At 56.6% G+C, this 229814-nt stretch overlaps 11 protein-coding genes and 1 long non-coding RNA gene across 44 annotated transcripts in view; 7 read left to right on the top strand and 5 right to left on the bottom strand.

Moving 5' to 3' along the window:
- Positions 1-3500: 3500 nt before the first annotated feature.
- LOC308658074 lies at positions 3501-4769 on the bottom strand. The gene is made up of 2 exons (XR_014024135.1): positions 4564-4769; positions 3501-3607 (listed from the first exon to the last, which is right to left on the bottom strand). It is a non-coding gene; the product is annotated as an uncharacterized lncRNA (long non-coding RNA).
- A 96-nt stretch (positions 4770-4865) lies between these two features.
- Positions 4866-18215, top strand: DENND6B (DENN domain containing 6B). Of its 6 annotated transcripts, XM_081309577.1 has the most exons (21): positions 5096-5231; positions 7851-8076; positions 10691-10729; positions 10806-10848; positions 11424-11536; positions 12033-12113; positions 12658-12763; positions 12883-12962; positions 13043-13105; positions 13337-13392; positions 14019-14141; positions 14222-14317; positions 14408-14502; positions 14649-14714; positions 14945-15009; positions 15113-15202; positions 15273-15326; positions 15634-15743; positions 15830-15932; positions 16021-16095; positions 16179-18215. In XM_081309577.1, exons 5-21 carry the CDS (start codon positions 11456-11458, stop codon positions 16299-16301), a joined length of 1467 nt encoding a protein of 488 aa, XP_081165703.1. In that variant the 5' UTR covers positions 5096-5231; positions 7851-8076; positions 10691-10729; positions 10806-10848; positions 11424-11455; the 3' UTR covers positions 16302-18215. The 6 variants fall into 6 exon arrangements, 5 of the variants coding, with proteins under 5 accessions (XP_081165700.1, XP_081165701.1, XP_081165702.1 ...); XR_014024032.1 differs by lacking the exon at positions 7851-8076 and having other exon boundaries at positions 4866-5231; positions 15830-15924; positions 16179-16229; XM_081309574.1 differs by lacking the exon at positions 7851-8076 and having other exon boundaries at positions 4866-5231.
- A 1607-nt stretch (positions 18216-19822) lies between these two features.
- On the top strand, positions 19823-46893 carry PLXNB2 (plexin B2). Of its 6 annotated transcripts, none has more exons than XM_081310538.1 (38): positions 19829-19964; positions 30051-30099; positions 30393-30445; positions 33270-34358; positions 34613-34795; positions 34880-35008; positions 35571-35671; positions 35792-35918; positions 36135-36288; positions 37037-37151; positions 37275-37383; positions 37462-37563; positions 37822-37914; positions 38291-38372; positions 38445-38605; positions 38694-38842; positions 38944-39085; positions 39263-39399; positions 39561-39731; positions 40075-40204; positions 40314-40541; positions 40629-40805; positions 40904-41043; positions 41144-41244; positions 41332-41561; positions 41653-41834; positions 42111-42177; positions 42290-42436; positions 42918-43074; positions 43194-43294; positions 43388-43472; positions 43586-43740; positions 43821-43981; positions 44054-44201; positions 45225-45289; positions 45403-45478; positions 45901-45975; positions 46056-46893. In XM_081310538.1, exons 4-38 carry the CDS (start codon positions 33282-33284, stop codon positions 46158-46160), a joined length of 5562 nt encoding a protein of 1853 aa, XP_081166664.1. In that variant the 5' UTR covers positions 19829-19964; positions 30051-30099; positions 30393-30445; positions 33270-33281; the 3' UTR covers positions 46161-46893. The 6 variants fall into 6 exon arrangements, with proteins under 6 accessions (XP_081166663.1, XP_081166662.1, XP_081166664.1 ...); XM_081310541.1 differs by having other exon boundaries at positions 30051-30111; XM_081310539.1 differs by lacking the exon at positions 19829-19964 and adding an exon at positions 26813-26829.
- Positions 46894-51444: 4551 nt separating this feature from the next.
- MAPK11 (mitogen-activated protein kinase 11) lies at positions 51445-58104 on the top strand. Its single transcript, XM_081310032.1, has 12 exons — positions 51445-51833; positions 54075-54204; positions 54426-54484; positions 54573-54684; positions 54776-54805; positions 54877-54924; positions 55000-55114; positions 55452-55523; positions 55718-55797; positions 56158-56236; positions 56323-56496; positions 56827-58104. The coding sequence occupies exons 1-12, from the start codon at positions 51718-51720 to the stop codon at positions 56904-56906; spliced, it is 1095 nt and encodes a 364-aa protein (XP_081166158.1). The 5' UTR covers positions 51445-51717; the 3' UTR covers positions 56907-58104.
- A 1972-nt stretch (positions 58105-60076) lies between these two features.
- On the top strand, positions 60077-68446 carry MAPK12 (mitogen-activated protein kinase 12). 2 transcript variants are annotated; one of them, XM_081310030.1, is made up of 12 exons: positions 60077-60326; positions 60403-60532; positions 62836-62894; positions 64373-64484; positions 64574-64603; positions 64920-64967; positions 65364-65478; positions 65739-65810; positions 65905-65984; positions 66056-66134; positions 66211-66384; positions 67740-68446. In XM_081310030.1, the coding sequence occupies exons 1-12, from the start codon at positions 60202-60204 to the stop codon at positions 67817-67819; spliced, it is 1104 nt and encodes a 367-aa protein (XP_081166156.1). In that variant the 5' UTR covers positions 60077-60201; the 3' UTR covers positions 67820-68446. The 2 variants fall into 2 exon arrangements, with proteins under 2 accessions (XP_081166156.1, XP_081166157.1); XM_081310031.1 differs by lacking the exon at positions 64920-64967.
- Positions 68447-69085: 639 nt separating this feature from the next.
- Positions 69086-76535, top strand: HDAC10 (histone deacetylase 10). 4 transcript variants are annotated; one of them, XM_081310022.1, is made up of 19 exons: positions 69086-70646; positions 70716-70850; positions 71050-71146; positions 71343-71440; positions 71522-71626; positions 71761-71829; positions 72099-72225; positions 72407-72472; positions 72698-72757; positions 73292-73345; positions 73521-73627; positions 73696-73763; positions 73836-74088; positions 74188-74272; positions 74783-74874; positions 74986-75042; positions 75574-75652; positions 75824-76006; positions 76093-76535. In XM_081310022.1, the coding sequence occupies exons 1-19, from the start codon at positions 70588-70590 to the stop codon at positions 76354-76356; spliced, it is 2058 nt and encodes a 685-aa protein (XP_081166148.1). In that variant the 5' UTR covers positions 69086-70587; the 3' UTR covers positions 76357-76535. The 4 variants fall into 4 exon arrangements, with proteins under 4 accessions (XP_081166148.1, XP_081166147.1, XP_081166149.1 ...); XM_081310021.1 differs by having other exon boundaries at positions 73292-73381; positions 76093-76527; XM_081310023.1 differs by lacking the exon at positions 72407-72472 and having other exon boundaries at positions 73292-73381; positions 76093-76529.
- Positions 76536-76693: 158 nt separating this feature from the next.
- On the top strand, positions 76694-99636 carry TUBGCP6 (tubulin gamma complex component 6). 5 transcript variants are annotated; one of them, XM_081310018.1, is made up of 25 exons: positions 76694-77573; positions 79054-79217; positions 88151-88361; positions 89114-89287; positions 90388-90509; positions 91414-91492; positions 91631-91740; positions 91941-92032; positions 92127-92266; positions 92690-92839; positions 93653-93734; positions 93819-93907; positions 94017-94132; positions 95376-95514; positions 95821-95895; positions 95988-97164; positions 97382-97440; positions 97567-97705; positions 97793-97961; positions 98040-98181; positions 98425-98619; positions 98698-98830; positions 98902-99115; positions 99187-99386; positions 99469-99636. In XM_081310018.1, the coding sequence occupies exons 1-25, from the start codon at positions 76833-76835 to the stop codon at positions 99558-99560; spliced, it is 5004 nt and encodes a 1667-aa protein (XP_081166144.1). In that variant the 5' UTR covers positions 76694-76832; the 3' UTR covers positions 99561-99636. The 5 variants fall into 5 exon arrangements, with proteins under 5 accessions (XP_081166144.1, XP_081166143.1, XP_081166142.1 ...); XM_081310017.1 differs by having other exon boundaries at positions 96006-97164; positions 97382-97705; XM_081310016.1 differs by having other exon boundaries at positions 97382-97705.
- On the bottom strand, positions 99614-112866 carry SELENOO (selenoprotein O). The gene is made up of 9 exons (XM_081310025.1): positions 112292-112866; positions 108383-108586; positions 106844-107030; positions 104345-104475; positions 103586-103866; positions 101196-101346; positions 100434-100619; positions 100144-100300; positions 99614-100066 (listed from the first exon to the last, which is right to left on the bottom strand). The coding sequence occupies exons 1-9, from the start codon at positions 112819-112821 to the stop codon at positions 99920-99922; spliced, it is 1974 nt and encodes a 657-aa protein (XP_081166151.1). The 5' UTR covers positions 112822-112866; the 3' UTR covers positions 99614-99919.
- A 5837-nt stretch (positions 112867-118703) lies between these two features.
- Positions 118704-127429, bottom strand: TRABD (TraB domain containing). Of its 4 annotated transcripts, none has more exons than XM_081310026.1 (10): positions 127338-127429; positions 123332-123393; positions 122937-123015; positions 122331-122497; positions 121677-121817; positions 119956-120066; positions 119739-119878; positions 119360-119532; positions 119171-119282; positions 118704-119032 (listed from the first exon to the last, which is right to left on the bottom strand). In XM_081310026.1, exons 2-10 carry the CDS (start codon positions 123359-123361, stop codon positions 118855-118857), a joined length of 1131 nt encoding a protein of 376 aa, XP_081166152.1. In that variant the 5' UTR covers positions 123362-123393; positions 127338-127429; the 3' UTR covers positions 118704-118854. The 4 variants fall into 4 exon arrangements, with proteins under 4 accessions (XP_081166152.1, XP_081166154.1, XP_081166153.1 ...); XM_081310028.1 differs by lacking the exon at positions 127338-127429 and adding an exon at positions 126908-126925; XM_081310027.1 differs by lacking the exon at positions 127338-127429 and adding an exon at positions 123867-123883.
- Positions 127430-132030: 4601 nt separating this feature from the next.
- PANX2 (pannexin 2) lies at positions 132031-142085 on the bottom strand. 7 transcript variants are annotated; one of them, XM_081311242.1, is made up of 5 exons: positions 140277-142080; positions 133714-135171; positions 133035-133236; positions 132914-132952; positions 132031-132667 (listed from the first exon to the last, which is right to left on the bottom strand). In XM_081311242.1, the coding sequence occupies exons 1-5, from the start codon at positions 140500-140502 to the stop codon at positions 132472-132474; spliced, it is 2121 nt and encodes a 706-aa protein (XP_081167368.1). In that variant the 5' UTR covers positions 140503-142080; the 3' UTR covers positions 132031-132471. The 7 variants fall into 7 exon arrangements, with proteins under 7 accessions (XP_081167368.1, XP_081167369.1, XP_081167370.1 ...); XM_081311243.1 differs by having other exon boundaries at positions 132914-132949; XM_081311244.1 differs by lacking the exon at positions 133035-133236 and having other exon boundaries at positions 140277-142081.
- A 1888-nt stretch (positions 142086-143973) lies between these two features.
- Positions 143974-215798, bottom strand: MOV10L1 (Mov10 like RNA helicase 1; the record flags this gene model as incomplete). The annotated part of the gene is made up of 25 exons (XM_081310872.1): positions 143974-146838; positions 147112-147203; positions 147329-147466; positions 148034-148141; positions 152392-152541; positions 158959-159132; positions 161080-161244; positions 162116-162215; positions 164251-164372; positions 165280-165426; positions 166053-166297; positions 175687-175745; positions 181083-181174; positions 185142-185212; positions 185453-185630; positions 200143-200257; positions 202995-203189; positions 204510-204642; positions 205053-205273; positions 205544-205687; positions 208335-208522; positions 209008-209120; positions 209958-210120; positions 213853-214037; positions 215435-215798. 25 exons carry the CDS (start codon positions 215796-215798, stop codon positions 146829-146831), a joined length of 3672 nt encoding a protein of 1223 aa, XP_081166998.1. The 3' UTR covers positions 143974-146828.
- A 4208-nt stretch (positions 215799-220006) lies between these two features.
- The window catches only part of MLC1 (modulator of VRAC current 1), a gene marked incomplete at its 5' end in the record, with an annotated part of 22284 nt that continues 12476 nt past the window's right edge, over positions 220007-229814 (top strand). For 2 of the 6 annotated variants that reach the window (XM_081311632.1, XM_081311631.1), the window contains 4 exons: positions 220025-220219; positions 221253-221342; positions 222754-222807; positions 222994-223095. In XM_081311632.1, the coding sequence (XP_081167758.1) occupies positions 220025-220219; positions 221253-221342; positions 222754-222807; positions 222994-223095 (441 nt within the window). Of the gene's footprint in view, positions 220220-221252; positions 221343-222753; positions 222808-222993; positions 223096-229814 lie in introns of all 6 variants that reach the window. The other 4 variants (XM_081311630.1, XM_081311633.1, XM_081311634.1 and 1 more) reach the window with 4 other exon arrangements.

Genomic DNA, 229814 nt, shown 5'->3' with positions numbered 1-229814 from the left:
CTAGTTATTGGTATGCTTGCTGACTTGCATCCATTGCCCCTCACTTCCCTGGCCATCCTTTTCAAACCTCAAGCCTGCACCACACACACTCTTCAAATCCCCTATTCCTGCTTGTTCTTTCCTCCTCTGCAATGGTATCAGCATCAGAATCCCTAAGGAGACAGAAACCACACAATGATTTCAACAGAGAAAGCTTGACATTATTATCAATAATGAGATTATAAGTGAATAAAAACAACTATATTCATGAAAGAGAAAACTTGGAAGAGGATCTCTTCCCCAAAATGGGAGGTCACTCCTTGTTAGAGAAGTGTGAATGCAGCCCATCTGACGCTCCCTTGGTTGCCCTGGGGTAGAGTTATATGCAGCTGCAGAGCAGAGCTTGGTGGGCAGGAGTACACCTTCCAAGGCACAGGGGGCCAAGGCTGGAAACCTATCACTGAGATGCCTGCGACTCCCTGGGAATCCACTTGGGATGCCACTGAAGCTCCGTGGCCAGCTATCCACAGTGCGGCACCAAAACTTGACGCAGGTAAGTGCAAGTGGATGGGCCCATATGCCACTGGTGGTCACACAATAGGATCAAGAAGAGAAAAAATGCACATGGGAACCAAGAAGTCTGTTCCTCCTGCAGGGATTCTCCAAACCTCTACTGGCAAAAATTCACATCATGGAGGTGAGGAGAGCAGATGGAAAACTGGTTTAGTCAGCTCCAAATGCATCTTTTCATACGTTTGTACTTCCATGCAGCAAGTAAACAACTCTGTATTTTCATCTGACCAGATACTTTTATTTTATTGCAAGTGAAGAAAATCCTCATTCTTCCCCTAATAGGAAGATATGCACATTCACAATAGGCAGTATATCTATCACTGGCTGTTTTGAATACTCCTAAAATGCTGTTGCTGTCCCACTGAGAAGTCTCTTATGTTAACACTTAAATAGTGAAGTTAACCTCTAGAAACACATATATTTTTTAAAATGAAAAGGAGAAAAGTGATTAGTATGTGAAAATATATAATATAACAAGGATTGAAAAAATATGCAAAACTAATACATTCCTTGTTTCTATAACTGGTCGCCAGACATAGTTTGTATGTATGGTTCTTTAACCACCTTGCAGCATACACAGAATGGCTAGAACAAAGCCAGCTATTTCTGACACAGAAGGATCAAAGAAAAGGAACTCTATCACTAAGAATATCAAATACCAAGTTATTCACCAATAAACTGAAAAGGCAAAGCTGTGATATAAGATTTATGCTGCCTCTGGAGCACCACCAGAGTAGGACTAGCTGTGATCTGTCCTGTCCTTCCTCAAGAGCCACACAATACAACTAGACACAGGCCCAGGCACCAAAACCCCAGAGAATGAACACAGGAGAGTCACACCTACATACACCACAATCAGATTGCCACATGTCAAAGAATATCATGAAAGTGGCAGGAAAGAAATGACTCATCACATAAAGGGGACTACAGTACAATTAACCACTGAGTTCTCATAAGAGGCAATGGAGGCCATAAGGGTAGTAAAATAATGTTCAGAATGCTGAAGGAAAAATAAAATCTCTCAATGATGTGTGGCCCTGGGTTCAGTCCCTAGGACAAAAAGAGTAAAGAAAACAAAAAGGACTTTTGTAGTGAGTGGCACATGTAGGGCAACTTGATTACTCTTCATGTGAATTGACATCAACAGATTTTAGAAGGTTGAGTTTTGGCAGTTGGGCAGTATCTTACATTAAAAATAGATAATTAATTAATTAAAAAGCCCTGGCAGGCTGTGGTTGTGTCTCGGTGGGAGAGCTCTTGCCTTGCATGTGTGAGGCATTAGGTTCGATCCTCAGCACCACATAAAATAAATAAATAAAGATATTGTGTCCATCTACAACTAAAAAAAATATTTTAAAATAAATTTGTCCCAAAAAGGGACAAATCTGAAAAGACTCCGAGTAAAAGAAGCCGGACACCAAAAAGCCCTGGATAGGTCTGGGGATGTGGTTCAGTTGGTAGAATGCTTGCCTCGCATGTACAAGGCCCTGGGTTCAATTCCCAGCACCACACAACCAACAAATTAATTAATTAATGAAATTTACTCTTAAAAAAAAAAAAAAACCCTGGCAAGTTGACATGGTGGCACACACTTGTAATCCCAGCAACTTGGGAGGCTGACACAGGATGATCGCAAGTTGAGGCCAGCCTCAGCAACTCAGTGAGCCCCTGTCTCAAAATAAAGTATAAAAAAGGACTGGGGATGTAGCTCAGTGGTAAAGTGGCCCTAGATTAGATCCCCAAAACCAATAAATAAATAGCCCTGGAAATGAACAAATTCTCATCCTACTAGAAATTCTGAAGAAAGTTCTTCAAGCTAAAAGGAATTGACACCAGAATTCACTCAAATCCACAAGAATGAACAAAGAGCTCTAGAACAAAATTCAGGAACATATCATAAAGATTATCTACTAAAGACTCGTGGGTTTATTTCAGGAATTCAAAATTGGTTTAGAGCCAGGCACAGTGTCATCTGACTTTAATCCCAGTGGCTCAGGAGACTGAGGCAGGAGGATCACGAGGAGTTCAAAGCCAGCCTTAGCAACTTATTGAGGCCCTACAGCAACTTAGAGAGATCCTGTCTCTAAATAAAATACAAATCAGGGCTGGGGATGTGGCTCAGTGGTTAAGTGCCCCTGAGTTTAATAAATAGTGCCCCGGCCGCCCCCCCCCCCCCCACAAAATGAAATGCACCAAAAAGGCACAAATCTGAAAAGACTCCGAGTAAAAGAAGCTGGACACCAAAGATTACCCGCTATATGGCTCCATTAAAATCATAACTTTTTAGTTATACATATAGTAGTTGGGTTCATTCAGACAAACTCACACATGCATGGGATTTGATTTCAGTTTGTATGATTCCATCTTCTAAGTTCTAGTAGATGGTAAAATAATCTAAAGTGCAAAAATCAGAATGATGGGGTCTGGGTGTAGAGACTAGAAAGAGGTACTAGAAAGAGTGATGATAATGTTCTGTATCTTTTTGTTTTTATTTTAAGAGTGTGTCTCACTGACTTGCTGGGGACCTCGATAAATTGCTGAGGACAGCCTTGAACTTTTGGTCTTCCTGCCTCTGCCTCCCTAGTCACTGGGATTACAGCCATGTGCCACCATACCCAGCATGGTGTTCTGTATCTTGCTAGAGTTTTGGGTTACACATGTGTTCATTTGTCAAAACTCAATGAATGGTCTATTTAAGATTCATGCATTGTGTCAGGTATGCTGGCCCATGCATATAATTCCAGTGACTCAGGAGGCTGAAGCAGGGGGATTGAAATGTTGAGCAACTTAGTCAGATTTTGTTTCAAAATAAAATAAAAAGGACTAGAGATGAAGCTCAGTGGTAAGGCACCCTTGGATTCAATCCCTAGTACCCACCCCCATCATGCATTTTACCTAGAAGAAAAAAAAATACTAGTTAATGATAAACACAATAGATTTGACAAATATCTAATTATCCCTTTATCAAAGATTAAGCTTCTACTATGTGGAAGAAACTCCACTAAACATTAGGGGTGCATGTATGAATGTTGCAATTGTCTTGATTGAAAGTCGTCTGAAAACAAGATGGATAGAGGCATGGATAAATGTACAGAATAGTAAGGATATAACATTAATTACAGATGTAGATTTTGTGCAGTAAATTGACAGTCATTGAACATTCACGGTCATCTTTTCTGTAAGAACATGTGAAAACATTTGATAGCTCATCATAATGCCAAGGGGAAACCTGATAACTCTCTAGACTTAACCCACTTGATTTTCTTCTTTTTTTCTCTTTTTCCCGTGCTGGGGATGAACACAGGGTGTACACAAATGCTAGGGGAGCCATCTTCCACTGAGCTACACCCTAAGCCTCTTCACCTTCTTAGTTCCTTTACCTTCTCAAGTTACTTGCTTTTAAGCAACTACAAAAATCACCAACTTAAAGGTGGTTATCTGGTGGCTCGTGTTTGTAATCCCAGCTACTCAGAAGGCTGAGGCAGGATCATCCCAAATTCCAGGCCAACCTAGGCAACTTACTGAGCACTTGTCTCAAAATAAAAAGGGCTGGGGATGCCACTTAGTGGTTCAATGCCTAGCACGTGCAAGGCCCCTGGGTTTAATCTCCGATACTGCCAACAAGGGAAACAAAACACCAATTTTAGAGGTACAAATAACACCTCTGACATGTGGTCGATGGTAAGACCAAGTTTGATCACATAGAAATTACTGATTATTTCCTAATCTCCAACCTCTTCTCCACCGTTTCAGTCCGTGAGCCACCCCCACCCCAAACTCTATCCTGGACGAGGCAGGATCCGAGGCTTGATCTCCTACCTCCACTTTTGGCGATATTCTGAAAAAACTTGCAAAACCTGTCCTTTGAGCGATTGGCATACGGCAGGTGGGCAAATGAGTGTGGTTCGTTAACCATAACCATGTAGTTGCTAGCAGTTTTCTTATTTACAAAATAATGGCATCCTGAGTTAAATGAATAGGGTAATAATAAGGGACAATTTTCCGACTCACCAATGGCCATATGCCCACATTTCCCTAGTTGAGGCCATGTGGTTACGAACTGTATGTGCGTCACTTGTAGGTCAAAGCAAGTAAAAGCCAGAGGACGGAAAAAGGCAAAAATAAGAGTGGGCCATTAATTTCTTTTCCATTGGCATGTGTTCCGGAGACTGAACGCCATCTGACGTTCCCACGGTGCCCGCTGCGTGAAAGAGCCGTTGCAGTCCGGCCTGCGCTGCCGAGTCCCGCGTCCCCGCGAACCAGCTAGCGGAGGCTGAGCGTGGCGGCCGCAGAGGCGTGCAGGGTCAGGACGCCGGGGCGCAGGCTCCAGACGCTCCGGCCTGCGCGGGCCCTCCTTGCTGGGGCGAGCCTCAAGCGCCAGGGGGCGCACACGGCCGCCACCGGCCGCTCTGGTCTGCGAAGGCCGCTCGACTGCTCCGAAGCGGGCTGGGCCAGCGCCCGCGTTCCTCCGCAACGCGCGGCTGGCTGGGAGACCCGCCACCATGGAGGCGCGGGCGGGTGCCGGGCCTCGGCGGGCTGGTGGCGTGCTCGGTACGGCCGGGCCCTCGTCCGCGAACCGCGCAACGAGGACCCCGGCGGCGCCCTGGGCGCGTTTCTCCGCCTGGCTGGAGTGCGTGTGCGTGGTCACCTTCGACTTGGAGCTGGGCCAGGCGCTGGAGGTGAGCGGACGCGGGCGGGCACCACTCCTCCCTCCCCGTCCTCGCCCCGTTCGGTCCCTCGTCCCGGCCCCGTCCCAGCCCCTCCCTTCCCCTCCCCCCATCCCGCCGCGTCCCCTCCCTCCCGCTCCGCCCCTTCCTCCCCCGAACTCCGCCTCGCCCTCTCGCCGCGCCTCTCCCCAGCCCCGCTCCTTCCTCCCTCCCTGTCCTTCCCCCACTCCCCGCACCTCTCTCCCATTTCGCCCCGCCCTCTCCCTCGGGCCACGCCCCTTAGCCCCACGCCACGCCCCTCCATCCTCTGGGTCCGAGCCCCGCCCCCGCAGGCAGGTCTCACCTGGCTAGGCCCGGTGCCCTCTTAGGAACCCCTTTGCGCACATTTTTAGGCTGACTTCTTCTCCTACTCCTTCCAAAGAATATAGCATCCTCCTCCCCCCACCCAGCCTGTTAACCTCCTCCCTTCCTCGGGGCTCTAGAAGGCTCCCCAAGAAAAGGAAGGTAAGTGGGAGGTAGAACTTGACTTTGCAAACCGAGAGTGGATACAGTCTCACATCTCCCCTTCCTCCCTCCCCTAATGGCACCGCTTGAGGAAAGAGCCAGAGTACAGAGAGGTGAGATGATTTACTCTGGGCTGCAGAGCCCACCTTCTGTTGCCCATTCCCAAGTGAGGACTTTTCTTAAAGCATTCTCACATCTAGTTTCCCAAGATGCAGCCACTCAGAAAGCTAATTCTGAGCAAGTCCCGAGGCCACGTGTCCTTGGGCTCCCAAGCATTTACTGTGGCACATTTGAGGGATTGGTGTGGAAGACTTAAGCCCACCTCTGAAATGTTCCATGGCCATCACCTGGGTCCTGGCGGTAGTTGAACCTGCAGAACTCTGGCAGTGAGTACATGGGCCACATGACTCCCTGATGAGGTTTGCCTCTTGCCTGTCATCCCTCCCCTGGAAATCTGGAAGAATGAATCTCACTGACTGCCAGGGAGCACAGATCTTGTACTCCCAACTCAGCCTGGCTGAGTGTTGTGAAACTCCAGCACTGTGCTTGATGCAGGAGGACACTGGTCACCTCCAGGAAACGGAAATAGGCTCAGCGTAGTCTGGGAGGATCTGAGAAAGGCAGTCAGAGGAGGGAACCTGTTTCAGGTAACCCCTTTCTCAGAAAGCTAACATAAGCAGCAAAGGCAAGGGCTATCCATTGATTCAGTCATTAAGTAAATCAAGTACGGAACAGCTGCATGAAATGGTCTCCTCAGGTGCTTCAAGATCCTATGACCATCAGACCTGATGAAGACCCGTGCCTCAGCCACTGAGCAGGCCCTGCAGTGCCAGAGCTCAGCGATGTGGAAATAAACAAGAAGACAGGCTCTTGCCCTAAAGGAGTTCACCCTCTGCTAGAGACAGAGAGCAAGTAGTTCTGAACCTGTAGTGCTCATAGGACTCCTCCCTCAGCGCCTGTAGGTGGGATTCCCATGCAGATGGGTACACTGGAACCTGTACGCAAGGGTTAGAGTTAGCTTGAGAGAAGAGTGAATAGAGTCATGGGGGTGACCAGAAAGTTCAGGTCAGATGAAGAAAGGTCCGGGTTCTGCCACCGCAGCCCTTGAAAACACACCTCAGTATCCCAGATCACTGGAGAGACTTCTGGGGTGCCTTGTAACCAGAGTGCCCAAAGAGCCCTTCCACTGTGTTGGCCACACCTGCTTGGGCAGCAGTCCCTGTTGCATAGTCTCAGGACCCCTTTTTAGTCTTAAAAATTATTGAGGACCCCAGAGAGTCTTTTGTTAGCATCTATCAATGCTTATTATGCTAGAAACTAAAGCTGAGAAATTTTTAAAATAGTTTTAACTTAAGAAAAACAAACATTACCAGGCACAGTGTCACATGCCTCTAAGCTACTCTGGAGGCTGAGACAGGAGGATTACAAGTTTGAGGCCAGCCCAGGCAATTTAGCAAGATTTTCTTAAAAATAAGAACTGGGTGTAAAGCTGTGCAAGGCCCTGAGTTCAGTCCCTAGTACAATACAACAACAACAAAACACACAAATCCCAAAACATCCTGTGTGTGTGTGTTGTTTTTTTTTGGGGGGGAGGTGCTTGGGGATTTGAACCCACTGCTTCATGCATGCCAGGCTACCACTGAGCCACATCCCCAGCCCACATCCTACGTATTGATGTAATAATATATGATTATGGCAACAACCATGTTTTCCAAAACAAAAATAATTGAGTGAAAAAGAAAGGTATCATTTGACTTCTTTTTGGTACTGGGGATTGGACCCAGGGGCCCTTAACCACTAAGCCATATCCCCAGCCCTTTTTATATTTTATTTAGAGACAGTGTCTCACTGAGTTGCTGAGGCTACTCTTGAACTTGAGATCCTCCTGCCTCAGCCTCCCAAGCCACTGGGATTACAGGCATATGCCACCGTGCCCAGCTTCCTTTGACATTTTCACAAACCTTTTTAGTGTCTGACCAAATAGAGGATAGCTAGATTCTCATGTCAGGTCCTGCAGTGAGTCTCCCAGGGGACAGCATACCTCATGGCCTCTGGGAACTGTGTGAGAAGATGAGAGTAAAGATGGTACTGACTTACGGCAATGGCTTTGGCCTTGTGGACCTCTAGGTGTTGCATATCATGCTTGAAAACCACTGCCTAGAGTTACCTCTCCAAGCAAAGTTCTCAGTGACCAGGAGTGGTGACCTGTGCAGACTAGCTCAGATGAAAAGAACAAGACGCTGAAGTAGTCCCTGGGCAGGCGGAACTTGGCCTGCAGCTACTCCTTTCTCTAAGGATTTGTTCCATTTGCCTCCTCACTTTGGCATGATCCTACCTGAGCACTTAGCTCCAGGTAAGCCATGAACAGGAGTTTCCTGGTCAGTTGTTCTAGAAGGGCCCTGGATATGAACACAGAGTTCAGAGGCCAAGGTGGCCTCCTCAGATTCTGCAAGACTCCTGTGACCGTCAGACCAGGTACAGACCCTGACCTTAAGGAAAGGGCCCTTTGGGGCCTCCAGGTACCCACCTGTCCTCAGTCCCCCTCAGTGCAGATACAGATTCAGCCTGTGTAGTCTTGTGGATCCTGACTCTCATGGAGGTATCATGGAGCATCCTGTAGGTCTAGCCCCCTTGCCTCCTCTTCCCACTGCTGGCTCCCTTCCTCTTGGAGCAAGCCTGACTGGCACCTCCTTGACCATGCTGCCCTCCAAGACTAAGGTTTGTAAGTATTGTTAGAGTGCTTCAGAGAGACAGAACCAATGTGGTGGATAGATGGATGAGGGGGATTAATTAGGGGAATTTACTCCTGTGATTATGGAGGCTGAGCAGTCCCACAGTAGACTGTCTACAATCTGGAGACCCTAGGAAACTGGTAGCATGGCTCGGTACAAGTCTGAAGGCCTCAGAAACAGGAAAGCTGGTGGTGTACCTCTGAGGCCCAGGCCAAAGGCTGGAGTGGGGCTAACTGGAGTCTAGAGGCTGCAGAACTTAGAGTCCTGGTCCAAAGCCAGGAGAAAAAGAGCTCTAGCTCCAGGAGAGTCAGGAAATTGCCTTTCTTCTACTTTTTTGGTCTGAGCCTCCACCTGACTGATGTGCCTTCCTACATTGAAAGCAGACCTTCCCCAATTAGTCTACTCCTCTGGAGACACCACACAAAAGTATGCTTTACCACTTTTCTGTTTTCCTTAATGCAATCTAATTGACACTTGACACTAACCATCATACCTACCTATCTTGGCTTCACTGATTTGTTTTCACACATTCCACAAACATCATAGTTGGGGAGGGTCTGTTCCCTGACAGATAAGGAAGGCAGAAGCATCAGGGACAGAGTGCCTGCCTTCAAGAGAATTAGCATGCAGCTAAAGACACAAAATGGATCTAGCAGCAAACCCACACCAAACCCTCAGTGCGGGCACAGCAACTCACCTTTCTGAGTTCAGCATACCCCTGCACACCCCAGCAGAGAGCAACCCTGTCCAGCCTGAATGACTCACGGGGATAGACATGGGGTCATCAGTGAAAAGGGAGCCCATGGACAAAGACCCAGCAGGCTCTAGGAACAGCTGCTTTCTGGGAGAGCCAGCCCAGGAGATACCACAAGGTCTCCTTTTTTTTTTTTTTTACCCACTCCCCTTGGTACTAAGGATGAAACCCAGGGCCACTCTACCACTGAACTACATTTCCAACCTTTAAAAAAAAAAAAAAAAAAATATATATATATATATATATATATATATATATATATATATATATATGGTTTAGGTGTTGGTGGACGTTTATTTTATTTATTTATATGGGTGCTGAGAATCAGACCCACTACTTCACACATGCTAGGCAAGAGCTCTACCACTGAGCTACAACCCCAGCCCCCTTTTTATTTTATTTTTTTTAAATACTTTTATTTATTTATTTATTTTTATTGTGGTGCTGAGAATTGAACCCAGGGCCCCGCACTTATTAGGCGAGTGCTCTACCTCTGAGCCACAACCCAGCCCTCCCTTTTTATTTTTTTAAGACAAAGTCTCACTAAGATGCCCAGCCTGGCCTCTGATCCTCCTGTCTCAGCCTCCTGAGGAGCTGGCATTACAGGGATGTACTACTGAACCCAGTTAGGGCCCCTACCTTTTAAGAATCCTACGGGATGCTTAAACTTACCACAGGGGAAGACAGAGCCCTGTGTGGCACCACTGACAGCAGCTGACCCTGACCCTCACCCTGACCCTTGCCATTGCCTCCGCTGCTGGACCTGACTCCTGACTATACCTGCACCGCCTGCTGCCTCCAGGGCACACCTGTCTCTAGAACATTCAGAGCTTATTGAGCCCATCCATTCTCTGAGGATAAGGCTTGTCCAGATGATCACATATAGGTGGGGCACAGGCCCAGGTTGGGGAGAGCCAGTGAAGACAGTTGGATGGGTAGAGAATGCCTAGCAGGAAGCTGCCATCACGGAGTGGGTTCCTGCTGCATCAGGTGACTTCTGAGCAACCCAAGAGGAGGTGGCAGGCGGTGAGCCTGCGACACTGGCTTGGGGCAGTGGTGAGGGAGTGGAAGCCTAGCAAGGTAGCTCGAGGGAAGTGAGCTCCAAAGCTGCCCTCTTGATGCTATGGAAGCTGTCCAGGCTGGAAGAGGCAGAGCGGCCCACCACAGTCTGCACAGGAGGTGGTGAGGCGGGGCCAGGTGGCCATGGGCAAAGGAGTAAGAAAGTCAATCCGTTGTTCTGGCCTTGTGCTAAGAGGCCCAGGAAGTAGACAGTGAGAAGCCTGAGCGGAAAGGGGAGTGTGCTGAACCTGGAGGTCAGGGAAGGGATGAGGAACAGCAAGGAACTGGGAGGGTCTAGGTCAGAGAAGACAGTGCACTGAGAGGGAGAGGGACGCTGGAAGGCAGAAGAGGTCCAGAAGAGCTGGCCACACCACTTCAGCTGCTGTCAGCGGTGCCACACAGTGCTCTGTCTTCCCCTGCAGCTGGTGTACCCCAGTGACTTCCAGCTCACAGACAAGGAGGTAGGTCCTGGCCGTCTTGGGAGTGGACATCCCCCAGGAATGAGCCAGCTCTCACTCACCAGACTCTGTGTTTCAGAAAAGCAGCATCTGCTACCTGTCATTTCCTGACTCCCACTCAGGTAGGTGGCCCCACCCTTCCTGGGTTGGACCCTAGCTCTGGAAAGGGGAAGAGATGGGCAAGAAGGGGGCGGATGGGGCCCAGGCCAGAGGCATCAAGGCTGCCAGTAGAACATGGGGTGCTGCAGTGATGGGTCACACCCCCTGATCCCCACCCAGTGGAGACATCCAGAGCCCATGCTGAGCCAGGAGCCAGCTTCTTCACATTCTCATAGAAAGATGTGTCTGGGCAGAGGCACCAGCACTCTGGTCTCCACCTGAGGCCCTTGTCTGGTGCCTGGTGTGTTGCAGGCTGGCTGAACCAGCCTCCCACCAGGAAACTGAAGGTTCTTCTCTGTACTAAGTTTGTCACAAGACCTTTAGGTGAGGGTGTGCAGGTGTCAGGACAGGGGTCCACTGGGAAACAGGTCCCTCGAGCTGAGCTTCCCCTCCAGGGCATTGGGGCCAACAGAGGACAGCTGGCCTAGGTGGGGCCTGGCTCACACCAGGCCGGGCTCTGGTCCCTGGTCCCCACCCCTATGAGATAGTAGGAGAGGCTCCAACCCTGACCTGCGTGGGTGGGGCCGCCCCTTCGCAGGCTGCCTTGGGGACACTCAGTTCAGCTTCCGGATGCGCCAGTGTGGAGGGCAGAGGAGCCCCTGGCATGCAGACGACAGACCCTACAATGGTGGAGCCCCCGTGGCACTGCAGGTGAGCAGGGGGCTGCCTCTAGTCTGCTCCTTCCTTCCTTTCCAGGGGACCCTAGCTGACCCAAGCAGGCCCTTCTGTCGGGTCATTAACTGCTACAAGCTCTGCTTATTCTGCAAGCCCAGGTCCCAGCCTCCACTCGGGATGGGCCAGCTCTTCTGGGGACTCACGGGAGTCCCTGGAGCACCTTCTTTGCATACTGGGGGGCAGGGCTGGGGTTGAACAGTGCCTGACTCAGTGAGCAGAGGTGTGCAGGCCCCTGAGCTTTCATGTCAGCTGATGTGTTCCCTGGAGTGGTGTTGTCTACTTTGGACCCAAGGAACCTCAGCCCTGGCCCTGGAAGGCTTCCACTTTGGTAGCCGGCCCCAGAGTGCAGGGACAGCCCCTGCAGGAGCCCCTGAATCCTCACCTCCCTGCCTCCCTGCCCTGTTTCTTGCCATCCTTGTCCCTGGCCTAGACTGGCCTGGGTGGGGCCTGGCTCACACCGTGCTCCTTCCAGAGGGAGCCAGCACACTACCTTGGCTACGTGTACTTCAGGCAGGTGAAGGACAGCTCTGTGAGGAGGGGCTACTTCCAGAAGGTGAGCTGCCGGCCTCTCTGGGGTGGTGCCATGGAGAGGGGAGACTGGCAAGCAGCAGGAAAGGCTATGTATGGCGTGGAATAGGAGTCCCAGTCCTCCAGGAGGCTCCATTCCTCTGTAGCCCCTTCCTTGCCATCTGTCTCCAGGCCCAGGACATCCCTGTTCCTCATGGTCCACTGGCCCATTGCACTCTCAGGGTTAAGACAGCTTCAGTTCTGAATTCAGGCACTGAGGCAAAAGCTGCTTGGCCCCTGGGGAGGTCATTCCTCAACTCTTGGTCACTTCTCATTTCCCTCTGAAGGGCTGGACTCCTGCCCCACCCAGCTGTCGTCTGGGGGTTTCTCCAACCTATTTGGGAGGCATTGGGTTTTCCCTAATAATCCTGGGGTCTGAATCTGGCCATTCCAGGGCAGCTGTCCTATGAATTGGGATGTGCTACCCTGGGCCAACTCGGGGTAAGCCTGGCTTTAGGGTCCCATAGGGCCTTAAGTAGCTGGGGTGGTGTCTGGAGAGGGGTATCATCTGATACCCTATGTCACTACAGTCTTTGGTACTGGTGTCCCGCCTGCCTTTTGTCCGGCTGTTCCAGTCGCTGCTGAGCCTAATTGCCCCTGAATATTTTGACAAATTGGCACCCTGCCTGGAAGCAGGTGAGTGACCATCAGGCACATCAACACAGTCTCCTCATCCCAACTGCAGCCCCTGGTGGGCCTTAGCACACAGCTTCTCCTTGGGGAGAGCTCCTGACATTGGTCACCTATGTCCACAGTTTGTAATGAGATTGACCAATGGCCAGCCCCCGTGCCTGGGCAGACCCTGAACCTACCTGTCATGGGAGTCGTCATCCAGGTGAGGATCAGTTGAAGAGTGAGCGCCAGAGGCACATGGATTCGCTTGCTCACTCAGGCAGCCTCTCCCTTCCTCCCTAGGTGCACATCCCATCCCGGGTGGACAAGCTGGAGTCCAAGCCTCCAAAGCCGTGTGACCAAGAGGTGGGGGCTGGGGCTGGGGGACCTGGGCTTTGTTGAACCCTGCTCCCAGGCCAGGTGATATTGTAACCTCCCAGCCCACCTTGTGGGTGGCCAACCCCAGGCAAAGGGTGGAGCAGATGCTTTTCCTGCTCTTATCCCCACAGAGGCCACAGTCACAGGGCGGGGGCTGAGGGCTCTCCTCCAGTGTAAGCTTCGATCTCAGCCTTGACCACCCTCCCCTCCACTTCTTAGAACCTGCTGCCAGCCCCAGTGGTCCTTTCCAGTGTCCATGAATTAGACCTGTTCAGGTGAGCCCTGTGGGATGCTACGTGCTGCTGCCTAAGGTGAGGACTGCCCATCTTGAGTGACCCTTTGGACAGTTCTGCAAGAGAAGACTTGTGCAGAAGAGGAAACCTGTGCCCATAGGAAGTGGGCATGGAGACAGGAAGGTTCTAGAAGGCAGGTGCCCAGAGAGGCTTTTGGGAGACATTTGCTGCCTGAGGAAACCCCCCTCTGCCTCTCTAAGCAAGTCTAGATCTGGGTCTTGAGACTGTCCTGCCCCATAGTTGGCCCAGCAGGAATCAGGGCTGCAGAATCTGGGTAGGTAGCCCCTACTTGGGTTTCAGGGCTGCTACAGGATTGCTGGCCCCTCAGACAGAGACTAGGTTGAGTTCCCCATTCCCAGAGCCAGACTTAGTTTGGTATGTTAGAACAGGGGGTGGCCATGCTAGCCCAAGACACACTCTTATCTCTTCACATGTCCCTACCCACCATCTTGCCACTGGGGTAGGGCCCTATGTTCACCAGAGCTTGAGCTCAGCCCATGGTGTGCAACAGAGAGCTACCCAGCCCGCAGGGGAAATGGCAGGGGAGCAGGGGTCAGGGAACCTCGGCCCTCTGCCTGACCTCCCCACCTGTTGCTGCCTGGCACCAGGTGCTTTCAGCCCGTGCTGACCCATGTGCAGATGCTGTGGGAGCTCATGCTTCTCGGGGAGCCCCTGGTGGTCCTGGCGCCTTCACCTGATGTGTCCTCAGAGATGGTGCTGGCCCTGACCAGGTATGAACCTCATGCACTGGACCATCCCGGCTGGGCCAGGCTGTCCCCCTCACTTGATTCCTGCTGTCCCTGTCCTGTAGCTGCCTGCAGCCCCTCAAGTTCTGCTGTGACTTCCGCCCCTACTTCACCATCCATGACAGTGAGTTCAAGGAGCTCACCACACGCACCCAGGCCCCGTAAGTGCGCGTCCTCCCCACCTGCCCTGGCCACCGTCCCTGGACCTTTCTCTGCCTCTTCTCTCTCCCTCTCTCCCTCTCTCTCTCTAGACCAAACGTGGTCCTGGGAGTCACAAACCCTTTCTTTATCAAAACACTCCAGCACTGGCCCCATGTACTTCGAATCGGGGAGCCCAAGATGTCAGGTGAGGGGTCCTGGGGAGGTCCAGGTAGGGAACTCAGAAGCCTCACCCAGGTTGGGACTTGCAGGGGTCTGAACCCGATGACCTCTAGGCCTGTGAATAGCCAGAGCTCTGGGCACTGAGGCCTGGCCACTGCACATGTCTCGCAGGGGACCTTCCTAAGCAGGTCAAGCTGAAGAAGCCCTCCAGACTGAAGACTGTTGACACTAAGCCAGGTCTGTGCCCGGCTGGGGTCCCTCTGCTGCTGAGGGTCCTGTTTTGCCCTTGGCGGGTCTCCCTCCTCCCCTTTCACTCAGAGGCTTCACGGGGTGAGGTGGGAGAATATTCTCCTCTGTGACCGGGTAGTGTCTGGGATGGGCTGGGGTGGGGTGTGCAGGGGCTGCAGGAGTGTGGGGGGGAGGTCCCTGAAGGACAGAAGGACAGCCCAGCTCTCTCCTCCTACCAGGCCTCTACACCTCCTACACAGCCCACCTGCACCGGGACAAGGCGCTGCTCAAACGGCTGCTCAAGGTGCGGGTTGCTGGGAGGCACTGGATGCAGGCTCCTGGTGTGCTGTGGAGGGCCACGTGGGCTCAGGCTGCTTTGGGGCTCAGCCCCGGACTCCTTCCTGCAGGGTGTGCAGAAGAAGCGGCCCTGGGACATGCAGAGTGCCCTGCTGAGGCGGCACCTCCTGGAGCTCACACAGAGCTTCATCATCCCCCTGGTGAGGCCTGGGCAGGAGGGGAGGGCGGCAGAGGGCTATGACCCCAGGCTCACTCCCCTCCCACCCACAGGAGCATTACATGGCCAGCCTCATGCCACTGCAGAAGAGCATCACACCCTGGAAGGTGGGGTCCAGAGGGTTCTGGGAATGGTGGATTTTGTCCCCATCTCAGAGAAGTGAAGGGTGGGGTAGACGTCTACATGGAGCAGAGGTGGGGAGGGAGGTAGTGCACAAGTCACCAGGGGTCCCTCACAGGGCAGAGAAATGGGGAGGCCACAAGAAAGGGGTCTGACAAGCCCTGGAGGGGCTTCTGCCTGGGAAGGGCCATCCAGGGATCTGACAAGTCCTGTGAGGAGGTTCCCAGCCCCCAACAGGCAGGACCTGTGGGGCTGTGCTCCCCAAGCACGGAGCTCACCTGGCCCCCGTCTCAGACCCCTCCCCAGATCCGCCCCTTCCATCAGGAGGACTTCCTGCAGAGCTTGGAGCATGCAGGACCCCAGCTCACCTGCATTCTCAAGGGCGACTGGCTGGGCCTCTACAGGTTGGTAGATGGTGGACACAGGCTGCCCATGGCCACCCTTGGCACCCTGGAACAACCCCACAGCTGCTGCTACTTGCCACCCACAGGCGATTTTTTAAGTCACCCCATTTTGACGGCTGGTACCGGCAGCGGCACAAAGAGATGGCCCAGAGATTGGAAGCACTGCACTTGGAGGCGATTTGTGAGGCGGTGAGGGAGGACCAGGGGTGAGAGGGTGGGCCCAATCCCGGAAAGGGAGGGGGCCTCTGTGACAGAGAACCCAAAATGCCCCTGTCAGAACATCGAGACCTGGATGCAGGACAAGTCGGAGGTAGAAGTGGTAGACCTGGTCCTGAAACTTCGGGAGAAGCTGGTGAGACATCACCCTGTCCTGCCCAGCCACCACCTGTCCAGCAGGAGGGTTACATCTGCACCTGACAACCATTGCCCTTGCAGGTGCGGGCACAAAGCCACCAGCTGCCAGTGAAGGAGGTGACATTGCAGCGGGCACAACTGTACATTGAGACGGTCATCGGCTCCCTGCCCAAGGATCTGCAGGCTGTCCTGTGCCCTCCCTAGGGTGGGGCAAGGTGTGCAGTCCCTGGAACCAGTCTGCCAAGCCCCTCCACCCTGGGGTGACCTTCAGCCAAGCCTGAGCTCCCAGCCTTTGCCCCCTTCCCAGGCTGTGGCCCCTCTACTTTCACCACCTTTGTCCCAGCAGTAAACAGTGACATTTGGAACCACAGCCTGGTCCCTGACTGTTGGGGGATTATGTGCTGGCAAAACCTTGCCCCCTTCCTGGGCCCCACCTGCCCTCCATGGGCTGCAGCCAGAGGGAAGTGGGAGGGGACTGAGCTTTGGGCGCACCCACTGCCCACCCCTCCTGGCGTCCATCTGCCCACACTCCGTGTTTGAGGTGTCCTTTGGCCTCAGCAGGCTGCCCTGCCTAGGAAGGGGGTAGGCCTCTCCCCTCACCATCTGCTCACCCCTGCCTTGTCTGGGGACAAGAAGGGCACCTGGTCCACAGTCAGGCCCTTGAGGGCAGAGGTTACTTTGCCATGTGAGGACCTGTCCCCTGCCTGCCTGGGGCTGTGGTTTATTGGGGTGGGGGAATCGAGGGAAGTGTGAGGGCCCCGCAGGGCTGCTGGGAAAGGCTCTCTTGGCATGGCCCTGGCTCCCTCTCTTGAAGCACCCCCCGGGGGGCTGGGCAGTGGTTCAGTAAGAGCACCTGCCTGGCACGAGTGAGGCCCTGGGTTCTATCCCCAACACCTAAAGGCAAGAAACAAAACCTGTCCCAGTGAGTACCAGTTCCATGCTCTCCATACAGGCACCTGCCAGTGGCCTGCCTGGCTGTCCCCTTGTGTCCACCCCTGCCATGGAGCATCCTGACCAGCTCCCACAGCCTTGGGGTACAGCTGATCTCTGTGGCAGGAGAGAGGGTACCATTTCTGAGGTGCCACCTTTGGGTGTTGGTGTTCCCTTCATTCACCACCACCAGACCTGGGTCCAGTGAGGAACAGTGTCTCACCACTCAGCACAGGGTAGCAGCACCATCAGGGACCATGGGAGGACATGCACTGAGGTGTGGACCCAGAACTGCCGCCAAGTCTCAGTTGAGAATCACCTACTGGGAGCCTATGGGTAGGTCTCCTGGCCACTCAGAACTTCAGTCCTTATCTGAAGACACTGAAACTAGACTCTGTAGATGCCTCAAAGGGCAGCTGCTGGGAGGCCCTGTCCACAGAGACTGGGCTCTGGCCCTGGGAGGCCTGAAAGGGGCACTGGTGGAACAGGCAGGTAGGTGTAGGGCTGGGGGAGGGGATTTTGCTTCTCTTCTGAAGCCCCGGGCAACTCAACTGTAAGGAATCCCGGCTCACATCCCCCTATGAAGCCAGGGTAGGTTGAGTGCTGCCTAGCTTTCCATGCTGGGCTTAGCCAAGTCCCCACAGGCCAAGGTGCTGGTCCAGTGTTCGTGAATGCCCGCAGTATTTGCACAGACATCCACCCCCGACCACAGCTGCTGTGCCCATTTTACAGATGAGAAAACTGAAACACAGGAGGGGTGATGATGGGTGATGAGTGATGGCCAGATGAGCTAGGTCACTCCAGTGCAGGGTCAGAGGAGATGAATGTTGGCAACAAGAGTTTGGGTGTGTGGAGGTGAAGACCCCAGAGTGAAGAAGGGCGACACCAACTCCTAGTGCAGCCCCAGGCAGTACCCCCAACTATCTGGCTTGGGTATGCCAGCTCCCTACTGAGAGCCTGGTCTCTAGGGTTTTTCCGAGGTGCTGGTGCCTTCCTATGTGGCCAGCTGCAATGCTGACCTCCACAAGACCGGGCTGAGCAGACGATAGAGGCTCTGTTGTAGGGCCCACTGCAAAGCCAGGTGCAGTGGCACATGCCTTTCATTCCAGCTACTCAGGAGGCTGAGGCAGGAGGATCACAAGTTGAAGGCCAGCCCCAGCAACTTAGACCCTGTCTCAAAATAAAATTTTTTAAAAAATGAGCTCAGAATGTAATTCAGTGGTAGAGCACTTTCCTAGCAGCATGATGGCCTGGTTTCATCCCCAGTATCCCACACATACAACCTAAAACCGTGGCTTCAGCTGGGTCCTTCTGCCAGCTCCATCCTGTTGCTGCCTCCTGCTCTCCCAGGATGGCTGAGCTCTAAATGGCTTGGCCTCTGTCCCAAGCAGTGTCCTGGACCTGCCCTGCCTCCAAGCCAGGCCAAAGGTATAGCCTGGAGGTAGAGGAAGGTCTATAGAGAGGTAGGGGTTCCAGCCCCCCAAATTGGAGAGGGCTCTGAGCAGGCCTGTGGGGGTCAGGGAGGGCTGAGGGAAGTCATGCTGCAGAGCTGCTCCAGGGGCAGACAGGAAGGGTGGCTTTTTACCCTCCAGCTTCCTGTATTCTATTTCAAGACTCCTTTAATCTGGGATAGTGGCCTTCCTACATCTTTGGGATTAAAATGTGATAGTGCTTATCTTTTATCTTTTTTTTTTAATAAAAAGTTTGCAGCCCTATTAGACCCTCGTAATTTTGGAGTACTCTGGTGGGGGGTGTTTGGCTGTTGTGACAGCTGCTGTTGTTCAGGACCCAGTTAGAGAAGGAGTGTGCTGGACAGGGTCAGGGCCTGGCTGCTTGGGACTGAGGGAAGACAGACAGACTGAAAGAACTAATGATTGACAGGTTCCCAATCAGATCTGCAATGGTTTTATCTAGCTGGGGGAGGCCGAGTATTGGGGCAGGTGCCAGGGTGGGGGAGCACTGGAGGAGGGGATGCCTGAGGAAGAGAGAAGAGGAAGTAAATCATCTGCAAGGTTGAGAAGTCCTCAGAGAAAGGTTGTCACAGAGTGGAGCCAGAGTAGGTTTAGGCCCCAAATCCTATCTGCAACTGGAGGGTCCGAATTAGATCTCCACCTTTTAAATCTAGAGAATCCCAGGAGCATCGGGACCAGGGCATGGGGCGCTCAAGAGGCTGGAATTGGGGCCAGCTCCATCCCCAAAATGGGACCCTCAGGAAGAGTTTCTGTCCCTCTTACTGTCCTAGAAAAGAGGCAGATGAAGGGCCCTGAGTGAGTTTTGAGACTTTCCCAAGTGCCCTCTCTCCCTAGGAGGTTGGGCTGCTGTGGGTCCCGGTACAGGGTCAGGGTCAGGCAGCCCTCACCCAAAACGGCAGGATGGAACCGGCCTGTTCCCTTTTGGGGATGGGGCTGCTGCTGCCTGCTCATCTCAGAACGCTTGGGGACCTCTGGCATGCACGGGGTACCCCCTTAGTCCTAAGCCAGAGGCTTACCACCAGTGGACCTGGGCGTTCGGGAGAAGGTGCCCTGGCCCAGGAGACTCTACGGGAGCCAGTAGTCCTGGGACAGCGGCAGGGCAGGCAGGGTGCTGCCCGGCGCAAACCCCACGCAAACTCGTCCTGCGCGAGTAGCCGCTGGGCCCGGAGGCGGGGGGCGCACCGGGGGCGCACGGGGGAGAGCCGGCCAGCCCCGCCCCGCCCTCCCCTCCCCTCCCACCCCACCCCACCCCACCCCACCCCACCAACCGCCCCGTCCCTCCCCCACCCCTCCCCCTCTCCCGGTCCTCCCTCTCTTCTCCCCGGCGGGGGCGGGGCCCGCGGCTCCCGCGCGCTCCGGCCCCTCCTCGGCCACACAAAGGCCCGTCTCCATGGCAGCCGCGCGGTCCGGAGCGCTGCGCAGAGCGCGGCCCGGGCGCCATCGAGCCTCGTCGGCGGACGTGCAGGTACCGCGCTTGGGGACAGGGCCTGTGTGGGGAGTAGCACTGGGGCCGGGGCTTCGCGTCAGCGCTGCCCTGCTGTGGCCTGCCGCGCCCGGGCTCGGGGATCCGAGGCACTGCCGCTCAGAGGAGGGCGCCGCGGGCCTGCGCCGCGGCCGGTCGGGCCGGGGCCGGCTGCCCCGCCCCACGCGCCTCCGGGCGGCGGACGAGGCCTGCGGCGACGGGCGTGGGGAGACTGGCCTGGCCGGGCGGGGGCTCCGCAATCTCTGGAGCCGCGTCTGACCCGATCTAGTTTCCGACCCCCCCTCTCTGCCCCGGCCCCCACTCAGTCGCCGAGATCCTGGCACCGGAGGCCGGCAGATCGTGTCTGTAGTGCGAAACCGCCGCCGCCCCAGCCCCCGCTAAACCTGCGCAGACACCTGGCTCTGCGGGCTTTCCTCGCGAGCTGGACCCACGGTCAGGCCTCTGCAAGGCCTCCAGCCCCCAGGGACAAGGTTCCAGGGTGGAGGGGACCCGTGGCGGAGGAACCAACATCAAGCACTTCGCGAGGCCCCACGCCTCCTAGTAGGGTCTCCTCCGCCCCTCCTGGCGTGGTGTTTGGGTGGACACCAGGGACCCAAGAAGTCTTAGAACTCGGGGAGGGTGTTCAGCACTCAGGCCTTGCCCCACTGTTGGCCCTTCTCCTGAAGGGGACCTTATGGATGGGCCGTCCCCCCCTCCTTCGTGGTCAGGCTGTTTGGCAAATTTGGGGGGTCCTGTGTCCTTTCTCTGGGGTCTCTGAGCTCAAGAGCCCTGGAGCTTCCTGCCACGTCACTTGGCTCCTCTTCCAGCTCCTGGGAGAAGGAAGGAAGGGTTCTGTCTGTCTGGCCACCATGGTAGTGGCAGGACTGGGGACTGAGGATGAGGCTAGGCCCCAAAGCTGATGGAACTTATGGGGCCAGGGGGATTCTCTGGGCTCCCAACTTGCCCTGGGGAAGTCTCTTTTGATTTCCAACTTCAGCCCAGCCGGTGTGCTGAGGGCTTTAAAGCTGAGCCTCTTCAGAAATTCCCCCCACACACAAACACACACAACCTACTGTGGGAGTGGAAGATTGGGACTGCCCAGAGATGGGGGCTCTCAGCTGACCGCACCCCCAGATAGTACCCTGGCACCTAGGAAGAACCAACTGGAAAGGCAGACTGTGGTGAGAGAGTCCTCCTTCCCTGGTCCAGAGGAGAAGATTCCCAGGAAGGTGGGGGTCAGCTCTAGCAAGTTGCACAGAAATTACTAGACCAGACTGAGGAACAAGCAGGTGGGCTGGCAGTTCTGAGCCACCCCCGACCTCTCCAACCCCACCACAAGGTCAGGGAGGCCTGATGTCTGGCCAGGGGCTCCCAGCCCCAAGAGCAGAGGGAAGTTACTGAGAAAAACAGGGTTTGGAATGTGAGTCCCCCTCCCCCGCCGGCCGCCTGCCAAGAAGGAATTATTTTGGATTATCCAGCCGTGTCCAGCCACTCAAAGTGGGAGGCAGCCGTGAGAGAGGGATCAACTTCCGGGCCGTGGGGTGGGTTGAGAGCCCCAAGAGGGAGGGACTGGCAAGTCCAGGCAGCTCCACCACCTCCTGAGGAGGCTGCTCAGACCGGTCAGGGAGGGGATGTGTCACCTTTGAGTTTGAGAAGGCCCCAAGGTCAACCCTAGCCTGCTCTGCAGTGGGCTCAGGCCCCCCTGAGGGAGGCCCTGGGGGAGGAGGCATTCTGGGCACAGCTGGGGGACCTCCTTCATCCCATAACCCACACACCCCTCCGACAGGTCAAAGGGCCCCAGCAGGAGTGTCCATCAGGCTGGTAGGCAAATCCCTGGGGTCTCCTGCCAGCTGAACCTCACATCCTCTCGCCATCATTGAGGGGCAGCCCAGCCCTCACCTAGCACCCCCCCACCCCCACCAGGAGAATGTGGTGCTCCTCAGGACATCTCACAGGTGGGAGACTGAGGCCAGAGATGGTCCCTGAGGAGCCATCTGGGATGCTGCTGGGGTGGCTTCCTGGGACTGGAGGCTGCTGTGCTCCCTAGGAGGCTGTGTGCCCAGCAGCCACGCTGGGGAGACAGAGTGGGCACCGAGGCCCAAGGCAGGAAGCCCAGAGGCTTGGCCTTGGCCCAGGCAAGTGGAGCAGAAGAGACTGAATTGGAAGGCACTGGGTGGGCTGGCAGCCTGGGGAGGGGTCCATATGGCACACACCCCGTCACCACCAGGACATCAGCCATTCTGGGAACATTACCATGCCTCATCCTCTACCTGCTACCCACAAACTGAGGGTTAGTGCTGATGGCCCTCTGAATGCTGGGCATGGACAGGGGACACAGGAGGAAAGAGCTTCCAGCACCCTCCCTTGACATCACCCCTCCTCTAAGATAGGCAAGACCACGTGGCCTGGAAGGCTGTCTTCCTGAGAGCAGGCCGGGCTTTCTTGTGCCACTCCCCAGTCCCTCCTGCTGCAGCCTGCCTCCTGCCTTGCCATGCAGGTGTGGGGAGTAGTCTTCCCTGTTGAAGGTTTCCTGTGCCCAGTCTGCCTGGAGGAATGAACTGGTCAGCGAGGGCTCAGTCCACCTGTGGAAGGGCCAAGGTGGCCCCCCAGCCTGACCTCCTTTCCTTGAGGTAGATTCAGGTTCTTGGAGTAGGTGATTGGATGGGGTGGAGGCTCTCAGAGAGTAATGGCTGTTTACGTTAAGGGTGGGGCTGCCTCTGGGATAGGGCTGGGCTCTGACTAATTATGGGCTGGGAAGGGCAGGGCAGTGCCTGTGATTGAGTTGGGGGCCACAGGTGGGTGGGCAGCTTGGAGGCAGCGACTCCTAGCTTACTTAGCCTTTCCAAGTCACATATAGTTCCTCTGCCTTCTTCCCCTTTGGGATTTTACACCCTGTGACTCAGGCTCATACTTCCTATGCCTTGGGGTGGGGTGGGTTCCACAAAGAACCCTACACTGAGGTGGGTTCCCCAATGGACAGTCGGGCCCCAGGCCAATCCCTGGCACAGAAGCCTGCCTGACCCTTCTGCTTTGTCTGGGTGAGAGCATTTGAAGGGCCAGCCTAGGCCTTGCCTGTCCAACCCCCAACACTATCACCCACTCTGGGAAGTCTTTGTGACTCTGCTCTGCGGTGGGATTCAGGTCCCAGGTGGAGTCTGTGTGGCCAGGAATGGTGTAGCAGGCTGCTTACAGGATACTACAGACCTGCAGTACCCTTGATGAAGACGCGTCACTCGGGAGGTCCCACACTGGTCCAGACCTGGAGCTGGGGGTTTGTTTCCTGTCCTTTGCGGTTCTCTGGTCCTGCCTCTGCTGCCTAGCCCCCTTCACACACACACACACACCCAGGCCCTCCTATGGCTGGTAGCCTCCCTGGGGGGCATCCCATGGGCTAGACATAGGAGGGGCTCACCCTGGCCTGGGTTCAGGGCTCCTGGGGCAGGGCTGGGCTGAGTGCCCACATCCTCTCCTCCTCAGCCTCTGAGATCCCTGGGGTTCTGAAACCCTGGCAGTTCCCCATTTTAGTGCCAGCTGAGACCTGGCTCAGGGCCTTGAGCAGAGAAAGGCAGGCTCTGTGGTGTAGCTGTGGTTCTAACCCAAGTTCTCCCATCGCATCTGGGTCCCAAGTGCCTGGCCCCTCTGGTACAGCTGACCAGCAGTCCTCATGTAGGACCAGCTCAGATCTCTGTGCCTGAGGCTGCCCCAGCTGGGCATTCTCCTCAGCAAGAGGAAGGAGGAGGAAAAAGCCTTGTCTGCCTTTCAGGGGCATCTGCTCCCTGGCGGGAATGGCTCCAGCCAGCTGGCCCTGTGCAGGGTGGGGTCTCTCTTACCAGGTAGTTTTCTGTTCTGCCTCTGGCCCCTGAGCCATCATGCCACCTGTGTGGGGCTGTATGGGCCTACCTGTCTCATTGGTGCCAGTTGTGGGGATATATCTGGGGGATAGGCAACTGTAAAGGCTTCTCAGCCCCAGCAGGGTGCTGAAACTAAGGCAGCAGGTAAGAGGGTGTGCTGTTCTGCACATGTTCTCCTGGGCCCTTCCCAGGACCTAAGCTGGGGTCTGAGGACAATGCCAGCCCCAGTGTGAATCTGCCTTGGAGGAATGGAGAGCTTGCAGTGTGTGTTACAGAGGGCACAGCTTGACAGGAAGTTGGGGCTTGGAAATAACCTGAGCCTTGCAGGGACCTAGCCTGGAAGGGAGGTTCAAAAACCAATAGGAGGTGGGGACGCTGTCATCCTGGCTCCCCTCCCTAGTGTTTTCAGAGCTAGGGCCTGCTATGGAGGAGAATGAGGGTCCAGGACACATTGAGCCCAGCTGTGTGTTCTTTGCCTGGAAGATAGCAACTGCCCTGGGGCAAGGAGAGAAGAGGAACCCTAGTTGGGCCTGCCTCCTGCCCAGTGACCTCACCCACTTGACACTGGGACCATTTCTTCTGTCAATCAAGCAAGTGGGAGAAGCTATTTTAAGTTGAGCTGGGCAAGCTGGCAGAGATAAAGTGTCGGTGGTAGGAGGGGCTCCAGCATGACCCACCCCTCCCTTGTAGCCTCAGAGATAATCCTCCAGATGGGCTTCCCTACCTCCACCTTGGCAACAGGCCTGATTTTGAGGACCACCCTGAGTATCCTTAGGACCCAGAAGAGGATGTCAGGATGGGAGAAAATGTGGGGAGACCCAGGTGGCCCCTGGTCCAGTAGTGTCTCCTGTGGAACCACTCCTTGCCTCCCTGGGTTCAACATCTAGACCTGAGGTCCATGGCCCCTAGCCAGACCCTCCTGTGTCCAAGCCCCTTGCTGAACTGAGCAGGTGGGCCTGCCCTCCAAGAGAGAAATGGGGGCTCCTCCCTGGGTGTGTTGCAGGGAGGCCAGGCTCCCACTCTGAGCTGGGCATATCTCCCCTGGGAAATCCCAGTTCTGTTCTCACTGGTTCGGCCCCAGGCTGGATTCCAGTACTGCCCAGCACTCCTAGTAGCACCGTGTGCCTGTCAGCCCCCTAGCCCAGGCTGGACAGGGGACTCATCAGGTAGCCCATTCCCTTGGCTGACATGGCCTGCCTACCTTTCCCACACAGCCCCTCCCTGGAGGCCAGCTCCTACCTCTCCACCTCTGAGCCTCACAGCCCTGGACTGACTGACTGTGCTGGGACCTGGGGAGATCCCAAGTACTGGGTGTGGGTGTCTCCCTCCAGCTTCTTTTCCTGGGGACAAATCTGGGTACTGATGCAAGACCCCTTTTGGCAAGGTGCTTCCATCAGCCACAGACATGTGTGCCTGCACATGTGTGGTCACATGTGAGTGGTAGCTGGCACCCAGGTTTGGCGAGATGCCCCAAGCTAATTGTAGGGTTCTGCTGTGATGGGGAGGCGGGGCTGGGGTGACCGAGTCGCTGTGCTGACAGGCTGACAGGGAGATTACAGGCCTTGCTGGTTCCTCCCGCTCACTGGGGCCCTCACCCGTCCGCCCCCATATTTCCCCACCTCCTGCTCACCAGGTCCCTAGAGGGGGGCTCTAGGCAGATCTGGTTCTGGGCCAGCTGCATCCTGCATGAGCTTATCCAGCCAGGACCTAATCTCTCACCACCCACCACTGGGGGTGAGCCTGGGAAAGGGGAGATGAGGTGGGGGCACACAAGAGGGGTAGGAAGGCAAACAGCCAGCAGCTCAGGGTCCTCTGGGTCCCAAAAGAGCCCTTCTGTGGCCAGACTGCTATCTGCACTCTTGATTTGCTGAACCAGCTAGCCAGCTTTTCGCTGGCTTGAGTGACAGGACCCATTGTATCCTCTGAGCTGGCTGAGTTTGGGGTCCTCTGGGAGCACCACAAGTTGATGAAGGGTGATATGCTGTGGGGAGCTAAGTTTGAAGGTCTGCGGTATGGTAGGGACAGAAGTGGGGAGAAAGGTGTGGTAGCTGGAGCACAAAAAGTGGCTGTTAGCGGGAAGGAAGTGGTTCTGCAGGCCTGGTATATAGGGGCAAGGGGCCACCTTTTGCTCCCAGGGCCTGAGAGGACCTGCGCTTCTGGTGTAGCAGGTGGGTTGTGGCCCAGGGGGAGGAAGGGAGGCTGAGGAGGCCACACACCATTGTTTCAGAAGTGGTGGGGGAGGGGAGCTCAATGGCTGGTAGCTTGAAGACCATGTCTAAGGACCCCCACAGTGTTCAGAGGCTGCAGTTTGGCATGGAAGGAGGGACTAGGGCAGGCATCTTGGGGTTTTTCCAGGTGAACCTTGGGCACTAAGGACCAGGGGCTTGATGCAAGACCGTGGGCACTAGATGACCTTAGGCCTCAGACAGAGATTGAGGTGGCCTGGATGCATCCCAGGGTAGGGAGCATGGAAAGTGGACAACCTGGAACTCAGGCTGACTCACCCCGAAGGAAAGCCTTTTGAGGAAGCCAGGTGTGCCTTTTCTAGCTGGACATATAGCCCAGACTTGTGGAGGTAGGTGGAAGCGAGAACCAATAGCCTGGTCTCGTGGGAAAGAGGTAGGCACCCTCCACCTGGGAGGGGACCTTGCCCTGAGTCCTGTGGGAGGCTCTGGTCGCTGACGCAAGACTCAGGCTAGGACGTCAGTCTGTCCCTGGAGCCCCACCCCGCTCCTAGGTCAGGTTGCCGGGAAGAGTTCGGTCTTCACCTGGGGAGACTGTCACACGACGCCAACCCCAGGTTCGGGGTCCTACAGGAGGCTGCTGGGAGTGGTGTCCTGCGTGGTTGGCTGACAGCTGAGTTGGGGAAGGAGCCCAGGGATCAACCCTGGGCAGGGGCGGAGCCACCAGCAGTGGGCGGAACCGTCCACTGCGGGGGGGCGGGGGGGGCCTTCTCAGGCCGGGGCGGACTTGGGTAGGTACTAGCCGGTTCTGCGCTCAGCTGTGCCTGACGCCAGGTAAGCGCCCCGATGGGACGTCTAGCAGGGCCACGTAACCGTTTCCATCGCTGTCGTGTCTATGGCTCCGTGGGGTCCACGTGTGTTCCCAGGTGGGCCCTGAGGTGCGGGGAAACACGCGGAGGGCGCGGGCGGGGGATCCCCGCGCTCTGGCGCGCGGGATTCGGCGGGCGGCGCCCAGGAGCGCCCGGAGGAGCCGTCGCCGCCCGGCGGGGCCACCTCTGCGTGGTTCCCAGGTAACCTGCCGCGTTCCTCGGAGAGTCTGGCGGCGCCGGCGGCGCCGGGGGAGCGGTCCTGCCACCTGGGGCCGTCTGGGACGGGCCGCCTCGGGCTGGGTGTGGGTCCCGGGCCGCACTCTGACCGGGTCGCCGGCGGGTGGGGCTGGGCGCGCGGTCACAGGCCGGCCTCGCGGGTGTCCTGTGCCTTCCCAGGGGCCGGTCCGAGGGCCGCGGCGCTGCGTCCGGCTGATCCTCCGGGACCAGCTGCCGGGCTCCTCGCAGACCCCGCCGCCGGCCCCTCCCTCGGGCTTGTTTTGAAAACAGCGGAGGCTCGGATTTGGCGGCTCCGCGGCCTGTTTTGTTTCTTCTGATTTGTTTAACGCTCCCGGCTAATTGTAGATTTGCGTTGTCGTCGCAGAAGCGGAGTCACGCCTCCCGGCAGCCAGCTGCCGGCGGGGGAGGGGAGGGAGGCGGCGCGGCCGGACCTGCCTCCCCGTTAGAGCCCCCCATCCGGTCCCCTAGCGGTCCCCCAGCGCCCGGCCTGAGGTCACTGGTCCACCAACCTCTGGTCCACCACAGGGCTTAAGGCCCTCCCCCACAGGGCTTAAGGCCGCTGGAGGGTGGTACCTGTCTCCACCTGGGTCTGAGCCTGGACTGCGGGAGGAGTCTGCCCTTTGTGCACTTAGGCCTGTGTCTGAGCCTCGTGTCGGTGTCCGACCTTGCCTGGCTTCCCTTCCTGAACCCACAGCCTGCTGGTTTGGCCAAGAGGGGCCCTCCTCCTGCTGGGCTTGACAGCTTCGCACTGATTTTATTTTAGTGTTAAGAAATTGCTCAATCTGACAGGGGTACTTGTTGTGCGTGCCTGTAACCCCAGCTAATGGGGAAGCGCAGGCAGAAGGATCACAAGTTCCAGAACAGCCCGGGCAGCTCTGCAAGATCCCGTTTCACAATAAAAAAATAAGGGTGTGTGTGGGGGGGTACAGGCTCAGAGGTAGAGTACCCCTGGGTATAAATCCCAGTACTGGGGTGGGGGTGCTCAATTTAAGTTTGTTTGAAGATGCTAACATCAGGGATAGGGCTGTGTAGCTCAGTGGCAGAGCACTGGCTCAGCATATGTGAGGCACTGGTTTGATCCTAAGCACCACATAAAAATAAACAAAATAAAGGTATTGTGCCCATCTACAACTAAAAAGAAAAAAAAAGATGCTGACATGGAAAGATCCCCCCACACACTCTACCCCACTCTAGAGCCCTGTGGGTAGGCTGAGTCCTGGAACCTGGGGTACTCAAACTAGCACTGCCCAGCAGGACTGGGGAGGGGGACAGGACAGATCACCCCAGCCCTGGGGCCTATCTGAAGGAGACTGCTCTTCTTCAGGTCCCTTTTGCTCTCCTTCCCCTGGGGTTAGGGGTGGATAGAGCTAGCCTGTGTGCAGGGCCTGGGGGACAGAGAGGGACCTGCGGAAGAAAGCCATGGCATCCCAAGTGCGTAGTCAGGGGCTCTAGCTGGTCCCACACAGCAAGGGCTTCAGAGAGGCCAAGGTGCTTTGGGGGCTGGAGTAGGGGATCCGAGTGCTCTCATTCCCCTTTGCTTTACACCCACCCATAGGGCCCCTCAGTGAAGACCATAGAGGATGAGTGACAGTCCTGCAGGGCCCATCTGGGAGGGCATCTCAGGGTTCTGAAGGATGGGTAGGAGTTTTGCAGCCCTTGGAGGTGGAAGCTGTTATTAGCCCCAGCAAACACATGGGGACACTAAGGCCCAGAGCAGCTTTGTAAGTAGTCCACATAATCCAGCTGGAAAATGGTAGAGCTGTGTGGGACCCCATGTCCTGGCTGCAGAGCTGGCCCTTGGGGTGGGACCGCAGCCTCCTGGGCGAGGCCCTGGAGCTGGGGCTCTGGCCTGGGAGCACCTAGGAAAGTGGTCATCTGGGCTATGGGAAGGACATCCTGAGAGAAGGTGCAGTCTGGTGCTTGGGGCAGGGTGGCAGGGGGGGGTTGCAAGCCTGAGTCTGGCTATCCAGGGCCCCAGAGGGCTCAGTGCCCTAGAGGGCTGAAGGGATCCTGAATTCATTGCCTAGGGAGACTGCTGTGTGGTGGGCCTGCCTGGTCAGTGTATTCCTTGGGTCAGACCCTTCTGAGAGTATTCCCTCAGGAGAGGCCAGCCTCCCTTGACCTTATCTGTAACAGACCCCTGTAGAGAGCTTGAGGTCTGCCATGAGGGGAAGCTTGGGGGCAGGGGGAGGCTGAGGAATCACCTTGGGTGATTATCAGGTGTATCTCTTTTTATTTAGACAAGTCATGTTTATTTTTATTTTATTTTTTTTAAGAGAGAGTGAGAGAGGGGGGAGAGAGAGAGAGAGAGAGAATTTTTAATATTTATTTTTTAGTTCTCGGCGGACACAACATCTTTGTTGGTATGTGGTGCTGAGGATCGAACCCGGGCCGCACGCATGCCAGTCGAGCGCGCTACCGCTTGAGCCACATCCCCAGCCCCTGACAAGTCATGTTTAAATATGGTCTTATTTTTTTTTCCAAAAAATGACAAAGTTACTTGCTGTCCTAGCCCCCTCCTCCCTTACCCCAAGATTTCCTACGTTTTCAAGTTGGATAAGGGCTTCTAAATCTTTCCAGCACTTAACACTGGTGAAGACAGGTGGGTGGAACCCTGTTCCACAGCCTTTCCTCCAGGACAGGTCTGGGCTCTGCTGGGTCAGCACAGACCACCACCTTCATTTGCCATGCAGTTTTCCAGGGTGCCTCTGGTCTCTGGTGGGATACTGTGGTTACTGGTTTTTCCCTACAGCAAGCCAGCCATACTGCGAGGTATTGTGCTATGCCTCCTGACAGACATTAAGTAGCTATACATCCAGACTGAGAGGAAACAATAGCCGGTGTTTCCGAGGGGCTACAGTGTGACATCTCAGGGACTTTTCATGAATGAATTCATTTAGACCTTATAAACTCCTGGGGTAGCTCACTGTTACTGTCTCCATTTCACAGATGGGGAAATGAGGCACAGAGAAGTAACTTGCCCAAGATTACACAGCTAGTAAGTAGAAATGTGAGTTCATGGATATGCATGTTTTTCAGAAAATAGATGTTGTAATCAAAGTAATAATACATACCTAGTTTAAAAAGGCTAAAACACTGCCCCTGCCTGTGAGCAGAGAAAAGGGCACAGCCAAGCCATGTTCTGGAAAGACCAAATGAATGTAGAGGTGTCTGAGGGAGGGGTGGTGCCAGGATGAGGTCCTGTCTCTTCCTCTCCCCCCCCCCCCATATGGAGCAGAGATGGGTTGGGGTGAGCCAGCTTCCCAGTGTGACTCTCTCCTTTCCTCCTAGAGAGTCTCAATGCCTGCCTGGAGTGGAGACTGATCTGGAGCCCCTGAGCCTCGGTGAGTGGGTGGCTGGGGCTGTGCAGACTGGCTAGAGTGCTGGGACCCAACCCTCCAGGTGTCCTGATGCTGTCTGGGCAGGATATGTCCATGCACATCTCTCTAGCCCTTCCCACAGCCTGTCCTGGTTGATAGATCAATGGTCGGACCTAGAGACAGGAGCTCAGAGGGCAGGGGTGCAGTGTTTAGGCTCAGTTGACCCTGGGAGGGAGTACTTCCCTGAGTCCCCCAGGTCTTGCTCATGTCTTGCCCAGGGGGACTGGGCACTGGGTTCTGGGAACATAGGCCTGAAAGTTTGGGCTGGGGGTGGGGTGCCTGCCCAGACACTTCCCAGCCTGCCGTAGCCTGGAATTTAAGTGGCTTCTGGGAAGTGCACCTCTGAACTTCAGTTGGGAAGAAGGCTGGTGCTGCTGGGGAAATCCCCACCAGCCCTGTAAGTGGGGGTCCCAGACTGAGTTCAAAACAGGAAGCGCCCGCTACCGCCCCTTCATTCCAGGAACCAGCAGCAGGAAGCCAGCCAGCTGTGCCTGGCGCCGCCTGCCTGTGGCCTCAGCTCTGTCGTGGTCAGGTGGGCGCCCTTTGCTCCTGGGCCGGCGGGACAGGTCGCCTGAGGTCTTGTTTGTCCAGGAAGTAGAAGAGCTGGGGAGTGTGATCCCAGCCCCTCCTACCACGGTATAAGGCCTGAGGTTTGAGCTGTGCTCCGCCCACTGTCTCCAGGGGTGCTGGGGCAGATCCTGGCCTCCAGGCAGGATGCCAGGCAGCCACAGGGTATCCGGGCTGGGGCTACAGCATCAGGGTCTACTGGGCTTCATTGGGCCCCCCAGGTATGCCAGCCCAGGTTGGCGTTAACCAGAGGGCAAGAGCCACCTCTATTGCCCTGGGCTCTTGTGAGTCAGCAGGTCAGGGAGGGACCTCTCCACCAGTGCCCAGAGTGCTGGCAGAGTGGGGCCAGGGCAGGAACTTTCCTGACCCTTGGCGGCCCCCACTGAGTCAGCTCCAGGTTGAAGCCCTCACTTTGCACTGACAGGGTCCAGGCTGCATCCCTGTGGGGTGGCTCACTGTGCCTCCCCCCAACATTCCATTCATTCCAGGCTGGGCTGCCTCTGGCCTGGCCCCAGCCCGGGAGCAGGAGCAGCCAGCACTTGAGCCTCTGGCCTCTGGGGTTGAGGAGTACTGCCCAGTGCTGTGCGCCTTTCCTGGCACAGCGAGGTGCTGCAGGTTGTGGCAGTCCTCTCCTGCTTTTCCCTCCTCTCTCTGGACCAGCAGCCAGGCCAGAGAGGCCCATAGACCCGGGCCCTGCCTGGATTGGAACCCTTTTCCTGCCCTGGGGTCCTGACCAAGCCGCACCTTTTCCACCCTGACCACTCCCATCTTGGTGACGCCTGGGTCCCTCTGCTCCCTCCACAGCTGCTGTGGAGCACCCTCACCTGTCCTCTAACACTTTTCAGCCTCCCTGCCATCTTCAAGCAGCCTGGCAGGCCCACCTCTGGATATCCTCCAGGGAACCTTTTTTATTTCCCTCCAGGGAATCTTTTTTTTTTTTTTTTTTTTTTTTTTTTTAAAGAGAGAGTGATGGAGAGAGAGAGAGAGAGAAGAGAGAATTTTTTTTTTTTAAAGAGAGAGTGAGAGAGGAGAGAGAGTGAGAGAGAGAATTTTTAATATTTATTTTTTAGTTCTCGGCGGACACAACATCTTTGTTGGTATGTGGTGCTGAGGATCGAACCCAGGCCGCACGCATGCCAGGCGAGCGCGCTACCGCTTGAGCCACATCCCCAGCCCCCTCCAGGGAATCTTAAGTGGCCTGCTGGTGATCCCCATTTCTCGAGGCCTCTGGGCTTATATAGATATTTGGGGACCCTGGGTGCAGGGTCAGGGTTCTGTGAGAGACAGGAGCTGCCTGGCCAGGAGACCTCTTCTGGGATGGGAGGCTGGCCAAGGTCAGCTCTCTCCCCACCACCCCTGTGATCCTGGGGTGGGGGGGCTCTGTCAGTAGGGGGTGGCTTCTTCTTCATTTGGTTACTTTCTCGGGAGGTTTGAGAAGGCTTATGGCCAATTGGAACAGAGAGATGCAGAATGGAAACAGAAGGGTTATGGCCTGGGCTGCCTGTGGCCTGGCCCTCACCCTGGAGACCTGAGCAAAGGCTTGATAGAAGAGAGGAAGGGTCCATGAGAACAAACCACCATATTCCAGTCAGCCCAGTTGCACCCGGGGCCTCCAGGCCATGACCAGATCAGACACCTTCCTGCTCTCCTGAGGACGGACACCGGCTGTGGTGCCTAAGGGCGGGTGTGCAATGGTCAGAGGCAGATCAGTAACTTTCCTGGGTGGCCCCAGGGAGGTGGGCCAGGCTGGGTCAGAAGGCCTGGTGGGCGCATGGAGCAGCTGAACAGGCACGGCAGCCCAGTTCACTTTCGGCTGCCTCATGTGGAGAGCGGGGTGTGGTCCACCTGCTCACATGTCAGGGTCTGTCAGTCAGCCTGGGGCCCATGCCCTGTGACCATCTGTAGTTTCTTGGGGTAGAGGCATGTGTGTGAATGTTCCGGGGGACATTGCTTTGGGGACCAGCCTGCAGGACGCTGAGAGCTGGGAGGTGGAGGCCAGGACCCGACTCCTGTGTGCAGTGGCCAGGCCTTAGCCCCACTTGTAGGTTAGACTATGGCAGAGTTTCCTGAGAAGGCTGGGAAATGATTTCCTTCAGCTTCTGCGGGGGCTATTCCCCCACTCATTCGAGTCCCAGACCCTTCTGGCCTCTGTTCTGGTCATTGGGGGCAGGAAGGAGGGGGAAGGATCCGAGGCTTCTCTGACCCTTCTCTCTCCCCATAGGGACCCTGGGAGATGGCACTGCCACTGTGGGCCCTGACCTTCCTGGGGCTGGTGGGCCCGAGTGTGGGCCTGCGGCCCCGCAAGCTGAACGTCTTCTGCAGCGAGATGGAGCTGAACCACCTGGTGGTGGACGAGGCCTCAGGTGTGGTGTATGTGGGGGCAGTGAACATGCTCTTCCAGCTGAGTGCGGACCTGCACCTCCAGCAGCAGGCCGTCACAGGCCCCGCCCTGGACAACAAGAAGTGCACACCGCCCATCGAGGCTAGCCAGTGCCACGAGGCAGTGCCCACTGACAATGCCAACCAGCTGCTGCTGCTGGACCTGCCCGGAAAGCGCCTGGTGGAGTGCGGCAGCCTCTTCAAGGGCATCTGTGCCCTGCGTGCCCTAAGCAACATCTCCGTGCTTCTCTTCTACGAGGACGGCAGCGGCGAGAAGTCCTTTGTGGCCAGCAACGACGAGAGTGTGGCCACCGTGGGACTGGTCAGCTCTACAGGCCCTGATGGGGAACGGGTGCTGTTTGTGGGCAAAGGCAACGGGCCGCACGACAATGGCATCATCGTGAGCACCCGCCTACTGGACCGGGCCGAGGGCAGGGAAGCCTTCGAAGCTTACTCAGACCACACCACCTTCAAGGCTGGCTACCTGTCCACCAACACACAGCAGTTCGTGGCGGCCTTTGAGGATGGCCTGTATGTCTTCTTTGTCTTCAACCAGCAGGACAAGCACCCAGCCCAAAACCGCACACTCCTGGCACGCATGTGCAAAGATGACCCCTCCTACTACTCCTATGTGGAGATGGACCTGCAGTGCAGGGACCCCAGCGACCCCCAGGGCCCTGCCTTCGGGGCCTGCCTGGCAGCCTCTGTAGCCACAGCAGGCGCCACCGGCAGGGTCCTCTACGCTGTCTTCAGTAGGGATGGCCGGAGCAATGGGGGGCTTGGGGCGGGCCTCTGCCTATTCCCGCTGGAGAAAGTCCATGACAAGATGGAGACCAACCGCAACGCCTGCTATACGGGCAACCGGGAGGCGAGCCGGGACACCTTCTACAAGCCCTTCCATGGTGACATCCAGTGTGGGGGCCACTTGTCGGTGCGTTTCTTTGGTATCTTCAGAGATTTCCACATCCCCTCCTGCTTGGAAGGGGTGTGAGTGCATTGTAGCTGGGGTTCAGGTCGGCATGATGCGGTGCCTATGGGTACTGCATCTCAGTGTGTCCGTGTAGCACCCCGGTGCCACATGTGGAGTGAGCATAGGACACAGGCGGAAGGTTAGCTTGGATCTCCAGTGGAGAAGGTCCTTAGGGGCAGGAGGGCCGACGCCTGCTGATGACACTATGTCTGCAGGGCGCCAGCAAGAGCTTCCCGTGTGGTTCAGAGCACCTGCCGTATCCCCTGGGCAGCCGTGATGGACTCACAGCCACAGCTGTGCTGCAGCGAGGAGGCCTCAATCTGACAGCTGTGACGGTGACCGCTGAGAATGGCCACACTGTTGCTTTCCTGGGCACTTCTGACGGCCGGATCCTCAAGGTGAGGCCCTGGGCCCAGCAAGGAAGGTTCTGTCAGGCTGTCTGTGGGCAAGGGCCTGACCCTCACGGCTGCCCTTGTGCCCAGGTGTACCTGGCCCCTGATGGCACCTCAGAGGAGTACAGCTCCATCCTCGTGGAGATCAACAAGAGGATCAAGCAGGACCTGGTGCTGTCTGGAGATCTGTCCAGTCTATATGCCATGACCCAGGACAAGGTCAGCCTAGGTGCAGCCCCAGGAGGCTGTGGGGCCCAGGCCACTGTGACAGGCCTAGGGTGCCTCTGCTTGGGTTCTTGGACACAGGGCAGCCAGGTTGTGTCCCAGACAGTGCAAGACACCATTAATCCAATCCCTGTCACTATGGCTGTCTGTCCTGTGCCTCAACTGCAGCTCCTCTCTGGTGCTTCCCCACCCCGTCTTAGCAGAGGGGACCTGGTTCAGTGTCTGAGGTATGGAGGGAGACAAGGAGCCCCTTAAGCCAGCCCTGGGAGTTCCCCAGATGCTCAGGTGCCCCCCAGAGGGAGGAGGTTCAGAGGACCTGAGCTTAGGGAAGCAGTATAGCCAAGACCTGTCCCATCTGGATCCTGGACCACATGGCCGCCAGCCAGGGTCATCTGGAGCCTAGTCTGCAACTGCTCCTAACACCTACAACCTGAGTTCGAGCTGGGCTTTCAAGGCCCAGAGGTGAAGGTGGGGACAGGTTGGTAGTCCTAGGAGCCCAGGGGCTGAGAAAAGCCCTGTGTCTGCAGCCGTGTCCCCATGGCCCTGCCACCCCTAGGTTTTCCGGCTCCCAGTACAGGAGTGTCTGAGCTACCCAACCTGCACACAGTGCCGTGACTCCCAGGACCCCTACTGTGGCTGGTGTGTCGTCGAGGGACGGTGAGCACCTTGGCCTCGCCCTGGAGGGCTGTGAGCTGGGGACAGCCCTGTCCTGGCCAGGACAAGACCTACATGGGGGCCCGAGGGTACTAGGGCTGAAGCCACCCCTTGTCCTCACAGATGCACCAGAAGGGCTGAATGCCCACGGGCTGAGGAGACCAACCACTGGCTGTGGAGCCGGAACAAGTCCTGTGTAACCGTCACTGATGCCCAGCCCCAGAACATGAGCCGCCGGGCGCAGGGGGAGGTGCGTAGCAGAGGACGGGCCTCACTGGTGGTCAGGTGTAGGGCAGAGGCAGGGCCTAGAACTGTTGAACAGTCAGGGGACCCTTTGGGGCTGGGTAGGGCGAGATCCTGTGTACCCAGAGCAGACCCAGGCCCCACCTGGGAGCTGCCAGAGAATGGGCAGGCAGAACCCAGTGCTGGGGGGTGAGGGCCCTGGTGTGAGCTACTGTCCCTTCAGGTACAGCTGACCGTCAGCCCTCTCCCAGCCCTGACCGAGAAGGATGAGGTGCTGTGTCTCTTTGGTGAATCACCACCACACCCTGCCCGTGTGGAGGGCAACGCCGTCATCTGCAACTCCCCAAGCAGCATCCCCAGCACACCAACTGGTCAGGGTGAGGCCCCGCCACAGCTCCTGGGAGCAGATCTCCTCCCCTGTGCATGCTGTGCTCTGATCCACTCACATCCATCACTGAGCTCACAGGAGCCCGTGCTGGGCAGGCTTCCTGGGTGCAAGTCCAGAGCCTGGGGTAGGATGGTGCTGGGAGGTGGGGTGCAGACGGCCCTGCCTGGGGGCTGGCAGGACAGCCTCTGAGCAGGTGGCCCCATGTACCTGTGCTGTCTGCGGTGGGCCCCACCCTAAGCAGGAGCACGCCAACCTTGTTTCTCCCCAGAGCAAGAGGAGCCAGGGAAGGCTCCCCTTACCAGTAGCACCTGGGCCAGGTTCCAGGCACCCAGGTCTATGCAGATGATCCTGTCCACTCCCAGCCCAGTACAGCCTGAGATAGGCAGTTCTGTCCCAAAAGGCAAGGGAACTCATCAGTAGGCCAGGCAGGGCACTGTGCCCCTGTCCTTTGAGTTTTGGGGACAGTGACGTGGGTAGGGACCTGGCAGACCCCTCCCGCCCAGACTCCAAGGAGCCACTGCCCTCCGCGAGAGGGGGCAGCCAGGCCCAGGGGAGAAATGCGAGCTCCATCTGGGAGCTGACCTGACCGAGGTCTGATGGCAGGTGGAAGGCCTAGCTATGCCCTGTGTTCCTGGCTCTGACAGGGGAGACCCGACTCCAGGTCCTTCCCATCTCCTGCCCCTAGCCCCTCTAGTCTGTGGCCTCCCCTGACACGGTCCCCCCCCTGCTGTCTATAGACCATGTGGCTGTGAGCATCCAGCTCCTCTTCAGACGAGATGATGTCTTCCTCACCTCCCACCAGTACCCCTTCTACGACTGCCGAGAGGCCATGATGCTCGTGGAAAACCTGCCGTGAGTCTGCTGCCTCCAGAGCGCCTCCCCCAGACCTGGACGCCTCTCATGGCCTTCTGTTGCCCGTAGAGCGCCTCCCCCAGACCTGGACTCCTCTCACGGCCTTCCTGCCCCTCTCCGCAGGTGCATTTCCTGCGCCAGCAACCGCTGGACCTGCCAGTGGGACCTACGGTACCATGAGTGTCGGGAGGCCTCGCCCAACCCCGAGGAGGGCATCATTCGCGCCCACATGGTGAGGGCCCTGGGGCTGTGGGGGCCTGGCTGCTTGGCTGTGGCTGGGCAGCACCTGACCAGCATTATTCTCTTGTAGGAGGACAACTGCCCACAGTTCCTGAACCCCAGCCCTCTGGTCATCCCTATGAACCACGAGACGGATGTGACTTTCCAGGGCCAGAATCTGGACACAGTCAAGGTGGGGAGACCTGGGCCAGGCAGCTGGGGGTCAGGGGGGTTTGTGTCCCCCCTGGAGCTAGGGCTCCTGGTAATCGCAGGGATGTTCAGAGGCTTCTGCCCACATGGGTGGGACTTGCGTAGTCTCAGGGCCCAGTGGGTCCTGTTGGGAGAGGATTGGTCACCAACCCCAGGAGCACTGAGGCTTGGGGGTCCCCAGGAGGAAGGCCAGGGCAGATGGGCTGGCTGGTCCAGAGCATCCTGACTAGACTCTCTGCAGGGGTCCTCCCTGTATGTGGGCAGCGACCTGCTCAAGTTCGAGGAGCCAGTGACTGTGCAGGAGCCGGGGACCTTCTTCTTTCGGACCCCAAAGGTATGGTTCTAGAACAGGTAGGCCAGGCTCCCTGACCTGAGGGTCCCTGGGAGGCCTTCCTTCCAGGATGGTAAGGGGAGGGGCCTGGACCTGGCCAGGGGCTCGCCACCCCACCCTGTAGCATGTGTCCATCTCCTTGTCACCAGAGGACACATCCCTTTCCCCTCCCGGGTACACCCAGTACACCGTGTGTGTGTGTGTGTGTGTGTGTGTGTGTGTGTGTGTGTGTGTGTGTGCGCGCGCGCGCGTGTGCACTTTGTGTCTGACGTCCTCCTACTTCTGGCCTCAGCAGTGAGGGGACCATGTGGCTATGGTGTGATCACCCTGGTGACCCATGGGGCTAGAAAGTGCAGTGTATTCCCATGTGTCCCCTCAGCTATCGCACGATGCCAATGAGACTCTGTCCCTACACCTGTACGTCAAGTCCTATGGCAAGAACATTGACAGCAAGCTCCAAGGTGAGTGGGGCCAGGCGAGGTTGGGAGTGGGCAGTCAGGTGGTCCAGCTGACCACTGCACTTTCCTCCACAGTGACCCTCTACAACTGCTCCTTTGGCCGCAGTGACTGTAGCCTGTGCCTGGCTGCTGACCCTGCCTATAGGTGCGTGTGGTGCCGTGGGCAGAGCCGGTGTGTGTACGGGGCTCTGTGCAGCAATGCCACATCTGAGTGCCCGCCACCAGTAATCACTAGGGTGAGTTTTGTTCCAGCCTGGCCTGGGCCCTGTCCTCACATCCCCAGCCTGCCAGAGCCACCAGGTCACTGTGCTCTGCCCATTTCAGATCCAGCCTGAGACTGGTCCCCTGGGTGGGGGCATCCGCGTCACCATCCTTGGGTCCAATTTGGGCATCAGAGCAGATGATGTCAAGAGGATCACTGTGGCTGGACAGAACTGTGCCTTTGAGCCAGAACGTTACTCTGTGTCCACCCGGTAAGTGGGTGGCCCTCAGACTGGGGCCCCGGGACCCGTGGCTGGGCAGGGGGAGACCTGAGGACCGTGAGGGACCCAGAGCAGGTGGGATGCACTCACAGGTGTGCAGGAGCCCGCGGGTTCTGTTCCGCCAGGATCGTGTGTGTGACCGAGGCTGCAGAGATGTCCTCCACTGGGGGCGTCGAGGTGGATGTCAACGGGAAGCTTGGCCACTCACCACCCAGTGTCCAATTTACCTACCAAGTAAGCACCTGGGCCTCTGAGTGCTGGACTCCATTTACTAGCTGGGAAGGTTGGGGGCTGCTGAACCCGGCCTCTGTCCTGCAGTCTAGCAACAGTTACTGGGTGGTGGAGGTCCAAGCCTGGGCGCTGCATCCCCCAGGCCCCGGCACTAACCCCACCCGCCTGTCACTCTTTCAGGAGCCCCAGCCCCTGAGTGTGGAACCAAGGCAGGGGCCACAAGCAGGCGGGACCACGCTGACCATCAGTGGCACCCATCTGGACACAGGCTCTAAGGAGGACGTGCGGGTGACCCTCAGTGGCGTCCCTTGTGAAGTGTGGGTGTCGCCACAGCTGCCCAGTCTGGTTGGCCCTGGCCCTGGGGACAGGATAGGGGTATTCCCACCATGACCATGAGTCTGCCCTGGAGTGCGCAGTGGAACCAGCCCAGTGTGCTGACCCAGGGCTGGCTGATGCTGACTGGCACCTCCCACACCAGGACCAAGTTTGGGGTACAGCTGCAGTGCATCACAGGACCCCAGTCCACTCTGGGAGAGGTGGCCCTGGAGATCTCCTACGGGGGCTCCCGTGTGTCCAGCCCTGGAGTCTCCTTCACCTTCCGGGAGAACCCAGTGCTGCGGGCCTTTGAGCCGCTTCGAAGCTTTGTCAGGTGCAGCCCTTTCCCACACTGGCCAGTGCCCCTCCTTTCCCCCACCAGTATAGTGTCCAGCTACCTCCTTGGTGCCCTCTACTGACCTAGCTCACAGGAATGTGGCAGGGTGGGGCAGGGCTGGGCAGCAGGAGTCCTGATGGGCTTCCTCCTCGGCACGCTCGGGCACGGTGCTCTCAGGCCCGAGTACCCCTGCCCTGCCTGTGACATGGCTGCATGCCCCCCCTGATCTGTGCCCGTGCCGACCTGTGGTGGGGACACATGGGAGGTGGTGGGGTAGCCTGCAGGGCACCCACCCCGGCTGCCAGGCGCCTCCTGCTGAGGGCACCACTCCCGTCCCCAGTGGTGGCCGGAGTATCACTGTCACTGGTCAGGGCTTCAGCCTCATCCAGAAGTTTGCCATGGTGGTCATTGCGGAGCCCCTACAGTCCTGGCGGCGTCGGCGGGAGGCTGGACCCCTACAGCCCACAATGGTCAGTCCTGGTGTGGTCAGGGGCTCATTGCCCGTGTTGACTAATGGGGATGTGCCTGTGAGGGGCAGGTCTGCATCTAGTGGCCTGATGGCCTGGCCCTTTTCTACAGGTCACAGGCACTGAGTATGTGTTCTACAACGACACCAGAGTCGTCTTCTTGTCCCCGGCTGTCCCCGAGGAGCCAGAGGCCTACAACCTCACCGCACTGATACAGATGGATGGGCACCGTGCCCTGCTCAGGACCGAGGCCAGTGCCTTCGAGTATGTGGCAGACCCCACCTTTGAGAACTTCACGGGTGGTGTCAAGAAGCAGGTCAACAAGCTCATCCATGCCCAGGTGATGATGGCACAGCTCTGGGGCCCTGGGGTAGGGTCTGGGTTGAGTGCTCCCTCTCGGCCATGCTGACCTCTGCTGTCCTCTCAGGGCACCAATCTGAACAAGGCGATGACGCTGCAGGAGGCCGAGGCTTTTGTGGGTGCTGAGCGCTGCATCATGAAGACCCTCACTGAGACGGACCTGTACTGCGAGCCCCCAGAGGTGCAGCCCCCGCCCAAGCGGCGGCAGAAGCGGGACACCACACACAACCTGCCCGAGTTCATTGTGCGTGAGGCTGGGAGGTCGAGAGGGTGCCTCCCTGGGCTGGTCCAGGGCGACCACGGAGGCCTCACCTTCCCGCACTGAGCCTTCCTCCCTCACAGGTGAAGTTCGGCTCCCGCGAGTGGGTGCTGGGCCGTGTGGAGTACGACACGCGTGTGAGTGATGTGCCACTCAGCCTCATCCTGCCGCTGGTCATTGTGCCCATGGTGGTGGTCATTGCCGTGTCTGTCTACTGCTACTGGTAAGCCCCTGGGCAGACTGTAGCATCCCCATGTTCCACACACAGCCTCCGGAGGGGGTCACAGGCACCTAAGTGGCCGAGGACCCTCTGTGCCCTGCAGGAGGAAGAGCCAGCAGGCTGAGCGGGAGTACGAGAAGATCAAATCCCAGCTGGAGGGTCTGGAGGAGAGTGTGCGGGACCGCTGCAAGAAGGAGTTCACAGGTGCGCTGCCTCTCAGGGTGGGCAGCCGGCGCGCAGGGCCAGGGCTGTGTGGCCAGGCCTGCCTCACGCCACCCTCCTGTCCCCCAGACCTGATGATTGAAATGGAGGACCAGACGAATGACGTGCATGAGGCGGGCATCCCCACGCTGGACTACAAGACCTACACAGACCGCGTCTTCTTCCTGCCCTCCAAGGACGGCGACAAGGATGTCATGATCACGGGCAAGCTGGACATCCCCGAGTCGCGGCGGCCTGTCGTGGAGCAGGCCCTGTACCAGTTCTCCAACCTGCTCAACAGCAAGTCCTTCCTCATCAACGTGAGCAGGATTGGGCCGGGGTGGACGGAGGGCTGGGTGGGACCGGGTGCCACACAGAGGTGCCAAGTGGGCTCTGACGGCTGCCCCACAGTTCATCCACACCCTGGAGAGCCAGCGTGAGTTCTCCGCCCGTGCCAAGGTCTACTTTGCATCCCTGCTGACGGTGGCACTGCATGGGAAGCTGGAGTACTACACAGACATCATGCGCACGCTCTTCCTGGAGCTCATGGAGCAGTACGTGGTGGCCAAGAACCCCAAGCTGATGTTGCGCAGGTGTGTGGGTGTGAGCAGGGGGCTGGGCCCTGGAGGGTGGCCCAGGTGACAGACACAGCTAGCCTCAACCCCTTGCTGCCCTGTGCTCATGCTGCTGCTCCTATCTCAGCCTCAGGTCGGGGCAGTGAGGATGGCGACTGGGTTGCCTGTGTTGCCCACAGGCCTGTGTTGTTGGGGACTCGGGGCCTGAATGGGGAGGCCAGGCTGGTGTGAGAGTTGGCGGGGCTGGAAAAGCCATCTGGGCCTTGGGGGTGCCAGCATACTCTGCATTCTCAGGTCTGAGACAGTGGTGGAGAGGATGCTGTCCAACTGGATGTCCATCTGCCTGTACCAGTACCTCAAGGTTGGGTCCCCCAGGAGTGGAAGTGGAGTGAAGTGGTGCCACCCCTCTAGGTGCCCAGCAGCTGTGGTCAGTCCCACCCCTCCTGCTCATACAGCCACCTGTCTTACTCCAGGACAGTGCTGGTGAGCCCCTGTATAAGCTCTTCAAGGCCATCAAACATCAGGTGGAAAAGGGGCCTGTGGACGCTGTGCAGAAGAAGGCCAAGTACACCCTCAATGACACCGGGCTGCTTGGGGACGACGTGGAGTATGCACCCCTGGTGAGCCGCCCCGGGCCAGCGGGCTGCGGGGACCCTTGGAGGCTGGGCAGAGGAGTATGGACCCCACCCTGCTGCAAACAGGAGCCTCGAGGGCCAGGGGGGTCAGGGGTTCCCAGGCCAGCACCAAGACCACAGCCTTCCCTGGGTCTGCATCCATGTGGCACATTGTCTGTGCTGGGCATGTGCCAGGTGGCCGATGCATGTCATGCTCAGGAGGACTGTGTTTGGTGGCGTGGGCATGTCCTGACCCCAGGCCAGGTGCTTCAGCACCCCAGCCCACAGCAGGGCACATGGGATGGTAAGTGGGTGCATGAACTCCTGTGAGGTCGAGTGGCAAGGTGAGAGTGGGCCGCCCCTGAGTTAACCCCAGACTGCCTGCTAAGCCAGGGGAAGGGCAAAGCGGAGTCCTCCTAGGTGCCCCAGGCAGAGGTGGTGAGAGGGTCTCATCCCCACCCTCTCTTTATCCTGCGTCCCTCTGCAGACGGTGAGCGTGATTGTGCAGGATGAAGGGGTGGATGCTGTCCCGGTCAAGGTCCTCAACTGCGACACCATCTCTCAGGTCAAGGAGAAGATCATCGACCAGGTGTACCGCACACAGCCCTGCTCCTGCTGGCCCAAGCCGGACAGTGTAGTCCTGGGTGAGCACCATGGGGCCAAGGGCACAAAGCCCTGGGCTTGCTCTGTGTCCCCAGAAGGGATCTTGCTGGGGGCTTCTGAGTTGGGGGTAGGCAGTCAGCTGGACCATGTCCCCCCACAGAGTGGCGCCCTGGGTCTACAGCCCAGATCTTGTCTGACCTGGACCTGACCTCCCAGCGGGATGGCCGGTGGAAACGCATCAACACCCTGATGCACTACAACGTGAGTTTGGGCAGCGAGCCCAGGCAGTGGGGTGGGCTGGGGTCCCCAGTGCCAGGGACTCGCGGCCCACCCTCAGGACTCTGTTGTCCTCAGGTTCGCGATGGAGCCACCCTCATCCTGTCTAAGGTGGGGGTCTCCCAGCAGCCAGAGGACAGCCAGCAAGACCTACCTGGGGAACGTGAGTGTGTGCCTCCTGCCCACCCCATGTCCCATGTCCTCCCTGTGTGGCCACCTGGGGAGCTGCTAGGTGCACAGGGGACGGGTCAGTCCTCAGCTCCCCACCCCTTACAGGCCACGCCCTCCTGGAGGAGGAGAACCGGGTGTGGCACCTTGTGCGGCCGACAGACGAGGTGGATGAGGGCAAGTCCAAGCGAGGCAGCATGAAGGAGAAAGAGCGAACCAAGGCCATCACCGAGATCTACCTGACGCGGCTGCTCTCTGTCAAGGTGGGAGGTGGGCAAGTTGCGCATGCGCACATGCACCGTAGCGCTGCCACTCGAGGGTCACGCCGAGCCCCTCCCTCCAGGGAACACTGCAGCAGTTCGTGGACAACTTCTTCCAGAGCGTGCTGGCACCTGGTCACGCGGTGCCACCGGCCGTCAAGTACTTCTTCGACTTCCTGGACGAGCAGGCAGAGAAGCACGACATCAAGGATGAGGACACCATTCACATCTGGAAGACCAACAGGTGAGGCCGCCGCGGCCCCGCCCTGCGCCCTCCGCGCTCCGCAGCCTCTCACTCCCTGTCTTGGTGCCGCAGTTTACCGCTCCGGTTCTGGGTGAACATCCTCAAGAACCCGCACTTCATCTTTGACGTGCATGTCCACGAGGTGGTGGACGCCTCCCTGTCGGTCATCGCGCAGACCTTCATGGACGCCTGCACGCGCACGGAGCACAAGCTGAGCCGCGTGAGTGCTGCGGGGAGGGGGTCGCGTTGGGGAGGAGCTGCCTCAGCTCCCCGGGAGGACCTGCTGGACAGGGTCCGTGCATTGTGACCTGGGGAACCGTGGTGAGTGACTGAGATGGCAGTGAGTTTGGGAGGTACCAAAAGCAGTCCGGTGTGAATTTGCACATTTTGGGGTCAAAGCTTAGGACAAAGCCAGGAAGAAGGTGGCCAGAACCATGGGGCTGCCTCTGAAAAGATCCCTGGGATGTTCTGCTCCCTTCTTACAGGGACCCTCGCTGTCCTCTTCCTGGGGTCCCCACTCTCCTCTTCCTTGGGATCTCCCCCCCTTCTCTCCCTAGAGGGCCTCCACTCTCTATCCCCCCTCCTTTTTTTGTGGGCCTAGGGATTGAACCCAGGGCCTCGTGCATGGGAGGCAAGCTCTCTACCACCTGAGCCATACTCCCCAGCCCGGAGCTCCCGCTCCTTGCATAAGCAGAAATAGTTTTGCTACAAAGTACAAAAATATAGTTTTAGTTATTTATTTTTACCCCTTTTTTTGTAGCATTGGGGATGGAACCTTCTGCATGCTCGGCAAGCAGCCTACCACCCAGACCTCTGTGGTTTCGTTTTGTTTTGTTTTTGTACTGGGGACTAAACTCAGGGGTGCTTAACCACTGAGCCACACCCCAACCCTTTTTATTTTTTATTTTGAGACAGGGTCTTGCTAAATTGCCGAGACTAGTTTAAAACTTGTGATCCTCCTGCTTCAGCCTCCCACATTGCTGGGATTACAGATGTACGCCATCACACCCGGCCCTTTTTGATTTATTTTAAGACAGGGTGTCACTAAGTTGCCTCAGATGGCCTTGAACTTGCAATTTTCTGGCTTCAGCCTCCCAAGTAGCTGGGATTACAGGCATGTGCCACAAAAATGTTTTTTTTTTTTTTTTTTTTTTTTGGTGAAAGCTTCAGGAGTCTGGGGAGGGCGGACACTGTTCCTCTTGGTGGGGATCCTGAGCTGGTATGACAGGGCTTCATCCCATAGGACTCGCCCAGCAACAAGCTGCTGTATGCCAAGGAGATCTCCACCTACAAGAAGATGGTGGAGGAGTGAGTGCTGCCTTGCCCTGGGTCCCCTGTGGTCGGGAGGAGGGCGTGGGCTTGCTGTGGGTCCCTGGGAGGCCCCGAGGCCCAGCCTCAGACTCCTACAACCCTCCCTGCAGTTACTACAAGGGGATCCGGCAGATGGTACAGGTCAGCGACCAGGACATGAACACACACTTGGCAGAGATTTCCCGGGTGAGCGGTAACAGGCCTGGCAGAGTGGAGCCTACCCTCCCGCTGCCCCAGGCTGAGCCAGGGGTGAGGTTATGGCAAGAGGGCGGGACTGGGAGAGCTTGCTGGTCAGGCTGCTTGGACCTGGTGTGACTGCCCTGGAGCGGGTAAGCACCGCACCCTGGGCATTGCTGCTGGTATGTGCGGAGTGAGCCTGCGAAGCCTGCCCCACCCGCTGTGCCTGCCTCGATGACTGGCTGAGCTCCTCATTGGAGCAGGAGAGGCTGCTCACGTGTGTGTGTGTGTGTGTGTGTGTGTGTGCGCACACTACCACACAGCCACCACAGCGCAGTCTGACGTTTCATGGGCTGGCCTCCCTGTCTCCCTCTGGGGTGCCACACAGTCTGCCTGCCCTGGGGCTCACTAGGTGACACTCTCATCCCCAGGCACACACAGACTCCCTGAACACCCTTGTGGCACTGCACCAGCTCTACCAGTACACACAGAAGTACTATGACGAGGTAGGGTCTGGTCCCTGGGGTGGGACACTCCTCCCTAGACTGTGATCTTCATGCCAGCACCCTTCTCCCCACCTGCCCAGATCATCAATGCCCTGGAAGAGGACCCTGCTGCCCAGAAAATGCAGCTGGCCTTCCGCCTGCAGCAAATCGCCGCTGCTCTTGAGAACAAAGTCACCGACCTCTGACCTCAGACCATCAGTGCAGCCGGGGCACAGTGCAAGGTGCCCATGCCTGGTGCTGGGTGGCCCTGTGGCATGAGGCCCAGCTAGCAGTGGCTGACTATCTCTCTCCCCAGCAGAGGATGTACCCCGGCACCTGTGGGGGGAGGGTGGCGGGCCCACTCCTGCTAGACTGTGTCGACCTCTTGAGCAATACTGCTGGGCGCTCTGGCCAGCACCAACTCCTGCACGCACCAGCATCGGGTGCTCTCCATGGGGAGCAGTTCGCAAACGTGCCTTACCAAGCTGCCTGGCCACTGGGGCAGCGGGGCCCCAGCCTCCCTCCCAGTGCACCAGCAGCCTTCTCAGATGCCCTGGGTTTGGCCTCCGGTGGGATCCGAGTGCCTGCAGTCCCCAGGGCCAGTTCTTGGACTGCGTGTCTGTCTGTCAGCCAGATGGAAGGAGGAGAAAAAGCGGTACGATGCCCCCTGACCTCACCTGGCCTTCCCAATGGGGCCCAGGCACTCCGGGTGGACTCAAGGGCCCCTGGGCCCCACCTCAAAGGTCAACTGGACGTCAGACGTCGGGGCTCGGGTGGCCAGAGGGGACTCAGCAGACTGGGGGTCCTGGTCTTGGCCTGTCAGACAGGCTCCCTGCAGGCCCACCCCCATCTGGAGGGTCAGGGAACAGCTCCACCAGGACCACCCACCCCTTTTTGTACATCTTGTTAATTGTAAATCCAATACAGTTGTCTTTCTCACTCTTCTGGTCTGCTGGGCTCCTCCTGGGACTGCCCTTCTCCTCCTCACTGCTCTCGTCCCTGGGCCTGCACTGCTCACGGATTCTCCCTGTGCACAGGGGCCACCTGGGGCCCGAGGGCTGCCCTGCTGGACACAGGGATGGGAGCAGCCCCGGCACTGTCTGGTCGCCTTGCTGTCTGCCTCTGCCTCTTCATCTGGGGCTGGGCTGCCATGAGCTGCACAGAGGGTGGCCAGTGGAATGTGAGCCTTGTTCTCACCTGTGCTCAAGTGCAGGTGTGATGGAGGCTGGTTAAGTTGTGTGCACACGGCACCTGTGAGGCCTGGGCTTGTTCCTTCCACACACTCTGTGCCTGGCACAGTCCTAGACCCTGGGACCCAGCAGCAGGCAGGACAGGTCTGCCCTTGGGGAGCTTCCTCCTGCTCCCAGAACACCCCCACAGGGAGCAAAGTGGCCCAGCTTCCTTCTGGCTGGATCTTTTGAGTTCCATCTGTCTGAACTGCCCCTCAGCATGGGCTGGTTGGTCCCTGGGCAGCACTGGCCCTGTGTCCTCCCAATTGGAGCACGTCCTCATGGCTGGGCAATCTTGATGGAGAGCCACCGTTGATCATAAACCCCTCTGCATCTGGGTGACTCCATTTGAGCCACATGGAGCAAGGGCAGCTGTCAACCCCCAAGGAAAAGTACAAGGCCAAGAACTGACATCCCAACACTGGGTGGGCCCCCTGAAATGACACTTCTAGGGTCCAAAATAGGGCTCCCTGCTTCCCAGAGACCTGGCTGATTAGGGAAATCGGAACAAGATGCTGCTGAGAACAGGGGTGAACAAGGTGTGGTCTGGGAGTGCTGACCTGGGGGTGTTCAGGGAGAGGCCCAGGAACCTGGAGGCCTAGCCTCCAGTCTGGGCCCTGCCCAGCTGCCTTTGCTCCTTGCACTGGATGGTGAGACTCTCTAGGTGGGGTGCAGCTCTAGGTGGGGTTCCACCGTTGCCAATGTCTTGGCTGGGCACAAGAATCACGAGCCACCACACACCTTGTAGATTCAAACAGCAATCCTTTATTCCCAAACTCACACCAGCCTCTACAAACACGTTCTCCGGAAATCCCAGTTCTACTGCCGCCCAATTCACCTACTCCACAAGGCTTTCTTTTCCAATACTTTCTGAATCTCGCGAGAACTCAACGGGAACTCAAGGATCGGGCGTGCCTGAGGCAGCAGGATACAACTTAAACCTGGAACTTCCCTAAACCCAAGGATGGGATACTCCCTAAAACCTGATCAGCTCTAAACCCGGATCTGCCCTGGTCCTTGAGCAAGGTCACCTTACTAAAGCATACATGCAATGTCCCAGCAAATGTCCTCTAAGCAACATGGGGTACGCTGGCAAGGAAATTTCGATGCGTCATTCCTACTTGGCAATGGCCCTCAGCACACCCTCACCCCCACCCCTTGGAGGATAGGTAGGTTGTACGAAGAGATTCAGGGCCTGTCCTTAGGTGGGGCCAGAGAGGCATTGGTTTGGAGGCTCGTGGGGGTGGGTAGGCCAGACTTGAGTGGGCAGAATGCCGACAGATCCAGGGGTGACCTGTCGTGGTGTCCCTTTCCCATTTTCCTCCCAGTGTAGTGGGAAGGGGGAGAGGTGGGTATGGGGAAGAGGTCATGGGTAACCTTAATGACCTTAACTGAGTTGTCCCTGAAATCAGCCTCTCATGCCAGGTTTGTCTTTAGGAAATTCATCCTGACCACAGGCAGAAGCCCACCCAGGAGAGCTGAGGGGCAAACTGACCATCAAGCTGTCACAGCTGACAGTGAAGGGGTCCTGGACCAGCAGGGGAAGTAGACAAAGGAGGGGTGCCGGGTTTCTGCTCTCGTGACTAAAAGGCTCAGGGGTCACTCCAGTTTAACTGGGCTGCGCAAAATAACCACACAAGAGGCACAAATACCTTTTTCTTTGGGGTCGCTGTGACAGCTCCTCTGACCTTAAGGGTCCGAAGAAAGTGAGACATCGAAAGCAGACTCTGACCCCTTTTATTGAGGAGAAGTTATTTATTTTTTTAGAGAGAGAGAGAGAGAAATAATTTTTTTTTAAAGAGAGAGTGAGAGAGAGAATTTTTAATATTTATTTTTTAGTTTTCGGCGGACACAACATCTTTGTTGGTATGTGGTGCTGAGGATCGCACCCGGGCCGCACGCATGCCAGGCAAGCGCGCTACCGCTTGAGCCACATCCCCAGCCCCAAGAAGTTACTTAAATGAGGCCAGGGGTCAGGTTTCAGGGGGCTGAGTCTATCTTCATGATGTGCACTGTCAGCAGGTTGACTGACACCTGGGTAGGCCACCCCCAAGGGCACAGTAAGAGCTGTTCACCTTCTGGACTCTGCCTTCTTTCCTGGATATACCAAGTGTGACCTCTGTCCTGTTCTCACCTCAGGGCTGACTGGAGGCTTGGCCCAGCCTGCTACTGTTGTCACCCCTCCAGGGGCCTTCCCTGACCTCTGCCAGGATCTGAGGGTCTCTCTCCTTGGGGGGGCCTCCAGCACCCACCACCTGAAATTCCAGCGGTCCTTTCCCCCAGTCGTAGATCTCATGCCAGCCCCAGAAGACACTGGGCGACTAGCTGGCAGGCACAGTGGGGGATCCCAGCAAGTTTGCCAAGGGATGAGAATCCCCCCCACCCGGCAGCACACCATGGAGAAGGTGGGGGCACCTGGCCCGCAGGGAGGTGGCTCCACGCTCAGTTCTGCCTCTAGGACTTAGGGAGGGGTTCCCTGGAGTGCAGTCATCTCCCCATCCCCTCAGTCCTCGCCGTCCTGGGAATGCATCCCCACCCCTCCGGCGGGGAGACTCAGACCAAGGCGGCTCCCTTCCCCACTGCCGGGGTTCGGCTCCGCCTCCGCCTCCACGGTCTTCAGCTGAAGCTCTTTTACTCCGCACAAAACCTCGGCCCGCCCCCGAGAGAGGCGCTGCTAGGACCCCCAGCTGGGGCAGGGCGGGCCAGGAGGCTCCAGAACTGACACCGGCTCTTCTTCAGGTGCGGGGGGGGGGGGGGGGGGGGATCAGTTTGGCCCAGGGCACACTGAGGCTTCCTTCTACTTGCGCGCACCCCACAGTGCGGATTTGGGGCAGATATGCCTGTTTGGCTTGTTACTGCGTGCACTTGTTTTCATTGGTTCCATTTATTTATTTTTGGTACCGGGATTTGAATCCAGAGGCACTTACACACTGAGCTACATCCCCACCGCTTTTTATTTTTGAGACAGGGTCTCACTAAGTTGCATAGGGCCTTGCTAAATTGCTGAGGCTGGCGTCGAACTTGCCATCTTCCTGTCTCAGCCTCCCAAACTGCTGGGATTGCAGGGGTGAGCCACCGCCACCAGCGCCAAGTGTTTATTTAGTAAATTATTTTTTTATTTTTTGCGGCAATGGGTATCGAATTCAGGGCCTTATGCATGCTGGGCAAATGTTTTACTACTGAGCTACACTCCAGTCCTAATTTTTATTTAAAAATCGGATTTCACATTAAAACATTTTATTTTTATTTTCATTATTTTTCCAATTTTTTTGTAGTTGTAGATGAAAAGAATGCCTTTATTTTATTTACTTTTTATGTGGTGCTGAGGATCAAAGCCAGTGCCTCAAGCATGCTAGAGAAGCGCTCTGCTACTGAGCTACAGCCCCAGCCCTATTGAAATTTGTTTTTAAACTATAAATTCGGGCAACTCAGAGTATGATTTCCTGGTTTCTTGGGAGGGGCGACCCAGCCACACAGCTCCCCTCCTCTCCTGGACGCCCGCTGCTCCCCCACGGCCTAGGGTCAGGAGCCCTTTCTTCAAGGGGCAATGCTCCCCCCATTCCCGGTCATTTTTAGGTCGTAATAAAAGTAGTCCTGAGCTAACACTCCCACGAGGCCTTGCTGGAACGTGGGGAGCATCCCCACTGGTCATAAAAGCCACCCTCTGGCCGTGCTTTAGAGCCCGGCCTGCCTCTGCTGTGCGCTCGCTTGGTCACTCTGCCCGAGGGGCGGCCCCCCACTCTGTGCGGGCTTCCCGGGAGAGCTGAGGCCGTTTCAGGAGCGGGCAAGGTTCCCGGCACCAAACAAGACCCACTTGAGGACCGTTCCTGGTGGCCACCACACCCCAGAGGACCCCTGGTGCCGCCGCTGTCCCTGGTGCTGACTGGCCTGGCCCGTGGACTCACCCCTCCCAGGAGGCGGTGGGGCCAAGGTCAGGGGCGAGCCCGGCGGAGAGGCTTCCGGAGGAGACCGAGGTCAGACTCAGGCAGGTGTTCCAAGAGGCCAACCGCCGTCGCCAGGGCCAGGCGTCCTCCACTGCCCAGGACCCAGCAGAGGGGCCTGGCCAAGGAAGGCTGGTGCGGGAGTTTCTGACGCGCCTTGCGGTGGCCGTTCCGTTTTTACGGGCCGTGTTTTCTTCTTGGTGAAAACATTTCCCAGGACCCGCCCAGGCCTCGCCGTGAGGCTCCCTCATTTCTGAGGAAGAGGCTGAGATGGAGGCTGCACGGGCTGCGGGAGGGGCGGCGGCCAGGCTGCGGTGAGAACCAGGGCAGTACGCGGCCTGGGCGGTGGACGCGGGGGCGACAGGCGGGCTCCTCGCCGCCCCGGGGAGGGCAGGCTTCCGCTCTGTGACTGTCCCCGAGGGGCAGGAAGCGGCGCGTGGCCTCCGGGAACCCCCAGCCCGGGAAATCCGCCGGGCTCCGCCCCGGCCCTGGCCCCGCCCCGCCGCCGCCCCCCGCTCTGCGCGGCGCGGCGCGGCGCGGGCTGGGCGCGGGCTGGGCGCTGGGTTGCGCCCGCGCCAGCCTCGGCTCCGGACATGTCGGGCCCGCGCGCCGGTTTCTACCGGCAGGAGCTGAACAAGACCGTGTGGGAGGTGCCGCAGCGGCTGCAGGGTCTGCGCCCGGTGGGCTCCGGCGCCTACGGCTCCGTCTGGTAGGGGCGGGGCGGGGCAGGTGGGGGCCGGGGCGGGACCGAGCGCGCGCCCCCTCCCCGCACCGCGCCGCGCCGGTGCCGGGCGTGGGGAGGGGCCTCGCACTGTCTCCGCCCCCGGCCGGCGCGCCCCGAGGAGTGAATGGGGGAGGGCGCGGAGGAAACTTTCCTCCCAGACGCGCCTCGGCAGGGCGGGGGTCGCCCTACGGCCCTGCAGATCTCGAGTGTCCCCCGCTGGGGCGGAATCCTGTGGCGTCACAGCTGACGGGAGGGCCGGTCTTCCGTGGCCCTAAATGTCCAAGCAGCCCTCCGGGACTCTCTTGGGCCAAGGCCAGCCGCCCCCAGAGTCTAGCAGATTTCCCGCGTCCCAGACAGGCGCTATTATTTGAAAAGGGAGAGGCCAGTGGAGGAGGTCAAGACCTCTCCCTGAGAATGGCTTCAGCCCTGTGTGTCATGCCCCTCCCCCGCTTTTGTGGGTGTTTCAGCTTCTTACCGGGTTTAGGCTTGAGCAGAGACGCCTACCATTCCTCCTGTAATCCTTAGGTGGTGTCTATACCCCACCCAATCTGGTCCCCACCGAGGAAACGGACTACAGTTCCAGCAGCTAGAGTCTGAGGCCCAGAGGATAGACTTGATGGGTGCTGTGGCCAGGTGCCCCTTTCCTGTAGGCACCTGCTGAAAGGTGCTTAGAGAAACCGTAATTGCTGCTGCAAGGCCCACAGTGAGGTTGATCAAGGCAACGGACATTGAGAAGTGCTCGGGATCCTTGTGAGGCCAGTGTCAAGTAGCTGCTGTCCACGGTAGATCGTGTTGGGGAAGAAGGCAGGGGCTGTCAGGCTCTGCAGGGTAGAAGTGGGTGTCTCACATCCCTTCCGGCCAGTTCCCAGGAGCTTGCAGCAGGCTCACATCTTCAGCTCTTGCTTGCCTGCCATCAGAAGCCTCCAGCAAGTCCTGTCTATCCCAGGGCAGGGCTCTATCTTCATCTCTAAGACTCAAGGGCAGAAAGAGTAGGGAAGATGTGGAAGTAGTTCTAGAGGGACTCCCTCACTGGACTCACCTTAGGAGTCGCATCTAGGAGCCCCTGGGAGGTGTTGAATTCTCCAAGTGAGGCTGCCTCTCTGGCCCTGTGTCTGCCCAGTTCCACTGCTGAGGCTGATGACCAGATACCAGTTCTCTCCCACTTGATTGCACAGATGCAATCAGACAAAAGGATCTGAAGCCCCACATGAGGGACAACTGCCTCATCCAGACACCAGGAGTGACTTGGACCTTCCCCTGCCTCTGATAGGGGCTTTCTACTACCCTGCAAATGAGCATCCCAGACCCAGCAGGCCCTGCCTACAGTGTGCTGGGGGGCGGGGGGGCAGGGGGCTATCTTCACTTTCTGGAGGGGGATAGTCCTGAAAGGAATAGAGGTGCGAGAGAGATAAGGGAGATAAGGGACAAGTATCAGCCAGGGGAACAGGCTGTGCAAAGGCATTGCTGACAGACTCATGCAGATGGTTCATAGCTGAGCTCTTATCATGAGGGACCAGCAGAGGATGGGGGACTCTGTCTATTTGTGATTGTGGATGATGATGATGACTGCATCCTCTCCAGTGAATGGGGTAGATGGCTGAGAAGGCGGTGCGGAGGTGGAGGATCAGAACTCTAGGGAGTGGGTCTGAACAAGGGGATGTTCGTTCTGTGGGCCCCTAGTCCCCTTCAGCTGGACATTTCCTACAGTCTAGTTGCTCATTTAAAAATTAGGATGCACCTAACTTTTAAATGAGCAACTAGACTGTCACTCCCCTTGTATTTTAAATAAGCAGAGGTATGGGGATTCTAGGGGCTTAGAGTTGGCTCTAAATTCTGTAGTGAACCTCCCTGCTCACGGGATTCAAGGGTGGGGGGCCAGGGGCCGTGGGGTACCGCGGGAGCGGCAGTGGCTGCTTTCCTGGTGGATTTTTCCATGCCCAGGCCTCGCTGTGAGAGGGGTCTGGGTTAGGGGCGAGAGTCGCCGGCCAAGAGAAGACCCAGGCCCCACAGGAGACCGCTGTTTGGTGGTGACCTGAAGACTCCTTCCTGGAGCATGCGTGAGGGGTGTGGGTGAGAATCAAGGGTGAGGCAGCCGGGGAGCAGGCGCGGAGCGTGCCTCTAAGGCCAGACCCACCTGCGGAGCACTGCCTGCGGCCCTCTGCCCAGGGCTCAGCGCGGAAAGGTCCAGCGGCCCGGGCTGCACCCTCTCACCTGCCCGCCTTGCAGTTCAGCCTACGACTCACGGCTGCGCCAGAAGGTGGCAGTGAAAAAGCTGTCGCGCCCCTTCCAGTCGCTGATCCACGCGCGGAGGACCTACCGCGAGCTGCGGCTGCTCAAACACCTGAACCACGAGAATGTGAGCCGGCCGTCCCGGGCGGTGGGAGGGAGGGCGCCTGGGATGGCCCAGTGGCTCTCTGGGGGTCCGCCAGGGCTGGGCCGGACCAGCAGGGAGGGGGCGGAGCCTCTGGGAGGCACTCCCCTGCAGGGTCCACCCGAGGACCCGGCTGGTCCTCACCTGGTCCTCACCTCGGGCGCTGCCCGGCCTCTGGACCGTGAGCTGCCTCCGCTCCCACCTAGGTCATTGGGCTTCTGGACGTCTTCACACCAGCCACCTCCATCGAGGACTTCAGCGAAGTGTGAGCAGCTGGACTGGCGCCGTGGTGGCTGGGAGAGCTCGTCCAGGAACAGAGGCAAGCTCTGTCCTGACCCCTGATCTCATGGCAGGTACTTGGTGACCACCCTCATGGGCGCCGACCTGAACAATATCGTTAAGTGCCAGGCGCTGAGCGATGAGCATGTCCAGTTCCTGGTTTACCAGCTGCTGCGTGGGCTGAAGGTGAGGCGCTGGGCCCTTCTTACCCTGACTGAGGTCTGGGTGCGAGACACCGAGGGGCCCTGGGCTCACCACGGCCTTTCCTCTCCCGTAGTACATACATTCGGCCGGGATCATCCACCGGGTAGGTGCGGTGCGGTGGAGGGTACGGTCTGCGGGGTTCCGGCCTCCGCTGACGCCCCGCCCACCCCGCAGGACCTGAAGCCCAGCAACGTGGCGGTGAACGAGGACTGCGAGCTCAGGGTGAGGGGCGTGGGGTGGGTGGGCCCTCTGGGGGTTCACATGGAGGGACCTAGAGAACGTCTGTGGTCGCTTCAGATCCTGGACTTTGGGCTGGCCCGCCAGGCCGATGAGGAGATGACGGGATACGTGGCCACACGCTGGTACCGGGCACCCGAGATCATGCTCAATTGGATGCATTACAATCAGACAGGTGCTGTCAACCCTGGTCCGTGAGGGTACTTGACTAGAAAGGGCCGGCAGAGGCACACCAATGCTGGGGAGGGTGGCAGAGTGGTGGGAATGAGGCCAAAGAGGGGCAGACAAGATCTGGGGGCTGCTTTCAGAGGAGCCTGGACCATGGTGGAGGGTATCCTCTGGCTGGTGGGACCCACCTCTCCCCTTTTCAGGGCAGGGTATAGAGAAGGAAGGACCCTGCTAGTCTTTGGGCCTACCTGTGACTTGAGGGTTACTGGGATGACTCCTCCCTACCTCCAGAGGGGGGACTTCGTGTGAGCATACTGATAGGCTCTTCCCTCCTCCCCCAACAGTGGACATCTGGTCTGTGGGTTGCATCATGGCTGAATTGCTCCAGGGAAAAGCCCTCTTCCCAGGGAATGACTGTATCCTTAGTCCAGGTTGGGGAGCAGGGCGGGGGTGGGCTTTAGCCCTCTCCGGCAGTCTCACTTCCTCTGCTCTATGCCATACAACCTTGGGCTCACTGCCCTCAGCTGCAGGACAACAGGCTCCAAATTCTGGGGTGTAGGGGCTGGTAAAGGTCCACAGCTTGCCGGACGGTGTTTCCTGAGCCAGGTAGACATTGACCAGCTGAAGCGCATCATGGAAGTGGTGGGCACACCCAGCCCTGAGGTTCTGGCAAAGATATCCTCGGAGCATGTGAGTCAGTGCCCAGTCAGCCACCAGCTTCCTCTGCTGACCAAGCCTCAGGGAATGGGTGGTGTGGAGAGTATGGGCAGGGTGGCACAGAGCCCAGGTTAGACACCCAGCCCCTTCAGGGGGGAATGGGAGAATGAGGAGGGATTTCCTGGCACAAGGCTCAGTGAGGACAAAATCACAGCACACAACAAACTGTTCTGGCCATGGGCAGTAGAGGGGAGTGGGGTGCAGGGAACTCTTGGGACTTATCTCCTGCAGGTGCTGGAGCCATCTGATCCCATGAGGGAGGAGGTCTGTGGTCTCCTGGGTCTAGAAGCTGGAGATGAACAGTCCTCTCAGGCTCTTCTCATGTGCCCCCAGGCCCGGACATACATCCAGTCCTTGCCCCCCATGCCCCAGAAGGACCTCAGCAGCATCTTTCATGGAGCCAACCCCCTGGGTGAGGACTGACCCTGGGGCTAGGCTGGGCTCCACATCTGATCCTGGACATGGAGCTCACCCCCATCCCCACTGCCCCTTCTGCAGCTGTAGACCTTCTTGGAAGGATGCTGGTGCTGGACAGTGACCAGAGGGTCAGTGCAGCTGAGGCACTGGCCCATGCATATTTCAGCCAGTACCACGACCCAGATGATGAGCCAGAGGCTGAGCCCTATGATGAAAGCATTGAGGCCACGGAGCGCACGGTGGAGGAGTGGAAGGGTGGGCAGGGGCATGGGAGGGGTCGTGGGGCTCAGGGGCCTGAGGACTGTGTTCTCCAGAGCAGGGTTTTGCCTGTTTCCTGCAGGAAATTCTCCAGTTTCTCCCCAGCATGGTCTGTCCTCCACCCAGAGCGGAGCAAGTGGAGATGTGTGTGTGTGTGTGTGTGTGTGTGTGTGTGTGTCTCCAGCAGAGGTGGGGGCAGCATAGGGCAGGTTCTGATTCTCAACCTGAGTTGAAGCTGCTTTTAGAGGGTGGTGGGCATAGATCAAGCAGGTGCGGGGGCTGGGCTGAGGAAAGTACAAATTCACCCTTTTCTTTCACCTCCTCCAGAGCTCACTTACCAGGAAGTCCTCAGCTTCAAGCCCCCAGAGCCACCGCAGCCGAGTGGCAGCCTAGAGATTGAGCAATGAGGCGCTGCCCAGCAGCCACGCTCCAACACATGGTCCTGAGCCTGGCCTTTTCCTCAGACCTGACCCTGCTCCTGGGACCCTTTGCCTCAAGGGGAATCTATACACACATGAATGCAGGAGTGTAGGCCCAGGTGTCTGCCATGTGTCAAGAGTCTGGGCAGAAGTGTCCCTGGGCCTACCTTAGTCCTCCCGTCCTCTCCAACCTATCAGGCTCTCCCTCAGGATCTCACTCTGTGGGATCTGGGTGCCATTGGGGATCCCCCTGAGGAGTGTAACTATCTCTCCAGATCAGACTCATAGGGTCTGCGAGGGGATGAGGGTGAATGGGCAGGGCCCCTGGAGACTCAGAGGGAGAGTTTCAGTAGTTAAGCTGCCCAACCTGTAAGTGGGGCACTGCCCTAGGAATTGCTGAGCTGAGGCAGGATGGGCAGGGTCTAGCTGGGGGGTGGCAGGGTGGAGACCACCACCAGATGTCCAGTCCACAGCTGCTTGCAGCCCTGTGTTTGCCTGTGGCATGTGTGTAGGAGTACGCACTCTTGTGTTCACATGTCGGGACATGTGCAAGTGTGTGCTTATGTGTGAATCTGTAGGTACCTGAGGCCTAGCAGCCGTGTCTGGCAAGAGGTGTGAGTTGGAGGAGTCACAGTGGTCACTGTCCTCCCCCAGTTCCAGATTCCCAAGGGGTGTTGAGACCTTGGTAGGTACCATGTTAGGGCTCTGGGGGCCCAGGGGCACCCCTGTGGGCAAAAGCTGGGGCTTTCTCCTCGGGCAGGGAGGCTTCAGCAAGTTCCTGAGGCCTGCAGGTACAGTGCCAGCCAGAAAGCTGATGAGCAGGAGGTCTAGCCTTGAGGAGGCTAAAGCAGACAGTACACGGATGCTGATTTGGACACTCCTGGCCCCTGGCCCAAAGCTGACAAACCTTTGCCTGCTTCTACCTCTGCCCACTGTTGTGGCCCTACAGCAGGAGATCAGGGTACTCAGGTCTGTGGGTCAGTCCTCATCTTCCCTTCTCCCAGAAAGGAGCTGACCACGTAAACTCTGGGACAGGATCCTGCTTGGAGATCTGCTGGGGGTGTGGCTCCTCCCTGGAGAGGCAGTGACCTCTTGCCTCCAGGGACCCAGGAAGTTCTGGATGTCAAGTGCCTGCACCCCCAGAGGTGCACAATAAAGGGGTTTCCTCTTGCTCAGTTTGTGTTCAGGCCCCAAACCTTCTGTCCCCTACTATCCCTTTGCCTGGAGGGGGTGGCTGGACCTCCATGCTTCACACATCTCCAACTGGCCTTGCCCCCCAGAATTCTGTACTGGCCAGCCCCCTTGGTCCTCCAGTGAGACCATCAGACATCTGGCACCTTCTCTGCTCCCTGAAGGGTCTGAAACCCAAGAGGCCAGGGAAGGTGAGGGTAGGGAGCTCCACGGGGAACAGGGTGTGATAGCCACTCAAACACTGACCCCAGCGGCTTGGTGGGGGAATCCCTTAGGTGGGTTTGGCTCCTGGCTCACACTCATACCCTCCCTCCCTCAGTGGTCAAGGAGACCACACAGGCATCATTTAGATGTCTCTGAGAACAAAGACCTGCCCTTCCTCGGGTATTGAATGGGGTAGAGGAAAAGGCTTTCCTTTCCTTCCTGGTTAGGGATAGAGAGGCCTCTTTAACCTAGGGACTCACACCATAGCTGCTGTTATTGCAGCTCACATGTGGGGACACTCTAGGTCTTGGAGGCCTGGTCAGTGTGAGGGATGTCCTGGGGAGAACCTCAGAGGCCAGGCTGTTCCAAATCCAGTGTTTGAGGGTGGAGAAGGGGAGCAGAACTGGGTACGTGACCCCACCTCCACAGCCTAGTTTGCCCCTGGACCCTTGGGTCCCCACAGGGCTAGGAAGGCGATTCCTTCCTAAAGAAGCTGCCTGGAGTGGGTGGGGGTTTCGACTGAGGCAGTCCAGGGCAGGAAGGACACAGGATATAGGCAGTGGTGGTCTGAGTGGCCCTAAGCTGCCCCTGCTTGCTCTTGTCACCAGCTCACGAATTTGCCAGATCACCGGCTGCAGCCCAGGTGTAAAGCTGCTCTGGCCTGGCCTTGCTGAGCTGCTGATTCATGACAGGCAGGCGGGGGGCACAGAGGGCAGAGAGGGGGCCCTGGGGATCCTGTTACCCACCAGTCCAGTGGGCTCCTGGGGTGGACCCCATATTCCCTCTTCAGACCTGGGTCACTGAGCTGTGGGAGGGGTAGGGGCTTTGTCCTCCAGAAGCATCTGGTTCAGCATTGGGCCAGACCCAGAGAGGATACCTACAAGGAGGGGTAGGTTGTAGGCCCAAGCAGGTCCCTTCTTTACCCTGTATGTGGGAACACCTTTACAAGTGACTGAGGCTCAGCCTGCCTTTGAAGGACAAGCTAGGCAGGGGATGGAACAGACAAGGCACAAACCTAGAAAATGCCTGGAGCAGATAACCAGTAAGATAGGTGGGGGAGAGGAGGAGTTGGGGGTGAAAAGGGGGATCTATAGGACCAGCCCCTCTGGCTCCTGCATGGGGAAGCTGGGGGCTGGTGGCCAGGAGTTGAGGATACAACCCGAGAAAGGCAGACACAGAACCCATCCTCCTCCATGTGGAAGGAGGGATGTCTGCAGGTCAAGACTCCTGGGGATGGGTGGGTTAGCTTCTGGGATGAGGCATCCTTGGGGGCACCGCAGGGAGCTGACACTGAGAACCCAGGGTCCAGGGCCCTCAGGGATAGGGGGCAGGGTAGGGGTGGGGCAGGAGTGGAGTCTGGACAGATGGAGAGTGATCCGGGGTGGGGGTGAGGAGCCAGGTGGACTCAGGCTGCCTAGGATGGGCTTAGTGCCCTGGGAAGAGGACAGTAAGGACTGGAGCCCAGAGAGACTCCCGCTAAGACACCAGGGCTGGGAAGTCCCGCGGGGGGGCGGAGGCCGGCCAGGGTGTCAGGTCCGGCCCAAGCCACGGGGCGGCCTCCCTCCCCCTTCCCCCAGCCTCAGGCCCTCCCCCCCGGCGGCCGCCTCGGGTTTCCGGAGGGGCCGGCGAGCGGGCGGGGGCGTCACGTGCGCGGGGCCCCGGGGCCGGTTGGTCCGTGGGCGGGGGAGGGGCCGTGAGCGCCCGCGGGGCGGGGGTCGGCGCCTCGGGAGAGCCCCGGGCGACGGCCTCTGGAGCAGGGCGCGCGCGGAGCGGCCCCAGCGGCGGGCAGCGCGGAGCGGGCCGGGTCGCGCGGTAGCTCCGGGCGACTGCGGGGGCGTCCGCAGAGCCCGGTCCCGTGGAGCCGCGGCGGGGCGGCGCCCGGCCCGCGATGACTTCGCCGCCGCCCGCCCGCAAGGGCTTCTACCGCCAAGAGGTGACCCAGACGGCCTGGGAGGTGCGCGCCGTGTACCAGGACCTGCAGCCCGTGGGCTCGGGGGCCTACGGCGCCGTGTGGTGAGCGCGCGCCGGGCGGCGGCGGGGCGGCGGGGCGGGGCGGCCCGGCCCTCCCGCTAAGCCGTCCGCCCCGCAGCTCGGCCGTGGACAGTCGCACGGGCACCAAGGTGGCCATCAAGAAGCTGTACCGGCCCTTCCAGTCAGAGCTCTTCGCCAAGCGCGCCTACCGCGAGCTGCGCCTCCTGAAGCACATGCGCCACGAGAACGTGAGTCGCGCGCGGGGCCGGCCCCCCCGCCAGCCCTGCCCCCGCGTCAGTCTCCCCCGGGCGGACCAGACCCTCTGACCCAGGACGGGCGGTCGGAGCAGCGCAGTGGGGACACAGCCCCGCCACTTCCTGTGGGTCACGACTCCCCCCAAGCCCAGTCCCTCCTCAACTCCTCAACTTGGTCCCGGGGCCACATCTGGCTCCTCAGCTCAGGCCCTGGCCAGGGCAGGGCGACTTGCTCCAGCCTGGGGCTTCCTCCAGGTCTCACTCCAAAGCCTACCTCCAGGGTGGTGGGAGGAGGGTTCTCCTGGAGGAGGCACTTCCCCTCTTCCCCACGGCAGGTGGCTTCTCCAGCCACTAGCTCTTCTCCTGTCCACTTTGGAGCCTTCTACTCCCGGGGCGTGGGGGGGGGGTGCTGGGAATGCAAGGCAGGCAGAGTGCTGGGGTCAGGCACTGTGGCTGTCACCTGCGAGCAGTGCAGACTCTGGATGAGGGGTTTAGGGAGCTGACGTTTTGTTGGGGGTATAATTGGGTCGCCAATGGAGAAAGCCATCTTATTTCCAGCCTTGCCCATGGGACACCACACATGGTTGCCCCTGGGCTTCTCACATGGTCATTGTGAGTATAGCCTCTGAGTTCTGTCCCTTCCACCCCAGTCTGGACACCCACACCTTGGCTCCTGACGGATGTTCTGGCCCCTTCTGGGTCACCAGAGCCACCAGCCCCCTGGGAACATGAGGTCCCTGTGTCCACCATCAAACTGACCCCTTGATTCCTGGCCAATGCCACTTGACCCCTCTGGTGGGTTCTTTATTTTTCCTGGCTCCCTGTGTCCTTTCCAGCCTTGGGCTTGGTTGGCTCCCTTTCTGTGTTCAGTCCACTTGGGGTACCCTTCCACCCCCCAATCACACTTGGGCCTCATCCCACAAGTTCAGCCACCTCCATCTTTGGTTTCATCCAGCCTCCCACTTCTACCCACTCCCACCCAGGGACCTATCCATGTCCTCTGTTTAACCAAGGGCTCTGGGCCTCCTCCTCAGTCACCTCCCACCTCTGACCCAGTCTGTGCTGGCGTCACTCTGCCATGCTCCTGAGTGCCCACAGCTGGGCATTGCTGCATCCAGAATGTCCTGAACACAAGCTGGGAGGTTCTGCCGATTGTGATCTACCTTCCCATGAGGAGACTGAGGCTCGGAGAGGCTGGGTGCTCCACTCAGTGGGGACAGGGAGCTGCCACAGACCCTAGTGCTGCCCCCTGTTCCCCCCTTAGCCATTTCAGGCTTTCTCTTCTCAAACCCTGGCCCCTTGCTCTGGGCCATAGTCCACACTACAGAGGTCAGATGGACACTGTTCCTCTTCTTTCTAGAGCTCTTCCAGTGCTCCTGGTCCCCAGTTCTCGGGTCATGTCTGCTGCTCCATCTGCCCACCAGGCCCTTGGCTTCACCCATCCATGTTTCTGCCCATGGGTCTGGCTTTAAGTGCTGTGGTCACCCAGTTGCCTTTCCATTTTGGTTCCACTGTTTCTGTGTTCCACTCTGTTCCTACACTGCAGCCAGAAGGTCATGTTCAGCATCACACCTGGGTTTCAACCCTTCTAAAGTGGCTCTTCAGATCAAATTCATCCTTCCTCTGGTGTGTGTGTGAGGTCCTGCTGGGCTTCCTCCGGCCTCTCCTCCATTCTCCCCTGGCCTGGGCCTCAGCCACCTGGCCTCCCCTCTGTTACTCAAATCCTAGAGTGTTCTCCCTCCTGTCTTGGCCACCATGTGCCTGGCCTCTACTGGCACATCCACCTGCCCCTCAGGCTGCTGACATATGCAGTCCTCCTTCAGGAGGGCTTCGTGGGCCTCTAAAGACCCCATTACCCCCAAGTGCTGGAACTGCCATTGTCACGTTGCCTGTCTGCTGTTTATCTGCAGGAACCAGGTCTGCCACTTAGTCTCGACAGCAGAGGCATGAACCCAGGAAGGAGCTACCTGATGTTCCCACCCTGGTCCTGGGTCTACTTGGCTGGGGAGAGGGACAGGGAGGGAGGGCCAAGAGCTGGTGCCCGAGGACTGCTTGGATCCAGCCCAGACTTAGGACTGCCTCTCTCCCAGAGAATCCCGGCTGTCACCACCCAAAAATAGCCTGTGTCTGTGGGCAAGTATACCAGTGCTTGGCCACACTGCCAGTGGGCACAGTACAAGGAGACAAGGACAGCTGCAGGGGGGGCTTCCTGCCTTAGTGCAGTGCTACCTGCGGTGTGTCCCAAAACCCTGCATCCTCTGTATGTCCTTGACACCACCCGGCCCTCTGCCCTGCAGGTGATTGGGCTGCTGGATGTGTTCACTCCTGATGAGACCCTGGATGACTTCACAGACTTGTGAGTACTGACCTGGGCTGGCCAGGGGTGGGAGGGGGACAGGTGGCTCCTGGGTGCTGGCTTCATGTTTTGGGTGGTCTTGGGGGGGCCTTCTCCCCATAGCATGAATGGGGGTCCAGGGGCACATAGCCCATCCCCCACTCACATCACAGCCTACTGCACACCTTCCCGTGTTCTTGGGACCCACCGACACTGGCAGGCCTGGGAAGAGCTGGGGCTTCCTCTTCCCTCCAGCCTGGCGCCTGGGCCCTTCATGTTGGAGGTGTGAACCCTGGACCCAGTGTTTGTGAACAAGCAGGTCCCGTGCTTCAGACTCTGGCACCTGGTGTGTGCCTCGAAACCAGAGCTGCTGACCTTTGTTGGCAGATGGGTCAGAGGCGGCGAAAGTACCCACCCTGTCTCTGCCCTGCTGAGCTTGCCCTGCAGCTGGCCAGCCCACGCTGGCATTGCTGTGGGCCGAGGTCACAGTAGGTCTGGGAAGGGCTGGAGAGGGCAGCAGGCTACTTGTTGCTTGTCAGAGGTCAAGGCCCCCACTGGTCCAGTGTTCTCTGGAGGGTGCTGATGTCATGTTCCCTCTACCTGCCTGTCATCTCTCTGGCCCAGATGTCTGAGGTCCCCACCTCGGCCCCAGACTCCCTCCTCCCCTGCCTGTAAGGCCTTGTGTCTAGTGGCCTTCAAGGCCCAACCCTAGCCCTTGCCTAGCAGGCAGCACTCTTCAGATGGAAGTCCAAAATCCCTATCACAGCTGGGTACAGTGGCATGAGCCTGTGATCTCAGTTTATCCAGAGGCTGACGCAGAAGGATCATAAGTTCGAGGCCAGCCTTGGCATTACAGCAAAACCCTGTCTCCAAAAAAACAAAACAGCCAAGTCATGGTGGTGCATGCTATAATCCCAGCAACTCAGGAGCCTGAGGCAGGAGGATCACAAGTTCAAAGCCAGTCTCAGCAATTTAACAAGACCCCTCAGCAACTTAATGAGTTCTTGTCTCAAAATAAAAAAACTAAATAGGCTGGGGATGTGGCTCAGTGGTTAAATACCCCTGCATTCAATCCCTGGTACCAACGAAATGAACAAACAAAAAAAGCAGGACTTCTGCTCAGTGGCAGAGCCCTTGTCTAGCAGGGGTGAGGCCACGGGTTTAATAACGACAAAACCCCAAGGAGCGATTCCTTCCCCACCAGACATTCCAGGCAGGGTAGGTGGGAGGGAGGGTGGGAATGTGCTGGAAAAGATGAGGCCATTGCTCACTGACTGGTGGGGGTCACTGACCAATGATGAGTGAGGCTTGGTATGGCAGGGGCATTGAGTGGACTGGGAGGGCAGCAGGACCCTGAGATCCAGTGAGGACTGGGTGCTACAGGGTACCCCTTGAGGAGTACCTGCTGGGGCAGGGTCTTCTAGGGTTTGAGCCTGGGCCCAGCCCAGATCCTGAGGCTGGCCCTGCCTGCTGACTGTACTGGGGTGTCCCTTCTGCAGCTACCTTGTGATGCCATTCATGGGCACTGACCTGGGCAAACTCATGAAGCACGAGACCCTGAGTGAGGATCGAGTCCAGTTCCTGGCGTATCAGATGCTGAAGGGGCTGAGGGTGAGGCCTGCAGGGTGGCTGCAGGGAGGTGGGTGGAATAGGGCATGGTGGCACGGAGGGCCTGTGAGCTGATCCCCTCTTTCCCACAGTATATCCATGCTGCTGGTGTCATCCACAGGGTGAGTCCTGGCAGGGGTGGGAGGCCACCTGACTGCCCCTCCCTGGTTGTGTGGGCACAAGAGGGGTTTTATCCCGGACTCGGTTCTTACCTGTCAGGTGGGTACAGTGTGGTCTGATGTGGAGGTGCACACAACACCCCAGGCACAGCCTGTCAGAAGTCTGCCCTGGGGCCCCGTCCCTCTACTCTTCCTTGAAGGTCTTTGGGGGCCAGGGGCCAAGCCTCGCCTGGTGGCCCTAGTTGAGGTGCTGCCCAGGCCCTTGGATGGTACATGCTCTGGCAGGCAGGACACAGTGGCCACCTTTTCTCTGCCCCAGGACCTGAAGCCTGGCAACCTGGCTGTGAACGAGGACTGTGAGCTGAAGGTTTGCTGGGCAGGGTGCAGGGCTCCTTCTCCATCTGCCCAGCCGCCTACATACCCTCAGACCCAGGCAGGAGCCAAGCAGTGGGGGCCACAGACACTTGGTGGGGAGGCACTGAGCACGCTTCATCCTTACTTAGGTGAAGGGCAGGTGTCCCCAGTCTGATGTCTGACCCAGGGCAGGGCTGTGAAGGCCCTCCACAGGTCAACAGGGTGACCCCTGCTCCTGAGGTGGGTTAGGCTGGGTGCATTAGCCACCAGGAGGCACCTTGGGGTCCAAGGCTAAGTGGCAGAGTCCCAGGATGGAGGCTTCGAGTCCTGCTCCCTTAGGGTCTCCGGGGCAACAGTGGCCTGTCCACTTCTCAGGGGTTCCCTCAGCCCCACCCCAATTCTTCCTCAGATCCTGGACTTTGGTCTGGCCAGGCAAGCAGACAGTGAGATGACAGGGTATGTGGTGACCCGGTGGTACCGGGCACCTGAGGTCATCTTGAATTGGATGCGCTACACACAGACAGGTGAGAGGCCTCCCTTCATGCCTGGAGACCCATGCTGCATCTACCTCCCACCTGGTTCTTCACGGGGAGCCCCATGGCCACTGCTCCCCAGGAGGCTGTGGGCAGGGTGAACCTGCCTGGCCTGAGTGTACATGCCCTCCCTTGCTCCATGTCTGTGTTCTCCTCCTACCTTCCCCTGTGTCTGTGTTCCTATGCCCCCTGCCCCTCGTGTGCCTGTTCGTCCCCCTGCCTTTGGGGCACTGACAGAGCTTCTGTCTCAGTGGACATCTGGTCGGTGGGCTGCATCATGGCGGAGATGATTACAGGGAAGATACTGTTTAAGGGCAATGACCGTATCCTCCCTAGTGGGCATCATGAAGCTGGGGAGGTGGGTGGTGGTATGGGTCCTGCCCTCTGGCCGGTGCTGTGCTCCTGACCTCCATGCAGACCTGGACCAGCTGAAGGAGATCATGAAGGTGACAGGAACACCTCCTGCTGAGTTTGTGCAGAAGCTGCAGAGTGCGGAGGTTGGTAGGGAGTGGGCAGGCCAGCTGGACCTGGGCCTGGGAGCTGGCCCCTCACCATTCTTCCTATATAGGCTAAGAACTACATGAAGGGCCTCCCTGAGCTGGAGAAGAAGGATTTTGCCTCTGTCCTGACCCATGCAAGCCCTCTGGGTAGGTCTGAGTTGGGTGGGGGTCCTGGGTGCTGGGGCACAAAGCAACCTGGTGGGCCTGATGCCTCCTCCCCCAGCTGTGGATCTCCTGGAGAAGATGCTGGTGCTGGATGCAGAGCAGCGGGTGACGGCGGCTGAGGCACTGGCCCACCCATACTTTGAGTCCCTGCACGACACAGAGGACGAACCCAAGGCCCAGAAGTATGACGATTCCTTTGATGATGTGGACCGCACCCTGGATGAGTGGAAGCGTGAGTGGGGCTCCCCATGGGGCCCGTGTTGGGCCCTTGTGTGCCCTGGGCCCCTAACCTATGTTCTTGGGTGGCAGGTCAAGTGAGGAAGAGGACAGGAGATCAGAGGGCAGCATGGGCTGTAGGACTTGTTCAGGGTGACCTCTGGCTAGGGCGGAAGGCTGTGAGGAGGGGTGTTCCTGGCAGAGGCTCCACACAAAGATTGGCACAGGATGTATCCCAGGAGCTATGCAGAGCAGGTCTGAGCTCAGGGCAGCAGTGCCCACTGGCCTCTCCCAGCCCCCAAGCCTGCTAGCTCAGCCTCCCTCATTGGGCTACCTAGCCTCTCCCAAGTCTAGGCCAGAGATCCTGCCAATTGGAGCCCCTCCACATCCATCTGCTTGTCCTCAGGCCTCTCCGCTCATAACTCTTGAAATGGTTCTCACCTCTTCTTGCTGGTTTCAGGACCCCTCTCACCTGGGCAACTGCACACTTTTCATATCCTGCCTACAGGCCCCAGGGCCAAAGCCCACACCTCTCCAAGGCTGTGCTCAGCACCGGCAGCTACGTGCTGACTGTCCCCTGACACAGAGGGCCCTCCCTTCATTTTTTTTTTTTAGTTGTAGATGACACAATGCCTTTATTTTATTATTTATTGATTGATTTTATGTGGTGCTGAGAATTGAACCCAGTGCCTCATATGTGCTAAGCAGGTGCTAGACCACTCAGCCCCAGCCCCAGCCTGCTCCCTTCATCTTTGAGGGCTGACCTCAGGCTGACCTCAGGGAATCTTCCCCAGTCCCCTGCCTGCCCCTGGAAGGCTGTTCTGCAGATGCAGCCTGGGGGACAGAAATGTCTGATGCCAGGCACCAAGGTGTGCGACCGAGTGCCAAGCTTCATCCTATTGATCTCCTCGACCTGGGGCTTTGGTCCTGCAATCTGGGGTGGAGGGGCTGGACAGGCTGGGGTTTCCAGGTCACAGTCCTTAGGGATGCAGTGTTCCTCTGTGCCTCAGCAGGAGCTCCACCCTTCTGCTCTCATGTGCTTATGAAAAGTTTCTGGTGCTAAACAAGATAACATGAAAACCATAGACCTCAGGATCCTCTCTGTGGTTTCCGCCCACATACACTGTGGCTAGGAGCTTTTGCTTTTACAAGAGGCCACGGAGGACACGTGGCCCAGCCCCTGGGAGGGAACACGAACTCCCATCACCTCCTGTTTCCCTGGGACGGCCGGCTTTATAGCAGTTCTCATGCAGACTTTCCCTAGGTGGGCTGGCCTAGTTAGGATAAGAAGAAAGCCCCATGAGGTTCTGGCCTCTGTCCTCCAGTGAGAGCAGAGGCTGACTGTCTGCTCTGTCTCTTGTCCCTCTGCAGGTGTCACTTATAAAGAAGTGCTAAGCTTCAAGCCTCCCAGGCAGCTGGGTGCTAGGGTTCCCAAGGAGACGGCCCTGTGAAGACCCCTGGGTGACATAGGAATATGCTAAGAACTCTGGCTGGGAGCCTCATGCCTTAGCCTCCCTTCACTGGGAGGGATCCTGATTATCACTGTGGCCTTGCCTGGAACTTACATCCTAGGGCAGCTGCTTGGAGAGGCCGAGTAGACCCCCTCTGTGAGTGGACTCCCTCTTTTCCCAAGTCTGTATCCCTGCTCTTAGGTGCTCCCAGAGCATCTTGACCTTAGGTGACCCTGGAGCATCCTCGCTGTCTGCACAGTACCTCTACCTATCCTGGAATGGAACACGAACTCCCATCACCTCCTGTTTCCCTGGGACAGTGGGCTTTATAGCTGGCCTTGGGCCTTGGGCTCTGGAGCAGTGGTCCCTTCCAACAGGGCGCAGCAAAAAGCTCAGAGATGTTATGGCTCAGGGTCAAGTGCTGGCCTCTGAGCCCTGCCTGCTCTGGACTGTGCAGAGGTCAGCTCAAGAAAAGGAGAGGAAGGGCAGTGGGCTTTGACCCAGGGACATCATCTCTCCTGGGGGTGCTCATCATGGATTTTCCTGCCAACCCAACCTGGAGTGTGAACCAGACATTTGGTGTGCCCATCTGGCCAGAAGGAAATAAACCCTTTTGTAGACCTTCCACTCTGGCTGTGTGGCCTGATGCCTGAGCCCATCCTCAGACTTCTGAACTCCTGCCCTGCATACAGAAAGGCATCCTGAGCTCAACCCTCCAGCCTGGGGGGGTCCAAGCACCCTGCCTCCCCACAGATTACATCACTGGTGTCCACCTTCTTAGCCCTGTATCAAAACAGAAAGCCCCACATTAGGGCTTGGCCCCCTCCATTCTTGTGGGGTGACCTTACTCTTTTTTTTTTTTTTTTAAAGAATGTGTCTATGACAAGGAAGCACAGCTTTCTTTTTCTTTTTTTTTTTTTAAAGAGAGAGAGAGATTTTTTTTTTTAATATTTATTTTTTAGTTCTCGGCGGACACAACATCTTTGTTGGTATGTGGTGCTGAGGATCGAACCCGGGCCGCACGCATGCCAGGCGAGCGCGCTACCACTTGAGCCACATCCCCAGCCCAACTCGACTCTTTATTCAGGCTTAAATTCTGAGCCAGTTGGGGCAGGGCTGATGCAGGATCAGCCAATGGGAAGGATATCAGGGCCTCACCAGGGTCTCAGACCCTGCTGAATCACCTTCACCCTCCAAGACTGAGGCTCCTGGGAGGAGGGGGTGTGCCTGCCAACTGAGGCACCTCTGGTCTCCGAGGTGCTCCCTTTCCCTTTGACAGTCTCTTGCTCCTCCCTTGGCCACACCCAGGGGGCATCCCCGAGCACATGCTGCCCTCTGTCGGCCATTCTCCTAGGATAGGCCTCAAGATCAGAGGCCACACTGGGCTCCTGAGATTGTTCTTGCTCCTCTACACTGTCCCTCCTGTAGAAGTATCCAAACCAGGGTGTATGTGGAGTGGACCGTGGAGGGCCCGGTGTTCCTCTCCCACTGCTGGAGTTCCTGTGGACAGGTGCACAGTTGGCTCTGGCAGATAGGGTCAGATGAGTTGCCACCAAGGCCACCCGCCTGTTCTGCCCCAGGGCCTTCTCATGCCTTGGGTTCAAACCTGGTCACTCCCTGTGGCTGTGGCATTGCGGAGACCTGCAGGAGGCACCTGTTCCCAGGTGACCAGTCGGTGTTCACCCCTGGCTGTGGTGCTGGTCCTAGGGAGGGCTGGAGGTGCCAGTCAGGTGGCCCAGGGCCTGGATGAGCTCTCCAGGTGTGGCAGGGTGGGCCTGGCACCACCCATTTCTGACTGCCCCAAGACCCTTTCCCCAGGGCCCCTGGATTTTGCGTGTGGCTCTGAGTCTCACACCTTTTGGTCATCTTGCTCGGGGGCTGCACCTGCGGCTCCTTTTATCCTTGCCCGTCCTGCTTCCCGGCCGGTAGCCTCCTGCCCTGCCTGACCCGACACTGCTGCAGCCCCTGTCCGGTCCTGTCTGGGCCTCAGCCCAGACCCTACGACTTTCCACTCATGGTCTCGGGGTCTTCCTGAAGCCTAGGTCAGATTCTGGCAGTTCCTTCTTGAAGCTTGCGGTGGGGCTGCGCGTTGATGCCGCCCAGGACCAGCTGAGTCGGGTCCTTGCCTCCCCCTTTGAGCCCACGGACCCTTGGCCACACCGACTCTTCCCTGAGCCCTGGCCAGGTGCCGGGAGCCGCACTGGACTCAGCGGGCCGCTAACACGTCTGACCCTGTGTCCTTGGCGCTCGGGGTGGGTTCCGGGGACATTTGAGGCAGAAGACAGACGGATGGGCGGGGCTTCAATGACAGTCCTCAGGAGGGTCTGGGGACTATTCTCTCTCCTCTCACCCTACACCCCTCCCATCACCAGAAGGGCTTGGGGGCGGGGACCCTCCCCAGGCTCCCAGCGGTGGGAGAAGGTGGCTCTAGAGCCTGAGAGCCGCCGAGCCTCGGGGCGAGGCCGAGAAGTCTCGGCCGCCGGGTCCCTTGGGGGCGGGGCTTGCGGGGGCGGGTCCGGGACTCGGAAGCCGGAAGTCAGGCCCTGGGGTCCCCGCTGAACCCTGGCCTCGCTCCCTCGGGCGCCGGGGTTCTCGGTGCCTGGCCTGTGTGTTCATGCCCAGACTCGGTGCCCGCTGCCGAACTTGGTCTCAGGAGGGTTCCAGGCGTTGGGCTGTTCCCAGTTTGCAAGTTGGGGACCTACAGTGCGGTCACCAGCCAGAGGAGGGCGTGCCACATCAGAGTGTTCCACAGTGACTACAGTCTAGCCATGGGGACCGCACTCGTGTACCATGAGGATATGATGGTCAGCCGGCTGCTCTGGGACGAGTAAGTGTGAGCTGGCGGAGGTGGGTACAGGGAGGGGACTCTGGACACTGAGCTCCCAGTGTACTTCAGCCCCGAGTGCAGGATCGAGTGTCCGGAGCGCTTGGCTGCAGCCTTGGACGGCCTTCGGCAGTGCGGCCTGGAGCAGAGGTGCCTGCGCTTAGTAGCCCGCGAGGCCTCGGAGGAGGAGCTGGGCCTGGTGCACAGGTCAGAGGAGAGCCCACCTAGAGAGCTGGGCTAGCCCCAGCCTTCAGGGCCTCCCAGAGGGAGCCTGTTCCCCATGTGCCTCACCTTCACCTTCCAGTGGAGGTGCTGCTCAAAGGCTTGAGGGAGCTTGGGAGGGACTCCCTGTGGCCCCACCCCACTCCCCTGCTGGTGACCTGCCTCCCTGACTGGCCATCTGCAGCCCTGAATATGTGGCCCTGGTGCAGACGACTCAGGCCCTGAGCAAGGAGGAGCTCCAGGTACTGTCTGGACAGTACGATGCCGTCTACTTCCACCCGGTGCGTCCCCCTGTACAACACCCACCCACCTAGATCTAACACACCCATCGACTATGTGTGTTCACACCTGTGGCTGCCACCTGCCAGCACCCCCTTGTTCCTGCTCACTGCTGGCACCCTGGGCCTGCCTGGTCCTTTCTGTTCAGCAGCATGCTCTGCAAAGGCAGGGGGCTGATCTGTATTCCTGCCCCCATAGAGTACCTTTCACTGTGCCCGGCTAGCTGCCGGGGCTGCCCTTCAGCTGGTGGATGCTGTGCTGACAGGAGCCGCACACAATGGGCTGGCCTTAGTGAGGTGAGAGCTGCTCCCCTCACCTGGCTATTCCCTTTGGCTGGCTCCATGAGAGGACAGAATGACCCCACTCTCACCCTCCAGGCCTCCTGGGCACCATAGCCAAAGGGCAGCTGCCAATGGGTTTTGTGTGTTCAACAATGTGGCAATAGCAGCTGAACATGCCAAGCGGAAACACGGGCTGCACAGGTGGGTGCCGAGCTGTGCAGGGTGGAGCAGGTGGCAGAAAGTCCCTACCCATTCCCTTCCCAACCCTGGCTGGGCTTCTGGCCTGGAGGTGGGAGGCCCTGCCCTGTAGTGACCCCAGCGTTGTCTGATTTCAGGATCCTCATTGTTGACTGGGATGTCCACCATGGCCAGGGTATTCAGTATATATTTGAAGATGATCCCAGGTGAGCCGTAGGTGGGGACATGACACTTTCTTGCAGCCCCATTTATGTATTTATTTAAATACTGGGGATGGAACGCAGGGCCTTGCACATGCTAAGCATTCTACAGCTGAGCTACACCCCAGCCTGCAACCCCACTTTTCAGGGAGTGCACAGACTGACTTGGGAAAATCCAAGGGGGAGACTTGGCCATGTGTGCAGGGGTCAGTGTTCTTTAAGGAGCTGTGGAGCTCCCAAGCGTCCTGACTTCTGACCCTGCACACTGTCTGCAGTGTCCTTTACTTCTCCTGGCACCGCTATGAACATGGGCACTTCTGGCCCTTTCTGCAAGAATCCAACGTAGATGCAGTAGGGAGGGGGCAGGGGCGAGGCTTCACTGTCAACCTGCCCTGGAACCAGGTACCTGCCCTTGACCCCCAGAACTTGCTCCCAGCCCACCTCCCAGTCTGCACCTCTCCCCTGCCCCACAGCTCTGGGCCGTCTTGCCATACTTTCTACAGCCTGGGATCCAGCGGGTAAGACCCTGAAGTCCCCATTGGCAGGGCTGCCCACTGACACCTCTTCCCTGCACCCGAGGCAGGTGGGGATGGGAAACGCTGACTACCTGGCTGCCTTCCTGCACACGTTGCTCCCACTGGCCTTCGAGGTGACTTTTCGGTGGGGGCTCTCTAGGGCAGATGACCCATGCCTGCTCATAGTTCCACCACAGAGGAAGAGGGTTGTCAACCACTTCACCTGTGTAGGAGCAGATCCCTGGTGGGTAGGGAGGGTCTCTGAGGAGGGCTGACATGAACAGTGGGCCAGGCAGCTCATGGAGGCTTCCCTGGCTCCAGCCGCTTTCTTTCTCTTCCTCACCTGATTTTGCCTGCAGTTTGACCCTGAGTTGGTGCTGGTCTCAGCAGGATTTGACTCAGCCATTGGGGACCCTGAGGTGAGGGCCTGGTCTGGCTGAGGAGGGCCTCTGGGGTCCTGGACTCAGGCCCCCATCATATCTACCACGCGGCCTGCGCAGTGGTTTCATTAATGAGGTTCTGGCATTAAGTTAGTTAGAAGAGATCAAAATAAAACACACAGACAGTACCTTATTTTATATTGCTAGGTCCGAGACGGCTCGCCTCCCTGGTCCCCGCCTCCAGCCGCCCAGCAGGGCAGCGAGGATTACTCTGGGCTAGCAGGAGAGAGAGAGAGCGAACACGCCGGGGAGTAGCCTTTTATTTGGGGGGACAAGAGATTTAGGGGAGAATTCCATCCAATGAAGGTTGAGGGGGGGCTGTACTCCAAGGTCAGGGTCAGTGATTGGGTCTCCAGGGTCAGTGGTTACGCACACCCCCACACGGATGGGCTCTCTCATCAGGAAAGGGTCGGGATAACTCCGACACAGCCAGAGTGCCTCAGGCCCTTAACGGGAGTCACCCAATCACGTGTCAGAATGGCTCCCCACAATCATACATGGCTCTGGTTCCAGGGGCAGATGCGGGCCACACCAGAGTGCTTCGCCCACCTCACACAGCTGCTGCAGGTGCTGGCCAATGGCCGGGTTTGTGCCGTGCTAGAGGTAACTGGGGGCAGCTGGGAGGATGCCTCATACTCAGGAGTATGGGAACCAGGTCAAGACACAATCTTGTGGGGCACCTGTCTGGGAGAGCTACCCACCCCAGTGACACCCTTCTTCTATCCTGTCTCCTCCCTCCCAGGGTGGCTACCACCTGGAGTCCCTGGCCAAGTCAGTGTGCATGATGGTACAGGCACTGCTGGGTGACCCTGTACCCCCGCTGTCCGGGCCTCTGGTGCCATGTCGGAGGTATGAAGGGCTAGAGGGTGGGAGAGGCTAGGTGTGAGTCAGGCCCATGGCCGTGCTTCTCCCCACAGTGCGCTGGAGTCCATCCACAGTGTCCGGATGACCCAGGCCCCCTACTGGATGAGCCTCCAAAAGCAAGGTCAGTGTGGTCTGGGCTGGTGGGTTCACCTCACACTCCTATGCAGTGGCCATGACTCTGAACCTCCTCTAGATGTGGCCACTATGCTGAGTCCTGGTAGCCACTCCCCAGACGGGACACCTGCAACTCTGCTGCCTGGAGAACCCACATGCGAGGCAGCAGCAACTACACTGAACTCTTTTCTGGACCCGCTGCACCTCTGCCCCATACCCCCTATCCGCACGGCCGTTGCCCTGACTGTGCCAGATGCCACCTTGCCCCTGCCCCCTGGTGTGCTCTGTCAGGAGGGCTCAGCACCAAGGGAGGAGACAGAAGCCTGGGCCAGGTGTGCAGGATGGGCCCAGGGAGAGGGCTAAGGACATGCATGTGCATATGACTGATGCACTGTCACTTGGTGTCCATGTGTCCCTCTGGCCTATCACAGACTACACAAGTCTTTAGCCCAGGATGAGGCCCTTGATGCACTTGGGAAGCTCCTGTACCTTTTCGACAGGATCCTGGATGGGCAGGTAGGGTTGCTGAGAGGCTGGGGGGTACCTGGATCTGGGGACTGAGTCTGAGGCATGGCTTGTCCAGAGGAGGCAGTGCAGACACATTACCCTTTGTAGGGATTGTTATCAGAACAGCCCAGGGATGGGGAAATATTTTTGGCAGAGAGGGGAAGTGGACGACTTTTAATTTTTTCCAGCTTTTGGGATTGAACCCAGGGCCTTATACTTGCTAGGTAAGCTCTCTCTCTTTGAGCTACACCCCCCACCCTTTTTATTTTTGAAACAGGGTTTTGCTGTTGTCTAGCTGACCTTGAACTTATGATGATCCTCCTGCCTCATTTTCTTGAGTAGCTAAAAGTATAGGCATTGCAACTATTGGGCTTGAAAGTGTAGTTTCAAGCAACTTGTTTATGGAAATGGACAGATTTTATATGAAGGAGGACTGATGAGAGCTGTATAGGCAGGGACCTAGTTTGGGAGTTGGCTGGGGCTGCACCCATCACTGTTGTCTATTTTTTCTTCCCACAGGTGAGCAGTGGCATCACAGCCACCCCTGCCTCTGCTGCAGAGGCCACCTTGGATGTGGCCATTAGGCGAGCTCTGTGCCACAGAGCCCAGAGGTGAGCTTCACTTGGTTGTGCTGATACCCCAAGGGCAGGGTCCATGTGGTGAGGGCTCTGGGAGTAGACTGGGCAATAGCCACAGCCTGTGCTGGGTGGATTCTTCCTCAGGTTGTTCTGTGTGGCCCTGGGACAGCTGGATTGGCCTCCAGACCTTGCTGATGACAGGTATGGTCCAGATGGCACATCTGTCCAGTTGCACATATGGATGGTCAAGTGGCAGGCGTGCAACTAGGTCCCCTGGGGTGACTGGTGGGCAGGGTACCATGCAGTATAGAATGGGGCCTTCCAGCCAGGTGTGGTAGTGTACATATTCCTTCAATCCCAGCAGCTAGGGAGGTGGAGGCAGTTCAAAGCCAGCCTCAGCAACTTAGTGAGGCCCCAAGCAACTCAGTGAGACCCTGTCTCTAAATAAAATACAAAATAGGACTGGAGATGTGTCTCAGTGGTTGAGTGCCCCTGAGTTCAATCCTTCTTATAAAACAAAACAAAACAAACAAACAAACAAAAACCAGAAAGAATGGAGCCTTCCAGAGCTAGTCTGGGAAGGCAGTCTGTGGGGCAATGCGAGGCCAGGAGAGTTGGCAGTTACAGAGCCCCTGCTCCACTCCTCCCAGAGCTCCCCTCTGCTGTCTGGGCTTAGGAGAGCTGAGCAGGGTCTCACACATATGCACCTGTCCATGGTGCTCTCTCTGGAAGGAGGATTCTGTGGCTGAACATTGGGGGCAAGGAGGCAGTTGCCTCATCCATGTTTCACATCTCGACACCACTGCCAAGGGTGAGTGGTTCTGTGGTGGTGGGCAGCCCTGTCAGGAGAGTCAACAGGCCCCTGGCCCTTCTTGGCTTCATACTCACACTCTGGGGACTCTGAGTTTGTGAGGTGGGATGGCAGAAGCCAGCAGGAGTGACCCCTAGAATGGGGGTTGGGGTTTTGCTGCTTTCCCCACAGACGACTGGAGGGTTCCTGAGCTGCATCTTGGGTCTGGTGCTGCCCTTGGCCTATGGCTTTCAGCCTGACCTGGTGCTGGTGGCACTGGGGCCTGCCCATGGCCTGCAGAACCCCCAGGCTGCTCTCCTGGCTGCAATGCTTCGTGGGCCAGCAGGGGGCCGAGTCCTGGCCCTCATTGGGGAGGTAAGCTGGGCTTGGTGGAAACGCTGAGGTAGAAGGTGCCTGGAGAGAAACCAGTGGCTCACTGCCCCATATCTGGCCCGGTCCAGGGATCCACACCCCAGCTGGCAAGCACGCTGGCCCGCGTGCTGCACGGAGAGGCACCTCCCAACCTAGGCCCTTTCTTGATGGCCTCTCCAGAGGATATCCAGGCCCTGCTGCACCTGAGAGCGCAGCTGGAGCCCCGGTGGAAGATGCTGCAGGTGGCCGATGAGGCCCTGGGCAGCGGTGGCTCTGAACCAGCTGCGCAGAGCCAGCCGACTGAGCGCCCCTTCCCAGCCGCCCCATCTGGGCCGCCCTTCTGGGTGGCTTGAAATCGGCCGAGACGGGCCACTCACCCGGGAAGCACCGCGCGCGCCGGCCCCGAGAGCCGGAAGCTGGCGTTCCCCACGGCCGGCCTGAGGCCTCGTGCGGCCGCCCGCGCTCCCTCTCCCCTAGTAAACGGTTAAAGGAAGTCCGGCTCCGCTCCTTTATCGAACCCCCGGGCGCTGTCTGTCCCGCGACACGGCCGCACACAGGAGCGCGCGGAGCGCTCAGGGCTCGGGCTGGGGGGCAGGGGACCGCCCGTGACGCAAGCCGGCGCGCCCGCGCTCTCGGCCGGCGCGTGGTTGTGACGTCGCAGCGGCGGGCGCGTGGCTGTGACGTCGTAGCGGCGGGCGCGTGACTGTGACGTCGCAGCGGCGGGCGCGCGAGCGGAGTCGAGGCGCTGCGGGCCGGGCCGAGACCGCGAAGCGGACGCCCGCGGCTGGCGACGTTTTCGTTCGCGGGGCCCGAGCTGGGCAGGGCGGACATGGCCGGCATCACCCAGCTGTTCGATGACCTGTGCGAGGCCCTCCTGCCAGCGGCCCCGGCTCGCCCGGGCCAGCGCGGCGTGACCCGGAGCAGGGCGAAGCAGACCCTCAAGCGGGTGGCCTACAACGCCCTTTTCACGAGCCTGTTCCAAGAGGAGACTCAGCAGCCGCAGCCCGACCTCCCGAAGCTCCCCGTGAGAAACAAGGTCCTCATGTTGTCCTTCGACCTGAGAGTGGGCGGCCTGGGCCCCGAGGCTGACCGACTGGAGGAGCTGGTGGAGGGGCTGGAGGCAGACCCGTGCTGTCCACTCGTGGAGCTGGGGTCTGCGTTGGACCTCCTGGTCCAGCTGGCAGGGAGCGGCCCGCCACGCACCCTGCGGAGAAAACGGGACTACTTCTGCCACAACAGGCACGCGGGCCGGAACGTCCCCTACGGCGGCTACGACTGCTGCGACCTGCGGCTGTTGGAGATGGACGTCCAGTCCCTGATCGCCAGCGAGGAGTACTCCTGTCACAGCATGGTGCAGGAAACGCTTCAAGTGATGGAGGCTGCTCCAGGCACTGGCCTGCCCACCGTAGGGCTCTTCTCCTTCGGTGACCCTTGTGGTGACAGGTTTGAGAGAGAAACCCGCATCTCGATCTTCGGTGCTCTTGTGCACAGTCGCACTTATGACATGGATGTGCGACTAGACCTACCCCCTGTGCCTGATAGTGCAGACCTCTCTGGACTGGCCATTAAGGTAGTGTGTTTTCTCTCCTTAACCCCTACAAGGGCTTGGAAAATGCCTTTGTGCTGGTTGCTGCTGTCAGCTGGGGAGGCTGAGGCCGGAGGATGGCAAGTTGGAGGCCAGCCTTAGCATTTTATTTTTATTTTTATTTTTATAATTGATTTTATTTATTTAAAGAGAGAGATAGAGATAGAGAGAGAGACAGAGAATTTATTAACATTTATTTTTTAGTTCTCCGCGGACACAACATCTTTGTATGTGGTGCTGAGGATCGAACCCGGGCCGCACCCATTCCAGGCGAGCGCGCTACCGCTTGAGCCACATCCCCAGCCCAAGCCTTAGCATTTTAGCAAGACCCTCTCTCAAAATAAAAAGATAAAAAGGACTGGGGATGTGGCTTCATGGTAAAGTGCCTCTGGGTTCAATCCCCTGTGCCGAAAAAGAAAAAGACAGAAAATGTTTCTAACCTCTTTCATCATGTGAAGGTGGGATAGCTCAAATCTAGGTTATGAGTTGGCTGAGCTGTCGGGAGGCAGAACTACTGGAGAGGGTTTGCTGGTACCAACCGTCCTGGGCAACCTTCTGTTCTTTTACCTAACAGGGTATGTTGTTTCTTCTGCCCTTAAGACCTGCTGTTTAACTTCAAATTAATGAAAATGAAGTAGGAGAATTTCTATTGAGTTTCACAAACTATATTTCAAGAATTCAGCTACATGTGGCAAAGATATTTGTTTATGGTATTCATGCTATTTGATATACTTTCTGTGTTATAATGTGAGGACTTTTTTTCCAATTACTGAGTGAATTGTCATTTGCTTTTGCATCTTATTGTATTATGATAAGTGTTGGTAAAGGATACACTGTTACTCTTCAGTCATTCCCTTACTGCAAATTGTTGAGGTTATTGCCAAACATAAATAATGCTGTAGCAAACATCTTGATGTATGTAACTTCATCTACTGTGGTTTTCTTTACTGGCTTCTCCAAAATGGAATCTCCGGGTCAGAAAATTATATTGAGACTATGTGCTATGTGAAAATGGAAATTGGTAGCTTTTTTTTTTTTTTTTTTTTGTATCAAGAATTGAATCCAGGGGCACTTAACCATTGAACCACATCCTCAGCCTGGGTGGTTTTTTTTTGAGACAAGAGTCTCACTAAGTTGCTCAGGGCCTTGCTAAATTGCTTGAGGCTGGCTTTGAATTTGTAATCCTCCTGCCTCAGCCTCCCAAACCACTGGGATTACAGAAATGCTCCATTGTGCCCAGCAACATTGGTAGCTTTAACAGATTTTGTTTAATTCTTTAGGTAATTCATGGGGTGAGGGGTGTTGTGTAATAAAAATATGCTAAAGAAAAATACAAGAGACCTTTTGCAAGGTCTGTCCTTCTAGTGAGTGAATAGATGTAGGTAAAGTTCCAAGAATTCTGTCATAGTTGGAGAATGCCGACAAAAAGTAATAGGGATGGTTGACTGTATCCTGTGATCTCCAGGTCCCTCAAAGTGTGGATCAGTGGGAAGACGAGGGGTTCCAGTCAGCATCCAATCTGACTCCTGATTCTCAGTCTGAACCAAGCATGACCCCAGATGTGGACCTGTGGGAAGCCGCCCTCACGTGTGAGCCCAGCAAGCGGAGGTGCTGGGAGCGAGTGGGATGGTGAGTGAGGGTTTCTTTGCCTTTAAATGCATGACCCAGGACTGGGGTTGTGGCTCAGTGGTAGAGCACTTGCCTAACGTGTGAGGCCCTGGGTTCGATCCCCAGCACCCCATAAAACGAAATAAACAAAACTGTCCATCTGCAACTAAAAATATTCTTTTTAAAAAATGCATGACCTACCCACCCCACATCAGCCTGGCCTCAGGGTGTGCTGTGGTCTAATGACCCCAGAGGGCTGAGATTAGGAGGCGGGAAGTCTCTATAATACTAATGTACACGTGTCTGAGAGAGATGCAGAGGGAAAGGGAGGTTCCTACTGTGCCATTGACCTCTGCAGACCACGCCTTCCAGTCAGATTAGTAGTCCGTCCTTACCACCAGGGCTGCTCGTCAGGTGTCTGGGGCCACCTGGCAGGCTGTGTGGTAGGTGCCGGGAGGAGATGCTCCCTGAGCAGGGGGTACAGACAAGGAACCTCGTCCACATTTGGAGGCCTTGGGAGGGGTACTCTGTGCTGCTGGATGTTCTGACTGGTGCTGGCAGCTTGCTCCCTGGGCAGAGGGGCCACTTGTGCCCTGGGCTTCTCAGGGCCCAGAGCCTCTGCAGTGAGGTCCTCTCAAGGTTCTTGATGGTACCTTGTGAAAACCCCCAGGATGGTGTAGAGGGTGTGCTTTCCCCAAATGTTTGTTGCAGATCCCTCTTCACACCCTGTCTGTGGGTCAGTCTGGGAGACCAGTTGGGGAGCACTGAACAGAAGAGTCTGGGCTGGAGGAGCTGTGAGCTGTCTGATACAGAGTCTGGGCCCCTGCAGGCTCTCCTGGAGAGGAGCATGTCACTGGGGGCAGTCATTCAGTGCCCCTGTGCCAGGACACTGCCTCCAGCGGAGAACTTTCCCAGCGTGGTCATCTGCGCCAGGAGGATTCCTCCTTGCTCCCTAGCACAGTGCTGTTCTAGGGGCTTCTGGGTCCTGTCACTTCTCTCTAGGCTTCCAGTCCTGTCTCCTTGTATGGGCAAAACAAGTCGGATGGTCCCGCTCTCTGACAGCCCCCTACATGTTTAAAAATTGGTTCTATGGTTATTGCCTCCTTCTGCGAATGGTGGCACTTTGTCTGGAGTGTTCTGGTTGCTGTCTAGGAAGCATGATCATGTCCTGATTTGTGTGTCACCCTGTTAGGAACGCCCTTGGTCCTGTCTGAGGGGCGCCCTGGTGGTCTTTCCAGTGAGGAGAACTGATGTTCCTCAGGTGATCAGGGTTGATGGTCGTGTGTAAAACACGGTTTGCTTTCTTATCCCAGCTGGCCTAGAACTCCCGGGCTCCCACAATTCTCCCCCTCAGCCTCCCAAGTAGCTCGGATGACAGACCCACTGTCACCTGTTTCTGAGTTGTTTTAATGTAGGGTCTTACGATGGGAGAGGCCCACCTCGGTGCTTAGGACACACGAGATGGAATAAAGATTTCATCACACACAGGCCCCCAGGTACACAGCCTACCTGGCGGCCAAGCATGGAGGTCCAGGACTTGGGGGGCGTGGGCCCATGCCTCTGTCAGGCCCAGAGTGTTATCCAGACAGATTTCCCACAGGCAGTTTTAACTGGGCGTCCAGATCAAGCACAGAGTTCCAGGAAGTCACGTGGAGGCGAGAGGTGGTCACTGCAGCAGGTCTACACAGTCCTTGCAGGTGTGAGGGTGAGGTGTGGGCGGCCCAAGCAGGCCTCATCTAGCTGACCCATGGGGAGGTGGTCATCAGGGGCAGCCATATGAGGCAGAGATCTAGGTGGGCCGCAGGAGAGCTGGGAGGAGGTGCAGGACTGGGAACTGTCAGGGGCTGAGCCCTGCTTCTGGTGTGAGGACGTCCAACGTGAGGCAGTGTAGACTTGTGCAGGCTCACTGCCTGAAGCGTTGGTGTACCTAACAGAGTGCTGACGTAGCCTGGGCAGCTTCTGAAGGGACCCCAGGGAGGCGAAGGCACTGTTGTCCCAGTGCACAGCCACTGGCACAGCCTCTGTTGGGACCATGAATCAGTCTGTGATTCAACTTTGTGGCAAATCTTTCTTGTTTAGATTTATTTATTTTTTGTGGTGCTGGGGGTGGACCAGGGCCCTCTCACTGCTAGGAGACGAGGTGGAGCTTTATCACTGAGCAACCTCCCCAGCCCCTCTTGTTTGGTTTTAAATTCCTATTGTGAGCTCTGAGCAGGTGGTTGAAGGAGCCGCTGCTGAGCCAGAGAGAGATCTCTTCCATCAGCACCCAAAAACACTCTGCCCTGGCCTTAAGACCACTAGAGCCAGGCACAATGGCACACACCTGTAATCCCAGCAACTCAGGAGGCTAAGGCAGGATTGTGAATTTGAGGCCAGCTTTAGCCATTTAGTGAGACTCTGTCTCAAAATGAAAAATAAAAAGGATATGGCTCAGTGGTAAAGGGCCCTGGGCTCAAGCCTCAGAGAGACCCCACAAAGGGCTGCTCCCCCTTCTGATTGCCCTGAAAGCCAGCACTGCTCTACAGCCTGGGGCCTGCTGCTGGGCACAGGACTGGCCCTGAGGCTGAGGTTTCTCAGGGTCTGGGACAGCCAATTTCTCTGTGTTTATCACATACCTGGGAAGTTCCATTCTAGCACCACAGGAAAACAACACACACACACACACACACACACACACACACACACACAGCTGGACTGGAACCAGGCTCCATGCGTGCCTGGCAGTGCTTTACATTGAACACCTCCCTAATCCTTGAACTGTGTCCTTGATCACTTTTAAGTGTAAGGGTGTATGTATGGTACGCAGGGAGGGTGCTCAGTGTGGGTGTGGTGTGCAGGGAGAGTGCAGTGTGGGTGTGGTGTGCAGGGAGAGTGCAGTGTAGGTGTGGTGTGCAGGGTGGAGTGCAGTGTGGGTGTGGTGTGCAGGGAGGGAGTGCAGTGTGGATGTGGTGTGCAGGGTGGAGTGCAGTGTGGGTGTGGTGTGCAGGGAGGGAGTGCAGTGTGGATGTGGTGTGCAGGGAGGGTGCTCAGTGTGGGTGTGGTGTGCAGGGAGAGTGCAGTGTGGGTGTGGTGTGCAGGGTGGAGTGCAGTGTGGGTGTGGTGTGCAGGGTGGAGTGCAGTGTGGGTGTGGTGTGCAGGGAGGGAGTGCAGTGTGGATGTGGTGTGCAGGGAGGGTGCTCAGTGTGGGTGTGGTGTGCAGGGAGAGTGCAGTGTGGGTGTGGTGTGCAGGGTGGAGTGCAGTGTGGGTGTGGTGTGCAGGGTGGAGTGCAGTGTGGGTGTGGTGTGCAGGGAGGGAGTGCAGTGTGGATGTGGTGTGCAGGGAGAGTGCAGTGTGGGTGTGGTGTGCAGGGTGGAGTGCAGTGTGGGTGTGGTGTGCAGGGTGGAGTGCAGTGTGGGTGTGGTGTGCAGGGTGGAGTGCAGTGTGGGTGTGGTGTGCAGGGAGGGAGTGCAGTGTGGGTGTGGTGTGCAGGGAGAGTGCAGTGTGGGTGTGGTGTGCAGGGAGGGAGTGCAGTGTGGATGTGGTGTGCAGGGAGAGAGTGCAGTGTGGGTGTGGTGTGCAGGGTGGAGTGCAGTGTGGTTGTGGTGTGCAGTGTGTGGGTGGTGTGCAGTGGGTGTGGGTGGTGTGCAGTGTGTGTGGGTGGAGTGCAGGGTGGAGTGCAGTGTGTGGGTGTTGTGCAGTGTGTGGGGGTGGAGTGCAGTGTGTATGTGTGGTGTGCATAGTGGAGTGTGGTGTGCAGGGTGGAGTGCAGTCTGTGGGTGGTGTGCAGTGTGTGGGTGGTGTGCAGTGTGTGTGGGTGGAGTGCAGGGTGGTGTGCAGTGTGTGGGTGGTGTGCAGTGTGTGGGGGTGGAGTGCAGTGTGTATGTGTGGTGTGCAGGGTGGAGTGCAGTGTGTGGGGGTGGAGTGCAGTGTGGGGGTGGTGTGCAGTGTGTGGGGGTGGAGTGCAGTGTGTGGGGGTGGAGTGCAGGGTGGAGTGCAGTGTGTATGTGTGGTGTGCATGGTGGAGTGTGGTGTGCAGGGTGGAGTGCAGTGTGTGGGGGTGGAGTGCAGTGTGTGGGTGGTGTGCAGTGTGTGGGTGGTGTGCAGTGTGTGTGGGTGGAGTGCAGTGTGGGTGTGGTGTGCAGGGTGGAGTGCAGTGTGGGTGTGGTGTGCAGGGTGGAGTGCAGTGTGGGTGTGGTGTGCAGGGTGGAGTGCAGTGTGGGTGTGGTGTGCAGGGTGGAGTGCAGTGTGGGTGTGGTGTGCAGGGAGGGAGTGCAGTGTGGGTGTGGTGTGCAGGGAGAGTGCAGTGTGGGTGTGGTGTGCAGGGAGGGAGTGCAGTGTGGATGTGGTGTGCAGGGAGAGTGCAGTGTGGGTGTGGTGTGCAGGGTGGAGTGCAGTGTGGGTGTGGTGTGCAGGGTGGAGTGCAGTGTGGGTGTGGTGTGCAGGGTGGAGTGCAGTGTGGGTGTGGTGTGCAGGGAGGGAGTGCAGTGTGGATGTGGTGTGCAGGGTGGAGTGCAGTGTGGGTGTGGTGTGCAGGGAGGGTGCAGTGTGGGTGTGGTGTGCAGGGAGGGTGCTCAGTGTGGGTGTGGTGTGCAGGGAGAGTGCAGTGTGGGTGTGGTGTGCAGGGAGGGTGCTCAGTGTGGGTGTGGTGTGCAGGGAGAGTGCAGTGTGGGTGTGGTGTGCAGGGAGGGTGCTCAGTGTGGGTGTGGTGTGCAGGGAGAGTGCAGTGTGGGTGTGGTGTGCAGGGAGGGTGCTCAGTGTGGGTGTGGTGTGCAGGGAGAGTGCAGTGTGGGTGTGGTGTGCAGGGAGGGTGCTCAGTGTGGGTGTGGTGTGCAGGGAGAGTGCAGTGTGGGTGTGGTGTGCAGGGAGAGTGCAGTGTGGGTGTGGTATGCAGGGAGAGTGCAGTGTGGGTGTGGTGTGCAGGGTGGAGTGCAGTGTGGGTGTGGTGTGCAGGGTGGAGTGCAGTGTGTGGTGTGCAGGGTGGAGTGCAGTGTGTGGGTGTGGTGTGCAGGGAGAGTGCAGTGTGTGGTGTGCAGGGTGGAGTGCAGTGTGTGGTGTGCAGGGTGGAGTGCAGTGTGGTTGTGGTGTGCAGGGAGAGTGCAGTGTGGGTGTGGTGTGCAGGGTGGAGTGCAGTGTGGTTGTGGTGTGCAGGGTGGAGTGCAGTGTGTGGGTGTGGTGTGCAGGGAGAGTGCAGTGTGGGTTGGTGTGCAGTGTGGAGTGCAGTGTGTGGTGTGCATGGTGGAGTGCAGTGTGGTTGTGGTGAGCAGGGTAGAGTGCAGTGTGGTTGTGGTGTGCAGGGAGAGTGCAGTGTGGTTGTGGTGTGCAGGGAGGGAGTGGAGTGTGTGGTGTGCAGGGTGGAGTGCAGTGTGGTTGTGGTGTGCAGGGTGGAGTGCAGTGTGTGGGTGTGGTGTGCAGGGAGAGTGCAGTGTGGGTTGGTGTGCAGTGTGGAGTGCAGTGTGTGGTGTGCATGGTGGAGTGCAGTGTGGTTGTGGTGTGCAGGGTGGAGTGCAGTGTGGGTGTGGTGTGCAGGGTGGAGTGCAGTGTGGGTGTGGTGTGCAGGGTGGAGTGCAGTGTGGGTGTGGTGTGCAGGGTGGAGTGCAGTGTGGGTGTGGTGTGCAGGGTGGAGTGCAGTGTGGGTGTGGTGTGCAGGGAGGGAGTGCAGTGTGGGTGTGGTGTGCAGGGAGAGTGCAGTGTGGGTGTGGTGTGCAGGGAGGGAGTGCAGTGTGGATGTGGTGTGCAGGGAGAGTGCAGTGTGGGTGTGGTGTGCAGGGTGGAGTGCAGTGTGGGTGTGGTGTGCAGGGTGGAGTGCAGTGTGGGTGTGGTGTGCAGGGTGGAGTGCAGTGTGGGTGTGGTGTGCAGGGTGGAGTGCAGTGTGGGTGTGGTGTGCAGGGTGGAGTGCAGTGTGGGTGTGGTGTGCAGGGAGGGAGTGCAGTGTGGATGTGGTGTGCAGGGTGGAGTGCAGTGTGGGTGTGGTGTGCAGGGAGGGTGCAGTGTGGGTGTGGTGTGCAGGGAGGGTGCTCAGTGTGGGTGTGGTGTGCAGGGAGAGTGCAGTGTGGGTGTGGTGTGCAGGGAGGGTGCTCAGTGTGGGTGTGGTGTGCAGGGAGAGTGCAGTGTGGGTGTGGTGTGCAGGGAGGGTGCTCAGTGTGGGTGTGGTGTGCAGGGAGAGTGCAGTGTGGGTGTGGTGTGCAGGGAGAGTGCAGTGTGGGTGTGGTGTGCAGGGAGAGTGCAGTGTGGGTGTGGTGTGCAGGGTGGAGTGCAGTGTGGGTGTGGTGTGCAGGGTGGAGTGCAGTGTGTGGTGTGCAGGGTGGAGTGCAGTGTGTGGGTGTGGTGTGCAGGGAGAGTGCAGTGTGTGGTGTGCAGGGTGGAGTGCAGTGTGTGGTGTGCAGGGTGGAGTGCAGTGTGGTTGTGGTGTGCAGGGAGAGTGCAGTGTGGGTGTGGTGTGCAGGGTGGAGTGCAGTGTGGTTGTGGTGTGCAGGGTGGAGTGCAGTGTGTGGGTGTGGTGTGCAGGGAGAGTGCAGTGTGGGTTGGTGTGCAGTGTGGAGTGCAGTGTGTGGTGTGCATGGTGGAGTGCAGTGTGGTTGTGGTGAGCAGGGTAGAGTGCAGTGTGGTTGTGGTGTGCAGGGAGAGTGCAGTGTGGTTGTGGTGTGCAGGGAGGGAGTGGAGTGTGTGGTGTGCAGGGTGGAGTGCAGTGTGGTTGTGGTGTGCAGGGTGGAGTGCAGTGTGTGGGTGTGGTGTGCAGGGAGAGTGCAGTGTGGGTTGGTGTGCAGTGTGGAGTGCAGTGTGTGGTGTGCATGGTGGAGTGCAGTGTGGTTGTGGTGTGCAGGGTGGAGTGCAGTGTGGTTGTGGTGTGCAGGGAGAGTGCAGTGTGGTTGTGGTGTGCAGGGAGGGAGTGGAGTGTGTGGTGTGCAGGGTGGAGTGCAGTGTGGTTGTGGTGTGCAGGGTGGAGTGCAGTGTGTATGTGTGGTGTGCAGGAAGGGAGTGCAGTGTGGATGTGGTGTGCAGGGTGGAGTGCAGTGTGGGTGTGGTGTGCAGGGAGAGTGCAGTGCGGGTGTGGTGTGCAGGGTGGAGTACAGTGTGGTTGTGGTGTGCAGGGTGGTGTGCAGTGTGGTTGTGGTGTGCAGGGAGAGTGCAGTGTGGTTGTGGTGTGCAGGGAGAGTGCAGTGCGGGTGTGGTGTGCAGGGTGGAGTGCAGTGTGGGTGTGGTGTGCAGGGTGGAGTGCAGTGTGGTTGTGGTGTGCAGTGTGTGGGTGGTGTGCAGTGGGTGTGGGTGGTGTGCAGTGTGTGTGGGTGGAGTGCAGGGTGGAGTGCAGTGTGTGGGTGTTGTGCAGTGTGTGGGGGTGGAGTGCAGTGTGTATGTGTGGTGTGCATAGTGGAGTGTGGTGTGCAGGGTGGAGTGCAGTCTGTGGGTGGTGTGCAGTGTGTGGGTGGTGTGCAGTGTGTGTGGGTGGAGTGCAGGGTGGTGTGCAGTGTGTGGGTGGTGTGCAGTGTGTGGGGGTGGAGTGCAGTGTGTATGTGTGGTGTGCAGGGTGGAGTGCAGTGTGTGGGGGTGGAGTGCAGTGTGGGGGTGGTGTGCAGTGTGTGGGGGTGGAGTGCAGTGTGTGGGGGTGGAGTGCAGGGTGGAGTGCAGTGTGTATGTGTGGTGTGCATGGTGGAGTGTGGTGTGCAGGGTGGAGTGCAGTGTGTGGGGGTGGAGTGCAGTGTGTGGGTGGTGTGCAGTGTGTGGGTGGTGTGCAGTGTGTGTTGGTGGAGTGCAGTGTGTGGGTGGTGTGCAGTGTGTGGGGGTGGAGTGCAGGGTGGAGTGCAGTGTGTGGGGGTGGAGTGCAGTGTGTGTGGGTGGTGTGCAGTGTGTGGGTGGTGTGCAGTGTGTGGGTGGTGTGCAGTGTGTGGGGGTGGAGTGCAGGGTGGAGTGCAGTGTGTGGGGGTGGTGTGCAGTGTGTGTGTGCGCTTGGTGTTCTCAGAGGGTGAGGATGAGGTGAGGGTTTACAGGACAGTGTGCACCCTATTTTAAACTGGCAGCAGTTACCCTCTCACACTTGTTTTGTTATTTAGTACTGGGGATTGAACCAGTGGCGCTCAACCACTGAGCCTCATCTCACCCGTTTGTATAATTTATTTAAAGACAGGGTCCTACTGAGTTGCTTAGGGCCTGGCTGAAATGCTGAGGCTGGCTTTGAACTCAGGATCACTGAGCCTGGCTGTTCATGTGCTTCTCGGCAGTGCCTGACTCTGTGCACTTCCTCCCACTATTTCCACCTACCTTTTCTGTTTCAGCAACTAGATGGATTGTCACTGTTTCCATCCCATGTGGTGTGTTTGGAGAGGTTGTAAGACAGGTCATAGAAGAGTCTTCACCTTTTTTAAGTGTCCACTTCTGTGGTACTAGTATACTCACCATTGTGCAGTGAGCACAACTTCCATCCTGCAAATGGAAACACTCCTCCCATTGACTCCTGCCCCCAGGCCTGGCCGCTCCCACTGCCCTGGCTCTAGGCCTTGACTGCTGTGGGGGTTTGTCAGTGGGATTCCCTGGACTTGACTCTGACCTGTGTTCCCTCAGCAGTGTCTTCCACCCTGTGTGCTCTGGCGTGCCAGGGTGAGGGACGCTCCATTGTGTGCTTTGTTGTGCCTTGTTTCTCCCCTTGTCTTGGCTGAGTGAAGAAGTGGCTTCTGCCTTTGGCTGTCGTGGCTGATGCTTTGGAGTCAACATGGATGCATAAGCCTTGTGATTGGTTTAAAAAACGCATCATAGTGAGTTGCCATCTGAGGACCACGGTGCTCAGGTGGCCCTGGCTGTTGTCCCAGGACAGGCTGAGGAGACGCTCTGTGGAGGTCAGGGCTGTGCTTCAGTGCTAAGTGGAGGCTGGTAGTTGATGGCCTTCGCGCTGGCCCTTTGTCAGAAGAACCTGCTCCTCGGTGGGAGGGTACTAAGATGCCTGCTGCCCCTCTGTTCACCATCTTTTCCTCTATTTCCCTTGCAGCCCCCCTGGCCACAGAGAGGAGCCCTACCTCACTGAGGCGGGAAGGGACGCCTTTGACAGGTTCTGCAGGCTCCGCCAAGGTGAGCTTCAGGCGCTCAGTGGGGGCCTCCTGCAGGCCCCAAGGCCCCTGCTGGTGAAGGAGCAAGAGCTGGTGAAGGACTCGCTGAACGTCCTGCTTGGGGTGGTGTCCGCCACGTTCTCCCTCTGCCAGGTAAGAAGGCCTAGCAGTCACGGGGCCAGCTTGGTGCTGGCTGGCAGCCTGCCCTCTGCCAGGCACACTTAGAGCACGTCCAGGGGTGGGGTAGGTCAGTGCAGCGGGTGGCAGGGAAGGTTAGCTCTGCAGACTCTCAGTGAGACAGAGAAATGCTTCACCCCCTTTCCTCCCCTCCCATGACAGAAGGCCAGCTTCATTCTTTGCCTTGGACTCCAGTTGTCCAGCATCTTCTTGTCAAAAAGCCTGTCTCATCCCTGTTGAATGGTCTTGGCACCTCCTTGTCAGTCAAACTTTGCTTTCCGAACTCCATTTTTGTGTGCATTTGTTTCTGAACTCTGTAATCTGTTGCCTCACACGTGCCAGTTGAGCACTTGACCACTGAGCCACAACCACAAACCGAACATGTATTTTTTTTTTAACATTTTTTTTTTAGTTGTAGTTGGACCCAATACCTTTATTTTATTTATTTATTTTATGTGGTGCTGAGGATCAAACCCAGAGCCTCACACATGCTAGAGCCACAACCCTAGCCCCTTGAATGTGTAATTTTAAGTGTGGTCAGTGAAAGACCATATGCTGTTATGGTGTATAATTAATATACACAAGTGGGTGTGTTTGGGCCATTTTCCTTTCACTTTTGGAACTTCTGCTGGTGTGTCTTGGTCCTGGGGGGCTCTGGGTGGTATGTGGCTGGGTGCCCACGCTAGGGGTCTAGATGCCTGGCTTTGACTCCACCTCTCATCCTGTAGCTCTCTCAGGCCTTTGTTGTGGAGCGGGGTGTCCACGTGTCAGGGGCTTCTCCCGAGAGCATCAGCAGTATCCTGTCAGAGGTGGCTGAGTATGGGACCTGCTACACACGCCTGAGCCACTTCTCCCTGCAGCCCGTGCTGGGCGCCTCCTGCAGCAGGGGCCTTGTGTTTCAGGTATTGGCTTGAGGAGAACCATTGTATTCTGGGTACGGTTTTCATGTTGGGGATGGAACCCAGGGCCTCATCATGCTAGGCATCCTCCAGCTGCATTCTGGAAAGAATCTCAGGTCCTACTCCAGGATCATCGAGTCCAAGCCTTCCCAGCAATGGGTGACTGGGGTGAGGTATCACTTTTCCGTTCTTCCACTGGAACCCTGGGGCAGATCAGTCTGGGCCAAAGGCTAGCCGGAGGTAGGTGTGGCCAATGTTTGGGGGCTGGGGGCAACACCAGGTGCTGTGGGGCAAGCCAGACAGGTACCAGCAGCAACTAAGTGGGGCCTGAGTCACCTGTTCCCAGTTGCACAGCACCAGCGGCACTTCTCCTGTTGTGAGGAGTTGACATTCAAGGTGCTTGAGTCCTGAGCCAAGTCTGCTTCTGGGAGTTGCTGTTTTGCTGAAGGACTTGCATCCAGCTGAGGTCCTGGTAGAATCCCACTGGACCACAGGTGTGGCCTGAGCTGGGTACTAGGAGAGATGAGGGGCAGGTGTCAGGAAGAGGTGGGGCAGGGCCCAGCCTGGGAGGACTGGGCCACGTGGCCCCTTCAAGCTCTGATGAGGGACAGATGATACACTGAGGCCAGCTTTCCGACTGTGGGCTGGGAGGCAGTGCACGGGAGCTGCATGGGGAAGTCCATCCAGGTAGGAGGGAGTGAGCATGGGACCTGAGGGGATGCAGGGCTTCAGGGTGTAGAGAATGGGTTATGGTGGACACCCAGGCCTCTGAGGGGCAGGAGGGGGTGGCTTTCGCTCCTGACCATCTGGCATGTGTGGACAAGACAGGTGGCTCCTGGGGTGGTGGTTCTAGATTGTCCTGTCTGGGTGACTCAGGGCCACACTGCTGGGGCCTCAGAGCTGGTGACTGTGGTGGAGCCTGGCTGAGGCCAGGCATGTGATGGGCCGTCCTGTGCATTATCCTACTTCTAGCTGGGTTGAGCTGACAGGTGGCACTGCCTGGGATGTGGGCACAGGATGGGTCTGGAAGCAGAGCCGTGTGCTCTCCAAACCGGGTGGTGGCTCAGTCTGCGTGCAGACCTTCCTCCTAGCCTCCCCTGCAGGCCTTCACCAGCGGCTTGAGGCGGTACCTGCAGTACTACCGGGCCTGCGTCCTCGCCACCCCGCCCACACTCAGCCTCCTCACCATTGGCTTTCTCTTTAAGAAGTTGGGCCGGCAGCTCAGGTGAAGCTCTGCACATGGCTGGGGACTTGGGGGGTAGCCTGGGACTTGCTGTGGGGAGCTAGCTGTCTAGCTGTGCTAGGGAGCACAGTGAGCTCCCCCCAGCAAGGTCCAGAAGAGCAATCGCAGGAGGTAACCGAGTGTCCCTGGCCCACTGGTGCTAGGTGTCACTGGGTGCTGCCGTCCACCCACCACACCCACGTCCACCCTGCTTAGGTTTGGGGGTTCCCACCTAAACAGTACATGGGTCCATGGACGTGGCCTCTGGGACTCACAAGCCTGTTAGTAAAAAGCCAGTCAAGTGTCTGTGGCTAGTGCTATCTGAAGAAGAGGGGTGGAGGCCTCACCGAGAAAGACACCCTCCCGACAGCAGGGAGTGGGGGTGTGGGGGGAGGGCGGGGCCTGGTCCTGGGGGGCATCAGGTGGAGCAGAGCAGCAGTTGGGCAGAGAGGGCGAAGGGCCTGTGAGGGTCTCGGCAGTCATCAGGCCCCAGGGGGTGGTGACCTGGGCCAGGCTGGGAGAAGGCAGGAGGGGGTCTTGGCCATCATAGGCATGAACTGAGGGAATCATGGGCTTGGGATGGAGTGGGGAGGTGGCTGCATCCAGGCATGGGTGTGTAGTGATGCGGGTGGACACATAGGCATAGGTTCCTGGACTGGTCTGGCAGGAAGCTCAGCTGTAGGTAGATGGGGTATGAGTGGTTTTTAAAGCCTGGGCAGGCCAGTCATTTAGGGGAGCCTGAGATGGGCAGGGATTTCACTCACCTAGTCTGACCCTGGCCTCAGGGACCTCAGCCCCGTCACCTGCTCTGGTATTAGCCTTGGGGATCCTGAGACTGTCACCTGGTCTAAGCCTAGCCTGGGAACCTGAGCCCAATCACCTGGTCTGATCTAGCCTCTGGGCCTAGGTACCTGGCTGAGCTTTGTGGTGTTGGCACTGTGCTCCCTGGGTCCAGCGGAGGAGAGCCCGGGGATGCCTTCCCTACCGTGAGTTTGCACCCTTGCTGACTGTGGGGGCCTGGTCAGCTCCGGGGGTGGGGGCTGGCTAGTGGCTCCTGGTGCTGCTGCCCACCTAGGCAGGGCTCCAGGCACTGCTTCTGAGCCTGCCTCTGCTCCTTTGTGCAGGGGGTGAAGCTGCTGTCCTACCTCTACCAGGAAGCCCTGGACAACTGCAGCAATGAGCACTGCCCTGTGCTGCTGTCCCTGCTGAAGACAAGCTGTGAGCCCTACACACGGTGGGTGTGCTGCGTGGGAGGTGGGCGTGCTGCGTGGGAGGTGGGCCTGGGCTCTGGGGCAGGTAGGGCAGGGCTGTGTTCAGATCAAGTGGTGTTTGGGAGCTTTCTTGGCCACACTCGCCCCACGCCTGCCCACCGCTGGCATGGCCTGTCCATGTCATACCATGTCCATCACCCCTGGCATCCCGATGCTGTGGCAGGTTCATTCATGACTGGGTGTACAGCGGGGTCTTCAGAGACGTGTATGGGGAGTTCATGATCCAGGTGAACCACGAGTACCTTGGCTTCAGAGGTAGGTGGCCACAGGCTCTTGGGTTGGGCCTCCACACCTGTGGGACAGGGACAGCACTGACTGCAGTCCACTCCGTGTTCTGTTCCATGTTTAGACAAGTTTTACTGGACCCATGGCTATGTGCTCATCTCCAAAGAGGTGGAGGACTGTGTGCCTGTGTTCCTGAAGCACATTGCCCATGACGTGTACGTCTGTGGGAAGACCATCAACCTGCTGAAGCTCTGCTGTCCCCGGGTGAGTGGGGACGGGGCACCTGGGGGAGGAGCTGTGGGGCCCAGTCTGTCCAGGGGTGTCGTGTTCAGTGACGCATCTCCACACGGGGTAGGTGTCAGGGTTCTCTCAGCTTCCTTTGAAGGGGTGTCTGTGGGACCCTGCAGTTACTTCTGCAGGCACCCGTGGCCCTACACGTGGTGTCAGTCTGGATGGAGCCCCTGTGCAGCCGGGACTGAGGGAGGGTCCATCTGGGAGGTACCCTCACGTCTGAGAAGACCGGCTGTGTGTTGCCATTGAGGGCTGCTGTCTGGACATAGGAGAGAATTATTTCTGAGAAAGAGCATTTGGCTGTCCACACACATCCCTGGAAACCCAGAGGCAAAGCTGGGTCCTCATGCCCTGTCCTACTGCGGGCCAGTGCTCACTGCAGCCCCCTTCTGGCAGCACTACCTCTGTTGGTCGGATGTCCCTGTGCCTCGCATTTCTGTGATTTTCTCCCTGGAGGAGTTGAAGGAGATAGAGAAGGACTGTGCTGTCTACGTTGGGCGGATGGAGAGGGTTGCCCGCCACAGCTCCATCAGCAAGGAGGACAAGGTGCTTCCTTTGGGCCTCAGGGGCTTCCTTTGCCCCTTATCCAGGGTGGCTGAGGGGCTAGGGACTGGGGGCTAGACATGCACAATGGGGCAGCCCCTTCTGGTGTTCTCTGTCCTGGTGCTGTCTGGGGTGCGAAAGTGGAACACATGTCCTGGAGTCAGGTGTCCAGGCGGGGGCCCTCCCTCTTCCTGGGTCTGGGTAGCCCAGCCTTCACTGGGCTTTGCTGACACAGGCAGCAGCAGCGGGGCTTCCCTGGGGCCCTGCGTTGTGGGTAGACGTCCTGGGCGAGCTCCAGGCGGCAGGGACTTGTCTACACACAGGGGCCTCTGCAGCCCCTCGTGCTGGGGGACTAGTGGGTCTGGCAGGGCCACGTTCCCAGTGTTCCCTGGGAGGGGCTGATGGTGGCCAATGCCATTTCCCAGAAACCCTCCTGGCCCATAGCATGGTGGGCAGCAGGGAGACCCATGCAGGGCCAACACAGCAGGCCGAGCAGGGAAGCCCCTCTGAGTCGCGTGGTCCCCTCTAAGGGGGCATACAGCCTGGGTGTTGAGCCCAGGTGTCTCTGAGAGTGTGTCAACTCACTCAAAAGTTTGGAATACCTTGTTATTGATCTAAATCAGAGGTTCTTGACCTTGCTGGGTGGCCTTCTGGCCTCAGGTGGAGTATCATGCCTGCTGGCCCCAGATCTATGCAGGTGCAGGGGAGGCTGTGGATAACAGCAAAAGCCGGGTATTTCCGATGGCCAGCCCCTCTCCTAGGCCATCTCAGGAAAGGGACCAAAACTGAGGGTGCTTAGTTTATTGTCTTTTTTAGGAACTACGTATGGAAATTGCAAAACAAGAATTAATTGTCCATGCCCGGGAAGCAGCCTCCAGGGTCCTGAGTGAGCTGAGCGGTAAGTTTGGCTCCAAATCCTCCCCTCTGTGGCCTGGGTCCTCTGTTGGGGCTCCCCATGACTTCCTCTTGCCTTCCAACACAGACCGGCAAATGTCCGAGCAGATGGCCTTGGATGCCCGGAAGCGAGAGCAATTTCAGCGTCTAAAAGAGCAATTTGTGAAGGACCAGGAGGTGGGTGGGCCCATCCTGCAGGTCCTGGACCGGAAGGTGGGTGGGCCTAGTCCCCCTGGGTTCTGGCTGCTGAAGCCCCATTTAGCAAACAGGGCTGTTTGTTGGGTAGCGACGCCTGGCGGCCCGACAGGAAGAACTGGAAGATGACTTCAGCTATGCTCGTGAGGTCCGGGACCGAGAGAAGCGGCTGACAGCCCTGGAGGAAGAGCTGGACAGGAAGGCCAGGTGGGGCAGCCGTAGGCACAGGCACAGTGCAGGCTTAAATGTCAGTGATGGCTGTTTAATCCCAAGGAGTGCAGGCACGCAGTGTGGTGGAGAGGCTGGTGCATTGGCCACGCCCCTACTCCATGCTGGGGCCGCTGACAAGCTGGGTGCCCTCAGCTATCTAGAGTGCCCTTTTGCTGGTTGGCATGTCACATGGCATGATTGGTGTCTAGGCTCTTTATTTGTTTACCTTAAAGTTATTTATTTTGGGGCTGAGACATAGCTCAGTTGGTAGAGTTCTTGCCTCGCATGCAAAGGCTCTGGGTTCAATCCACAGTACCACCAAAAAAAAGAAAAAAGAAAGCTTAGTTTTACCTTTATAAACTTTTCCCATTGTTCTGGGAATGAACCCAGGGCCTCACGAATGCTAGGCAAGTGCTCTACCACTGAGCTGTACCCTGCTGTCTTACTTTTAAACAGCTCCTATTTATCTTAGCCCTGTCACTAGCCCAAAGGGACAGCCCACATCTGGTGTAGCTCCTGAAAGTCTGTCTCCTGCAGTACGTTAGTTTGTCCCATGAACTGGGAGTTGAGTCTTCCAGTGGAAGACTTTCATCCCTTTGTGAGGGTGGCCACTTCCCTGCGGTGTCACAGGACTCTTGCTGTGCCTGCTTCTGACACTGTCATGGACCTGGTGAGGGTGTGCCTCCTGTGTGTGCTGGGCTTGGGCTGTGTGGCTCTCCATGTGTGTAGCCTTCTGCTTACCCACACAGGGAACCAGGCAGAGGCCTCTCTCCACCCTGTGGTGGTCAAACTAGGGTGAGCCAGTCCAGGTTTGGGTCCAGCTGCCTGCTTGTGGGAGGCTCAGAATCACTGGGTTTGTGTTGGGTTTGCTCTGTGTGCTATTTTGTGTCCGTCTTCAGTTCTGTGGGGTCTGCACTTGTAGAGCAGGAGAGGGCTCACTGCATCTGAGTGTGGCTGCATCTCCCATCAGGCTGGGCCCCAGCTCTGTGCTCAGTTCCTTACCTCAGGCTGTGTAGGTTCTCTGGGTATCGTTCAGAGACGTTTGTCTAGCCCTGACTGGCCATCTGCCGGCTAGGGGCCCCTACCAGACTGGCCCACCCAGGGAGCCCCAGGGGTTCTTGGGGGAAGATGGAGGATAGGGGCCCCAGGAACCTGCCCATGGGAACATTCCTCCTTGCCTGGGGGTACCCACAGACACTGCAGTGACTGGTGACTGTGTCCACTCTGGGTATGGCTTCAGGCAGGCACTGGTGGACCACTATAGCAAGTTGTCTGCAGAGGCAGCTCGTCGGGAGCAGAGGGCACTGTGGAGAATCCAGAGGCACCGATTGGAAAGTGCACGGCTTCGTTTTTTCCTAGAAGATGAAAAGCATGTCCAGGTATTGTAGTGACATTAAGTAGCAGCTCTTTGAAGGGTGCCATGTGTGTCTGAGCTTCTGAAATGGCACAGGGCTTGTACCCCTCCTCAGCCTGCCACAGGCGTTGTGCTGTCTCTCGGTGCCAGATGCAGGGGGTGACCAGGCATCTGCTGATCCAGCATAAGCACCATCACCAGCGTGTGTGGGCAGCAGGGCTGTGGCTTCCATGGGCCAGGGAGGCCCTGTGGAGAGTGTGCTGGGCTAGGTGCCAGCTCTGCTGGTCAGTGCACAGAGGCTGCTACCTGTGTCCCACTGGCTTAATTTCAGGAGATGCTGAAGAACGTGGCTGAGGCTTGCCAGCCCCAGGAGCTGCTGGGTCACCTCCCAGGTACCTGCTCCCAGGTAAGGACTAGAGCAGGACTGAGGGCCCCAGCGGGGGAGCTGAATGTGGGGAGTGGGGTTAGATGGCTCTGGGAGACCTGAGACCAGGCTAGGTCAATGCCCTGTTGCAGGTCACATCTCCAGGCCCCGAGCACCCAGACAGAGGTCCTACCTGTAATTCAGCACCCACAGAGCTGCACTTGGCTGCTTGGGATTGTCCAGGCAGGCTGAGTGTGCCCGCTACGCAGGCCATTGAGTCTCCAGCAGTTGGGGCTGGTGGCTCGGGGACCAGACTGGCAGAGGGGGCTGAGCCGTTCTCTGCTGGCCTCAGCATCACAGACTTCCTGCCCTTGGGTCCCAGCGCTGAGCAGCCTGTGCAGACCAACAGGGCCCTTCCCCTGGAGGAGGCGCTGCAGACCATCAGCTCAGACCTGCCTGCCGTTTCCCCTGGGGAGGCCCATGCCACAGCTGGCACACAGCCTGCCCAGCCACAGGAGTACGACTTCAGCACCGTCCTGAGACCCGCCGCGGCCACCTCACCTTCCTCAGGTCCCCTCCAGGCTGTTGAGGGCAGCTTGGGCCCCGAGGAGCACGCGCCATGGGAGGGCACGCATGAGGGCACACAGATGGTTCTGTCCCCCCCACTCAGGCATGTCACCTCTGAGGAGGGAAGCAGCCAGCCCACAGGGCAGCTCCATAGGAACGTGTTAGATGCCAGCATCAGGGTGGGGGAGAACATGCCAGACGTGGCTCCCTCCCGGCCACGGTGGAACGTCCACAGGCACGTGTCGGATGCCAGCATCAGGGTCGGGGAGAACATGCCAGACGTGGCTCCCTCCCGGCCACGGTGGAACGTCCACGGGCACGTGTCGGATGCCAGCATCAGGGTCGGGGAGAACATGCCAGACGTGGCTCCCTCCCGGCCACGGTGGAACGTCCACGGGCACGTGTCGGATGCCAGCATCAGGGTCGGGGAGAACATGCCAGACGTGGCTCCCTCCCGGCCACGGTGGAACGTCCACGGGCACGTGTCGGATGCCAGCATCCGGGTGGGGGAGAACATGCCAGAAGCTGAGCCCAACCCACCCTGGCCCCACCAGAACCCTCCTAGCCACGTGTCTCAGGCAAGCTCAAGCCTGGAAGTACAGAACCCTGCCCTGGAACATGGGCCACAGCTACCTGCAGACACGGAGCCTTCCATCTGCTGTCCCAAAGTGGGCAGCCTGCAGACCTTGCCCTCTGTTGCGTCCAAGTCCAGCACTTTGGGAGACAGTGTCTCTGAGGAGCCAGGTCAGAGTGGAACAGTTGGTGGTCAGGCTGGGGGCATTGGGGCCCACAAACTGGGGAGGGCACAGGAGTGTGGAAAGTTGCCCCCAGGTGCCAAGTCTATTAACCAGGACCAAATCCGTTGTGGGGCATGTGTGGGGACTCCCTGGGCCACCCATGCTGTGTACCCTGGGCAGATGCTCAGCTCTGATGTCCCTTCTACTCATTTGTGTCCACTCAGGTGCAGGGAAGAATGGTGACAATGATGACCTCTCTCCAAGGTGGCCTCCAAACTCTGAGGTTGGAAGGACACAGCCTGGGGAGGGGAGCATGCAGGGAGCCCCACACGCCCTTTTCCAACACAAACCCAAGGGGGCCTGGGAGCAGCTGCTGGGCGGGGTGCCCACCTTGAGTTTGGATTCTCAGGAAGGCACAGCTGCCCCGAGCAGCCCCGAGGCAGCAGCTGAGGTGGAGGCGCTGCGCTGGGGCAAGGAGCAGGCCTATGTGGCAGGCCTGGCCAGTCGGTACCGCCTGGAGCAGTACCCGGACAGCTACGAGTCCATGTGTGAGTCACTGTCCACCCGCTGGTAAGGCAGGAGCCCCAGGCCAGTGCGCCTCCATGCTGCAGTGATAGCTGCCTTGTTCTCTGCAGCAGAGGCCCCCGCTGCCCACCTGGTACGCCACGTGCTTCCCCGGGCCTTCGCCTTCCCCGTGGACCCCCGGGTGCAGTCGGCTGTGGATGAGACCACGGTGCAGTTGACCGAGCTGCTGACGCTGCCGGTGCTCATGCAGCGCTCCCTTACTGCCCCGCTGGCTGCCCAGTGAGTGTGCGCCCCTCCCCTCCCCGCCCGCCATGACCCCGCCCCCTCGCCGTGACCCCGCCCCTCGCCCCGCCCCAGCGTCTCCCTGGTGAACAAAGCTGCGGTTGACTACTTCTTTGCGGAGCTGCACCTGGAGGCGCACTTTGAAGCTTTGCGGCACTTCCTGCTGATGGAGGATGGGGAGTTTGCCCAGTCCCTGAGTGACCTGCTCTTTGAAAAGGTGACCCTGGTTGTGGAGTTGGGGGGAATTGTGCCAGAGGGGAGCCCCACAATAGCGACAGTTTGGTGCTGGCCTGGGGCCCACCCTGGCTGCCCTCCAGACACCACAGCCCCTGGCAGCTTGGAGCTTGGCTGCCTGACTGGGACAGCCTGGGGCATTGGTGACCAGGCAGGCACCAGCCCTACCTAGGTGGCCTGGCTTGTACTTGGCACTCCTGGGGACTCTGTCCCTTTCCTGCCTCAGCTCGGGGCTGGGCAGACACCTGGGGAACTGCTCAACCCACTGGTCCTCAACTGCATCCTGAGCAAGGCCCTCCAGTACAGCCTCCATGGGGACACCCCACATGCCACCAACCTCTCCTTCGCCCTCAAGTACCTGCCTGAAGTGTTTGCTCCCAATGCCCCGGATGTGCTGAGCTGCCTGGAGCTCAGATACAAGGTCAGCAGCACATCGTGAGCAGGTGTCATAGGGAGGCCTGTCCTGTGGGGCCAGCACTGACCAGGGCTTCCTGAGCAGGTCGACTGGCCCCTCAACATCGTCATCACCGAGAACTGCCTGAGCAAGTACAGCGGCATCTTCTCCTTCCTGCTGCAGCTGAAGCTCATGATGTGGACGCTCAAGGACATCTGCTTCCACCTCAAGCGTACAGGTGAGGTCTTTCTGGAGCCACCTGCCCTGTGTGGGGGCTCCAGGCTGTGCTCACCCTCTGTCCTCTGCCAGCCCTGGTGAGCCACGCAGCTGGCTCAGTGCAGTTCCGCCAGCTGCAGCTGTTCAAACACGAGATGCAGCACTTTGTGAAGGTCACCCAGGGCTACATCGCCAACCAGATCCTGCACGTCAGCTGGTGTGAGTTCAGGGCCCGGCTGGCCACAGTGGGCAACCTTGAGGAGATCCAGCGCGCCCATGCAGAGTATCTGCACAAGGCTGTCTTCAGGTGAGGCCCAGACACCCAAGGGAGGGACACTGCAAGGCCAGCAGCCTACCAGAAGCCCTGCCCTTCCCTAGGGGCCTGCTCACGGAGAAGGCAGCACCAGTCATGAACATCATCCATAGCATTTTCAGCCTGGTGCTGAAGTTCCGCAGCCAGCTCATCTCCCAGGCCTGGGGCCCAGCCAGTGGCCCCCGGGGTGCCGAGCACCCCAACTTTGCTCTCATGCAGCAGTCCTACAGTACCTTCAAGTACTACTCCCACTTCCTCTTCAAAGGTGAGCCTTCCCCTGGCCAGGCAGGGTGGGGGCAGCCAGGCACAGGCAGGGCAGAAGCCTGAGCAGCCCGCTGCCTCCACAGTGGTGACCAAATTGGTGAACCGTGGTTACCAGCCCCACCTCGAGGACTTCTTGCTGCGCATCAACTTCAACAGCTACTACCAGGACACCTGAGGAGCCTCTCCTGGCAGGGGCTGGGCCGGGAAGGAGGCAGAGCCACCACAGGCCTGAGGAAGCTGATTTTTATTTAGGGACCTGGCCCAGACCTTCTTTGAGGATGAGGTGGACAGGGGGCTGCCACTGCTGCCCCAAGGCCTGGCCCCCTCTGCATCACCTGCAAGGTGGTGGAGCCCTTGTCCCCACACTCGGAGAGCTGGACTCAGGCAGTGCTGCTGAGCTGGCTTCCAACAGAGACTGGTCAGGGTCTGACTGGAGGTCTCTGCCATCATGGAGAGAAGCTCAGGGGCAGCCTGGCACATCTCGGCAGCTCAGCAGCACTGAGCGCCTCGGGAGAGGCCGAGGCACTACGAGGATCATGTCACACACAGCTCTGCTGCCCAGAGTGGGGGCTTGCTGCTATAGGACTGTCCCCCAGGGACTGCCTCCGCAGCCTCAGAGCCTCCAGCCGCTTCCCCATCGCTGTGGTAAGGAGATTCCAGCAGCTTCAGCACCCGCCGTACCTGGAGGGAGAGTCCAGGTGAGGGATGCTGGCCAGCCCACCCTCCCAGGGACAGAGTGGGGACGGGGGCATGCTTGCCTCTGAGAAGTCCCCCTTCTCGGCAGCCTCAATGGCGCTCTGTGCGATGTAGTTCCTCAGGACGTACTTGGGGTTGTTGGCCTTCATCACGCGCACTCGCTCTGCCTGCCAGGCCGCCACATCGCTGGCACCCTCCATGTCCCTCTCCAGCCGGACTCTGGAATCACAGCCCAGCTGCTCTTTCAGCAGGAGCAGCCACAGGGCGCCCATGCAGGATCATCTGCAACCACCTGAGCCATGGCCGCGGCACAGAGCAGCAGGCACCCTGCAACCCTGCGTTCGGGGCTCACCGGTATTCCTGCAGCCAGTCAGCCCAGTGGCCCCTGTTCCTGCTCTGCAGCTCCTCAGGGCTCAGCTGCTCCAGCCGAGACTGCTGCTCCACTCGGTCCAGCTCCCTTGCCAGGTTTGCCTGGGTGCCAATGAGTGCGAAGAGCTGTGGGTTCGACTGCGCCAACATGAGCATCATGGAGAGCTGCCTGGGGGAGGAGGCATGAGCCTGAAGCCAGGGCCGCTATCCTTTGCCCCAGGTGGGCACCAGCTGCAGGTCTGCTGCTTGGGGTGTCAGCGCACATGCTAACAAAGTGTGTCCTCCTGGATAATCACCAGCCCCAGAGCACAATGCCTGTCACTCCCCACTAAACTCCTTTCTGTGTGACTGGCCTGTGGTTCTTATTCAGAAGCCATCACCAGCACTGCCGGGGTCCTGAGTCTGAGCAGCATCTTGCACATGGCATGCCCATTCTGTTGGGAAACGGCAGGAGGTGTGGTCTGCCTGGGATCTGAGTGCCGCAGGCTCTTGCCAGGTATACCACAGCTGCCTGGATGCCCACTATCCCCATCCAACCTGTGCCCCACCCACATCCGTATCCCTGGGCTTTCCTCTGACCAACAGGCCCAAGTCACAGTTGGGACCTAACTGCCCCCATTCCCAGGAGGAGGCTTGTGTGGGTCCCCTAGGACTAGCCGTCTCCAGCCATCCCCCAGATCTTTGTTTCTGAATGCCCCTCCCCTTCTGAAAGCAAACCCCATGGTAGAAAGACCTGAGTACCCACCGGGGATCCATCTGGGGCCGGAAGGCAAGCCTCAGCTCCTCCAGGGAGGCGCACTGCGAGGTCAGGGTGGTCAGGAATTCAGCCAAGCCAGGTGACTGTGGCTCGAGCGGGAAGGAGCTCAGCAAGGAGAAGGTGTTTGTGAAGTCGGCACCTGTACACAAGCTGCTCAGGTGGAGGCTGGTAGATGCCAGCCCCACACTCCCTCGAGGCCAACCCATGTCCCCTCTCCAGTGTGTGCTGGGCCCTGACCCCTCAGCTACCACCCATCTGCTACCGTTTCCTGTGACTCTGTAGGTTGTCCCCGAAACATAACAACAGACACAGCTGTCCCTGCCTGCAACGGGAGCCACTGCCACCCTCAGCCTTATGTGTCAAGGCTGGGCACAGGAACCATGGCAACCCCTAAGAAGGAAACGAAAGAAAACAAGGGACCAAAGCAGCATGCTCGGGCGGGGGTGGGCAGGGAGGTGATCAACAAAAGCAGTCATGGAGAAATGAGGGACAAAGTTTCAAGACCTACAGAAAATAGAGCAGAACAGTCCAAGTGCTTCCCTTGGTAACTATGTCTGCACTCATGGATCCAGAGACAGGTGACCACATGCTGTCCATAGGGGCTGGCCTGAGACAAGATGAGACTCCTAAGCAATGTGACCCAAGGGGCTGAGGCCACTCTGAAGTCAAACAGGCCAGGCCCAAACTATAAGAGACAGCACAGCCACCACATCAGGAAGACGTGGAAGTGACCAAGCACGTAGTTAGCGAAGCTGGAGGAGAAACAGTGGCTCCACAGCAGGTGCTGGCTTCTAAGAATATGGCACTCTCAGTAATGTGCAGACCATCTGGGCAAGAGCAGGGAATACCCTAGCTCTGAAGTGCACAGGGGCTTCTGCCGCGGGCACTGTCTAGGCCACAATGGGATGAAGCTAGGTACCACTTCAGTGCTCTGTGTCCTGTTAGTTTCATTAACAGGAAGGAGAAGTGTGAATCATAGTTTTTGGTGGTACCAGAGATTGAACCCAGGGGTGCTCTACCATTAAGCTACATCCACAGACCTTTTTAAGATTATTTTTAATTCTGAGACGGTCTTGCTAAGGTGCCCACTCTGACCTGGAACTTGCCATCCTCCTGCCTCAGCCTCCCAGTGGCTGAGATTACAGATGTACACTGCCACATTCAGCTTAGACACTGTACTCTTCATCTACCATAGGTTAAAAAAGAGATCACAAGCAAAATTATAAAAGTACTTAGAGCAACATGCAGCAAGAGCTGTGCTCAGAGGGATGTGTACAACAGTAAATGTGTACATTTTAAACAATCTAAAATCACTCAACTATATAAAAGCAAAACAAAACCAAAAAGAAGAGTAAAATAAGACCAAAATTAGCAAAAGCGAAAGAAATCTGGTTATAAGGATCAGAGGGGAAATGAACAATGGGAAAAGTAATAGACAATGAAAGTAGGAGTTGGTTCTTGTAGTAAAAGATCAACAAAATTGGCTGGGTGCATGTTTGTAATCTGAGCAGCTCAGCAATGGTGAGGCACTAAGCAACTCAGTGAGACCCTGTCTCTAAATAAAATACAAAACAGGGCTGGAATGTGGCTCAGTGGGCGAGTGTCTGAGTTTAATCCCCAGTACCTCCCCCCCACAAAAAAAAAAAAAATCAGACAAGAGGAGGGGATGCATCAAATGTGCAAGTGTGTGTCACTGGTGGAGAGTGAAGGGGGAATTCGTGGAGGACACTGCCCACTCTCATTTGTGAAGTGCCCGGTGTGGAATGGGGCCTGCAGGGGCTGAGGTAGAGCTCCCCTTCAGACAGGTGGTTCTGCCAGGCACAGTGGCCACACCTGTAACGCCATCTGAACAGCTTACTGGAACCTTGTCTCAATACAAAATAGGGCTGAGGATGGGGCTTAGTGGTCGAGTGCCCCCAAGTTCAATCCCCAGTACCAAAAATAATAATAATGATAATAAGATCTGGACATATGCTACAAGAGCCAGTCATGGTCACACTTGGAAAGTGGAATGGTGGGTGTCAGGGCTGTGAGGGCTCTAAGGGTTGGAGTTTCAAGGAGGCCAAGTTTGGGTTCAGGATGGTGGTGGTGGCTGCATGGCATTCAGACGTGCTCAAAGCCACTGAGTATATATCTCTAAAATGGTCAATAGGGGCCAGGCCTGTAAGCCCAGCTGCTGAGGCAGAATGATCCTAAGTCCAAGGCCTCAGCAACTTAACAAGACATTGTCTCTAAAAGGACTCAGGGTGCAGCTCAGTGGTAAAGCACCACTGGGTTCAGTCCCCAGTACCTGCCCCCCACAAAAAAAGGTGAAGAGAAAATTGCGAATTTGCCCACAGTAATAATGCCAGAACTGGCTGCAATGTGTGCCCACTCACCAGTCTGGTGCATGGTCTCCAGGAGCCTGGCCACCAGTGCTCCATCCCCGTCCTGTGCCACACGTACGAGGCCGAGCTTACGGCGCATCTTCTGCAGGTAGTGCCTTTGGAACTCGGAGTCAAACTCCTCCTCCAGGGCGGCTTCAGCTAGTTCGCGGGGCAGCTCGGGCGCCAGTGCCTCCGCCAGCTTCCGCAGGTTCCACTTGCACACCTCGGGCTGCCTGCTGTACGAGTAGCGCCCGGCGTCGTCCGAAGCATTGCACACGTGGTCAGGGTCGTACCTGCCACACAGGCCAGACTGCGGTGCTGTGAAGGACACACCCAGAGGGCAGGCCCTGTGTGGCCACCACCCCGTCCTGCCCTGATCCTGGATGGCCCTGGTTCTTCTGCCTACACCTCAAGTGCAGGAGAGCTGGGCTCTCCTCAGCCCGCCAGGGGCCAGACAGCCCTGACTTCCTGCCCACCACCTGTGCCCAACCCCACGGGGGAGGGAACCTTTCTAAAATGCACAGACAGCTCACACTGCTTTTGCTCAAAACCCTCCGGGAGATTCCTGCTTCCAGGAATGGCCAGTCAGGCGTTGTTAAGAATTAAACACTGAAAAAAGACTTGTGCACACAATCCCCACGCCCCAGGTCAGATGCTCCCTGCCTTCCCTCACCCTGTGACTGCGGCTGGGGCCTGCACCTCAGGGGTTAGTTCCTAGGTGGGCAGCAGGCTGCCTATAGCTCACCACTTACAGCCCAAGGGACGGCTCACCTGTCCAGGAAGCCAAAGGGCCCATAGTCAATGGTAAGCCCCACGATGCTCATGTTGTCAGTGTTGAGCACGCCATGGCAGAAGCCTACACACTGCCACTCGGCCACCATGCGGGCTGTGCGTCTTATCACCTGGGGAAGGACAGGTGCTGACAGCTCCCTCCCTGGTCCTGCCCCACCCCACCCACCCTCACTGTCCACCGACGCCCGCAAAGCCAGCAGTGTTTCTGAGTGATTCCTGCTCTCCAACGACGTCTGGGGGTCTCTACCCAGGGCCCCTGTAGTCCCTGCTCAGTGTTCCAGGAGAGGTGTGTCTGGGTAAGCTGGCACGTGGGGCCTCAGCTGCCACTTACACCACCTTCCATTCCTCATATGCTCACCATTTTGGTTTTTAACCAAACCAGAAAAATCAGGCAACCGATTTGGTTGGGCAGACTTGGGCCCATTACAAAGGCCCCACGGGGGGCTGGGGATGTGGCTCAAGCGGTAACACGCTCGCCTGGCATGCATGGGGCGCTGGGTTCGATCCTCAGCATCACATAAAAATAAAAAAATAAAGATGTGTCCACCGAAAACTGAAAAATAAATATTAAAAAGTTCTCTCAAAAATAAATAAATAAATAAATGCCCCATGGGTACCAGTAAGGAACATGCCACCTGGCACAATGTGCTGGGTCCAGGCTGAGGTGCCCTGCAAGCTGCTGCCTATCCACACTGGGTGCCACAAGTTGGTGTGTGCCCACCAGCCCTGCTGCTCACCCAGCACTCCCACCACATGGTGCCCCCCAACTAGTGCTGCTGGAGAACAGGAGTCTCAGGATGCAGGGCTGCCTCCAGGGCCCTCACTGCTACCATGCCCTTGCCCGGCAGGGTCCTGCATGTGTCTTGTTTCATGTCAGAGCACAGATGCTCCTGAGAACTGGGCAGCACTGTCCTTTCAGCTTCACTGTCAGACCAAGGCTCAGAGGGACCTGTTGTGTAATGGGCCCACCGACACCTGCTTAGTGCCACTGCTGCTGACCTGTGGTGGCCCAGCCCAAGCCACTGGGCAGATGGGCCTGAACCTGCCCTGCTGCAGTGGCTCCATGGTGGTCTGGCCCTTGGAGACGACCCCTGTGTACCTTACCTGGCCTGGACCTTCCTCTTTCCCTCTGCCCACTGAGGCTGCAGGCTGTGGGCCAGACCAGGTGATAACCTGACTGAGCAGACGAGTGTGCTGTCTGTGGCAGGGGCAGGGGCCCTGTGGGAGGCCAACCTTACGGGTGACTAAGTTACACTCCCCAGCTGGGTGCTGAGGCGCTCAGTCACAGAAATGGGTGTGTCTTGCTACAGCCCCATGGGTGAAGCTATGCTCACCTGCTCCTTTGTAATCTAACCCCTGGCCCTGTTTAGGATAGAATCTTCCATGGAAGTGCCTTGTGTGTTGTCCCCTTCTCTTACTATGCCCTTGGGTGTGGCCTACCCAGGTGGCAGTCAACCTGCTGACAGTGGACATCATGAAGACAGACTCAGCCCCCTGAAACCTGACCCCTGGCCTCATTTGAATAGCTTCTCAATAAAAGGGGTCAGTGCATGCTCTCGCTCGCTCTCTCTTTCTGCGGGCCCTTAAGGTCAGAGGAGCCGTCACAGCAACCCCAAAGAAAAAGGTATTTGTGCCTCTTGTGTGGTTATTTTGCGCAGCCCAGTCAGCCCAGTTTAACTAGAGTGACCCCTGAGCCTTTTAGTCTCGAGAACAGAAACCCGGCAGGGCCCAGACCCAACTTGGGCAATCCCTGTCTCCCCCAGATGACAACAGGCCAGTCCTCCCCTCCAATGCTCTCCCCAGGCCAGGGCCTTGCTGGCTCCTGCAGATATACCCAGCACGCAGACCCCTCAAGGACGCTCAAGTACCACAGTGCCCCAGGCCCCAGCAGTGCTCACAGCCTGACTAGTGTGCTTGCCAGCTGCCCAAGCCACAAGGCTGCAGGAGAGGATGGCACCTGGGTAAAAGCTTTGTCCATGGCTGAAATGACTGTGTTCGGCAGTGGGTTGGGCCCTGCTATGGTTTAGATGGGAGTGTCCTCCAAAAGTTTATGTGCAGACACTGCAGGAAGGCTTACCGTGAAGCCTGGGTTGGGAGAGCCCTGGCACCATCAGTGCACTGATGGCCTGTGGGCACTAGCTGGTGGTTAACTAAAGGCACAGGGTGTGGCTGGAGGAGGGTCACTGGGGTGTGCCTTCGGGCTGTATATCTTGAGCTCTCTGGCTCTCTGCTTCCTGGTGCCATGTCCTGAGCTCCTCCCTCGTCACACCCTCCTGCCATGATGTTCTTTCTGCCTCACCTGGCACCCTGAGGAGTGGAGCCAGCTGACTTAGACCGAGACCTCTGAGATCATGAGCTCCCAAATAGACTTTTCCCTCTCTAAAATCAGGTCTTTTGGTCACAACAGCAAAAAAACTGACTGAAACAGGCCTCAAGTTCCTGGGCATAGGGGCCCGTGGGTGCTTGGCCTCCACCTACCTCTCGGAAGAAGGCCACGTTCCTCTGCACATGGTCGCTGCAGTGGGCGTGGGCAGCCTGGATTTCAGGGTAGAAAGAGCCAATCACATAGTCAAGCATCTGGACTCTGATGTCATTCCGTCCCACGCTGGGACCTGCACGCCCTGTATGCTCATCAGCAGGCTTAAAAATCTCAAAGGATCCAAACCTGGAGGGAAGACCCAGGTGTTTGACAATTCAGAGACCCCAGCACCTTGTAAGAAAAATAAAAAAGAAGCCAGCTGAGGCCCTGCAGGAAAGCACCCTGGTCAGGCAGCAGGCCACCAGCTCTGAAGGCCCAGGTGCACCTGGATCCTGGCTCATTTTCAGGCAGACAGCTCCTACTCTGGCAGCTTGGGGCCCAGAGATGGCCACAGCTTCTCCTGCCCCCTCCAGCACCCTGGCAGGGAGGACAGGGTGGGTTCTAGGCTCAGGTGGTTGCTGTCATAGTGGGATTGCTTCTGGCAACTAGTGGGCCGAGGCCGAGAGGCTGCGGGTATTGCAGAGACAAAACAGCCTCCAGCAAGCACCATCAGAGCCACCACAAGGCAGACCTGGGCCCTGGTTCCTCCTACTCCCCCTCTGGTCAGAAAGGCCAGAGACCCTCACAGTCTATCAGGCATGAGCAGCTGGTGGCTGTCGGGGACCTGGCAGAATGGGAGAACCACAAGGTGAGCCCAGCTCTTGGTTCAGGGAATCAGTTCTGAAGGTGCTAGAAGTCAGGCAGCGAGGTGATGGCAGAGATAAGATGAGGATAGTGCTGAGGTTTCTCATGGTCAGAAACAGCTTTATAAATATGGGAAAACCAGCCAGATGTGCTGGCGCACGGCTGTAACCCCAGTGGCTTGCAAGGCTGAGGCAGGGACAAGGCCCTAAGCAACTTAATGAGACCCTGTTTCTAAATAAAATATAAAAAGGGGCTGGGGATGTGGCTCAGTGGTTGAGTGCCTTTGGGCTCAATCAATCCTCAGTACCAAGCAAAACAACCTTCCACAGCACTTGAGAGATTGTGGCGAACTCGTTATTGTTTTCAATGAATACAGATGTTTACATGTTGTTCCCAGCTGTCCTGAGAGGGCCTGAGAGCCGGGAGCACACCTGGTGCTGTGGGCCTGGGGCAGGAAAGCACCAGAAAGGACTCTGGTCACTGAGCAGCTGGACTGCGTCTGGACAGGTAAGGATGACCACAAGGACTACAGCACACCCGCTTTTTATCAGCCTGTTTGTTTATGACACTGAGCCCATTTCCTTGGTCAATTTTAGGTAGTTCCTTGTCTTACACTCCTAGGAATCTCCTTTTGGACAGCCCCTCCTCCCAGGCATGGTCCTGTGGGGGTCCCTCTGCCCAGCCAGCCCCACCGTCTACCAGGATGGAACAACCAACCTCCTGCACTGAGTCTCTCCTGGGGCATGGAATACCAGTTTGCTGGCTCCTCTGTTTTGCGCGACCTTCCGGCTGCACAAGCGCAGTCTAGGACTCTACAAGCAGGCGTGCAGGCAGGCCCGGAGGACCAGCATTACCTGATGAAGGTGGGAGCCATTCGCAACACAACTGTGCACTTTTCATGTTTTGGATTACCATCATAGAACACGTCACGCACCACCGTGGACTCAGATGTGACGCAGGCCCCAGCCCGTGTGGTGGGAACCCCCAGGTGGAACATGGCCTCACTGCAGAGAAATTCCCGGATGCTCGACCGCAGGACTTTGCGGCCATCAGCCTGTCTGAAATCAAACACAGAGGCCAGTGCCTGTCAGACAGGTGTCCACTTGAGCAAAGACACACCCAAACGACACTCTCAGCCAAATGGTTCTTGTGCAGCTCCAACAGCACTGTGAACAAAGGCCACCTCAGACGATTCCGGACATTGTGTGCCCAGGTCTAAGAGCCACACAATCCAGCCCCGTGGAGGACAGAGAAGACCCCACTAGCCCCAAGCACACCCTCGAGCCTGCAGGCTTTTCTCACAGAAATGTATTAATTTATCCACAGAAATGTTCTTATTACAATGCACAGATACACACCAGCACTATTTGCAGTACAGAGAAAACTGAATCAGCCCCTGAGAAGGTGAGCTTGGAGGCTCTGCTCATCAGGGTGGGGCGGATACCCCAACAGCTCCGCCCCCGGCACCACCAGCAGCAGGGAGGCCAGGCCCCAGGCACACAGTGGGCAGAATAGCACACGGTGGCTGCATCTGCTCCTGGTGACAGGCCCAGGCAGGTGCTGCCCATCAGCCAGCCAGCCCGAGAATGGGCCACAGCAGCAGAACTGCACTCTGCTCTGGCCAGCCTTGCACTTCTGCACTGAGCCTGTTTCTCTTTTAGAAGTAGAACATAGAAAAGGAAAGCAGGGCAGCAGCGCACCCAACACTTGGACGGGCCATGTCTAGGTCATGCTGATCTCCAAGGGCCCTGTCCAGAACCCATACAAACCCACAGTATGCCCAGGGAAGGGCTGTGCTGGTGGTGGTTGGAAACACAGCAAAGGCAGATGTCGAGGAACAAGCCCACCTGGGAAGGTGGGCAGTGTGCCTTCCCTCAGCTGGATACCGGGGACAGGGTACCACAGGGTGGGCTGCTGTCCACAGGCATGAGACTTGATGCTGGGCTCAGCCCTAGACTGGTTGGTGCTCGGGGCCAAGGGCCTTAAGGTGCTGGGTGTGGGAAGCCAACCTTACGGGTGACTGAGTTACACTCTCCAGCTGGGTGCTGAGGCGCTCAGTCACAGAAATGGGTGTGTCTTGCTACAGCCCCATGGGTGAAGCTATGCTCACCTGCTCCTTTGTAATCTAACCCCTGGCCCTGTTTAGGATAGAATCTTCCATGGAAGTGCCTTGTGTGTTGTCCCCTTCTCTTACTATGCCCTTGGGTGTGGCCTACCCAGGTGTCAGTCAACCTGCTGACAGTGGACATCATGAAGACAGACTCAGCCCCCTGAAACCTGACCCCTGGCCTCATTTGAATAGCTTCTCAATAAAAGGGGTCAGTGCATGCTCTCGCTCTCTTTCTGCAGGCCCTTAAGGTCAGAGGAGCCGTCACAGCAACCCCAAAGAAAAAGGTATTTCTGTCTCTTGTGTGGTTATTTTGCGCAGCCCAGTCAGCCCAGTTTAACTAGAGTGACCCCTGAGCCTTTTAGTCTCGAGAACAGAAACCCGGCAGCTGGGCAGACCTGGACTCGTGCGGCAGAGGAGGGCTCACTCCAGGCTCAACTAACACTTCTGGAGACCTAGTGGGGCCAGGTTGGGGTTGATGGTGCCCACCTTGGGTGCCTCAGTCTCATCTGCCCCTTACTTGCCATCTCCTGGGCTCAGAGGAACTAGGCCAGGGCCTATGTCTCCCAGGGCACGCCACCCCTCCTAGCTATGGGAGTTGCTCCTAGCCCAGCAAGACGCCTCAAGGTTGCCCAGAAGCCAGCAAAGTCCAGCTCACCTGGAATCTGATAAAACCAGCCGCGGGTCCTGTGAGCCCTGTGGCTTGGGCTGCTGTGAGTCTTGTGTTGGATCTTCACACTGTGGTTCTGGCTTTTGCTTTGTGAACCTTGTCCTGGGCAAGTAGGCACACTGCCTTGCTTTGGGACCGAAGCCCAGGTATTGAGTTCCCTGAGCTGGCCAGTAGAGGCCTGTCCTGGAACCCCAACAGCCACAGTAGGCAGGGGTGAGAACAACCTACCTGCCCCTCAAAGTCACACCTAGAGGCTCACAACCACCAGGGGCCTCAGCCTCATCTAGAACTGCTAAGGCCACAGAAGGGTAGGCCGAGCCTGAGCAAGGGCCCAAAGACCCCCTTCCTCTTCAAGGAAAATGTTTTAGAAGCTATGGTAGCGCACACCCAGGTCCCTGTTACTTAGAGGCCAAGGCAGGACAATGGCAAATTTGGGGCCAGCCTGGGCAACTTAGCCAAAGTATTTTACCACACCTCAGGTCTTGAAACACTGAATAAAACCCCCCAAGTCTCTCAACATAAGAAGCATTTTCTGGGGCTGGGGCTCAGTGGTGGGCACTTGCCTAGCAGGTGTGAGGCACTGGGTTCAATCCTCAGCACCACATGTAAATAAATCTATTTATCGATCTATTTTAAGGCATTTTCTGAGGCAGGGTGGGAAAACATCTCACCTGCAGCACTAACAAAGAAAAAAAAAAGCATCCTCCAATAGGAAACTGATTTATTTCACAAGCTGATCTTTATAACTGATAAAGATGAAGCATCATCAGGATGAACGCATGAACTTTAAAGATGCTCATCAGAAAAAGGTCTCTGAACACTGTCCAGAAGATGCCTGTAAGCAGGTTGCTGGGGACCATGCACAGCTCAGTGAACTTGTCAGAGCTAAAAGGTTGCAACCTGGGAGATGAGGAAGAGCCAGTCATTCTGAGGATCTGGCCTGGGAGATGAAGAGGGAGGGTGGTTTGAGCTGGTGAACATGTCAGTGGCTAGAAAGAGAAGGGGTGAAAGTCTCAGATTTGGAATATTTGACCATTGAACATAAAATGCAGGTTACGTCTATTTTTAAGTCACTGAACAAGCACAGAGTATGAGCAAATATGTGAACGGCAGCCTGGCACAGTGGCACACACCTCTAATCCCCGTTACAGTGGCTCAGGAGGCTGAGGCAGGAGGATTTAGAGTTCAGGACCAGCCTTGGCAACTCAGTGAAATCTGGTCTCTAAACAAAATATTAAAAATGGCTGAGGATGTGGCTCAGTGAACAAGGCCCCTTGGGCTCAATCCCTGGTTCACAAAAAAAAAAAAAAAAAAAAAAAAAAGCACGTGAACTGCAGTGAAAAGCAGCACAGCAGAACAGGTGCTGTGGGTGTCTAGGAGGCAGGCCTGCCATGGGACAAGCTCTACTGGGATAGGCTGGTTCGGACCACCTGTGTACCTCCACAGGGTGACCAGAAAGGGCTGGCCCAGGAGAATGCACACAGGGAAGGTGGGTCTGAAGAGCTTCTGTCCCCCAGAGGGTAGGGTGAGCCCACAGGAGCCTCTGTGAAGGAACACCAGCTGAGATGCTGTGGGGAGGGAGGCGGCCCAGGTGGCATTGGAGGAAGGAGCACGGGCCTGGGAAGCCCGGGTAAACATAAGCGTCATGACAGTAATTCGTGGAACTAGCTCTAAAGTCCTCTGCGTGTCATGAGGACAGCGTGGATGGCCATCAGTGCTGTGTTCTTAACGGAAAGATGCTTCATCCGACAGAAGGGGCAGTGGGACCGCCCCGCACCGCCAGTCAGCAGGAGCCCAGGCAGAGCCGGGGGCGGCTTTGTCCCTGGTCCCTTCGCCAGGACACGCTACCCACCACGACATCCTTCCAAGATAAAGGCTGGCCCAACTCAGGAGGAAAGCGCTACTGGGCACGAGCACGTCCCACCCGCCTCACTGAAGGGCGCGGGCGCGGCCGAGGGTCACCCGCCTCCCCGAGCCCCCGCGCACCTGGAGAAGGGCGTGGGGCCGGCGCCCTTGAGCTGCAGCTCCCAGCGCTCGCCGGCCGCCGTGCACACCTCGCCCAGGTACATGGCGGCGCCGTCGCCCAGCTGCCCCGCGAACTGCCCGAACTGGTGCCCGCAGTAGCAGTGCGCGGCCGGCTCGGCGCCGGGCAGCAGCGCGTTGCCGCTGAAGAAGAGCGCGGCCTCGGCCTCCGCCTCGGCCTCGCGCCCGGCGGCCTCCAGCCCCAGCAGCGCCAGCGCCGACCCCGACAGCGCCACGACGCGCGGCTGCTGCAGTGGAGCGGGGCGCGCGCGGCTGAAGCAGGCCCCGGGCACGAGCCGCGGCGCAGACGGGGCGCCCTCGGGGCCCGGCGGCGGCGTCTCCACCGGCAGCAGGCGCAGAGCGCGGTTGTCGAAGCGCAGCCCCGCCAGCCAGCGCGGCGCGGGCTCCATGGCGGCGGCCCAGGCAGAGCAGGGCGCGGGCGGCGGGCGGCCCAGAGGCAGCGGCCAGACACCGGCGACAGCGAGCGAGGCCATCCGCCGAGCCGCGCCGCCCGCCGGAAGCCCCACTGTCCCGGTCGGAAGTCCCGCCCCACGTGACGCCCTTTCGCTGGGGGGCGGTGTCCGCAGCCGCGCCTGCGCAGGCCGCACCCCCTAGGATTGGCTCTGATTGGCTGGCTCGTCCATCTTTCTGCCAGCGCAGGGTGCCCGTCGCCCATCGCCCTCGAGGGCCGGGGTCGACCTCTAGTCTGCAGTGGCCACGGCTGGCTCCCTGAGTACATGACTTGTAGGTCCCTGAAGTTGCGACCCGGTGACATATGACAGACCAGACTGCTCCGAGTGCGCTGACATGCTGAGTGACGTCTCCAAGACCACAGGGGCACTTCCAAGTCGGGACGAAGCCAAAATCAGCCCCAGCCTCACGCTGGGCTGCGGGGCTCACCTGGCACGAGCGGAGGAGACGGAGACCCTCGTTTTTCAGGGCTCCAGTGGCAGGAATGGCTGGACATTGAGGCCGCATCTGGAAGTGTTCCGTGGGCCCCAGGTGGGAGCAGGCCACCTGTACCTTCGCAGGGGAACAATTCTGGGCCAGCGAGAGCCAGGCCAAAGTGAAGCGTCAAAGGCCAGGGCCAGGGGCCAGGCCGGTACTGGGCCCACTGGGAGCCTGGGTCCGCATACGTACATGTGTGCTGGCCCCTCTTCCCCGCAGTGCTTCCTCATAAGCACCTTGCCTCACCCTTTCTCTCCCTGTCTGTATGTGTGTCTCAGTCCCATGCCGTCTGAGAGGGAAGACATCCTGATGATGGGGTGCCAGGTCCCCCAGAATGGGGCTGGGGCCCCAGAGGGGCCACCTGTGACACCCACAGGTCCAGATCCTCCTGTCAGGCATAGCTCTCCAGGTGAGGAGTTTGAGCAGGTGCTAAAGGATGACAGAAGGTTCAGACAAGCTTGTGGTGTCCCCCTTTCTAAGCTCCTACCTGACCTGGTCCCAAAGAAAAATCTGAGAACTTGAGCTGGATTCAGGGACACTAGACAAAGGTAGATGGTCCCTCCTGGCTGCAACCAGTCTTTGTTCCATTTCTGTCCCCCACCCCATTCTACACTTCAAGGAACTGGAACTTTCTCTTGGAGCCACAGCCTGGGCTTCTGAGACCCCATGTGACCCCTGCTTGCCCCTGTGGGATTGGGTGACTATGAGTGACCCGCTTACTTTCTGCATGGGGTGAAGAGTTATGTGGATGAGGAGACAAAGTAGTTAGTATGTGCTGAATGGGCATCCTCTCCAGCATTGGACAGTAGCCCTGATCTTTGAGTACCCCAGCTGGGCCTATCTGGGGTCTTCCCACCAGGCCTGCCATTGGAGCCACTGTCTCCAGTTTCCAGTATCCTTTGTCACTGCCCTAAGAGACAGGGCCATAGCTTAGTGTCACCCCTTCCTCTTCCCAGGCCCTGGGTACTACTGAACCATCCTGCCCTGGCTCCCTGTCTCAGCCACAATCAGCTGGGACTGGATTTGGGGAGTTCATGAATATTAGACTGTGTGACCTGCTAGCGTGAGGGGACACCTGGTAGGTACTAAGGGTTTCAACAGGTCAGCACAGAAGAGCTGTGGCCCTTCTCAGCCTTGGTGGCTTTGCCTCTGGCTACACCGTTGAACTGCATGGCCTTCTTCAAGAAGCCCTCCTGAGGGCTGGGGATGTGGCTCAGCGGTAGCGCGCTCACCTGGCATGCGTGCGGCCCGGGTTCGATCCTCAGCACCACATACCAACAAAGATGTGTGTCCGCCTAGAACTAAAATCAATAAATAAATTCTCTCTCTCTCTCTCTCTCTCTCTCTCTCTCTCTCTCTCCCCCTTTCCTCTCTCTTTAAAAAAAAAAAAAAAAAAAAAAAGAAGCCCTCCTGAGTGTCTGCAACCAGTCCAGGGCCCAAGGGGCTGGGCAGGATAGGAGCTGGCTGCCCCTCACCCCATACCAGCACAGAAGACACAGCAGAGAGGGGCTTGAACTTAATGCATGAGTCTCCACCTGCCTAGGCCCAGTGGGGCACTAATATCTCATAGGACTGTGCAAGCACACAACAGGTTGGGGTGCAGGGCCCACCCCATTTCTCCTACACCCCGTCACTGCCTTATGTCCAGCACAGGCTGGAGGCAGCCTGGTGAGACCCTGGCCATGGCTTTATTACTGGTCTGTGCCTAGTTAATCTTGGCGGTAGCTAGCAAAGTCTCCAGTTTTGTTCTGGAAGGGTCTTGATCTGGTATGCTGAAGGTGCTGCCCACCTGGCTGTCAGCCTGTCCTGAGCCCTGGAACCATATCCCCTGGATGGTATGGGCAGTGGGCTCAGCAGCCCCTTTCTGTGTGTTTCCATGGTCTTCCCAGTCCCAAGGTGCCCAGAGCTGCTTCACTATATGGGACCCCCAGGGCAAAGTCCTCAGGGCAGAGGTACTGGGAAATCTGGGACCTCTGGGCTGGGGACCTCCCTCCCCCCAACCCTCATTCCTAACCTGTAGGAGCTTCTCAGCAAAGCAGGAGAGTCCTCCTGGGAGCAGGGGAGGTGGACTGGAGAGCCCCCTGCTGTCCCAAGTGCTCAGCAATGTTCCTTGAGTGCTGGCCAAGGTTAGCTGGGGGAGCTGACCCTCCTTGCCAGCATGGAAGCTGTTATAGTAGGCTGGGCCCAGGTATGAGGTTGTCCATGTCCTGCAGGCCCACAGCCAACTAGGACTGCAGACCCAGCTGGAGGTCAGGGCTCAGACATGCTTCAGCCCCAGCTAGTGATGGTCTGAGGAGTGGGTGCCAAGGTTCAGGTCAGCAGCTCCCAGCCACATCTTGTTTCTGCTTGACCTAATCTAGAGGCCCCACTCCACTCTTCCCCTCCCCTGTCCCTTCCCTGTGTCCTGTGGAGATCCAAGTTGCAGTCCCTAGGACAAGACTCAGGCCCTTGCCCATGGCCAGTACAATCCTCCTACCCTCTGAAGCTCTGTTTGTACTCCTGCCAGGACCTCTCAGAGTCCAGTGATTCTTTCTGCCCCAGTCTCAACTCTGAATCACCATCTAGACACCACCCTCGTGTGTTGCAGAGAAACTGGCAGGAGCCTTAGCAGCCCCATGCAGCCTACCCCTCTCTGACAGCCACATTCCCCTAAGTATTTATTTAGGTACTGGAGATTGAACCCAGGGGTACTTCATCAGTGAGCACATCCCCAGTCCTTTTTGTGTTTTGAGATAGGATCTCACTAAGTTGTTCATGCTGGCCTGGAACTTTCAATTGTGCCTTGGCCCAAGTCACTAGGATTCACAGATATTTATCTGAAAAACATATATCCCGTTGTTTTTGCACTTATCAATGTAGTATAAACCCATATTGTAATAGAAATCTGGATTTTAAAAAATAGGATGAAGAGGGCTGCAGTTGTGGCTCAGTGGTGGAGCACTTGCTTGCCTAGCATGTGTGAGGCCCTGGGTTCCATTCTCAGCACCACATAAAATTAATAAAGGTACTGTGTCTATCTATAACTAAAATAATAACAATTTAAAAATTAGGGTGAAGATCCACAGTCTGTCAGATGTAGCTGCTACCCAGTGTACTGACGGCGCTCTGAGGTTGCACCCGAGTCTCTACCCCCAGGGACTCAGAAGCCAAGCCTACCTTCTGCCCAGCACCTATGGAGTGAACAGCACTCAGTGAACACCTCTGTGCCTTCAGGGGGTGGGCTGGAGCCCCACTGGTAAAGCACAGCCCACCTTCCCTGCCTCTTTCCACCCATGTGTATTGGCATCTCACCTTGGGCTCAAAGCACTGGTGGGTCCCTACCCCAGGCTGCAGTACAGTGTGTGGGTGGCTGCTCACCCGGAAGGGGCACTGGTCCCCTTGGGCGGGATGGTGTACCTGCCACGGCAGGCCCTGGGTTATCCACCCAGATCTGCGGGAAGCTCCTCCCAGGATGGGGCTGAGCTGGCTCAGCAGAAACTTCCTCACCCTTGTCCCAGCAACCAGTCAGCCACCATTCCCATTGGAGGCCACAGCTGCCTCCTCTATCTGAAGCAGCTGGCCAGGGCTTCAGTCCTATAATCCTCCCACTGTGCATTGACACCTGTCTCTGACACCCAACATGAGCCCTACTGGCTGCCTGTGGGGGTTTACCTTGCCCTGGCCTGGCAGTGGTCCAGGAGTACCCTGGCACACCAGACCCTCCTGCATGAGCCTAAAGCAGCCTGTGGTGTGGATGTCCTGACCTGTCCCCAGTATTCTTGGGCAGAAACCAGGCAGTTCCTGGAAGCAGGAAGCAGTCTCGACACTGAGTGTGGGTGATGGGTCAGAAGCCACCTGGTTGAGTGGGTGCACGCAGGCTAGAAAGACCTGTAGAGGGGCCCAGCTGGTGCCTGACCCCTCATCCCTCATGCCCCACCCAGCCAGACCTTGGGGTCTCAGCAGCACCACCTGGGGCCTGTGGAGAGAAGACCTGGTCAGGCATAGGTGTGGCATCCCTAAAGCCCCTGCCCACCTCTGGGCTAGTGAGGCCCACCTGCTGGTACCATGGAACTCATGCAGGCCAGAGAAGACAGTAAGACCCAGCATGGGGCATCTAGTCAAGCTTCCTAGGGAACAGACGTGGGGAAGAGGCCACCCAGCACCCACCGCCAAGCCCTCTGCATTCCAGCCTCCTCTGTCCCCATTCACTGTGGGTCTCTTTTTGAGTAGGTTCATGCTGTTGGTCCCCACTGGGCCTCCTTCCCTCATGTGTGCAAGTCTGTACTGGGAGGTATGAAGGGACCCTGAGCAGGCTGTCTTGGCTGGGCCCAGTCTACCTTTCTGGGTGGAGGCCTTTGCTAAATATACGTAGGTGCCAGAACTGTGTCCTCCGTTAAGGTGGATGGCACATTCCCCAGGCCTCAGGCAGTGCCCTCAGCATCCTGCAGGCCCAGGGGGTGGGCATGGGAGGCCAGGACCTCCCTGTGCCTTCACCTGAGCCCCACTTCCACACACTTCACAAAGCAGGAGCTTCCAAAATTAGAATTTATTTCAATTTCTAAGGGAACAAATCCACAAACATGAGACAGGAAGACACAGCCCAGCCAGCTTGGCAGTCCCTGTCCAGCTCAAAATGGGTGGGTTTTACCTGATTCAGCTGACAGTCAACACAGGACAAATGACCCTGGGCCCTGATTGGGGAGTTGTACAGATGCTGGCCACAGCTGACCAGGAGCGCTGCGTGGCACAGGCTGACACACAGACTGTCTGGGTGTCCACCAAGAGTCAAGGTGGCCCAGGTACCCCCACTGGATGCACAGACAGCAGGTTCAAGGCCCTCCTGACCTCAAGGAGGGTGGACCTAGACAGCAACCTCACACCTGAAGCAGCCCTGGCCTGTGCCAGCCTTCAGGTACAGCCCCCAGAGGGCTGGGTTGGACCCCAAGCTGACCCAACGTGCACACGCCCACTCAGATCAGAGACACAAAGGAAGCCTTGCTCTTTGTCCCAGCTGGATTTAAGGCTTGTATTTCCTGACATTTGCTCCAGTTTTTGTTTTTCTTTGAAGCTAAAATTACCTGAGTGAAAAATTTTTAGACATTTAAAAAAAACCCAAACACAGAATCTCTGTAGGCAGAGATTGCAGCCAGGGCACATCCAGGTCAGCAAATCTCCCGTGGAGCTGCCAGTACACAGCGGTGTGGGGCGTCTGGTCCTCGCCAAACCGGCCGGCCCTAAACCCACCGGGAGATGCACTTGGGACCAGACGCTGCTGCCAGCTGCAGCACAAGGCACAGTGAGGTAGGTACAGTCAGCAGCTCACCGGGCCCAGCCCAGGGGGTCGGGTCTTGTGCACCTGGCACCTCCCATCCCGCCCCCGGAGCTGGCCTGAGTGCTGAAGCCCATGGACAGCCCCTGCGGTGTGGAGGGGGCTGCTGGGAGGCCCGAGCTCAGATGATTCAATAATCTTTTATTTGGTGGGCAGGGACTGGGGAGGGCAGCGAGGCTTGGCCTGGACCCCCATGGGGGGTGGCTTTAATGCACCTGCACCCAAGACGACTCCAGGGCGGTGCCGGCTTCTCGTCTCCCCGGCGGGCTGCCTACTGGCGCGGCCGGGCCTCAGACGCCCTCTGGAGGCAGTACTGCGTAGCGGGCAGCGACAGGACCAGGCTCACGGTGCGGCGGCCCATCCAGTACAGGCCGTAGCCCAGCAGGCCGAAGAAGGCGGCCTTCAAGGCCAGCCTGGACACTCTGCCGGAGATGGACGGCGGGGGGATGCTGGGGGAGGAAGGGGGGCTGGGCCTGGCTGGGGCACACGCCCCCCAGCCCCAGCCCCCCACGTGTGGGCACCACCGTGCATTGGGGGACCCGGCATGGCCTCCGCTGGGGGCTGCAGGGACCGGCCTGGTCACTCACGTCATGATCTCCTGGATGTTGAGGTCGGTGCTCCAGTTCTTCTCGATGCCGGGAACATGGCCCATGCCCACGACGCCCACGACCACGGAAGGGACACACTTCCTAGGCTCGGCTGTGGGGGAGGGCGGAGGTCAGCGGCCGCGCGGGAACACTGCATCCCAGGGAGCTCCCGCCCGGCCCTCCCGCCACCTTCAGAGGCGCGTGGCAGCTCAAGGCGCCGGGCGGCCTGCCGCAGCGCGTGGGTCAGGTAGACGTCGCGCTCCGCGACGATGGTGCGGTGCAGGTCAGGGAACTCCCCGATCATCTCGGCCATCATCTGCTCCAGCAGGTCCTTCTGCTTGCAGCGCTCCACATCGTCCTTGCTGGGGGCAGAGGGCACGCTGCCAGCCCCGCAGAGATGGGCCAGCGAAGGCTGGTCCTGCTGGCCCAGGGCAGGGACCACCACATTGTTTATTTGGGGTTTATGGTGGGAGGAGGTTGGGGGTCCTTGTGGGAGGAGGCTCAGCTGGAAGAGGAGGCAGGGACAGCTGCTGGACATGTACATGGAGGGTCAGGTGGGCTGCCCTACCTGATTGGGTCTGACAGGAAGCACAGGCCCCAGGCCAGCTTGACCTTCTGCCAGAAGGAGAGTGCAGCGATGGCCCTCTTGAAGGTGACTGGGATGGGTCGGTCACCCAGGTGGAACTTGCAGAAAGGCACCTTACTCGCCTGGAGCAGAGGCTGAGTGTCAGGACTCATGGGTGCAGCAGCTCCCCGATCCCTTGCAGGCCAAGCCTGGTACCCACCTCCTTGAAGGCCTCCCTGAACTCTCCGCCAGGGGCCATGCCCAGCTGCTCTGTGATGTGGGCAGACACCTTCAGCAGCAGCATCTGCATGAGTCCAGACATGAGTCCGTTCTGCAGGGAGAGGCCTTATGTTAGCAGGTGGCGCCCAGAGGGAGGGAGGCAGGGCCGTGCCCAACACCTTTGGGCTCCTTCCACACTCAAGGGGAGGCTGCCCTGGCATGTAAGGAGGGTCCAGGTGGGTTCCAGAGCAGAGGCATCCTGGCCTCAACAGCCATCTTTCAAACACATTTTCTTTCTTTATAGGACAGTCAAGGGCTGGAAAGGGGCCAGCTCACAGTCAGATGGCCTGACCATGTGTGAGAGACACAGGCTGATCCTGGGCAAACAGCCATGTTCAGGGTCTCCAAGAGGCTGCCTCATTGCTCGCCACACCTGCCTGCCAAGGCCAATACGGATGGCACTATGGTCACCTGGTAGGCCATGTTCACACAGATCACAGCCCAGGCTGCCTCTGGGTCTGGCCAGACCAGTGGGCTCGAGGCAGGTTGGGTAGACTTAGGAGATCCCCCACCACCCCGAAAATGGCAGGACTATGAGGCTCTGGTCCAAGCCTACTGCCCTGGGTGGATTCTACCCATGAGCTGCTGGTAGACTGTCCACATCCCAGCAAGGTTGGCCTTTGACCCCTGGAAGGTGCCTGGAGCCCTGGGGCTGTTCTGCTGACACGAGTGTCCTTGCTTACCTGGGGCTCAGGCCCCACCAGGCGGTCCAGGCTAACCACGAGACTCACAGGAGTGTCCTTGCTTACCTGGGGCTCAGGCCCCACCAGGTGGTCCCGGCTAACCACGAGACTCACAGGAGTGTCCTTGCTTACCTGGGGCTCAGGCCCCACCAGGCGGTCCCGGCTAACCAAGAGACTCACAGGGATCCAGACCACATGGTACCAATCTGACCTCCAGAGAGGTTGGAGGCTGAGCCCGCAAAAGGCTCTGGACACCAGGGCACAGGAGGCCCTCCATCCCGTCAGCAACATGTTTGTGTTGTCACACTGTAGCTGGGGAGACCCAGTGCTCAGACTCCCTACAGGACTGAGGTGTGGCTGGTGCTGGCGTCTCCCAGACCCTGACTCATGCCTCTTTCCTCTGTGCCCAGCTGCAGCTATGTGCTTCCTAGCAGATTACTGACCCTCTCTCTGGGGGTGGGATGGGTGCTAATGATCCCTGGCTGGAGAGGGAACCACCTCTCTTAAGATGGCCTGTGAAGGTCTGCCGTGACTTCCCTCACTTGGGGGGCACCAGGTGAACAGCAGGCCAAGCTGTCTGGGATACCCCTGGAGTGCAAGCTGGCTGCAGCTGGGTGTATGGTGCTGGGCTGCCTCCAAGACACACACACGAATGAGAAGCAGTGCCGGATGAGGGCCATGTAGCCACAAGGTGGGGCACAGGCAGGCCAGATGCTGCTGAGATCCTGACATCAGGAATCTTTGCCTTAGGGTCTGATCATCATCTACCTTGTCCTTCCTCATCTGAAACTTGATAGAAATGCCCCCTCCTCTCCACGGCCAAGGTGGAGGGTCAGAGTAGGCTGGGTGCTGATCAGAAGCCAGGATGCAATACACTTGGGACCCTGGCCCTGAGCCCAACACCTTCTCTGCAGGGAACAGGGCAGCCCCGCATCCCCATGAAAACCCGGGAGGCCTCACCCACCACCTGCCTGCGCACCTGCCTTACAGCCTGCTGCAGCTTCTCTAGGCTGACCTCCCGGGCCTCACGCAGCAGCGTCCTCTCGTCCATCTTCAGCATGGACACACGGTATTGACAGAGCTCCACCACCACCACATCAGGCTGCACCTCCCGGATGGTCTGCAAGGTGGGTCACCTCTCTCCTAGATACATGCTGGCCACCACAGGGCAGGGCCCATACCCAGACCAAGCGCCCTCCCTCCCAGAGGTGGCCAGGAAGGCACTAGCCTGGTGCCAACAACTGTGCTGCGGGGGACAGTTTACTTCTTTAAGCAACAAATAAAGTCATGGGGCTGTAGCTCAGTGGCAGAGTGCTTCTCAAGCATGCGTGAAGCACTGGGTTAGATCCTCAGCACCACATAAAAATAAACAAGTAAAATAAAGGCATTCTGTCTATTTACAACCAAAAAAAATTAAAAAAAACAAATAAAAATAAAGTCATGAAGCAGGTGGGCTTCTAAGGGAAGAAAGCACAGGGCCACAGTGAGAGTCCACCTTCTAGTGACTGACCACGTTGAAGCAGAAACTTCCATTGCAGTCCTGGGGCTCAGCCCACCCAGACCTGCATCCAGGCCTGTGTGGGGGGGCCCTGAGAACAGGCCAGGGCAAATGGCCAACAGAGGTGGTACTGACCTTCACAACATCCCGCTTGCTGTCATCACTGAAGTGGGCAGTGCCCACCACATACACCCGGCTCCCGTCCTCAGCCACCAGCTGGGTCACAGTGCGAGGCAGGTTGGGCTGCTCTCGCCGCCGTTTCAGCTTCATCTCCAGGAGCAGGTTGAAGGCATCCATGTCAGCTGCACCAACAGCAAAGGCCACAGTGGGATGAAGCCAGCACTGCAGGCAAGTGTGTGTGGGTGGGGGGCGAGCCTCCTGGGCACATCTACCCATGGCTGCTCCTGTGACTGTATGGGCATCTAGGCTACATCTGTCCCTCATCCCACCCAGCCTGCTGCAAGGGATCACCCAGGGCAGGTGACAGCAAGGGGACCAAGTGTCCCAGCCACTGCTCAACTCCAACTAGGGCTGGACTGGGTAAAGGACAGGGGCTCCGAGCAGGCAGAACTGGGGCACAGCAAGAAGGGGCTCCTGATGCACTCAAGAGCTCCTTCCACTCCCTGGTGGGCCAGGGATGTCTGCAGCTCTGCCAGGCTCTCAGCAGTAGCCAGGCCAGCTGCCTCCCCCAGCCTACGGGCCCACCCCAGGAAATGCGCCAGGATGCAAGGGAAGACATACACAGGTTCTGGGGTTCTCCGGAAAGCACCCTGGGCACTGACCCCGAGGCCCCTGATGTCAGGACGGGCTCCCCATCAGCCTGTGGGTGGAGGGAGAGTTCCAAGCTGGGTGATCATGTTCCCTGAACTCTGGCCTCCCAGATCAGGCTGACCTCTGCCACTGAAGGCCACCCCCAGGCCAGCTGGTTACAGGGACCTTCCCCTTGGGGGGTTTTCCTGCTGGACTCTAGAAAACCCAGTGGCTGTGCCAAGTTCTTTGCAGAGAAACAGCTGGAGTGACAGAGGCCACACTGGGGTGGGCAGTGTGCCTGGGATCTCCCACTGAGCTGAGCAGTAGCAGCACAGATGCTGCAGACCCCAGGGTTGTTCAAGAAGCGCCCAGCAACCCCCCCTCACCTCCTGAGGTGGCTGCTCCTCCACCTCCATGGCTGGGACTTGGCTTCCTGACCGATGGACGCCTGAGGAGATAGGACATGGTCCTCACAGAGGCCCCAGGACAGGGCTCTTGGCACAATGGCGCTGGAGTAGGACCTGAGGCTTCCCACCTTGACACTGGCTACTGAAGTCTAGGGTCTTTTCGGGTGGGGCCTGGCTGGGGAGAGGCCAGCAGCCTTGATGAACAAAACGAAAATAGCAAGCAGGGCAGGCACACAGGAGACCCCGCCACCCCCAGCACTGAGAGCAAGCGAGAGTGGATCAGGTCAGGTAGTACCAAACTCCTGAAGTCCATTTCAGGACACAGCAATGTGGTAATCACTGCAAAGAAACCCTCAATCTCTTTTAGTAATGGCAGGCGGGTGGTGACAACAGTACGGCTGTCCATCAGACAGTTATCATCCTTAGATTACCATTTCTTCAGTTTAAGACAAACACAAGGCAGAAGAACCTGCCTTAGAAATGCTGACAGGGGACCTCGTGTGGTGGCACACACCTGTAATACCAGCAACTTGGGAGGCTGAGGTATGAGGACTGCAATGGGCAACTCAGGGAAGCCCTGTCTCAAAAAAAAAAAAAAAAAAAGACTGAGGAGGCAGAGCACCCATGAGTTCAATCCCAAGTACCCTGCCACTCCCACAAAAAAGAATGCTGACAAGGCCTAGATTAGTGCCACATCATGGTTTCACACTGTGTCCCTCAGAAAGGTACCCGGAGCTCTAGGAATGAGGGGCTGGAATGTCAGACAGCACAGAGGGACAAGGAACACACTGACCAAAGGGGGACAAGCAGAACACCAGTCAGACCCATGCCTGAGGTGACTGACCACAGTGTCAATGCTGAGTGCTGGCCACATGCCCTGTCCCTTCGTGTGCCTCTTCCTGGACCTGCTTAGTGGACTTCATGCACTTGCTGGTGGAAGGAAGCTCCACCACCTGGCAGAGCTATTAAAATATCCAAGTGTCTTCCGCTCATAGTGCTGCAGGAGCTGAGAACTGACGAGATAGGGACACCTGGCACACAGTCACAGGCAGAGGCCGCAAGACTCACACCATGGCACACTGCCAGGGAAAAGACTCAGGCAAGTTGGCTGAGGGCAGTGCACAGCCGAGTTTGGGCCCCAGCTTGCAAAAACTGTTTAAATAAGCTCTTTCCACTGGAGAAATCTGGCCACTAGGTGTTGTAATGCTAAGGAACCAGAACATTCCACCGTGCTGTCAGCTGCGGCAGGAAGCAAGGTTCCACGGTTCTGTCTCCAGACCATGTGTATGTGTCAGAAGTGTGTGCTGAGGGGAATGTGCCTCAGAGGCCACGCTGGGGTCAGGTGCTAGTGGACAAGGCTCCAGCCCGCAGATGCTGGGATCCTCTGCGCTTACACCTGCCTCTGCATTGTCACATGCTTCTCAAAGCTTTCATGATAAAGAAGAAATGAGCAGGGAATGGACAGTGCTCTCTCAAGCTCTTCCCCTTGGCACGCTAGGGCTACCCCACTGTGGTAAGCACAAACAGAGAGCCTCCATGGCACCTGGCTGAACTGCTGAGCCAGCATAGCACCTCTGAGCTCACTTCCTCATCTGCAACAGGCAGGAACTCGGTGAAGCACCTGGGTGGACAGGGATCTCTCTAGATGTAACCGAATACCTGATGTGGTGTCCAGGGACGCAGACATGTCCTGGAGCTGAACAAGAGGAAGAAGGCCATTCTAAGCATGGCTGGGCCTCCTGGAAGAGGAACTGCCATGGAGAAAGGGGCAGCAGAGGGCAGGGCAGGAAGCTACTAGGGCCAGGGTGGAGGAAGTTCAGTTGAGACTAAAGGAGACAGACCCAAGGCCGGCCTCTGAAACCTAGTCCTCGGGTCCCTTGAAACCACTAGTCACTGTATGAGAGAGGGGAGTCCACACCAGTGCAGGGCTGTGTGCCACTCCCCTGCACCTGGGCTTTCAAGCCTGGAAATTGCCTTACCCCGTGGGTGTTATAAGGGTCAGCACGTCTGGGAAGGACCATTGTTGGCTCTGGGTCTGTGCACAACTAAGGTTTCTGCCAAACTGTACAGGCCTTGGCTCATCTGAGCCTCACCCCTAGGGACCTCCTCCTTCCCTTCTTTAAAGTGCTCCATCTATTCAAAGCACTGACCAAAATGCAAAAGGGAGAAGTGCCAGGAAGATTGGGGGAGCCTGCCTCCCAGGGCAGTGTGGCTAGCTGGAAAAAAGAAAGCAGAGGGTGGAGAGCAGTTAGAGCTGGGGGGAGAAGACCCCTCAGCTCCAGAGGGGAAATGGGAGATGCCCATCCTTAATCCATCTTAATATGCGGAAGTAAACAGTTCTTATTTATCAGCAGAACAAGGTTGCCCAAGCATGAAGGAAAAAAACTTCTTTAAAAAAAAAAAAAAAAAAAAACCTCTGCAGCTGGGCAGGAGGACGTGGCACCACCAGCGAATGGGAGGGGACCACGTTGCCTCAGCCTGCCCTGCCCTCCCATGGGTGTGGCAGACAAGTCTGTGGTCAGCCTGCCCAGGGCACGCCTGAGCCTGAGGAGGACAGTTCCGCCTCTAGGGTTGGAGGAACGACTCCAAGGCTGCTCTGGAGAGGCCCAGGACTGCAGCAGGAATGGGTCTTGCCTTGTTCTCCTAGGGACTGTGGGTCAGAGGAGTCTGTCTGGCCAGGAGCCCAGCCTTAAGCCCCATGATGACCAAGCTACAGAAGTGCAGCACCAGGACCACCGGGGCTCCCAGCCCCTGCAGCCACCCACCAAGGGCAGTACTGCCCAGCGTGGGACAGTTAAGCAGGAAGGCTACAGGCGCAAGGTCTGTGAGTCTGAGCATCTCTCTCTGATGTGAACACACACACACTTCCCCAAACTCTGGTTTCCATACTCTCAGGTGTGATTTTAGCAGGTTGCTGTGCTCCCCTATCAGCCACCATCTCTCTAGTGGGGAGTAGAGCCTGGCTTCCACTTTCCTGTGCTTTCTGTCCTTTTGAGACAGGTTCCAGTCCATCCTGGAGCCCAGCAGACCACTTGCTGCTACCCTCAGGGGAGATAAATGCCTCCTCTTCTCCCCAATTCCCCCGGCAGCTTGCAGGCAGTTTCCGGCCCTGTTCCTGGCCACACCACCAGGATAGTGTGCTGGTGGGACTTCGGTCAGATGTCCCCAGCCAGCTCTCCCTACAGAGCAGGACTGGGGTGGGAGATGGACCCGGGGTGGGAGAAGTCTCCTGCAGAGGCTGGAACTTCCGCCCAGCGAGGCTCCCAGAAAAGCGGCCTCTGATCGAGAGCTCGACAGCCTGTGTCGCCCAGAGAGGGCCATCCGCTTCAAGGGCAGGTAAGGCGGCTCTCGTCTGGGCCACTGGCGCTGCAACCCTGCGCCCCAGGTCGGAGTAACAGGATCCAGGGTGGGACGCAACTGCCCACGCGGCTGCCGGGTGCAGTGCGTGGCCACACCTACCGCACTGCCCACCGCACGGCCTGGCAGCTGTCCCTCCCGGTCCCATTACTAGGAACGGAACCGCGTCCTCCCGAAACCCACACGCTGAAGTCCTACCGCGGAGACGGACGCCTGTGAGGGGCAGGGCCTTCGGGGAGCCCCGGAGGGCGGGACCCCACGTGGGGCTGGAGCCCCGGCGCCGTCAGACCCGAGCCCCGGCGCCGGGCCGCCCAGCGCCGGGGCTCGGGCTCCAGCCTCCAGCCTCGGACGGCAACAAACGCCGCCGGCTGAGGTCCCGCCCCGCCGTCCTGCCGCGGCCCCGCGCCCTCGGACACCCAGGCCCGCCGGGCTCCCCGCGCGGGCGACCCGGGAGGCGCCTCCGGCCCGCCGCCGCCCGGCCCCTCGGCGGCCCCTCGCTGGCAGGCCCGGGAGCTGGGCTCGGCCGGGGCAGCCCGCGCCCGCGAGGCGCCGCACTCCGCCCGGGGGCCCGACGCGCGCGGGGGCCGCGGACTGCGCCCGCCGCCCCGCCCGCCCGGCCGCCGCGTACCAAGCAGTCGGCGGTGCTCCGCAGCCGCCTCATGCGCGCCGCCGGACGGGCCCGGGCGCGCGGCACGCCGGGAAGCCTCCCAGGGGCCCGCGCGCCGCCCGCCCGCGCTCCCGCCTCCCGAGCGCACACCGCGCCCCCGGGTCCTAGCGCGCCCGTCTCCCGAGCGCACGCCGCGCTCCTCCCCGCGCGCCCGCGCCCGGGTCCTAGCGCGCCCGGGTCCTAGCGCGCCCGGGTCCTAGCGCGCCCGGGTCCTAGCGCGCCCGGGTCCTAGCGCGCCCGGGTCCTAGCGCGCCCGGGTCCTAGCGCGCCCGGGTCCTAGCGCGCCCGGGTCCGTCCTAGCGCGCCCGGGTCCGTCCTAGCGCGCCCGGGTCCGTCCTAGCGCGCCCGGGTCCGTCCTAGCGCGCCCGGGTCCGTCCTAGCGCGCCCGGGTCCGTCCTAGCGCGCCCGGGTCCGTCCTAGCGCGCCCGGGTCCTAGCGCGCCCGGGTCCTAGCGCGCCCGGGTCCTAGCGCGCCCGGGTCCTAGCGCGCCCGGGTCCTAGCGCGCCCGGGTCCTAGCGCGCCCGGGTCCTAGCGCGCCCGGGTCCTAGCGCGCCCGGCCGGCGCTCCCGAGCGCCCACCGCGGTCCTCCCCGCGACCCCGGGTCCTAGTGCGCCCTGCCGCCTGGCATTTCGCTCTCTAGCGCACGCCACAACCTCTCGTCCCACGTCCCCGGGGCCTAGCGCGCACCGCTGGGTGTCCCCGTTCTCTTATCGCGCGGCCTCGCCAGGCTCCGAAGAGCCGGCGCCTTTGCCAGGTCTGTGCAATGGGGCAGGGTCCACTGGGCGTCCACATGACGGCTTGGGCTCAGTGACTTTGGAACCGAAGCGTTCTGTGAGCCATTAATGGGACAGGAAAAAGACTTGATCGCGGGGGTGAGGTCTCGCGCCCACGAGGCCTCCACCCAGCCTCCTGGGACCCAGCGCGCAGGCAGGGATGGGCCTGCAGGACAGCGGAAGCAGGGGCCCCGACCAAGCCAACCACCCCGCATCAGGACCGTGGGGGGTCAGGTCCCAGACTCTGGCAGCTGGTCGGGTGGGTGCCTGTCTTCCCGCCCAGGCGCTGGTGAATGGGCGGAAGAGGCCAGGGGGTCCGGAGAAGGCGTCCATCTCTCCACTTGAGTGCCCCAGGGCAGGCTTGTCATTGACTGCCCAGAGCAGGCCCTGGTTTGATGACCCACCAGGCCCCTGGTGGGAGTGTTGCCCTGTCCAGTTCCCAGGCCCCAGCCCAAAGCTTCTAAAGAGCTGACCCTGGAGATGTGTAGATGTCACAGGTTCCCATGTCTTGAGTATGGGGGTGGCCACAGCGCTATATCACTGTGGGAGATAATGCTGTCCATGCTGCACTAGGCAGGTCCCCTGCAGCAGACTGCCCATACAGGAGGCCACCCTCCTCCCTCATACAGCTTTCTGGGTCCCAGAGGGCCTGACCTGGCCCCCCTTGGTGGAAGGACACCAGCCCAGCCATGGCGCTGGTGCTCTCCTCTCCACCCATTTTGCATTCTTGCACCTGGACTTTATCCTCATTTCTGCCTCTCTGCCCACCAAGGCCAAGTTCAGAAGAGAGCCGCAAGTACCAAGGGGTGGGTTTGGAGCACCAGCAGAGACCACCAGCTGCACCCCACTCATTTGGCAGGCCCACCGAGGTCACCCTGAGGCACCAGGGTCTGGAGTGTTGAAATTCCCAGCTCTAGGCTTGCGTGGTGGGAAGAGGCCTGGGACTCAGGCCTGGCTATCTGGATGGGTTTGGGGTTCTCCCAGAACACGTCCTCTTCAGTAGGAGGAAATGTGCACCCTCTGCCCTGCTGTCTCTGCTCAGGACTGGAGGGAAGGGGACCAAAGAGGGGAAGGCAATGCTGACCCCTTGGCAGCCACAGGGTGGCCTGTGGGGAGAGGAAGGTGCCTGAAACCCTAGCCCCTGGTGGGTGGTGGGAATTAGCACCACCCTCTGATGACCCGCAGAGGCCTGTGCTCAGTCCACACTGTGCATGGCTGAGAGGCCAGAAGCAGGAGAACAGAGCGGGAGTCCATGCTGGCAGGGCCTGGGCCTCCCCGTGTCTCCGGCTGTGCTTGGAGAACAGCCAGCTTTGGTGTTGTCACAGCCTTTCCGAGCATGCTGCTGGGGGCGGGTCTGTCCTGACACTGTGGGCCCTCAGCCTGGGTGGCTGAGGAAGCTCCCTCTGTTCATCCAAGCATCCAGAGGGGGGGGGGGCTTCTTTTTTTTTTAATATTTATTCATTTTTTGGTTTTCGGTGGACACAACATCTTTGTTTGTATGTGGTGCTGAGGATCGAACCCGGGCCACATGCATGCCAGGCAAGCGCGCTACCGCTTGAGCCACACATTCCCAGCCCGAGGGGGGGCTTCTTGAGGTGAGCTGTGGAGGGTCTTCGGAGGAGACTGAGGGAGAGGGGTCCACATGGCCCTAGGAGCAGTGACCAGGGCTTGTACCAAACCAGAGGGGCCCTTGGGCCCTTACGAAGAGAAATGAGCTTGGCTTGAATCTATTTGCTAGTCTGGGGGAGGGAAGGCCCTCCTGGGTCCCCAACCAGAGGCACACACAGAGGAGTTTGGTCTGAAGTGGAGCAGGATCAATCATCCCAACCAGATGGAAGTAGGAACCTGGTCACAGGCAAGAGGAGGAAGTGCTGGAGGAAAGGCTGGACTCAGTCTTTCCTGACCCCAAAGGGCCAACAGGACCCTTTCCTTCAGGACTCTGGCCATCTGATTTTGGGAAGATGGGGTGGCCCACTGGGACACAGCCAGAGGACAGGTCTGGGGGGGAGGCAGCAGCATCCCCAGCACTCACAGTGCGGTGGCTACTTCTACAGGATGCCGACCAGTGCCACCTCCCCTTGCAGAAGGTCAGCCTCGCACAAAGGGCCATGGGTTTACAACAAAGAACTCTTCCCAGACAGGACTGGCTCTGAAATGCCCTGCAAAGCTGTGGCCCAGAGCACCGGTGGGCAAAACAGCTGCCCTTGCCCTGGTCCCATCAGACTCCAAGGAGCTCCTGTGTCCACCTCTGTTCTGCTTGAGCTCAGGGGCTGGTATGCACAGCCCCTGCCTGGACACTCTGTGGCCAGTGACATTTCCCTTCACTAGCCAGGAAGCAAGGCCTGCAAGGCAAGTGCAGGAGCTGTGCACTGCCCAAATCAGTGGGCTCCCAGGTAACTCAGGGACATCTCTGCATGTGAGGGTGAGGGGACAGGAATGAGGCCGAGGCCAGCATCAGGTGAGCTTTCTGGGGTCACCTGGCTGCCAGGTGCGGCTTGCCATTGTGCAAAAGTGCTGGGAAGTGAGGGCCTGAGAGGGGCCAGGACCTGGTATTCAGGAGCAGCAGCCTGGAGGCAGCTGTCCAGGCCACAGGGTGACTTCCCTGAACTGTGAGACGCTGAGTGCCACCTGGAGGCAGGCCAAGGTCGGGGGACAGGGTGCATAAGCCACACCTTTTGTTTTCTGCACACCTGGGCTGGGCTGCCCTGGACAGGCTGCCCCTCCTAGGGCTGGCTAATTCTGGGACTGGCCAATGACGTCATGTCCAAATCACCCAACCTGCGCCCCTCTATCTGCTTGCCCATGTGGGGCCACCACCCACCTGCCCAGTCACCCCAAGGCAGCCAGGGACAGCTCTGTGTCCAGCACCTGCTGAAGGTATTCAAACTGGCTGATCCTAAGCCCCCTACGTGCCCTGCCTGCTCCTTCCTGTGGAGGCCACAGTGGGGGTGCTGCCCGTGACTCCCTCTGCCTGCACTGACCCTGGTGCTTCCCTGAGTGGCCCCGTGTGGAATGGGGAGCCCCCTCCTCTGGGGTCTGTTAACAAGAGACTGTCTTTCAATGGCCGGTGTTTCCTGTTCTGCTGACCTCACCACACCTGAACAGTAATAAAAATTTTAAGCATTCTGAGAATAAAACCTGTGTTTTAAATGAATGTGGACTCTAGCCTGGTCCTCATGCCCCTCATGCCTGGGCTTGGGATGTGGTGGCTGCATACTTGGCCACTGAAGTTGGAGGGTGGACTATCCTGACTCATGGGGACACTGGGTGTCCAGGACTGTTCAGAGAGGTACCCGTTAGAGAGCCTCCAGAAGGCCTTGGCCAGGGAGCAGGTGGGTGCCCTCTGACCTCAGCAATCTGGGGCTGATACCTCCCACTGCTCATGGATTCTGGCCCCATCTGCCCCAGCCACCTGCCTCCAAGGAGCCCACAGGTCCAACCTGCAGGGAATGTGGCTCCATGGGGCCAGCCTTGTTCCACCGAACCCTGGACTTGAGGTGGCAGATGCCCTGCAGGGGACCCCTGACATGAGCACCCTTGCCCACAGCAAGGGCCCCTTCTCCTGGAAGCTGTTCTGGGTTCTGCAGCTCCGTTCCTCTGGCAGTACACCTGGCCCCCTGCTTCCAAGCATCTGACCTAGGGACGTCTTCCCTGGGGTCCCCTCAGTGTGGGAGCCCCGATTTGTGCCTGTGCCCAGGGGCTGAGTCCGGTGGCGACCCTCCAGGAGTGCCCTCCACATGCTCCTCAATGCCGTGGCCATGCTCCCCCTCCTCACACTCTGGGCCCTTCAGGTGCCCCCATGATGATGCTGACAGGCTGTGCTGGGGGGTGGGCAGGTGGCGCCAGAGGCAGGGAGGCGGACTCGGCAGCAGCACAGGCGGTTATCAGAATAATATTTATTGATATGCTCAGTGCTACCTTGTTGATACTGTCACCGGCCACGGTGGCTGAGGTAATAGGGACGGGGCCAGCCACGGCCTGGGCTCCCCTGGAAAGCCGCATGGGCCTCACTGGCAGCCGGGGCCCAGGAGGGGCGTGGTTATTGCGTAGGAGTCCCTCCCTGGACGCCTGCCCTGCCCTCCTGCTCACATGCACCAGGCACTCCTGCAGACACACCTGTTCAGCCTCGCCCACACACTCACTCAGTTCACTCACCCGCACCTGCACCCACGCTCACACCATCTCTGCTCACACTGTCACACACACACACACACCCTCTGCTTTCAACTCACCCTAAGTCTCCTGATGACAACAGGCTCGTCAGTTACAGTAGCCATAGTAAAATAAACTGTATGTCAGGCTTTGAGGAAAGTGCATGTTGATCAGACCCAGGGCGGCCCGGGCCCCCACCTGAGGGCATCAGGTCCCTGCAGGGGCCAGCCCTGGGCCGGTGATGCCTGGGGAGTGGCTCTGCAGCTGGCACCTCCTTCCCCAGTGTCCTCCTGGCTGGCTCTGGGTTGGATCCGGGCTGGGGGCACCGAGTTGTCGTGCCACAGCCTTGGTCCACAGCAAAACTGACTAAAAAAATAAACTCTTCATTTGGCAGCCCAGCACCCCACCTTCTGCCCAATCCGCCCACGCACCTGTGCCAGCTCGGGCCCACTGGGAGGGTGCTGAGCCCCGCAGCATGCGATGGGAGACTGGGGATGTGGGCGGCACTGGGTGAGCGAGGCCATGTCCACTCGGGGCTGGACATCCCTTGCTCATGCAGAGGGCTTTCACTGGCTTGGGTGTCCGGTGCCCTCAGAACTCCACAGTACTCACAACTGTTCTTGGCTCGTCGAAGGTGGCGATGAGGATCTGCTGGGGTGGGGGGATGGTGATGAGGTCGCCCATGTCTGAGGGCACATGGGGACCCCCTTCCTCCTCCTCCCGAGTCTCGTACAGGGTGTTGATGTGGAGCAGGGGGTGAGTGGCGTTTCGGCTCAGGATGGCAAGGGGGTCAGCCTTGCCCAGGCTGGCTGGTGACAGAGGGCCCGTGGCAGGGGCTGCTGGGGATGAGCAGACATGAAACGGGCCACCAGAGGGAAGCCCTGCGAGAGCTGGCTCCGTGGGGTAGGGAGCCTCCTTCTCCGGGAGTGGAGCATCTGCGAACAGCCAGGTGTACAGGCACCTCACACTCTAGTCCCACCAGCTGCCGTGCCCCTCCCCATGCCCTCCAGGGCCTGCGGAGAGGCTCCCGGCTCCAAAGCATCCCAGAGGGGCTGGCCCTCCCCTCCCTGAGCTTCCTCCCCAGGCCTGCAGAGGCAGCCTGCCCCAGGAACATGGTGCCTTCATCTGCCTGAAGCACCTCTCTGGCCAGGGGAGCTGAAGTCCACTGGGGAAGAGCAGCCTTCAGTCCTGAGCCCAGCCTGCCTTCTCGGGGCTGGGGAGGTCCTCCAAGCTGCGGAGAGGCCTGTGCCTCGCCCTTGCAGCTAACACAACTGCGCCCTCCTTAGACCCAGCCTATTCAACCTCGCCTTGTTCGCACGGCTCCCGGCACCTGCTTCCCTCCTAGGCTTCCTGTCCGGGGCTCTGTGGGGGTCCACCCTCCTTCTCCCACCCCAGACCACTCTGTACCCTACCTTTGGTGGGTGCCTCGGCCAGGCCCAGCCCGCACTCCTCTGCCTGGGACAGAAAGCCGCCTTCCTGGCTCCGGGAAGCGGGCAGGGCAGCGGGCACTGCCTCAGCCTTGGCCTTCTTGGTGCCCAGGATGTAGGGGTGAACATCCAGGGAGAAGTGGCGGGCGTGCTTCTTGTCGGGGGCAGGGGGCGGGGCCGGGCCTGCGTCACCCCCGCCCCCCTTGTAGTGGTGGGCAGCACGAGCTCCGGCGTCCAGCAGCGGGGCGATGAGCGTGTCTGTGGCCGTCTTCCTGCGCACCGGCTTGGGCTTGTCGGCTTTGCTGTTCTCCACACGCATGATGGCCAGCTGCTCCTTGAAGGGCTGTGGCAGCGGGTTGCTGGTGGGGATCCACTTCATCTTCTTGCGAGGCCGCTTGACCACTGGAGGCTCGGCAGAGCCGTCGGGCTCGGCGGGGTTGGCGCTGGGGTCCACGGTCTGGATGCCGGAGTCGCGCACTGTGGGCGTGGCGTCGTGGTTGGACTGGGCCAGGGCGGCCAGCAGCTGCCGCACCACGTTGTCATACATGAGGTCGCTCTCGTTGGTGATGAAGTCCAGCCGGTTCAGCGACTTGATGTGGTCGCGGTTCTCGTTGCAGAACATGGCCAGGATGTTGATGTCGCAGAACTGGGAGCGGCGCCACTGGCGGCGAGTCTTAATGCCCACCTTGTGCAGCTTGTCGAAGATGAAGTTGCTCTTGCGGAAGATGAAGAGGTGGATGAGGTTGACGAGGATGATGAGGTTCATGAAGCAGAGCAGCACGATGTCCACGCCCGCGATGATCCGCTGCAGCTGCACCGAGGGCAGCTTGCAGCTGACGCGCACCGCAGGGCCCCCGGCCCCGGCCGGCCCATCGGGGGAGGCGCCCAGCGCGCAGGTGAACTCGTTCTGCTTCTGGGTGGCGTAGTAGGTGCACAGGTAGGAGATGGGCACCACGCTGAGTAGCAGGATGAGCACGTGCCGCGCTAGGTACAGCTTGGCCAGGAAGTTGCTGCGGCCCCTGCGCTCCAGGTACTTCTCGAACAGGTTCTGCTCGGGGCTCTTCTCCTTCTCGGCGTTCTCGATGATCTCGCGCTTCTCGCGCTCCGTGATGCCGGGCCCCTTGGACTGGATCTGCTTCTCGATCTTGGGCGCGCGGCCCTCCGCCGCCCGGTGGTAGCAGTTGTCAATCTCCTGCAGCAGGAAGTTGAGCTCCGAGGTGAGGCGAGTGGAGGCCAGGAACTCCCAGCCCAGCGCGGGCACGTACATGATGGCGGCGAAGGCCAGCAGGGCGTAGGGCAGGAACTTGTGCTCAAACAGGGAAGGCCACAGGCTGGCGTCCACACCGGGCAGCGCGTCCCGCAGCTCCGTCCAGCAGTAGCCGCGGGCGTACAGCGCCTGGTCACGAGTGAAGTTGTGCGGGGTGTAACAGTAAATGGGTTCCTCTGGGGGCAGAGAGGAGACAGAGGTGGGACTGGCCTGGTGGAGACAAGGGCTTGGGGCAAAGGGCAGCGGGGCCCACTCCTGCACCAGCTGCTGGCCTCAGTACTAGGGCTCCTTCCCACATAGCTACTTGCTTTGTGCAGGGATGCTGTGCCCCAATGGACCCGCCCTCACTAGCTTCTCCCCATCTTCTGATCACTATCTTATCCTGAATACCCCCACAAGGTGGTCAGCCAGGGGTTAAGCCCTGCCCATGCCAGCCCCAGGAACTGGCCTATACATGTATGTTGGTCTCTAAATGCCACAGAGACTGGGCACAAGGGGAAACAGTCCCAAAGAGAACAAGACAGGCCACACCACTTGGCCATCTTCTAACACCCCAGCTCAGCTGAAACCCAGGTCCTGGCTGCTGGCCTGAGCATCCAGGGAGGGACTCATCCCCTTTTTGTTTTGTACTAGGGATGTTCTGAACCCAGGGGCACTCGACCCCTGAGAGACACTCTCAGCTCTTTAATTTCGATGCAAGGTCTCACTGAGTTGCTGAGGCTGGCCTTGAATTTGTGATGGATTCTCTTGCCTCAGTCTCCTGAGTGGCAGAGATTATAGGTAGGTATGCGCCACCAAACCTGGCCAGGGACCTGACTTCACACCTGCCACTGTAACTGCAGTCCCATGGTCATTGCTGCAGGGCACCTTCCCCCCAGGAGCCTGTCTGCCTGATGTCAGTACAGCCTACAGCACGGGTCTGCCCATGCAGGGATTCTGGATTTTGAGGCTTCTTGGGAGTGGCCCCTAGCCAATGTGCGTTCAGGTGGGGCTCCAGCCTCCTCCCACCCTCTTCTGCACAAATGGGACTGGCACCCTCAGGTACCAGAGCAGGTGAGCTCAGAACCACCATGTTATAAGGCTTGCACACACAGCAGCCTGTGCGTGCCCTGCCTTTGAGTTGCACCCAGAGGGAGACTCAGAGACCCCAGCTCTCTCTAGGAAGACCACCATCCACTGTTGCAGCTGTTCAGGGACCCAGGGGGCTGGGAGCAGTGGCTGGCTACACATCTGGGCACAGAGACCCCACATCTTGCAGGTGCCTCCAGCCCTGGCCTCCACTCAGCAGCAGCCCCCCCCCCCCCCCCCGCCCCCAGCCCTCCAGAACCCAGTGCAGATCCCGTGGTTGCCACCATTCTCACCAGGGGTGTGTCTTGCAGTCCACACAGTAAGGACCCAGGGGGGTCCACCAAGGGTGGTTTCAAAGACAGGGCCCACAGACTCTATGGGACAGTCCTGGGGAGCAGTGGGGGGCTCTAGGGAGGCGTGGGTTGGGCAGAGGGAGCCCTGCTGAGATGGGGTGGGGGCCAGGGTTCTTTGAAGCAGCTAGCACTGCATCCTCATGAGATGGGAGCCTGGACTGTCCCCACAGCCTGAGTTCCCTGAGGACAGGTGTCCAGACCAAGAGCCGAGCTGAGTTCAGAGAAAAGCAAACAGGGAAAGGCAGAGGGATCAGTTCTTTTGGTTGAAAAAATATCATTTTATTCCCTTTTGGTCCCTATCACCAATCCCAGGAGCTGTAGAGGGGTGGATATTCTTCTCCCTGGGGCATGCACCCACCCTGTGATGACACCCTGTGGGGAGGCCACAGGGAAACAGGCTCTGGGATGGGGGTGGCCCCCAACCCCTGAGTGGCTGGTGCAGTGCCTCTGGGGCACGGTGTGGAGAGCCTGCCACCCTGTCTGCTGGGCGGTGGCAGTAAGGGAGACAAGCCCCACTTGCCACTCTGCCCATTTCCTAATCTGCTCCCCAGGACCATGCAGGTAAGAGGCCTGCCCCAAGGTTCACAAGGCACAGGAAGTTGGGGCTACCCTCCTCCTGAGGGGCCTGCACCTACGGAGGTACCCTGTGCTCCCTGCAGTGCAGCAGTTCACCGAGGTGTGCAGAGCAGGGTGAGGTGGCCCTGCAGAGCAGGGGTACCACGGACCTGACACTGAGTGGGGCGGCGGGACTGGGGCGCAGATGCCCGGCCTAGAAGGCAGATGCCAGACCCTCGAGGATCCCCAGGGGCCCTGTGGCCCCCGCTGGGCCAGGGAGATGTCTGGGGGAGACACAGGCCGGCCCAGCCCCTAGACAGAGGCAGTTCTGGGCAGCCCTCCCTACAGGATAGCATTCTCTGGGCCCTGGCCACGGGCATCATTGCCCTGGTGAGGGGACACTGGGATTCCCAGCCCGTTCAGCTCACCTGGGGACATGGGGCCCAGCGCAGTGCCCGGGAGCCTAGTGCCTGACGCTGCCCCAGGGAAGTCAGCACACACCCATGTGGCCGCTGCTTGGAAGCTGTCCCCGGGCTCACGCTTGACAGTGTCCTTCCCAGACCTCCACCACCCAGGCCGAGTAACAGGGATCTGGGCGGGATGTGTGATCCTAAGGTCCCCGGGGGAGGGTGCTGGGGAGGGCTAGAGGAGCGGCAAGGGTGCCAGAGAGGGAGGTGCTGCTGGCTGGACAGAGGGGGACACAGCGCATCTAGCAGCTGGAAGCGGAGGAACAGACCTGCTCTGGAAGGACCGTGCCCACGGGCGTAGCCGCAGCCCCTGCGCCTCACTCAGATTCCCGACTGCAGAACTCTGAGGCGGCAGTTGTGGTTTTTTTAATTCCTGGCGGTTGGACCCAGGGCCTGTACACCCAGCAGGTGCCCCCCGCCGGGCGACGTCCCAGCCAGTCTGCTGATCTGTGCCGGCAGCAGGCCTTGGGCCCACCCAGCACCTTCTTGCCACAGCTGAGTGAATGCCCAGAACTGATCCCCACAAAAACAAGGCCCCAGATGCTGGGCCTGTCAGGGGGTTCCCACTGGAGAGGAGAGGGCTCACCCTCAGAGGTGGCGGAAAAGAGTGGGTAAGTGGGCGCTTACCCTGGAGACCCAGCCCTCCTGGGACCCTGAGGCAGAGAGGCCCCAGCTGCCCGGTGCAGGCCCTGGGCAGCCGACACTTAGATCCAGGCAGGTCCCTGGTGCCTTTCCTGAGAGGGAAGTCAGAGGGCTGAGAAGAAAACACCCCTGGGGTGGCTGGACGGCTCACCCAGGAGACATGAGGACACTGCACACTTGGGCCTGGTGATCTGTTTCAGGGAAAGCAGGTGGCCTCCCCTCAGGGTCTCAGCAGCATCTGAGGAATCTGGTGCCTCTTGGCCTCTGCCCTTTCAGTGTGTCTGGGCTCTGCCCACCTGATCCCCCACCCTATGCCATCCCCAGTAGAGAGTCCAGGGGAGGGGACGCAGCGGGGAGAGTGGGATTTCATGGCAGCCCTGGCCCACCACCAGCTGGTCTTCAGGCAGGGGCGTGGGGTCTTCCAAAGTCCACCTCTACCTTGAGCTCTGCCCAGTGGTAAGCAGCTGTGTTGCAAGGGAGGGCTTGTCCTAACATAGCAGAACGGGTTGCACCGAGGGCCAGGACCCCCCAGGAGGGCACGCCAGGCCCTGGCACTGGGATGGGGCCAGGCTGATGAGCACTGGCCATGTGCTGCCACACTAGGCCCTGTCTCCACTGCACCTCTACAGGTCATGGCACAGGCCTACTCTGTGTCCCTGGTGCACAAACCAGGGACACAGGACATGGGTCTCAGCATCTTGTCTCAGCCAGAAGGGTTGATGCCCACCCACTGAAACGCCCAGCCAGTAGGGCTGAGGGAGCCTCAGGTGCTCACCCTGGTGGCCCTGTGCCTGCCTCCTCAGGCTCAGGTCCTGGCAGACAGAGGCAGACACAGAGCCGAGAAGCAGCCCCACAGCCTCTCAGAACCCTGGCACAGGTTCCTGGTGCTCTTGTCCAGAGCAGAAAGTGGGGGGTCTCTAGAGAGGCCAGAGCTTCTGACCATACCCTCCACCCCACCTAGCCCAGGAGTTCCCACGAGTGGGCAGGGGCCCCCCAAGTCCACCCAGGTTGTATGTGGTTCCCACCTGGGTGGTACCACAATTTCCCTTTTGTCCGGGGTCACCTCACCCCAGGAGTTAGCATGTGTCTGGGGACCCTGGATGGTTTCAGGTTCAGCGAGACCCTGATCAAAGCCAGCAGGAGAAGCAGCCAGTGCTTTGTGGTCGAGCTTGGAAGACATGGGTTCACGGGCCTCCTTCACTAGCAGTTCAGAGAGCCCTCCCAGGCCCATCCCCTGGAGTGACCTCGCAGGCCGGGCACATTCTGCTGCTCAGAACCCTACCTGTCTGTGCTGGAGAGGCACTGGGACCCCTCCTGACACTGCAGTGGGCCCCGAATGGCAGTGGGGAGAGGGCCAGGGCATGTGGTCCCCAGGTGTGTCTGTGTGCAAATGCAGAGGGTCTGAAGGGGCAGGCCCTGGGGTCAGGGATGCACTTGGAGCCTGTCAGCCCCAGGCCCAGCTGGATATAGGGGTGTGCTGATGCCCCAGAGATGGGGAGCTGGGCTTAGCAGTGTCAGAACATGGAGCCCCATGCAGAGGGCACCAGAGAGGCCAAGCCCACCTGTGCACCTGAATCTGCGTCTGTCCTAGGAGGCTTGTCCATCATGGAGCTGACCCCCTAGCCACATGTCTGCATACTATGCGGAAACAGCTTTTGCAGGTGCCACCGAAGTGGACCATCACTTGGACCAGCCTGATGTTGCCTCCGTGGTGCACCTTGCCTGGCCTCCTCTGCTGCAGACCTACAGAGGCTCTCTGGGCCTGTCCTGAGAGACCCGGGTTCCTCTACCCTCCTGGCCAGGAACAGGGCTCCACAGACCCCCCCCCCCCAGCAGTTGGGGTCTCCACCATCCCTTCCCCGGGCTTTCTGCCCTCAACACCTATAAGATCCTTTTCTGGTGTTCACATGGACACTTCAACATCTCAGACCCGCTGTGACGTTTTACAGCCCAGACCCCACGTCCCTTTTACATCTGAGCCCAGCAAGTGAAGGGCAGGCCTAGTCCTCCGGGGGCTTGAAGCTGAAGAAATGCAAGGTAAAGCAGCAATAAAACAGAGAGGGTCTCAGGACAGCCCTGGACAGTGCCGGGCAAGGTGGGTGCGGCCTGGCTGGAGTGAGCGCCGGGGCGTGCGGGGGCGCGGGGAGCACCCAGCGCCGGACACTTGCGGACGCGCCGCCTCCCGCGCTGCCTCACCTGCGAAGTTCTTGGTGAAGACCAGGGTGACCAGCAGGATGGGCACGAGCACGGTGCCGATGGTGACCACGCGGTCGAACGGCAGTTCCAGCTTGAGCTGCAGCAGCAGCGCGGCCAGCGCGCCCGCCTTGTCGTCCTGCGCGCCCGGCAGGATCAGCTCCCGCAGCTTCTCGCCAGCCAGGAGCGCGGTCGCCATGTCCGCCGACTGCTCCAGGAGGTGGTGCATGGGGGGCGGGGGCGCGGCCCTGCGGGGCGCGGGCGGGGGGCGCGGGCGGGCCCGCGGCGGGAGGGGGCGCGGGGCGTCGGGATGCTGCTGGCGCGTGAGCGGGTGGGCGCGGGAAGGGGCGGCAGCTGACGCCGGGGGAAGGGGCAGCGGGGGCGCGGGGCTCCGGGACCGGGAGGTCAGTGGGGACGCGGCACCTCGCGGGGCTCGGGGGTCCGCCGCCCCGCGGGAGGGGTCGGGCCGCCGGGGCGCAGGGCCGCCGCCGCCGCCCCCGCCGCCGCGCTGCAGCCGGCCCGCGCCCTGCGTCCCTCCCGGGGGCGGCGGCGGCTCTCCAGCCCGGGCCGCGCGGCCCGCTCCCGCCGGGGAGGGGGCTGTTTACCTGCGGCAACTCCGCGGCGTGGCTCCGCCCCCACCCCCCGCCACGTAGATGCGGCGCCGGCGATGACTTGGCAAAAAATATTTAAATTAAAAGAGCGGAGTTGAGGTGCCCGGCCCCTGCGCCTCGGGATGGGCCGAGCGGGGCTACCCTGCCATGGGCGCGGGCGGGGGCGCGCGGGCGGAGGCGGGGGGCGCGCGCTGGGCTGCACCGTTGCGCCGCGGGCTCCGGGGTTGGGTCGCGCCCGGCTCCGCGTCCTGCCACCTCGGCTCTCCAGCTCCCAGCCCGGAGCGGGTCCGGCCTGGTTTGCGGGCACCGGCGGGGAGGCCGGGCCTCCGCTTCCCCTGCTGGCGCCGGCACGCGGACACTATGGGGCGCCCTCCCCAGCGTCTTCCCTCTCGCATGACCCTCCACTGCAGCAGCCATCGCCCCCAACTCCAGGCCTCCGGGTCCACGGCGGTGGTCCGACGTCACCCGGTGCGGTCCCCCTGCTCTTCAGCCCCGCACCTCCGACCCACCGCGCCATCGGCTGTCGCCAGTGCTCTGGGGCTTCCTTGCCACCTCTCTGATCCTCATCCGACATCTGGAGCCATCTAGGCCCGCTGCTCCCTCGGGAGCGACTGACTGCAGGCCCATTTGTGGGTTTAGCTTCGGCCCGGGGCCGCCCCTCTGCCCTGGCCGCCTGCAGGACTCTCTGGCTCAGGTCTTCCGCTGCTGCCCCCTCCCTCAGTATTTGTAAGTGTAGTGTGCCTGGGGTTTCCACGTCCTGCAGAAATCCATCCAGCAGGTGCCTCCCGAGCCCCAGCATTCGTGAGCACACCGGTAGCCGGCCCACCCCCGGGGATGTTCTGAAGGGGATGTGCGGCGCCCAGCCTGCTCCCATCCTCTCCCAGCCTGGCCAGTTTCTGGACCTTCGACCCTCTCTGCCCCCCAAACCCTGATCTCTGAAGGATGTGCTCCTGCTTCTGCAGATTCTGCTTTCTCCCTGCTGAGTCAGCTGCTTCTAGCACCCTCCCCCAGGTACCCCGGACGCCCCGGCACAGTCACCCTAAAGCTCTCTGAGGACTCCCAGGGTGGGGCTGCCACACTTCCTAGCATCTACTCCCGGGTGCAGGGTGTGGGTCTCCTGATTACTGGGGCAGTCCTCACTTGGGCTGCTCGGAGCTGACCGTGCCTCTGAACTCCCTTTCCCTGGCAGTTTGCAGTTCTTCCCTTTCCGTACCTGCCCTTTGTTACCAGCTGTAGACCCCTCCGTGTCCTGTCTGTCGGCCTTATCATCCATGGGGTCTGAATGGAGATCCTTAATTTTGATGGAGTCAAAACCATCTTTTTTTTTTTTTTTTTTTTTTTTAAATAAGGCTTGTAGTTTTGGATTTTCTTTCTGATGTCACAAAGGTATCTGGTGTCTGTCCAGGGGAGTGATAGTGTTTCAGTCATTCAGTGACTTCAGAGAGAATAAGTATCAGAAAACAACCTTGCATTTTGAGGCAAATCAGTTCAGTTGAAATAGTTTGTAATTTGGAGATTTTTAGACGATTCTACCACAAAATTTCAATCCAAAAAATCCCATGGAGTATGTTACCAATTTGACATGAATCTTTAGCTGGAAGGGTACTTTCATGTAGGAGTGCAGCTTAGTTTTCCACAAAATGAGCTAGTTTTCTCAGTGCCAAGGAAGCAAGCACCCTCTGGCAGACCCCTTTCTCAGGCATTGGCCATGCATCCTGGATGGGTCTCTGTGTTCTTGGTCCATGTGCCTGGCCCTGAACCTCTGTTTGTATAATGATGGCTTGGTAGTATACCTTAATCTGTAGTGGGCAGGTATCTCCATTGTTCTTTTTTAATATTGATGTGGGTATGCACAGACTTTATTTTTCATATGTATTTTAGAATGATCTAGTCAAGTTTCTGAAAAATCTAGCTGGAAAAATGAAATTGTCTTGAATGTATAGATTGAGGAAAATTGAACTATGTGCTGTCATACTATCCATGAACATAGTACATCTCTTGCTTTATTTAGATCTATCATGTAATAGACTCAAAATGCTTCCTACATGAAGGTCTAACTGCATTAGTTCATCAGGTCATTTCCTAGATCATGCACTTTTTCTCTATAAAAGGCATCCTATTCTTTTAAATATTTTTTTTTGGTTTTAGGTGGACACAATATCTTTATTTTTATGTGGTGCTCAGAATCGAACCCAGTGCCTCACGCATGCCAGGCAAGCATGCTACCACTTGAGCCACATCCTCAGCACAAAAGGCGTCCTATTTCTGTTATGCGTCTTGGTTGATGATTCTGGCATAAGGGAGGCTGCCGATTTCCAGATGAACTCTGATCTGGCATGCCAGTTGCAGAGTGGATGCAGTTGTTTTGGCCTAGAGCAGCATCCAGAGCATAATAGATGCTCAGTAAAAACTAATGGTAAATGTGTGGATGGGGTCCTGTGTCCCTAAGAGTTGCTGGATGGTTACCATCTTGACATCTAGCAGAGGAAGCATGGAATCCTGGGAAAGGGGCACCTGGCCAAACTGGAACTTGGGGCCTAGGTGGGAGTGGGGTAGGAGCCAGAGCCAAGGTCCTTGATGGCACCCTGGTTAGGGGCTCAGATCCTGCAGGGACCCCTGGTGCCCAGCCTCTCTGCTTTGTGGTCCTCCCAGAAGGCATGAGGGAGTGGAGAGTGGGGTCCATGTCTGCATCTCACACTAAGGCAGCCCAGACTGCAGGGTGCTCTCCCAGATCCTATCTGGGGAAGGAACTGCACTGGGGAGCAGCTCGTCCTTTCTCTTGGGGATATGTTAACATGTGGTGTTGACCAGCAGGTTCCTGACTGGTTGAGGGAAGAGTACTACAGCAAAATATTCATCCCATCCCTTATTTAGGTGAAGGGGGCTTCTCAGCTCTTCTATCCATGAGGATGGAAGATGGGAAAACAATGTCATGGCAGCCTGTCTCATTGCAGCCCTACACAACACCCTCCATGAGGTCAGGAGTGCTTGCCAAGAAGCCCCTGCAGACCACTGAGGGCTCTGCTTCCAGTTCACCTTTACCTGCATGCTCAGTTACTGGTGAAATACGGCAGTGTGTGCTATTTTGATTGTGTATTTAGAATTAATTGTAAGGATGATCCAGATGAAATTCTTGTTTACCATGCTCAGCCGCAGGGTTTCACAAATTATGACAATGACGTTCTCAGTGTATGTGTATATTGTCTCCAAAAAGCAGGAGAGGTGAGCTAAGATATGGGCAGGAAAGGCCAGGCCCGGCCCCCAGGTTTTCAATGGTCTGAACAGCACAGGGTAATTCCAGCCCTCCCCTGTGAACCCCAGGGCGGCTGGGGGTTCTGTCCCCACTGTGCTCACTGTGGAATGCTGTCCACTCTCTGGATAGGCAGCCAGGTGCCGAGCAGGGGAGGAGTGGTGAGCAGCACTCCACCCTTCAAGCTGTCTCAGGTCACATGCCTTCTACTCTGGCCCCAATGGCTGAACCCTCACCTGTTCACACCCCTGTGGCTGTGGGGCAGGGGGTCTGAGCTCCCACTCCATGCTTAGGAGAGCAGGAAGGTGTATGGTGCACAGCTGTCCAGCATGTTTTGCATTAGGACAAGCTGTGGGACTTGGCTAGGGCCTTCGTTCGAGGAGCTGCCGCAGACAGCTGGCTGGTGTCCCATGGGTGATGGCGGCATTTTCATTCCTCCACTGAGGCTGACAAACCACTGTGACTCTTCTGCCTTAAGATGGCAATACTTACCATGTGCTGGGAAGGACACCAACAGTTTTTAAAAATGAAAAAAAAAAACATTTCAGCTAACTTAAGAACAAGCAGGGAGATGCTGTTTTAAAGTTTCCTTGGGGATCTCCAGGTGCAGATCTTAAGACCTCTATGTTGGCCCAGGCAGCCTGCTTCCCTCCCTGCCACCTGTCCCGGGGCTCCCACCCACTCTGTCCTGCCCTCAACACAGGGCACCAAGTCCTCGCAGGGACTCCCACCTTCCTGGTGCTGGTCTCGCCTGTCTGCGGGACCCCCCCCTCTTCCCCCCCTCCCCCGCTCTTGGGCCATGGGTCTTCTGGAGCTGTGGTCCCACAAGGCCTGGCCTTTTTCCTGTACCATAATATCTAGGTGAAATCACAGCAGGTGTGGGTGAAGCCCTGGCTGTGTGGATGATTCTGGGGTGGAGGGTGAGGGGTGGTGCTGGGCACCGCCCCTGGGGAGGAGGTGCTAGAGCCCACAGGCCCAGGATTGACCTTAGCTCAGTGCTTGGTGGTGGAAGGACAGAGGCTGGTTCCATCACTGATGACACCGGACCATGACCCATCTCACGTGCCCAGCTTTTGTGGGACAGACTGGTCACCTCTAAGTGTCAGGCCTGGCCCTGCTCCTGCCCTCATTTGCTCACATGCCAGCCAACACTGAAGACCTCCCGGGTGGCTGCGTGTGACTCATGTTGACAGGGTGCAAGGAAAGTCAGGGGCCATGAAGCCAAGAAGAGCCTTTAGGGAGCAGCTGAGCGGCTGCAGATAGAGGGCAGGACATAGGAAGGCCCCGAGGCAGGTGTGCAGAGGCTGGGCACTGCCCCGCGGGTGGGCAGGGCTGACTGCTGTGTGGGTGACTCCTGGTCGATGGCACCATCAGCCATGGGACACTACCTGGCTGCTGAGTGGAGGAGGGACAGGACTGGGCAGAACCACCTGGCTGGTCTGATCTGCCCTCAGTTCTATCTGGAGGAAGTGTCTCCCCAAAGGTTCTCTGTTCTCCACCTGGGGGAGGGCACCTTGCCCCTGCTGGTCCCTGGGGTGGAAGGCCTCAGCCATTTCCTCTGTGGGGCTCATCCCTTGGGCCTTCTGGCCTAAGTGCTCCACCTGGGCAAGGCCAGTCCCTGTGGGGAGGACACAATGGGATGGGTGCAGGCTTGTAGGACGTCTTTCCAGGGCACCACACCAGCCTCTTCCCGCTGCCCCAGGACCTGGGCGGGGCAGTCCTGTGAAGGGAGGGTGCTGCAGGACTGGCAGGGCAGGAGGGACCCGCCAGCCAGCCAGACTCCCACTTGCTCACACAGCACCGGCCTGGCACTGCTTCCTCCTGGACCTGGAGAGCGCTCATCTCCAAGGGCTGCAAACTCAGCCACAGTCCCCAGGGTGGGTGGAGGTGGCTGTGGCAGAGCTGGCATGGGGCACGACTGTGCTGGCCTCTTGTTGGCCAGGGCACGAGGACTCAGTGACCTGCTGATTCTGCACTCAGTGCCTCTGGAGTGAAGGCCCACAGGCCCAGCACGGCCCCCCAGGGAGCCCGCCCACCCATGAAGGTGCTGAGAGAGCCTGATGTCCATGTGGCACAGGGACCAAAGAGCTCTTGGCTAGCAGGACAGGCAGAGGCCCCGGCACAGGCCTGCCTGCTGAGCCTTCCAGAAGTATTGGGTCTTGGACAGGCCTGAATGCTGCTGCCACCTCCCCTCAACCCCAGGCGGAGCCCCACAGACCCCGGGGGCTCTGCATGCTTTGAGGAGAGCTGGTGGCTGGCCTGCTGCCCAGCACGTGTCTGGATCAGGATGGAGCTGCTGGGGTCAGCTCCAAAGACTGCAGTCAGTGGCAGGCAGAGGCCTCGTGAGACTGTCATCAATGATGGGCACATTTTCAGGTGCACAGGAGGTTAGGGGTCACCAAAGTATTTATTGGGGGGGAGGTAGCAGCAGTGACTGCCAAATGGCAGGAACATGCTGGTGTGTGCCAAGGTCAGCAGCCAGAGCAGGATCAGCTGCTGCCCACACCAATGCCCACGGCTGCAAGACAAGGGGCCACAGGATTTGCAGGACAGGCAGAAACAGGAACACGGGCAGACAGGGTCTCGGGCCCATAGCATGAGGTGCACAGTCCCCTGCACACAGGCTGCTGTGCTTCCAGTGGGCCCGGCTCCTCTGTTGGCAGATGCTGGCACTGGGGGCTAGACCCACCTTCTCTAGGCACAGCTGCAGGGAGGAGCAGCATGTGGATCTGGCTCCACCTGCCCCCTTCCCCAGGGTTCCTACCAGGTGCTTTGTTTATCCCTGTGTGTGTGAGGGGAGGCTGATGCCAGCCTTGAATGATCAGGACAGAGTGGCTACTGCAGTCCAGGGGCTGCAGAGAGCCTGGGAAGCAGTGTGGCAGGCATGGATGTGGGGGTCCTAAGTGAGGGCCAGCAGAGGAGGGGCAGGGCTATCCTAAAGCCAGCCCAGCCTTTAGGAAGCAGCAGGAACACTCACTTCTGCAAAGCCTGCAGCTCGGGAGGCAGATCACAGCCGGTGTACACACCATTGGTAACGCTGTATTCCAACAAGGCACCGAAGCAGGGGTCCTGTTGAATACGAGGGAGCCATGTCTCCTGTGCCCCACACACATCCCTCACCTCAGCGGCCACTTCTGGGTGGCCTGGCCCTTCCCCAGAGCCCTCCTCCTCAGTCCCCTGTCTTGCACACTCACTCTGACTAGCACATGCGGGTTTCCCAGCACAATCAGCAAGGCTTTGGGTCTGGTGATTGCAACATTGAACCTTTTTGAGTTGGACAGGAAGCCCAAAAAATAGCGATCATCTTCAAATCTGTCTTCATTTGACCGCACCTGAAAAACACAAAAGAGGAATAAAAAATAGCATTGTACACTTTTTGTTCTTGTTTTTGCATGGAAAACTCTTGCCCCATGCAGACGTGTAGGAAGGGGTACTAGCAGGAGTCTGTACTGTTTGGGAAGAAGCAGGGAACATGGCCACATGGCCACACAGCCGACAGGGACCCCACGTGGCAGGGTTTAGGTGGCTCCTAATCTCTTTGTTGTATCTGAACTTTCACCTTGTCTGCAATTAACATGTACTCTTCAATAAAGTTAATGTAAAAGTAACGCGTGGGGCTGTGAGTCCGACCTGGCTCCGCAGGCGGCAGTGCTGCAGAAGCTGCCATGGTGGGGCTCCTTTTTAGCTGCCTCTTTCTGCCTCCTGGGGACTTCCCTTTACTTCTGGCCCTGACCTCTGGGTCTGCTGAAGAACTTCCGCAGTCAGCACCTGCGGTGCACCTGGGCCTGGAAGGCCTCGCCTTGCACTTTGTCTAGGGCAGGCATCCAGCTCTGCCGCTTTAGACCCCAGGGTTCTCAGCCCCCACAACAGCGAGGTGGCTGCAAGACATCAATACCTACCGTTGAAATCACAATGACCAAATATTCTTGCCCTTGAAATTCCTCTACTGATCCAACCTTTATGTCCATCAAATCAACATTTCGCAGAAGAATTTTTATTTTCTCCACCTTTAAAAGAGGTTGAAATGTTAAAGATAACCCTGTACAAATCCCATCAGTTCTTTCTCATCTTGGTGTACAGCAAATGGCAGCCCACGTGCAGTGCCGCTTTCAGTCACGCACCACATCTACTTCAGTCTAACTCAGTGGGGATAAACTGCTCGTCAGGACGGCTCAGCTCCCTGTGGAACACCTGCCCTCTCCCAGGAGCAGGGGTTAAGAAATGAGAGGGTGCACTGCTGCTCACAGGTGGGCTGTGCACCACGATGGCAGCAGGCCCCAGGACCCCTGCTAGGCCCCTTCTGGGGGACTGCACACCCCGTGGGGCTGAGCTCCAGCAAGTGTGACCACCAAGGAGAGCACAGGAGGTGAGCAAGGCAGGAAGCAGCCACCTAACTCAGGGACAGCGCTGCTCGGGCAGGTGGAGCTGGCTGAGGTGCCAGGGGCTGCGGTGGGATGACACCCGTGGAGAGCCGGTGTGTGGTGAGGAGTGAGCTCAGCTGGACCTCTGGAGAGCAGAGTGGGCAACAGATAAGACCAACACAGCCAGGAGGCGGCGGGTAGATGGAGGCCTGAGGGACAGCATACGCCCACAGACTGAAGGCCACGAACGAGTGCATGTCCAACCATGCAAGAATCAGAAACACCCCAACCAACAGCAAAGCCAGGTGCAGCTGGATGAGACCCCTAACTCAGCCCCCAAGTGCAGAGCCCAGAACAATGTGGAAAGATGTGCCGCTGAGAGAACTAGACATAGCTCCACCTAGATGGGCATCACACGGAGCAACTGCCCAGGCAACAGTGAATCCAGGGCCGTGAGCAGAGAGAGGTTCTCAATGCACTGCCCTTTCAAGGAGGCCCCCATGCCCACCCCTAGGCAGTCCCAGCAGCCCCTCTCCAAGGCAGTCCCAGCAGCATGTGCCTTGGAGAGGGAGGCCCTCAGCACCCGTTGTCACCCAGCCAGGTCACCTCAGAGCATGGCCTCTGTGTCCCCTGCAAGCCATGCCTACACCCAGCCTTAGGGAAGCGGGTGAGGAGACGTGCCAGGGCAAAGGCTGTGAAGATGCGAGAGGGCAGCACGGCCCCCCGACTGGCTGCACCTCAGACACCTACAGGGGATGCTCGCGCCTGTGCCCAGATTGGCCGACCCAGGCCCAGCCTGCCTGCCAGTCCCAGGCTGAGAGGGTGGCAGAGCCCAGCAGGACAGCAGACAGCGTGGGGGTCAATGGGACCTGCAGGAGGAGCGGCCAGTGGAGGCAGGGGCTCTGAAGGCTGGCCAGGGCTGTGCTGGATCAGGGCTGGGAGTAGGGAGGCTGCAGAAGCTGCCTGCAGCAGTTCTCAGCCAACTAGCCACCTGCTGCCAGCAGGTGCCACCTTCACTGACGACCTCGCTGTTCCTGCCAGAGCCATGACTCACCCCTCTCCATAGCTCAGGGCTCCCAGGCCCACATGTGCCAGACTGTGTGTGGAATATGGTAGAGGGTGGACTCTCACTGGTCCCCAAGAGAAATCAGTTGAGTGGACAGACCCTGAAGCAGGCAACTAGCCGAGTTGGCTGTGCAGAGACTAGGGCAGCATGGAAGCCCTGGGAGCTTCACCTGGCTCAGGGCCACATGGCTCAAGGACCCGTGCCTGAGCGCAGCCACAAGGGCGGGCCCGAGCTTTTGGACCAGCCTGGTGTCACATGGGCTGGTTCTCCTGGGCCGTGCTGGTGCGCCTGAGGGCTCCAGGTCAGGACGTGGCAGGCAGGATGGCGCTAGCCAGGTGCGCCCAAAGCAGTCATGTAGCTGGAAAAAACTGACACACTGCTGGGAGCTCTGGAGACCAGAGGCGCTCAACCTGAGAGGTGCTGATGCCTGGAACTCCGCACGTGGGTGAAGACAGCCGTGCTCTGTTCTGGGGTGAGGCCAGGCCCAGGGACTCGTGCAGAGTGACCTCAGAGAAGGGCTGAGCCCCACCCTGGGAGGTGAGGCTGTGAGGCCAGGAGACCCTCCTCCAGCAGAGGGCAGTCTTACCTGCTCCTGGTGGTAAGCACAACTGCTGCCCACTGCCGGGCAGCACCCGCCAACCGCCAAGCTGTGTTGCCCTCAGCTCAAGCAGAACAAAACAAAACCTCAACAAGCACAGGACAAGCCGAGTGCAGGCAGCCATGGCACAAAGGAGCCAGCAGAAGCACAACATGGATCACCACCAGTGGGAATCAGGACCCAGGGTTGTAACATCTTCTTTACTTTTTTTTTTTTTTGGTACTGGGGATTGAACTCAGGGGCACTCGACCACTGAGCCCCATCCCAGCCCTGTTGTATGTTTTATTTAGAGGCAGGGTCTCACTGAGTTGCTCAGCACCTCGCCGTTGCTGAGGCTGGCTTTGACTTGTGATCCTCCTGTCTCAGCCTCCCAAGCTGCTGGGATTACAGGCGTGCTCCACTGCTCCTGGCTTCCAAAGTTGTAAAGATTTTCTAAAATTCCATTTTCAACAAAGAATTATAAAACATGCAATGAATAAGTATGTGACCCACACTCGAGAAGAAATGCATAGCAGGAACTGGGAGTATCCCCAGGTGATGGCTTAGAACCATGGGTCCAGGGAACTACAGGAGACCATGCTAAAAACCCTCAGGCAAGCATGGAGACTGCGGTAAGTCCCAGCAAGAACAGCAACTGTCACGGGACCAGCCACATGCCTCAGGCTGAGAACTGTGATTCCCGAGCCCACAAGCCCTGGAAGGGTTCACATCAGATCACAGACAGCCAGGAAGCTCCACAAACCCCAAGCAGGACAGATACCCAGGGACCCATAGCCAGCAAGAAGGCCGTGTCCACACAGAGGACAGTGGTCCTGTGGCTGCAGGGATGGCAAGGAAGGACAATGTCCATGCACAGGACCAGGGGCTCCACCCCAAGGGACTCAGGCAGCCAGGGCTGACATCTTAGCGTTCCCAACTGCAGGCTTCTTACATTTACCACCACTTAAAAAACAGACAAACAAACAAAACCCCCAAACAAACAGAAACAGAGAAAGCAGCAAAAGAAGTCAAGTGAGAAAGACTGGCCGGGAAAGGCCCAATGTGAAGACTTCACGTCAGGAGTCATCAGGAGCTCACCAACGCCTGAACTCGGCCCAGTGGACACGCCAAGCCGCGAGCAGGCCGCCCAGCTCAGCCCTGAGGGAAGGCTGCCTGGCTCCTCCACAGAGGCTTACCTGCTCCAGCCTTCATGGCCGCTGCCGCTGGAGCGCCAGGCACTCGGCTTGACCTCAGGCACAGAAGAGACAGGGCACACACCAGGGCATGCCCTCTGACCTTCACCTGTGTGGTCGGCCGCTGCCTGCCTCTCCGGGGCTTCTTCCCCAGGCCTGGGCGGCTTGTGCCCCCCAGGAGCAAGCGCTCAGTGACTGAAACTCCACCACGGCTCCAGGCCAGGCAGGGGTGCAGGGCTCTGTTGTACAACTCAGGGAGTGCCTGGCTGGGGTGAGGCTTAGATGTGAGGTGATGCAGGAGTTTAGAGTGAAGAGATCATATTACCAGAGGAACCCTCATCAGTGGATGGATCCACTTGAGTGGATTAACTGGGTGTGACTGGAGGATCACTGAGGGTGTGGGACACAGGGGGCATGGCTTTGGAAATTATACTTTGTCCCTGGTGAGCAGAGCTCTCTCTGCTTCCTGGCTATCAGGTCCCGAGCTGCCTCCCTCTGCCACACCCTTCCTCCATGGCCTGCTGCCTCCCCATGGGCCCAGAACTGCAGAGTCGGCCAGCTACGGACTGAACCTCTGAAACTGTGAGCCCCAAATAAACTATTAATCATTTTTGTCAAGTCATTTGTCACAGTGATGTAAATGCTAACCACAACACAGGGTGATGCCACCCACCATCCTGTACCTAGGTGGAAGAGCCACACGGAACAAGCACAGTCCCCTCCAAGGATGACACACCACCCCTTTTGAGAAACACCGGTTGACGGTGGGGTTGGTGAGCTTCTCCTTAAAGGGCCAAATATCCAGGGTATTCCACAGATTCTTATGCAAAGTTTTATGATGTAACCATCTGGAAACAGAAGCAAGCTCAGCTCTGCAGAGCAGGGATGGCTGGGGGAAGCAGTTTGCGGACCTTCCCTCCAGAGCACTTGAACGTGGTCCTGCTTCTCTAAAAACCTGCTGCTGTTCACAATGAGTTTGTTTCTGCCTTCTACAGACTCCACAAAATGGGGAACCTGGGCCCCAGTGACTGTAGAACAAGGGACATCCCTGCGGGCACACCTGTTTCCGGTAGGGCGTGATGACACCGATGTCCCTGGCAGACACCTGGCTGGAGACGCTCCGGGCCAGCAGGCAGCAGTAGCGCATGACCTGGACAGCCTCGGCGGGGTTGAACCATGACGGGCTTCTTCCTTCCCGAGCCTCGCTGCCCTGAGGTAACGAGGAGAGAAGGCTTCATTGACTCAGTGACGATCACCCCGGGCCCATGGTCAAGGACCGGGATCCCTGATGTTTAAAACACACACTGAATTGACAGAAAGAAAGTCCCTCTTTCAGGTGCTGGGGCTGGGCCTCAGCGGTAGAGCGCTTGCCTAGCACTTGGGAGGCCCTGGGTGGATCCTTGGCACCACATAAGGAACAACAACAGCTAAAATCAAGGTCACATTCTTAAAAAAAAAAAAAAGAAAAAGAAAAAGAAAAGAAAGCCCCTCTTTCATGCAGGGCTTATAGTCTAGGAGGGCGAGTGTTAAACTGTCACGCAGTCACAACACGCCGTGCAACCTGCCTCAGGGCTGACGGGTGGAAGGCCAGGGCAGAACTCCTTCAGGGAGCTCCACCGAGGACAGGATGGGCAGTCGCTGTCAAGGAGCAGGCTGGACGGGAGGCCACGCAGGGCCTGACACAGGAGGGTTCACAGCCCACAAGGGGAAAGGCCATGTGCCCAAAGCCTGGGAGCCATGTGCAGCGGACGGCGTGGCCTGACAGGAACCAGCCAGCTGCGGCCAGTTGCACAGACCCGGCAGTCCACCAAGAGCTAGGTGCTCGCGTCCTGCCCACTCCAGCCAGCCCCTGGCTACAGGGAGGGCAGCTGTCACTCTCTGGATCATTCCCAGGAGAGAACAGATGACATTTCTCAACTTGAGAAACTCTTCCTTGAAGCATGAAGAACGCACTGCTCTAGGGACAAACAGACCAAGACACAGGATACTCATAAGTGAGTCTCACACACACAGTTCAATGTCCTTAGCAAGGGTACCAAGGCCACCAGGAGGACAGTCTTCCCAGCAGATGACTCAGACTGGATGTGCACCTGCAAGAGGGCAAAGCTGGGCCTGATCTGGGCCCGTGTGGTGCTAACTAAAGATGAACAAGAGACTGAACAAGCCCAGGTCTGCAGGCGCTTACAAGAGAACACAGAGGAAGCTCCCCAGCACTGTAGTTGGTGGTGACATCCTGGACGTGATGCTGAAGCACAGGAAGCAACATAAAACACCAGGAAAATGGATGACCTCAAAACTAAACTTACTCACCAGAGAACAATCCTGAGTGCAGAGACAGTCTGGGACAGGAGAAAATGTCCCCAATACGTTCAGAACTCATGCCACTCAACGACAAAACCCACAACCAAGTAAGCGCACGCCAAGGACCTGCTATTTCTCTACAGAAGACAAAGGGCAGGACAAGCTGCCCAACATCCCCAATCCCTAGGGAGACGCAAACCCAAACCACCCTGTGCTGGGCATGTGGCCACAGCCCTGATCCCAGTTACCTGGGAAGTGGAGGCAGGAGGAATTTGAGGCCAACCTGAGGAGCTTAGCAAAACTTGTCTCCCTGGGGAAACAGCTGGGTGGCAGAGCAGCTGCCTCGCACGTGGGAGGCCCTGGGTTTTCCTTTCCCAGTACTGCAAAACACACTAAAAAAAACCTACCCATGGCCACAGAATGATACTATTAAAAAAACAAAAGGGAAACACTGCTGGTGAGAATATGGGGAAAAGAGAACTCTTGTGCGCTGCTGGTAGAGATGTAAAGTGGTGCAAGAGATGGAGAGCAGGAAAGGCCCCCAGAACTCCCGCCAGAGCCTCCACACTCTCCACGTCCACAGCAGCACTTCTGAGTTTCCATTCTTAGTCTTTTTAAAACTAGTAGCAAGTGTCCAGAGCTTAAGTGTCCAGTGATGGACAGGGGGGTGAACAAAACGCAGTGGGCCACAGCAGCGGGTGCTTCGAGGGCAAGCTGGGGAAGGGGCCCCCGGGGGCTCGGCACTGAGCCACGCCCCCGGCTCCTGTTCTTACTTTGAGACAGGGACTCCCTAAGTTGCCAAGGCCCCCTGGGACCTGCGATCCGATCCTTGGCCTCCGAGTCCCCGGGGTGAGTCCCTGGGGTGACAGGCGCACAGGCTCCCGTGTTCAGCCCTTAAAAGGAAGGGAATTCTGACACCCACGCCAGGGCCTGGATGAACCCAGAGGACACCAGCTCAGTGGCAGAGCCAAGACTGCCATTCTACGCAGAGGTCCCACGGGTGACAGACCCTCACTCCTAAGTGAGTCTCACACACAGTTCTGCACCTCCTCCCAGCTGTCCTGCGGGAAGCAGGAAAGGAGGGGCAGGGTGCCCGCGTTCACTGGGGAGCATTTGGGTTAGCAAGATGACAAGGCTCTGGGACGCTGGGTACAGAGCAAGACACGCAGACTAACAGCACTCAGCTCCACACTCAGGATGGCTCACGTGGGAGACTTTGTTAGGTGTATTTAGGTTCCAATTTTAAAAAGCAAACACCAGGTAAGGCAACAAAAATTTACTACTTTTCAGAATTTTTTTCTGTTAAGCTATATGCAACTTATCCCTTCAGATTTACAATGAACAACTGAAGTAAAGTTTTAAAAAGACTAAGAATGGAAACTTAGAGCAGAACTTCTACACTGAGGAGGAAAAATCCGAGGAACAGCAAATGCTGAACTGGAAACATCAGGAAAGGTGGAGAGGACCCTGAGTAACACAGGTTGCTCCTCAGGCAGAGGCTGGTGCGGTGTGAGAGCGGCACCTGGCTGCCACGGAGAACCGCACAGGAGGGCGAGATGGGGCCTGTGTGCGGGCGCCAGCCTGAGCCAAGCTGCAGGAGAAGCTGGCTTTAAGTTCTCTGTCACACACAGCGTGGGCCACACCAGGCCTGTCCCGAGCAGGGCACAGAGCAGCTGGCACACTCCCACAGGACAGACTTGGGACAATGACCAAAGCTGACACCTAACTGGCCACGCTTTTCTAAATGCAGGAGTTTACAGGCCAAAGTCCTTGATCAGAACTTAATAAAGTCAGAAATAGAAAAAATGAGGTATCACAAAATTCTTTGTCACATGGAAATTAAGAAAATTTCTCTCCACCATCCTTTTTTTTTCCATTTCAAATGGAGTGTTTTATTTTCTGCTTCCCTTGGTACTTTTCTAATCAGAGCGTTAAGTTGTACATAGAAGTTGGGCTCCTGACAAATGATGCCTGCGTGGAATGTGTGCTGCGTCGTCTGATTCCCTCCGCCCTCCTCCCGTCCTCCTGCCTCTGCTCTCCCCACCCTCCTTTTGAGTGGTGCTCTGCAGAGATTCATGAAGGCGGAATTCCCTGTGGTATATCTGCATATGCACACAGCGAAACTGGACCCCCTTCCCCCCTTTCCTCCCTCCTTCTCCGCCCTTTGTGACATCTGGTTCCCTCCCCAGGCCTTCTCTGCCTATTGTGCTCTAGTTCCACACAGGAGGGGAAACGCCCCCTGATTCCCGAGTCTGGCTTACTTCCCCCAGCACCAGGTTCTCCGTTCCCACCCACCCTCGGCCCCACAATCCCAGTCTTCCTGATGACTGGACAACTCCCTGGTGTACATGTGCCCCATCCCTGATCCTCTCTCCACTGACAGGCACCTGGGCTGGTTCCCAGCCTGGCTAGGAGGGCTGGGCTGCTGCAGGCACTGGTGTGGCTGTGCCTCCACAGAAGGCTAATCTAGTGACTCTGGAGAAATGCCCAGGAGTGGGAAAGCTGGGCCCTAGAGTTCTACCTCCCTTGAATGGAAAAGAAAGTCCCTGAGAAGTCACAGGTCTGGGAGGGCAGGCGGAGGAAGACTAGAGGGGAGGGGGACTTAAAAGCCAGTAAGAAACCAGAGGTCAGCCAAGGAAGGGAGCCAGGGTGAAGACGACATGCTGCAAACAATGGAGCAGAGGACAGGCATGAGCTGGCTTCCCAGCTGAAGCAGAGGCCACGGCCTGGCCTTTGTGCCCAGATGGTCAATGCTTTAAGCCTTACTGTCCTGCCTAACACTGTGGTCAAATCCAAAGGCAGCAGAGTCCAAGATCTGAGAGCCTTGGCTTCCTCAGGGCAGTGAGACAGCAGCACTCAGCCCTGCCCGAGGGTGCCATGGAGACCCTCTACTGACCTCCTTCTGCCTAGACCCCTGAGGGCTGGGTGGGCACAGCAAATGGACCGCTGCCCCCGAGCTCTGCGGGGGATGGGCAGCCAGCGAGGTGGAGGTCTATCTCCTCTCAGGGGAGGGAGCCTGAGTGTGCAGGGAGCAAGGGCCAGGAAGGGTGGGAGTGGGCCGCAGCAGCAGGACTGCAGTATCACCCCACCTCAGCCTCAGAACAATGCCTGCCGGCATTTAGAGGTCACTTACTAAATCAGTCCACTGCAGTGAGCCTGCACAAGTCTACACTGCCTCAGCGTCCATGGGAATGCACGTTGGACGTCCTCACACCAGAAGCAGGGCTCAGCCCCTGACAGTTCCCAGTCCTGCACCTCCTCCCAGCTCTCCTGCGGCCCACCTAGATCTCTGCCTCATATGGCTGCCCCTGATGACCACCTCCCCATGGGTCAGCTAGATGAGGCCTGCTTGGGCCGCCCACACCTCACCCTCACACCTGCAAGGACTGTGTAGACCTGCTGCAGTGACCACCTCTCGCCTCCACGTGACTTCCTGGAACTCTGTGCTTGATCTGGACGCCCAGTTAAAACTGCCTGTGGGAAATCTGTCTGGATAACACTCTGGGCCTGACAGAGGCATGGGCCCACGCCCCCCAAGTCCTGGACCTCCATGCTTGGCCGCCAGGTAGGCTGTGTACCTGGGGGCCTGTGTGTGATGAAATCTTTATTCCATCTCGTGTGTCCTAAGCACCGAGGTGGGCCTCTCCCATCGTAAGACCCTACATTAAAACACCTATGTTCCTGTAATCCCAATGGCTTGGGAGGCTGAGGCAGGAGGATCATGAGTTCAAAGCCAGCCTTAGCAACTTAGGGAAGCCCTAAGCTAAGCAATTCAGACCCTGTCATTAAATAAAATACAAAAAGAGGTGGGGATGTGGTTCAATAGTTGAGTGCTCCTGAGTTTGCTCCCTAGTACAAAAAAAAAAAAAAAAAAAGCAAAAAACCCCAACAACACACACACACACACACACACACACACACACACACACTCTAAGCTTTTAGACCAACTCAGGACTTCTTTTTGTCGACTACATATATGTTGTTTGTTATTTACTAAAGTGACTTTTTTTTCTGGGGAGAGCACTGGGGGTTGAACTCCAGGGCACTCAACTGCTGAGCCCCATCCCCATCTTGTATTTTATGTAGAGATGGGTCACACAATCTTCCTGCCTCAGCCTCCTGAGCTGCTCAGCTAGGTCAGTGTGTTTTGTAGCATACTAAGACTAATTGTTCTTTTATAAAAAATCCACAACTTCATTTTGTAATCAGTTTCTCATGTAAAGCCTGTGGTAATTTTTAGATTGCACTGAGCACACTAGTTAATTTGTGGAGAGAGGCCAGGTGAAGCCTTGCGTGAACCAGACCTGCACCTAGGGCCCGCTTTGTGCTCGGGCATAGCCTCGAGCCTCTCCAGCCTCGCCCTTACATCTGCTGAGGCTCAACTCGAGACACTTCAGAGGGGTCCCCTAGGATACAGTTTCTCATTGTTTTTCTGATGCACACGCAGCTTCTGAGGGTGTGCAGAGTCAGCCAGGCAGTGGGCGGTAACTGAGGGCTCAGGAGCACTGGCTGTTGGGGAGGGACAGCCTCAGAGCAGACCCCTCTCAATTCCTCTCCCATGTAAGGGTGGGATTCCACCAGCCACTGGACTCCAAGCCACCCAAGACAAATGGACCTCAAACACGTTTCTTGACAAGGGGTTTAGAGAGGAACCGTGCAGGGGCTGTGTTGTGTGGAGCTGCCGCCTGGACTCTCACTGCCACGGGAGGGGTCCCTGGCACCAGTGCGCCCTGTACTGTCTGGTGCCGTCCCAGCTCTCAAACCTCCTTCTTTGGCAGTGCATGTGAAACCTAACTCCTAATCTGTCTGGCTCCAGTGAACGGCTGAACTTGTGTTTAGCTGTTGAGCATCCAGCCCCTCCCTGTGTGAGGCCCTGGTAAGAGGGAGGCTGTCACCTGGGGTCTCCCCTGACCTGGGACTCCGGTGCTGATGGATGTGCTCTGCAGGGTGGGTGGGCACTGCTGAGCAGCAAGCTTCCTAGGCCCCGCTTCCCGTGTCCTGCCCGCCGTGCCTCCCCGGCCTTCTGATGGGCGGTCAGTCAGCCTGGGCCTCTTCTTGGGACCAGTGCTCGACTGCTGTGAGCATCACAAGATGCTGCCCTGGGAGGCCCACCCTGCAGGCCACTCCTGAGCTGTCCCACAGGATAGGCTGGCGGCAGTCCTCCTGTGGCCTGCTGCTCCCGGGGACCATGAGCATCCCTCTGCCCCTCCCCAGGCTCTTGAGAAACGACTCAGTCCCTGACACAGGGAGGCCACACACAGGGGACAGAGATGAGCACCTCCTGCCTGGCTGGCGCAGAGCGTCCGTGGTCCAAGGTGTGACTTACCCTCACCCCGTGGAAGATGAGAGGGAAGCCTTTCTTGGGCAGCTTCTCCCAGCCCAGTAAAGAGGTCACCACTTTGGGGTCTGCACAGACTTCAAGCTCCCTGTGATAGAAAAGCCGAGAGGGCAGCGCCAGCAGGGCCGAGTGGGATCTGTAGTTCTTCACTAATTTTGTGACCTGCAGGAAGAGGACAGGTGCAGAGCGCTAGGGGAGGCAGCACTGGAGCTCGTCCACTCCCCAGGGCAGTTCCCCACTCCTGCCTGTGCCTCCCTGAGCCTGAAACCTGCCACCACACTAGCTCCCCAGATGACGGTCTCTGCAAGGGTCTGTTTAACAGCAAGGACTGCTCCTCTCCTGGGTCCTAACAGGCTGGGAATCTCCAGACACACCACTGCTTCACTCTGGATCCAGTCTCATGACCCCAGCCCTTAAGCCAAGCCCTGTCCACCTGCACCTCCGCTGGATGGCAGGCAGGCAGGCAGGCAGAGCCGCGGTGCCCTCCCTGATGGGCTGTACGCTGTGAGGACGGCTCCACACTCCTCCTCCATCTGGTCTGCAAAGTTCACGTGCTTACCTTACACGCTTCTTCCCTGGTTCCTGGCAAACGCTCTGGACTGCTGACCCAGGGCAAGGGACTTGTTAATCCAGGGAGCAGGACATGTGTAGCCAATCACAACGCTAGACCTCACCTGTCCACCACACCACCAGCCCAGAGCAGCACAGGGCCTGGGGCATATTGAGAGCCATGTGCCCTAGAGCTGCTCTCAATGTGCAGGTGGGAGCTTCAGAACCAAGCCCTGGGCCAGCGGAGGCTCCTGGCGCCTGGGGCCACTGCTGGGCGCACCTGCAGGTGGTGTGGCAGGGCTGGCAGGCAGCAGCAGCTCTCCCACAGAGGCCGCTGGTAGGTGCCCAGGAGGCTGGAGCACGGCTTGCCCCTTCCCTGGCAGCAGAGCTCTCAGGACCCTATCTAGTTCAGAAGATGCTGGCCACCCTCACCTCCTGGGGCAGCTACTCTGGGTGGTCCACTCCTCCCACAGTGGGTACCTTTCAGGTGGGTGAGCCTGCGAGGCCCTCCTCAGCCCGAAGATCCCCAATACCCCTCCCACAGTCTCACCCCTCTTATTTCAGTGAGGTGAAGGCCCCAGGAGGCTCCAGCCCCTTTCCCCAAGCCTCTCATGAGCACTGTACCTCACCCACACCAGGAATCCACCATCAGATGGAAACCTGTCTTCTTTTTGTATTATGGCACGTTAGTAATGTAATCACATAGCTGTTTAGGAGAATAGTTTTTTTGGTGGTACTAGGGGTTAAACTCAGGGTACTCCACCACTGAGGCACACCCAGCTGTTATTTTGAGAGAGACTCTTGCTAAGTCGATGAGGCTGTCCTTGAACTTGCGATACTCCTGCCTCAGCCTCCTGAGTTGCTTGGATCATAGGCATATGGCCACCATGCTGGGCATTTTTTGGGGGGTACTGTGGCAGTTTCTCACTGTCTTGCAACAGGCCCCACAGACCCAAGGCTCCCGGGTTCAGTGTGACAGGGCTGCCCCCAGTCGGATGCGCACCTCAAGTCAGGAGAGCTCACCAGAGACGCTCCCACAGCCTTTCCCGGGAGATCTTCTCTTATTTTAGTCAGAGTTACAGAACCAGCTCCCGTTTCTCCTGCTGCAATGGGGCACTTCCAAGTTAGCTCCCATTGTCCTGGACCCCAAAGACCCCTGCCATCAGTGCCAGGCTGCCTGGTGTCCCTGGCCCCAGCACAGGCCCTGTGAGGCGCACCGCATGGCTCCTGGGAAAGGAGAGTGGATGCAAGTGCCTAAATCCCATCTGGGAGGCAGGGCAGCAGGCAAAGCATCCCATGCACTGACAGGCATCCGTGCTGGCTCCTGCTTCAGGATGCAGCCTTGGCGTAGGCGGGTGGAGGACACTGGTGTTCCTGTGGAGGAGGTGCACGCTCCATGCCTCCTGGGCATGGCAGACAGGGGTGCCCGCTCACAGCCACAGCCAGTGGACAAGGGGAAGTAGGCGGACAGCAGTGTGGCAGCCTCCCCTGCTGGCCTGCCATCCTGGGCTACTCCTGCCTCGCAGTGCTCAAGCCACTCAATAGGCCTGGCCGACTCACCAGCAGGGGGTTGTACGCGCCACAAGCACCGAATGCACTCTCGTCACGCAGGTACGCTGGACGGGACATCAGTCTCTCCAACATGGACACGTTGAGCCCGTAGGCCATGGCCAGCCTGGACTTGATGACGGGGCCAAGCTGCATGGGGTCTCCAGCAAGCACAATCTGTGGCACACACGAGGGCTTGATGGGGACCAGCGCGGCACTTGGTCCCCACCTCAGGAGGAGCACCCTGGGAGAGCAGCAGGCTGGCTTCCCGGGTCAGGGTCAGGCTGTGCAGGCAGGGGGCCCCACGTCCACTGTGGATGCACGAGAGACAGAGAGGGTGCTGCTGGACCCATGAGGACTTCCAGAGGGCAGGGAAGTGGACAGCACTCCGTCCTGGTGGAGGCCCCACATGTGGCCATATCAGGCTGACTGTCCCTGTCTGTCTTGCAGGGAGGCTGGAGGTCCCACTAGACCAGCCCCCGTTTCCTCCCCAACCCTCCCGAGCTCTGCGGGGTGTGCCCTCTGGAGGAGAAAGGGAGGGGCACTTTCTCACCCCTCCTATTCACAAGGAGCCCACTCCCACATGGCAGGTCTAGATGACTGCTCCTTGCAGGGAACAGGGGTGCAGGGAACAGGGGTTTAAGATGGATTCAGAGGCTCCACAGGAAGCAGCAGGTGGGCCTGACAGGCACATGGAGCAGGAGGGGCTGGGGGTCAGAGGGAAGAGGCCCAGAGCAGCCCAGAGGGAGCAGGCGCAAGGCCCAGCCCTGCCTTCTGGCACGGGGCTGGGGGGGGGGGGATCACCCAGGGCAGGGAGCAGCTGCTGACTTTGCCACTGGGTCTCCAACACCTAGAATGTTCTTCACTTCGTTTTGCGAGTGAAAAACCCCACCATGGCAGCCCCCCGCACTGTGCTGCAGCAAGCAGTACTGAGCTCCCTCTGCTAGGCCTGGTGCGATCTCCTGGCCCGAAGCCACGACCACTGCAGCCGCCCGGCCAAGGGAAGACCGGGCGAACGAGACAGTGTGCAGTTGCACACAGGCCTTACCTGGCCGCTGACGTCGGAGATCAGCCCCAGAGGAATGAGGCACTCTGGCTCACTCGCCTGCCCAGCCTCGTCCACGAACACGTGGGTGAAGTGTCCGACTCTAGAAGCAGAGGTGTCTGAGTGGTCATGCCCATCATGGCTCTTAGCACCCGGGGCCAGGCCCCATTCTGCACCTGTGGTCAAGTGGCACCCAGAGGGGCCGCGTGCCTGCCTCCCCGGCTGAATGACTAGGTACAGGCTGGCAAGGAGAGCCCGTGACAGATCAGTGCCTGGCGCTGTGTGTTGCTCAAAAGGACATGGACAGGACAGTGTGAGAGTGGGCATGACAAAGCCTGAGCACCTTGGGACACTGCATGGCCTTGCAGCAGCTTCCCCAGAGCTCCATCAGGCTCGGCCTCCCAACCGTGAGTGAGCTCGCAACCCCAGGCTGGCTGCTCCGCCTCTCTGCCTGCTTCCCTGGGAGTGAGGGGAGACTGGCCAAGGAGCAGCACTGGGCAGCTGGCAGCAGGTGGCCTGGGCGCCTCCTCCTGACTGGTCCCGCCAGCCACCCCGGCCTCTCACCACACACCCAGCAGTCTCTAGGTGGCACGGCCGTGGTGAGAGCAGGACGGCGCCCAGGGTGGAGGGGACACTGCCTGCGCCAACCTGGCCTCCAAGCCTCAATGGTCCCACTAGGACATCAAACCCGAAGTCAGAAGTGCCAGGGAGGCTCCTCGCTCCCACCTCCCACTGTGGCCAGAGTCGGGGCCCCTGTGAGAGACGAGGAGGTGAACCGCGCTCTCCACCTCTGTTGGACACTAACCCAGCCCAGGAGGACGAAGCCGAGTGCTGCATTAGCTGGTGTCACTTAAAGGCACTTCTCTCAGAAGACACTGCCCCCTCTGTCCTGTAGGGCTTCACAGCCGCAGCTCTGGGTTGTCACCAGCACAGCAGCTGGCCCAGCCAGGCACCTCTTCCCCTGGGACCTGGATGTTGGTGCACCCACGCTCCGCACACCAGGCTACCCTGCCCTGCACGAAACCTGCACCCCAATGACACCAGACCTGAACAAGAGAAGGATGGGCTGTCTCTGCTGAAGCCTCTCAACCTCCAGGCCACCAACGCGTTGATAAAGTCCCTTACCCTGTCCAGACCTGCCCCATCCAATGCAGGGACCTCAGCTGCCACGTGTGGCCCTGGGGCACTTCAGGTGGCGAGCCAGAAACACGCCATGTTAGAAGGGTGAAGATGGGGTTTTTAAGACTCTGGTCCTTGAAAAACAATCACCGTCTGACATGTCACTCCCCCGGCATGTGCATGGCGTGCTCCATGAGGTGAGAGGAGCCAGCAGGCACCGGCTCAACTGTGACCCCTAGGTGCAGCTCCCTGTGACACTGGCAGAGGCCTGGAGTCCATGGCCAGGCACCCTCACAACCACTGCCTCAGGCTGCCCCCGCCAGAGGCCACAGCCTGCCCCTCATGTATCAGGGGAAGGTGGGGCTCCCTGGCACCTCAGCCTGCTGCACACCACCTGGTGGCCCTCACTGTCCCTGCCTCCCTCCCCACAGCACTGAGTGACTGAGCGTGCATCTCAGGCAGCCTCCTCCTATAGCTCGGAAGTCCAGCAGAAGTGCCTCTGGTCAACAGGGCACCCCACGTTACTCCACCTTCCCACGGAGCCCACGCACCAGGGGCTTGAGGTCCACAGAACTGGACCTCAGCGCCCAACTACTTCCTATGTGTCCTGCCTCCTCACATCCTCTAAGCAACTCACCCCCATGTACAGAGGCCTTGGAACCTTCCTGCCACACCAGGGGCCATGTCCAGTGCCTCCCTGGACCTCAATCCCTGGGACACAGTTTCCTCTCCAGCTCCCCTCCTGCCACTCCTTTTGTTCACAGGCTCCAGCTCCAGAGGCCCCTCTGGGTAAAATGCTTGGGACCCTCTAACCACAGGATCTTTGTATGCACTCATCCATCTGCTGGTGTGTCCCTCTATTGGGCTGTGTGAGCCTCTAGGGCCCAGCACAAATACCACTTGCTCAGTTGGGCCGAAGCTATCCTGGCCTGTCATCTGGCCCTGGCTGCTGCTTGTCCCACCACCTGGCCTCTGTGCAGGCGGCCTCCCACAGAGGTCCCTGCCAACACCGTGCTCACCTCACTCCTATCTGGTAGAACAGCCCCGCACTGCTGCACGTTGTGATTATTATCCTGAAGCGCGATGCTCTCCAGATATCCTCCCCGTCTCTGCAATAGGGCTTGATGGCATCAATGATGGTCTAGGGCAAGGAAGGCAGAACACATTTGGTCTTCAAATTATCAAGTGCTCCTTTAAACTGGGCAGAATGACCAAGCCAAAATGAATTCTGAGATCATCTTCCCTTCGCCACTTCCCAGGGAGGGAGCTACCTAGTGATTCAGGACTGTTTTTTTTTTTTTTGGTGGTGGTGTTGGGGATTGAACCCAGGTCCTTGTGCATGCCAGGCAAGCACTCTACCAACTGAGCTGTATCTCCAGCCCCATGGCTTTTTTCTTAATTAGCATGTTTTACATTTTCATATTGATTAAGTCCATGTTTTGTGGGCTCTAGAGCCATGAACATAACATACCCCTGCAGAGCCTTCCAGGAAGCAACATTTCCTCATCTTAACTCATTATTATTTTTTGAGATGTCTGGGAATGGAACCAGGGACCCTCATGTGCTATGGTTGTGCTCCAGCACTAAGCTACCTCCCCAGCCCGTTTTAAAAATTTTATTTTGAGACAGGCTTTCGCTAAGTTGTGGAGGCTGGCCTTGAACTTGTGATCCTCCTGCCTCAGCCTCCTGATTGGCTGAGATTACAGATGTGCACCACACTGAGCCTGGCTTCAATTTTTTTTTTTAAGCAACATTTCAGTCTATAAGCAAACCAAAAGCCTACCATTTCCCTGAAGCTCTACTTGTAACCAAGCCAACAAAACAGAACTAAAACAGAACAATTCATTTGCAGGTCAAATAAGAGAGGAACAAACACTTTAAGAAAGCTCAGGACACCTGTGACAGGACAGACACCCTGGAATGTGACAGTGCGCAGGGCACACCAGAGTCGCAGGCGGCTTGGGGCTGCCACCTCCTGCCCCTGCCCCTGCCCGCCCAGGGCGCCTGCTCAGGAGGCAGCCTGCTACCATTCCATGCCTGGGGCTCACCTCCTCAAACCTGCAGGTGGCGTTGACCCGGACCATGGCGGCTGGTCTCAGCACCTTGCTTTCGTGCAGTCGCAGACACACAAGGTCAGCAGCACTGTTCGAGGGGGCACAGACCAAAATCCGACTGTCCGGCAGAGCATGATGTACCTTCACCCAAGACACAAGAAACCGAAGACCATGACTCTCAACCCTGCACAGCAGGAACCCCAGGCCTGATGTGCGGTGCACACAGGCTGCTTTGCCAGACGTGGATGCCGGCTCGACCCCTGAGACCCCTGCACACAGCACAGCCAGGGTTCTGCCTCACAAGGCGTCCCCAGGCACCAGGGTGGGCGGTGAGGCTCTGCCTTCCCCATGGTCCTAAACCACCTCCTAAGGCAGGACCAGGTCACACCACTGTACGGCACTAGCAGGCACTCAGGTGAGCTTGCTAACGGAACCCTGAATGGCACAGAAATACTCAATACACAGTATTTTCATAAATTTGATTTGAAATATAAAAGACACTGGCAGCTCCTGCAGAGTGGTAGCTTCAGCCATAGCCAAGGCAGCTTCTGCAGCAGAACTCTGTGACAAGATCAGTGGTTCTGTTCTGGACACTAAGTTGTACCTCCCCAAGTAGGCTTTCAGCACCCTAGCATCCACATCAGTTCGCTTGACCATGGAGCGCTGGCCTTCTTAGCCCTTCCAACCACAGTGTGAACTGACCCATCCTGCAGGCGGAGACGCAGGAACACAGCACGGAGCTCAAAGCAGCCAGCTGCTGACCTTACCTGCAGAACCGCCTCGATGATGGTCACGGTCTTCCCAGTCCCAGGAGGTCCAAAGAGGACGTACGGGAGAGGGCGGCAGTCGCCACTGAGGATCCTTCTCACGGCCAGCTTCTGGTTCTCATTCAGCACTGGGTTGAAGAACTCCATGTCTCTGGCTTTGGGGGTCTGGGTTTCATCGGCTGTGTTTGGAGTGAAGAGAGGGGTTTGGTTAGAGGCCAGGACTCGGAGCACTGACGCCTTGACGGCTGAAAGGCAGCGGCAGACAGGCTCTGGAGCACGCCCACCACACAGACGCCAGCACAACACGCCCCTGGGAACGCCTACCTGAGCAGTGCGGGGCAGTCAGGAAAACTACACTAGGAGGGAAAAGGGCCATTCCATTTATTTTCCTGCTTCATAGATGCAGTGTCACCTCGAGTACTGGACACGGGATTTTAAAATGTCTGTGATGAGCCAGGTGCGGTGACAGACACTTGTAGCCCCTGTACTGGGGAGGCTGAGGAGGGAGCACTGCTCAAGCCCAGGAGTTTGAGACCTGTCTCAAACACACCTGTCTACAACTGCTTAAAAGCTCAAATGGCCAAAAATAACCCACAATCTGAGTCTTTCTAGAGTGCCTAAGCCAAAATCAGGATGAGGCCCTGGCCCGTCCCCTGAGCAGAGCGGGAGCCCGCATCTCGTGGCACCCACGTGCAGCAGGCCGCTCTGCTCTGAGCCCCGGTACTCACGCACCCAGGCTGCTCGTCTCTATGGTGAGGGCAGCCACCCCTGGCAGGTCCTTGGCCCCAGTGTGCCTCTGTTTCCCGGCATGTTTAGTTTGGTCCTTCCCGGTTTTCTTGTTCTAGAAATGATCACGCAGAGGATGTTAAAAACTTAGCTTTGAATGCACTGGGTTAGTTTGAAGAACAGACATAAACATCTACCAATATCTGCTTCTAATGCTTAACAGCTCTTGATATGGGCCACAGTCATATTTTTCAAAATATAGTGAAAATACAGGATATCTGATCAAAAGATTCCATCAGTTTTTGTTTTCTATGTCTCTTAAAAACAAATATAAATTTTGTGGCAATGAAACCAAAATAAAGGGTTACATTTTACTTGACAAAGGCACACCCTTCCACTCCTTGGCTGGCCTTCAGCTGGCCTCCCGCTGGCCTGCGAGAGGCTGATGAGCTGCCCAGAGGTGGGTGGACCTCGCAGCCCCTCCAGGCACAGCTGGGCCGGGCAAGGTCCTGCCCAGGAACTGGTCTGGCAGACATGTTTAAACATAGATGGAGTTGGCCCTGGACCAATGAAACTTCTTTGGCATTACAAGGATATTCACTGCTTGTGCAAGCACCTTTGTAAATTAACTTGACTACTTTCAGAGGATAAATTCTTGGGTCTGTATAACTGCTACATAAAAGTTTCCTCTTTAAAAATTTGCATATATCGCCAAACTTTATCCCAGAAGCCTCTGTCCAGGTGATCTGTCCACAACTGTTGCCAGGTGCTGTGGAGCACAACTGTGGTGCCATCAGCCACATGCATGTGATGTCCAGGTGGTGCCACAGGCTTGCTGCACGGGTCCTCACTCACAGGGAAGCATGTGGCAGGAACTCCTTTGGCCTGTGCCCTTTTCCACGGCTCCTAGACCATCCATGCTGCTGGGTAGGTCCTTCCTACGTCCGAGTGGGGGGGCTCTACTCCAAGAACACACCCCATTTCTCTGTCCATTCTTCTGTTGACTGACATGGCTGTTTCCAGCTTTGGGCAGTGACCAACATGCCATAAACTCTCAGTACGCGTCTTGGAACAGCCACATATAAGTCCGCTTTCCATTTCCTCTCAAGTTTTGGCCCTTGCAACAGGTGTATGGTGGTAGCTCACTGTGGCTGTCTCCCCCACAATGACAGCCGACGCTGATGGCCTTCCCAGGGTCGGCCACCTCTGTGTTCTTTGGTAAAGGGCTGGCCATCTTCCTGCTGAGCTTGCAGTTCTTTGCTGGAGACCTGGACACCAGTCCTTTTCAAGATGGAGGATTTGCATAAGAGTTTTCTCTACCTGCTGCTTGTCGTCTGTGGTCTTCAGTGTCTCCTGACAGTAAGCTGTTTCATTTCACTGAAGTCTAGCCTGTCAACTTCTTCTCTATGGGTCACATATGACCCTCCCAGTACAGGATGGGGCAGTCTTCTGTGTGCTTTCCTGAAGTTCTGTGGTCTGGGCTCTGGCCATCTCGCGTTAGCTTTGTACTTGCTGTCAGGTATAAATCCAGGTGTGCATTTCTGCATGTGCTCTGAATTTATCCATCAACTTGGAGAAAACAGGCGTCTAAACTATACTGTCTGAGCTGGGGAAGGCACCATCAGCGCTCCCTAGTGGCCAGCAGACAGTCCTGCACAGCTCCTCTGATCTATCCCTGAGGTCTTAAAACATTTAGATGCTATTTTAAGTGGTATTCCAACACCCCACCTGTGTCTGTGAAAGGACGTGAGTGGCTTGTTTTTGCACACCAGCCTCATGTCTTCTATCCTGATAAGCCGCTCAGCCCTGAGGATGCCCTGAAGAGTCCATCAGACTCCCACGCACCCTGTAGGTCCCTCCTCTTCCGCCTCGCCACACTAATCACCCACCAGGGCCTGCTCAGTGTCACACAGAAATGCCAGGGTCCTGATCTCACAAGGAGAGAGCCCTCACCACTGAGAAGGCTTCTCTGGGGAAGGACATCCTGACAGGACAGGTGTCCATTAGAGGACACTTGCGATTTCCTCTTCAGCTGGTCAATAAGGTGAAGGACACTGGCTGATGTGAGGGGAGTGCTTCCTGGCCTCATGCATGTTCAACTTGCTGATACTTTGTTCCAAGACTTGGACTTCTGTGCTCCCGAGTGACCCTGGCAGGAGTCAGGAAAACTACACTAGGAGGGAAAAAGGCCATTCCATTTATTTTTCTGCTTCATAGACGCAGTGTCACCTTGAGTACTGGAAATCCCAAGTGTCCTCTAGTGGACACCTGTCCTGTCAGGATGAGCTCTCAGGTGCCGAAGCTCTCTGCCATGGAGTCTGTCCTCAGTGCGCCGACCGGCTGCTTGCTCACTCATTCATTTGTTCATGGTACCGAGGCTGGAGCCCAGGGGCACCCTACCAATGAACTACATTGCTAGACCTTCTATTTTTTATTTTGATGCAAGGTCTAAGTTGCCCAGGCTGGCCTTGAACTTGCAATCCTCCTACCCCAGCCACTTGAGGTGCTGCAGTTACAGGCATGAGCCACCAGACCTAGCAACACTGGCCACGAGTGTGAAATTAAACTTCCCTGAGCCAGAGTCTGTAGAACTGGTGTCATCTTGTCCTGAAAACCCCACCAGCTTGATAAGTTCACCAGCCACGTTGTGTAGCAGAGGTTTTTTGTGGGGAAGGTGGTGATGTTTCTAACTGGAAGTTCATTCTTGAACAGACTATGGCTAATCAGGCACGATTTCTTGTTGAGGGAGCTTTAGCAACTTGTGCTTTCAACAAATATGGAAGTTGTTTATGCAAGTTGCTGTATTAATCAGTAATCTGTTCACAGCTGTCTGAGCCAGAATTCTCCAGGGAAAGCTGAACCACTGCGGTGCCCAGTGGGATGCTGACTGTGGACAGGGCCAAGCTGCACGTGTGCTTTCTCCCGCAGACGCAGTGCTGGGGCTGACCCCTCCACCCCTGCGCTCCGTCCCAGCCACCTTCCCACCTTCCCAGGTACTCAGCAGGTGGTGTAGCCATAACCTTTGCAGTTTTAAGGTGACACAGCAAAACGAGAACAAATTTCCTTTTCCTTTCTTGGAATTTCACAGGATAGGTTTGTTCTTGCTGTGCAAACAATTTTTCTCTTTGAGATCGTTGACCTTAGTGGACCCAGAATAAGGTCTGACCAAATATCTGAGCACCAGTGGCCAGTGAAGGTGAAGCATGCGGTTAGCCAACACCCGTGGATTCAGGGGGCAGCGCATTTCTTATAACCCCATCAGTCTGGTTCAAGGTTCAGCAACTTCACTCACCTTCTCAAAGGACTGACTTTTACTCAGCAATTCATCTTCAATTTCTACTCAATGTATATCATTCTCTTTTGCTTTATTCAAGTTCTATTTGTTTTTGTCTGGCTTTTTTGCTTCTTAAAAATTTCATTTATTTATTTATTTGGTACTGGTATTAGACCCCAGGGGTCCTTCACCACTGAGCCACATCCCTAGTCCTTTTTATTTTTTGAGCCAGGGTCTCCCTAAGTTGCTGAGGCTGGCCTTGAACTTGTGATCTCCTGCCTTTGCCTCTCGAGCCCTGGGATTACAGGTGTGTGCCACTGTGCCCATTCTAATTTCTTTTTAAAGGAGGAAGCTGAGGCCACTGACATGAAGTCTTTTTTCAAAATCAGGCAGTTGGTGCTACAGACTTTCCCCAAGGCATCTCTGGTGGCATCTCACGACTTTTGACAAGTCGAGTCAGCATTTTTGGTCTGGTAAGAACTTTCCAATTCCACTCCTCATTTCTTTGATCCATGGGTTATTTTGGGGTACACACCTGATTTCCAGGTTCTGGGGAATTCTGACTTCTGAAGTCACTCTGGTGGGTGTTGATATTCCGGTCCCAGCTCTGGACTCACTGCTTCCTTCCGTGGACTCTGAAATTGGGGTGCAGACAGTGCTGGCTGACTGGGCCTGCGTGGTGCTGTGGCTGCGTGAGTCGGGGTGCTGGAGGTACTCCTAGGCAGCCAGGCACTCAGGGCTGTCTGCAGCCCGGAGGCACCTGGCACAGCTACGTGCTCCTGATGGATGACCCCGTGGCGACACTGCAATCTTCTCCTGGTTCTTCTCCATCTTCTAAGAGCTCTTGGCTCTGAGACCCACTTTCTTTGACACGAATGGTTGGCATCATTGTCTCTCTTCCTTACCTATCTTTTCCCATCATTTACTTTCGACTTACCTGTCCTTGTATTTAAGTGTGCTTCCCACTGGCAGCACACACAGTCTCTTCTCTGCATCCCTGGGTTCCACACCTGCAGCGTCATGTGCAAACCTTCTGTCATTACCCACTGAATGCTGTGTGGCCACCACCAAGGGAGCGTTTATGCCCTCCCAGGTACCACATGCCACCTGCGGTCAACTTGGCATCAGGAGGATGTGTGCGGGCTGGACAAGATGGCACTGTGTGTCTAAAGGACTCCCCGGGTGTCCACGGACTTTAGTACCCTGGGCATGGTCTGGGCCTTGGACCAAACCCTCGAGGACACTGAGGACGATGGTAGGTATTTCTTTTTCATCTAATATGACAATCTGAACTGTTCAACTGCAGTGTTTAGAACACTGATGTGCTTAGACTTAAACCTACCACCATGAGATGGGTACAAGTGGCATGCACCTATAATCCTAGTGACTCAGGAGGCTAAGGCAGGGGGATCAAATTCAAGGCCAGACTTAGTAACTCAGCAAGACCCTCAGCAACTTAGCAAGACCCTGCCTCAAAATAAAAAAATAAAAAGGATGGGGGATGTGGCTCAGTGGTAGAATGACCCTGGTTCAATTTCTGGTACCAGAAACCCTGAAACTATCACCTTGATATATGTTTTCTGTGTTTCATCTGTTCTGGGTACAGAATCACAGTCACAGATTTCAATACCTCTCTCTGACTGTCCAAGTGGACTGGACATCAGCAAGGTCACAGACCCTGGGGCCCGTGTCCCTACTTCTCAGTTACTTACTCTGTACTGTTCAGGGCTGCCTCAGGTTTCCAATGACCATCTTTAGCTGACTACAGCCTACTTGTAAGTGACACTGCTTGGCCTCACACACCCTCTAAAAACCTCACAACATCGTTCTTCACTCTTCTGCTTGTGCTGTCTTCACTGCATGCTTTACACCTGTGAATCTGACAAATCCACAATATACTGCTGGCATTTCAGCTTCACAGTGTCTTTTAGTTCCATGATGCACACCTGTAATCTTAGCAGCTCCAGAGGCTGAGGCAGGAGGATCACCAATTTGGGGCCAACCTCAGAAAGTTGGCGAGGCTCTAAGCAACTCTGTCTCAAATCAAACATAAAAAAACAGGCTGGGTATGTGGCTCAACAGTTAAGTGCCCCTGTGTTAAATCCCTGCTATCAAAAAAAAAAAAAGTCATTTAAAGAGAGTTTTCAGAAATAAAAATGTTTTTATACTACCTGTATATGTATAATTAATTTCTGGTACTTTCCACTATTTTGCATAGATCCTTATTCCCATTTGATACCATTTTCTTCATGCCTGAAGGACTTTATTTTTAGCAAGACAGGTATGCTGGTCACTAATTCTTTGATCTTTCAAATTTTGTATGTCTAAAGTTTTTTTTTTTTTAAATTTGTTTTTTTTTTTTTAAGTTGGAGATGACACAATGCCTTTATTTTATTTGTTTATTTTTATGGGTGCTGAGGATCTAACCCAGTGCCTCACACATGCCAGGCAAGTGCTCTTCCTCTGAGCCACAAGCCGGCCCATCTAAAGATTTTTTTTTTAAATGTTATTAATGGGGCTGGGGTTGTGGCTCAGAGGAAGAGCACTTGCCTAGCATGCGTGAGGCACTGGGTTCGATCCTCAGCACCACATAAAAATAAAATAAAGGTATTGTGTCAACTACAACTGAAAAATAAATGTTTAAAAAGTGTTATTAGTGCATAATAATCGTACAAAAACTGCATTCACTGTGACACATGCACACGCAAAGAACAGCACTGGGTCAATCTCACTCCCTAGCACCTCCCAACCCCTTCCTGACCTCTTCCTCTACCCTATGGCTCCCTTCTATTTTTATAAGATCCTTATTTCCATTTTACTCTAGCTTCCACTTGAGAGAAAACACAAACCTTGACCTGAATCTGCTTTATTTTGCTTGATATAATGCTCTCAAATTCCATCCAATTTCCTGCAAATGACGTAATTTCATTTTTCTTTAGGCTGAATAAACCTCATTGTGCACACACACACACACACACACACACACACACATTTCCTTTATCCACTCACTCATCCACTGTCCACTGGCAGGCCTGGGTTGGTCCACAGTGGGTGACTGTGAGCTGTGCTGGTGTAAACAGGGTGTGTATGTCTCACTGTCGCACGCTGACTTTGATTCTTCAGGGTGAATACTGAGGAGTGGCAGAGCTGGGGCCCATGGCGGGTCAAGGCCTGGTCTCTGAGGAGCCTCCCTGGTGACTGCAAAGTGGCTGTACTAGCACAGGCACACATACTACCCACAGGCACATGGAGCTCCTGGCCCGTCCCCAGCCGGATGCATGGTGGGCTGACTCTGCGCAGGGCACAGGCAGTTCCTCTCCATGTGGACAACCAGTCTTCCCAGCACCACTTGTTTAAAGGCTCTTTTCTCCAGCACGTTCTGGCGCCTTTGCCAGGGGTCAGATGAGCACAGTGTGTGGAAATGTCTCAGCCGTGAAGAGGTCACAGGTCTCCAGGTTGGCAGTTTTCTCTTTCCTTTCCACACTTTAAAGACAGCACCCCAATCAACCTGCTCTGTGCTGCTCTGGTGTGTGTGGAGGCACTGCTGCACGCAGCTTGGGAGATGCGCTCTGCTGGCCATCACTGGCCCTGAGGGATCTGGTGTCCCGTGCCCAGTTGCTGCCCAGTCCTCTCTGGAGGGCTTGAGGAGTTTCTCACGTGCAGACCTCTCAAACCCACATCTGCCCACTGTGGCTCTCAGAAGTCCCTGTGCCCCTCTGTGGGACTCAGGCACACAACCCTAGGGTCACCGAGCTGGCCCACAACTCGCCAGTGCTCATGACACACTTTAAAAAGAGATTCAGTCTTAGAGTAAAGTGGGGTTGCTCTCTTTTCTCCGTTTGGTTTTCTCCCTTTTCCTGTGGACTGTACGGTCTCGTGCCCACTCTGTGCAGCACACTGCTCATCACAGGCACCGCATTTCTCACCTCGAGATGACAACGTGTGCCTCTTGTCTCACACGTCCACTGAATGTGCACGTGTCTTTCTCTGACGCTCCTGGATGCACTTGATTACAGCACCTGTTTCAACGTCTCTGCTAACTGTGACTGCTGTTACTCTGGGGGGAGGGGGCTCTAATCAGTCACACTGTCTCTTTGTGGCTGGTGTTTAATCAGGGCCCCACCCATGCTGAGTGTGAGTCAGCTACTGAGCTGCCTCCCCAGCCGGCTTCTGTTTTATTCAAAAATACACTGAGAGTCTAGGACAACACCTAACACACAGCAGGTGCCACACTGCCACTATGGAGGGACTGACTGGAGAAGCAAAGGTAGCACCTCTTTGCAGCACTCACAAAACCACAGACGTGAAGGAGCTGCTTGGGTGGGGGGTGGCTCAGTGGTACTGTGCTCACCTGGCATGTGTGAGGCAAAAGCACAGATGGCATTTACAGGCCTGGTCAGGAAGACGCGGTCCCCTTTCCTGCCCTCCTCCCTCCAGATGCTCTCCTGTGGTCCCTGGTGTCTGCTGCTCCTCAAGGTACAGCAAGAAGCCTTCGCCAGATGGGCTCCCCAGCTGCCACCACTGGGAGAAATGACTTTCTTTTTCTTATAAATTGCCTGGTCTGTGGCATTCTGTTACAGCAACATCTGGTTTCCATTTCCAACATGGAAGAAAAATATTCCTGAGTGGGCATTCATTTTCTATAAATATATAATGATGTAAATATCTCCAAAACCAATTTTAAGATAAAACAACAAGATCACATACACACCTACTTACTGCAGCATCTTACACCTCTATGTAATTGTATATAAATGCACACTAAATCAATTTTATGCATACTTTGGTTTTCACTGATTTTGCTTTTTTGAGGACTGCACTCCTCTAATTCTCTAGTCCACGTGAGCTCATCTACCTGGACGTGAACCTGTAACATCACCTACTTAGACAGTGGGAGTCGTCAAAGCACTACCTTGGTGATGGGCTCTCTGTTCCTCCTGGTGTCTGGGGCATGGCTCCAGCTCCCTGTCACCTGAGGAGACTGCAAAATGACTTCTTCTGGAAACAACACTTGAAAAGGAGAAAAGGTAAGAGGGTAGAGATTACTGAAGAGCTCAGAAGAAACACATGGCAGCACCCGGAATGTCCCTGGTTCACTGTGTGCAGCGGCCCACATGCCACTCTATTCCTCTCTGGACCCCCTTCATCTACTTGTGAACTCAGCACAGCACCAGTGCTGCCTACTCTTCACAACCAAGTCACCCACTTGTCTTTCTGAGAGTACAAAAATGATTTACATTACAAGGGAAGCTATGGCAGAGGGTAATGGACCTACTTTCAATGATTTAAGCATGCTATTCTTTTTCCTTTTAATTTTTTTAGTTGTTGATGGACCTTTATTTTATCCATTTATTTATATGTGGTGCTCAGAATTGAACCCAGTGCCTCACGCATGCTAGGCCAATGCTCTACCACTGAGCTACAACCCCAGCCCAAGCATGCTATTTTTTTATGTAATTGAACCAGTAAAAGACCCACAAGCTTCCCAACAGAAGAGTAAAAACCACGGATATTATGCTGCTTCATTTCTGACGCAGGATGGAAGAGACTGCTTCACACACAGTCTGGCAGGAAGACTGGGAGAGCGCTGGGGAAGACAGATGTAAGCAAGGCCAGCAGGCCGCGAAGTTCTACCTTTCACACCCAAGTGCACCACCTGTTCCAGGGCAAAGTGCGACCGTCTGCTTGTGGTCCTGCCAGAGAGAAAGCACAATGAGCCGCGTGGCCTGGAGCCATGAAGGCCAGCAAAGCTCGCAGGACGGGCCGGCATGGGTGAACGTCCCCTCCAACACTTATGGGGCATTTACAGGCCTGGTCAGGAAGACGCGGTCCCCTTTCCCGCCCTCCTCCCTCCAGATGCTCTCCTGTGGTCCCTGGTGTCTGCTGCTCCTCAAGGTACAGCAAGAAGCCTTCGCCAGATGGGCTCCCCAGCTGCCACCACTGGGAGAAATGACTTTCTTTTTCTTATAAATTGCCTGGTCTGTGGCATTCTGTTACAGCAACATAAGTCAGACTAAGATGAGAATCTTCAAGGTGTCAAACTAACATGTCCTTCACAAAGCATTGGAAAATAAAGGACATGGTAGAGCTCCGGTCTTACAAGGCCTTGAAGGCAGCCCTGGGGTGTGAGGAGTGCTTTACTGGGTCTATCTACACAAAATCACAAGTTTTATTCCAAATTATAAAAAGAGAGAGTTTATGTTATCAGGAGAGCTTGGATTCTATATTCTATGCATGAAGCAGGTGCGTAGAAGAAGCTGAAGGTGCAGCCATGAAGTGTCAGGACGATGCCAATATCACGGTGTTAACAGAAGGGAGATGGTATTTTAAGGGTTTACTTCCTTGAAATTCACTGAAAATAACCAAGAAGAAAAACATGGAAAATAAAAGTCATCTTCAGTGACACAGGACGGCCACAGCTCCAAAGTACAAATGAAGAGGACGGTCTGTAAAGAGAACCAGGGTCCCTCGGCAGGGGTCCCCCAGGAGCTGCTGCAGCCTCTCGGAACCTGGAAAGGGCAGACATGGGCCTGCAGGGCCACCCCTCAACCCCAACTGCACGGCCAGGGCAGGTGGTGCTCAAGGTCACTGCAGGACCCACCCCCATGGCGTGGAGCCTGACAAGAGGTCTGTGAGGTCTACCAAAGTGCCTCCTGAGAGCAGCCAGTTCTCTGCCCCTGATGGACCCTGCCTGGGCACGACCACCTCCACCCAAGGAGGAGCAAGAGCTAGAAAAGATCCACGGAGGACTCAACAGCACTGCCTCCAAGGAGTGACACGGCCACCCACGCACCCCAACCTCACCAAGGCAGAGAGAAGAGGGACTTCACCGTCTCTTCAGAGCTGCCACGACAGACTCCAAACACGTGACAACGAAAGCAGCAGCAAGAAAACCACACCGGCACCTGGAGACCAAGAGCCATGGAGAAGCACCAGTGCAGCCCAGCCACGAGCCTAGAGGCCGGGATTCACCCAAACACCTCCTTCCATTCTGGGTGTAGAAGAAAGGTGGTCACAAAGTTCTCCAGCTGAAATACTTCCTATTGCAAGGCTGAAGGGAAACACAATGTTGAAGATGTAACTAAAAAATATTCAAAATCAGTATCTTAAAATAGGACCTGACCAATCAAGACACTCAGGGGTAAAATACCAAAGGCGTTTCCCTAAAATAAGAAACAAGACAAAGACACAAAGCACCAGAAAACTACTAGAAAAAAGAAAACAGACAGGAGGGTGCCAGGAGAGAGACAGTGAATGAGAATCCCAAAAAAGGACAAGGAAGAGAAAGAAGCCACTGTCCAAGAAGAGTATACAGCGTCAAGGATGACAATTCTCCCTGCATTTGAGCGTCACTGCACCCAGGTAAAAGGACCTCTCCACTGGATGGTCCTGTAGCACAGTAGCCAGGGGCAGAGCCCTGGGGACACTTCCCCGAGGGTGGCACTCACCAGCACCAAGCACCAAGCAAGAAGAAAGGCTCAGACCCCGACTCCCCGCCACTAGAGGGAACCAGAGAAAGGCAGGCGGGACCCAGGGTCAGCGGGACAGGGCCACGGACACTGGAGAAAACAGAACAGCAGTGAGATGAGAAGCGCTGGAGTCTGCGAGAAGGTCATCGAGTGACAGACACGTGGCCAGACTGCTGAGAGAGGGAGAGAGCACACCTGAGAACACCGGGGCCAGGAGTAGCGGCCAGCGGAGCCCGCATGGGGAGCTACGGAAGGGGCCACCGGGAGACAGAGCCACTCTCGTAAAGCAGCTAGAGCTGCGTGGATCAGCTTCCTTCAGACACCAAAGCCCATTCAGGGAAAAGCGGACAACCCAAGGGTTTGGGTCTTTAAGGACAGGGAGTATGGAAGTGCCCCACAGCTAGACACAGTGGCCATGCCTACGGCAGCACGATGGCAAGTTAAGGCCAGCCTCAGTGATTCAGCAAGACCCTACTTCAAAATAAAACGCAAAAGAGCAAGGGCCACTGGGTTCCATTCCTGGGACCGGGAAAGAAGAGTGCCCCACAAAACCCGAGCCACAGGGAGGGCCTCGAGGTGAATTCTACCAACACTTAGGGAGAAAAGGAACTCACTCCACACACACTCCCAGAAAGGCGGAGGAGTGGACGCCACAGCCTAACACAGCCCTCCACACAGATGCAGACATGACTGGCACACCTGCAGGTGAGACCTGGCGACACACAGCTGCCTGGTCACAGTCACGGTGCTTGCTCCCAGGAGCTCACCAGCACCTCCACCGCTCAGGAGACAGGAGGACCATGGCGTTGTAGCAGAGAGCCCTGGACACCATCACATCCATCCCTAGCTAGAAACTCCAGCCAGTGAGGGCTATGTCTCCTCCCCCCAAGGGACGGCACAGGATCCTCCACTCCCACTGCACTGATGCTGTGAGACTGGCAGCCTGCGAGGTCAGGAATAAGGCGGTGGGCCACATCCACAGCCGCACAACCCTGCCCAGAGGCTTCAGGCCACGCCCCAGGGTGAGGAACACCACAAAATGCACAGGGCAAGACAGGAAGAAGGAACCTTTCATTTAAAACCACAATTACACATGTAGAAAATCCTATGTAATCTGTAAAAAAGCTGCTAGAACTAAGTGAGTTTAGCAATTTTGCAGAACGTAAGATAAAGGCACAAAAATCAATTGCTTTTATAAATACTGAAAATTAGTAATTGGAAACTTCAGTTAAAATTGATACTTGCAATAGTTGAAATTTCTTTAAGTAGGAATAACTGACAAAAGGTACACAAAACCTGTACATTGCATAGTGCAAACCACAGCAAAAGACATGGAGACAAGAAGTGGGGAGAATCAATGCAGCGACGCAGCGTTTTCAGAGATTGGAAGACTCAGTACTTAACATCAACAATTCTCCCTTAAACCGACCTAGAGTTAATGTGATTCTGATCCAAATCCCACAGGCTTTTTATAGACACTGACGGATGAGCTAAAACCCATGTGGGAACACAGACGGCCTAGAAGACCAGACAACTCCGGGTTGAGCGAGGTGGAGCGCGGCCTGCCTGATTCCTGAACTTGCCACAAAGCCACACACAACAGACGGAGTGTGTGCATCCCCCAGAACTCTAATCCTCAACAGGACAGTGTTTGGAGGTGGGGTCTCTGAAAGGACAGAAGGCCATAAGGGCTCTGTCTTCATGAACAGGACTAGAGTCTTTACAAAAGGTACCCAGAGGACTCTCTTAGGATCTTGAGTTAAGCAAAGATTTCTAAGATGTTTCACTGAAAGTGTGACCCATGAAAGTACAAATGGCACGACTGTGCTCCTCACCAATGGAGGAATGCTAATAAACTCACAACCAGCCATACTGCCGCTGGCTGCAACGGCTTTACCAGAAGTTCAGGCTCACTGACCAGCTGAGATCTTCCGCCCTCCCACCCCTGCAAGATGGACCCCTGCACATCCCTGCACAGGTCGCTGTCCCCGGTGGCCCACCTGGTCACACCTTCCCTCAACCTTGCACTTCATATCCTCCTAGGCTCCAAACACGTCTCATTGCTCTGCCGCTTCTCACCCCAATAGCAAACAGCCCAGTGTCCCTGTGGAGGCCACACGCACTGCCCCCTCTGCTTCCACGGTCAAACACCTTAAAAGAGAACTAGCTCCATTGCTCCATTTCCCCAGCCCCTTCACCTTCCACACAGCCCAGACTGGGTGCAGCCCTGACTTCTCAAACAACAGAGGACAAGCACGGCGGTAAGAAAAGAACTGATGAGCCTGAAAAAATTAACACTTTCAGTTAATAAAAAAATTTTAAATAGAATTAAAAGACAAATGACAAGCCCAGAAAAGATTTAAAATCTCAGAATAGTTTCACATAATGAATACAGAAAAATCCCTGCAAATAATAAAAGTCAGACAAATTATTCAATAAAAAAGAGGGCAAAAGATACAAGCAAATATTTCACAGAAGATGAAAATTTTATGGCCAATGAATGTGGAGATTCTCAACTTATAGGTAAAGAAATGCAAGGTAAAATCACAATGAGGGCAGCTGGGGTTATGGTTCAGCTGTAGAGCACTTGCCTCGCACGCATAAGGCCCTGTTGGATCCTCACCACCCCATAAAAATAAATTTTAAAAAAATATTTTAAAAAATCTTGGTTTTAAAAAAAAAAATCACAATGAAGTGTGTTATCTGCCCACCTGGCTGGCACAAACTGTGAAGTTTAACCACCAGGCTCAGGGGCACGGGCCAACACACTGTTCCTGGAAGCACAGGTGCACCCATGTGAGGTGTGGACCTGCCACTGAACTCCAACCCTGCAATGTCACCCAAGTGTGCACGCAGCTTGTTCAATAAACAAACCGTCAACTTCAGAAATGATGAGAATGTGCATCAAGAGAGGAGCAGATGGGGTGGAGAGTCACACGGCAGCGCAGAGTACAGTGGTGGAAATAGGAGTCCCAGTTCAGACAGGACCAGGGCGCTCTTGGTAACGATGCTCAGTGAGAAGCACAGCTCCTGCAACTGCATGCAGCAACCAGCCTTCCAAAAGGTTCAGAAGAACTGAAGCCAAAGGACGCACCTCTCATGTGCACACATGTGCATACACAGACATACAATCTCTTATAAAAGTGAGGGCACACGCCTGTAATCCCAGTACTTGGGAGGCTGAGGCAGGAGAAGCACAGGTCCCAGGCCAAGTCCCCCCCACCAAAAAAAAAGTTCCAGTTAATGGTTGGAAAGGTCAGTGGGAGACAGAAAGGGGTGGCGAGGCGAAGGAGCTGGTGGACTGGAGGTGACGTGGGTGACGGGACTGGGTGCAGGGAAGTTCCAAAAATGAGTGAGCATAGAATCATCTGCGTCTTTATCTCACAAGTCAACTGTAATGAAGCTGTACTCACAGGCACAGGCAAGTGGTACACAGAGCACCCAAAACCACAGATACGGCGTCAACACAGCAGCTCCCCTACCCCAGGGAGACGTCAGTGGTCTTGCTGGGAGCATGCCCATCACGGTGAGGAGGGCATGGTGGGACTACCTGGTGCCTACCTGTTGTATGTAAACTCCACATCCATAGGTTCAAAGTTGTACGTCTGCTCAAATTCTGGATTAAGTTTAAGAGTTACATCTTCTTCGTGAATCTGAAAAAAGACAAGGGATTTACAGTAGACAAGTTCTTACATTAACCTTGACTTCTTGGAATAATCCATCCATGTCCAGCAACATAACAAGAAAAACTCATTTTACAAATGTGAGTCACATTTTATATCTTAAATGTCTGCAAATTTAACTGAAAGAATCACATCTTGAAGTCACTGAGTCACACAAACAGGAGTCAATGGTCAGTGTTTCCACTCACACCAGCCACACTTAGCCAGCGTCTCCCCAGGCGTAGGCTCTGAGGAGACAGGGCTGAGCCAGGCTACTGACTCAGGAGGCCAACCAGCCCGCAGCTGCAGGTGCAGCCAGGTGCTCTTGTGGATCACAGCTGCCACAGAAAGATCATTTAGACTTGCCCTCCTGCTGGCAGTGGGAAGGGGTGAAGCCAGATTCTGCATTAAACAATCCTCATATTCTTCCCTGGGCAAGCAGGAAGAGGCAACTTCTGAGCAAACATGGGAAGCAAAAATAGGAAGGAAAACTCCGAGCTGCAGAAGGAGCTCAAACCTTCTCAGGTAAATAAGGACCACTCAGGCAGGGCCACTTCCTGAGGGCCAGGCCAACTCCAACAAAGGGCGCAGAAGCTGCAATCTGAGCAACTGAGACCATGGGCATGAGGGCAATGAAGAGTCACATGCTGGAAAGCACCCCGGTCAATGCCCTCCCACTCTCAGCAGATGTGGCCACAACTCCATTACAGGGACAGCCAGCTCACCAGAGGAGACTGCAAGAAATGAACGTGAGCTCATAACCAAAGATCACCACACACACAGGAAACTAGGGCAGAGAGCCTGTGGCAGGTCTGATGCCAGGATGCCACAGGCTGACTTAACCACTTAGAGGAATCTAAGAGACGGTGCCTGGAGTGAGAAGGCGAAAGACAAAGACAAGTAGCACCAGGCAACATGAAGGGTCAGGGCAGCTTTACAAAACCATGCAGGCCCTGAGAAGTGAGGACAGAGAGGGAGACAGGAGGGCAGGCAGGAGGCCCTCTGTGGGCATGGCCAGTGGGCAGTGCTAGATAGAGAGTCAGCACAGGAGCCTTCTCTCCCCAGGCTCCAGAACTGCTAACCTGTAGAGGGCCCAACTCGCCAGTCTGACTTCAGTGTGGTGACTAATTGTTCTCTGGGTCTCCTCCGCCAGCCACGCCATTCAGGACCTGAGTCCCTCACCGTGCCCTCTGGCCAAGACACCAATGGCAAAACCAAGTACAGCCAGGGGGACCCACAGAATGCACCACCTGAGCAGCTGGGTGGCCCACTCTGCCTCTAGACCCAGAGTGTCACTTTTCTGGCAACTTAAACACTCAGACCTTTTGCCCACCCAGGGACGCCATTTGCCGGGTTGCACGTGACTAAAATACTCCAGGGTCACTCCAGGGAAATGGAAATAACTGGACTGCGTGAAATAACCACCAAGATACAGAAATACCTTTTTCTTTGGGGGTGCTATGACAGCTCCTTTGACTTTAAGGGTCCGCAGAAAGAGAGTGAGCATGTGCTGACCCCTTTTATTAAGAAGCCATTCAAATGAGGCAAGGGGTCAGGTTTTAGGGGGCTGAGTCTATCTTCATGATGTCTGCTCTCAGCAGGTTGACTGACATCTAGGAAGGCCACACCCAAGGGCACAGTAAGAGACAGGGACACACACAAGGCTTTCCATGGAACATTCTATCCTAAATAGGGCAAAGAGGTAATATCACAAAGGAACAGGTGAGCAAAGCTCCACCCATGGGGATGTGGGAAGGCATGCCCATGCACAAGACAAGTCGCTCGCACCCTAGAAGACGGAGCTATCCAGATCACAGCGTGACCCTAGGATGCCGCACCGGTCAGCAGGGGAGTCGGACCAGTCAAGTGCTAGTCGGCCTCCGATACCAGAGCTCTGTGCGAGTGCCCAGGTGGTGCCACCACCCCACAGGAATTAGTGGACAGTGCCTCTTGCTGAGATCTCTGGTCCTACTTGGAGGCTTTGGTACCCAGAGCTTTCCTCCTTGATGCGTAACTGGTCTGTGGTGTGAAAGGTAAGACAGTCGCCTGGCAATTTGTGGGATCCTCATGCCACTTGTCAACAGCTGGAGTGGGCTAAAGAGTTGGCAAGGTGAACAGACCCCTGAGCCCTGTCACCACACTGCCACTCACGATGAGTGCTCAGGGGCCCATGGGTATAGGCCCATAGGGGTGATCTTTTCCCACATGGAGTGTGGTTGGGCCTGGTGGGCCTGACCAGGAGGGACTGCTTTACTGCCAGCTGGATGGATGGGCTGTGGCCAGGGTCCTGCCCTGATCAGGCTGGTACTCACACCCGTTCTCCCCATCCTCTCACTCTCAATACTGTGTGTGCTGGCGACACGTCAGGGTGCAGGGCGTGCCAGTGGGGGGACAGGACTCATGGGTGTGATCCTGGGGAAAGAAGCAGGAGCAAGCTCTTCAGGGCCTGTGAAGAAGTGCAGGCTGACACTCTCTCGGGTGACAAGGACTCTCCTCCTGGCTCCTGCTCTGAACCCCCTCTGGGTGGGTACAGAAGCTGTGACAGGATGGTCCCTACAGCTTAACAGAGTGGAGGCCTCACCAGAAAAAGGAGACTTGAGACTGGACAACTCTCCAGCTGGCTCTCTCTCAGGCTGCTCAGCAGGTCTCAGGTGGAATTCAAACTCAAAGAAAAGAAGGAGCGATAATGTGATCGCAGCACAGCAGTTAAAGGGGTGCCAGGTGCCCAGTGTCCCTGTGCTGGGGCACTGTACTGCTTAGACACTCCAGGCTGACCTAGGGACGGAAGACCTGCTTCTGAGGACGGCCATGGTGTCGGCATTTGACCCCAGGTGCAGTGATGCCCCCAGGTGCAGTGATGCCCGTGGTGCCACCTGTAGGAGGAGGGTAGGGGGTGGGCAGGGTGTGTCTTCCTGAGACCTGGCTACGCACTTTAGCTGGCTGCATTCTGCACCTGCCCCTTCCTCTGGCTTGCCCACCTCAGTGGCAGCTATGGGAGCCACCTACTGTTTCAGAATCATACTGTTCTGTTTCCACCAGTTTACACAGTTGACACCCACAGCAAGAGGCTTGGTCAGGTAGCTTGCTCCAGCCTCGTCCAAGAAGCCTAGACACCTTGACCACAAAGCCACTAGCCTCCAGTGCTGCCCAAGTCCCTGTGCCTTCTCCAGGGCTCTCCATGCCCTCCAGCTACTCAAGGCCACCCTCCTCTTCTCAAGTAGATTAACAAGCCCATCCTCCCTGCACCTTCCACCATTGCCACTCATGCACCCCCAAGGATGAGCCCGGGACCAAGCGTGATTTGCAGCGCCATCAACAGCTGAGGCTCTGGGTCAGTAGAGTCTTGGAGCTCAGGAAAACACCTCCCTCTCATCTCAGCCACAGCACAGCTCCACACCAGAGCTATGTGGGTCCCCTCGGAATCCTCGTCAGAGCCTCTGGTCCCACAAGTCCTTCTTCTCTGAGAGTGAAGCTGGGCATGCCCCTCCCTCTCCACAATGGGCAGCATGGGCTCCCTGCACACACTGAGCAGGCCTTTCCCATGCAGCTCCCAGCAGTACTCCTGGGACTTCGCTCAGGATAGCAGCAGTGAGAATCAGCCTGAGAAGCACACACCATGCAGGCAGGGAGGTCCAGGCTGCGACCTGAGCCAAGCCAACGGGACCTCCTGCCCCACCCTGAGCTCTACACGTTCTAGAGCCCTCCCTGTGCAGGGTACTGCCCTGTCGGCTCTTCCAGAGTGTGCCCAAGTCAACCCAGTGCAGGCATCCCAACAAAGGTGACTTGTGAGGTTGAAAATGACAGAATCTCTTTAGACACCAAGTTCCTTTCACACATCAAAGATTATTTAAAGATTTACTTTATCTTCACACTTCCCAACAGGAAGCCAAAGCCCAAGGGAGCACCTTTCCTGAGAATGAATGGGTCAGCCCAATGGGTCAGGAGGGAGTCCTCTTACCTCGATCACATAGCCAATGTACTCAATTACATGCCCGTTGTACTCCTGGGATTTTAAGATCAGTTTGTCACCTAGTCAAAACATAAATTATCATGTGTCAAACTAAGACAAGATCACAAATGTCTCCTGCTACACTGTGAAACCAAGCCCCGAGGATGTGAACAAAGAACAGTCCTGGGATCAGCTCCCAGACAACTGTGAGTTGACAAAGTGGCATGCTTAACATTTACACAGCACTGATGGTGTCCAAGTGGAGCGCTCCATGAAAAGATGGGAGACAGAGTGGGAGGGAAGCCCCAGGGCCAGCGCACCTGCATATAGGGAGGGCCTGCTTTCCGCCAGCCCCGGGACCTCCAGCACCAGCAGGTCCCCGTTCCTCTTCAGGGTGACTCCGCTCATGTTGTACTCCTTCAGTTCTATTTCTGCATGGATCTCCTCCAACCACAGCAGAGTAGAGAACTTCTCCTTATAGTTTGACATGTTCAAAAGCTGAAAAAAACAAAACAAAACAGGATTACATCTGTGAGAGCAGAGCAGCAGGTCCTGCAGGCCCATGTCCAGGGAGCAGCAGCCCAGCGTGAGCATGTCCACATGGCTGGCACCCACCCAAGGGTCTGCCCTGGTGAGGGTTCAGTCAGCAGGCTTCCCAGCCTTCAGCCTCCAGAGGACCAGGGAGTTCTGGCAGGAAGACCCCTTCCCTAGTGAGCATGCCTCTGTCATCACTGTTTTCTCTGCTGGGTCTTCAACAGAGCTACGGCTTCTAAGGAGATTGAATCAGTGGTCAAAACCCTCCTGATGGAGAACAGCCCTGGGCCTGAGCGCCTCACACTACACATTGTTCCAACACTGAAGAGGACATCTGAAAATCATTCTAAGGGGCCACATTGCAAGGATACCAAAGCCAGACTAAGAGAGAGTGTGGGCTGGGGCTGGGGCTCAGTGGTGGGCACCTGCCTAGCAGGTGTGAGGCCCTCGGTTCGATTTTCAGCACCACATATAAATAAATGAATAAAATAAAGGTCCACTGACAACTGAAAAGCACACATATATATATATAAAATTTAAAAAACGTCGAGAGAGAACGGGCTGCAGGCACACACTGAAGCTGCTCAGAAGCCCAAGAAGGGAGGGACCATCTCAATCCAGAAATCCAAGGGCCACACAGCGAGACTCATCTTCACACAAAAATGACTCTGACCAGAATGGACAGTCTGATGCAAACACCACAACTACATTAGCAAACGAAAGCCGCAGCCCTTGAGGGCCCCATGTCACGACCAGGAGGCCTGTTCCCGGGACCCAGGGTGGCGCAGCCCTTGAGAGGGCCACATTCCACGACCAGGAGCCTGTTCCCGGGACCCAGGGTGGCGCAGCCCTTGAGAGGGCCCCATGTCACGACCAGGAGCCTGTTCCCGGGACCCAGGGTGGCGCAGCCCTTGAGAGGGCCACATTCCACGACCAGGAGGCCTGTTCCCGGGACCCAGGGTGGCGCAGCCCTTGAGAGGGCCCCATGTCACGACCAGGAGCCTGTTCCCGGGACCCAGGGTGGCGCAGCCCTTGAGAGGGCCACATTCCACGACCAGGAGGCCTGTTCCCGGGACCCAGGGTGGCGCAGCCCTTGAGAGGGCCCCATGCCATGACCAGGAGGCCTGTTCCCGGGACCCAGGGTGGCGCAGCCCTTGAGAGGGCCCCATGCCACGACCAGGAGCCTGTTCCCGGGACCCAGGGTGGCGCAGCCCTTGAGAGGGCCACATTCCACGACCAGGAGGCCTGTTCCCGGGACCCAGGGTGGCGCAGCCCTTGAGAGGGCCACATTCCACGACCAGGAGGCCTGTTCCCGGGACCCAGGGTGGCTCAGCCCTTGAGAGGGCCACATTCCACGACCAGGAGGCCTGTTCCCGGGACCCAGGGTGGCGCAGCCCTTGAGAGGGCCCCATGCCATGACCAGGAGGCCTGTTCCCGGGACCCAGGGTGGCGCAGCCCTTGAGAGGGCCCCATGCCACGACCAGGAGGCCTGTTCCCGGGACCCAGGGTGGCGCAGCCCTTGAGAGGGCCCCATGCCACGACCAGGAGGCCTGTTCCCGGGACCCAGGGTGGCGCAGCCCTTGAGAGGGCCCCATGCCACGACCAGGAGGCCTGTTCCCGGGACCCAGGGTGGCTCAGCCCTTGAGAGGGCCACATTCCACGACCAGGAGGCCTGTTCCCGGGACCCAGGGTGGCGCAGCCCTTGAGAGGGCCCCATGCCACGACCAGGAGCCTGTTCCCGGGACCCAGGGTGGCGCAGCCCTTGAGAGGGCCACATGCCACGACCAGGAGGCCTGTTCCCGGGACCCAGGGTGGCGCAGCCCTTGAGAGGGCCCCATGCCACGACCAGGAGGCCTGTTCCCGGGACCCAGGGTGGCTCAGCCCTTGAGAGGGCCACATTCCACGACCAGGAGGCCTGTTCCCGGGACCCAGGGTGGCGCAGCCCTTGAGAGGGCCCCATGCCACGACCAGGAGGCCTGTTCCCGGGACCCAGGGTGGCGCAGCCCTTGAGAGGGCCCCATGCCACGACCAGGAGGCCTGTTCCCGGGACCCAGGGTGGCGCAGCCCTTGAGAGGGCCACATTCCACGACCAGGAGGCCTGTTCCCGGGACCCAGGGTGGCGCAGCCCTTGAGAGGGCCCCATGCCACGACCAGGAGGCCTGTTCCCGGGACCCAGGGTGGCGCAGCCCTTGAGAGGGCCACATTCCACGACCAGGAGGCCTGTTCCCGGGACCCAGGGTGGCTCAGCCCTTGAGAGGGCCCCATGCCATGACCAGGAGGCCTGTTCCCGGGACCCAGGGTGGCGCAGCCCTTGAGAGGGCCACATTCCACGACCAGGAGGCCTGTTCCCGGGACCCAGGGTGGCGCAGCCCTTGAGAGGGCCACATGCCATGACCAGGAGGCCTGTTCCCGGGACCCAGGGTGGCGCAGCCCTTGAGAGGGCCACATTCCACGACCAGGAGGCCTGTTCCCGGGACCCAGGGTGGCTCAGCCCTTGAGAGGGCCCCATGTCACGACCAGGAGCCTGTTCCCGGGACCCAGGGTGGCGCAGCCCTTGAGAGGGCCACATTCCACGACCAGGAGGCCTGTTCCCGGGACCCAGGGTGGCGCAGCCCTTGAGAGGGCCACATTCCACGACCAGGAGGCCTGTTCCCGGGACCCAGGGTGGCGCAGCCCTTGAGAGGGCCCCATGTCACGACCAGGAGGCCTGTTCCCGGGACCCAGGGTGGCGCAGCCCTTGAGAGGGCCCCATGCCACGACCAGGAGGCCTGTTCCCGGGACCCAGGGTGGCTCAGCCCTTGAGAGGGCCACATGCCATGACCAGGAGGCCTGTTCCCGGGACCCAGGGTGGCGCAGCCCTTGAGAGGGCCACATTCCACGACCAGGAGCCTGTTCCCGGGACCCAGGGTGGCACAGCCCTTGAGAGGGCCCCATGTCACGACCAGGAGCCTGTTCCCGGGACCCAGGGTGGCGCAGCCCTTGAGAGGGCCACATTCCACGACCAGGAGCCTGTTCCCGGGACCCAGGGTGGCGCAGCCCTTGAGAGGGCCCCATGTCACGACCAGGAGCCTGTTCCCGGGACCCAGGGTGGCGCAGCCCTTGAGAGGGCCACATTCCACGACCAGGAGGCCTGTTCCCGGGACCCAGGGTGGCGCAGCCCTTGAGAGGGCCCCATGTCACGACCAGGAGCCTGTTCCCGGGACCCAGGGTGGCGCAGCCCTTGAGAGGGCCCCATGCCATGACCAGGAGGCCTGTTCCCGGGACCCAGGGTGGCGCAGCCCTTGAGAGGGCCACATTCCACGACCAGGAGCCTGTTCCCGGGACCCAGGGTGGCGCAGCCCTTGAGAGGGCCACATTCCACGACCAGGAGGCCTGTTCCCGGGACCCAGGGTGGCGCAGCCCTTGAGAGGGCCACATTCCACGACCAGGAGGCCTGTTCCCGGGACCCAGGGTGGCTCAGCCCTTGAGAGGGCCACATGCCATGACCAGGAGGCCTGTTCCCGGGACCCAGGGTGGCGCAGCCCTTGAGAGGGCCACATTCCACGACCAGGAGGCCTGTTCCCGGGACCCAGGGTGGCTCAGCCCTTGAGAGGGCCACATTCCACGACCAGGAGGCCTGTTCCCGGGACCCAGGGTGGCGCAGCCCTTGAGAGGGCCCCATGCCATGACCAGGAGGCCTGTTCCCGGGACCCAGGGTGGCGCAGCCCTTGAGAGGGCCCCATGCCACGACCAGGAGGCCTGTTCCCGGGACCCAGGGTGGCGCAGCCCTTGAGAGGGCCCCATGCCACGACCAGGAGGCCTGTTCCCGGGACCCAGGGTGGCGCAGCCCTTGAGAGGGCCCCATGCCACGACCAGGAGGCCTGTTCCCGGGACCCAGGGTGGCTCAGCCCTTGAGAGGGCCACATTCCACGACCAGGAGGCCTGTTCCCGGGACCCAGGGTGGCGCAGCCCTTGAGAGGGCCCCATGCCACGACCAGGAGCCTGTTCCCGGGACCCAGGGTGGCGCAGCCCTTGAGAGGGCCACATGCCACGACCAGGAGGCCTGTTCCCAGGACCCAGGGTGGCGCAGCCCTTGAGAGGGCCCCATGCCACGACCAGGAGGCCTGTTCCCGGGACCCAGGGTGGCTCAGCCCTTGAGAGGGCCACATTCCACGACCAGGAGGCCTGTTCCCGGGACCCAGGGTGGCGCAGCCCTTGAGAGGGCCCCATGCCACGACCAGGAGGCCTGTTCCCGGGACCCAGGGTGGCGCAGCCCTTGAGAGGGCCCCATGCCACGACCAGGAGGCCTGTTCCCGGGACCCAGGGTGGCGCAGCCCTTGAGAGGGCCACATTCCACGACCAGGAGGCCTGTTCCCGGGACCCAGGGTGGCGCAGCCCTTGAGAGGGCCCCATGCCACGACCAGGAGGCCTGTTCCCGGGACCCAGGGTGGCGCAGCCCTTGAGAGGGCCACATTCCACGACCAGGAGGCCTGTTCCCGGGACCCAGGGTGGCTCAGCCCTTGAGAGGGCCCCATGCCATGACCAGGAGGCCTGTTCCCGGGACCCAGGGTGGCGCAGCCCTTGAGAGGGCCACATTCCACGACCAGGAGGCCTGTTCCCGGGACCCAGGGTGGCGCAGCCCTTGAGAGGGCCACATGCCATGACCAGGAGGCCTGTTCCCGGGACCCAGGGTGGCGCAGCCCTTGAGAGGGCCACATTCCACGACCAGGAGGCCTGTTCCCGGGACCCAGGGTGGCTCAGCCCTTGAGAGGGCCCCATGTCACGACCAGGAGCCTGTTCCCGGGACCCAGGGTGGCGCAGCCCTTGAGAGGGCCACATTCCACGACCAGGAGGCCTGTTCCCGGGACCCAGGGTGGCGCAGCCCTTGAGAGGGCCACATTCCACGACCAGGAGGCCTGTTCCCGGGACCCAGGGTGGCGCAGCCCTTGAGAGGGCCCCATGTCACGACCAGGAGGCCTGTTCCCGGGACCCAGGGTGGCGCAGCCCTTGAGAGGGCCCCATGCCACGACCAGGAGGCCTGTTCCCGGGACCCAGGGTGGCTCAGCCCTTGAGAGGGCCACATGCCATGACCAGGAGGCCTGTTCCCGGGACCCAGGGTGGCGCAGCCCTTGAGAGGGCCACATTCCACGACCAGGAGCCTGTTCCCGGGACCCAGGGTGGCACAGCCCTTGAGAGGGCCCCATGTCACGACCAGGAGCCTGTTCCCGGGACCCAGGGTGGCGCAGCCCTTGAGAGGGCCACATTCCACGACCAGGAGCCTGTTCCCGGGACCCAGGGTGGCGCAGCCCTTGAGAGGGCCCCATGTCACGACCAGGAGCCTGTTCCCGGGACCCAGGGTGGCGCAGCCCTTGAGAGGGCCACATTCCACGACCAGGAGGCCTGTTCCCGGGACCCAGGGTGGCGCAGCCCTTGAGAGGGCCCCATGTCACGACCAGGAGCCTGTTCCCGGGACCCAGGGTGGCGCAGCCCTTGAGAGGGCCCCATGCCATGACCAGGAGGCCTGTTCCCGGGACCCAGGGTGGCGCAGCCCTTGAGAGGGCCACATTCCACGACCAGGAGCCTGTTCCCGGGACCCAGGGTGGCGCAGCCCTTGAGAGGGCCACATTCCACGACCAGGAGGCCTGTTCCCGGGACCCAGGGTGGCGCAGCCCTTGAGAGGGCCACATGCCATGACCAGGAGGCCTGTTCCCGGGACCCAGGGTGGCTCAGCCCTTGAGAGGGCCACATTCCACGACCAGGAGCCTGTTCCCGGGACCCAGGGTGGCGCAGCCCTTGAGAGGGCCACATGCCATGACCAGGAGCCTGTTCCCGGGACCCAGGGTGGCGCAGCCCTTGAGAGGGCCACATTCCACGACCAGGAGCCTGTTCCCGGGACCCAGGGTGGCGCAGCCCTTGAGAGGGCCACATTCCACGACCAGGAGGCCTGTTCCCGGGACCCAGGGTGGCTCAGCCCTTGAGAGGGCCACATGCCATGACCAGGAGGCCTGTTCCCGGGACCCAGGGTGGCGCAGCCCTTGAGAGGGCCCCATGCCACGACCAGGAGGCCTGTTCCCGGGACCCAGGGTGGCGCAGCCCTTGAGAGGGCCCCATGCCACGACCAGGAGGCCTGTTCCCGGGACCCAGGGTGGCGCAGCCCTTGAGAGGGCCCCATGCCATGACCAGGAGGCCTGTTCCCGGGACCCAGGGTGGCTCAGCCCTTGAGAGGGCCACATTCCACGACCAGGAGGCCTGTTCCCGGGACCCAGGGTGGCGCAGCCCTTGAGAGGGCCCCATGCCACGACCAGGAGCCTGTTCCCGGGACCCAGGGTGGCGCAGCCCTTGAGAGGGCCACATGCCACGACCAGGAGGCCTGTTCCCGGGACCCAGGGTGGCGCAGCCCTTGAGAGGGCCCCATGCCACGACCAGGAGGCCTGTTCCCGGGACCCAGGGTGGCTCAGCCCTTGAGAGGGCCACATTCCACGACCAGGAGGCCTGTTCCCGGGACCCAGGGTGGCGCAGCCCTTGAGAGGGCCCCATGCCACGACCAGGAGGCCTGTTCCCGGGACCCAGGGTGGCGCAGCCCTTGAGAGGGCCACATTCCACGACCAGGAGGCCTGTTCCCGGGACCCAGGGTGGCGCAGCCCTTGAGAGGGCCCCATGCCACGACCAGGAGGCCTGTTCCCGGGACCCAGGGTGGCGCAGCCCTTGAGAGGGCCACATTCCACGACCAGGAGGCCTGTTCCCGGGACCCAGGGTGGCTCAGCCCTTGAGAGGGCCCCATGCCATGACCAGGAGGCCTGTTCCCGGGACCCAGGGTGGCGCAGCCCTTGAGAGGGCCACATTCCACGACCAGGAGGCCTGTTCCCGGGACCCAGGGTGGCGCAGCCCTTGAGAGGGCCACATGCCATGACCAGGAGGCCTGTTCCCGGGACCCAGGGTGGCGCAGCCCTTGAGAGGGCCACATTCCACGACCAGGAGGCCTGTTCCCGGGACCCAGGGTGGCTCAGCCCTTGAGAGGGCCCCATGTCACGACCAGGAGCCTGTTCCCGGGACCCAGGGTGGCGCAGCCCTTGAGAGGGCCACATTCCACGACCAGGAGGCCTGTTCCCGGGACCCAGGGTGGCGCAGCCCTTGAGAGGGCCCCATGCCACGACCAGGAGGCCTGTTCCCGGGACCCAGGGTGGCTCAGCCCTTGAGAGGGCCACATGCCATGACCAGGAGGCCTGTTCCCGGGACCCAGGGTGGCGCAGCCCTTGAGAGGGCCACATTCCACGACCAGGAGCCTGTTCCCGGGACCCAGGGTGGCACAGCCCTTGAGAGGGCCCCATGTCACGACCAGGAGCCTGTTCCCGGGACCCAGGGTGGCGCAGCCCTTGAGAGGGCCACATTCCACGACCAGGAGCCTGTTCCCGGGACCCAGGGTGGCGCAGCCCTTGAGAGGGCCCCATGTCACGACCAGGAGCCTGTTCCCGGGACCCAGGGTGGCGCAGCCCTTGAGAGGGCCACATTCCACGACCAGGAGGCCTGTTCCCGGGACCCAGGGTGGCGCAGCCCTTGAGAGGGCCCCATGTCACGACCAGGAGCCTGTTCCCAGGACCCAGGGTGGCGCAGCCCTTGAGAGGGCCACATTCCACGACCAGGAGGCCTGTTCCCGGGACCCAGGGTGGCGCAGCCCTTGAGAGGGCCACATTCCACGACCAGGAGGCCTGTTCCCGGGACCCAGGGTGGCGCAGCCCTTGAGAGGGCCACATTCCACGACCAGGAGGCCTGTTCCCGGGACCCAGGGTGGCTCAGCCCTTGAGAGGGCCCCATGCCATGACCAGGAGGCCTGTTCCCGGGACCCAGGGTGGCGCAGCCCTTGAGAGGGCCACATTCCACGACCAGGAGGCCTGTTCCCGGGACCCAGGGTGGCGCAGCCCTTGAGAGGGCCACATGCCATGACCAGGAGGCCTGTTCCCGGGACCCAGGGTGGCGCAGCCCTTGAGAGGGCCACATTCCACGACCAGGAGGCCTGTTCCCGGGACCCAGGGTGGCTCAGCCCTTGAGAGGGCCCCATGCCATGACCAGGAGGCCTGTTCCCGGGACCCAGGGTGGCGCAGCCCTTGAGAGGGCCACATTCCACGACCAGGAGGCCTGTTCCCGGGACCCAGGGTGGCGCAGCCCTTGAGAGGGCCCCATGCCATGACCAGGAGGCCTGTTCCCGGGACCCAGGGTGGCGCAGCCCTTGAGAGGGCCACATTCCACGACCAGGAGGCCTGTTCCCGGGACCCAGGTTGGCGCAGCCCTTGAGAGGGCCCCATGCCACGACCAGGAGGCCTGTTCCCGGGACCCAGGGTGGCGCAGCCCTTGAGAGGGCCACATTCCACGACCAGGAGGCCTGTTCCCGGGACCCAGGGTGGCGCAGCCCTTGAGAGGGCCACATGCCACGACCAGGAGGCCTGTTCCCGGGACCCAGGGTGGCGCAGCCCTTGAGAGGGCCACATTCCACGACCAGGAGGCCTGTTCCCGGGACCCAGGGTGGGGCAGCCCTTGAGAGGGCCACATTCCACGACCAGGAGGCCTGTTCCCGGGACCCAGGGTGGCACAGCCCTTGAGAGGGCCACATTCCACGACCAGGAGGCCTGTTCCCGGGACCCAGGGTGGCTCAGCCCTTGAGAGGGCCACATTCCACGACCAGGAGGCCTGTTCCCGGGACCCAGGGTGGCGCAGCCCTTGAGAGGGCCCCATGCCATGACCAGGAGGCCTGTTCCCGGGACCCAGGGTGGCGCAGCCCTTGAGAGGGCCCCATGCCATGACCAGGAGGCCTGTTCCCAGGACCCAGGGTGGCGCAGCCCTTGAGAGGGCCACATTCCACGACCAGGAGGCCTGTTCCCGGGACCCAGGGTGGCGCAGCCCTTGAGAGGGCCACATGCCATGACCAGGAGGCCTGTTCCCGGGACCCAGGGTGGCGCAGCCTCTGGAGGCTGCTGAGCAGCGTACACCTTCACAGGACCAAGTGGAAAACGTACACGAGCTCAATGCAGAAAGAGCATGACAAGTCCAGTGCCCTCATCAAGGGACACTGAGCTACAGGGAGGAGGGAGTCTCCTCCACACAGTAAAGGTCATTAAAGCCCATAGCTGACATCTTCTCAATGCAAAGATTTTCCTCCAAGGTCAGGAACAGAACAAGGATGCCCACTCTCACCACTTCCATTCAACACATTTCTGGAACTCCTGGCTAGAGCAAGTATGCAAGGAAAAGAAAATAGAGGTATCCAAGTTAGAAATAAGAAGTAAGATCATCTGTTTGCAGATGGCATGACTTTACATGTAAGAAACTTAAAGATTTCACAATAAACTGTTAGAATTTATATGTGAATTCATCAAAGCAGCAGGATACAGTCAAAACACAAAAATAAGTTGCATCTCTTAAACACTAACAATGAACACTCTGAAAAAGAAAGTAACAAAATAATTCCATTTACAATAGCACCAAAACACTTATGAATTTAACCAAAGTGTCAAAGACTTGTATGTTAAGAACTACAAAATACTGCTCAAAGAAAAAAAATAAATAGAAACACAACCCATGTTCATGGACACTTAATGTTAGAACAGTAAATGTCTACATTAACCAAAGTAATCTATAGATTAAATGCAATTCCTATCACAATTCCACTGATACTTTTTGCAGAAAAAGAAAAATTCACTCTAGAGTTCATAGAAAATCTCAAGGGATGATGAACGGTCATCTTTCAAAAGAAGAACAAGGATGGGGGACTTCATAATTTCACAACCTACTATGAAGCCACAGTCATTAAAACTGTATGGTTAGGTTGGGGTTGTGGCTCAGTGGTAGAGCACTTGCCTAGCACGTTGGAGGCACTGGGTTTGACCCTCAGCACCACATAAAAATCAATAAATAAAGGCATTGTATCCATCTACAACTAAAAAAATATTTTAAAAAATTAGCAGAAAGTCTGCACTGGGTGTCTCATCACGCTTTATTCTAATTTCTGAAACTGGAAGCAACCAAGATGTCCTTCAGAAGGGAAGTGGATAAACAAACGGTGGTCCATCCGGACTATGGAATATTCTCAGCATTAAAAAGAACAGGGCTGCCAGCCATGCACAGAAATGGAAGAAAATCAAATATGCCTTTGTAAGTGAAAGAAGTCCACCTGAAAAGGCGGCATGTGTGTAACTCCACCACATGGCATTCCAGAAAAGGAAAACTACAGACACAAGAAACAGCTGTGGCTGCCATGGGCTGAGGGAGGGCCGAACAAAAAGGCTGAGCCCTGAAGATTCAGGGCAGTGAAACTGCTCTGTGTGATACTATAATGGTGCACACCTGACATTATACTTTAATTTTTTTGTACTGGGAACTGAACCCAGGGGTGCTCTACCACTGAGCTGCATCCCCAACCCTTTTTATTTTGATACAGGATCTCCCTAGGTTGTTGAGGCTGGCCTGGAACTGGTGATCCTCCTGCTTCAGCCTCTAGAGTTGCTGGGATTGCAGGAGTGAGTCGCTGTGCTCAGTATGACATTATCCTTTTGTCCTAACTACAGAATGTTCAACATTCAGTTCACTAACATAAACTATGGGCTTCTGGCCACCAGGGCATGTCAACGTAGGCTCATCAATTTCAGCAATGTACCACCCTGGTGGGAATGTAGATGGCAGAGAGCTGAGCTTGGGTGCAGAGGCTACGTGGAAATGTCTGTACCTTCCTCTGTGAACCTAAAACTGCTCTACAGTAGAGCCTATTAAAAAACGAAAGTAAAATAGGACTTCTTCAGAATAAAAGACTGAAAGAATTGATCCCATAGGCAAGCATGACATGAAGAGTCCAAGTCCTCCAGGCAGGAGTGCGATGATCCCAAATGGAAATCTGGATTTATACAAAAGAGTAAGGAGCACTAGAAGCTTGGCAGAGGTGCACACCTAGGAACCCAGCAACTCGAGAGGCTGAGGCAGGAGGATCAGGAGTTCCAGGTCAGCTTCAGCAATACAGTGAGACCCTACCTCAAAATTTAAAACACAATAAAATAAAAAGCAATAAAATAAGAAAAACATAAAATAAAGAGCTCCACCGATTGACTTCACCTAACTGACATTCCTGAGACAAGACAAACATACAAGCAATATTTACCCAAAGAGGCTGCATTGTCAATAAACGCAACGGCATTCAGTCATAAAGTATGTTTGACGGCCACAGTGGAATCAAGTTAGCAGTACCCACAGGTTCAGAAACTCAACATGCTTTTACATAACCACAGATCAGAAGTCAGTAGGAAAAGAAAGAGACACTTTGAACTAAATTTTAATATAATGTATTAAAATTTGCAGGACACAGCCAATTTAGTACTTAAGAAGAAATTTTCTTTTTTTTTTTTTTTTTTAGAGAGAGTGAGAGAGAGGGGGACAGAGAGAGAGAGAATTTTTAATATTTATTTATTTTTTCTTACTTCTCGGCAGACACAACATCTTTGTTGGTATGTGGTGCTGAGGATCGAACCCGGGCCGCACGCACGCCAGGCGAGCGCGCTACCGCTTGAGCCACATCCCCAGCCCCAAGAAGAAATTTTCTAACACTAAAAACCTACGTTAGCAAAAAACCAAGGATTTTAAACCAAATGACTTTGGCTTCCTTCTTAAAAAAAGAGCAAAAGAAATCAAATACACTAGTGAAAGAAAAAAAAAAGACAAAAAACAAAAACAAAAGAACACAGTACGTGACAGATGAAAGGGAAATCAGAGCAAGATAAAACCAACAAAAGCAAAGAGCTGTTTCTTTGAGTAGACTGATGCAGTGAGCAGCCCTCTGCCAGCCAGGTGCCTGAGGAAAGAGAAGCACCATCGCCAGCAGCCTAACAGAAGCCCAATAGCTGTGTGCAACCAGTCAGACAGACGAAATGCGCACATTCTTTCAGGGGGAAAATCCCCACAGCGCAGAGAAAAGAGAACCAACAGGGAGCTAGAAGAAGCAATTCCTGGCTCAGTCTGTGGGCCAAGAGCTCAGTCACAAGGCATCACTGGAACCTTCCATCAGCACGGGGGAGATGTGGGGCCAGTTCTGCATGAACTCTAGGATGGCCACAAGGCCAGAGTTCCTCCAAGTCCCTGAGAGCACTATGCCAACACCCACAAAGGACCCCTCAAGGAAAGAAGACTGCAGACCAACACCTCCCACCAACGCAGGTGCAAAATTCTCACGTGGGCATGTGGTGTGTGACGGCAGATGCACAGTAAGGGTGCTGCCTGGGCACCGGGAGGACGCTGCCACACCCAAGGGCCCAGGAGAGCCAAGGCGAGGCTTAAGAGTTTCTCTGGGCCCCTGAGGGAGACTGAACACCCAGGGCCACTTGCTTCTGCCTCTCCAGCAGCTCCACCTGTCTCTCTGGTCTGGTGGGACTCAGGAAGAAGGACGGCCCTCTGACTCGTGGTGGCCTCCCTGCCCAGAACCTGAAAGAGATCTTGAACTTGTTTCTTTTTTGGAGGGAGGCAGTGTTAAATTTGCACAGTGGATCTCAAGAACCAGGGGCTGCCCCGGACCAGGACAGGTTTTCCCACAGGATGCTGGTTGCACTAGCTGTGTGGAGTGGGGTCAGATAGCACAGGCTGAAGCAGGTCGGATGAGCGCTCCAAGAGCACCTGCCAGCATGAACAAGCTTCCTGGGGGTGGACCATGGCACCATCAGACTCTTGTCATGAGGCTGTCCAGCAGGTAAAAAGGGTCCTTCAGGGCACCCTGCCAACACCCACGCAGGCTTCCCTTCATTCCCAGCCCTGGCACTGGAACCCCACAGAGTCTGGGGCTTGCAGAGTAGAATGCACACACCAATGACAGCACCATGGGTGGGGGTCCACCCAGGGACACAAGGTGAGCCTAGCCCCTGAAGACCAATGTGGGTCACCAAGGCAGTACACTCAGGAAGAAAGCCACACAGTCTTCTCAAGAGAGGCAGGAAAAACACTTAAAAATCATGTCGTGTAAGATGAACCACTTCACAGAACAGGACATGCGGAGAAGTCACGACCTCCTGCAACCACCACACCTATCCTTCAAGACACCCAACAGCCCAGAGGGGACACCCTTGTCCAGCACCCTCCTGGTAGCTGTCCACCTCTTTGGTCTCTGAGGGCTAACCTGTTCTGGGAATCTGTACAAATGGAATCACGCAAACTGTGACCTTGTGTGTGAGATCCCTCCCTCAGCATCACCAGGCACAAGCCAGAAAAGCCTGGCTATGTTCACACAGCACGGAGGCCAGGTGAGCTTCTAGGCCACCGCAACCCACCCTGTGGCCTGGCAGCACAAAGAAGGGGTCAGGGTGTTCTCTGAAGTATGGCAGGCGGCTCGTCCTGGAGGCTCCAGGGAGCAGCAGCGTAGTCTGAGCTTCTGCAGAGGCCATGCTCCTCAACCTTGGACCCTCCTGCCTTCCTATAAGGACCTTGAGATGATGTGGCGCCACTCAGTCAGGGTCATCTTCCAGGTCCAGGTTCTCGACCTCATTCCCTTGACAGAGGTCTCTGCCAAATGAGGTCACATCCTTGGCTCCCAGGCACTGATCAGGACATCAGCAAGGGCTGTTACTCAGCCCTTCCAGAACCTCAAACTAAAATAACTGCTGAGTAGAAGTTAGAATAAAGGGAAAGTCCATGCTGTGGGTAATATTCACAGAATTCTGGGAAAGGAGACCAACCTGCAAGGGGCGGGAAACGAGGGTCAGCCAAGGAGCAGACACATATTAGGCTCACCTCAGCTGCATGGCCACGCAGCCAACATACGCTAGCGGAAGCCAGCACCATTCCAACTGCCCGCCTCGTCAGTGTCACAGGCACAAAGCACTTCAGGCTCCAGAGGGCCCTGAGCCAGGCCTGCAGGAGCACTGGCCCACCCTCCACGCAGGTCTGTCTGTCCCTCCTGCATGGCTCTCACCCTAGCCTGCTGACGGCTCAAGGCCTGTCCTGCAGAACAAGCACTCCATGACCCGACACCAGCTTCCAGCCATCCAGCCTGTCCCTGGGTCGTGCCTTGCTCCACTTCACAGTCACCCACTTGCTTCTGGATGAATGACCTCAAATTCCTGACAGCAAGTGCCTCCCGGCACAGGACAATGCTCCCCCTGAGGCCAGGTGGACACTTCTGCCCCCAACTCTCCCGCCAGGCTGCTGACCTTAACAGGGGCTCACATGTCCATGAGGCTTTCCCACAGACCCCGACTTTCTCAGCCTCCCCTGACAGCCAGCTCCGTCGGCCCCTGGAGTGCTAGGTTTTGTCATGACTGGAAACCCTCCTGCTCGCACCTAAGAGGCTGGGCTTGGCAAAAGCCCTGCTCCCTGCCCCACATCCCCAGTGGCAGTCTCCAGAGACACACCAAGTTGCCCCTCCCATGTCACCCTTAAGCTCAGGCTGTCTGTGGTGAAACTGAAGGGTCCTCCTGCTTTTGTCGGGACACTGTGTGAGGGGCATGGGTGCATGCCCTGGAACCCCCTGATGTCCTACCTCTGCAAGCAGTGGCTGGAAGGTCAGGATGTCCACTTTGTGCTCCACGCATCTTCTCAGCCTGTCTGGTATCGGGTACTGTGGAAGAAAGCTTGGGAGCTGTCGTCGTGAGTTCCTTAAGACACAAATCCACAAGTTAAAGCAGCTCTTTGCTACCCAGCATTTCCATGTGTAGTTTTGGAGTATCCCCTATCCGAAATGCATGGGACCAGAGTATTTCAGACTTTGGAGATTTTGATTTTGGAATACCTGTGTGGACTCTACCAGCTGAGCATCCATCATGTGAAATGCTTCAAAATCTGAAGCTTTTGGAGCACATATCAGCACTGAAGCTTCATACTCCAGGATTTTGAATTTTCGAATGAAGAGTGTTCAACCTGATCAGACTTCACTTCCTGCTTCAGGAGGACCAGATACAGGAGCCACTGGCGGAGGCTGGCTGTGCTGAGCCTCTGCTCCTGGTCCTGGGTCCCAAGTTCCCCAGCTCTAGCTGGCCTCTCACCTCTGCAGGGCAGCAGGGCTGCTCCTCCCCCTGGAGCCAGACTGGCTTCCCAGGAGCCCACTGGACCAGGGAATTTGAAGACAGACGTTTTTTAGCCTTTTAATGAACTTGGTTTTCACTACGTGTTTTGTTTTTTTCTTTGGATACTAGGGATTGAATCTAGGGTGCTTTACCACTCAGCCACATTCCAAGCACCACCCCCCACCCTGTTTTTTTGTGACAGGGTCTAAGTTGCTGAGGGCCTCGCAAAATTGCTGGGATTACAGGCATGTCCCACTGAGCCCAACTGTTACTGTGTTTTTAATAAGGACGTGAGTATCAGAAACTATACCCACACATCACTGCAAAGAACACATGGGCAGCCTTAACTGTTTTTGTTTTTAGCTGTGACTCCCTGGGGAAAGCTGGTTTTACTCTCCAAGCCTCTGCTTTCTCCCAGAACAGGGTCATCTGAGTCACTCAAATTCTGAGAGCTGGGTGCAGTGGCCATGCCTATAATTCTAGCATGTGTGCTGTGGTGCTGAGACAGGAGGATCTCAAGTTCAAGGCCAGGCTGGGCAACCTGGCAATACCTGGCCTCAAAATAAAATTTTAAAAGGACCGGGGTATGACTCAGTGGTGCAGGACTTACCTAGCATGCATGAGACCCTGAGTCAAACAGTGATGCAGAAAAAGGGCCAGGGAGATGAGGAGACTGGAATTTTAGAGACCGTCCACCTAGGTCGAGTGCAGCTTTGGCTGGACAGCTGCAGGCCACCCCAGAGTCACTGACAGCATGGCAGGCCACTGCCCCCACCAAAAAACAGGGCGTCCTCCCCGTGAGTGAGCAGAGGGCAACACCAGAGCAGCACAGCTGGGAAGCTCGCCGGGAAAGCAGGGACGCTCAAGACCGAGTGCCAGGCACCGACTCCTCACAGATACAAAGTGAAGGAGACCAAAAGACCAGGACGTGGTAGACCACTGGCCACTCTGACCTCAGCGCACAACATACTGGGGACTTGGCAAGGAGGTGCTGGTAGAGAGGTCTAATAGCAGTGAGACTGAACACCCAGCGCCTGGTGTGGGCCCTGGGCAGGCACTCTGCAGCCAACCAGGGCCAGGCACGCTGGTCCACAGGCTGACCACCAGGAAACCAACGACCTTACTCTAGAGACACCTGAAGGGGCTATGCTATCACACCAAGGACACACACGCCCAGGGGCTGAGACTCTGGTGGCAGCTGGTGTGTGCAGCACTCTCTGTTATGGAGCCGCTGTGACTCCTGTGCCCCTGGGTGAGAACCAGGCGTCACCAGCTGCCATCATCCAGGACTCTGTGCTGCAGGCTATGGAGATAGCAGCTCCTTTCCTGGGTCCCCACCTAGAACGTGCCCTGAGACGAGCAGCACCATCAGCATTCACTGCCTGCTCTGTGTCCAAAGGCTGCACATCTGACATGCTCTATCTCATTTACTCCTCAAGCCCTCTGAGGCAGGGACTCCACTTATAAGTGAGACCAATGCTCAGAGAGCGATAAAAACTTGCCCAAAGTCACACGGCTTCTTGGTAGTAGTGCTGTGACTCAGACCACGTTCTGGACTTGACCAGTCATACAGCACCCTTCTCTGCTATCACACTTCCCTGTGGCCTTCATCGACAAAAGTCCCCTGACCCTTATCTCAAACTGTTACTGGGATAACATGTGACTTGAAATCTGGAATTTTCCAGTATTAGAAAAGCACTGTCTCTCTCCCAATGGGTTCTGGGCGGCACCTGTGCCAAACCCGCTGTGGTGCTAGTGCCAGATTAATGCCCCATCATGCAGGAGACAGCCACTAAAGCACACCATGTATCCCCAGCCAGCAGCTAACACAGAACATGCTGCTTTCCTTCCCTTCCTTCTGAAACGGTGGCACTCCTTCAAACAGCCTGAGCAACCCAGCAATCTCACCACCCAGTGTGAGCTGCATGGGACGCCTGAGCTACCATGGAGGACACTAGCCAGCATCATGTTAACCCAAGGCTGACGGTGCTGCTGGGCACATGTGTGGACACTGGATGCCAAGAGCTCGTCCTGCCCTCAGGAGATAGGTCAGTAGGAGCAGAGGGCAAGTCCAGTCTGTTCCGAGAGTCACGCTGGGACCTTCCAGGGTGAACAGGGCACTGTGACATGCAGGCACTTTGCCCTGTCCTCCACACTGCCATGGTGGTGCCAGTGGCAAAGACAAAATCTGACCTTAAGCATTCTGTGAAAATGCACCCTGCCCCAAATACAGGAAGAAAAAGCACTGCAGACCCAGCCTGCCAGGACGCACGCCTGTCCACAGCCAGAGCCGGTACTGATCAACAAGCTGCAGGATTCAGGGGCCCACCTCTTCTGTGTAGTCACCACGACAGTCGTCTTTGTGGAGGCCAATGCTTGGGAGCTTTTAGGCTTCTTCCAGGAGAAGGGCTCACGTATGGCAATCAGCGCCTCCTCGCCACTGACCACATTCACTTCCAGGTGCCGCCCGATGAGGAAGCTGGAGAAGCACAGCAGGAGCAGTTCCCTGCAGCGGCCCGAGTGCCTTGAGAAGCAAGGGAAACCGTCAATCAGCAGCCAGACGGGCCACAGCTCCCCTGGGGACACACAGGGAAAGTGACAGGGCTACAGAGGAGAGTCAGGCTGAGGCTTTAAGAACTTACACAGAAGTTTACTTCATAAAACAAACAATGCTTTTTCCCAAGACAAAATCAAGGGCTTCCTGTAGTTCTCTTTAACGTAATCAGAACACTGTTTTCAACACTGCCAAGATCACACGCATGTGTACAGGAACATGTGCTAGAGACAACCCGGGGCCTCCCGCCACTAGGCTAGCACTCTGCCACTGAGCCAGAATACTAGTCCTTTTTAATTTTTTTTTACATCCTGAGACAGGGTCTTGGTGAGTTGAACAGGCTGGCCTGCAATCAACCATCCTCCTACCTTGGCCTCCCAAGTACCGGGACTTACAGGCATGCACCACACCCAGCTCCAGGTGACATGCTAAGTGAGAAGAGTGTCACCTAACCACCAATAGCACTGCTTTCTACCTGTTCCCTTCTCCTTTCTGGCAGTGGCCAGCCTGGCACACTCTGTGCAGGTGTGCTCTGCTCTCACCTATGCCATGCTACCACAGCTAGGTGGACAGCATCTCACGTGATTCACTAAAGGACTACTGTTGCATGATTGTCACCCACAACTGGACACTGATGGCCCTGATGCAAGACAGTTATTCAGATGACTGGTGAGACAAAAGGAGGATGGGACTCGCACGCCCAGCTGAGAGACGGCCACTCACTGGCAAGCAGCCTCCACGGGGGACTTGAGGAGGAACAGGGACAGGTTTAGGGGCCCAGCTGGTCGCAACCACCCAGGGGAAAGAGGGGTGCATGGAGGCCAGATGTGCAAGCTGGGTCTGAGTGGGAAGGAAGCTCATCCCTATCTTTCTCTCCTCTGGCCCTCACTCCTGGCACCGTGTCTTAGCCAGATGCCTGGGGAGGGGGGGAGGCACAGGGATAAACCAAGGCCTCAGAGACCCAGGACACAGTGCAGGAGTCCTTAGAGGGCTACAATCAGGAGGGCTCACAAGTCGTGGAGGGAGCTCATGCCCAATGGATCATGAATGTTCTACTTTCTTTGTAAAGACCCTGGGTCATCTGCTGAGGACTAGGAAAGACATTGAGGCTGGGCACCCCTTGCCTCAGCTGGCTGCTTTCTGGACCTGTGCTTTTCCTTGCGACCTGGTTACATCACAGACAGCCATAGATGCTCTTAGGACACCCAACCGAGAAGCACCCCAGATGAGGTGTAGAGGGAATATGCACAGGGCCCCGAGGGAGCTCTCTGCAGCCCCCCAGTGGCCTACTTGGCTTCACACGTAATGGCAATGAAGGTTTTTCCCCCTGGAGGGATGAGCCCCCCGGGGTTGGTCTCTGTCAGCTGCTTCTTTGATGGGTTGTTTTCTTTTTCTCTACTTTCTTCTTCACAGGTACAGCCACCTGGAGGAGGAAGTTTAAATCCAAAGTTAGACCAAAAGGTAAGTCATTTCTAATATAACTGGAAATGAATGGCCAGACACAGAAACACTCAGATGCACACAAAGCCAATCTCGGGAGGAAGCAGCAGGCAGGAGGAAGGTGTGTGATCAGAGCCTCCAGACAGGAACTCAAGTCTGCAGCTTGACCTTGTAGCCCAACCCGCCCCAGCAGGACACAGGCTCTGTTGGAAGCTGAAGTTGGTACTGTCAGGCTATTTTGGTCCCCCTCGCTAGCCCTGAAACATTAAGAGCAGAAGGGTCCAGACTCAAGACTTTAGCATAAACCACTACCAAGTGCCGAGGCTAAGACCCCATTGGTTCGTGCTGTGACAGCTCGTGGACGGGCTCCTCCTTAGCAGCTGGACTGCCCACCTGGAGAGACTTCCGTGTTTTCCAGTGTCCCGTCACTGCGGGTTTTCTGGTAGCTGTTTAGCGCATTGACATCGTCATCTGAAAAATGCTCCTCCTTCTCTGGAACAGACTCCTCCAGGCAGGTGTGGCCTTTGTCCAGGGTCTGAACCCTGAACTGCCGCGCTCTGTCCCAGCCAGCCAGTTTGCAGCTGACTAGGTCTTGAGGAACATCTCCTTTATTCCTGAGGAAGGAAAGAGAACAGGCTGCAGATTTCCAGAGCTGAGGCGCAGTCACCACAAAGGAGAAATCAACCTGGCGAACAGCAACTGCAAATGCCTTTGTGGGTTTAAGTTAAAAGGACATTTTGGAGTCAAAAGTTTGAAAATATTCTCAGAGGGAAACAATAAATAGGGAAAGTCCAGCTGGTTCTACAGGCCTTCGAAAATCTATAGGCATGCAGCTGAAACTACTGCTGTGCTGTTGCTTTATTCAAACCCCCAGAGACACTTACTCTATGCAGATCACCATGGTCTTGCTTCCTCCTTCCTTCAGGGTTCCAAAGTCTGTCATCCTTGTGACTTCAATGTTGCCTTTGTTCTTCAACAGCAGGGCTCCCCAGGACTCCTCTGGGGCTTCACCAGCAGCAGCAGGGTCTCTGAAGCAAGGGCCAGTTGGAGGTGTGGGACGTCAGAAGGCCCCTGCTCTAGCTCCAGGGCAGACTGTGGATGAGCCTAGAGGTGCCCACCTAACTACAGGCAGAAACTCCCTAAGACCCAGAATTTCCAGGGATAGCAGGCTATCTCACAGAAGAAGTCTAGAAAAACAGGCAGCACAGATGTCATCAGGCCTGCTCCCCTTCTCTCCAGCTCCAGGGTCCAGGGCAGGGAGGGAGGGAGGAAGAGACACTTTCTGCTTTGACACACAGTGACAGGCAGCATGACAGTGTCCTCACAAGGGACTACACGTGTGACAGTAGTACTGTAACACTAAAAGGAAGCGGAAAGTCGCCTCCTCACACTTATGGTAGTTTTTCCACATCTGTGTTCAGAGGCAGACCTCACCACACCTGCTGAGCTCAGCATGGCAATGTGTGGCGACAGGCATCACCACCAGGGCTTTGAGCGTGCCCTCCCAACACCTCTGGTTAAGCAGCGCCAACTACAGCAAGTCTGGCTCTTTAGAAAATGAGAAGTTTTTACTTTGCCTCAAAACAGAGTGTCTTTTCCCTTTGCCATTCACTCTGCCCAGAAGGTCAACCCAGTCTTGAGCACTACCCTGGCCTGCAGCCCATAAGAAAACAGGCCTCTAGAATGAACCTCTCCATTTCTGGCCCTGCTCACAAACTCAGTGGTCCCTTCTTGGGTCTGTACTGTCCCTTCCTTTCTCTTCTCCCCCCTCTGTGCAAAGGCCTGGTGTGCACTGTCCACGTCTGCTATGGATGAGGCCAGAGGAAGTAAGAAGGGAGGCAAGCAGCCTCCAGGTTTCTGGCTCAACGCACATACAAGACAGGCTGTTTTCAGGGGGGTACTGGGACTGAGAGTTGAATAGAAGCTGCCTTGCTTATCTGTGCTGTCAATCAGACACAGGGAGATACCAGGAGTCTGCAATTACAGGGGGGCAGCCAAAGTTGGAAGCAAAGTCCAGTAGCTGCACATGAGGCCTGACCCCAGCAAGAAGGGGCAGTGTACGCGCGACTCCACAGCCTAGCAGCACCACACCCTGGACAGGAAACCCGAGTGAGGATGAGAAAACAGATGTGCTGTGGGGCAGAAATACACCTACCTCCATGCACTTGTGGCCTGAAGAAGACAGCAGGGTGGAGTGGTGGGGCATGTCCTTCAAGTGGTCATGCCAACCATAGGCCCACAGTAAGACCTGCTGGCCATGCTTCTCAAGGCCACGGAGGGGGCTTTACAGCAAGGCACAATGCAGAGGAAGCCTGTGGTCATCAAGACCCAGGGCTGGGGCTCCAGTCAGTGATCAGCTGGCCTTGCTTGGCAGACAGGGCCACATCTCTCTTCCCTGCCCCAGGAGGAAAGCAGGGTCCCCTGGGAAAGGAGACAGGCTCCACGTGGCCAGAGTCAGGTGAAGGTCTTGAGCAGAGTGAGGGCAGAGCACCACTGGTCAACTCATGCACCTCCCTCATGCACCTGTGGCCGTTGGGAGACACAGGGCTGGCCTGCCCAACCCAGAGACCAAGCTGGGCACCAGATGTGGGGCGGGAAAACAGACAAAACACTCCCCACACAGAGCTTGCACTCAACTGAGGAAATGGGGCGGTGATGAGAATAATGAAGGAGTGAGGAGCCTGCCCAGGGAAAAGGCAGGCAGGGCTTGGGCAGCCATGTGCAGGGCTCAGGAAGGCCACACCACGCTATGTGTGTTCACACAAGAAGGACACCACATGCGAGGATGCCCTGACAATCACCCCAAGAACCTACTACGTCCAACATGTGCTTTTAAATGCCAAAACATGAAAGAACAAAAGATACGAGACTCTACACCAGATGGCAATTATCACTATGATCTGATTATGCTGTCTCCTCTGAAACTCAGGTGAAATCTAATCCCCATTACAAGAACGTAAGAGTGGGACCCGGTGGCACCTTAGAGAGGTGATTAGGGCTCTGCCCTCATGAAAGGGTTAATTCACTCATGTGATTAATGCATTAATAGTCATCTGCAGGGGTCAGCAAATAAAGGCCATCTGGCCTCTTGCCATGAAGTGCCCTGCATGGCCTAGGGGCTTTGCCAGCAAGAAGCTCATCACCAGATGCAGCCCTTGACCCTGGACTAGAATCCTGAGCCAAAACAAACCTCTTTCTTTCATAACTTGCCCAGTCTGTGGTACTCTGTCATTAGCAACAGAATAGGGGCCTAGACAGTCATCACCTTAGGACGACGGGACTAAGAGACAAGAAGGACATCGGAAATCTACCTGCACTCCACCGGGAGGCTGAGCCCTCCACACTCAGCTCCTACAGCAAACGCGGGACTTGGAAGGCCTGCTCTCTGCCTTACCCAAGGACTTGGAAGGCCTGCTCTCTGCCTTACCAAAGGGCAGTGATGCGTTCTCAGATGGGGACATGTTCTGAGAAATGTGACTGTCCTGAGGCAAGTCTGTCCTTGTGTGAGCACCAGGGTGTACCTACATGAACTAGGAAGGCTGCAATGTCACTGAGCAGTGTATCTTAGGGGACCAGCACTGCATGGAAACGATCAGCCAAACCACTGTGGCACAGCATGTGACTGACTCTTCAAATCTGGCCTGTCCCCACCCAAACAGGAGTGCTGCTGCTTACCTCCTCCTCACAGGGGTCATACAGAGCGCTCGCCACACATAACACGACTGACTGCTCTCCACCACCACGGCGTTGACCACATCGTGCCTCCGAGGCGTGTACCCCTCCGGCAGCTTCAGGGAGTCCAGGCTGAAGAAGATGCTGTCCTCCAGCACCCCGTTCCTCCCACACAGGCTGGAGACACAGACCTGCGAGTGTGGTGCTGAGCTTGACAACACTGCTGGCAAGGGGCACAGCTCTCCAACTCTGCAGCAGACCCAGGAGGCCTGACCCAGGAGGACGTGCGGGGTCTGTGAGCTCGGGCTGAGAGGGCTACGGAGGTGGCCCACATACCTTCCCCACTTTTTGGTCACGGACCAGCCATGCCCCCATCTCGCCCTGGTGCAAACTCAATTCCTCCTCATTCCCACCTCACTCCCCAATCACACCAGCTCATGAGGAAGGGCAAGTCCCACAGCCCACCCACTCACCCCACAATTCTCTACCAGGCATGTTTTGCCCCTAGAACATGTTAAACACGCCCACATCTATGAGTACTCAGGGTTGTCTCTACTTCCCTGAGGAAACACAGGCCTGGCTGAGCTGCGCTCATCTGGGAGAACCTGGGGCATGGAAGTGAATCCTGAGGCAGGTGTGGCAGAAACACAGGGAGGAGCCACTTTTAACACACTACCTTGTCCATGCGCTTGTACCTCAGCGGCTTCACTGATATGGCCTCACTGCTCCATGTGCCTGGCCGGATCCAGTACTCAGCCTCCACCCAGTCTCCTTTGCACGGCTGGAAACCTGAAATGGCAAGAGAGAAATGGCGTCCAACTGTACAGTTCAGATTATCAATATCACAACTGTTCTAATATATCTGGATTTTTCTTTTGTTAGACAGCAGGGATGGGGGGGCGGTGATGGGGCACAGGCTTTAGAGCAACAGTCTGAGGACCTTGGGAATGTCAAAGATGAGAATAGGTCCCTGGAGCAACCATATTGGTTACCAGAGAGACACTTGAGACAGGGCAGACCCCACTGGGCTGGGCCGACACTTGGCTCCTGGGCTAAGGGCCCTTAGGCCTCCACTCACAGTTTGGGCTCAAAACTTTGAGCCAGAGGATTACATCAGGGCCGTTCTGCCACCCAGGAACATCTCTGAGCATGACCCTCCCTCAGCTTCCAGAGGAGTTGGTTTTGCCTCAATTGAGTTTTTTGGTTATCAGCAAAACCCTCTGCCTGGGCTTGTCTTTACTCCTCAAGGGTAAGCCTTCCCTTGTGTGTCTCTTGTCAATATCTACAGCATGAAACATTCCCCATCTCTCCATGAGACCTCTCTCCACAAGGCCACCTAGGCAGCGGCCTCCTGTTGGTATGGCTGAGGGGAATAGACAATCCCAGGCAGCATTTCCAAGGACTCAGGAGTTCCACACAGAGAGCAGATTTCAAAATCCCCAGCAGCTGCCTGTTGATTTCATTTTGGGGGGCTACGGTTAGCATTGAGACCCCTGCACAGGGCTGGCACTGGCAGAGGCATGACTGAACCCAACCATTCCAAGAATGCACGTTGCCATCTCAAATCCAAGCCAGTTAAATTGCAAAGCCCAATCTTAAATGTAAAGCAGAAGCCCATCCAGCTACCTTCACACACGCTCTCCAGAGAGAAGTACGTGGTCTGACTAATATAGCCAGAGCCTTCCATCAGGGAAGTCACGCAACCGATCAGCACCCGGGGACTGGAGTCAGACAGCCCTCTGCCGTAGCTTTTGCTGTCGTCCTCCCATTTATCAGAGACAGCTTCTACCTGTAAGACAGACAAATCACAAACCAACTTACAGCATTACAAAAGGAGGACAAAATAAGCAAACTGCAGGCCAACATCTGATCTTAGTCCATTCGGGCTGGGAAGTCCAAGATCAAGGCAGCAGTTTCAGCATCTGATGAGGACTTGTTTCCTGATTCACATCTGGTACCTTCATAACATGTCCTCATATGCGAGAAGGATGAGGAGCTCCCTGTAGTCTCCAAGGGCATGAATCCCATTTATGAAGCCCCTGCCTTCATGACAGTCACTCCCCAAAGGCCCCACCTGCTAATACTATTTATCACCATAGAGAAGTCTATCTAGCAATACCTCGTGAATGCAGATGAGAATCTTCATCAAAATAGCACAATGAGTGCACAGCATATTGAAAGGTTTATACACCATGACCAAGTGGGCTTATCCCAGAATGCAAGAGCAGCCCAACACCTGGAATCCAGCCAGTAGAAAAACATACCACATTGACCAGAAGACACCACATGATCTGTCATTTGACTGGGGCTGGGGCTCAGTGGTAGAGTGCTTGCCTAGCAAATGTGAGGCACCACATAAAAATACATAAATAAAATAAAGGTATTGTGTCCATCTAAAAAAAAAGGGCATCTGATTAAACTGTACATCTCTTCACCACACATTACACAAACCAGGAGTAAAAGGAAACTTCCTCAATGTGATAAAGGTCATAAATAAAAGTTCACCGCTAGCATCAACCCAGCGCTGAAAGATGAATAGTTCTCCCCTAAGATCAGGAAGGAGACAAGGAGGCCCACTCTCTCCTTCTATTCAATACAGCACTGCAAGTCCTCACCAAAGCAATTAGGCAAAAAAAGGAAATAAAAGACATCCAAACTAGAGAAGAAGTAGAATTATCTCTGTTCACACATGGCTTGATCTTACATGTAAAATACCTAAAGCTGCCCCAGGACAGCAGGTGAGGCCTTTGGGAGCTGACTGGATCACACACCTGTATTCATAAGAACTGCTACAACTGCATGTTTTTGTCCCTACCCTCCCAAAAATGTAGAGCTGATAAACTCAGCGAAGCAGCAGGATACAAAGTCCACACACAAAATTAGTTTTATTTTTATAAGACTCTATGAAGAATCTGAAGAGGAAATCGAGCATCAAAAGAAAGAGGATACTTAGGAAACAACAAGGAGATGTAAGATTTACCCTACCAACTGCAAACCACTGAGGGAGGGAATGAAGCCTCACAAGTGGAAAGACACTGCATTGTGGCTGGAAGACGCAGGTGTGAGAGGTGAGATGCAGCTGGGAGCATGGAAAGGCTCTGCTTCCCACATCACAGCATCCAGGCCAGGGCTGCCTCAAGCACCTTCTGTGGGGCATGGACTTCCTTTGATTGTGCCACCTGACTTGGCAGCTGCTACCTCAAATAGCACTTGACAAATACGGCTGATGAAACTGAAGAACCAATTTTAAATTGTACTTAGTTTTAATAAATTCAAGTAGCTACACACTGACCGATGTAATTCTGCAATCTGAATTATTTTTATATGTATCACTTAAAAATTATGATACGAAACATTAAGATAACATTATATAACCCATGCATTTCCAAGAAGTAGTTAAGCACTCAATAAGTTTGCCACCTTATAAGTTACATTAAAAATCAATAGCTTTCTGATAAAGAAAAAGATTAATTTGAAAATACTATGCAAAATTATACTGAATATTTGTGGCAGAGCACACCTGTAATCCCAGAGACTTGGGAGGCTGAGGCAGGAGGATCACAAGTTTGAGGCCAGTCTCAGCAACTTAGTGAGGCCCTAAGCAATTTAGCAAGACCCTGTCTCAAAAATAAAAAATAGAAAGGGCTGGGGATGAACTCAGTGGTTAAGTGTCCCTAGGTTAAATCCTTGGTACCAAATAAAAAAATAAAATCATACCAATAACGGTACAAATCTCAAAATTATTTGAAATAACTTAAAAAGTTTGCAGAACCTTAAAAAAACTATTAAATTTTGAAAAAAAACTACATAAATGAACAGACATAATTTATAGTTGAAGCTTATGTCAATTAAGCCTAAATGGAATCCATAAACTCAGCACAAAAACAATCAGAGCAGAAAATTAACAACAAAAAAATACATCTCGCCCAGAACATATGAAAGCCAAGCAAATTCCACCCACAAATAAAGGTAAGGAAAGGAAACCTGCCTACCATCAGTGATAGTGGCCATGCCACAGGGATCCAAAGGACACCCAGGGACCCATAACCACAAGAAAGTGGGATTCTGATACATGGAAAGAAACCTTTCAAGTCAGCAGGAAAAAAGTAGATGTCTCAGCAGGGTGATTGGTGAGCTGTGAGAAAAGGAACATCTGGCAGTCTACAGGACACAACAAATGACTCAAGATTAATATCAATAAACAAATAATTTTCAGAGGAAAATCTGAGTGAATATTTATGATAAGGAGTAGAATAACCCTCTCAAAGGATTCTTTTTTATTTTATTTTTTTGAGACAGGGTCTCATTAAGTTGCTTAGTGTCTTGCTAAGCTGCTGAGGCTGCTTTGAACTTGCAATCCTGCCTCAGCTTCCCAGCCACGGGGATCACAGGCAGGTGCCAACATGCCCGGCTTCTCAAAGGATGCTTAAGAGACCCAAATCCATCCAATAAATTAAGACACATTTAACTACATAAAATGAAACTGTAGGGCTGGGGATGTGGCTCAAGCGGTAGCACACTCGTCTGGCATGCGCAGGGCGCTGGGTTCGATCCTCAGCACCACATAAAAAATAAAATAAAATAAAGATGTTGTGTCCACCGAAAACTAAAAAATAAATATTAAAAAATTCTCTTTCTCTCTCTTTAAAAAAAAATAAATGAAACTGCAAAACAAAGTCAAAGATGATCTTAGAGAAAATATTTTTAACACTTTCACATAATAAATTTCCTTTAAAAGCTCTAATTTTCATTATTAGGTAAGCTTTAATAAGCAAAAAAGCTAAACCCAACAAAAAGTTGATAAAGGATATGAAGATATCTCAGTGAAAATTTTGAAAAATTAACATACTTTAAGGCTTACACACAAATAAAATCATGAGATCACTCTTCATTTACTAAACTGGCAAATATTTCCAAGTTCAGGAATAACAATATCCCTGCAAACACCAGTTAGTAGGCAGTCTCCATTCTGCAACTGAGACTATAAACTCATACAATATTATTGATGCCAAATTGATGATAATCTTATGAAATCTGCATACCATTTGACTTAGCAATTGTACCTCCAAGAATTTGTGCTACAAAAATACAATTTTATGTGAAAAAGTTGCTGAATAATAGAGTCCACTGAGTTTTGCTAATCTGCTAATAAAGGATTCAATCATTATCATTTAAAGAACAGTTTTTAAAAATGGCTAGAAGAACAAAGAACTGTTAACAGTATTCTAGCATACATTTATAAGCAAACTTTTCCTTTTTGAAATTTTTTTTAGTTATAGATGAACACAATACCTTTTTAATTATTTATTTTTATGTGGTGCTGAGGATCAAATCCATGCATCACACATGCCAGGCAAGTGCTCTACCTCTGAGCTACAGCTACATCCCCAAACTTTACCTTTTGAACTTTAAAACAAATGCTTCCCCTTCAGGTACACTGCACTCTCCCTTGGCCAGGCCATGTCTGAGAGGCTGACAAATGTGGAGCATGCAGACAGTTCCTGAATGAACCCAGACTCACCCTGATTGCTTTCAGTCCATTTGACACTTTGTTTTCTTCAACAACTGCAATGACTTCTTGTCCAACATTCAGAATCACTTTGCTAGTCACAGCCTCATTGGAGAAATAGATCAAGTCATCAATCATGCCATAATCACTGCAGTACCTTGTCACGACACCCTGCACAGTTTTCAACCTAGTGTCACCTGAAACAGGCAAGCAAAGAGGTTAGCAAGATCAGCTACGATTGTGCCCTACCAGAGAAAGACCATGAGCATCCACAGGGGACAGGAGCCTATGGGCGGGATTTGAGATGTAGAGACCCTGACACGGCATGGAGTGTTTGGAATGTAGGGTTTCTGGGGCAGAGGCTCAGGTTCCGGGGGACATAGGTGTTAGATGTGGTAGGGAGAACCCAAATTGTCTGGCTTTGCCTCCTGGCTCTTCTACTGCCATGTGTCACCCTGGGCTTCTCAGTTTCCATCTGTGAAATGGAGAGAACACTGGTCACTACCCATGAGTGCTGTTGGAGAGTCAAGTACCAACACACACACAACGTACTCCTGCTTGGCTTTCAGGAACTGTTACTATCATCTTCCCTTATTATTATTAAGAGCAACAGCGCGGGAGACTGGGAAAGAACCAATTGGCCCTCAGCCAGAGAGATCTCCTGAGAACTGTAATTGCAGTCCTTGCTGTGCCTTCCCTGTGACTTCTCACAGGAGAAAGCCTGGGGCCCAGGCCACATCAGAGCTGAGCAATGCACATTGCTGGAGTGCAAGCTGTTGCTGAAAGCCATTCTACAGATGAGACCAGCTGGATGAGTGACCTGCTCCAGGTCGCAGTTGGCTGTCGGCCTTAACACATCAGCATAGGGTAGCCTTTACTGTGCTGCCCCCAATTCACTCTATTTCTGATATTTCTGGCTTCTCTTGTGGAGAACGCCATCGTTTTAGAGGTTAGAGAAAGCCAAAGGGAAGCACTACCCTGAACTCAATTCCTGTAGAGGAGGAGGAACAGGGAGAAACAGCTGTACCCTTGGGGGAAAGCTGCACCAGGGAGAGGCAGTCTGCCAGCATTAGCGGCACAAGAAAGGAGAGAATCCGAGAGGAGGAGCGATTTCATCACATTTAGAAAGGACGCATTTAGAAAGAGGGTCGGGTGCCGTTTTTTGGAATGAGGAAGCTCACAACTGCCAGTGACGCCAGGGAAAGAGATAAGGCAGAGGCGTGCAGAGACGGAGGTGCCCTTGGAGGCGCAACGTCCCGGCGGGAGATGGACCGCCAGATGGTTCTTCCCAGAAAGACTGGGAAGGAGCCGTGTCCAAACCAGGAACTGTGCAAAGCCAAAAGGGCCGCCCTGCGTTCCGCTGGGAGAGGAGGAACTGATGGCCCAGCTGAAGGCGCGGCTGCGGCTGGACGGGGCTGGAGGACAGGCGAGGCCCTGGTCCGCGCAACGCAGAACGTGCTGCGGCCCCAACACGCGAGGGCAGGCGGCTCCGTGGGGTCACGGTCACAGGTCACAGGTCAGGCCGGTCGCAGCCCGCAGCCCTGGGCCTCCCAGCGGAGGCTCTCTGAGGGGCGCCCGCCCACCCCACGCGCACCTTCCGCGAGCTCCGGCTCCCGCTGCCCGGGCTCCTCCTCGGGGACGTCCTCCCTCCTCCAGAAAAAGGCCACCAGTTTGGCCGCGAGGCGCAGCATGGCTCCGCTCTTCCCGCCGAGTTGACTTCGCTGGCCACCTGAGGCACGGCACGCGGCCACCTCCCTCGGCCAATGGGGGCGCCGCCCGCGGAGCTCAGCCAATGGGATTACTGCGTTTGCAATAGCCTCTCTCTGCTCCTGGCCAATGGGGGCGCCGCGCTTGCGCCTGCGCCTGCGTTGACTCCGGGCCGCTCCTCGTGCCTGCGACAGTTGGCGGTTGACGTAGGTCAGCATTCTGGGAGACCCTGCGCTCTGCAGTGACGTCATGCCTGAGTAGTGCGTGCAGCAGCCTGAGGCGAGTCGGGTCGGGGCGGGCCGGTAGGCCTCCCGCGCCGGGCAGGGGTGGGCCGGGGTGGGGCCGGGGCGGGCCAGGGCTCTCTCTTGCCTCCGCCCCGCGGTGTCCTGGCCTTGGCCTCTTCTTGGCCCGCCCTCTCCCCTTCCTCCTGTGGAGGCTGTAGGGCTGGCGGGACTCAAGCCTGCGGGTTGGCAGCCAGCGCTGGTGACGCCATCGGCCTGCGGTCTCCTCGTGGGACGGCCTTAAATGACAAATCCATCTGTAGGTTGTCCCGGTTTGCCGATTCTGCCCTTTAAGGAACCTGTCCGCTTCCTCCCACCTGACAAGTTGCTAGCCTGAAGTTGTGTAAGGGACCGGAGAGCGTCGGAGGAAGAGACCACCAAGAGACCGCTCATGCAATTGGCAGAAGGGGATTTATTGATCCAGCGCGCTGGGGCTCCGAGCCCACTCAAGGAGAGAGAGAGCAGCCCAGAGCCGGGGCAGGGGTTGAGCAGTGCTTAAGTACACTTTTTGGGGAGGGCGGGGACTTTAACACATCACAGTCTCCTTTAACAAATCATCTTACACCGCGGGAAAATCAAACAATCATTCTTAGACTTGATTAGTACATTCATTGGCGGGAACAAGGCTGGCGGGGGTGATTGGTCTCTCCTAAGCGGGGTACACGTTCAAACTGATTGGTTTGGGCCTTGAATGCCTACGTGCCAGGCTACACAGGGTCCTAGGTTATTAAACAACCAGAGGGTCAGGGGGAATATTTATTGGGCAGTTCCGGGCATTGTCCTTACAGCTACAGGAATTTCAGGTTTGGGGTGTAGCAGAGGAATTTAACAATACCTGGTCCTTCACTTTTTAACTCAGGCCTTGCAGCTTAGAAACTTTACAATGCCCGGTCTTTTACACTTTAACTTCAATTTCTTTTACTTTTACAGTTGTCCGTCCTGTTCTCTTGTGGGACGCGGTCTGCAGCGCAGAGCATCTGGTTCCCGATGCCGGTTGTTCAAGTCAGCTTTCTGATTCCTTCAACCGGCTTAAGAGTTGTCAATTTTGTTGTCTTTTTAAAAACACCTCCAAGTTTCATTAATCTTTATTGTGTATGTCTTTACTATTTCAGTTATTTTTTTATTATTTCTCACCTACCTTTTTGGTTTAATTTATGTTTTTATTAGCTTCTTCAGGTGGAAAGTTATCTAATTGATTTGGGAACTTTCTTCTCTAGACAATGTAAGCATTTAAAATTTAATAGTTTCTCTTTGAGCTCTGATTTATCTGTGTCCTACAAAATTTGACTTCCATTTTCAGTGAGTTTCCAATTTCCTTTGTGATCTCTACTTTGACCACAGGGGCTTTTGTTTTGTTAATTTTTTTTAACGTAGATTGATTAATTTATAAAAATTTGGAGATTTTCCTGAGAACTTTCCTGATTTCCAGTTTAATTTGGTCATGGTCAGAGAATAAAACCTGGATGTTTCAGTCTTTGAAATTTATTGAGGCTTTCTTTCTCTTACAAATGGTTTTCTTGCCAGAATGTTCCACATACTGCTGTAAGCAATGTGTGTTCCTCTGTGTTGGCCAAGGGTTCCACTTAGTTCTGATCAGGACATCTGTATTTTACCAGACCAGACCTGACAGTCTGATTGACAACCTCCTTTCTGAGGGCTGGGAGGGAGTGACCCCTTCCTTATACACTTGTGGAGTCCTGCCATGCCTCCACCTGGGACTCATCCTGGGAGTTCACAGGTGAATGAGAAGGATCCCAGGGATGTACTGGGTTGGTAGGAAGAGACACCCTAGAGACCAGGGCATTTGACATGGGGGCTGGGTTCACGCGTCCAGCTTCCCAAATAGGGGTGGTTTGTGGTGGAAGTTACTGCCAGGCAGGACTATCCCTGAACTCCATCTACTTGAGACACCCACAGGTTTGCCAAAATGAAAAGCAAGACCCTAGCTCTGAGCCTGCGTCCCCCTGGCTGGCTGAGCACAGCCCACGCCACTGATAGCACATAGTATTGGCTCTTTCAGGTCTCTCCTGAATGGCTATCTTCTCTCCACTCCCAGTGCTGCCACCTTGGTGCCAGGCAGCACCTGTCCTATTTCCTCACCTGCTCTCCAGCAGACCCCTCCAGCAGGTCTATCTCAGAGTCAAAGGCAAGTGGTCTGCACACCCACAGGCATCTTGTACCTGGACACCCTTGCATCCCAGGATCATGTGCCCACTTCTTCCAGCCTTGCCCAGGCCACCTGGGGCCTTTGCACCTGCCGTGCCACCAGCCCTTCTGTCTGTCCTCCTTGCTTCAGCATGCCATGGCTCTCATGTCTTCTCACTGAGGCCTGTCCCCCTCCTGTTTTTCTTCCTGGAGACAGAAGGTCAGGTGCCATGCGGCTGACATCATTTATGGTGCACACGTGTTCCTGTCCATGCAGGAACCTTTGTGTGGAGGACCGTGGCCTGCGGTTCACTCAGATATTTGCTGAAGGCTGTGTAAATGTCGGGGCAGAGGAGGGCTCTGAGACAGAATGGTTGGAAGAACATGCAGGAGCACAGGACTTGTTCCAGCCAGGAGGATACACTTCTATTCTGTGCATTGGGGGCCTTGGGGTGTGCTTTGCAACTTCTGAGTCAAGGCCACTGTTTGTTTCTTGGTAGGGAGCAGCTTTTGAAAGATTCCAAAGGGTGAAATTGGCTCCGCATTTTTCTTCAAACAAAAAGAAACACAGGGTTCAATCCAGTTGGACCAATTCCTGTAACTGTTAATTGCCTTAAAATTAAAAGTTTGGAAAGTTTCTCAACCCACTCAAAATAAGTTCTTGACTTCACAGGTGCTAGTTTCTGTGAATCATCCCTAGTCCTTGCTTGGTTGAGAAGCTGATACAAGCAAACCCCCCGTGATCTGAAACTTGATGACAGGTTTGATGTGGGTTTGTGGTTTAAGGAGCCGATTTTTCAAAGTACTTTAGTACTTTTTGCAGTTTTCACAAAGAAACTGCCAGGGGCCAGTGTCTCTGGATGAAATACATTCATGTCCTTTTTCTCTGCTTGGTGAGCAGAAATAAAGGGGGCAGCGACACCATGCCAGCCCTAGGGACTGCCACAGGAACCAGTGGGCGGAACCTGGACCACAGCAAGGGCCAGTCCAGCCAGTCCTCAACAGAAAGGTCTGTGTGACCTTGTGAAGGAGATTCCATCATGTGATCACAGGGGACAGAAAAGGGCTGCAGGAGAATGTAGTACTCCCTTTGAATAGAGCTATGCTCCAGGCACAGGCTGGCTGGGATCCTGCACATGATGGACTCTGCTCTCAGCTACGCTTCTTCCTTGGAGATGCTCACCTGGTGAGTCTGTGATGAGCAGGAGTAGGGAGGCCCTTTCTCTCCTGCTGGGTTAGGACAGCTCTGAGCCATGGTTACACAACCAAGCAGCGATGTTTCTAGGATCTACTCCATCTCATTGAAATTCAGGAGGCAGTGCTCCTTCCCTTGGCTCAAGTGCAGTTTTTCTGGGCTTTTGTCCTTGTGTGAATAGTTCTTGCTGGAAGCCCCTCACCCCAAGACGAGCTCTCCCAACGGCCGGACAGCAGCGGAGGTAAGCACATAGACGTAAGCTGCAGAACAAGTGAGTCTTGGGCTGTCTCCTGGGCAGTCACCACCTTGAGCCTAGTAGCAGTGAGACCCCAGGGCAGCGTGAGGTGTGTAGGAAGTTGCTCACTGAGTGGAAGTGGGGTGTGCTTCAGGACCCAGGTTGCCAAAGCAAGTGAAGCCTCAAGTCTTACCCCGAATACACGTTGCTTAGGTCTGTCTTACTGGGAAAGTGATTTATTCACTCATAGAAATAAGTATTTATTTTTTAAATTCATAGCATTTCTGTGTGCACGATATTTCTTTGTTAAGAAAAATTATTTCTTGAAAACAGCTTATTAGGGGCTGGGGATGTGGCTCAAGCGGTAGCGCGCTCGCCTGGCGTGCGTGCGGCCCGGGTTCGATCCTCAGCACCACATACCAACAAAGATGTTGTGTGTCTGCCGATAACTAAATAAATAAATATTAAAAAAAAAAAAAAAAGAAAACAGCTTATTACAATTGAAGCTTTCTCAGGGATCAAAGTTGATAATTTTGTTACAAACCAGTGAACGGTGGCCTGTAACTGTGAGTCTCAGCACGGCCGCATGTCACCACTCGCAGCATGCCTGTCCCCAGTGCCATGACACGGGAGGGGCAGTTCAGGGAGGACCTGGGCTACGACCGAATGCCCACACTGGAGCGGGGACGGCAGGACCCAGGCCGGCAGGACCAGGGCAGCTACACCCCTGATGCAAAGCCTGGCGACCTTCAGCTGTCTAAGAGGCTGCCCTCGTGCTTCAGCTACAAGACCTGGGTCTTCTCCGTGTTGATGGGGGTGAGTAGCCTGACAATGGCCCTGGGGTGAGGTCCACAAGCACATCCCTTCAGTGAAGACAGTGGCCCGAGGCCCCCGGCGGAGGTGTTGCTTGTTCCCAGGCTAGAGACGGGCAGGAGCAGCCACCAGGTGAACCCTGGAGAGCCTCTTAGATACTGAGGAGTTTATCATGCTTGTGTGCTCTGAATTGTTTTCTTCAGTTAGTATCTACCACACAGGTCTGCGGCTGTCCCGCCAGGGGACTGTACTGAGCCCACGGTCAACACTAGCTCAAGGTGGCCTCCTTACTCCTGTGGGTCCCTGAGGCCGGGGCTGCAAGGGTGGGAGGGGGTCTCGGGTCTGAGCTGGCCCCAGGCAGGGCTGCATCAAATGTTGGAGTGTCTTTCCTGGGATGTTCCTACATAGATGGCAGACAACTGGAGACCTGAAGGAGTGGTGTGGTCCTCATAGCTGAGGGACAGGCCCCTGGACACACCATTCCATAGCAGGACCCAGTTCCCTATGGCTCTGGACTGAGAACCAGCATCTTGGCTGCAACCTCTCTCCTGCCCAGGCTCTTCTGGCCAATCTGCAGCAACCCCCTTGGATGGCCACAACCACACCTGGCCCTCAGCAGCCTCTTCACAACTCCAGGTCTAGCCCGGACCTTGGGCTATAGAGTCTGACTCCAGCAGTCAGTTTTAGATGTTTGCTAGGGTTTGCTTCTGCAGAGCAATGGGGCAGGCACTGTGTCCCGGTTCTGAGTGGACCTGTGTCAGGTGGTCACACCAGGTGCAGCTAGGGCTTCCCTGGGGAGAGGTACCAGTTCTTGCCTTTGATTTTGACACAGCCCCTGTCCTCTCCACTAAATAACAGCACAGAGGTCCCTGCTCTGGCCTTAGGCATAGGACTCATTTGTCCCTGGAGAGGGCCCTGGTCAGGCAGGGCCAGATGCAGGCTCTAAGATGCTGCAGTGTCAGGCCACTCACTCCTTGCATGTGTAATTTGCAGACAGAACCATGTTGTGACCTGAGTTTGTGTTGCTATTTTGCAGAGCTGCCTTCTTGTGACCTCGGGATTCTCCCTCTACCTGGGCAACGTGTTCCCCTCTGAGATGGATTACTTACGGTGTGCAGCGGGCTCTGTAAGCAGCGCTCCAGCCATGCCTGCCAGTGCCCTAGTCCCTGCCCTGATTCTGGGCTCCTGCCACTTGTTTCTCATTCAACAATCTCTTGTAGGACTTTAATTTCAAATAGGGTTTACTACTTCTAAAGCTCCAGTGAAGTAGGTCTGAATCTCATTCCCGAGACTTGGTACAAGAAATAGCACTTTTGATTCCTACCTGTAGTTGCATAGTCTCCAGCTGACAGTGAGCCAGTGGGGGAATCTGTCTTTGGGGGACCAAAGCTTGGTGCCCTGTTTATGGAGTTTCACTTAGTGCCCAGGCTGGCTGGGGAGGAGGCAGTGGTCCTCACAGGAGGGGAGGAGAGACAACCGCAGACCTCCAGGGCCTGTGGTTCCGGCCATCCCCTGTCTGGCCAGCTCAATCATAGAGCATACTGTCCACTGAGGTCTTGTGTGTCAGTAGGGAAAGCCACCAAGGTCTGGGGTTCTAGCTGGTGACAGGCCTGTACAGGCAGAAGGTCCTGGGAGTCTGTCCCTTTCCAGCCTCCAGCTAGTTCTTCTGCCCCACCCCATCAGTGGCCACTTGCCCTAAAAGACAACACATGAGCTTCCCCACACCCCACGCCCAGCATCTCCCTTGGGCCCTTAGGACAGACCTTCTTAGCAGAAGGTGACACCTTTCCCTCCTGCTCTCTGGAACCACCTTCTTGGCCTCAGGTCCTCACCATGGGAGCTGCCCTTGTTGGGGGCGGTGACCTCCACCTGAGACCCAGAGTGCTCCAGGTCGGCTCCACATTAGGCAGTGTCCCTTCCCCCTCATAGTTGTCTGGGAGAGAGCTCTGCCTCTGGTGGCCTGTCTTGGCTACCAGAGCTTGGCCCCTAGGACACCAGCCAACCTGTCCCCCTGGATCCTCAGCTCAGGCCCCCCATGGGCTCCTCCTGCTCACATCCCCACTGTCTGCAGATGCATCCTCTCTGCTTCTCAGAGGCCCTATCCACAGCTCCTCCCAGGATTTGGTCCCCTTATTAGCTGGCCCACTCCCAGCCTTGGGACCATAGTGGGGTCAGAGTGTGTGGCCTGGATGAGCACTCCTGGGCTGTGGGACCCTGGACACCAGAGAACTCTTGTGCCTCCTCCCCACCAAGGCTTTTTCCTTCTGTGTAGTTCTCCAGGTGAGACCATTCTGATCCTGTGCAATGATACTAAATTATATTTGGGATCCAAGTGTGCCTGGCTAGAAACCCTTTTTCAGGATGAATTGTTTTGAAGTAACTGGGGCTGTCAGTGTCGAGGGTCCCCTGCATCAAGTAACTCCCAACACTTGTTTGCCAACATGGCTGGGATTATCCCATCAGGCATTGCTGTCACTGCAGGGCTGGGATTAAAGCCATGGCCAGCAGGGTGCTCACCAGCTCTGCTTTCTTTGCAGTGCATCCCTTCAGCCATTGTGAGCTTCGCTGTTTCAAGGAGAAATGTCAGTGCGGTAAGTCCTTCCGGGCAGCCTCCACAGGGAAGGGTGGTGGTGGGAGGTAGGTCAGCCACAGGGCTGCCCATAGGGCTGCCCAGGGATAGGTGGAGCCACAGCAAGGTTGCCCCTAAGGTGGGCCCACCCCCAGTGCTTCCCCTCATGTGCTTAGGGTTCTAGCTGACGAGCTGCCTTGTCTTCCAGATTCCCAACTTTCAGATACTGTTTGTTTCCACATTCGCTGTCACCACCACGTGCTTGATATGGTTTGGGTGCAAACTGGTCCTGAATCCATCAGCAATCAACGTGAGTCACTGGAAGGGACCTGGGCCACACCTTCTGCTGACATCAGCTGCTGGGCTTCTGCCAGCACTGAGGGGGTGCAGTGGATGTCTGAGTGAGTGGGGATATGCCCTGATGTTTTCCAAGACTCCCAAATTGACAGTGTTGAGAACTTGATTCATGCTTTTGAGGAGAATTATCTCCACTGAACTCTTAACTGATTTCAGTGAATTAATTTATTTATAAGCAATATTTTAACATCTCTTTTTGCAACAACTCTTAAAAATTAATAGTAACAGGGCTGTGGATGTGGCTCAGTGGTAGAGTACTCGCCCTGCACAAACAGGCTCTGGGCTCCAAACCTGGCAGGACAAAAACACGTTTTAATAACTGTGATGCTGTCAGTTATAAGACACAGTTTACATACTACTAAGGGAAGTGGAAGAACATTGTCACCTCAATTTTGCCTCCAAATAAAAATATCACCAACTGGGTGCAGTGGCTCGTGCCTGTAATCCCAGGAGCTTGGGAAACTTCGGCAAGAGGATTGCAAGTTCAAAGCCAGCCTCAGCAACTTAGTGAGGCTCTAAAAAAACAAAAAAGACTGGAGATGTGGCTCAGAGGTTGGGTGCCCCTGAGTTCAATCTCTGGTACCAAACAAAACAGAACAAAAACCTCAACAAAATTTGAAGTGTCTTAGCTTTGCAAGGTGAGAAACAGAAAGGACAATGAAGGATGGGAAAGGGACTTCTACCTGCCACCTACAGAAAGAGCGATTCCTGCCAGTTTCACACAGGGACTCAGAGCATGTAGCAAACTTGCTGAACATGAAAACCAGCATAAAACTTTTAACTGTATCAACAACCTACATGCAGATATCATTCTGTAGAATTAAACATATCAAATTCCTGGGATAAATCCAACGAAATCTGAGATCTGAGAGACCCTACAGTAAAAAAATGATGGTGCGCCCTTCCTTTTTTAGGAAAGCAGTTATACATTCCAGGGAAGATGTGGGCTGTATCAAGGGAGATGTCTTTTGGGGTAAAGTAAGAAATATACATTCAAGGGAGAATGCAGGCCATCTCCAGAGGGAGAGACAGCAACCCCTGGATGTGAGTGTTAATGTGCAGGTACAGGGGCCACAAGGTGCACTAGAGGTGAAGCCAGGGCCAGGGTACACAATTCTAGGCCAGTTTTCTCTGCACTTGGTCATGGCCCCTGGGTAACTTTTGCAGGCAAGGGCAAGGATCAAGGGTGAGGGCCCCAGTGCAGGTTAAGGACAGGCTGGGTTGTTCACAATGCTTGTTTTGCATTGAAAAAATGCATGGGTGTTTCCTGCATCCCAATAGCTCTGGGGGTACTTCTCTTTTGGGATGGTCTGTCTTTCCTTTTCTGTATCCCCAAATTCCTATCTCCCCCAGACCCCCAGCCTTGTGATCCCTTATTCTTAAAAGGTCAAGATGTATCTTCTGTGGCTGCTTTGAGATGACAGGGGTGATGGCCCTGTCTAGCCACAGATCTGAAGTCTCTGTCAGCGTGGTGCAATGGGGACAGAAGAGACTTGTCTCAGTTGCTGGGACGGATGGCATCTCACATTGACATCATCTTAACCAAGAGGCTGTTGCAGTCTGAAAGGTCCTAGGAGATGAAGAAACGCAGGATGTAGCCGGAGGCCTGGACAAAGGCAGCAGTAGACAAAGCAGACAAGGGAGCTCTACATGGCTTCTGGGTACCTGTGCACATTTTGGGAACTGGATTTGTCAATCACAGTTCTGTTGGTCAGACAAATTAACTCAGGACAACATGACTTTTAGAAGAGTCTTTTCTATTAGTTATTATCAGATACTCAGGCATACAGGCTTATTTCTTCAAGACATCCTGAACCATCGGAGGGCAAGGCCATGCAGGAGGCTCATACATGTTGGCATGGGGGGGATACCTCTTGGAATCTTCCAGGATGCATGGAATTCCTGCAGCTCTGCACAGGAACTTGGGCTGGGAAAGGAAGCCCCTTGAAGAACAGATTGGGGCACACCCCCAGGCTTATTAAAAAGCTGTCCTTGCCAGGGTGGTCTTGGCAAAGGCAGGGGAACCAGCCCTGACTGGGTCAGCCTGGGTCTCCTCACATGTATGGATGGCAGTCTGTGATCTGGAACGCAACAAGTGCCTGGTCACCTGGGGTGGACCACCTCCCACCTGCCATGGAGATCCAGACCTGAGACTCTGAAGCATGCTGTGAGGGAGAAGGTGATGGATAGGGAAGCTGCCCAGTACACATGGAGCACCCCTTCAGTTCCCCAGGGAGACCAGTGCCCCAGGAGGAAGCCACAGCCTTCAAGGGCTGGGCTCAGCCGCCTGGCAGCAGGCTGAAGAGGCGCGCAGCAGGGACAAGACGCGTACTACAGCCAGCGAGAGCCATCCACATGCTCAGCACACACCCAGGGAAACTCTGAAAAACTGTTAGGGATTTGCTAGACATTCTAAGATATATGCTGTGCCACCCCAGGTGCAAGCCCTGGAGAACTGCTTCACACCTGTGACCAGGCAGTACACATGTGAAGGTCACAGCAGTGACACTTGCCATCAAAAACTCCTTGTCTAAACAGATGTCCGTAACCTAGAACAGTGCCTGTACATGCAGGTGAACTACAGAGTGGGAGACAAGACAGATTAACACGTGGTGAAAGGGGGGTGAACCACATCCCCTGGTGGCCATGGAGCCGCAGCCCTGCATCTCCTGGGCCTCGTACCTGCAGAATCCCAGCACCACCCGAGCTCCAACCACAGAGCTATGACAGGACTGAGCAGTGGGGACCCAGGAAGGAAGCCCTGGAGCTGCTTGTGCTTGTGCTCAAGGACACAGGCATGAGCCATGGGGCAGAACACCACACAGTGGGAAAGAGCCAGACAGGCTGGAGGCTGCATCCACGCTCTGTGTGCCATGAGTGTCCTGTTAGCCGTCACCAGGACCTCTGGACTCTCGGAGGTGTGCACTGCTGGCAGCTGGTGGCACAGCGCACCCATTCCTGATCCTTCCACCTGCCCATCTTGTCATAGGTCTCTGCAGCCTGTCACTCTCCGCAGAGTTCCAAACCACCATGTCCCCTGTTGGTGGCACGTCAACGTCTTGCCCCTGCACACTCTGCATTCTAGCCCCCGAGGCCAGGCTGCCCTGGGCCACAGGAGTGAGGCTGCTGGCTGTGGGTCATGCCTGTGCTCTGTCAGGCTCAGAGTGCTGCCTGCTGCAAGTCCTCCCCACCAGACTGAGCATCCTGCAGCTTCTCCTGCCCGGGGTCATCAACTCACACTGTTCCCAGTCAGAGGACAGCAGAGATATGGACTTCTTGTTTTCACGTGGCCTTCAGAGCTGCAGTTCTAGTCATAATGTAATGATATTATAAATCAATAAGTGGGTGCTATTTAAAGATAGCCCCACATGCCTGTTTTTTAGGGTCTGGCAAGAAGCAGAAGGGACAGTCAAAAGGGAGTGTACAGTTAGGGAGGGGATCGTTCCCACAGTCTGCACAGTGTGGGTGGGGGGGCAGCAGGTGGCTGAAGGGGCAGGGGATGCTCAGAGAGCCCCCAGCAGAGCAGTGTAGCAGAGCCTGCCTGAACTTCCAGACTAGTCCAGGTCACAGTCTGGAACACAGGCCACTCCAGAGCTGGAAGGAAACCAGCTCATCAGGACAGTACGGGGGGTGAAAGGGTGCTGAATAGAAGGAAAAGAATAACATGGAGCAAACAAGTGAACAGAGCTCAGCACACCCAAAAGCTGGGTCTCTGAAAAGACTGGCATGATAGTTGCCATGGAGATACAAATTAAACTGTGGAACAAGATGAAGGGCTGGGTTGTGGCTCAGTGGCAGAGCACTTACCCAGCATGCACGAGCCCCTGGGTTTCACTCCTAGGATGGAAGAAAAATAAGAATTCTGAAAAGTTGTGAAACACAAAACCAACTTATAAAAATCCAGTGTAAGTTTCTGAGAGTGACAGTCCACACCTGTAATCCCAGCAATTTGGGGGCTGACACGGGAGGATCACAAGTTCAAGGCCATCTGGGTGTTAAGACAAGATTGCAATAAATCACCATGTCAATCTTAAAGCAGGAGACGGAAACTTTATTCACCAGTTGGAGGTCCGGGTCCACCAGCTGGTGGTCCAAGGGGGTAGGCTGCAGGTCTACATGACTGTTGCTATGATTCAAAACCCATAAACAAATGTCATGAGATCTAAAATCAAGCAGAAAAGAGAGTGGGCCAAAACATCTCTAGTTGTGTACAAGTTAAAGAATGGTTTCTAACATCTAGACAGTCAATCTCTGACAGGGTACATTATCCAAGAAAAATGGGAATCAAAGAACAATTTTACATTGTATAAGAATTGCCATGTTGTGTTGCCAAACATGCTATGCTAAGCAACTGTTGATGGGTACAGAGGTGGGGCTTTCCCTGGGGGAAGCATTTCTTACAGGACGTGGAGTTTCAGGGCAAAATGGAGTCTGTTTGGTCATTGCCCATATAGCCTGGCCCATAACATGTGCAACTCAGCAAGACCCTCTCTCAAAATTAAAAAAATAAATAAATAAAAATGTAAAATATTTAAAAGGGACATATAGGAAGTCTGTAGTATTATTACAATTTTTTTAGTTCAAAATATTTCAAAATAAAACTTTCTTTAAAAATTCAATAAGCGTCTCTCTGTACTAGCAGTAGTCTATCTGAAAATACAACTTAAAAAAAAAAACAAGACTCCAGGGTTGGGCTGTAGCTCAGCGGTAGAGGGCTAGCCTAGCACATGCAAAGCCCTGGGTTCAATCCTCAGCACCAAATAAAATAAATAAATAAAGGTATTGTGTCCAACTTAAAAAACAAAAACAAAAAACATGACTCCATTCTTGTCAACAACAAAGTCCATAAACTATCTAGGACCCAATAAAACAGATGCATGGGTCTGAGTTTTTTTTTTAATCTTTATTTTATTTATTTATTTTTATGTGGTGCTGAGGATCGAACCCAGGCCATGTACCTGCTAGGTGAATGCTCTACAGCTGAGCCACAATCCCAGTCCCTATTTTTAAATATCAGCTGCTTATTTTTTCATGACATTATTGTATTATGACCAGAATATATGATCTAGAGTGCATTGGTTCTTTGAAATTTACCAGGCCTGTTTATGGACTAATAGACGCTCAGTTCTGTTAGTACTATACAACTACTGTAAAGAATGGAAATTCTGCCTTATTTGGCATGCAGAGTTTTGTAGATGAGCTTATTAGTTGCATTTGTTTTAAAATCCAGGCTTTTTTACTCTTCAGATATGGTGAGGTCAGCAGAGCAGGAGATGCCGGCCATTGAAAGACAGTCTAACAGTCTAACAGACCCCAGAGGAGGGGCACGCAGGGCCACTCAGGGGAGCATCAGGGTTGGTACAGGCAGAGGAAGCATCCCCACTGTGACTCGTGGCTCAGCCACAGGGGCAGGAGGGAGGAGCATGGATCTACCAGTGGTGGTGCAGGAAGGAGCAGGCGTGGCACGTAGGGGGCTTAGGATCAGCCAGTCTGAATACCTTCAGCAGGTACTGGACACAGAGCTGTCCCTGGCTGCCTTGGGGTGACTGGGCAGGTGGGTGGTGGCCCCACATGGGCAAGCAGATAGAAGGGCACAGGTTGGGTGCTTTGAACATGATGTCGTTGGCCAATCCCAGAATTAGCCAGCCCTAGGAGGGGCAGCCTGTCCAGGGCAGCCCAGCCCCAGATGGAAGAGCATCAAAGGAGACATGGTTAATGCAGCAACTTTCTTGTGATTGTGAGAGATCTTATGCTTTTGTCTTTTTCCTCTGTCAGTTTCTGAGGAAAGTATGTCAAATTGTTCACCTATCACCATTGGTTCACCTATTTCTTCCTGTGGTTCTGTTATTAATTACTTTGTGTATTTTGAGATGCTATTGTTAATTTCATGTTTTGCAGTATGTAGAGGTTGAAGCCAGGGGTGCTCTACCACTAAGCCACACCCCCATGCTTTTTATCTTATTTTGAGACAGAGTCTTGCTAAGTTGCTGAGGCTGGCCTAGTACTTGCAATCCTCTTTACAGTTGTGCACCACTGTATCCAGCACATTCTTTCTTTTATAAATTTATTTTTTAGTTATTAGTTAAATTGTCTTGTTATTGTGTTTATATATTTGTGGGGCTGGGATCGAATCCAGAACATTGCACTTGCCAGGCAAGGCTCTAGACTCTGTGGCTCAGCCATAGGGGAGGGAGGGAGGAGCGCAGATATGCCAGAAGTGGTGTGGAGCCAGCTCTGGTCCAGTCCCTGCTTGGAGATGGGCAGGCCAGGCCTCCAGCTTTAGTGATGCCCTGGTTTTGAGGCTGAGCGATCCTGTGAGCCAGTGGAGAACGGAGGAGTGCACAGCATACTTTTTGAGGGCTGGCAAACAGGAGGAAGCACATACCATTTTTTATTGGTGGACAGGCTGTTGGTTCAGTTCTCAGAGTGCAATCTGCCTTTCTCAGGGGGGTCTGACTGGCTTGGTTCTGAGAATATTAACAAGTGTGCAGATTCTGGAAACTGCCTGTGCCGTCAGGACCCAGAATAGTTCTGTTTCCCTTCAGACCCCTGTGTTTGCAGTTTTGGGCAGTCACACTGGGAGCTTCTGTAAACCGAGTGTCAGCCTGTTGTATAAGTGAGAGGGTTAGCTCAGGGAACGGCAGATGCCACCCAACAACCTGGTCCATCTGT

This window comes from Spermophilus citellus (assembly GCF_964194105.1).
Source record: "Spermophilus citellus genome assembly, chromosome: 10".
NCBI lineage: Eukaryota > Metazoa > Chordata > Mammalia > Rodentia > Sciuridae > Spermophilus > Spermophilus citellus.
This window is presented reverse-complemented; position numbering and strand designations above follow the sequence as displayed.

Coding starts and splice junctions, on each gene's coding strand:
- DENND6B (XM_081309574.1), top strand. CDS start 5,055: ATGGAGGCGCGGGCGGGTGCCGGGCCTCGGCGGGCTGGTGGCGTGCTC. Junction 12,764..12,882: donor GGCACCCTGCCTGGAAGCAG/GTGAGTGACCAT, acceptor CTATGTCCACAG/TTTGTAATGAGATTGACCAA. Junction 15,327..15,633: donor AGAGCATCACACCCTGGAAG/GTGGGGTCCAGA, acceptor CCCCCGTCTCAG/ACCCCTCCCCAGATCCGCCC.
- PLXNB2 (XM_081310536.1), top strand. CDS start 19,890: ATGGCAGCCGCGCGGTCCGGAGCGCTGCGCAGAGCGCGGCCCGGGCGC. Junction 39,086..39,262: donor GTGTCCAATTTACCTACCAA/GTAAGCACCTGG, acceptor TCACTCTTTCAG/GAGCCCCAGCCCCTGAGTGT. Junction 41,245..41,331: donor CTGCAAGAAGGAGTTCACAG/GTGCGCTGCCTC, acceptor CCTGTCCCCCAG/ACCTGATGATTGAAATGGAG.
- MAPK11 (XM_081310032.1), top strand. CDS start 51,718: ATGTCGGGCCCGCGCGCCGGTTTCTACCGGCAGGAGCTGAACAAGACC. Junction 51,834..54,074: donor GGCGCCTACGGCTCCGTCTG/GTAGGGGCGGGG, acceptor CCCGCCTTGCAG/TTCAGCCTACGACTCACGGC. Junction 56,237..56,322: donor TCATGGAGCCAACCCCCTGG/GTGAGGACTGAC, acceptor CCCCTTCTGCAG/CTGTAGACCTTCTTGGAAGG.
- MAPK12 (XM_081310030.1), top strand. CDS start 60,202: ATGACTTCGCCGCCGCCCGCCCGCAAGGGCTTCTACCGCCAAGAGGTG. Junction 64,604..64,919: donor CTGCTGGTGTCATCCACAGG/GTGAGTCCTGGC, acceptor TCTCTGCCCCAG/GACCTGAAGCCTGGCAACCT. Junction 65,985..66,055: donor AGAAGCTGCAGAGTGCGGAG/GTTGGTAGGGAG, acceptor CTTCCTATATAG/GCTAAGAACTACATGAAGGG.
- HDAC10 (XM_081310021.1), top strand. CDS start 70,588: ATGGGGACCGCACTCGTGTACCATGAGGATATGATGGTCAGCCGGCTG. Junction 70,647..70,715: donor AGCCGGCTGCTCTGGGACGA/GTAAGTGTGAGC, acceptor AGTGTACTTCAG/CCCCGAGTGCAGGATCGAGT. Junction 73,382..73,520: donor GGGTTTGTGCCGTGCTAGAG/GTAACTGGGGGC, acceptor CCTCCCTCCCAG/GGTGGCTACCACCTGGAGTC.
- TUBGCP6 (XM_081310016.1), top strand. CDS start 76,833: ATGGCCGGCATCACCCAGCTGTTCGATGACCTGTGCGAGGCCCTCCTG. Junction 95,515..95,820: donor AAGATGAAAAGCATGTCCAG/GTATTGTAGTGA, acceptor GCTTAATTTCAG/GAGATGCTGAAGAACGTGGC. Junction 99,387..99,468: donor CTCCCACTTCCTCTTCAAAG/GTGAGCCTTCCC, acceptor CTGCCTCCACAG/TGGTGACCAAATTGGTGAAC.
- SELENOO (XM_081310025.1), bottom strand. CDS start 112,821: ATGGCCTCGCTCGCTGTCGCCGGTGTCTGGCCGCTGCCTCTGGGCCGC. Junction 108,587..112,291: donor GGCCCCACGCCCTTCTCCAG/GTGCGCGGGGGC, acceptor GTTTGATTTCAG/ACAGGCTGATGGCCGCAAAG. Junction 101,347..103,585: donor GGAGACCATGCACCAGACTG/GTGAGTGGGCAC, acceptor GCTTGTGTACAG/GTGCCGACTTCACAAACACC.
- TRABD (XM_081310026.1), bottom strand. CDS start 123,361: ATGGAGGTGGAGGAGCAGCCACCTCAGGAG. Junction 119,283..119,359: donor GCTGCCACGCGCCTCTGAAG/GTGGCGGGAGGG, acceptor CCTCCCCCACAG/CCGAGCCTAGGAAGTGTGTC. Junction 119,033..119,170: donor AACATCCAGGAGATCATGAC/GTGAGTGACCAG, acceptor TTCCTCCCCCAG/CATCCCCCCGCCGTCCATCT.
- PANX2 (XM_081311239.1), bottom strand. CDS start 140,502: ATGCACCACCTCCTGGAGCAGTCGGCGGACATGGCGACCGCGCTCCTG. Junction 135,172..140,276: donor CTTCACCAAGAACTTCGCAG/GTGAGGCAGCGC, acceptor CTCTGCCCCCAG/AGGAACCCATTTACTGTTAC. Junction 132,953..133,713: donor GGCCGAGGCACCCACCAAAG/GTAGGGTACAGA, acceptor CCCCCACCCCAG/CAGATCCTCATCGCCACCTT.